The sequence below is a fragment of the Pseudorasbora parva genome, chromosome 8, assembly GCF_024679245.1.
Source record: "Pseudorasbora parva isolate DD20220531a chromosome 8, ASM2467924v1, whole genome shotgun sequence".
NCBI lineage: Eukaryota > Metazoa > Chordata > Actinopteri > Cypriniformes > Gobionidae > Pseudorasbora > Pseudorasbora parva.
The window spans coordinates 39,628,706-39,917,063 of NC_090179.1; the positions used below are offsets into that span (position 1 = coordinate 39,628,706).

Below are 288,358 nucleotides of genomic sequence, written 5' to 3' on the forward strand. Positions count from 1 at the left end.
ATGTTCTGAGATTAAATGCTATACTTTATACATCTTATTTGCAACGTAAAGAGTGGGCGTGACCATTTGAAACTTGAATGTGCAAAGTCTTTGTGTCCTTTTACTACCAGTAAGATATACTTCAACTTTCCATTTCACTTCCAGTTATTATTGTGCAAATACAGTTCATTACGCTACATTACATTGCCATATTATTTTAATTTATTTTAATATAGTGTAGTCAATTGAGGATTTTTCCCCCCTGTAATTAATTCTGATTAATCATGAATAAAAACATTGGAGATTTTATAATTTTTTATACTGTAATAATTTCACAATTAGAAACAACTTAAAGATACCTTTCAGGTACACTGAAAAATAAAAAGATTTTTACTGCTTGTTAAAATTGATTAATTAAAATGAGTTAAAGCAACACACCTGCTGTACATTTTGTCCTAACTTAATTTGATTGTGTTCAATCCACTTAAATATAAATCAAATGGAAGTTTACTTTATCCATTTGTGTTGAGTTTACATGAATGATTTGTGTTGCATTAACTGAAACTGGGCAGAGCTTGTTGTTAAAAGTTTGTCAACTAGCAAGTGCAGTATTATAATTCAGTTGTTGAATATATGAAATTGAAGTGGATGAATCATGTCAGGGAGCCATATAAGGGTGTACTCACACTAGCCAGTTTGAACCGTGCCCGAGTGCGTTTGACTACCAAAGCGCGGGTCGTTTGACTAGTGTGAGTACTCTGAACCGTGCCCGGCCGCGGCTCGATTAGCCGGCCCTGGCCCGCTTGGAAGAGGTGGGCCAGAGCACGGTTCAGTTGGACTCGGGCGCGGTTCACATGCAGTGTGAGCGCTAACCGTGCTGGAGTCCGTAATCAAAGCTGCAAAGTCCTTGCTGCATTTCAGCTGGTACCTTGCAAACCTCATAATACGAGCAGCACGATTACGTGAACATTTTCGCGCCACTAAGGTGACACGTCTGTTTAACAACAGGCTGTGAGAAGGCTGTGGACCACTGTGGACCAAACTACACAAAATTATCCACAAAGAAAACAGAGCGATGGACTCCATTGTGTTGAGAAGGCGCCGCTCTTCCTGTTTATCCCGAAACCGTCGCACTATAATGACGTAAGCGTGCTCCGGCACAAATGCTGAAACCCGAAACCGTCGCACTATAATGACGTAAGCGTGCTCCGGCACGAATGCTGAAACCCGAAACCGTCGCACTATAATGACGTAAGCGTGCTCCGGCACGAATGCTGAAACCCGAAACCGTCGCACTATAATGACATAAGGATGCTCCTGCACGAATGCTGAAACCCGAAACCGTCGCACTATAATGACGTAAGCGTGCTCCGGCACGAATGCTGAAACCCGAAACCGTCGCACTATAATGACGTAAGCGTGCTCCGGCACGAATGCTGAAACCCGAAACCGTCGCACTATAATGACATAAGGATGCTCCTGCACGAATGCTGAAACCCGAAACCGTCGCACTATAATGACGTAAGCGTGCTCCGGCACGAATGCTGAAACCCGAAACCGTCGCACTATAATGACGTAAGCGTGCTCCGGCACGAATGCTGAAACCCGAAACCGTCGCACTATAATGATATAAGGGTGCTCCGGCACGAATGCTGAAACCCTATGTGAGTGCAGGCCAACGGGGGAGTGGGGAGGGGGGACAATCGTACTCGGGCCCAGTTCATGGCAACCGTGCCTAGTGTGAGTACACCCTAAAATTCACTTTGAAACTACTTAATCGAGTCACTTAAAATGTATTTATTCCATGATGTTGAAGCGCAGCATCTTGGGACATGTGGTCTTCACCTCACAGACGGTGGAAAAGAATTGGGATAGGACTCAGGCACAAATCATGATGAGATTATTAACATTACTGTAGTGTGAAGCAGAGCAGGGCCGAGTGTTGTGGAGCTGAGCATGAGTATGAGGTAACGCAGCTCTGTTTATCATATTAGATACATTTAATAGGTGCACTATGGAGCTTTCCGTCCACTGGAGGGCGCCTATTCAAAACAAATCATAGTTTGATGACGCAAAGTGTGAGCGCAGCATCTTGGGAGATGTGGTCTTCTCATCACAGCCGGTGGAAAATAGGACTCGGGCAGAAATCACGTTCATGCATGCGGTTATTAACGTTACTGTAGTCTAAAGCAGAGCAGGACCGAGTGTTTTGGACCTGAGCACAGCTGCTGGAGCGATTGTTAAACAAATACCCGCCCCGCGAATACCGGGACTTTTATTATGACGGGACGGGAGACAGTCGCCGGTCGCCTGCACAGATCAGCTCTTCCGGTTATGATTTTGAGGTAATGGAGCTCTGTTTATCATATTAGATACATTTAAGTGTGTTCAAAACGATGTTATGACGTTACTCCGTGCGTTCCCTTGTTCACACTGCTAAGAGTAAAGCGCTCCTGCCAAATAAAAGCCGAAACCGAGGGTAGCGCAGATATGACGCAATTGACAGGCGACTCCCTCAAATGCAATGCTGAAACGTCCCTGTCCTTAGTTAAAATAGCAATTTTCTCACAATTTACAAATAGTTGGAAACTTCTGGGATATTGTAGGTACTCAACTGAACAAAATATATAACACTGGCCTAGTGGTTTTTGGATATTTTACTGCAAAAATACTACATAGTTCACCTTTAAGTGTTTAAAATGATGTAATGACGTTACTCTGTGTGTTCGCTCAGCGGCTGCTGTGACACTTGTTTAAACTGGTAAGAGTAAAGCGCTTCTGCCAAATAAAACCAGAAACCGAGGGTAACGCAGGTATGACGCAACTGACAGGTGACGCTCTCAGGCGTGTCGGCTCATTGGTTAAAATAGCAATTTACAAATAGTTGGAAACATTTGGTATATTGTAAGAACTCAACTGAACACTGCCTAGTGGTTTTTGGATATTTTACTACAAAAATACTACATAGAGCGCCTTTAAATGGTTTATTAACATATAACAGCTAATGCATCAGAAGTGTGGCACATTCAAAGAAATGAGATTACTTCTGCTTTACAAAATAAGGTTAAAATCTGTTGAGGCAGGCGATCTGTGAGAAAACCTTTGACATAGGCTATCTCAGACGAGTCCTGACTCAAGCCTTTTCCTGGCCTTGATCCCCTTTCTCCTGCATCTATCCTATCCATTAAAGGTGAAAAAGACCCCCCCCCCCAAAAAAAAAAGAGGTAAATGATGCACAATATCATTTTGCGCAGTAATCGCACAATTACCTTCCCTAATGACCTAGTGACAACAGACAGGTGACAAGACAACAGCAAATGCAAAACTGAAACTAAATAAGGCAGAAGTGTGTGGAGATGGTTAAAAAACCCACAAATGTACAAATTGTTCTCCTAGAAGCACAGTGGGGAAAAAAAGCCGAAATATATTTTTGACAGATGGTGGTGTGGAGAATGTGCCCTGAAAAACTGGAAAATGACCAGTTTTTAATTACCACATGCCTAAAAGAAGGACAAGCGCCTCATTAGTGCAGAACAGGTTGACGGGACTCTGCTGACACCATTCACCGCTGGCTCTAATTGCTGAAATGACTGAAGGGCTGTATGTGTGTGTCCAGTGACTCTCTGGGCTGATGCTTGGGTTGTCAAGAAAGGGACCAAAAGTGTGTTCAATCCTGAATCTGTGAATTTTGAGCTTTGTTGATAGTACTATACACATATAAATGACTGACCATCTTAGAATTTCACATTGTGATTTCATTTGCTTTGTGGCGACAATGAAAGGAGGTGTTGGGAATAAGTTAGCGTGCAAAGGCCTTTCCTCTGACTCGCGTAATCACGAAAATCATTGTGAGAAAACAAACAGGGAGCAAAACTGTTTCCAATGATTAAACATTTGGGGAAAATTGCTTATCTTATTTCCCTTCGTATGGGGGTGGGGAGATTTTGTGATTAAATGTTTAGACTATTGAACTATTCTATATAAAGCAACAATGGATTTAACATCAAAATGTAATGTCTAATGTTAAAGGAACACTCCACCATTTTAGAAATAGGGCTTATTTAACCGCTTTCCTACATTTGATATGTGGACAAATGCATTTTTGTCTCAGTGCATGCATTGTTTTAGTTTGGCAGGGTCGCCGCTAGCTTAGCTTAGCATAATGAATGGAATCCTATGTTGACATGGAATGGTAGATATTGACTTGGGATTATATTATGGGGAAGCACAGGGGAAGCACTGCTACTTGGGCGCAGAGATATCACGCAACACATTGCGATCGCCCAACAGCCGGAGGACGTGAGGATGAGAGCCGTGATATCTCTGTGCCCAAGTAGCAGTGCTTCGCTTTTTTTTGGATCACTTTTACTCTGGACATGCAAGCTGGCAACATACAATTCCATTCATTATGCTAAACTAAGCTAGCGGCGACCATGTCAAACTAAAACAATGCATGCACTGAGACAAAAATGCATTTTTCCACATATCAAATGTAGGAAAGAGGTTGGATAAGCCCTATTTCTAAAAAAGGAGTGTTCCTTTAAAATGTAACCTCCCTTTAAATACTTAAGTTAGGCCAAGAAGAATTTATGCAATTTTATATAACTTATTTTAAAGAAATATGCACATGCATGTATATCCTTTCAGTTCAGTTCAGTTAACATTTATTTGTATAGTGCTTTTCACAAGCAGCTCTACAAAAAATGCATGAGTCGACATTCCAGTTTAGAGAGATCTGTTATCAGAGGTGACAAGAAGTAATGTCTATGTCAGAAAATTACAGTTCTAAGATCATACAAATCATGCAATCGCTTAGCCAGAAACAATGAGCTCATTAAAGAAATTATAACAATTACAGGTTGTGATTGTAATGATTACATTATATGTAATATTTGGCAGTTGTGTATGTTGATTCAGAGTTCGCAGAGTTTATCGTAGGGCTGGCGTCATCTTATCTGAAATCTTCGTAAAAGGCTGGATCCAAACTGGAGCTGGCGTAATCTTGAGTTACCTCAGGATGAACATCTCCCATATTTAAACTGGGAGAGTGAGTGTGAGCCCCTAACATTATCAGGAAGGCTCTTCGTGAGTTTAGGAGGCAAATGTGAAAACACTCTCTCTCCTTTAGTGGACTTGAATATACCAAAAGTACAAAAGTAAGAAGAAAAGTAAGGCTGCATTCTGGACGAACTGTAGCTTGTTTATTGAGAATGGAGGACAACCACCACCTAATACTGCATTACAATAATCCAGTCTAGAGGTCCTGAATGTATGAACTAACGTTTCTGCATCAGAGGACAGATAGCATGTTCCATAGCTTAGCAATGTTTCTGAGGTGGAAGAAGGCTGCTTTCGTAACATATGAAATATGATTTTCAAATTACACATGGCTGTCTAATATAACACCCAAGTTTTTAACTGAGGATGAATTTAGTACTTCCCTCTAGATGCTAACTGATTCTGAGTGAAGATTTTTGGTCCAATAGTAGGGGCAGAGCGGGGCAGAGCGGGGCATAACCCAACGCCTTTGACTTTCTCAGTTGGTGTAAATCCATTTGGGCTTCAGAGTATTTATATTTTCCCAAATTATTTTCACACACATTCAGTACAATCATGTGGTATTGTTTGATTAATACAGTGTATACGTTTTTCTTGATATACTCCGAAAGAACGAAGTGAAATGTGACAACTTCCCCTAATAGTTGGGGTACATTGTAACATGTGAGCGTGTAAACACACTTTAATACCTGTCCCACAATACCAGTTTAATTCTGTAGTCAACCTATAGTATGTTATGATCTATATTGTCGAACACAGCACTAAGATCAAGCATTATATATATATATATATATATATATATATATATATATATATATATATATATATATATATATATATATATATATATATATATATATATATATATATATAAATTCTGCCTTGTTTGGAAGGAACACAACCGAGCAGACACAACTTGTAATATTTGAAATGGGTCTGCAATTTGCTAATTCATTTGTATCTAGTTAATGAGAGGCTTAATAACTGCCATCTTGAATCTTAAACGGTCTTGGGACATGACCTAGAGATAAAGACGAGTTAATAATATTGACAAGAGGCTCTTCTGCTACAGCTACTAACTCTTTCAGTAGTTTAGTGGGTAATAAACATGTTGTTGGTTTAGATGCAGACGAGGTGACAGGTGACAATAGGACAGAAAGAGCTAAATACATGTATCACACATGTATTTAGCTCTTTCTGTCCTATTGTCACCTGTCACTTTTTAAACTTCACTTCCCAGTATCCTCCGTGACTCTCACACACACCTGCACCTCGTCTGCACCTTCATCAGCACTCCCGTATAAACCCCCGGCTCGGTTCATGCTATAGGACCGCTTACCTGTATCTTCTCCAGAGTCTTATTCTCTTCTTCGTTTACCTCCAAGAGTTACCTTAATTCTCCATGATCATCTGGCTGAAGACAAGGCGTTTGCTTCTGCTTTTCCGTGTCTTACGGTTCCCTGCACCTGTAAGATAAAGACATTTCATTACACTCTCATCGGCTGGATTCAAAGTCTCCACTGAGTGCTTACTCACCTGTTGAACTGTATATTTCCTAGTGCTGTTAAAATAAACACTGTTGACCATTCCTCTGTGTCCTGAGTGTACGTTCTGTAACATCTATAGTTTTAAAGCACAAAAAGCAATTGTGAGAACATTGAGGCAGTCATAAAATGCTGTACATTCATAATTGTATTTCTTAAAGATTCCTAAAGATATTACTACTATGTAACATTTGAAATATTTAGCTCAGGCGACGTCTGTTTATTTGCATTTAGCAACTTTACTACATTACTTTAAGCCATAATGTGTTTAATTATTAAGGAGAGTATGATCTCTGTATACTATCAGTCTTCATATCATATATTTAAAGTATAATTAGTTCCACTTTAGCACAATCAAATATACAGTACTTATCTTTAGTTGGACCTTGGGACTATTTCCAGATTACAAAATGAGTTGTGCCAATTTAGCAGACTTTAAGTACACCAACAGTACAATTATAGGTTATTTATATTAAGTACATAAATATGTAAATGTATTTGTAGCATACTAAGCATAAAATAAACATATTTCAAATATTTATATACAATTTTTGGGGGGGATTAATTTGCCCTGACACAAATACTGCAAAATGGAAAGTATCTTGTTCTCATTTTGCATTTGATTCTCTGAATTAAAAGTGTCAAAATCATGAAAACTTTCAATGCAGTCAGAATATTTTAAATAGAATTGTTTGCCTGATGAAGTTCCTATTTTAAGGGCATTTGTATGCTTTAAGTCTCAACTGAAATTGCAGAACAGACCTCATTATCATATAATGAAACCAGTTGCATGTTGGCTTTCATTAAAACACCAGGGGCTCTTCTCTTTTGTGCAATCAGTCGTTCTGGGGAAAAGTTTGAAACGATTTAAAGCTCCCTCTCTTCTAGGCATCCCTATTGTTTTCTTTTTTGACATAAACAAAAACAAAAAAAAAGAAAATCCGCTGTAGGTTTGACGGGGATTTTCCAGTATCTTTAGATTGGTTTCTGTCATTCCTGCACAATTCCAGAGGAAAAAGGCAATCTTATTAGCCAAAAAGTGTTTACATAATGTTCTCTTGTGAAGCTATGCCAAAGCAAGCTACCGGCTTCAAAATGACTTAACTTCCTGTTTACTTTTCTGAGGAATTTTGCCCATTTAATCTCAAGATGGCAAGATTACAAATAATAATAGAAGATTAAAAAGAATTGAGGGGGATTCTCTGAACTTTTCACACAATTTGAGAGTCAATCATTTCATCATGAGTGATGAATTACCGCAGAAGGGTTTGGCAGGTGCTGCATGTTTGATACTCTGCGAGGAAAGGATGATCATCTGCGGATGTTGTCCTGAATCATCATTCTCTTTAATGGTTTTTACTTTTAAAATTAGCTGCTCATTGGGTTTAGTGCAACAGTCAGCCTAAATTTCCAGTAGAGTCACACCCAGACAGGAAGCGTTCAATCATTTAGTGTACATACATTACGGTTTTGCTTTCATCTTAACCATAAACACCTCATGCTATTGTTATTATAATCAAAACATGTAGCAGGAAAAGTTGTGCAGCACACGTGCTTTCGGTTTCATTTTGTCAGCAGGTAACGTCACTAAAATGTAGTCGCGCTCCGGTGTGACCTCAAAAGGTTTGACTCCTTTTCTATCAATACAGACTCAGATCTCCAAGAATTTTCCCAGGAAATTTGCCCATTCTTCTCTCAAAAGGGCAGACATGCCATCATTTGCAATCATTAAACTAACACCATGCTTCCAATATCAACACTGAGGGATGCTGGGACTGAATCCTAATGCTACCAGAAATGCAATCTCACTACGGAGATGTCTGTAAGTGATATGAGATAAAATATGAATAATGGAAATGTCTTCATCCCTCTAATGCATTGAAAACCATACATTTAAGATAGCAAAGCATTCTGAATGGTATGGTTTTATGATAAACATATAAAGTTGCTCAGTGTTTATTCTTTGTTCTTGTCATTGGTTTAACAGATGTTTTCATTCGTCACACTTCTGACTTGGCATCAGAAATTTGAATATGAATAAACAGCATCCAAGATCCCAAGCAAATGCCACACTGATCACCATTATGGTGACTTCAAAACAATTGGAGTACTAAACAATATACTTTTCTAAGGTGATATCTTTATAAAATGAAGTTATAGTGAAACAAGAGCCGTTTACTCCGATCATTCTTGCTGTTGACTAAAAGTATTTTGTAAGAAAATGGCCCAGCATGCATTACTGTACATCTCACTCTACATTTCTGACTACAGTAATTTATTGTTAAATAATACTCTTTAATCCAGTAAATTGCTGGCACTTTTTCAGTGTACCCTTCCCAATTCCTGTCTGTGTGGGTGTGCAAAGGAAGAATAAACATATTTCCTGGCACATCTCCTTTAGTCACCCATTAATCACATTTTAGATGCTGGTGTGTTCATTAACACGGAGACAATTTCGCTATCAGTTTGTCTCAGGCTTATTTATTCACATAAACCTGTCTGTGATGGCTGTATCATTTCCTTGTAATGAATTTGACATGGCAAATGGGTATTTGCTTTTCAAAATACACTGGGCATGTTTCTCTAACTAAAGCATATGTAGGCTATATACCTCTTTGCACAGTAACAATGTGAACCAAAAAGCCCATCAGAAACCCATCAGAAAATATTATTAGGTCAAAATCATTAATATGACACTAATATTTATATCAACATTAATGGAAAAGTCCTAAAAAAAGTCCTGGAAAAGCATGACTTCGTAATCAAGAGGTATTTTACTGAGTCATACTGGATTTTACTATTAACTGTTTATTTTCACGTTGTTTTGCTTAGAAGTATGAACGTTTGTTTCTGCCACAGAATTGTAACGGGCCTGTTCTAGGTGGGGATCGAACCCGGGTCTCCAGTGTTCAAAGGCTCCGACTTTACTGACTGAGCTAAGTACCAAGTTAATGAATCCAAGGGCAGAGGTGGCAAAAGCAAGGAGTCGTTGATCTTCAAACAAAGACAATCTTTACTGAAGAAAATTGCAACACAACAAAGGAAGCCTGGCTTCCAAAAACAGAGAAAAACAAAACAGACACAAGGGTCCAAAAGACATGAGTAAATACAAACTTAGCTTGCAGCTGACAACGGGTAGCATAGGCTCAAGACTGAACAAAACAGCATGTCACACATCCACTTAAATAGGGCAAAACACAGGTGTCACATATCAGGCATAATGAGTGTTAGTGTTTAGTAGGAGTCTGGTGAGAGGCGCCACCTGCCGACCAGGAGGAAAACAGCAGTCCAGTGATGAGTTCTCACAGGAGTCTCCCCTCTAAGAACGGCCCCTGACGTTCCCTTGAAGGAGTCTTTGGGTATGATGGAAGGCCGTAATGAGTGCTGGGTCCAGAATGTCTCGAGCAGGCACCCATGTGCGCTCCTCAGGGCCGTAACCCTCCCAGTCGACCAAATACTGCACCTTTCCACGGACCATCCGAGAATCCACCAGCCTACGTACAGTGTAAGCTGGTTGTCCATTGACGATACGGGCAGCTGGGGCAGGTTTGCAAGCTGGGGACAGAGAGGAACAAACAACAGGCTTTAGCCGAGAGACATGAAATGTTGGGTGGATCCTCATAGACCTGGGCAGAAGCAGACGATAAGATACTGGATTTATCTTCCTGATGATCTTAAAAGGCCCAATATAACGTGGAGCCAGTTTGCGAGATTCTACCCGCAGAGGAAGATCTCTGGTTGCAAGCCACACTCTCTGACCCGGACGAAGCATTGGTCCCAACCGTCGGCGCCGGTTAGCTTGCCTCCGCTGTTGTTGAGTGGCTTTCAGTAACGTTGCCCGGGCCTTCTTCCAAGCCCGTTGACACCGGCGAACCATTTGAGCAGCAGCAGGCACACATACCTCTGGCTCCTGTCCAGGGAACAAAAGAGGGGGAAAGCCGTACTGGCACTCAAAAGGAGACATGCCTAAGGAGGAATGGTAGAGAGTATTATGTGCAAATTCTGCCCATACTAATCGAGAGCTCCAAGTGGTCTGATTGTCTGCTACCAAACATCTCAAAGTCTTCTCTATCTCCTGATTCACCCTCTCTGTCTGTCCATTAGACTGTGGGTGAAAACCTGATGACAGACTAATATCAGACCCAATGAGACGGCTAAATGCCTTCCAGAACCGAGAGGTAAACTGAGACCCTCTATCGGAGACCATATCCTGGGGAAATCCATGAATCCTGAACACATGCTGCATTAGGAGCTCTGCAGTCTGGCTTGCTGTGGGAAGTTTGGGTAATGGCAGGAGGTGACAAGCTTTAGAAAATCTATCCACCACCACAAGAATGACTGTGTTACCTTGGGATTTCGGTAGCCCTGTGACATAGTCTAGAGATATGTGTGACCAAGGATGTTTAGGGATAGGTAGAGGATGCAGTAGCCCTTGAGGGTGGGTTCTAGGATCCTTGTTCTGGGCACATACAGTACAAGCGGCAACAAAATCCCGGACGTCTTTTTGCAACTTTGGCCACCAAAACCTTCTCCGGATGAGCTTGCAAGTTCTAGTGGCTCCAGGATGACCAGAGGGGAGGGAATTATGTGCCCACTGTAACACATCAGAGCGTAGTCGGTTAGGTACAAAGAGACGTCCTGGTGGACCATTACCTGGAACAAACTGTTTCTGTTGGGCCTTCTTAATTTCAGCCTCAATGCCCCACTGGATAGATGCCACTATTCTGGAGGTAGGTAGGATGGGTTCCGGTCTGGACTCCTCCTCTGGGGAATCAAACTGCCTTGACAGTGCATCTGGTTTTGAATTCTTGGAACCTGGGCGGTAAGAAAGAACAAAGTCAAACCGGTTAAAAAACAGAGCCCAACGTGCCTGGCGGGAATTCATTCTCTTGGCCTCCCGAATGTAGGTAAGGTTTCTATGGTCTGTCCAGATGAGGAATGGATGCTTGGCCCCCTCCAACCAATGCCTCCACTCCTCCAGCGCCACCTTTACTGCCAAAAGCTCCCGGTTTCCAATGTCATAATTCCTCTCTGCTGCAGTAAGTCGACGAGACAGGTAAGCACATGGGTGAAGCCTGTTGTCGATTCTGGCTCTTTGGGATAAGACTGCCCCTACACCCACATCTGAAGCATCCACCTCCACCACAAAGGGCAACTCTGGATCTGGAAGGGTTAAGATGGGAGCAGACGTAAAGAGTGTTCTCAGCTTGTTAAAAGCTTGGTTGGCCTTCTCAGTCCATGTGAATGGTTGGGCAGACTTCTTGGTCAGTGCGGAAAGAGGTTCTGCAACAGAGCTAAAGTTTCTTATAAACCTCCTATAAAAATTAGCAAACCCAAGAAAGCGTTGTACCTGCTTCACAGAACCAGGCTGAGGCCATTCCTGCACTGCATGAACCTTGCCAGGATCCATCTGGAGACTGCCCTTGGAAACGATGAAGCCCAGAAATGGGACTGAAGACACATGGAACTCACTCTTCTCAAGCTTGACGAAAAGGCTGTGTTTAAGTAACTGGGACAGGACCTGTCGAACATGTTGAACGTGCTCCTGATAGTTACTTGAGAAAATCAGAATATCGTCAAGGTAGACAAAAACAAACTTGTTCAGCATCTCACGTAGGGCATCATTTATGAACGCCTGGAAGACAGCTGGGGCATTGACCAGGCCAAAGGGCATTACCTGGTACTCATAGTGGCCTGTCGGGGTGTTGAAGGCCGTCTTCCATTCGTCACCTTCTCGAATCCTGACAAGATGGTAGGCATTTCGGAGATCTAACTTAGAGAAGATGTTGGCACCCTGCAGGATTTCAAAGGCGGTAGTCATCAGGGGCAGGGGGTAACGATTCTTAATGGTGATGCGGTTAAGACCTCTGTAGTCGATGCAGGGCCTGAGGTCACCATCCTTCTTCTCAACAAAAAAAACCCCTGCTCCAGCAGGTGAGGTCGAAGGACGAATGAAACCATTATCCAAGGCTTCCTTAAGGTACTTATCCATAGCACCCCTCTCAGGGGCAGAGAGAGAGTAAAGTCTACCCCGTGGTGGGCATGCGCCAGGAACCAAGTCTATAGCACAATCATATGGTCTGTGTGGAGGAAGGGAGGTGGCTCGGGACTTGCTGAAGACTTCACTGAGATCAGCATACTCTGGAGGAACTCTGGACAGTTTAGGGAGAGACATAGGAGGCACAGTATTAAGAGTTTTTGTAATAGGAAGCTTTAGCACCTCTGTGGGCTGGGGAGCTTGAGACGACTCAGGATGAAGGACTTGGAAACTTGTGATGGCAGACTTGATATTGGCAGGCCTCCTAGAGAGTGTTGACAAAGGCCCTGAGAATGCTTCCAGTATCTCAGGAGAATGGCAAAAAGAAAGAGCAGAAATACAACAGTTAGTTCCCCAACCTTTAACTATACCTCTGGACCAGTCAATATGTGGGTTGTGACAATTTAGCCATGGAAATCCAAGAACTAAGGGGAGTTCTGGTGACTGGATCAGAAAAAATTGCATTAGTTCCTTATGACCCCCAATCTCAAACTGAAGGAATGAAGTGCAGTGACTGACCTGTCCTGACCCCAGAGGTCGGCCGTCTAGCGCCGTAATGGTTAGAGGTTTCCGGAGGAGCACCGATGGGATTCCCAAGCGCTTGGCTACCTCTAGATCCAAAAAGTTCCCAGCAGCCCCAGAATCAATGAAAGCACCAAGCTGGTGATGCTGGTTGTTGTGGACGATGGTGGCTTGAACCGTGACTCCAGAGGTTGCAGGATGGGGGAAGATATCTACTCTCGCTCCAGTTCCCCCTTTCCTGGACGAGAACTGGTTTTTCCCGACAATTCAGGGCAGTTGGATCGGAAATGGCCAGACTTCCCACAGTACAGACAGCGTCGTTCCCTCATCCGGCGATCCCTTTCTGTCTGGGTTAGTTTAGTTCTACCAAGCTGCATCGGTTCCTCCAGATCATTGGGTTTCCAGGGAGGTTCAACAGTATTGGAGGATTCCTGAGGACGATACAAACCAGTCTCTCTGCGTCGTTCCTGTTGTCGTTCTCGGAGACGATGATCTACTCGGATGGCTACATCGATGAGGGATTCTAAATCAGGAGAAGGGTCTCTAAATGCCAACTCATCCTTGAGTTCAGAAGACAAGGCTTGGTGGAATGTGGCCTTCAAGGCTCGCTGGACCCATCCACTCTCTGAAGCCAGGGTACGAAACTCAATGGCAAACTCCGCCACACTCCGAGTGCCCTGAGAGAGTCGAAGCAAACGGTAGTCCACATCTCCTGTGCATGCTGGATGGTGGAAGACCCTCCTCATTTCAGAAATGAAGTTGCTGCTGTTTGCAGTTAATGGTGACCGTTGATCCCACAAAGTTGAGGCCCAGTCTAATGCCTTGCCAGTGAGAAGGGTGATGATGTAGGCCACCTTGCTGCTCTCTGTGGGGAAGCTTCCAGGTTGCAGTTGAAATACTAGGGTGCACTGGGTGACAAAGCCACGACACTTCTCAGGACTGCCATCAAATCGTTCTGGTGCTGGTAGTTTGGGTTCTGACAAGGAGGCTACCACTGCTTGAGAAGGATTACCAGGTGGCAGCTGGGACTCTTGAGATGAAGTGGTTGGAGGCTGAAGACTTAAGCGTTGAAGAATTTCAGCAAGGATTTGCTCATGTTGCTGGATGGCTGCAGCTTGCCGGCTATGGCAGACAGAATGCGATCCACATTAGAAGGTGGAGAAGCCTCCTCCGCTGGATTCATGTTTCTGGTTCAGTCTTGCTGTAACGGGCCTGTTCTAGGTGGGGATCGAACCCGGGTCTCCAGTGTTCAAAGGCTCCGACTTTACTGACTGAGCTAAGTACCAAGTTAATGAATCCAAGGGCAGAGGTGGCAAAAGCAAGGAGTCGTTGATCTTCAAACAAAGACAATCTTTACTGAAGAAAATTGCAACACAACAAAGGAAGCCTGGCTTCCAAAAACAGAGAAAAACAAAACAGACACAAGGGTCCAAAAGACATGAGTAAATACAAACTTAGCTTGCAGCTGACAACGGGTAGCATAGGCTCAAGACTGAACAAAACAGCATGTCACACATCCACTTAAATAGGGCAAAACACAGGTGTCACATATCAGGCATAATGAGTGTTAGTGTTTAGTAGGAGTCTGGTGAGAGGCGCCACCTGCCGACCAGGAGGAAAACAGCAGTCCAGTGATGAGTTCTCACAAGAATAAAACATTTTAAAGACAAAAGTGACTTTTTATCTCACAATCGTGAGTTTACATCGCGCAATTCTGACAGTAGAATTCCTAACTGCGAGTTTATATCTCGCAGCTCTGACTTTATATCAAATGAAAATGAATTTCAAAATCACTTAACTCGCAATTCTGAGAAAAGAATTCAGAAGTGTGAGTTAAGTGATTTTGAAATTCATTATCATTTGGGTATTATGAACAGAATGGATTACAGTAGATTACAGTAAAAAAAATCCATGCAAGTTTTTTACATAGATTAAAGACATAATACACCCTAAAGATGAACATCAAAGATAGGATTATTAGTCATAATGCATTGCATCAATGAACGCCTGAGTCATGTTGACGGCAGTGTTATCCATACTTCTGTATTTTCATTATTCTATGACACTTTCATTTAGAATGTAAGTGCAACAAACCTACATCTGTTGTTTTATTTACGGTTTGATGACATACAGTATAATATCAGTAGAATAAAGATGGGAGGTGTCTGTTTCCAAGAAATCAACCATGCTTTTGGAAAACCCTCTTCATTGAGCAGGACTGACGCATTTGTTAGATGCTAGAAAATATTTCAGGACAAATACCAGGAAGCTGCAAAGAAGCATAAACATTTACAGGGTTGCAAAAACTACAGGCTATAAAATCGCTTCCAATTAAACATGCAAGCAGAAAATAAACACTAAATAAAAATCTAAAAAGTCTTGACACTTCTTCGGTTTTTGCATGTCAATTTGAATGGATTTTAGCAATTTTCAGCAACTCCACTCAATAAGACATACAGGATTTAAACAATGCATTGCACAGAAATCGAGACCAGTACTCATCAATACTTTCTGTTTTCACTTGGTGTTTGGAGCAGTGACAACAGGATGTGTCCAATTTCATTATGTCTGTCCCTGTCTGCAAAGCTTTCGAGAATACACTAAAAGATTTCTGGGAAACGTACGTTGAGTAAGTGGCGATGCTACTTACGAGCCAGCGTGGCATTGAGCAATGAGATTGACGGCTGGTCCGCCCGATCAAATGAGACACGAATGCATTTGTTTGTGGGATCAAATTAGATAAAATCACACATACGTGGCAATAATAACAATTGGTAAAATACATTAATTTAGTGGATAGCACTCCCGAAATTTGCAGCGTGTATGTGGCCACTTGTCAAGTATGAAAAACAAAAGTTTTATCCAAAATCTTAATTGATTATTATGTCGCCTAGAAAGCGCGCAAAAAGTGGTCCCTTTACGATCACTAAAAGTCTGTCACTCATCGCGTTGATGCAATCTTGTGAAGTATCATTACAGTGAGGCAGTCTACACTAAACAACAAATCTCTTATTAACTAAATTTCTACACTTTGTTATAATGAGAGGATTTGTGAGCGTGCAGAACTCAACATTAGACTTAAAAACTGGTTATGAGTGGATTCTAATTTAAATCCTTCTGATTGGCTATTGCGTTCAAGGAATCAACAGATATATCTGTGATCGGCTACATTGCTTAATACTGCAAAAGAATTAACTTTAGTAAATAGAAACCTTTGATGCAAATACACACAGGATCTTTTGCCAAATTGCCAATGGAGAAAACTGATCCTAGACCAACAGTTATGAGCAGCTTTTCTCTCTAAAAGCAAAGTCCATGAGTCCATAGTCCAGTAGCTGAGCATTTAAACCTCCCTGATCTCAAGAGGCGCTTTAGGGACGGACACTATAGAGATTGGGGTCTGACATACTGGATTTACATGATGCATTGCACAGAAATCAAGACCAGCATGCATCAATACTTTCAGTTTTCACTTGGTTTTTTTGGAGCAGTGTCAACAGGATGTGTCTGTCCCTGTCTGCAAAGCTTTCAAGAACACCACCAAATAATTCTAAAGATTTCTGGGAAAGAGCCAGGGTGGCATTGAGCACTGTTGGCTTGTTCACGCAATCAAGACAATATTTTTTAGGGATAATATTAGATAAAATCACGCATGGCAATAATAACATTCGCTAAAATACATTAACTGACATAAAATGACACTAGAGGCTGCAGTCTTTAGTGTCCTTTTAGAGCGCTCTCCTGAGATACTGCGGTTAGAATCCCGCTTGGAGCAGATCGAGTTGGACCGGTTACATTTGTTGCCTTGACACAGATGGGATGGGAAAGAGGTTTAGGGGAGTGATTGTAGCTGTCATAGGTCAGTAAGAGCTGTGTGTGTAAACCTCACTCCCCTGATTATTAGAGGCGACTCTCTAGCGACTGATGCTAAAGCCTGCGGTCTTTGGAGTGGCTTGAGTAGAACCGATTATAAACAGTTATACATTTTTAACAGTTATAAAAAAAGTTAATAATTCATCTTCAATGTGCTTAGCGACCAAAATAAATCGGTAACACTTCAGAATAATGGTCCATAACTATGTAACTAATGCAGGACATAAGTAGTACCACATTAACACTTCAGCTATTAACCAGTGTTGCCACAGTTTGAAAAAGTAATCTGATTACTGATTACTCCTTTAAAAAGTAACTTAGTTACTTTACAGATTACTAGATTTTAAAAGTAACTGAGTAAGATTACAAGTTACTTTATTAGTTACATTCAGCAGTTTCTGACAACACCCCTGTTGCCTCAACATAGAAATGACAACCGTTTTTGCCAAACCTCACTTTTTTCACTAAATTATTTAAATTAAAAAAAAAAATATTTTAAAACATTTGATTTTATTTTACTAAGGAAAATTACTAAAATAGTAACTCACGGAGACTTGGATAAGTTACCTTAATCTGATTACTGGTTTGGAAATAGTAATCCGTTAAATTACTTGTTACTAGAAAAAATTAGTCAGATTAGAGTAACGCATTACTAAGTAACTAAGTTACTGGCATCACTGCTATTAACCAATAAGGAAACAAGTAATATTGAATTTAGGACTAAGATAGTTCATTATTAGGTAATCAATAATTACTGAAGGGGATTGGCATCAAGCACTAATAACTATGACAAATTATAACAAATTTCTAATTAATTACTAATCACAACATGTGTCAGATGTGAGCAATTGTCTTTTTTTACTCTCAGTGTGGTCATAAAATGCATTTTATGACTATATTCAGACTAAAAATGATGACTGATTATGTCTAATACTGTTCTTTATAATTTGTCAGTTAGTTAATAGTTATTAACGATTAATTATTGATCACTTAATAAGGAACTATCTCCTAAATTTGAAATGACTTACTGATTAGTTAATCTTGTTTCTATATTAGGTAATAGTAGTAGCTGAAATGTTAATGTAGTACTACTCATTAGTCCTGCATTACATAGCTACCTATTAATGACAGACCATTTTTCTAAAGTGTTACCAATAAATCTACTGGCATTGATAATGCACATTTTGTGGGTTGTACAAGATATGTGCTGCTTTTGTGTGGGTCATGCAAAAGTGAGTTTAAGCAAAACTTCACACATTTTTTTTGGTTGTTGCATGTTTAGTTTATCCTAAAAAGAACATTGTTTTATTAGTTATGCTTGTGATAACCTGCATGAGAAAAAACACTATAGGATTAAGCACTGCAGGAAAAAAAAGGAAGATTCCACTGCTACTGGTGCATGAACGTATGCATTACAGTTCAACACAGGGTCTTGTTTGGATTTGCCCTGAAGACTGTTGTGCTGCAGATTTATGCAATATTAGTCAACAGGGAAACATGAGCTCAAAACTCAAAACCTTATATAAACCAAACACACACTTTTCAGCATTTGAAACGAATTTAAAAGTCCTAACATAAATGCCTGAGGATGTGCATATATACTTCTATTATCAATATTACGTTTACAAAAGCCCTGCATCATAAAGAACATAAAAAAAGAAAAGAAAAAATCAGTTCCCCGGGAATTCGAGCAGCCCTGTAAAACACACACGGCACGTCCAGCTAAACCCTATTGATATGACATGCTTGCTGATGCTATGATGACTGGAAATTTTGAGATGTTGCATATGATTTAGTTGCAGAGTCATCATCCTTTACCAAAAACAGCTACCTTCAAATAATATTCAGACATCAAATATGATCACAGGAGTCAGGACACCGTTCAAAACATCCTCATCATTAACACATATGCTCTGTCTCATTATCTACTGCCTGTTGGTGTTTTTCAGCACGCATCCTGTTTTCTCCCTGTGTACAAGTTAAACAGGAGAGCAGGAAGCTGGCAGATTGAGTCTTATTGCTTCTCTTTAGTTGGGTCTAAATGAGAGGAGGGGGCGATGAAGGGCCTCGCCTGCTGGAACAAGGCCAGCCCAGCAGCAGCAGACGCCTGGACCATTTCTCCAAAAGCGCATTCCCTGAATTCTTCCTATTATTTGTGCAAAAATGGGTAACTGCACAAGAGGCCAATGAACGTGGACAAGGGCCAGAAGACGATAATTTGGAGTAACGATCAGTGCTGACAATAAACATTGTAAGTGGACATTGCACAAATTGTAAAGTGGACAAGAAGTTTATGAACTTAAGAATTAAAGTCGCATGATGAGAGCGCTTTTAGATAAACTTATTAAATAACTTATAAAAAGAGAAATGCAATAAAACACAATATTTATTTTAATGCAATACAACATGCAATAAAACACATGCAATAAAACAAAAAAAGTGTAATTTTGTATTTAACATCAGCAGGAGCGTTTTGCCCTCAGACCTGTTTTGTCCGGTCAGTCGTCACATACAATTTTATCATCTGACGGCTCAGCTGCATGGGAAAACAGCAAAACTGGGGTCTATCTTCTGAAAAGCAAGACATTAAAAGTATAAATTTATAATTATAATTAACTTATCAGTAGCCTTCCATTAATAATAATAATAAAAAACTCTATTAGACTTTTTGTCCATTTATCTGAATAAAATGGGAAAAAAAGGAAAGATTTTTCAAATAGTTATCATTTAATAGACCCAAACTGCAAGTTATCTGCCTGTTCTTATCATTTAATAAACATTAGGCCTACAGAAAATGCTAATACCTAGATTCATTTAAACCATTTAATTTCTAAGATTAATTTTCACAAAGAAGCATTACAATTGCTAGTTGAAAACATTATAGGTATAAATGAATTTATAATTTTTGTGTGGCGATCAAGACCACCCATAACCTATCGATTTAATGAACCTTTCGCTCTCGCAGTTCCCGATGATCAACCAGGCCAGACAGCTGAGCTAGGCCCCAACGCGACGGCGTCTTCCATGCGGGTCGCACAAGCCGACGATATTAGGTAGGTGTGGACTGTTTTGGCAGGACTCATGATTTGGCCACTTTTTTTGTGGAAAGGTGCCTATATGTTTGGCAGAAGCAACAGAGGGACAGCGGCGTGCAAATAGCGCGAGCATATAAGTAAAAGCGGCTACAACCATAGATATACGGTCATAATTATGGCTACAACATTAGCATGGTCACAGCAAGCGAAAAAATGATCTATATTTATTGCGTCACGTTAAACAGTCGCAGAACTGTAATCGACTCTTTTAATTTTCGACGACCTGTTTTAACGTCATCAGCATCGTAAATCCTGAATATATATATATATATATATATATATATATATATATATATATATATATATATATATATATATATATATATAAAATGTATGTATATTTATAATAGTTTACTTTGTATTAAATTTACTTCGGATCAAATTACAAAAAAAGTGAGGGTGTTTCTGTGGTGCATGTATGACGTCACTTTGTAGGCCAACCGTCAGTTAGCATGATAGCAGCACACTGGATTTTCCCATTGGCTTTTGGATTATTGAAAAAATAAAAATAAAACAAGCCCTGGGATCAACACAAGTTTATGATACTTACGTTTTGTCCATAAAGATAATTGACAGAAAGTTTATGAATTTTGAAGCCTAAATGCAGTCGCCAGAAGTGAAAAGCTAAAGGTAGTCTATAAATGAATTACATTATGGTCACATGACTTCGTTGCTAAGCTCCCTTTCAGTTTACATTTTCCCAAGACGTTTGAGTTAGAATAGTTACAATTATGAGCATAATGAGGCTGTTAAAGTGGACTGTTGCTTACCTTTTCGGCTTGTGTTCACCACTTAACTTATTTCAGCCATTTAATCAAAGTTCTATTTAAAAAAACAACTTCAGGACTGAAATGCTTACTCTTAAAGTGATGTCATACCTGCTCATGGAGTAACGATAAAGTTCAATTTTTTCTTTATTCATCTATCTCTATTTTTAAATGTTGTGAAAACACTTGTGGAGTTTCCCTGCTTTGTGAGCAAATGGTAACACCATTTTTTACAGTATGGGTAACACACACACACACACACACACACACACACACACACACACACACACACACACACACACACACACACACACACACACACACACACAATAGGGTTATTTAATGAATTCACTGCTTTAAAAGTTTAACCAAAGTTTTGCCGACTTCCGCTTCTGAGAAACCTTTTTATCTGCCCTAATAATAAATAATTGTTATGTAACGTTACATACAACTGTTTAATTTCCATGCATTTTGGTTGAATATTCTCATCATACATTATTGCATTTATTTAAATAAATTCATTTGTTTTTACGAAGGACTTATAAGTTGTAGGTTTATCCAGTTTCCACCACGTAAATGAGAAGGAAGTGTTTGTTAATCTATAATGGCTTTATGGGGCACCACCATGCTCCAGAATAACTTCAGCATATATTCCAGGATTTCAGTTTCCTCTTCCTGTTTGTAACCTCAGTGACCTTTTGCTTGACAAATTTTAAACCACTGTTTTTTATTAATTAAAATCACACACATATATATATATATATATATATATATATATATATATATATATATATATATATATATATATATATATATATATATATATAATTGCCCCTTTCCTTTCTTCTGCTGTGTGTGTATGGTCTTTGACCTGAAGGATAAATCGTGTTCTCTGACTCCTGATGACAGTTGGCAGCTTAGCGCCCCAGCAAGGGGTCAGAGGTCACAGAGCTCACAGTCAGCTCCCGGTTTAGCGAATCAGAGAACAGGTCCAGCAGCAGCTGTCCTGTTTTCTAGAGAATGTTTAAAGCATTGTCAAGGGGCCACACTGAATCTGGCCCACCAGCACTGGTGTTGACCTTTTTATGTTGTCAGTCTAACGAACACCCATTTATAAACTCCTTATCATGTGGCCCATTAAAGCAAATTCATAAAATAACCTTTTATGGATATGGCAAATTTTAAACCAGACCATCTGTTGTTCATTAAGGAAACATTTCAGAGGAAAGATGTTCCATTTCAGATGTTCAGAGGAAACATTTGAGATGCTATATATATATATATATATATATATATATATATATATATATATATATATATATATACTGTGGGGTTTTGACTTATCAGCACATTGTTCTTATCTCTCCTGTCTGAAAATACAAGCCTTTCCTGTTAGGTGAAGTGTCAGCTGCCAGGAGAGTGTGCACACTTTCACCTACCTGAAGGCCTCTTATGTAACTGAGTCTCGCAAAAGGTATTTATTTGATCGAAAATAGTCAAAACAAAAATAACACTGAAAGTAAACAAGATTTCAATGTAATTTATTCCTGTGATGGCAAAGCTGATTTTTCAGCTTCCTTACTCCAGTCTTCAGTATCACATCATGATCCTTCAGAAATCACTCTAATATGCTGATTTGCTGCTGAAATCAGTCATTATTTGTGCTCAATTATTAATAATAGTTCTTATTATAATCAATGTTGAAAATAGATTTAGCTATTTTATTTATTTATTGTGGAAACTTCTTTAATGAACAGAACACTAAAAATAACTGAAAACTCTTTTGTAACGTTATAAATGCCTTTACTGTCACTTGTGATCAATTTAATGCATTCTTGCTAAAAATAACTCATTAAAAACAGTCTTACCGCACACTTTTGAATGGTACGGTATTACAATTTTTCAACACTGATTATAATAAATGTTTCTTGAGCAGCAAGTCATTATATTAGAATAATTTCTGAAGGATCATGTGAAGACTGGAGTAATGATGCTGAAAATTCAGCTTTTTATATATTTAAATAGAAAACTTTTCTTTTATATTGCAATACAGGCCTTGGTGAACATAAGGGACTTCTTTCTAAAATCATAATTTTTTAAAATGTGACTTTTGTGTACAGTCTCATTCACTATAATTTTTTTAATTTATATCTTAACCCCCCCACCCCCACCCGCTGAATAATTAATTTGAACCACTCTTTCTTCTATAAAGGAGATGTGTTGACCTGGGAAATCGACAAATGAAGCCTTTTGGTCCTTCAGGAATGAGGTGGCCCGGTCCCATCTTCCTCACCTTTGCATCCCACCCCCTGACTGTACATGAGCTTATAAGCAACCAGGTATTGACAGTGGCACACTTCCTTGCACATGTGCGTCCGTGCTGAATCCTGCCGGATAGTAGCCTTTTACACAATAACTGCGAAGACTATTACTCAGATGTTTCTCGGTTATATAAAGCTACAGTTTCTTTGTTCATTTACAGTTGATGTGTTTCTGGGTTAGCCTGCAAGGGAGGTCACTGAACATTTAAGAAGTTCCAGAAAAATGCCTAGAAGGGATATGGGTAAATACTGTAGTCTCCGACCTGAGCACATCCAAATGATTCACTCGCTGAGATTGTAATCATGCTGAAGTGGCGAGACATCCTTAAACACAGAGAAATACAAGCACATTAGGATCAGATTTCCAAAGTAAGACAGATTTAACAGGAACATGCGATAACATCCTTAAGATTGCAACACGATCATGTTCTTAGGAAAATCCTGACATATATTTGGCACATATCTAGAGAAAAAAGTGGAGGTTTAGACCCCGTCCACACGAAACCAGCGCTTTCCCAATCCGATCTTTTTTTTTTCCTCGTTTCAAGAAATATCTGCATCCACACGAGATTAAAAACGGAGAAGAAGAGTTGTGGCTAGAAGGGGTAAAGCAGTGGTAGGAGGTGAGGCAAAATCTCACAATAAAATAACAATAATTACATTTGCTACTTAACAGATGTGTTTTATTAATGCCTACACCTACCCCAACCCAAAACATACCCTTACAACAATGCAGATACGTTAATTAAATGAGGCGATATTGATGTGCGCATGCCCAGTGCCCGTAGTTGTATCCCTTAACTCTTCACCGTGCTGGACGTAGTGTGATGACATCACCGTTTCAGAAAATATACGGATTCGCCGTACTCACGAAAACGGAAGATGATCGTTTTCAGATTTATCCGCTTTGGGACCCGGTTTCAGAAAATATCGGATTCATGCTTCTAAAACGCCGTATCCGTGTGAACGAAACGCTGATACGGTACAAAATTTATACGTATACAGCTAAACGCGTCTCCGTGTGGACGGGGCCTTAGACCCAGATTCTGGGACAGACTCTTTGATGTCTGAAGAACCTAGCCGGCACACTTTCCTTACACCTCTTCTGAGGTGTGACTAAAAGGAGGAACGAGAGAGCCACCACTACGGGAAATTACTCTAGACCCTCAGGCCCCCCTCATTCCCAGTTTGGGCTTTCATGTTCATGGGAAAAGTCTTTTCTAGACAGACAAAGTGTCTGTAAAGGTTAGCTGCCCTCTTACCCAAATATAGTAAAGACGAGACCTCTACCAACCCCCATGGGTGCCTGTATGCACTTCACTGTGATGAATGAGGGAACTGCGGGATTTGGCCTTAACTTTGATTTGAAGTGCAATAAAGACATCTGCTCGGATCCAATCAGCATCCCCAATTAAACACTTTGCTTTCATGTGATCTGACTCCAGGCAAGCATTTAGTAAAGAGCTGAGATTAGCTCAGTATATTCACAAGAGCAATTTATATGGTGAATCTTTTCCCAGATGGAGCGTTTGGGCATTGCGTGGGAGCAAAACTCACTACCGTTCAAAAGGTTGTGGCGCTATGTTTTTGAATGTTTTTGAAAGAAGTCTTAGGCTCACCAAGGCTGCATTTATTTGATTAAAAATAGAGTAAAAACTGTAATAATGTGAAATATTAGCACAATTGAAAATAACTTGTTTTCTATTGTAATATATTTAAAAATTAAATGTATTCCTGTGATGCGAAGCTGAATTTTCAGCATCAGTGTCACATCATGATCCTTCAGAAATCACTCTAATATGCTGATTTACTGCTCAAGAAATTATATTAATGTTAAAAACTGTTGTGCAGCTGGATACATTTTGTGCAGAATTACTGGATTAATAGAAAGTTCAAAAGACCCGTATATATTTGAAGTACTCATTAACAGTAGTTTAACAGTACATTGTACATTGAACAGTACATTGAACAGTAGTAATATGAAGGAATTCATAGGAATTACATAATAATGGGACAAAAAGGAACTGGTCATCTTTTATTAAGCAACAAGTCCTAGAAAAATTAGAGGAAGTAAAATTGAACAGCTACTTCCAAGACTTCCCATGGCTTTCTCTGTAACCCATAAAACCAATCCTGAAACTGTGTCTGCATGTGACAAGCATAACATCAGAAATCTATGTAAACAAGATGGCGTTGCAGGAGTATGGTGTTTGTTGTTTGAGAACGGGTTTTCGTCACCCCTCAAAGACTCAGCTGATGCTTGTTTGCAATGGAAGTGACCTCTGATCCTAATGTGTGTGTGTTGTTGGAGATGGCCTTCCCATACTGTGAATTAGCAAGAATAGAAAGCTTTTTTTCATGCTTTTGGAACTGTACTGGCTATCATTATATCATGTGACAAACTGGAGTGCTGTAGGCTTGGGTGAAACCACATTTGACTTTGATCTGATTTCACAAACAAACAGGACTAATTTCGCCAATACCAAAACCAGTTTCACGATAAACCACGGCAAAACGTACTGATGGTTATAATATTGTTTAAAATTGAATTATCATTAAAAACGTGTTTGTTTATCGTGATTTTGAAAACTTGTGGTAAATCCTGTCCCGCCGGCATCAGTCTGACGCAGGTGCAGTGTGCAATGTTGTTTTTTGAACGAGAAGAAATGGTGGAAAGTAGTGACAGCGCTCAGGGATTTTTCAGCCTTTTAAAAGTACCAAATTTGAGGTGTGGTCATATTTTGGCTTTTATAAAAGTCCTGAGGGAAACTTAATCGAGGATGGTCACCCTATCTGCAGAACATGCAAAAAGAAAGTCTCTGCAATAGGAGGAAACACTTCAAATCTGCCGAGTCGTCTTCAGTGACCATCACACACTGTTTGTAAAGTCATAGCGAACGCAAGGCACGTTAACTTAGACCTCAATACCAAATATATGTCTGGAGAAATAAATGGACACAAAAAGACTATTATGGGTGACATTTAAGGGACAATAATGTATATTCATTGTACACACATTGTATCATTACACAGATTTTTTTAAATTTACCACATAAATAATTACGAATTGACATATTGAATTGAGATGAATGGTTTAAATCTGATAAATACATTCTGTAGGCTACATTGTACAAAACAATCGTTTTGACAAGATGATCACAACAGTAATAGGAGTGTTAATAGTAAAGCCCTCTGATTTTATTTTCAATACATTTAAAAACAGAGACGCAAGTTGCAAATTGAATAAAACGATAATGCGTCTATTGTGTTGTATTGATGTGCGCTGTTGTAATGCGCTGCTATTGACGGTCATTATAAGGAAAGAAATGCCATAGAATCTTAATTTAAAAAGTGCATAGAGCTGCTTGTTTTATTTGTTTGTTGATTTTCAAATATAAAACTTATTGATTGAAATGTATGCATCAATTCTTTTTGAACACTTTCATCTAATTTTAACTAAACTGTGATCATTTTGATAATAGTGTAATGGTTGCTAATTATAATCGTGATATAATATTTCAATACCGTCTCACAATATCAATATCAGACGTATAAATATCAATATTTCAAAATTGATCCTCCTATACCCATAATCTGTGGATACAGTTCATATGTGGCATAATATTTCTCTTGGGGCTTGTCTTGAGAACAAGTCTAGTGGCTTGATTTACGTCTTGGAGGAAATGTAGCCTGAATTGATAAGCAACTTGTATCCTTTCCTGTGTTTTAGCAGAATTCAGGCTTTGGCTAAAGTTCAACATAGCGTTTACTGCTTTCAGGCCTTTAAACAAACATGTCCCACTTTTATTTGTGTTGAGTTTATTCAGCAAGTTCATTTGGTTAAGCTCACATACCCACTTTGGGACAGTTTTGTAATGAATTGTTACTTTTGTTACTGTTGTTTGTAATTGTATTGCTAGTGTAACTAAAACTTACACTAAATCTTTTTATTAATTGAAATTAAGCTGAAATAAAAAAGATTAAATCTAAATATTAGAAAATATTGGCTTGGCAATGAAGTATTACATTGACTAAAAATGTATTTAAAATAAAAAAATTATAAAAATGACAAAAAGCAAATGACTGAAACAAAATTAAATGAACACAATAAATAAATAAATAAATAAATAAACAAATAAATAAATAAATAAAAGCTTATTCAAAATGTTTAAAAATATTATAATAATACACACTGATTTTACTAATCATTACTGGCTTTGGAAACTTACACAGTAAAAAAAAAATGTTGCCTTAAATTAAGTAATTAACTAGGATGTTTAAGTCATTTCAACTTAAATTTCATTTAACAGACATAAAAAATGTATAACTTGCTTAACTTATTTTGATGAGTTAAAGCAATATAAAACATACATTATGTAACTTATTGATCAAATAAAAAAAGGTAAGTGTTAGTGTAAGGCCTTGCCTAAGGCAAACACTTTTGGCCTGCCGTCTGCTTTGGAAGACGTCAATCTTTACACTAAAAACCACTAAACAACATAGATTATGTAACTTAATTTATTTAAAGGGATAGTTTATCCAAAAACCTGTTGATGGGCCCCACTGACTTGCTCACATAGTATGAAAAAAATAATACGGAAGTCAATGGGATCCATCAACTGTTTGGTTACACATATTCTTCTAATTATCTTCTTTTGTGTTCAGCAGAAGAAAGAAACTCATACAGGTTTGAAAAAATATTGAGTGTGAGTAAAGGATGATAGCGTTTTCATTTTTGGGTGAACTGTAGTATTTCACTACACAGTGCATTGTTTTGTAAAGTTATTGTAATATAATAACATCTAGAATAGAATAGAATTGAATAACATCTTAAGACACATCTTTTCCAATTGCACTTAACTATCCAATAACATTTTCTGTTTGTTTGTCCAAAAAAAAAAAAAAAAACAGTTTGTGTACTGTGCTCGATTAACTGAGACTTCTTACAGCTCTTGCAGGTTGTTGGCCTTGTTTGTTTCGTCTCTTCTATTGCTCTCCCCTTTTTGTAAGTCGCTTTGGATAAAAGTGTCTGCTAAATGATTAAATGTAAATGTGAATAATAATTGTATATCGCTACAAAACAAGATGTAAAATGCTGCACATTCATCTGTGTAGAGACCTAAACGAATCAATCAATATGTGATTCAATAAAATAAGGCAGATTCGCAATGACTCATAAAGAGGAAGAGTGTGAATGAGTATTAACTCTGCCAGCTGATTAAAGTAGCTATGTTAATACATACAGAAAGTAGCTTGTTACTGAAAAAGTGACTTTTTTTAACTGAGCTGCCAAGCTACTTGTAGTTAGCAAATCGCTAACACTGCACTTCAGTGAGATGTGTTTTATTGAGAGCTAAGATGAACGCGTTCCTTCTGAACTTTCGTTGTAGAATGCCCTGCTGTACCGTCGGTCAGTGGGTTGGTCAGACTGGAAAACCCAGTTTCGGGATCCAGCACAGAGGTCAGTCCAAGCGGTCCTTCAACGTGTTTCCCCCACGGAAAAGCTTCCTGCTCTACTCGGTAGATTCTTATCGTTGCTCTCTCTCCCTCTCTCTGAGTGAGACTGAAACCCACTTCCTTCCTCTACCTCCTTTCCCACACTGGACTCCATTGTGCAGTTAATGGAGCTGTCGAAGTTATAAGAACGTACACTGTAACAATGAGTTCCTCTAAAGCTTGTTCAGCAGTTTTGGAGATAAAGGTACAAGATATTGCTGACCTCACAGTCAGAACGTATTCAGTCAGGCAGAATTGATATCCAACAAATGACGGTGACTTCTTCCTTGATGTATTTTCTTGTTTGTTTTCCAGTGATTGGTTAATCTAAATGATGCAACCGAAGCATGCGGTTTCCCCAAAGCTTTATCTTCAACATTCGCACTTGGCTGGAGTCCTGTCCTCATTCTTCATGATCACAGGGAGAGACGTGCATGATCGAGATTCGAGAACTATTTATTTCTATTGGTTTAGCTAACATAAGTCTTGTACGAACGTTTGAGATCTGCTTCTATGCATTTTTTATTTATTGAATACAAATGGTCAATTGAGAAAATATTTGAGTGGAAAGCTTTAAATAAGTTTAAAACATTTTAAGTAAAAATACTGTATATACACTCACCTAAAGGATTATTAGGAACACCATACTAATACTGCGTTTGACCCCCTTTCGCCTTCAGAACTGCCTTAATTCTACGTGGCATTGATTCAACAAGGTGCTGAAAGCATTCTTTAGAAATGTTGGTCCATATTGATAGGAAAGCATCTTGCAGTTGATGGAGATTTGTGGGATGCACATCCAGGACACGAAGCTCCCGTTCCACCACATCTCAAAGATGCTCTATTGGGTTGAGATCTGGTGACTGTGGGGGCCATTTTAGTACAGTGAACTCCTTGTCATGTTCAAGTTAACAATTTGAAATGATTTGAGCTTTGTGACATGGTGCATTATCCTGCTGGAAGTAGCCATCAGAGGATGGGTACATGGTGGTCATAAAGGGATGGACATGGTCAGAAACAATGCTCAAGTAGGCCATGGCATTTAAACGATGCCCAATTGGCACGAAGGGGCCTAAACAACCCCCACACCATTACACCACCACCACCAGCCTCCACAGTGGTAACAAGGCATGATGGATCCATGTTCTCATTCTGTTTACGCCAAGTTCTGACTCTACCATCTGAATGTCTCATCAGAAATCGAGACTCATCAGACCAGGCAACATTTTTCCAGTCTTCAACTGTCCAATTTTGGTGAGCTTGTGCAAATTGTAGCCTCTTAATCATATTTATAGTGGAGATGAGTGGTACCCGGTGGGGTCTTCTGCTGTTGTAGCCCATCCGCCTCAAGGTTGTGCGTGTTGTGGCCTCACAAATGCTTTGCTGCATCCCTCTGTTGTAACGATTGGCTATTTCAGTCAAAGTTGCTCTTCTATCAGCTTGAATCAGTCGGCCCATTCTCCTCTGATCTCTAGCATCAACAGGGGATTTTCAAACAAAACTTTTCACTGAAAAGCCACTCTTTGTAAACCCTAGAAATGGTTGTGTGTGTAAATCCCAGTAACTGAGCAGATTGTGAAATATTCAGACCGGCCCGTCTGGCACCAACAAACATGCCATGCTCAAAATTGCTTAAAGCTACACTGTGTGATATTTTCACCCATCTAGCGGTGAAAAGGTATGACAATCCAGTGAATATTAGTTTCTGTTCCTCTCAATTCTTATTTCGTTTGAACTCCTACGGTGGCCGATTTTGTCCAAGATTAACATGGCAATCCCCCTCTTCACATTCGACACAGTGCCATCGAATGTTAAAACGCGAAAGGTGAAGCTTAATTTTACGGTTATGTCCCTCTTTGGCTAATGTACTTTCAAGATGGAGGGGCAACATGGTGACCGGCATTCGAACCCCTCACCCATATGTATTTTCAATGGCATATTAAAAAGTTATGAGAATCCTTTATAACTTGAAAGAAGTAATATACAAGTTACACAGTGTCGCTTTTAATTACCTTTCTTTCCCATTCTGACATTCAGTTTGGGGTTCAGGAGATTATCTTGACCAGGACCACACCCCTATGGACTCCACTAGACTTCTACCTGAACCCTTGAAGGTGTGCTATGGTCTTCGGCACCAAGATGCTAGCAGCAGATCCTTTAAGTCCTGCATGTTGCGAGCTGGGTTCTCCTTGGATTGAACTTGTTTGTTCAGCACATCCCTCAGATGCTCGATTAGATTGAGATCTGGGGAATTTGGAGGCATAGTCAACACTCCTGAACCATTTTTGCTTTGTGGCAGGGTGTATTATCCTGTCGAAAGATGCCATAGCCACCAAGGAATACCGTTTCCATGAAAGGGTGTACATCAGGGGTCTCAAACTCGCGGCCCGCGGGATGACCCCCTACTTGACATCAAAGTTTAGTATTAGTGCAGCACGAGCATTGTTATGAATAGCACCTTTTTCCTGAATCGTTGCATGTGTGTATTCAACAACTCTCAAAGAGAGTGTTGTGGAATATTTGATGCGGCCCAGCCTGACCCAGAGTCTACCTCCACCAGCCCCCCAGGTAAATTGAGTTTGAGACCCCTGATGTCAAAGTAACATCCACATGGATGGCAGGACCCAAGGTTTCCCAGCAGAACATTACCCAAAGCATCACACTGCCTCTGCCGGCTTGTCTTCTTCCCATTGTGCATTCAGCCATGTGGTGTAAAATAAAATATGATTAATCAGACCAGGCCACCTTCTTCCATTGCATTGAATAGTCCAGTTCTGATGGTCACATGCCACTGTTGGTGCTTTCGGGTCAGCATGGTCACCCTGACTTGTCTGCAGCTATGCAGTCCCTTACGCAACAAACTGTGATGCACTGTGTATTCTGACACCTTTCTATCAGAACCAGCATTAAATTCTTGAGCAATTTGAACTCCAGTAGCTTGTCTGTTTAATTGGACAACATTGGGCCAGCCTTTGCATGTGTATCAATGAGCATTGACCCCCCATGACCCTGTTGCCGGTTCACCACTGTTCCTCTAGGAGCACTTTTGATAGATCCTGACCACTGCAGACCGGGAACACCCCACAAGAGCTGCAGTTTTGGAGATGCTCTGACCCAGTCGTCTAGCCATCACAATTTGGCCCTTGTCAAACTCACTCTAATCCTTACGCTTGCCCATTTTTCCTGCTTATAACACATCAACTTTGAGGACAAAATGGTAACTTGTGGCCTAATATAAATTGATATTTATAAAAATATATTATAATTTTCAATAGAATCTGATTATTGCAGTAATCTCATGATTTCTTTATACTTTTATACTTGTAGTGTGTGTGTCCACGGTTTGCAATGTGTGTGTGTTCACTACTCTCTACTCCTAATGTGTGTGCTGTGCACTAACTTGGATGGGTTAAATGCAGAGGAAAAATTCAGATTATGGGTTACCATACTTGACCTTCATGTTATGTCACTTTTACCACTTTTGGTAAAACATTTTTTGGTACCATCCATTTCTTGTTCAGTCTTTCCATTTATGTTACCTCTTCCTCCCCATCTCTTTGGGAGAAAAGGGGTTTGGCGAAGCTCCACTGACTGGTGTCTGAGGTAGAGAGGAGGTGGACAGGTGTTCAGCCAGGTCTGCTAGAGTCATCTGTGTTAATGTCCCTGGTCACGCCAGTTCCCTGTACTCTCTTTCCCACGCTGGCCGGGGTCAGAGGGGAGCAGCCTGCCGGATATAAGCCTCCCTCAAGACCCCATCCACCAAACACTAAGCTTTCAGATCACCCCTAAAACTCTCTACCCAAAGACATTGCAAATTTCAACATTGCCATTTCTCTCTGATATACCTAGTAATACCAGACCAGGACCCTTTAATCGTAGATCTTCTGCTTCTTTAGGGTATTTAAATAATGACCTGTTAAAGATCTCTCAGTCCTCATACACACACAGATATCGACTTAATTTCATTGTGAAACAGAGCAAGATCTGAGTCTTCAAAATCATGCATGGATGAGACCGTATCATAGTGTTGGGCAAACTGAAAGAGCTCATAATTCTTCAGGGAGAATGTAAGGAGACAGTCCCAATCTCAACACTGGCAATCGCTGATTTACGAACCCCACCATCCTTAGCTAAAGTTCCTCTCTTGGGACGGGTTTGGAGGGGAGGCGCGTGGGGGGGATAATGTTCTCGGTCTGTATCCCACTGTTCTTGTTTTTATTTATGTGTGGGAGTTTATGTTGCCGCTGCTTTTTCTCGGGCTTGCAAAGCAGACAAGAAGCCTCCAGCTGTTCTTTATTAGAAAGGGGAACAACATCCGAGACAAAGACAACATTAGCTCAAACATGCATGTTTAGACACTTAAAGGGATAGTTCACTTTAAAATGAAAATTCTGTCATCCTTTACTCACCCTCAAGTTGTTTCAAACCTGTATGAATTTCTTTCTTCAGCTGAACACAAGGGAAGATATTTTAAAGAATGTCAGTAACCAAACAGTTAACTGGAGCCATTGACTTCCATAGTAGGAAAAAAAAAATACTATGGAAGTCAATGGCTCCAGTTAACTGTTTGGTTACTGACATTCTTCAAAATATCTTCCCTTGTGCTCAGCTGAAGAAAGAAATTCATACAGGTTTGAAACAACTTGAGGGTGAGTAAAGGATGACAGAATGTTCATTTTAAAGTGAACTATCCCTTTAAAGGAATAGTTCACCCAAAAATGAAAATGTTGTTATCATTTATTAACCCCTTATGTACTTTCTTATAATGTCTCAAGGTTTTTTTCTTGTATATAATGAGGGTCCAATGTTGTTTTGGTTATTATCTGCTCACCTTTGGATTCCTCAAACACATCAGAAGCACCTTCGACTCGCTTGTTTTCCTCAGAGACAATAGCAGGAAATCCAGTGACCGGTCAGTTTTTTTTTCTGTTTTCTCCAGTTTGATGTGAGACAATGCACTTGTTTCGCTGTGTTTCTGCTCTGTAAGTGCAAATTGAGATTATGGCAGTAATTACAGTGAGAAGGAAGGGTCTTTTGTTTACTTTTGAAATTAGGTGTGTTGACTCTTGCTCCGGCATGTTTTTTTTTTCTTCTCTGTTTTGTTATTGCCCGCATAGCCCCCACCCCTACCACATTCTCTTTCCTCCCTCCACATCCCATCCGAAAAATCCACTCCGTCAGTAGGACCTATATTTGTGTTGGGCACTTCCTATTTGTTCTGACCTTTGACACTCAGAGCCCTGGCAGCTGAACCGTGGAGGGTGGTGTCAAAACCCTGACCTCACCGTTTTTTAGACAACACTGCAACCTCATTCCCAACATGACAAGTAATGTTTTACATTGCGGACTCTCGTGTTGATGGGTCAATGGCATGATGCTCAGTTTTGTTGTTGTTGTCCATATCAATTCATTTATTATAAAATACACTACTGTTCAAAAGTTTGAAGTCCGTAAGATTTTAAAATTGTTTTGAAATAAGTCTCTTATGCTCAATACGGCTGGATTTGCTTGATCAAAAATACAGTAAAAACAGTAAAAATTAAATGTTTTGTAAACAAATTTATTGTATTATCAATGTTAAAAGCAAAGTTTTATATTCATCATTTTAGTGGAAACTGTTATACATTTTTTATTTATTTATTTGCAATAGAAATATTTTGCAACACTACACATGTCTTTACTGTTACTTTTTTACCAAGTTAATGTGTCGTTGTTGAAAATACTGTACATAAAAAAACCAGACCCCAAACTTTTGAACAACAGTCTACATCAAAAATACAATTCATACAAATAGGGACCTGAATACACCTCTTTGGTTCCTGAATAAAAACTGCATTTCGATTTTTCAAAGAGTACAATTCTTGTAAAGATTACCTTAATTCCCTATTTAATGCTATTTTATCAGTAAGTCTCCAAAAATATCAGATAATTTGACCTTTTCACGATGAGGCACGGTTAGCTTAGGTTGTAAAATTTCACACGTTTCAACATTCGCCAACATTTTTGTGATATTTCTGAATTAATAATGCATTATATTTGGGGGAAATAATTGTGTAAAGAAAAACTTTACTTTTTTATGTTAAATGTTTATGCTTTTACTTGATGGTTAGACCACATGACATTTTTAGTGTAACTGAATTAGGTCTTTTCTTGCCTTTCTTTTGTCTGTTTGTATATGAGTGAACGTGTGCGATCGAGGGTGTGTGGTCAGGAAGATGCACGGTTTCCTCCTCACGCTAAAGGAAAGAATGGGACTTAGGAGTGATGAGTGTGCCAGAATAAGGTCCACTTCCCTTCCCATGTCAAGACCTATAAATACTCCAAAAACAGGAAGCTAGGAGGGAAGGAATTGTGGGCAAACTTTAATCCTAGATAGACAAACACCCTCCTACGTTCCCCTGACCACCAATAATCTTATACATATATAAACACGTACCAAAGCACTATGCATGAAGAGCTTCCTTGAAGTTCTCAGTCATGCATATCTTGTGACAAAAGTCGAAGGTTTATAGTAAAATGAAAGAAGGCGGTTAGATCAGGGTGTAGCTGATATTTATCAGACTTGTGAGTGGAGGAGCAGGTGGAGTGTCATTCTTACCATGACATGTTGATGCGTGGTAATGGGTCAAAGAGCTGTACTGCAAAGTTTTATTGTCATCTTTCGTCTTACCCGTAACAATTTATTTGGCAGCGGTGACACCACAACCAAGAAAGCAATTAATTCAGAATGAAGCTGAGTCATTGAAATCTGGTTTGCAAATTAAAAAAAAGTGAGAATTTTGAGCATAATATCGGGAAGCTCAATGCTCTGTTCTCACAATTCATAAATTCATACAAAGCTGTAAATAATAAATTCAAAAAGCCATAAAAATGACCTTTTAGAGAGCTCTCAACCCCCCACAGATGAACACACACACACACACACGTTAATATAGTCGCCAACTTCTTATAAAGTCTAAATTCATATAATAACATTTCAATACTCAATACTTCAACGTTGTATTACTCTTAGGTAAAGTGTTTAATTTTCTAGCAAAACCTAACAGAATTGCAAAAGTAATCATTGTTTTGAAAACTGCCCTGTTCTCCGTTATTAAAGCTCTGAGACTGGCAAGAGCAGCATCCAAATCCTCAGTTCTCATCTTGCTGGATCTGTATGTTGCTTTTGACACAGTTAACCACCAGATCCTCCTGTCGATACTCATGACGAAGAGCGTCTCAGGAAACGCACTGCCATGGTTCACTTCTTAACTCTCAGGGCTCAGTGCTTGGACCACTTCTCTTCTCCGTCTATGTTCCATCTACGCTATGCTGTAGACACACAATGTTACCTCTCATTCCAGCCTCATTCTCTCATTACCTCTCATTCTTATGATCTGACGGTAGTAGCTCGCATCTCAGCCTGTATTTAATTCTGCTCTGGAATTTTTACGGAGTTTGTATGAGAAAAACACAGATTTGACAGATTCCGACAGGATTAATGTCTGCGAAACATGAATTTCCCCCTGAAAAAACTAGTCCCGTCTGTATAGGGCTTTATATATCAGGTTCTTCCTTTCGGAGCATATTATACAAATTCTCCAAGCTCTTGTTCTATTCAGACTGGACTAGTGTAATCCTCTCTTGGCAGGCCTTCCAGCATGTACTGTCAAACCTCTGTAACTGATCCAGAATGCTGCAGCAAGATTGGTCTTTAATAAGCCGAAAAGAGCGCATGTCACACCTCTCTTCATAAACTTGCACTGGTTGCCAATTGCTGCTCTCATCAAATTCAAGGCACTGGTGTTTGTCTACAGAATGACCACTGGCTCTGTCTGCACCCCATGCAGACTTATCTGCCCTCCAGAACTTGCATTCTGCAAGGGAACGTTGCCATGTGGTGCCATCCCAGAGGCACAAAATCACTTTCATGGACCATTACCTTGACTATTCCATGCTGGTGGAATGACCTGCCTAACTCAACCCGAGCTGGTGAGTCTTTTGCTGTTTTCAAGAAATGGCTGGGCATTTTTCCTACCCTGATTTTAGCCTTCTGGTTTGAAATCTCTGTTTAAAGGGGCGTGTCTGCTGTGAGACTTCTGTGTAAATGCCCACTGCTGTGATTGGCTAACATCTTTGCATGTGAAAAGCTAGTATTACATGTTTAACTTTCTCGAAAACATGTTTTTACTATTACAGCTCTCAAGGTTAACTAATCCAGCGATTGCAAATGGAGCGTTCTTTTTTCTTCTATATATATATATATATATATATATATATATATATCATCCCAGTTTAAATAACCTACTAAGAGTGACAATGTGAAGTTGATCGTTTAGTCACTGGTTTGATTTACTGACACATAAACAAAGAGCCTCTGACTGTACATGAATCATTACATATAAGAAATCACTGGTCACAGATCAGGCATTAGAATTAACATGGTTGCTTACATGTTGTGGCATTACTGTCAAGTTCATATCATAAAAAAACAAAATTGTGACTGATTTACCAAAGAATCCACAGTAAAAAGGTACCGAACACAAATGAATAATGCTCAACTGAGACATGCACATTATTGAAAATAATTAAGTACATTCCTGGCATTAGGATAATTTGGAAGGTAATGTTATTAGTAATCCTCCTGATCCTCTTCTCTCTTCATCATATCACTAACACACCAGTGGGTGGGGCCAAAGTTGCAACAAGGAAGTTGGTGTTGATTTTTTTTTTTGCAGAGGCGGTCTTTCACCTCATACAGTGGGTACTGAAAGTATTCTGACCCCCTTAAATTTTTCACTCTTTGTTATATTGCAGCCATGTGCTAAAATAATTCAAGTTCTTTTTCTCCTAATTAATGTACACACAGCACCCCATATTGACAGAAAAAACACAGAAACCAGTTGTTTGCAACCAGTCAGTCTGTCCCTGCACCTGAAAAACACCCCCACAGCATTATGCTGCCACCACCCTGCTTCACTGTTGGGACTGTATTGGACAGATGATGAGCAATGCCTGGTTTTCTCCACACATACCGCTTAGAATTAAGGCTAAAAAGTTATATCTTGGTCTAATCAGGCCAGATAATTTTATTTATCACCTTCGAGTCCTTCAGGTGTTTTTTTAGCATGTGTCTTTCACTGAGGAGAGGCTTCCGTCGGGCCACTCTGCCATAAAGCCCTGACTGGTGGAGGGCTGCAGTGATGGTTGACTTTCTACAACTTTCTCCCATCTCCCGATTGCATCTCTGGAGATCAGCCAAAGTGATCTTTGGGTTCTTCTTTACCTCTCTCACCAAGGCTCTTCTCCCCCGATAGCTCAGTTTGGCCGGACGGCCAGCTCTAGGAAGGGTTCTGGTCATCCTAAATGTCTTCCATTTAAGGATTATGGAGGCCACTGTGCTCTTAGGAACCTTAAGTTTAGCAACATTTTTTTTGTAACCTTGGCCAGATCTGTGCCTTGCCACAATTCAGTCTCTGAGCTCTCCAGGCAGTTCCTTTGACCTCATGATTCTCATTTGGTCTGACATGCACTGTGAGCTGTAAGGTCTTATATAGACAGGTGTGTGGCTTTCCTAATCAAGTCCAATCAGTATAATAAAACACAGCTGGACTCAAATGAAGGTGTAGAACCATCTCAAGGATGATCAGAAGAAATGGACAGCACCTGAGTTAAATATATGAGTGTCACAGCAAAGGGTCGGAATACTTAGGACCATGTGATATTTCCGTTTTTCTTTTTTAATAAATCTGCAAAAATGTCAATAATTCTGTTTTTCTGTCAATATGGGGTGCTGTGTGTACATTAATGAGATTTTTTTTATTACTTAAATGATTTTAGCAAATGACTGCAATATAACAAACAGTGAAACATTTTACGGGGTCTGAATACTTTCTGTACCCACTGTATATAGGTACATTCCACAACTAATCGTTCTCGGGGCTTGGTTTCAATAAAAGCTGTTTTTGGACTAACAAGGAAGTTTTCATTTCTGAAACAGGATATTCTTCTAGTATGATGACTTCTTATATTTCAAAAGCTCAAGGAAAATTTGATTTCTTAGTTCAAGATCCCTTTAAACTCACACTACATGGTTAAGCCAATGTTGCTGGTCTGGACAATATGCTCAAACAATCAGAACAACCAACAAATGACTTGCAAACAAGATCCATCTCGTTAGATCAGACAATCAGACTTATTCTGGAAGGATGCATTAAATTTATCAAAGATGATATTAAAGACATTATAAAGTTACAAAAGATTTCTATTTCAAGTAGATGTTCTTTTGAACTTATCAAGGAACCTTAAAATAAAATGTATAACAGTTTCCACAAAAGCACGGCTGTTTTTAACAACGAACTGGAGAGAAGTCAGATTAACGCTTTAAACAAAGGTTTATGCGCAGTAATGTGAAAAAATATTCTTATTAATAATATTACTTATTTAATATGAATATTTATACAAAAATTACCCATAAGTTGTAGATGCTCTCCGAAACTAATTTTAAATAACGAACGAAGACCCTCAGATCACCATGTGTACATTTTTGTCACTGCCCAATGTGCCCATAAAGAAAGAAGAGACTGTCCTTTTAGACCATGTGCGTGAATCGTGCATTTCCTCTCTCTCTTCCACAGGACGGACTCCAGACGGGGTTCCCAGGGTCGTGAAAAGAAGGAAGAGGGGTGAAATCAGCACTGATGTAGTGATGACAGGTGTGTCTTTAATCTATGTGGGTTTCTCCCTTTTACTGCTTAGTCCTTTTCCTCGTTTCTTCTGTCTTCATTTGTTGCTTCTGTCATCTTTTCTTCTTTACATTTTACAGTAATTACAGTGGATAATTAAACTACTTCACTCATAGTAATGACTGGAAGCTGATGTTCTATTTGCATAACCAGTCTCTAAATAAGGAAGTGATTTTTGTAGTACATTCTGTTGGTTTTATGACATCATGTTCTAGTGAACTGTTTGGAAAATGTTTCAGTGTAATGTTTGTGTATTTAGTCGTTCACCCTGCGGGGATGACTGTCGTACATACCCAGAATACATGCTACAGTTATTTAGCACATATTTCCCTGTGTTTAACTATCTCTCGCTCAGTACATTAACAGAGACAACATCCCCCACTTTACAGTCAAGCAAACAAGAAAAAAAACAAAGAAACAACAGAATTAACCACAGCTTAGTTTTCTAGGAAGTGCAGACATCACACTTAGCTGAACTGTTCGACTATTAGTGGTAGGTAGCTGAACGTCTGGTTGCAAAGCTATAGGGACAAGAGCTCTTAAACAGAAAGTTCACCCAAAAAACCCTGTCATCAATTACTAATCCTCATGGAGTTTAAAACCCATAAGACTTTCAATCACCTTCAGAATACAATTGAAGACCCGTTACATTGCCAAATGTTTTGGGACACCTGCTTTACATGCACATTAAATTAAATCCCATTTTTAATCTGTACGGTTTAGTATAGGGTTGGTTCACCATTTGCAGCTATAACAACTTCTCTTCTAGGAAGGCTTTCCACAAGGTTTAGGAGTGTATTTATGGGGATTTTTGACCATTCTTCTAGAAGCGCATTTGTGAGGTCAGGCACTGATGATCCAATGTTTTGCATTGCACTTGGTGATGTAAGCCATTCTATGAAGCTCTCTACACACTGTTTTTGAGCTAATCTGAAGGCCACACGAAGTTTGGAGGTCTCTTAATGCAAATTATTTTTATTCTACAAAATGACTTTCTCTTATATGCATAATAACCTCCTGTTAGCCAGTTAGTGGCCGTTCCCAGCTCTGTATATACAAATATGTCTTGTTTTTGCCTATAGTCAGTCCAAATTTGCAAGTTTGTTTAAAAAAGCTGTAACAACACAACAGTTCTAAGTGATCAAAGTTGGACATTGGGAACATGGGGGGCTTCTGGTACATCATGACAGAGGAATGCCAAAGCAGTTTATCATTCAAGCTTATCACTATCGCAAATATCTTTTGCTGGGCGTGGGTTCACACATTGACAGACATCCTGACCATACAAAGCTTGAAAGAGAAAACAAAACCAAATAGTTTAAAAGTTAAACATTAACGGTACTGTTTAGTCTAAAGGCCTTTAATGCTGCATGAAACTGATTGGGCCTACTGTTTTCTATTTTTTTCATTTTGATATGAAACGTTAGGGAAAATAAGCATTACACATCTATGACCAACATATTCTGCTCATGGTGTGGCTAACGTCACTGTGACCAATTAGCTTAGCTGCAGGTGCCTTCTTATCTGAGAGGCACAGAAAACTGCAGGGAAAGGATTTTAAGACTCCTGCAAAGAGAAAACAAGACAGACGAGCAGGCAGATGGAATGAAGAGTATGAAAGGGGTGTAAACTTTCATATCGAGACTTTATTATCAGTTTAAAAATCAAGCAGACCGTAACACTGAGAGTGCTAACACAATTCATTTACAGGAATCGGTTACTTGAAGCTAATGGAAGACTAAATGAAAATACAAGAAGGTATATGTTTATCAATTACAATATAATTTCTTGTGGCATTTAAGGCTGCTTTATTTGATCAAAAATACTGTAAAAACTGTAATATTGTGAAATATTATTTCAATTTAAAACAACTGTTTTCTATCTATCTATCTATCTATCTATCTATCTATCTATCTATCTATCTATCTATCTATCTATCTATCTATCTATCTATCTATCTATCTATCTATATATATATATATATATATATATATATATATATATATATATATATATATATATAATATATATAAATTAAATGTATTCCTGTGATGGCAAAGCTGAATTTTCAGCATCTTCAGGGTCACATGATGAGTGTCACATTTCTTACAATTAAAATGTTAAAAACCGTTGTGCTGGTTTATATTTTTAGTGCTGTCAATCAATAAAAAATGTAACTAATTAATCAAAAAATGTTTTTCCTAACTGTGATTAATCGCACCTAACATTAATTTCACATTTAATCTCCAATTTAATGTAGAAAAAGTATATTTTAATATTTGATCTAACAGGAAATATATACAGAAATTGAATACAGTTATCAAAAACTTCACTGTCTGCACTGCATAAATTATAAATGAATCTAAATAAAGCTACAAAAGTTCAGCCAAGAGCAGTGAGTGATTTTCTCTTGGTCTTTGGTTCTTTGATTTAATGACAGACATCACAGCAGTGGGTTTATTAGGCTACTGTCACTTTAAGATATTTCTGGATCTGACACACATCTAATGTCCTCACAACTCTTTGCTTTTATTTAACACTTTTTTTTTTACTAATTTTAACTCTTTTTTTTAATTGAAAAAATAAAATAAAATCAGGTCTCCTGTAGGACCCCAAGAAACCCCAATTAATAGGTACTGCAACCCGATCACACATAAATGCGTATAAATAGTACAAGTGTGCAATGTCGTGGAATGTATACGCCAAAACTCATTTTGGCGTGCATATGATACGCTGTTTTTCGTGTGCATATGATACGCACTTTATGGCGTATATATGACACGCTCTCTTGGGTAGGTTTGGTAGTGGGGTGGGGGGTTCGTATGTATAATACGCCATAAAGTGCGTATCATATGCACGCCAAAATGTGCACAACATTGCACACTCGTACTATTTATACGCATTTTTCGTGAGATCCGGCTGCTTTAGCGCCTGATTAAAATTCATACAAAATCATGTTATGATAAATGCTGTTTCAATGTCATAATGGCCATTTATGTCTGTATTACTTAGTTTATATACTAGCACAGCATACAGATAGCTTAGTTTATACTCACATTTGTACATATATCTACATATATTCTCAATCATCTTTAATGTAATTGTGTTCAATTAAGTGTTAAATGTTCAAATATTTCAGTTGTAGATAAAACAAAGGAATGATATGGCAATTATTATTATTATTATTATTATTATTATTTATTAATTAACAGTTAATCAAGTTTAAGAAATTACGTTCAATTTTATCATGCGTATATACTCAGGATAATCATTATCTGACTGTTTGGGGAGACCTGATTTCGAGGGAGGACCCGATTTGTCATGACACCGTGCTTACAAAGATAAGACGAGTGGAGATTTTGGCATACTTTTGTGTGCTTTTGCCCAGCCAAGTGTAAAAGGGAACTCGACGTGCGCCAGTACAGATTTAAGCTCTTTTTTTGTGAGGCATATTTTACTTTAATGGTTTAATAACACTTGAATGAATGATTGTATAATCATATACTACAGCGCATCCAAAGGATGACAGAAAAAAATAATATTTTGAACGTGAAAAAATAATCACATGCGTTAAAGCGCTAATTTTGACTAAATGGTTTTGTTTGATGAATAGAAAGTTAAAAAGAACAGCTTTCATTTGAAATAAAAGTCATTATAAATGTCTTTGTAATGCATCCTTACTGAATAAAAGTATGAATTTCTTAGAAGAAAAATCCAACTTTTGAACAGTGGTGTACAATAGCAGTTACCACAGGATGCGTTTATAACTCTGTGTATTTTTGAGAGTTTTGGGGTGATAAATAGGTCTTAATGGTGGGTCTCTGTACAGAGACATATGAGTGTGAGGACAGGTGTCAGACCAGGCCGGGCCCACATGTCGGCACTCCCCAGGGAGAGCGACTCAATCCTCCCTCCCCCTCTTCAAGCCTCAGCTTCTCTCTTTGAATGGAGGAGGAGGAGGAGGAAGAAGAAGAAAGGGGGTGAAAGGCAGGTGATCCTGTCTGAGGACCATTAATAACCCTTCACAGTTTTCTCTGATGCTAACAGCAAATCGTTCTGCTAAACTAGTTATCCAACACAACAATCACTTTGTGAGTTAGTGACGTTAATGCTGGAAGGCTTTCTGATTAATTTGACCAGAATATAGTACACTACAGCTGTCTAGATAATTTCCTTTTCTAATAAAGATCAAACCTCGACTCATAGGGTATAATGTTGATTTATAAGTTTGGTCACACTTTAGATTAGGGTCCAATTCTCACTATTAACTATGGCTTTTGCCTCAAATAAACTCCTAATTACTGCTTATTAAGTTAGTTGTTAAGTTTAGGTATTGGGGATTAAGGGATGTAGAATAAGGTCATGCAGAATAAGGCATTCATAAGTGCTTTAATAAGTACTAATAAACAATCAATATCCTAGTAATATGCATGATAATAAGCAAGTAGTTAATAGTGAGAATTGGACACTAAAACAAAGTGTTACCATAAGTTTTCTGGGATTTTGAATTCATACCATGGTTAAAAAAAAAACGGATTCAAACTAAAAGCTGAATAGATCCATCCTGGTATTACCAGTTTCATACAAAGAAAATCAAGTCATGATACAAAGTAAATAATTTCAGGATTTATTGTATGAAAAAATATATTTTTTCTGGCCTTTCTGACAAAAGGCACAATACATAAACATATATACATTTATCTTTTATAAATACAAATTATTTACAATTAAATATTTTGTACAATATTGCATTGTTAAATTAAGAATGACAATATAAAAGTATCTATTTTGGTATTACTGGTTTTAAAAAAAAAAAAAGAAACGAAACAAAAAGGTGAGAAGAAATGAAAACAATTCTAATCTTGATGTTACAGTTTTTGTTTTTGAAAAACACCCTAATGCAGGGGTTCACAAAACCAGGAAATCTTGACAATGATGAGGCTATCAGTTTGAACCAACTGGTTCGTTTGAGCCTTGGGAATGTCGGAAATAGCTTAGCAGCAGTGAATGTTGACAGGATGAAAGCTGTACACAACAACATCCATCATGCACTGCTGTTTAAACAATTTGTACTCGAGTCAACCCAAGCATTTTCTGCCGAAAAAACATACTCCTGTAGTTAAAAAAAGTTTTTTTTAGTGTTTCTAAGGAGTACCTTTTTCATTGAGCTATAACGTGGTGAAAGATGAGGCACTTAATCAAGATTGGGTTTGCATGAACATCACTGATAGTCAAATCCATTGCAGGCACTAAGTAAAATCACAGCCAAAGTAAACTGTAGATTCCCAAGACATTAGTTCACATTGTTCGCAGCCGAAACAGCTTGTTTTTGATTGCTTATCATCACAGATCCATTTATAAATAGCATTTCGAACCATATCCAAAAATAAAAATAATAAAATACTCCATGGTCACAGTTCCAGATCCTTCAGTTGCACCTCCTTCGCCCATAAGGCTGATTGATTGGGCTTCATGTGATTTCTAGAGTGAGATGAACTTCAGGACGTCCGTTTTCTTCCTTTTCAAGGCTTCTGTGATTAATGAATCCTTGCTTCTTGTCAGCTCTTCCAGAGAGTTCTTTGTGTACATTTTAAATATATAAATTCTATCTGGGTCATTAAAAAAGGGGGAAAGAAAATAGTGCAAATAATGCAAGTCCTCAAGTCTTCAAGTCTCTTGCTTTGTCTTCGCAAAATCATTGTCCGTATCAAAAAGTAGTCCTTTTACTGAGCAGCATGAATAAATAAATAATATAATGCAGATATAATATATATTCTCTTCACGTCTTCCTTTTGTCCTTTAAGACTGTAAACATTTTTGGGGTCAGGTCCTCTGGTTATTAAGGGACTCCAGATTGAAAAATACTGTTAAACCTGAAGAAGAAGAACGGAAAGAGAAGGCAACTATTAGTGTATGTTCTTTGAAAGCATCACACCGATAAACGACAATTTGAAAACTGTGAGGAAAATGTCTGGAGATGTTACCTCAGTAGCAAATACACATTGTTCAGGAATGATGTACACAGGGTGATACACTCCCTCTTTTGGATAGTTCAAAGGTGGAACTAGTAATGTTGATTCAGAGTTTTTCCTGAAATGAGAAATACATCAACGTTAGATTTGTTGCCATCAAATAAAAGCACAGAAACAATGACATGAACATGAACTTACATGTCTAGCTTGTTGTTTGTAGGTTTTTCGTCAATGCTAAGATTGTAGTCCACCATCTTCTGCTTGTAATTTGACTGAGTGTCCACGATGGAAGATCTGAGCGCCACGTCCTTATTGGACACCTTAAATGGACCGCCAGGAATGAGCAAGGCCTCCTTCTCTCGACCTAATGTCGAGGTCGGGGTCAAGGAGACACGGTTGTTGATGGAGTCCAGGTCGTTGCGCACGGTGGTCGAGGTGGCATTGCGGCCTTTTCGCATCTGTCTCAGGACCACAAAGGCGGCGCAGATCACGAGAGTGAGCGTGATGAGGCCCAAAGTAAATGAGATCACCAGGGCCGCTGGAAGAGGAGGGTTCGTCATGGGTACGTCTTTATATTGACATTGTGTCCCCATGAAGCCTATTGGGCAGTCGCAGATGGGCCCAGAGGAGTGGGTGTAGCAAGTCCCTCCGTTCTCACAGGGTATGGGGCTGCAGGCGTCAGAGCGGACCTTACAGTCTTTGCCTGAGAAACCAAGCGTGCATGAGCAGGTGTAGCCGTTGATGCCGTCCACGCAGGTGCCTGCGTTTTGGCAGGGGTTACTTGCACAGTCGTCTATGTTTATTTCGCAACGTGAGCCTTTGAAGCCGGGGCGGCATCGGCATGTCAGTCTGTTACCCAAATCCAGACACCGGCCACCTTTAAAGAAATGTTAAAGCATTAGCCTGTAAATAAGGGAAAGGTGAAATGGATAATAAGGGCGAGTGAGTAAACCAGGGTGATTATAACCACTGGGAAGGCAGTGGTGATTTTTTTTTAGACCCATAAAGGTCTATTGCTTTATGACAGCTCTATCTTACCATTCATATCAGTGCAAGAGCCTCACTGGCGTCTTTTCTATCATGCATGACTTGTGTGTCATGCACAGTGGATGCATCTCAAAACAAAAAAAACCTAAGATGGAGGACGCTGGAATGCAGTGGTGGGCGAAGAACACAAATCAAGCACTTAAGCAAAGGTTTTAAGTACTTCCTTTCAAATTTACTTGAGTAAAAGTACTTGAATTTGAATGCAAATGGTAAACATGTAATACTTAAACAGCTCACATTTTACAGTAATTAGTTCACAAATACCATGACCTAAATATGATTTTTATTTACAATAATAAATCCTAAAATTCGGCATTAGTAACTTACTTTTCACATCATCAGTGAATCATTCAGTGCGATATGCAAAACAATTTAACAGGTTAATTGAAAAGAAACAGCTTGTTAACAAATCAGACAGATCTATTATGTATGATTTTATCATAATACATGTACGATATTAGACTTTGGAATGTAGAGAAGTAAAAGTAAAAGTTTTCCAGAATAAAAATACTCCAGTAAAGTACAGATACTTAACAAATGTACTTAAAGGGTTAGTTCACCCAAAAATGAAAATTCTGTCATTAATTCCTCACCCTCATGTCGTTCAACACCTGTAAGACCTCCGTTCATCTTCAAAACACAAATGAGAAAGGCCTTCATTGACATCATTTCCTCTCTCAAGACCCATTAAGGCACTAAAGACGGCGTTACAAAGCCCACCTCACTACAGCGGCTCTACAATCATTTTATGAAGCGACGAGAATAGTTTTTGTGCGCAAAGAAACAACAACAAATAATGACTTATAGTGAGACTTTGTGAAACTTCGATCCGTTGTGAATCAGTGTATCGAATGTATCTTTTATGGGTCTTGAGAGAGGAAATGACATCGGTGTCAATGAAGGTCTTTCTGAGCCATCGGATTTCAACAAAAATATCTTCATTTGAGTTCTGAAGATGAACCGAGATCTTACGGGTGTCGAATGAAATGAGGACGAGTAATTAATGACAGAATTTTCATTTTTGGGTGAACTAACCCTTTAAGAATACTTTGTTACTGTCCATCACTGCTGGAATGTTTCACAATTAGGACTAAAGATAAGCTGAAATTATGCTAACCATTGGCACATGGGTCACTGCTGCACCGGTCGATTTTCTTCTCACAGTTAGAGCCCTTGTAACCTGTAGGGCAGTAGCAGGAGTAGCCGCCGTTTCCAATTTCCCTGCAGGTTCCTCCATTGAAGCAGGGTCCATCGGCACAGGTCATAGCGCTGATCTCGCAGTTCTTCCCGTAGAAGCCCTGAGGGCATGTGCAGGTGTAATCGTTCACCAGGTCCTGAGAAGAAAAAGCAAAAGCCATTACCTCTGAGCTATTCCAGAGACAAGAAAGGGCAAAGCTCAAGCGTACTGTTGCAACACGCCGCTTACGTTGCAACTGCCACCGTTCTTGCACGGGTTGCTGTCGCATTCGTTGGTCTCAATATGGCAGCTTTTGCCACTGAAGCCTGGCTTGCAGATGCAGGTGTAGCTGCCCTGACCGGTGTTGGTACAGGTGGCGTCGTTCATGCAGGGCTTGTGATTCGTGCAGAAGTTCAGATCCTCGTTGCAGAACAGGCCGCCCCAGCCTTCCTTGCAAGTGCACTGAAAGGGCTGGTTGCAGGTGCCGTGCAGGCACCCCGGGTATCGCTTGCACTCGTCGCAGAGGGGGCCGTCCCACCCGAGGCGGCACTTGCACTCACCGGGGGCATCACAATAACCGTGCTCCTCGCTACAGCCAGACGAGCAGATGGCTGTTTAAAAGGGAGAGGGAGAAAAAAGGGGGACATTAGAATGACTGGCATCATAAAACAGCCCCCCTTCTAGAGGCTCAGGCACATCAAGTATTTGTTAAGTACTAAACTAAGCAGCTGGGGGACACACAAAAGAAACACATGCCGCCTTTTTCACGGAAGGCAGAGCAAATTAGGTTTCAGCGCGTGTCCTTATTAAATCATGCTCGTTGCTTCTATTGTTACAGTGAACAAAAGCAAACTTAGAAGTTTTGTGTGGCTGTAGAAGCCGTTGAACTTGCCCGCGTTATTCTCGCTGGGTGCGCGCATAATAATTTAAAAAACACTTACGCTCTGCGCAATAATCCCCTTTCCAGCCAGGCAGGCAAATTCTGCTTCCAGCGGCGTCACAGTTGAAGTGGCCGAACGCGTCGTTCCGTGGGCGGCAGAAATCCGAGCATTCCTCGCCGTGGTAGAACTCATCGCAGACGACGCGATAAGAAAAGCGCAGTTGGCTTTGCTCTCCGAGATGCACGTCCTGGGACCAGTCCTCGCCGATAGCGAGTCTTCTTTTAGTGGCCAAACGGCTGATCATGTTGTTGATATTCTCTGAAACGAACCACATAAGATATGTGTTAAATATGGGAATATGCGTAACAAATAAAGTTGTGTATACTACTAAAAACAGGTGAGCGCATAGGCTACCTGTTGACTGGTCAGATGACTCTGCGTTCCAGGCTTCGATTATCAGCGAGACAATTCCCTATAATAGCAGAGCTCAGTTAAACATTTATTACACACGCATACACACACACACACACACACACACACACACACACACACACACACACACACACACACACACACACACACACAACACACACACACACACACACACACACACACACACACACACACACACAAGAAGCGATAATAAATCGCATAAGACTTGGTTTGAGCTACTCACCGGCCACTTGAAATTAAAAGGCACGCGGATATGCGCGCTGCTGGAGATGGAGTCCGCGCTGAGGATGTCTGTCATTCCCGTGCCGTAGGTGCACGGCGGCTCAGGTAGGATGATATCCTGTGAGTGCTTCAGGCAAACGCGAAAAAACATCTGACAGTCGCTGGACTGTTTGCACACACTGCTTGTGCTCGAGAAAGAATGCACTTTCAACTCAAACACACCGGATGATTCCGCCTATGTGGAAGTAAAAACATGACTAACCTTAGCACTCTGCGGTCAAAATCAGCGGCTTACGTTGAGATAGGCAAATAGGTATACTACAATACTCACCAGACGAGCTGATATCAAAAATAAAACACATGTTAATAAAAAACAAGCCATTCTGAATCTTCTTGTCTGCTACTAAACGAGAGCAGACCGCAAGAGTAGTCCGATATGAATGTTTGTTGTGGTATCCACGATTTAAGGAATTAAAAAAGTTGGAAAAAAATATCGGAATGCAAAGCTAAATTACTTAACCATATGAAAAAATTCAATGCCGTCTGTTGTGGAGCTTACAGAGGAAAGAGAAACAGACTTCTTGCTCCAGGAGACTTTGGACCCTTCAGTTACCTTTCGTGGAGTGTGCCTGCGCGTGTGGTTTAAATAACAAGCCAAGAGAAGGCGTGGCTTAGGCGGCGCGAGGGAAAAAGTCAAAGTGCTTTGGATTTATTTGATAAACATCTTGAACATTATGTGGCTTTACGTTCATTTCATAGTAATCAACATAAACTGTGCATAACATGCGTCTAGAAAGTAGACAAATTACATATTAACACTGGTTTATAAATGATTTCAAAAGAATTGCTCCACACCGTGTTCCATAAAATGCATAGGAATAAATTCTAAACCTTATCTGTGTGTGTGTGTGTGTGTGTGTGTATATATATATATATATATATATATATATATATATATATATATATATATATATATATATATATATATATATATATATATATATATATACACACACACATATACACACAGGATATATATCCTGTAAACATTTGTCTGGTGTGATATTAAACCTGTTCATTTTGCCAAAGTTTTAAGGATGCGAGGGGAAAACATCTTATTGAAACTAACTACGGACATTTACATATTTTTCGATGTCGCGTGCCACACAATTCTCTAAAAGTTTGTTTTCGCCTTCGGAATTAATGCTCGTCACCGATCGTGGGAGGGGTGGGGTGTAGGTGGAGGGGATCTGCACATCCCATTTTATTCAGCCCTAAAATCTGTAATTGTTCTGACGCGTGTGAGTCGTTAAACCGGCAAGCGCTTTATTGTGCCCTGGAAAGATCCGGAGGGCTCTTTTGTTATCATGGGTTTGGATTGTCGGTCTTTGGTAAAGAGGGTGAAATGGTGGGGGCTGCGCGGAGCATTTAAGATTGCAGATAATTGCTTTTTGCAGTAAGAGTGTGTGTACGTGTGCTAGGAGGGGGCACTCTACAGCTGTATGATAATCCCTGCACCTGCGCACTGTGTTTGCGCTTCGCTTTCTGATGTAGAAACACACACGCGTCTTTTTTACTAATGCCTTTATTTTAATGCATTTTATTATTATTATTATTATTATTAATAACCAAATATAACTGGCATGCATTTCAAAGTTTACTCGTATGCGCAACAATGTGCGTGTTGCTGAAATGTTATTCCCGCGAGCAGAAACAAAATTAATATACACTCTAAAAAAAAAAGCTGGGTTAAAAACAACCCAAGTTGGGTTGAAAATGGACAAACCCAGAAAATGAATTGTTTGAATGGATCCATTCACTGGGTTCAAACAACCCAATTTCTGTGTTTGTCCATTTTCCACCCAACTTGGGTTGTTTTTAACCCAGCATTTTTTAGAGTGTATCTGCAGGTAAACATCCTATTTGTGACTTCATTAACTCCAGAATATTAAAGGAAGGCCCCGTCGCTACTGTTTTGGGGCTTGTTGCGGGTAAACAGAGGAGACACGCGAACAATGCGCAGCGTTCCAAACTGTTGCTCGTGCTTTAGTGCTCCTCTATTGTGATTCTAATGAGAGCAGCGCGTGCCTCCGCTGGCCCATCTTTACCCCAGGCACGCTTTGCCTACTGGACGGCACCATGATTAGGGGGTTAAGAAGGACCTCTATTGTTAATTTATTGTCGGACAATTATTAAGACAGTCTGGTTTCTTGGCTTCTGATGAGCACAATGATGAATACGTAAACAGGACTTATTATCGGTGTAAACAAGAAGAGCAAATAGAATTGTTTTTACATACATACAAACAAACAAGGTGCATAATATAATATCTGAATATAACAGCATGCGTTCAGCCGTCGGTTGAGCACAGTCAGGAAAAAAGAAAAAAAGCACTATAAAACAAATTATTAAATACATTTGGAGGGCTTTCTGGTTTTTAACTAATTTTAAAGTTTTGTACAAGAGCTTAACCGCATTCATCACTGCTTTTAGATTTAAAAGAAATAAATAAAGTCAAACCCTTTGAGAGGCAAATGCCATTGGTTGAACAGCATCATACAGCGGTTGTGTGGTTTAATGCAACCATATAATGGATCATTTTAAACAATATTACTAATATTTGATTTGTTATAGTTGAACTAATACAGCATTTCAAACAATAAGCATAAACAAACGAACATAAAATGTTGCATGAACATATGAAAACCGAATTAAAATGGTAACATCTTAATGTTCTTCCTTTACTTTATTTTTTTGTTTTGTTTGTTTGTTTAAAGTATTTTTACAGTGTAAAGTAGTAACTTGTGCGTAACAGAGAACACATAACTTTTGTTTTTTGACCTGGCCGTGTTACGATGCGCGCGCAAGCTCGTATTGATGCGCGCTCTGGGGTAGCATGTTCGGCAAAATAGGTGTCGTGTGCCCATTATGTTCATTCGACAAAGAGAGTGACGAGGGGAAAGCGGGGAAAAGTCACAAAATCAATAGCCATCTGGCTCAATCGAAGACGCGCATGCTGCCTCTCTGATGTTTCCTGATAGGTGAACGATAGATCAAACATAGGCCAGCCCCCTTTCCCCCGGGAACATTAATACGTGTAATAAAGTCACCACTGTAATGGTTTCATCGCCTGCTTTTGCGGCTTACAAAATTAAGCGCTAGAAGTTTTGCTTTGCGCGCCCGCGTTTAACACTTTCCCGTCCACGTGTCTAACATCCAAACGGTGCCGGAGTCGTCGCGTCGGCTGGGATAAAGCGTGTCTGTGGGTGCTAGTGAGTCCTGGGGGGAGGATGAGGGGGATTGGCACATGGGGGTGAAATGACACATGGCGACAGTTATGGTGAGGTGTTAGCCAGTGGCAGAAGGCGCGACCATAAATGTGAATTGGTGCCCCTCTTCAAGGTGTGAAGTGCGACACGCGGTTCCCGACGCAGTCCGGTTCCCATGGCTCCCAGCACGTGCATGATGCTCTGAGGTGTCACTTTATTCGCATGTCATTTGTTCACACTTTTGGAGAAAGTCTGTTCTGGAACTGGCGACTTCATTTCATAGGTCAGGTGTGCCACATTTGTACAAACTTTTCGAGAACCGAGATCTATCCGGAAAATGTTCCATTAAAAATACCAAAGGCCCGTTACCCGTTCACACCAAAAACATTAAAGATAACGATATTAGTGTAGGCTACACACCAGCGGATGATATCGTTCGGATTATTGTAAGCGTGTTGTTGCTTTAAATGCTCGTTACAGCATGATTCTGATTGGCTGTACATGTTTTTATCGTTCAGCAACTTTTTTATAGAAATATCGTCCTTGATGTGAACAGGCCTTAAGGGGATAGGCTTTTTCACATTTCTTTTGATGTGAAAGAGCCTTAACTATATAGTTCACCCAAAAATAAAAATTCGTTCATAATTTTCTCAGTCATTCCAAACTTTTAAAAATAAATGTTTTTGTTTTGCTGAACACAAAATATATAGGCTAATGAAGACTGTTTGTAACCAAACAGCTGATGGACCCCATTTACTATCATGCTATTTTTCCATAGTCTAACAAATGGGGTCCATCAACTGGTCACACATATTCTTCAAAATATCTTCCTTTGTGTTGCAGAAGAAATGAACTCATACAGGTTTGGAACAACTTGAGATAGATGACTTAGGCCTAATTTTCATTTTTGGGTGAAATCCCTTTAACTTGTCAGTCGTTTTTTTTAAGTAAAATAAAAATATACAGCTTGATGTATATAATAAGACTTTTGAAGTCTAATAGCTATTGCGAGTCGTTATTTTAAGTGAGTGAGCGTCTCCCGAGTGAATGACTTTAAGACTCGTTTCTTTTAAGTGAATCAGAAGAATGACTCGCAAGACTCGAGTCCGTTCTTCGTAGTGAATCAAAACACATTTGGAGCGGTTGCTCCAAAAAGTATTCCTTTCGTTATCTTCGACAAATTATTAATTTAAAACTCGCCAGACTTTGCAGTTGACTTTTATCCATATGACAACTTGTATTTAAATATTTTCCTTATGAGTTTGTTTGTAATCAGTGTTTTATAGGCCTAAATGTCACCACATGTTTTACTCGCTAGTTAGGATCAATCAGATTGCAGTAAATGGTTAGAATTAGCAGAGGCCAGACAAAAGTTTTTTTTCTCTTCAGTGTTTAGCATAAGGACGCACAATTGGCACGTGCCCGTCTGTGAAACGCAAAGGTGTGACATTGACAAAAGTTTAACACCTCGCATTCTGTGCCTCTCAATTGTGCGTTCTGAGCTTCTGAAGCGTGCTGCTGGGGCATCGGTCGGTCAGAGTGGTTATCCACAGGGTGTGGGCGTTCATTTAAGATCGCACTAAGATCGAGTTAGAGTGTTGAAGTTAATGGTGGAAGGAACAGATTTAATGCTAGATTCCTAATTCACACAAGAAAAAGGAACGACTTTTATTTACATAGTTGCTATTAGAGGCATTTCAAATATGTGCAACAAAGTCAATGACATACCAATTAGTTGCATTCAACCATTAAGTCTGATGATATTAGGGTAATATATATATGCAAAGACACTTGCAAAGGTCAGATTTTAAAAATAGCAAGCAATTACAAAATTAATTCTAACGTTTCCTGAAATAATTACTGTAGCTAACTGAATAAAATCACTAATTTAAACAATTCACGTTAATTTCTCTATAATTATTATTTTTTATTTATTAACAGGGACAGGAATAAAACAGGGCACTTTAAAAAAAAAAAAACAGTTTAAAAAAGTGTCAACTTTTTTTCATGCATACGTTTTATTTGTTTGCATTTAAAAAAGGTTAGTTGATCTTCTGCTGAAATACCAAATTAAAAACATTAAACATTTGTTTACAACATTATGGATTTCATAAATATATATATTTTTTATTAATTATTACTTTTTATTAAATTTAAAGTGCACTATTTTTGCCAGTTTTTTTTTTTTTTTAGGTAAAAAATATATAAATGTCTTTATTTTTGCTTGATCTCAGGATTTAAGTTCACATCTTGAGTGTTGAACTTAATATACAGTTTATAAGGTGATTTAAGCAATTTTGAGCGTGACATGGTTGTTGGTGCCAGACGGGCAGGTCTGAGTATTTCACAATCTGCTCAGTTACTGGGATTTACACACACAACCATTTCTAGGGTTTACAAAGAATGGTGTGAAAAGCGTAACACATCCAGTGTGTGGCAGTCCTGTGGGCAAAAATGTATTGTTGATGCTAGAGATCAGAGGAGAATGGGCCGACTGATTCAAGCTGATAGAAGAGCAACTTTGACTGAAATAACCAATCGTTGAAACCGAAGTATGCAGCAAAACATTTGTGAAGCCACAACACACACAACCTTTAGGCGGATGGGCGGATGGGACAGCAGAAGACCCCACCGGGTACCACTCATCTCCACTACAAATAGGAAAGAGAGGCTACAATTTGCACAAGCTCACCAAAATTGGACAGTTGAAGACTGGAAAAATGTTGCTGGTCTGAAGAGTCTCGATTTCTGTTGAGACATTCAGATGGTAGAGTCAGAATTTGGCGTAAACAGAATGAGAACATGGATCCATCATGCCTTGTTACCACTGTGGAGGCTGCTGGTGGTGGTGTAATGGTGTGGGCATCGTTTAAATGCCACGGCCTACTTGAGCATTGTTTCTGAATATGTCCATCCCTTTATGACCACCATGTACCCATCCTCTGATGGCTACTTCCAGCAGGATAATGCACCATGTCACAAAGCTCAAATCATTTCAAATCAAATGGGAGCTTTGTGCCCTGGATGTGCATCCCACAAATCTCCATCAACTGCAAGATGCTGTCCTATCAATATGGACCAACATTTCTAAAGAATGCTTTCAGCAGCTTGTTGACTCAATGCCACGTAGAATTAAGGCAGTTCTGAAGGCAAAGGGGGTCAAACACAGTATAAGTATGGTGTTCTTAATAATCCTTTAGGTGAAAAAATTATGATTATATGACAAACTTGTACTGTAGTTTATCAAAGTTAAATGTGAGGATCAATCCTTTCAGCATAGTAAATATAATACCATGACATCACACACATTGTATGTTTTTTTTTATTGGAGATATTCTGGGCATTTCACAACATAAGCAATACAAAGAACGTTCCACAAGTACAGATCCTCAGACATGATGGGCCATTTCTGACATAGCACCAGATTGAGTTGCTTTATTTGAGAGGTTCTCCTCAACACACTGCAACAGCATCACACATGACAAAGACAGTCTCGCCAGCAGCATGAACACAAATTCAAGGTTACGCTTTGTGTGCCGTGTGCGGAGCATACCTTATAAAAAATCTAATATCAGGCCATTGCCTGCCCTACAGCATCAGTTATGGGTTTGAAATGGGGCCTACGTGATGGAAACAAGATCAGTTCTTCAGTTCATGTGGTGCTATGCAGTTCTTTGCTCTTGCAGAGATAAGGGAGCCATAGAAGTGGACAGGAACAAGTCCAACAACCCTGAAACATTTTATAATCAGTCAGATCATACACGATGGCATCATATCTGTGTCTCTGCTGTCCGGGAAGTACCATCTTCCACAGGAATAAAACGTCTTTTGGAGTCTCGCTCCTTTCCCAACCCCTATAACAAGGTAGCATCCCTTCAGTGCAGCCGTTTTTTCCGCGCATGGCCTTCTGCTCCCATTCTCCCCTCCCACCCACATACATCGTCCACCCGTTTGACTACGACCTTCATCTCAATGGCTGGTCACAGTCGAGGTGGGACCGCTTGAGTTGGGTGTGAGCAGGACGAGTCCTCACTGCTGCTTCCGAGACCAGAAACGTCCTGCGATGGTACCTAATGAAATTCCCGTTTTCTTCTGTTGAGCAAGCTCTGAAAGTCTCTGTTCTTCTTCCTGCATGTGCAAAAAATATTCATGAGGTATTAGCAAACACCACTTATGACATCTGCCTGGGATGAGAGTGTGATGAGTACCTGTGCAAGCTGTGCTTGTCTTCTTTTGAAAGCTTCAATGGGGTCTTCCTCATGGGCGTAGTTCTCTAATACTGAACGCACATCCTCCACTCCGCTGATGGCAATAGCTGCACAGCACATGAAAGATCAATTGAGTTGTACAAATGAACGACTCAATCTGACAACATCCATTTGCCCCACACATGCATACTCACTTTTAAGGAAGGCGGCCAAGTCATAGAGTGTGCGATCCTCCGAGTTGCCATCCCACTTGCGTAGCGCCAATCCGTTGAAAGGCTGTAGACTGAAGGCCTCTCGCTTACAGTCCACCACAATGACTTTAGAGGTGTCTCTGTTCAAACAAGACACGTCCTGCAAGACAAAAAGTCATTAGTAAAAAAAAAATGGTTTAGTTTTTTATCACCTCTGAGTCTAGACCTTAAATTCATTGAAAGTATTTGGGATGTTTTGGAGGAGACTTTACAGAGTGCTGGACTCTTGCGTTGTCAATACAGGATCTTGAGCAAAAGTGTATGACATTTCCATCAAGAGGGGAGTTTGAGGTCTGGACTCAGAGGTGCAGATTCAAGTGTGAAAATGATTCTTCATACTCCCTCCCAACCATTCTTTCACAGTCTAAGCCTGATGAATCTTGACATTGTCATCCTGGAATATGGCCATGATGTGTCTTCCTACATGGCTGTTCAAGAAATGAAAAGCTACACACTCCAACAATTAAGGCCCTTTCACACTGAGTGTATTGCGAATCGCAGACGAATGTAAAACCATTGATTGCCTTCACGCCTGCATGATAGGTGGAGCTGAATGAGAATGCATTTTTTTTCTCATGTTGTATGCATCCCATAGGTTTCCCCATTTGCCTTTAACCTCGTCTGCTGTACAACATACAGTAAATTAAGATAAATAAGGTTTGGTACTAAACAGAAACCATCTTGGACTGTGATCTAAAGTGGATCTTGCATTATTGGTAGTGTTTTAATAATACAGTAAACATAATATTTATTTGGCTTCACGTTTCATCTGTAGAAACGCTTGTCTCAGTTGTTCATTTGTGGAACCATGCACAACGTCATTATTTGGAAGGGCAAGAGTTCAGATGATCACATGACGTGATTGACAGCTCTTGAGCAAATGACTTGTAACAATAAATGACTCAGACACGCATGGAAGAAAACGGCACTCTTATGATATTTCGAGCTCTTCAGATTGCATAATTCAGTGGAAAATGAATAGACGTGATAATCTGTATGAAGAACATGTAATAAATCTGTTCTCAGACCCCAATGATAACATTCAACATCCATTCTCTTCTCTCTTCCGGAATAGTTTTCTTTACTGTTTACACAGTTTTCAAAAGAGCACCACTACTCAACAGCAGTCGCTCGGGTAAGCTTAAATCTAATTGGATGGCTCGTTTCATTGTGGGTCAACGAGGGAAAAAATTGACACACTGGTCAGGAAAAAATGATCTTACTTTGGCACTCTGCGATTGATCGCCCCCTGTGTGAATAGCTCTGGGATCTATTGTAAGAGCATCGTCGTGTTGTACATTATGTACAACTATAATACGTAATCAGTGTTGAAGTCTGACATAGGCTAGAAGAAATTGTTGAATAAAAGTCGTTATTTTTGTGCACAGAAAGTATTCTGGTCGCTTCATAACATAAATATTGAACCACTGAAGTCATGGACTTTTTTTTAACAGTGTCTTTACTACCTTTCTGGACCTTGAAAGTGTTAATTAAATGGCTATGGAGGGGTCAGAGAGCTCACCGATTTCATTTAAAATATCTTCATTTGTGTTCTGAAGATGAACGAAGGTCTTACGGGTTTGGAGTGACATGAGGGTGAGGAATTAATGACAGAGTTTTTAGGTGAATTAACCCTTTAAGGTTTAAAAAACTAAAACACTTGAGCCGTGTGACAGTAATGTAGATTCCTAAAACACCCCTTACCCAATAACCCTTGACCTCATGCTCCTTATTGCTTAAAGAGGCCTGACATCTAGCCATCCAGTCTACTTATCGCAGCTATACATACAAATTGAGGTTAAATGTGACCTTTCACACCCCCGAACATTTGTGTGACACTGATGTGAACCATATTTACACCTATACATTTGTGGAGGGGTGCAAAGACTTAACACCAGCCCATTGCCCCCAGTGCTCGCTCTCTCTCTCTCTCCCTCGCACGCACACACGCACACACACACACACACACTATCCGGGCCAGCTGTCTCAGTGGTGGTCCTACAGAGCAGATGGACAGGGACGCTACTCTCTCTATCACTCAGGTCATCAGCATCCCCCTGAGAGACTGAAAAAAGTTGCGTGTGCGAGAGAGATGGAGAGGCCCCGAAAGGAAACCCCTCTTGACGGAGGCACACTCCGTAGCATTTACAATAAATTACCCGCATCTGCTTTCCCTACGAGACACGCCCAAACCCCACCGGGAGAGCGAGTGTGTGTTTCAGTGTATTTGTTATTGAGTGTATAAGCGTGCATGTATAAATAATGAGATTTTTATGGATTATAGCAACACCCTAGCTTAATGCCGCCCCAATCGCATTCAAAATGTGATAATTAGTATGTTTATGTAGCTAGTGTGCAAACTGTGCATTTGATCTTCAGTATGGGTGTGAGCTGTGTAACGCAGCTGGGCATAAGAGTGTCATGTTGCCGAGTCAAACAGTCTCTTCAATTCCCCAGGTAAAACATTGGAGCACGAGCCAGAGGAAGCGTGCCACTGACTATACGCACGTGCCACGCTATGCACCTGCCAATCAAAGCCCAGCCCACCCCTCTCTGTGCAGAAGACATCAGCTGGGGGAGGGGAGTAGCATCTACTGGTGTCATATCTGTATCAAACACTTCACAGAAAGGTAGGCCCCTATTTTCCCCTCAAATTCAGGTTTCTTCCATTTTAATTTATCTAGACTCTTTTTTAACGGTTAAATTAAAGGTACAGTATGTAACTTTTTTGTTCAAAATTAACTTGTTAAATAATGAGTCAATATATTAATCCTTTTTCCAAAAAATGTGTTTGTATTACCCTGATTCCCTATGGTAAGCCTATTATAACGGTTTATATTTTAGACTATTTTTTTGTATTTTTTTTTTGTAGAAGATGCATACACTGCTCCAGTTACTTTGATGTATATGGTGTGGGAGTGGCATAGGTTAGCGGCCACAATGAGCGAGAAAGGTTGACATGGAGAATGCTAAATCTCTGGGAAATTGCTGGTTAAGAAAAACCCCCGCAATAAAACGAGAATCAAGACTGGCTTTTCAGAGATAGTGAGAACTGGGGGTAAATCTACAGTAACATCTTCTGCTTGTCAGCTTGAGATCCTTTCCATCTAAACTGGTTGTCTCACTTAAGCGCAGTAGTGAAAGGATAACCATATATTAATCTGCACAGTCACATAGAGCCAAAGCACAACCAAAACAATGTTCTTCCGCAAAATGCATGCAGTTTTGTTTTTAACCAATAGAGGACCTTTAAAGGCACAATATGTAAAAAAAAGAGGTCACTTATTCAAAACAAAAGGCGTAATTTGATGACGCCTGGATTTGCCGGAATCATGGGAGTTGGAAATCGTCTTCACCTCTACAGCCGATGGAAAAGAATCCGAAGGGACTCGGGCAGAAATCTTATTCATGGATGAGCGAATGTATTAAAGATTTATTAGCGTTACTGTCGTATGAAGCAGGGTGGGGCTGAAAGCTGTTGGAGCGGAACGAGGCCGCTGGAGCGATTGATAATGAGAGACGAGCAACACACGGCTCGAGAGCAGCGGAGCTTTTATTATGCCACAGACGAGCGCTTCCGCTTCTTCTGCTCATGTGTATGTGAGGTAACAGCGCTGTTTTATCATATTACATACATTTGACTGTGTTGAAAGTTATGTTGTAATGCTACTCTGTCCGTTTGCTCAGTGGCTGCTATGAGACACTTGTTCACACTGCAGTGAGCTAGATCGATATTAGACATGGTAAAACATGGTACTAGTCGCGGTAAATCAGGAAAAACAGATATAAACAATAAGACTAAATGTGTTGAGCTGTATAACAAGGTGTATATCAATGATTCGTTTTCTGTCTATGAATGTATCCAAACAGTTGCTCGCCTGTCTATAAAAACGGATAATATATCAAAGCGACTTTGGTGTTTCCATGGTTTTTACAAAATAAAACTGGAAACCAAGATACAACATTGTTCAAGTGGTTTTCGGATATTTTAATCCAAAAATCTTACATATTGATTTGTTTTGATTGATTGATGTATTTGTGTACGTAAAACGTGTCTTTGACGAAACCGAACACTCATTCACACAACATGCAGACTTCATATTTAAATAGCAGTCATTTTTGCTTCAACTTGTGACACACACTAGTCAACGTCGCAATTTAAGTTTAATGTCCTAAGGCATCTTTACACAGCCGAGTTAAGGCGGGTCTAACGCGGGTCTGTTCTGCTCAAAATTCTGTGTAAAGACGCGATGCCACATTAAAGCAGACTTAAAATATGCCGGGTCTGACCCACCTCGGCCCCTAGTATCAAAGGCGACATAGAAGCGGTTTTGATTCAGTGTAAATGAACGCGAACTTGTGCCGCCTTAAACTACATCATTGTCATGACAACCGCCTGTCAGCCAGCTCACTAGTCGCGAGAATCAAGAAGCAGCAAGGAGACAAACTATCTAGGAATTAAAGTAAATGTTTTCTGTACTCACATCGTCAAGCTAATCACTGTAGTGTTCGCCGTTTGTAATCTTCCTTTGAAGAGACTGGCAGATCAACGCACTGCAACATTTCCCCCCAGAAACGGTAAATGCTTAACCCAGTCAGCGTCACTGTGCAACCCAGTAGGCTATTATAATCTCTTGGAGAGATATTTTATATTAGATTTGATATTTTCTGATATATTCTATCTGCTGTCCTACATGTCGTTAAAATAGACTGAAGTTTGGATTTTTCCCTTAGGCATAGTGCTGCAGCCTAACAACTTGAAATAGGCTATAGCTACTCAATCATTATGGCTAATTTGTCTATAAGCAACATTGTAGAATATTTGAGTTTATTTAATTTTTAATTATCATTATTATTAGGCTATGTGCATATTTATTTAGAACATTTAGCTTATTACCGTTTGTTACCCATCGGGTTGTAGCCTAACTGCCAGAGAAGGGCTAAATTTAATTTGCATGGTGGTAGTTTTTACCATTTTGTTATTTTGGCTCGAAAATTCGTTGTTTTGGAAATATTAACTGAATTTAGAAATGCTTTTAAACAATTTTTATTAGCCTAATTATAAAAAAATGAATTAAGACAGCGTTTGGAAATTTTGAAGTGCATGCATAAACAATATTCCTAGAATCTTTGTTGTTATTGTGACATAAAAGTAGAAAATTTATAGTTTTTAATTATGTATATCACCTAGGCTATCTGTATCATATGGCAAAAAATGACAGAGTGAGTTGTTACCGCTGTCATGAAGGAACAAAATGCGGCGGCGCTTAATTTCGTTGGACAAAGGGTTAAAGAAAACTATAATGTCATAGTTAGGCTATGTTTAAATATTAGCCTATAACATAATGTTTTAATTAAATAGCCTAACTGTTTGTAGGCTAGAGGCCTATTTAATAAAGACGTGAACAAAAATCGTGGGTAATGGGTTGACGTGTGTAACGTTTTTCTTTTCACAATTAGACAGAATTGTCAAATATTCAGGTTCATGTTATACGAGCTGAGAACTAAACTTCGTTTTGGGGAAATATTACAATCCTGACCACTTTTACAGTCTATGGGCTCAGAGAGATGGGGTATGCAGCCTGGTGCTATAATGGAGATTCCAGATCGCTCTTCTTTGGTCAGAACCATGGAGAACGACCGCGGACAGGTCCGTCCTATGCACCGAAACAGCAGCGAGCGCAGACACAGAGCGGCCAGAGAAATGGAGGAGCGACTGCAGTAGGCTATGGTGTTTGTGCAAAACTGCGGAAAAACTGCAGAAAAAGAGCGGGTGTTGAAACCTGTCACCGAGAAAAGAGAGGGTGTATCCCCCACGGATGAGACGCCCCTGTAGCCTAGCCTACATGTTGTCAATGCTCTAAAGTGACTTTCTGTTTCTTTGAAAAAAACTTTGGACCACTTTTAATCCTGCGGTATTCTACCCGTTATAATGTAGGCTATACTTTCGTTATAGCATTGTCAATCAGGTACAATTTTATTAAGAAATATAAAATAACTATACCGTAGCCTACAGTAGAAGAATTGCAGAATTACAGTGTAGACCTACAGAATTATGCCAAAAATCGAAAGCGCTATATAGAAGGCAGAAAAAAATGATTTTTTTTGTTATTTTTTAAAAAATATATAATTTTTTCATTATTTGTTTTAAATTAATTTATAACACTTTGTTAAAACTGTAGTTTTAAATAATGTTCAACGCATTGTTACCTGCAATTTTAATTCCTGTGTAAATGCATTTATGCCGCTTCAGAGAAGGATTAAACGGTCTGTGTAAATGCACATTTTTAGGATTTTATGCCGCTTCAGAATCGGTTTCTGTGCCGCGTTTGCTGTGTAAAGATGCCTCTACTTTGATTTATTCATCCAAAATTCTGTGATATTTTTCTGCATTGCAGAAATTCCAAGGCCCTACAGAAGGCCATCCTGAGAAAAAGGGCGCATCCGTGAGTTTCATATAAATACCAGAGAACTCTTCCTTCATGCATCATTTAAAGCGATCAAGTTCATGCTGGCCTAAAAATGCATCATGGCATTGTAGAATTTGCTTTCACTGTCATTCTTGTCACCACCAGTTTAATTCTTATCACCTTTCACGTTTTTGTTACTTAACTGTATTAGACATGCGTTCTTGTTTTATATGCAGCTTTAAACGTTTTTTTAGTTTAACTCTTTTTATTAATATTTTTCAATCAGAGATTTGTTATAAAAGGGAAAATACAGAATTTGTTTCAGCTTAATGATCAAGAAATCCAGGTAGAATTAAGCAAAAGCATTCCTTACTCTCTGGATTAGTTACATACAGACAAAATGAGAAAAAATAAATAAATTAAAATAATTAAAAAAAACAACAACAAAAAAAACATGCACCTTCATATAGAGTCTCTGGAAAATCATGTGGATTTGTTCTGATTTACCGACCATTGTGAATCTGATTTTTTCTATTTGAATAAACTGCAACAAGTCATCCATCCAATGGATATTACTGGGTGGGGAAGGATTTTTCCAGTTCATTAATAAGCCTCTTAGCAATTATTAAGCAGAATGCTAGAGCATTTGATTGGAGAGGTGATAAGGACACTTTAGCAGGATTAAGACCAAATATCGCTACCAAGGGTCACGGCTCAATATCTAAAATAAAAATATTAAGAGATTGATCTTTGAAAGTTTTTCCTTCTTAATTCTTCAAAATGAAACTCATTGAACTCCATTTGTTTTCTCCTTCCCCCCTCCCCTCCCGCTTCTGAGAGCCAGATGGGAGGTGAGGGAGGGAGAGAAAGAGAGAGAGGGGAGAGAGAGAGAGAGAGAGAGAGAGAGAGAGAGAGAGAGAGAGAGCGAGAGAGAGAGAGAGAGAGAGAGAAGGGTGAAGCAGAGTGAAATAAATGGGGGTTGGCAGAAGGTGGATGGAGAGAGAGTGCTGATGGGGGTCTGGTGGACAAGGCCAGACAGGCAGTGGTGAAATGTGACCGGAGCGAAGACCTATTGCACAAATACGCATGCAAACACTTATGTCTACTTCTGTACAAACAGCTATCGAGTAAACGTGACCGTACGAATAGAAAATCGCTTCGATTCGGCACATCAACAATAATTAAGCCTGGATAACATTGCCGTCTGAATGTAATTTTGTGTTTTCTATTTGAATATCTTAAAATGTAACTTATTCCTGTGATCAAAGCTGAATATTCAGCATCGTTACTCCAGTCTTAAGTGTCACATGATCCTTCAGAAATCTTTCTAATATGCTGATTTGCTGCTCAAGAAACATTTCTGATTATTATCAATGTTGGAAACAGTTGTGTTGCTTAACAGTATTAAATTCTTACAAAAAAGACCTTACATTTATAATAACATATTTATATAATACCTTCCAGCAACATGTGACACTAATATAACCATAGATGCTAAAAACTGATTTGATTTGCACGCTATAATGCAATTGTAAACTTGATCGCAAGCGTTAGATGTGCATTCATAAGCCTAATGAGGAGAGGGCTTAGGTAACGACGGACGGCCTAACGAAGGGGAAAGGAGGGGGCAGAAGGTTAATGAGGCCTGCGAAGAGCGAAGGGAGGAGGAGGAGGAGAGAAGGAGGGGAAGAAACTGCCATTGTCTTGGGCTGTTGAGAAAAGAAAAAAGGAATAAGGACATAGCAGTGGGGAAATCAATGGGCGAACAGAAGGACGGCATGCAGCAGAGACACGGGGGGCATCGCGCCATAATGTTGCCCGGGTCACTCAGGAGAGGGGGCCCGTGGGGCGGGGATCTTGAGCAATAAGATCAGATCATACTGTATTACATACACATGGAGGAGCTTTACTCAGAGCCATTCGTAATAAATGAGGAAATTAGCAAATGTATGGTCACCACATCCGGATTGCACATTTCGAAACTATGAATGGATTTCCCCAAGATGTGTGGGCTTTATGTAGACCAAACTATTAGCATCTGTACAAGAAAACAAAGCATATGGTCCTCCTTTTGGACTGGCGATACAAATATTTCAGATGTTTGCAACATATGGCTTATCTCAAGTGATTCTGTGGCCATGTAGGGGTGAAATACCAGACGGGTGAATCTAACCGTAAGCTCCGGACACTGTTTACAAGAACAGAGAAGTGTCCTAAATACCGAGAGAGTGTTTGCGCACAACACCAACACTGCGTGGTACTGGGAAGCAGATCTAAGGGCAAGCAGATTGTGAAGTTTACCTTAACGTGGTGGCCCTCCATGTAGCGCGTGGCATCCCGAAAGAGCCGGTATATCACGAATCCCTGAGGATCTATACTGTCAATCAAGGGATACGCCGTCTGCCCACAAACAAACACACAATGTTGCATTCAGGAATAATTTTTTTCATGAAGTGTTTTACAATGACAGCTAGCCCTTTAGTGAAGATATATATTATGCCGGGGAAATCACGACATCTAAAATTACTCCTAACATCATCCCCGGTTTCACAGACAAGGCTTAAGATATGCATGTTTGAACTATAAACATTTTTTTTTAATAAAAGGAATTTGCACGGATATTTCTTAAAATACATCAATGCCATTGTTTTGTCTCAAGATCCACATCAGTAATGTTTTTTTCTAAAATATACTTAAATGCCCTAATTGAACAAAGGCCTAATCCTGGCTAAGTCTAAGCCCTATCTGTAAAACCGGGCCTATATTATATATATATATATATATATATATATATATATATATATATATATATATATATATATATATATATATATATATATATACCCATAAAAAATGCATATAAAATATGCTAGTCTCTCTAAAATTTGGGATGTTTTAAAAAGTGCTGAAAAGCTGAATTGACTTTCGCATGCATTAGAATAAAACAAAGCAGCAGCACTAAAAGGCCGTTCAATCAAAACGAGGCTCATTTGCATGACTTTACAAGTGTGCCACACCAACACAACAGCAACAGCAACAGACACACACAAACACAAGCAGACTGAAGCTTAGCAGAAAGGTCTCACTAATAGCATCATTTAGGAAACGTTATATTTCAGCACAAGACGACGTGTTTGTAGAATCAACAAACATGTAGGTGTGCCACTGTATCCAAAATAGCATCTATTGTAAGTGGGTTTAATGCGAAGCATGGCTCAAGAAACTTTTCCTTTCAGTTGGAATTGAAACAATGCATGCAAAAACAAAAAACAGGCCAATCGCAATGGCATTATTGTGGTAAATAGCGATTCCTCCTCACCACCCCTGAGACTCACCATGCCTGTCTCTGATGTGAAGATGACTATCTCGTAGAGCGGGGCCAGTTGCTGGAACAGATAGTCTATGCCAGGCCTCTTCTTAAAACGCCAGCCTGTGGCCAACTAGAGGCGGCAGAGGAGATCCATAAAACATTAAAACATATTCTACATATTTATAACTTATATTGAAAGTTTCTACATATTTATTAGGCCTAACTATAGAGCTTAGATTTATTTCACATAATTTTTTTATAGACTAGACTATAGGCTGATTCAGCAAATAGTAAAATCTTAGCACTGACGAACCCAACACTAAGTTCAGTCAGATTCTTCTCCAGTATGTGGAACCACTGTGTTTTAGCTTAGCTTAGTGTTTTAGTAAATGTGTGATATTGTTTGTATTTTTTGTTGTTGTTGTGGTGTTTTTATTGGTATTACTGTATTGGTTTTACGTGTTTTTGGACCGTGTGTGTCCTGAATAAAAGTTTTGATTGATTGATATAGACAATTAATTTTTTTTTTTTTTTTTTTTTTTTACTAGACCATTTGCAAAAGTTTGGGATCAGTTAAAATTGTATTGAGCAAGGCCAAGGATGCATTAAACGGATCAAAAGTGACCTTGTTACAAAATTGTTCTATTTTAAATAAATATTTTCATCAAAAAAATGTCATCAAAAAAAATTTAATCAAAAAAAAGCCTGGAAAAAAAAAATCAGTTTCCGCAAAAATATTAAGCAGTCATTTAAGCATTGATAATAATCCTAAATGTTTCTTGAGCAGTGAATCATGATATTAGAATGATTTCTGAAGGATCATGTGACACTGAAGACTGGATTAATCAGGCTGAAAATTAAGCTTTGATCACAATAATAAATAACAGTTTTTTTATTTCAATATATTATAAAATATTTTAATTTGTAAAAATAATGTTTTTATTGTATTTTTAATCAAATAAATGCAGCATAAGAGACTTCTCTAAAAAGATAACCCCAACCTTTTGAATGCCAGTGAATTAGGGGTGTAACGACGCACTCGTGTTCGATATACAGTCTTGTTCAAAATAATAGCAGTACAATGTGACTAACCAGAATAATCAAGGTTTTTAGTATATTTTTTATTGCTACGTGGCAAACAAGTTACCAGTAGGTTCAGTAGATTGTCAGAAAACAAACAAGACCCAGCATTCATGATATGCACGCTCTTAAGGCTGTGCAATTGGGCAATTAGTTGAAAGGGGTGTGTTCAAAAAAATAGCAGTGTCTACCTTTGACTGTACAAACTCAAAACTATTTTGTACAAACATTTTTTTTTTTCTGGGATTTAGCAATCCTGTGAATCACTAAACTAATATTTAGTTGTATGACCACAGTTTTTTAAAACTGCTTGACATCTGTGTGGCATGGAGTCAACCAACTTGTGGCACCTCTCAGCTGTTATTCCACTCCATGATTCTTTAACAACATTCCACAATTCATTCACATTTCTTGGTTTTGCTTCAGAAACAGCATTTTTGATATCACCCCACAAGTTCTCAATTGGATTAAGGTCTGGAGATTGGGCTGGCCACTCCATAACATTAATTTTGTTGGTTTGGAACCAAGACTTTGCCCGTTTACTAGTGTGTTTTGGGTCATTGTCTTGTTGAAACAACCGTTTCAAGGGCATGTCCTCTTCAGCATAGGGCAACATGACCTCTTCAAGTATTTTAACATATGCAAACTGATCCATGATCCCTGGTATGCGATAAATAGGCCCAACACCATAGTAGGAGAAACATGCCCATATCATGATGCTTGCACCTCCATGCTTCACTGTCTTCACTGTGTACTGTGGCTTGAATTCAGAGTTTGGGGGTCATCTCACAAACTGCCTGTGGCCCTTGGACCCAAAAAGAACAATTTTACTCTCATCAGTCCACAAAATGTTCCTCCATTTCTCTTTAGGCCAGTTGATGTGTTCTTTGGCAAATTGTAACCTCTTCTGCACATGCCTTTTTTTTAACAGAGGGACTTTGCGGGGGATTCTTGAAAATAGATTAGCTTCACACAGACGTCTTCTAACTGTCACAGTACTTACAGGTAACTCCAGACTGTCTTTGATCATCCTGGAGGTGATCATTGGCTGAGCCTTTGCCATTCTGGTTATTCTTCTATCCATTTTGATGGTTGTCTTCCGTTTTCTTCCACGTCTCTCTGGTTTTGCTCTCCATTTTAAGGCATTGGAGATCATTTTAGCTGAACAGCCTATCATTTTTTGCACCTCTTTATAGGTTTTCCCCTCTCTAATCAACTTTTTAATCAAAGTACGCTGTTCTTCTGAACAATGTCTTGAACGACCCATTTTCCTCAGCTTTCAAATGCATGTTCAACAAGTGTTGGCTTCATCCTTAAATAGGGGCCACCTGATTCACACCTGTTTCTTCACAAAATTGATGACCTCAGTGATTGAATGCCACACTGCTATTTTTTTGAACACACCCCTTTCAACTAATTCAACTAATTGCCCAATTGCACAGCCTTAAGGGCGTGCATATCATGAATGCTGGGTCTCATTTGTTTTCTGAGAATCTACTGAACCTACTGGTAACTTGTTTGCCATGTAGCAATAAAAAAATATATGAAAAACCTTGATTATTCTGGTTAGTCACATTGTACTGCTATTATTTTGAACAAGACTGTATATATCACGATACTGAGCTCATGATACAAGATGTAACCCAGATATTTTAAGCCAACATAAAGATTTTTTTTTTTTTGATTTTGTATTATTATTAAAATATTATTATTAGGACCACATATTCCCCCATTGTATCATTATAGATTTATATTCAACATTATATATAGTCGTTTAAATGTAATGTCACCGAAAAGCTGTAAACGTACATTTTTTCCCCTCACGCATTACTTGTGCTTCCAATACATACATTATCACTCCCAGTGCTCGCAGCGTCCTGCCTCTCCCGCTATTAATGCACTATATACATATAAGAATAAACCGTCTAAAATGCTCTGAACAATCATACTACTAAATCTAAATGTGATCTGGTGATTTAAATGTTGTTTGCGTTTTGACTTTGAGGAGTGTGTGCGCGTCAGATGATCAACACAATCCGCAATCACAGCTCTAATCGCAAGAAAGCTCATGACCACTTAAACTGTAAATGTTTAGCTCATCTAAGAATTTTAATTCTGCATTTATTCACTCTCATGTTGTTTTCGCGTGTCAAGCAATCATTTGAACGTCCGCGTTTACTACAGTATGTGCGTCGTTGTAAATCTGTTCATCATAAACCATCGTTCGTGTTTCTGCAGAAGACATGGATTTGGATAAGACACTCGATTAGTTATTTTTACGGATTTTTTGGGATCTTGAGAGGTATAATGGACTTTAAATGGAGGGACAGATATCCCCCAGGTTTCATAAAGAATATCTTCATTTGTGTTTTGAAGTTAAACAAAAAACAACATGATGGTGAGTAGCTACATGATGACAGTTTACATTTGTAAATTTGTGTTTGGGTGAATTATACCTTATAAATAGGCCCACTACAGCAAGTTGAGCCTCGGATAAAACATATAGTTTCCATCACCGATACATATCGTCACATTTTTATATCGTGGTATATCGTTTAACACCCCTACAGTGAATATATTTTCCAGTGCATTTTTCTCAATGTTAGCAGTTCCTTGCTAAAGTGAAGAAAAAATAAAAAAGGAAATAATACGTAACAGATTTTTGCTGGTAGTCTGCTAAAGCAGCCCACCGCTGGCCGCCTTGTGCCATTAATGACGTGTTTCGCTCATAGAAGTTTCAGATTTCCTGAATTTGTTCTTTAGACAGCTCATCTGGAATACATTTATAAATAAACATGATGCTAGAAAGTGTTTCTCAATCCTTTCCTGGAAGCCTGGCTATTCTGATCATTGGTCTGTAGAAAGGCAGCATAGCTGAAAGCAGCATTTCACATCAATTGTTTAACTAATTCTTCTTTCCTGTGAGACATTCCAACTTCTCTTACGGATACTTTCATGATGTTTTTATCTGGCACAGAACACCTACATCTGAGTATACATGTCAAACAAAGCCAAAAAGGGTACAGTCACAGACAAAGCTTCACTTGAGGTTCAACAAAAATCACTGTGCTGTGTGCCACGGTAACAGTCTGCTGAGGTGTGTCAGATTACAGGTGGGCTATGCTCCACCTGTCACCTGTGTGTGGCCCTTCCCTCACAGCTGGCCAGGTAGAGAGAAGGAGGGGGGGCAGGTAAGGGAGGCGACAGGTGGTTCGCCCAAAACAGTGCTCCAGATGGCTTCATGTGATAAACAGGAATTGATAAGGATAGTCTGTAATAAACTAAGGGTCGTTTAATAGTAAATCAAATAGCGACACTTTATTGCAGATGGCATCTGAGTGTGCAAATATACACACTATACAGAACATCACGTGCACAAATATGCACAGGCGCAGCTGTGTTCAGATTGGAACACCCCTAGGCCTGCAGTGAGGAGCTAAACATCCCCCCAAAAGTGTAGATTTTACCAGGGATTCAGTCTAATGATATGAACTTGCATTAAGCTAATGGTTCTCAAACTGGGGCTAGGCTATAGTGTGCAATCAGAATACTGTTATGCAAAAAAAACCTCTTCAGGGTGATACAAAACCCAATTGCATAATTATCCAGGTTATTAAAAATATTTTTCTGTACAAAAGGGGGGCCTGTCAGAAGAGGTTTGGGGGGGCACTGCATTAAGCAGACTGAAACAATCTAGATTTAAGAATCATTTCATGTTAAATAGAGATCTGCAAAGTCTTATGTCCCACAGCTTAAAGTGCCTCATTTAGATGAGCAGCAGACATGCTAAACTCCATGTAAAACTATTTTAAGCAGCATTTCAATTATTTTATAATTATTATATATGCAGTATGGAAGCCCATTTTTAAATCAGAGAACAAAATAATGCTATCTATGTAATCAATCTATCTATAGCCCCTTTCACACTGCACGTCGGACCCACAATATTCCCGGAACATTGCCGGGTCGCCTTCTGTGTGAAAGCAACCACGTCCCGGCATTGATTACCGAATTGAACCCGGATCGGGGACTTAGTAATATTGCGGGATTCGACCCGGGTCGAGGGCTGTGTGAACAAAAGCCAAAACTAATGGCGCAACGTGTACGTAGTTATCGTGCGACTCCTAGAGCTTGTATTTTCAATAATACAACCCTGCAGTGCCAGAAGAGCTAGTCTGTGTTTTAAACGCAGAGAGTGTTCGTATACAAAAGAAACTAAAATGAAACAAGCAGAAATGTGCGAAAACTGGACACAAGTCGAGACCACGGAGCTCCTTACTATCCGCGCTGAAGCTGAGATCGCTCGCCGTTTTACGTCACATCCGGATGTCACGTGTCAACTCGTTTCGGGACCGTTATAGGTTGTGTGTGAAAGTGCACATATTACGGTATTTCGCCTACAGTGTGAATGGGCCAAATCTAGCGGCCCGGGACGCATTATCTGTGTATTTGCCGGAATCGCAGTGTGAAAGGGGCTTATGTATCTAATAATGATCAAGTAAAAAAAAAAAAGTTGAACAAAGACTGAAAGTGTTATTTATTCCTGTGATTTTAAAGCTTTGTGTTTTTTTAGCATCTTTACTCCAGTCTTCAGCGTCGCATGACCCTTCAGAAATCATTCTAATATGATGATTTGCTGCTTAAGCAACATTTCTCACTATCAATGTTGAAAATAGTTTCTCTAAGGAATAGAAAGTTGAGATACATTTTTTTGTAACATTACAAATTCTTTTATGGTCACTTTTGAACAGCAGTGTTTTTTTTGGTCATTGCTTGACCCTTTAAATGCAGATGCTAGTTACTTTAATTGAGCTGTGACACCTACCGACCACTCTGGATGGAGGAGGACATCGGTGATCTCCAGCACTAGAGTGTATGGAGGCTGGTAATAGGGTTCTCGCAGTGGGTCTGGGAGAAGCTTTGGGCTTGTGGGCTCCATGATCATCTACAGAGAAGCAGAAAGATAACTTTTTTTGTACCTCAGATGCTTTCTTGTGAGGATATAAAATTAGAATATTTTCTGTAGCCTCTAACCTGTCGGTAATCTTTGAAATATTTGAAGGTTCTTCTTAGTTGCTGGATGACGGGAACATCTAGAGGACAAAAATAAATAAATAAAAAATAGATTGTTTAAAAGTAAAAAGCATAATTTTTCTTTAAGCTCCTTGTAAGTCTTCAACTTACTGTATAAAATACAAGCATTAAATGTGAAGTAATTTTAAATAGGTTAGGGCTTAAGGGTAAAAGCCACGTCAGCACATCAAACAATAATGATCACTTCAAGACACTATACAACATCCCCACATCATTCAAACTAAAGTGATTAGGCCCATTTTCTACTTTAGCTCCCTCCAATCGCCACATGCCATATGCCGCCTCAAGCAGCAGAAAGGACAGATAAAGTGGCGGCACAGGTTCCACGCGCCTCCTGCCTGGCTCGCCATGCATCTGTTAAGGCAGCTACCCCGCCAAGGGGCCCCATCATCAACATCAGGGCACGGGGAAGGAGGCTGATTGGGGGAGGGACGATACAAACTGCTTAAACACCCTCTCCTCCAGCCGCTCGAGCCCTATCCCTCCTTTTCTCCCTTTGGATTAGTTTGGAGGGGGAGTGTTTGCACTCTTTGAGGGAGCATGTGCCTATTGGCAGCCTCCAGTGGAATAAGCTTTCCCTTGAGGCTAATGAGCGACACGAGATTGACGTCTCCTCATCATACTTATGTTGAAGAGAGACAGCTGTGGTGTTAGTAGGTTCCGTAAACATGATATCAGCATCACAGCTTTGTTTCTGAAACGTAAAGGATTAATGAAGAAAACGCAGCCCTTTTAGACAAAACACCTGTTGAACAAGGAATAGTTGCTCCGTGAAAGTGGTCCATGAAAACGCATTTAATGAAACGCCACAAGTCAATATGCGGCTCTCAAATCAAACATGGCATCTGAGGTGTATGAATCACTTTATTTAGAGAGAACTTACATTTTGTTGTGCAAATAATACAAAGCAACCATACATCTTTAGGAGACTATAATGGCTCATTTCCACCGAGCGGTACGGTACAGTACAGAATTATTCCCACTTTTTTGGGACCCTTCTGTTGGGGAACCTAAAGGGTGGAGCTAGACTCACTGCAGAACGTTGATTGGTTGACAGAGATTCGTCTTTTTCGCGTGCTAAAAGGGAAATGATAACACAAGAGGTGCCATTCTCTCAAAATACAGTTGAAACACGTTTTTGTGTCTTGTGACAAGCAGACACATGCCGAAAAGAAAGAACTAGATCTGCTGCATGTCCTCCATTATTGTTTACCGTCGCTTTCTTCTTCTTGCAAGAATGATATTGAATGCTACTTTCCAGCATACACCACGCCTATCAAGTAAGGGAACTGTTGGCGGTGGAAACGCAAGCCAGATCAGGACTTTCCTGAATCATACTGTACCGCTCGGTGGAAACAAGCCATTATTTATAGAACCAATATTATGGTGCTCTTCTGACTTTGTGTCACATTGCACACCAAGTTAAAACAAAATTGATAATTATTCTTGTCTCCTTTTGTGTTCAAAAGAAAAAAAAATAACAGCATGTTTTTGGAATAGCATTACGGTTAGTAAATAATGACAGATGGTGCTGAATAAAAGTACCCCCCCCCCAAAAAAAAGGGACCCCAAACCTTTGAATGGTTGTGCATTTCCTAAAGGAGTGTTCAGAGAAAGTTTATCCTCCTCACATCGACCTCAGTCGTCGGTTTAACAGGCACACATCTGTCTCGGCATAAGTCCTTCCTTCGCCACAAGTCCGAGATCAATACAAAGGGTGAACAGTTGCAAGAACCGTTACCAAGACTGATCCAAGATGACACCGGAGAAGCAGGGAACAACTGGGTGCACTTTGAAGAGTCTCTTGTGCTAACCTTGTTTGTCAGTGTAAATGGCGAGGAGTCCCATTGTTGCTTCACAGAGGGCCTGTGTCTCTCTGGAGGGATGTCCATTGAGTCTCAGGCGAGGAGGGAGGGAGAGGAAGATCGATGGCTAGGCCTCTGGACACAACAAAGGCCTCCTTTAATCCTGCACTGGGTTAGCATATGCTTCGCTAGTTTGCCAAAGGCCATTACTCAATTGCCTTTCTTCCATCCCTTTCTTTGATAGCCTCTTGCTTTTTTCCCTCCCTGTCAATCGCTTCTTTCTGCAGCTGTGAAAAGTGGTCTTTAGGTGCCTCTCTCATTGGTGTGATATGGGGACCTAACTGTTCTGTGGATAGAGTACCAGGCCCGTGCTAATGTCTTCCTGGATGAGCTACAGCTGGTACATCACGCCCTCTAAACACAATGTTATGGTAAACGAGAAAAATCACAAATCTACATAATCGCTCCCTAAAACTATAACTCTACAATATTACTAGGGGTGGGACAAAATATTGATAGGGCAATATATATCGTTGGCCTTCTCCATGCGATATGAAAATCTAAACGTTGGCTCCAAATATTGATATTTTAATGAATAAAATTAGGAGCTCTAAACAGATTTCCCTGCCCCCAGTGTTTATTAAATCATGGCTCCTCGAGGTGGCGCTCAACGTGTGAATGAGGTAAACATACTTATGTTAAATAGCCTTAGGAAAATATTTTTTAACAGGATGGCGGACAGCAGTGAGAGTAAAATAATAGATGCCCTTGCCACGCTTAAGTCCAAAGTCTGGAACACCTGCACTTAACCTATTCACAGGTATTTTGTTTTCATAGTCAGACAGATATCATAATAGGATTGTCTAGCAATATATTGATTATCGCAGGATTGCTGTGTTGTGATGGTATTGTGAGCCATGTATCGTGTATGGTCCTGGAGGGCCGCTGTCCTGCAGAGTTTAGCTCCAACCCCAATCAAACACACCTGAAACAGCTAATCAATGCCTTTATAGGACCTTCCCTGCGTCCCAAGGTTATTATAGTTTTGCTTTTTGAAATTAGTTTTTATTTTAGTATCGTTTTCAATTTTGCTACAAATTTCAGTTTAGTTTTAGTTAGTTTTACAAATGGTTTTTCTAGTTTTAGTTTAGTTTTTATTTTGCAAATACATTTCTATTTAGTTTTTATTTATTTAGTTTCAGTTTTAGTTTTAGTAATTATAGTTTAGCAGAGTTACCATAATGAAGTGTAGAGACCAAATCAAGGTTTTTAATTTCAGCAAATTTTAATGTTTGCAGAGATTAGAGTTTAATCTCACTAAACATCCTTAAGTGAAATAACTTGATAAACGAGCATTATTGTTTATACTCAGGACGGTCTTACAAAACATGCATAAAGTTGGGTCTTCACCTTTGAGCAAAAAAGCTTGAGTCAAACTATGACCTATACGAACAACGATCTGGAGATTAAAAATGAAAAATTATATTTTGATATTAAAAAATTATATTTGATATTTTTGACATAGGCTAATATTCAGAGGATCTATCTTAAAGAATAAAATCAATGCAACGTAAAAAATATAAAAGTAAAAATTATAAATTCCAGACAAACTCATTCATAACAAAGATGAAATATTGTTAAACAATTAAAAGCTTATTTTCATTTCTTCAGTAGTACAATGTAGACTAGCAGTGTAAGACCACAGCTAAAGTCATCTGAATACAGCCAACACACACTGTTGTGCTCTGTGTGTGTGTGTTGTGCTATAATTGTAAAGGGGACCAATGTCCTTACTTATCTAGTAAAATATTATGATAACTGACTAGTAAGGACATTTGACTGGTCCACTAGTTAAAAAGGCTTATAAATCGGCCAAAACATGTTTTTATTTAAATCTATTGTTTTGCACGTTCTTGTGATGGGTAGGCTTAGGGATAGGGGTTGGGTTAGGGGATATAAAATATCATTAACCTGATATAAAATCAATGGAAGTCCATGCAATGTCCTCACTTATATAGTGAAACAAACACGTGTGTGTGTGTGTGTGTGTGTCCTGGTATTCCCTACTTTGTGGGGAAATGTCTCCACACAGATAATAATATTAGTAGTAGTAAATGATTATGAAAACACCTTTGAGCCTGTCAATATTATGCAAACATGAAATCTCAAATGCACAGTAGGCTAGTACTTGCTATTAGTTGCTGACTTTTGTGCCTGCATCTCTCGTCGCGTAAGAAACGGCATTCTAAAACAGTGAGCTTAAGTTAAAAGAAGTTCAACATGCGTCGCATTACCTTGTGTTATTTCCCATTTCACTGCCACGGACGCATTGATTCTTTGTGAACTCCCGTTTAGGACTAGCGATGTGTATTGTCTGCACGCGTCCGTCACAGGACAGCGGTTAATCTCCTCCTCAGATCACTTCACGCGCAGTAGCGCAATATACAGACACTCCCTCAACCGCCACAGTCAGATTTTCCACCACATTAAAGAGAGCTTATTAATAACAAAAACAATATTTATTTTTGCTAATTATTATTTTATTTCAGTTAGTTTTTTAGTCAGAGTAGTTAGTTTCGTTAAGTTTTAGTTTTTTATTTATTCAGATTTTTACATTTTATTTCAGTTTAAGAAAATGTTTTTTGACCAATAGTTTTAGTCTTAGTTTCAGTTTTCGTTTACGAAAATAACCTTGAATGGTTATATAGAAATATTTCACCTATTTTTCATCCGCGCTACTACCCGCCTGCAAGTAGTTAATTATCCGCAAACATGCCCACCCATGAATTTTAGGAATGTCACAACCCCCCCGTTTTAGCCACTTTTATGCAACCCAACCTGCTGCAGGACTGTCTCAAACATGTCTGGTGTGTTTCAGTGTTTGTGCTTCCCGCTGCCTAGCTGAGAAAAATTAGACGTATACAGTGACATAAGAACTGGCTCTGTGGTGGCTCTCTAGCCCATGGAAAGGCAAACCGGTTGTTAGAAGGCTCGTCAGTCGAACCAACTCTGAACCGGCACTAGCCCTGGCTCTGAACTAGCACCCGTTTCATTCTAGTAGAGAAGGGGTAACATGCTAGCCTGACAAGCCAGACCCACATCAAGATGTTTGGTCTGGAAACTCACCATAGACAGGGCTCAATCCGAGGGGCGGGATAAACGGTTGTCTTTCAAACTCCCTCTGCTCGATAGCGCTACAACCAACCAGAGCAACGAAGGTGAAACAGAGCTCCTTGATAGATTAAACATTCACCGTATCCGGTCGGCTAAACTACGAACACATCTTTCATTTCTTTTTAAGAATGACTTCAGTGCCCTTCTTTGTTCTTTTCTCAGAGAAAAGCTTAACTCCAAGTCTTCCAGAGTCGCAGTCAAAGCTGATTCGAAAGACCGCTGTCGTTCGCCAGTTTCTGTGTTTACTAGAAGCACGAAAGCGCAACTCGGCCGTCGTCATTATGGCCCCGCCTGCCGACTCTATACACAATGTGATTGGCCCGTCCAGAGTGAGGCGAATACAGCTCAGAAGGGTATTGAGAGTTCCTAGACAACACTTGCGGGCAGATTAAATTTGCTGCCGCTAGGGTGCGTCTAGATTAGTGTGAACGGACCTTAAGATCACAGACTTTTTAAAACGTTTTTCTTCAAGGTAGTTTCTGAGATGCAGACTTAAAAAGGAGAAGTGAATAAATCAGTGCAATGCCTTGAACAAGAATTGAGCTTTCACAAGCGTTTCACACAAACCTGCTTTTTTATTTCCAGCTTGTTGTTGTTGCTGTCAGTTGGAGATTAAATCTTTGTGTGCATAAGCTCAAGCAAAACAATCTCTCTTTCCTGACACATCTGAATTCACACTGTACCACCTCAAACAAGACTACACTTGTCATTTCAGACATCAGACCCAGGTGACGGTAGAATCTGTCGTTAAATTCCACTCCAAACATTATTCCAGTAACACAAGTATGAAACCATGCGGTTTCCAAGGTTTTAAACAAACAGAGAAGACATTTTTTAGTATCTTTGATCTCATAACAAACGAATGACATAAATTATGGCACTGGCCAATTTCCATGCAGTACAAATTGAGTGATGCAGCTTTTTCTGTGGAGGCGGGGAGCTGGCACAAGATGTGCATGTATGCGTCTTCCATTGAATGCCGTCACTTGGCACAGCAGAAAAGGTTTTGGAGTCACGCCTCTTTGCCTTGTCCCTTCTCCCTGTGGACGCCCCTTATCGAGGGTCCACTCTTCGTCCCCACGCTGGCCTTCTGCTATTTTAGGGAGGTGATCATGGGCCCAAGAGGCAGAAAACCTGCTTCTCTTCTCCCTTGAGGCAGTAGGCGTTTCACCCCGGTCCCTAAAGTAATCATGGCCCTTCGTTATGGCATTAAAAGCTATAAGAGCATTAGTGTTGGACAGCAGCGCTCCGGGCTCGGAGGTAATAAATCGAGGTGGGGGGAGAGAAGAAGGACACTTCAGGGAACGTGTGGAATTAATTACGTAATTATGATGAGACCGAACGATTGCATAGATCAAGCGAAGGCAGCCTGTTATCTCAATTGACATCAGCAGTGAATGAAAAGCGCAGGTGGTCTGCTTCTACCGCTGCTTATGCGGCGTCTCTACCTTTACTCTATTAATGATAATGCCTCCTCTGAAGACAGCGTATTTGTAGTTGATGGTGCTATAACTATTTCAGTCAAATAAATCACCATAAAAACCAAGCCATTTGACTGACAGGAAGCCAAACTTAAAGAATTCATTTACTCCCCCGCTTAGTTCTTCTTTGGAAGACAAATAATGAAGAATTCGGATGCATGCGCACTACCGTTCAAAGGTTTGAGGTCAGTAAGATTTATATTTTTTAAAGAAATTAAGAAATTATTTTAAGCAGCAGCAATGTATTCAATTTATTAAAAGTGACAGTAAAAACTGTAAATGGTTTCACAAAAGTATATTTTTTTAGCATTGATGTTTCTTCATGGATCATGTGACACTAAAGACTGAAAAAATGTCTGCTTTCAAGGGATAGTTCACCCAAAAATGAAAATGTGATGTTTATCTGCTCACCCCCAGGGCATCCATGATGTAGGTGTGTTTGTTTCTTCGGTAGAACACAAATGAAGATTTTTAACTCCAACCGTTGCTTGTATAATGATATCTTAAGATATGAAACGGTCAGTTGAGATCTGTGAGAAACCCAACAATGTTTTTTTTTTTGTTTTTTTACCTCATACCAGACGAATCTGATCTAGTATTCCCAATGCCATTACTTCCGTTGAGAAAGGTCAAAACCCGGCACGGATTAGTTGAATGAGGCATCTATGTAAATATATATCTATGATCGTTCAGAAGTAATGGCATTGGGAATACTAGATGAGATTCGTCTGCTATGAGCAGGGTAAAGTCTTGAAAAGTATTTAAAGGTGATAAATCAATTTTGGGAAAATTAAGACCCTCATAAAGTATAAAAAAGTCTTATCACGGCTTTATAAAGTCTTAAATTTTGAAAGTATTTTGTTAAAGCTTTGTCAAAAGAGTTTGACTCCAAAAAGTATTTATGAATATATTTATTTTCATCCCCATAAGTATTAAAAACCAACGGGCGCTCAGTCTGAGATCGGCTCTGAGCGCGCGCGCCAGGGACGGAAATTAGCACCGCCACCAGCCAAATGTGGCTGATTTTGAGTTGTGGCGGGTAAACTCGCTTCACCTACCTAGCTGTTTCCTCTTTGTAAACTTTGTTCAATGCATGCAAGTGCTGCCGTAAGTGCGCATATGACCAGTCCTTTTCTCCGTCATCACTCGCGTGAAGACGCGCTGTGAGACTCGCTCGCTCCGTGAGAAGATCTGACGCTGTGCATCATCCGAGAGCGCGCAAATATTAAGTTCTCTCGTCTTGCGCTTAAATGGACAAACTCACACAAGAAGTATGTCAACATGTCCATCTTGATGAGTATCCTAGCAGACAGTCTGTATATGCCTTAAGTGAACTGTATAGTATGCACAACCGAGAAAGATGAGCATGTCCCTGCATCAGGTCTTAAAGGCGTGAGTGATGTCCTTATATTTAGTTTGACATTAAACAATGCTCTCGATTGAATAGCTTTTGTAAGTTTAATAAGGATTAATCTTTCATTTAAACAGTTAAATATGCAGTTATTTTACATCCAAATGCCACATGCAGGTTAAAAAAGACTGCACAGAGCCCTACTGATTTAATGAAATGTATATCAGTTCATGTTTTGTGTGTGTATAAGCGAGAAGAAAATGTCAGTATTTCATTGAGACTTGAGATTAAATAAACGGCTTAAGTATTGTAGAGCTTGTTGTATTAATTTTCACATGCAGTTACACATTGTCAGTCAAAAACAAAAAAGTGGCTGGTAAAAACATTGAGCAGTAGACTTTGAAAAAAGTTCATTTCCATCCCTGGCGAGCCGCTGTCTACGGGTGACGTCATGTATTTTGCGAAATGCGCAGCTGGGTAATGTGTCGCCCTCCATACGTTGCGAAACAGATATGCAATATAAACGATACAAAATTGGCCTACGATAGAGATTTTAAGTCTACATTCGACTAAAACTGTTTATTAAAGGTTTGTTGCCGATTAGAACTTGAAGTGCGATGAGGTCTTAAAATATTTTGAGAAGGTCTTTAAAAAGTCTTAAAAAGGTATTGAAATTAACTTCAAGATTCCTGCATATACCCTGTATGAGGTAAAAAAATAACAAATACGGTTGGGTTTCTTGCAGAAACTGATCATTTCATGTCTTAAGACATCAATGTGTCACCACGAGCCGCAGGGTTTAATATGGATGTCTATGTGTTTTTTACTCTTTTAGAAATACACCCCATTGCCATCCATTATACGAGCAACGGTTGGAGTTAAAAATCTTAATTTGTGTTCTACTGGATGCCCTGGGGGCAAGCAGATAAACATCACATTTTCATTTTTTGGGTGAAACCATTTTAAAATATAAATCAAATAAAGATTTTTAAATGGTTGTCATTTTATTTTATTTTTTTAAACAATTTTTTTGTTCTTTTGATCAAACATATGCAGCCTTAGTGACCTTTTCAAAAACATTAAATCGATCTTACCAAACCCAAACATTTGAACAGTAGTGTATTTTCCATATAAAAGGGAAAGAGGACACAGGGTTTAAAGCTCCAAAATAAAACAAATAATGTCAAATGTTAGTTTTGTGTAAAAACAAAAGCAGGGATGAAAAAAGGGCATACAGGTTTGGAATGACAAAAGGTTACAAAAATATATTTTATGTAAAGTAGCCCTTTAAAACTCACAAAAAGAGGCAGAAGCCTTCAATAATTCATCATGCTGCAATTAAGAGACAATGCAGCATGAATGAAAGCAATGAAACAATTGCCACTGTAAACTGGCACATGTGCCACTGGTTGAGGGCCAATCAGGGTGTGTGAGAGATAGAGGCGTGCAGGGGTCATGTGCAGAGGTTCATTTGGCTGTGAAGGAGGCTGAAACAGGCTGGCACTGGGTAAAGAGTGCTGCATGGCACCAGAAATCAATCATGCGCCTTGCTAACCTGACAGAAGAACAAACACACAACAAGCAGGCCAGAAGGGTCCTCATCTGCTTAAACCAACCGCACAAGGGAGCGAACAATACGATAAAAGGACAGGGAATAAAAGCATTTCACACTTGTAGACAGAAGGTCTACAAATAATCGAGTTCTCTACTTTTTATGTTATGTTCACTTCCTCTTCGGCTTTTAGCTGTGCCTTTCACTCCCTTTAAACACAAAGTGAAACTAAATAGTCTTATCAGTTAGATGAACATCTGTAAGACATTAGATTGCTATATTTAGGTAAATGCTCACCACAGGCTATTATATAGGTGTATTACACAGTGTAAAAAGAAAGCCCTCTGTAGAAACGTGTCATTTAAAAAAATTATTGCCTTACATGTGTACAGATAAGGGGAGGACTTACCATTATCAAACTCATCTGGAATCTGAAAAAAAAGAGAGAGAGAGTTAAGATATGTATACATTTGTACTGGTATATCAAGTTACATGATATACTGTGGGTATGAGGAGAGTTCAATCAGCTGCCTTTATAGAAACTAGAAAGAGATAATGGCATGACACCCACAACACACACACACACACACAGACACACAATAAAATATTACAACATTTTCTAGTAATAAAAATAAAAATAGTTGTTCTAAATATAAAAGAAAAGCAAAATACACACCACAACCATAACAATATTTTATAACGTCAACCCTTTTAAGTTACATAAACAATCCTAAAAGTGCTAAGCATTTAAGTATATGTTGTCTGAGCTGTAGTAAAACCCCCTTTTATGCTTTTTGATTTTATAAATTATTTTGTGAAAAGTGTTTAACTCAGCACCCTGCAGACAGTTTTAGCCATTTCCACTAGATGGCAGTAAATAATGAAAAATATTATTTGTATTTATCATGTTGTATGCAAGATTTATTTAAATGGATCTGAAGGGAGGAATATTAGCTTTTTATTAATGTAATTTCCAACTAACCAAATCCCTCCAATATACAGGTCTCCTCATATACAGTGGTATAATGAAATATCCCAGTGTCACAACATTATTTTTCCAGTGTTTGCTGACATATGCTGGAGCTCACAGGGCCTGAGATATATACTTTCAAAGTGTTTTGTGTCTTAAGACATCAATGTGTCACCACAAGCCGCAGGGTTTAATATGGATGTCTATGTGTTTTTTACTCTTTTAGAAATACACCCCATTGTCATCCATTATACACGCAACAGTTGGAGTTAAAAATCTTCATTTGTGTTCTACTGAAGAAACAAACACACCTACATCTTGGATGCCCTGGTGGCAAGCAGATAAACATCACATTTTCATTTTTGGGTGAACTATCCCTTTAAGGTAATTTTATAACAGCGTTGTCTACATCAGGGGTGACCGCTTTGTCGAGGATGTTTGCTGCTTGATCAATATTATATATATATGAACATTTTGTCACAACTTTATTACACAGTTTTATTGTGTACAACCTACTTACTGGGGGTAAGGAGATTTCTTGTTCCCAGAATGCTTTGGGTGAGATTTAATTTGAAAAGAAAATGCTGAAAGTATTTATCTTCATGTGTGTTTAAAATAAATGAAGTAGAAGGCTTGTTATTATTGTTTAATAGTTGGGATGTAGAAATATTTGTCATGTTGGAGTTTTGGGGGTTACCGTGGTGGTGACAAATGGAGCCTGACGTTAGGCTGATGACAGGTAGGCGCAGTGCATCATATGAATCGCAACCGTTTATAGCAGTATGCTTTATGGTTCATCTCTACCTCATACTGCTTATTACGTAAAATGAAATAGAACTCATGTTTTATGTAATGTTGCATGTTGTATCAGTGTATTCACTTGAGATCTAAAAATTGTATTGCCGCTGACTCAGTTAAATTATGTTTCTGCTACTCAAAGTATTGTGGTTTTTGAGGAAAATAGAGTTGAAAATACTTAAGGGTGCATGTTGAAGTATTGTAAAGGCAATAGGGTCAAACACAAATTAGATGAGTTCAAAATACTTAGAAGTCTGATGCATAGTTGCCTCATTTTTTTGGGTAATTCAAGGCACTATTTTTTTTCAGTGTAGTACAATGTTTAGGCCCCCCTTTATATTAGGTGGCCTTAAGTACTATGTACTTACATTAAAACATAAGTACATTGTACTTACTGTGTTCAAATTGTATTGCAAAACACGTTTGCTGATATTAAGGTGAGATACGGGTAGAGTTTACATGCAGGTATTTCTTTAAAAGTACAATGTAAAAACATGTACGTACACAATAAGTGCATTGTATCAAATGATTAATTAAAATGTTAGTACATAGCAGTTAAGGCCATCTAATATAAAGTGGGTCCCCAATGTTTTTATTATATATATATATATATATATATATATATATATATATATATATATATATATATATATATATATATATATATATATATATATATATATATATATATATATATATATATATATATATATAAAGGAGGCACCAAACCAATGAATATTCAGCTGCATCTGTCAGCATGTTCTGGCCCACTTGGGATCCAGGATCACCACATGCTGCTGGTGGGACCCCTCACAGCACAACACGGGCATAGGGCCTGTTTATAACCAGTCATTTCTTTACTGCAAACATTCATTGCTGGAAGCGCTCTGGCGCCCTCCACTGTACAAAACAGCACACAGACATTGTAGAGACAGGATTTGGACTGAAGAAAAATATATTTTTCTTTATATATAATTTATTTTGAGCAAAACTGAAGACAAGCTTCAGGTGATCTCAAGCTTTCAGGTTTATCGCAGACAAGTCACACCATTATAAATGTTATGTGAAAATAGACATTACATAGTACATTCAAGTTCATTCAAATACATACTCATAACGTCATATACATCCTCACACTATATGTGAATCGGCACAAAATAAACCCATAATATTAAAAACATATCAACACTATAGTGTCTGTGGCCACCAGTGGGAGATGTGACGGTCCGTCGGAGATGCAGCTCGGAGAAAACGTCAACTGTGCACCGCAAGTCTTGTTTTTTAAACATTTGCCAAATCAGCCGTGATGAGGAACCGCTAATGCAGGGGTTTTCAAACTGGGGTCCTCCAGAAGGTTCTAAGGGGTCCCCAGAGAATTTCAGAGAATTAAAAGACAAAGCAAAAATGGAGTCTATCGAACAATCTAATAGTTTCATTTCTAACTGTTTCTCCTTGTTTGCCTTATACATACTTTCAAGATTTGTATATGTTTTTTTTTTTATCTTTCTAGTGAGTTTCTCTCACTATAGTCCCTTTATCTTGCTCACTGGGGTTCTTAACATGGTATGCAAGCTGCTTACAAAGAACTACATTATGAAAGTTGCTTAAACAAGTACATTTTCATTGAAAATGTTTTTCATCAGGTTAATACATACAATAAATATAACCAATTTAAGTTTGGAAACAATATGTTGTATTTATAATGTCACACTATTTATCTAACAGTTTAAAAGTTTTTTTTATTATAAATATATAGATGTATTTTAGGAAGGGGATCCCCCATAAAGGTTTCTCATATTTGGGGGTCCTTGGCATCGTGAAGTTTGAAAACCCCTGCGCTAATGTTATATCACATAAGGTTTAGTGTGGACGGATATTAACAAATGTGACTTGTCATCGCGATCGATTGTTTTCCATCCAAGGATTATGTGACTGGATGCTGAAAATTCAGCTTTGCATCACAAAAATAAATTAAATTGTGTGTTATTTTAAATTGTGATAACATTTCAAAACAAGAGTGCCAAGTCCTAAAAACTGCAGTGTAGGTCATAAAGCCCGCCCTCTCCATGAAATGTAATGGGATGCGAGACAAACTAAACAATTGCACTTCAAATATATTTTTCCCAAAGATGGTTTGTGTCATTTTAGGCTGTTTTATCACTCTGATGTTAGTTCAAGTGTTCGTTCTTTAAATAAGTTTAGTTTTAGTTAGTTATTTGATGCTATAAAATGGGGTTGTAACATTATGATTGACAGCTTCTCTGAACAAAGTAGTCACTGAGCCACTAACGGACATTTTTCAGGAATTCGGGAGGAGATTGGAGCTTTAACTCGTCTACATTTCCATAACGGTTTATTTCACAAAAAGTTGATTAGGCGGGAGTGTGAGCAGGACCTTGATATCGTAGCTCATCTTCTCGTTCACTACTGCACAGACGAGGGCTCCACGATGTCAGTGCCATATATGAACACTGTTGGCTTCACTTACATCAACGGAAGAGAGTGAAGGTAGCTTTGTTTCACAATAACAAGTTGGTCAGCATAAGTTTTTTTTCTACCCAAACCCAAATTTCTGTGAAATTGTTCATATTTCTTATATCAGCACCAAAGAATATTGAGTCTCTTGCAGGAAATTTGCTAATGCTGAAGCACGGAAACAAACTACAACAGCCATTGTAGCCAATATGAACTAATAAAGATTCAATCTTGTTCTATGAGAAAAGGATTCAGCTTAGGTCTCACGCTGTCACTTCCCTTAAGTGCCCTTCAATTAAGACCTTGGGTTGTGAAAAATGGCACCCAACAGCCTGGCACACTCCACAGATATCTCCAAAAAGGCCTCACCTACATGTGAAGTGTGCCCTGATAGGAGATCACCAGTCTAAAAGGCAAGGGTCATTATACCAAACAAAAGTATAGGCATAGGCAACAAACATTACCATACCACATTGTGCACGCATTTCTGTAGGGCATTATTCAAAGGTTTATTTCACAGGACAAATGCTGGATAAACAGTCTGTCTGAAGGTTAGGGCTTTGATCAAGGTTCCTCCTTGCAAAATAGTCCTTGAGCGTTAAATTTGTTCCTGTTTGCAGGAAATCATAACAGCCGAGGACTTACTTTGTAAACATATAAATCAAGTAAAATGTGTGCTAATGTCAAACGTGAAACAGTGGGTCATAACAAAACAATGCAATTACAGCGGGCTTTCCCAAACACTTTATTTTTTTGCAGGTTAAACCGGTCGAATGTTCTTTTGAGAGCTTTCAGCAACTAAATGACAGAGGTGCGAAAACACTCTGGCAGGGTGACAAGACCTTCTGTCGAGAAGGCTAATGAGTGAAGTCTCGCCGGTGTCTTGCGCATGAGACGCCTGACTCATCTTTGAAATGCCTGGCACACTCCATTCACAACTCTCATGACATCTCAACTGCCTGCGAAGTGTGCCCATTCAAACTGATGATCCACAGCCTACAGGAACTCAAGCTTTGAGGTAGCAATCTTCCCGAGAAAACACCTCGAGGCCCTTTTAAAACATAGGGTAGAGAAACGAGTACAGTATCAGACCCAATTCCAAAAACCAGTATTAGTTCATCCCTACTTTACACATAGCTATTTGATGTGAAGGTTAAGCCCTTAAAGGATTAGTTTGCCCAAAAATGAAAATTCCCTAATGTCGTTCGACACCCGTCAGACCTCCGTTCATCTTCAGAACACAAATGAAGATATTTGTGTTGAAATCCGATGGCTCAGAAAGGCCTTCATGACACCAATGTCATTTCCTCTCTCAAGACCCATAAAGGCACTAAAGACGGCGTTACAAAGCCCATCTCACTACAGCGGCTCTACAATCGTTTTATGAAGCGGCGAGAAAAAAATTGTGTGCACAAAAAAAACTAAATAACTTATATAGTGATGGCCGATTTCGAAACACTGCTTTGTGAAGCTTCAGAGTGTTATGAATCAGCGTATAGATTCATGATTCGGATAGCGTGTCAAATCGAAAAGTGCTAAAATCACGTGACTTTGGCGATCCAACCCGCTGATTCGATACACTGATTAATAACGGATGGAAGTTTCGCAGAGTCTCACTACACTGTAAAAAAATGTGTTGGTTTTTGTTGGTTTAACTTTAAAAAGTAAGTACCCTGGTTGCCTTAAAATTTTCAGTTGATTGAAATTAAAAACTTGATTTGATCTCAATTCAGTTGATACAATGAAGGAAATTTCTTTAATAAATAGAAACTCGAAATATTATTGAACCACATAAAAAATGTGATAAATCATGAAAATAGCACTATTTGGCATGTTTCACTGCGTCATCAGAAATAAAACACACACACACTTACCCAATATGCTTACAAAATCTTTTAATAATATTTTAATAAAGGTTGTCGAATCTCAAAAAATGTTCATTGTATTAACTCAAAATTTTAATTTCAATGAACTCAAAATTAAGGCAACCAGATAACTTTTTTCTAAATAATTTTTTACAGTGTATAAGTCATTATTTGTTGTTGTTTTTTTCCACACAAAAACTATTCTCGCCGCTTCATAAAATGATTGTAGAGCCGCTGTAGTGAGATGGGCTTTGTAACAACATCTTTAGTGCCTAAAAATATTAAAAATATTTTTGTTCTGAAGATGAACGGAGGTCTTACGGGTGTCGAACGACATTTGAGTGAGGAATTAATGACAGAATTTTCATTTTTGGGTGAACTAACCCTTTAAAGGGGTCAATCATCTAAATGTAGATGATTGTCTTACGTACTATATTAAAATGACTGCGGATGTCAGAGGCATATGAACAGGACCGGTAGAATGTCAAACAGCAACTTTTTGTTTTGGTCAAAAGGCATTTGTGACATTTATTTAGCACAGCTCCGGTGGCGAATTATAGTCAGTGTCAATTTTGTGCAAATTTTGGAACAAAATTGATAAAATGACAGCTGTGTGGACGCTAAGACTGGGTCGACAATATCTATTTCTCATTTTTAATTTAGTCTATGCTGTTTTCTGTCCATAAAACAGTTGGGCCAGCACAGCACGGTAGACAAATATGAGGTATTTAAAATCAAAATCAAAGCAATTAAAAAAATAAAATAATGGTACAGAACAAATTATTTTCTTTCCTAAATTTAAAAAAGCAAATGGTTCGTAAACCTCCACCTGGCAAAAAAGACATGGGAAAAAGAAGAAGAAAAAAAAACTCCATGGGAAGAGAACCAGGTTCCCAGTCCCACACTGTCACCTAATGGACATCCAATTGGAGTGGGCAGAGGTGCCAATTTTTACAAGCAAAGATCTGGCACACTTCACATTTGTCTCCTATGTGGTTGCAAACATATGTTAAAGTGTGCCCTTTGAAAAAAGTGAAGGAAGCAGACCAGGAGAGGTGACTCCAGCGAACAAGATTTTCCCATGCACACACCTTAGCCCAGCACATGCCAGTTTAAAGAGTGCTTAAAGTGTGTGGTTTATAGAGCACAGCAGCAATGAGTTGACACCTGTGATCTCACCCAGAGTGCTGCGAGAAGTGTGTCTGTACACTAAACCAAAGAGCTCTGGAAATGAACACCTAAACATGTGGTGTCTAAATCTCACAGTTAGGAGAGCTGTCAATCCCTCTGAAATCACATTTTTTCAAGATGACCAATAAGGTGTCTACAAACTTACTTACTACTAGGATTGCAAAGGGCAGGGGCGTGGGAAGATGTTTTAGGTTGGGGATGTTGTGGTGGTGGATTTGAATAAGAAACAATATTGAGTTTATAAAACTCCCAGAAACACAACAAGCATATCTGTGAGAACACTCGTTTAAACAGCATATACATAGGGCTGGGCGATATGGCCAAAAAAAAAATCATAATCATATCTCTGTATTTTTTGGTTGGCGATACACGGTATATATCCCGGTATTTTCTAAGTTTTTCTATTTGGATTTAAAAAATCTGTTAAAAATAATCTTTAATAATAATTGTATTTCACATCCTGCCCAGTGATGTCCTACAAACAATGTTGATATTGAAGACTATAAACAAATACAGTGAATGTAATGTAGGCTATGCAATATATTATATACGGGTTTACAATCTAAAAACAAAATGAATCATTTTGGTTTTAAATTCACTGAACTAAAAGTGAAAATAAAAACAAGCATTTTAGCCTATATTTATATACATTACCCCGTTATAATGGTCATTTTAATAAAAATATACTTACTTGTAGGTCTAAAATTCCACATATGGCACAAATATTTTAGAAACATGTACATTTTAGTCACAATTATTGTGTTCCTATTCTATTGCACTCTGTCTGTTTGCCGCGCATGCACGCGGTGGCGCTCGTTCACGGAAGCCTAAAGTTTAGCGGATATTTACTTTTTGAAGGCTTGTCTTGTAAGCAAAATAGACATTTATGCAGGACTTTCTAACATTTTCAGGTGGAGAATATACCTGTCTTGTAAGCTGTAAGTTATGCACTGAGGAAAAGCACCACATTTCAAACGTATTTAACACCGCAAATATGAATCTGTCAGTCAGCACAAGTAGCCTAGCTCTCCCATAGCGTCTGACAGGGTAAGCTGCTTTAAACACTACGGGTAAACTATATCTAACTATATCCAGTTATTTTGAAGCCCTTAATATAAAACGTGTGTCATGTTGATGACAAATTGTATCATGCACTTTCCCTGCATCAGCTCACTCTGTGTGTATTTTTTAGATGCATTCGTATCAATCTGCTGTATATCGATTAGGGCTGTGTATTGCCAAGACTCTGGCGATACAATACGTATCACGATACAGGGGTTACGATACGATATATTGCAATATATTGCGATATTTTTTTTTTGTGTGTTTTTGTTTTTTATAATTTAAAAGAATAAAGAACACAACCATAAGCCTAAAACACGAGACAAAGTATTTTATTTAATTAATACAGTATAATTTATATCACTAATCATATGCAATGTGCAATCTAAGTTGAGGGAAATGTAAAGTTACTGCAGGATTCTTTGTGTGTAAATGTTTTAAAGGTTCACAGTATGGACTGTGGATGGATTTCGTTAGGCAGAGAGCGTTATGCGTGCTGCTTATGCGCCCTGGGCGCCTCGCGTTTAAACCGCTTGCTGCGCCTCGCGTTTTTGAAGGAGCGCATGAAGTTGAAAAAAGTCCACTCTGAGCGGAAAAGCGCGCAACATCATCGTGCTTATTTTCTGTTGTCCAATCGAATGAATGAACCGGCGGGCCTTCTGTTGTGTTGACCGTTACATTGATTTGACGGACAGTACAGCTGATTCGGGGGTTGCCTAGAAACATTTAAGCGCAGTGCGCCTCGCGTTTTTGAACCTGAAAAACGCGTTCTGTGTGATCGGACCCTAAAGCTGTTTTCTATAAAGCAGTCTATTGTATAAAGTGCTATTTCAAGTAACGTTAAGTTACTGAGCTGCAGAGCTGGTGCATCCATATCCACATCGCTATTATCTTTCGTTCTCCTGCCACCGCTGTCAGTTTTGGCGTGTGTTTATTTTGTTACTGAGAGGAAAATGTGCAGTACATTCTATCGAAACACTTCTCAGCAGCGCGGGTGACGTCAGGATGTTAAGCGAGCTCTCTGTTTCAATGTGTTTCCCGAGTATTAGATTATAACTTGGCCTATTTTGCAAACAAAATGATTCTTGTCGATTTCCTTAGTGGCTTCTTTTTAGCTGAAGATAACATGAGTCCACACTTCAGCTCTGTATACTGCAAGAGCGGAATAATTCTATCGTCTTGAGAGCTGGGTTTGCTAATGTAAACACTAGTCATGCACGCACTTTTACTCTGTGCTTCTCCGGCTCCGCGTCAGTTATACGTTCTGAGAGAACCCTGCCATCTAGCGGCTGGGTGTTATACAGTCTGTGGTTTAAACCGAACACAAAGCCACGAATCTTGGATGTAAATAAATAAATATATAAATATCGATACAGCGTTTTTGAGAATCGATACAGTATTGCCAAACATAATATTGCGATATTCACGTGTATCGATATTTTCTTACACCCCTAATATCGATATACACTGTATTGCCTCATTCCGTATCGTCTCTTGAAAATATATCGATATATTGTATAAACTCAATATTCTGCCCAGCCCTACATACATACCACAACATTTGATTGCATCACACGCACAAAACCTGCCAACCCTTACAAGAGCATGTGGAGATGGGTCAAGGACGGAAAACTATACTGGATGCCCGTGATCTTCAGGCCCTTAGATGGCACTGCATCACATACAGGAATGCTACTGTAATGGACATCACAACATGGGCTCAGGAATACTTCCAGAAAACATTGTCTTAACATGAAACCATATCTTAACATGATCCAGAAGTGCAAGCATTTTCTCTGGGCCAAGGCTTATTTAAAATGGACCGTGGCAAAGTGGAAAACTGTGCCGTGGAAAAAGTTATTTTTGGAAAACTGGGACGCCATGTCATCCGGCCTAAAGAGGACAAAGACAACCCAAGTTCTTATCAGCGCTCAGCTCAAAAGACTGCATCTCTGATGGTATGGAGTTGCCTGAGTGTGTGTGGCATGGGCAGCTTACACATCTGGAAAGGCACCATCAATGCTAAAAGATATATCCAAGTTCTAGAACAACATATGCTCTCATCCAGACATCGTCTCTTTCAGGGAAGACCTTGCATTTTCCAACATGACAATGCCAGAGCACATACTGCATCAATTGCAACATCATGGCTGCGTAGAAGAAGGATCCGGGTACTGAAATGGCCAGCCTGCAGTCCAGATCTTTCAGCCATAGAAAACATTTGGTTCATCATAAAGAGGAAGATGCGACAAAGAAGACCTAAGACAGTTGAGCAACTAGAAGCTTGTATTAGACAAGAATGGGACATTTTTATTCCTAAACTTGAGCAACTTGTTTCCTCAGTCCCCAGACGTTGGCAGTCTGTTACAAAAAGAGGGGATGCCACACAGTGGTAAACATGGCCTTGTCCCAACTTTTTGAGATGTATTGATGCCATGAAACTTAAAATCAACCTATTTTCCCTTAAAATTATACATTTTCTCAGTTTAAACATTTGATATGTCATCTATGTTGTGTTCTGAATAAAAGATTGAAATTTGAAACTACCACATCATTGCATTCTGTTTTTATTCACAATTTGTACAGTGTCTTGGAATTGGGCTTGTATATTTACTAAATAATATTATAATACTATTTAGTAAAAATACAGCTCTTCCTATTTTTAAAAGTGTTCTAATTACTAGTTTATCAAATGTCAAGGAAGAAAAAAAAGATTTTGTGGCATAAGGTGAAGTGAGAGCCGGGGCAGCAGGGCGCGTTCAGTTTGACATGAGAGTACTGCAGTTCGTACTGTGGCTGATGTATCGTGATTTTTCGGTTTGAATATCGTTACACCCCTATATATTTGTCCTGTGGTTTGTAATTTGCTTCTTTGTTCTTATTTTTTTAAATCACAAAAAATAAATAAAAATAACTATATTGTGGTATATATCATTATTATGAAATTTCTCGTATCATGAAATAACATTTTGGCCACTCTGTCCACTCCTAATATTTTGATCAAATAAACGCAGCCTTGGTGAGCATAGGAGACTTACCGACACCAAAATGTTAAAACTATAAATGTAGATTTGTTTCTGCTACACAAGTTTATTATTATTGTTCTTCTACTTATTTACAATAAGGGCAAGAAGACAGAAGAAGTGTGTGAGACCAATCATAAAGCCAATCCCTGAGATGAAGAAAAATTTACAGTACGGGAACAGGACGAAGGTCTTGTGCTCACAATAAAATCACAAGAGCGGAGAACAGTAAAACCCATTCAATCTAACAAATGAGGTGTGTGATCAGGCACCAAGCGCCCTCTGAACTGCTGTGAGGTCACACTGACCTGTGAAGTGTGCCCTTACAAGTGGGTTCTCATTAAGCAGGTAACAAAACAGGATGTCTAACAAAGGTGGAGGTGACCACCTCCCTTAATCCACACCCCACACCTCTGGCACATGCCTCCAGACTAGATTTGGCATCTACTTGTGAAGTGTGCCCCTTTGAAGGTGAAAAACAATGGGTGTTTTCCAGAAACATTAAAGTAACCTTGCTAATTTGATCTTATAGAAACCAAACAGACACTAATGCTCATTTACAAGCTCAAATGCCTTTAACGCCCTTAAAACGATAGTCCACCCAAAATCTCTTTTTGTTCCACAGATGAAATTAAATCCTACAAGTTTGAATCAACATGATGGTAAATGAATGATGACGTGAACGATCCCTATAAGACAACTGCGATCAGTCACATTTATATAATGATAGTTCACTATGACTGGAAATACGACACTGAATTTATTGAAATAATCTCTTCTGAGCATTACATACTAAATGAGAAAGGTGCATCAAAAATACAAATTACTGGTCCTCGTCATAACATCAAAGCCAAGCCCCAATTACAGTAGCACAGGTCTTCCGCACAGGAGAGAGAGAGGTACAAAATGCAACACCGACAAGCAAAACACATTTCACAGAGTCTCACAGAGGCTTTTTAAATCGAGTCATTTGAAGTAGGCCACCACGAGAGGTGCTAGAAGTCTGCTCGCTGAATAAAGGAAATTCACAGCACTGTGAGAAGTGTGCCCTACAGAGCGAAAATCTTCACACCGATACCTGATTGAACTGCCTGAGAGCCAAAAGCGAGTGAAGTTTCAATAGAAAAAGGGAGTGCAGGTGAGAAAGTGTGCCACGGGAAAAATAGTGCGGCGTTAGAGTGTGTTAAAATTACCATATTAGAAAAAATAGAGGAAAAAGGAGGACAGCTAGGAAATGTCATTAACTATGACCATTAAGATACTTTTAGACCACCAACTAAATCTATTAAACTAATCTGATATTAACTTTTTTTCTCTTTTCTGCGGAGGTGTTGAAATGCATAGCTCACTAAGGCCAATTTAAGAGGGATTTAGCCCCCCTAAATGTCAACCCAGCACCCCTAAAATTTTGCGATTAACTCCCTAATATGTTTACTAATTGGTGATTGCCTCACTGCCCTTTAAAACTAATATTAAACTGGCGGCAGGCTTCAGCTCATCCTTGTATTTGAGTCCGTGTTATTCAGTGTGTTCTTTGAAAGCATTTTACTGATAGATTGTTGTTATGATATCTGCATCCGTGTAATTTTTTTGTAATAAATGCAGTTTACATAAAATGATGCAAAAGCAAATCAAGACGGGTTTCCATCCACTGTAAAAATCTGGGCTTGCTTATTTTTTTAATGAAATTCCTTTCATCTGTGACTTTTTCACTCTTGCTATATTTCATACTTCCGTGCAATAAAACTACTTAAAATATATACTACTCATTTCATAATAAATCAAAGCAAAATGAAATGTGGTCCTTTGCAGCCATCAACTGGTAATTGTGGTAATTTCATGTCATTTTCATGTTAAAGGTGTTCGTTTCCATTAAGGCATAGCATATTTTCCATATAATCTCAATGAATGAAAATTGTATATAAAATGTAGATTTTCTTTAAAGTTAATTTTACTGCAAAAATCTAGTTAAAATGAATACTGTTTAAAACATTACGTGTTAAAAAAAAAAGTTTACCCACATATTGCCAATTAAGACAATTACATTAATATAAAGTAAAGTTTGTCTATATTCTTAAATCAAAATGAATGGATATTAGCTGGTTATTTAAAATAACTTATTTAAAAATGTTAGAAATTAATTAAATATACAGATATTGATTTGATAGGTAGTCTACAACCTGTATTGTTCAGGCCTAGTATACAAACAATATAATCAATTATTAATATTATTTATTTTTAAATCATACCCTGAACTCCTCTAGAATTGCCCCTGGCATAGCTCATTACAACACATATAGACGATGTATGGGTGTAATTTACACCTCTTACTGATTCTTTGTCAAACCCCTTAATACTAACAAGAACCAAAAATAACAATTAACTCTTAAACCTGGTTTTGTGATAGCTCATGCTTACCTTATTGCCTTGTTCATCCACAGAATTGCTACCTGGAGACCAGAAACAATCATAATTTTAGTTACACAATTTCAAACTTTTGAAACTTTTTTAACTTTAAAAAAAAAAAAAGTTAATTAAAACTAAATTAATAAATGAGATGAAACATTTATTTTTTAGCTTTTTATAATACATTTATATCATAAAATGTCAAAATTAATATAACTGGTAATAAGTATAAATAAAAACATGTTAAATACATTTTTGTCACTACCAGAAATTAATCTTCCAATACAAACAGTATAAAAAAAATAATCACCATAGTAGCCCATATATGTTGATCACATGTGTGATGATTTTCATACAAAATACAGGAACAATCTCATCCCAATGTCTTTGTGATGATCCATAGTAATCCAACCAATAATCCAATCGTGCCATTTTTTTTTTGTATAATCCAAAACATGGCAGTAAATGTTTTGAATAATCCAACAATGCTCAAGGAAAAAATCCAATCCTCTAGTGCCCACCCTTAGCATAAGAAAGCAACTGGCAGACTCACCGAATATGTATATGATGCCAACCGTACTTCCAATTCCCATAATTCCTGCTAACCGAAGGACCATCTTCTTAGCGTATGCCGTGTTCTCCTTCTGCTTCTTGTCCTCACCCTGTTCATCTTTCTTATGAGCAGGGTCATCGCCCTCTGTAGGAGGCTGGTCCTGTAAATGACGTGTCAAAAGCATCCTAGTTTACAACTGTATATTACAAACCATGAGATTCAAATAAATTTCATAACAAGAATGCCAACTCAAAAACCTGGAACGTCACACAGCAGCCGGTTTTACAGCATTCCTGTATTATGCACCAATTACATTTTTTTGAACGGTCACTTAATGAAACCCATTGTCCTTTGACAGACGTTCAGCCCTCGGCCCTTATCTGTATTCAACAGTCAATAGAGGAATACTGACTTTGCATGATACAGCTCCGATGTGAAATGTCATTTTAAACCACACTCAATGGTAATTTGAGGATATACCATTTTGCATTATGAACAAGCTAAGTTTAACCCTATGTTTAAGGCCTCTAAATTATCAACATGGTCAAAATTTTGCTAAAGAAAACAATATTCTACACGTCTTCAGACACATGGTCTGAAGTCATTTTTATAAAGTAAACAATACATTTTAGATGTTGCTAGAAATATTTCAAGATGAACATGCACTTTTGGAAGAAAAAAAAATCATGGTAAAATGCAAGTATATGAAAAATGATATAACAGGCTTTTAACAGACGTTTATTATGTTTTTTTCCCCATCCACAACTATAGCTAAGAATTTACATATAATTTTACTGAGACATATTATTGGCTGATACTACTTATATTTAAGTACATTTTATGTCAAAAGTCTGCTATAGTGTTGCAAATCTCATTGATTTACATTACAAACAATCAAAACTTCATCATAATTTTTAAAGCCTCAAAATAAAATTGAGCTCCATATTCTCAATGTATCATTATGAGCCATCCATTATGATGCATCAAGTATGATATAATTTAATGTAAAACATGTCAATACTTTTTAAGATTTTATTTTACAACTGTTCCATTTAAATCACTCAGATTTTATATTATTATTATTTTTTAATCTGTCAGGCTTTACAGAAACTCAGTATCTTCATAGAATCTAGCTCTTTTTTTTATAGTCCTTTACAGCCATTTATAATGCTACATTAAGATTATAACATGCATTAATATCTACTGATGATCTGAACATGTAACCAATGTCATTGCTCTGTCATACTTGCCATTGACTGCTGTGACTGACTTCATTCAAACCCCACCTGTCAACCTTTACTAACCAGACCAAAGCATTTGACAATGTTTAGTCGTTTGTGCATCGACATACTCAACACCTCAGTATTAAAATGTAAAAATGTAGATATGTGTCCAAAAGGCAATTATTGGCTGTCTAATACCCTGTCATGTAACGTTAGGAATGAATGTCAGGCGGTCATAGGCTCACCTGGCTTTTCTGCTGCTGAAGTCTTTCTTGCAGTATTGCCTGGGCAAGTCCACCTGTGGCACTACTACTAGATGTGTCAGCGGAGAGTGTCCGGACAACATCCACCACCGCGGGGGCCATGGAGCCGTTGGCCCCATGCCTCAGTCGGAGGAGGCCCCGGCTCGCCCGGACACACATGGGATACATAGACACCGCCGACATCTTGAATATGATGCAGCTAGTACCCTGAGCGCGAGTGGAAAGGACAAACGATCTTGATTGGTTACATCTGTTGTGATTGGCAGGCAGAGAGGGCCAATCGAACCCATGAACTGCGCCCCGAAGGCGGTTCCTAGAATGTCGTCACTTTCACTCTAGAAAGCGGCTAAAAGTTCCAAAAAGATGTTTTGGAAAGATTAAGCTTAATATTTCATATACCTGTGAAAAATAAACAATTTTCATCTGTTTTCTTAGCGGTATTTACTGAAGATTATTTTGGAAAGATTTAGAAAAAAGAATAAAGATAGAATAAACATCATTACATTTCAAAATAAAAGTACTTTCTTGTGAAATTTTTTAGCGATACTATTTTAAAATAAAATAAATACTCAGCTTGTGAATATATTAACTAAACAACACGACGATGATGTTTTTAAATGATAAGGGAAAACAACAAGGTAAATTTGTAACGGTTAAACCCTCTATTATAGACAGTTAAACATGATTTTAGCTTATGGAAGTGTATATTACTACTAGCTGACTGAAGAAAAAAAACGGTTTAATATTATGATATTGCTTGTAAATGTTATTTATTATGAAAGATAAAATTGTATCAAGAGCGGTTGACAATCCCTGCACTAGTCAATGGGTGGCAGTAGATCCATATCACGGTTTAACCTGTTGCTCTCAAAGAAGAAGAAAGGAAAACAAACACCGTTGTATTACTACTAAAGTTTAAAGTAAAAGGTGTTTTCCTCTTCTAAATCTTCAGATATACCTTTTTTTTTCTTTCTTCTCTTAAAATATGATCGCAGTAAACCTGTCGAGCTAATCAAGTCGGGTTTAGTTCAACGCCCACGAGTTACTGCAAGAAGAGTGGGTGAGTTTTCTAACCTAGAAAAGTTTCATGATGGCCAACTTGCCTTAACGTTTCAGTGTTTTGAATTAAACTTGCTAAACTACTTTTAGCTTAGTATTGAACTTAACTAAAGTCTAGAAAAGGTGTACGTCGTTAGATTAAGCGGACCAGACACTTTTGTTAGGAAGCTCCTGTTTTGCTTTGCTAGTGTATGTATTTTATATACTATGAATGACTAGAATTGAAATGACTAGAAAATGCACTGTCCTAACTTAAATGGCTGTAATTCAAGATTGTTTTGGAATATATAAGTGGTCTATCAGCATTTTATTGCTGAAGTAAAAGCACTTCCAAAAACTAAAGTATGAAAAAGTGATGGGAGTTTAAATTGACTATGTGCTGTAACCAGGGGCCGATTCTAGGTTCAGAGCTTTAGGGGTGCTGAGCACCCAATGAGCCCCACTGCCACCAACCTAGAGACACCAAGCCTGCAGTCTCCCTCTCATTTACTGAAGCTTTCGGGCCTCGATCGCCCCCCGGTGACCGGTCCCAGTATAGCCGCCCCTCTGTGTTTTCTAATGGACGCGAGGCAAAGTAAATAATAAAATTACACTTCAAAAAATGTTCCCCAAAGTGAGTTTATGTCACTGAAGGCAGTTATCATCACGATGATTTCATTTCAGGTGTTCGTTTTAAAAATAAGTTTACTTTGAGTTAGTTATTTGATGCTATAAAAACGGGGGGTGTAACGTCATGATTGACAGCTGAGACTGACGGCTTCTCTGAGTGAAGTTGTCACTGAGGCACTAACGGACTTTTTTCGAAATTTTTGGGAGCAGATTAGAGCTTTAGCTTTAATTTCTACATTTCCATTACTGTTTATTTCACACCAACATAATTAATTGTTCTGCATCTGCGAGAGTGTGGGCGGGCTTTAGATATCGCAGCTGTACTTCCTGCTCTACTTCCTGCGCTCTACTGCGCAACTCCGGTCCCGAAACTGCTACTGCGCAGACTCGGTCCCAAGATGTCAGCGCCGTGCACCCCAAGGGGGTAATCTAGCGCTCGGAAAGCGTTCCACCCCTAGGGGCTGCCATTGCTAACCAAGCCATCACCTGCTGTTAGCATCCCATTGACTCCCATTCATTTTTGAGTCACTTTGACAGTGAATAACTTTACATCAGAGGCGTTTAAAGACTCCATTTGTCCATTGTTTATTTCTAAAGAAACACGACAATGTATAAAAGGCTCCATTACCTTGTATCTTACACTATCGCCCCGCAGAAGCTGTTTTTGTAAAAATAGGCTAACGATTGCGTCATAACCAACGCGACCCTGTCGCACAGTTGAGAAATTACCTTATAGACCTGAGGAGACGCTCGCAGGCAATCTTTTACTGTCTATGAGACAGTCGGGGGGACGTGGAGACATGTCCTGGAGACTAGTCTGATAAAGTCAAGGGGGAAGAATGGGTAGAAGCCCATAGTGAGCCAAAAGCAACGGGAGAAAATATTTAAACAACGTGATTCAGCTTTCGCTTTCCACATCTACTAGAAGACTCACAGCTGTCAGACAGGAGGCTCACGTCACATCTACGTCGTCAAGCTCAGTCTGAGCCTGCGCAGTTCGCTCAGCCATCAGGAAGTGAGTGCCCCTAGGTTGACTTCATTATTTCGCCGTAGACGTCAATGGGGTCGCTGTGTCCATTTCTTTTACTGTCTATGGTGCACCCCCGCCTGAAAGCTTCAAATATGGCAAGCGGAAACGGATGATGTCGAGTCGTCCATATTTTTTTACGGTCTATGAGAGACACACGTACCCTAGAGAAGATAAGAGGATGACACCATTTGCTATGCGGGGATGTTTTCATTTTTCTCCTTAACACATACATTTTAAACCACAAACTACGGAGTATGTTTTGGACATTATTTAACCATGTAAAAGACTAACATTTTTAAACAACACAATTTTTTACTCCAAGTTTTTACTGAAGCATCCCTAAAAGGGGGCTAGCCTCGCCCATGCCATGGCTACAAGGAAAGCAGAAAGCAGCATTTTGTCTAGCTGTGTATTCCAGCCATCTGAAACTTTTGAACCACTGTTCTTGAAAGGCTCTTTTTTTTGTTTGCCAAACTGAGTATGAGGGTACTGAGACAGCTTTAACTGTTTAGAACCAGTGTCCTTATCCCCTAAGTCTGAACAGCTCTCTTATGTCTCTGCTGCTTTTGCTTGGTGCTCTCTGTGTTGCACTCCCTCCGTCTCTTCATTTCCTTCACTAGTCAATTCCCTCTCATCCCTTATGGACTCTCTCTGTTGTTTTCCTTCTCCTTTATTATGAAAAAATGTGGTGTAAAATAATGTTACAAAAAAAAAAAAGTAATATAAGCTACTTAATGCCAATAAGTTTGTATAGGAAAAAAAAAGTAATATAGGCTACGTAATGCCAATAAGTTTGTATAGGAGTACACACACATAAACAGGAGTAGTTACTGTTTTGCTCGCCACTATTCACTATATGTCAATTTATTGTTGTTGTTTCCTCACCTGATTCTTCCTGCATGCTCTCCCTTTCCCTTTCTCCTTCGCCATCTCCCTGTCTTTCCCTTGTCACTGACAATCATACACAAATATATTGTAGGCAGGAGAGTTGAGGTCAGTTTGTCATGTCACAAAAATTGTAACCGCCGTTACTTCTCTCCGTTTATGACTATGGACTCAGGTCCTGTGCTACTCCACAGCGCCGGCGACCCGCCGGACTAAAATAGTCAGAGAATAAACACTTATTATAGGTGTACCACCATGGCGATTCAGGATACTGACTCCAGTACTCATCGATATGGTTTCGAAATCGGAACAACTCTAGGTAAAAGGAAAGAAGTGCCAGACACAGCTTTCAACCGATCACAACACTCCAGCATGGGTTCTCACTCTGCGTGTGTTTCGCGCTGGATGACGGTCGTGCTGAGTGGTGCAGGTATTTACAGAGGAGAAGTAGAAGAAGAGAAGAGGATGACACCATTTGCTATGCGAGAATGTTTTCATTTTCCTCCTTAACACATACATTTTAAACCACAAACTACGGAGTATGTTTTGGACATTATTTAACCATGTAAAAGACTAAACATTTTTTTAAATAACACAATTTCTAACTCCAAGTTTTAGGGGTGCTGAGCTCCTTTTTAGGGGTGCTGAAGCACCCCTAAAAAAGGGCTAGCCTCGCCCATGGCTGTAACTAATATTTTTGATTTTAAATAATATACATATTTTACTAAATAATTTTTTACTATAAAATCAAAGCCAAGTTGTGTCCCAAATTTGAAGTTGATATCTCAAAAATCGAAGCTCCCATGACATTTGGTTTAGGCGCTGCACTAAAAATATCCACAGTGTCACACACATTCCATTTAATTATTTATCTGATGCATTCTCCTGTAACAAATTGATACATTTCTGTCCAGATATCACTTCTACCTCGAAACATTAAGCATGCATGGAACATTAAGCATACATTGAACTCAGACCTTTCTAACAATATGTGTTTTGTCAAGATTAGAAAAGGTTGTGATTATGAATTAGTTAATAAACGTAATATAAAACCAGCCACTAGGGCCCATTAAAATAATTTAGAATACTACCATTGATAACCAATTTTTTTTTCACATAATGAATTTTAAGTTAAGCTTTCGAATGATACCTAAATTTATGAGGATTAATAAAATATGTGATATGAAAAAAGGGTGATTAAAAAACAGAGTGCCAAGCATCTCGCTAACACGACGGGGACAGTTAAAGGTGCACTATTTAAAAAAAATTCAGTAAAATATCCAAAAACCACAAGGCCAGTGTTATATATTTTCTTCCATTTAGTACTTACTTACAATATCCCAAATATTTCCAAATATTTGTAAATTGTGAGAAAATTGCTATTTTTAACCATTGACCCAGGACGCCTGAGGGAGTTGCCTGTCAAAATTGTGTCATATCTGCGTTACACTTGGTGTCTGGTTTTATGTGGCAGAAACGCTTTACTTTTAGCAGTGTGAACAAGTGTCACAGCAGCCGCTGAGCGAATGCACAGAGTAAAGTCATAGCATAATTTTCAACACACTCAAATGTATGATAAACAGAGCTGTGTTACTTCATGACAGGAAAAGCGGAAATGGCGCCGGCGACTGTGGCATAATGAGTTCTGCTGCTCGAGAGGCACGTCTTTATAACAATCGCACCAGTGGCCTTGCTCAGCGTTAATGTTAATAATCACATCCATTAACAGGATTTCTGCCCGAGTCCTATCCCGATTCTTTTCCACCGGCTGTGAGGTGAAGTCCCAAGATTCTGCGCTCAAATTTGGCATCATCAAACTATACCTTTGTTTTGAATAGGCGCCCTCTAGTGGACAGAAAAATTACATAGTGCACATTTAAGGTGTTAATGTACCTTTTTTGATTTTAAATAAAGTAGTTGTGTCATACATAAATATTAGGGCCAACCTAGTCATTTTACCATAATATCAAACTCTATATACGACAATTCACCATGATGTCACAACCGTAATACACGTTCTTCCGGGGGGCAAGAGCTGAAGCGTTTCTATGGCAACGCTGGTAAATTACTTGGAAATCAGACATAGTTAAAATGATTGTTGAGGGACTGATTAACTAATTCAGGAGATAGCGATACATTAAATGCCATTTAGTAGATGTAGCACTAGTCTACTACCATAATTATTAAATGAGCCTCAGCCTACCATCGAGTAGTTATTATTTTAGTGACTGCTGCTGTTTGACTTATTATATGTTAGGCTCTGGTAGTTGGTCTATTTCGCTGTTATCTAACTAAAAAGGCTATGATCGTTTTCTGTTGCTCGGAGTCGGATCAGATGGCACAGACATGAGCTTCCGACGGTGATCGCCCACGTCATCAAAGGGGCTTGGATTATATTTGTTCAAATCTTAAACGGAGAGCCTGTTTGTATATGCATTCACCTTCACAATTTCTCTCAGAAATGATGATCATGTTGGGTAAGTACTTTGTGTATCATTAAATTCTGGCACGGTTGCCTGCTCAAATTAGCATTCAAGGGTCTATATCACATAATAGTCGCTATAACCCACGGACATAGAAAACAACCTGCGGAAAAAAACGCAGACTTGGCAACACAGTGCAGTTGAGCTCTGTTGACGTCGCTTCGTTGCTCTGATTGGTTGTAGGTCTATCCAGTTGAGGTCTTTTCCTGGTTTCGGTTGAAACACGCCTCATAATCCCAGCCCAATGGAGCAGTTTCAGACTCATATTCTGACTAGAATTGAGTATGACCACGTCAGGCTAACTGTTTACAGTAGCTGACTGGATCTCTTCAGTTGGCCAGGATAAGCCGCTCACGTTCTGCCACCCGGAAGTATCTTGGTGCCGATTGTTTGCAAACATTCTAAAATGCTGTATAAATTATAACAGAGCCATGTAATATATGTAAGTTGTATACTTGTTGTTTTTAGGTGTAGCATGTAGGTTTGGCATCACAAGTATACTGCCCAGCAGCATTCACCACGGCGGGGGAAATCAGAGCCATCGTGTGCAGGGTGGTTATCTACCTACAGCGGGACATGTCAGGAGAGCGCTGCCTGCACCAGCTTCAACCTCAAACCAGGCCCATTGTGTCGGTCTCTTCAGTGTCTTGCCCCAAGACTGACACTTGCACCTACCGCGGCATCACAGGCAACAAGTACGTGCAGCTCAATGTTGGTGGAAATCTTTACTATTCCACACTGCAGGTGCTCACCCTACAGGACACCCTGCTAAGATCCATGTTTAGCGGCAAAAAGGAGGTGCTCACGGATAAGGAAGGTGAGTTATTTTCACATTGCCGAGATAAGACCTCTTTAGCCTTGACTCACAGTGCTGATGTTGTTAAAGTTGTTTTTTTCTTTAGGTTGGATCTTAATAGATCGCTGTGGGAAACACTTTGGTTTGATTCTCAGCTATCTCCGAGATGGATCTGTGAATTTACCCAAGAGCAGACAGTGTATCATGGAGCTCCTAGCAGAAGCCAAGTATTACCTGATCCAGGGCTTGATAGATCTGTGCCAGAAGGCCCTACAGGTTGGTTTAGATGTATGAAACAAATAGACTCAGTGCCCTTAAAATAATTTGTGCACTGACTTGATTATGTGTGTTCTTGCTTTTGTGTTATTCTCATGAAACCTGTCAAAAATAAAGAAATGACGACATAAGTTAAGCACATTTACACCACACATTCTTATTGACGTGATGCAAATAAGATTATCTCATTACCATTACTATCATTTACACAGATGAGCCAAAACATTATGACATTATGTGTAATTTGTTCTCCGCGTGATGCCAAAACAGTGCCCACCCGCTAAGGGCATTGACTCTACAAGACCTCTGAAAGTGTCCTGTGGTTTCTGGCACCAACACATTAGCAGCAGATTATTCAAGTCATGTAACCTCCGATGTGGAGCCACCATGGATCAAGCTTGTTTGTTCAGCACATCCCACACATCCCACAGATGAATTGACATCTGGAGAATTTGGAGGCCAGATCAACACCATGATCTCAAACTATTGCCACTTCCACCAGGGGACACCATTGTCATGAAGGTGTGTACCTGGTCTGCAACAATGTTTAGGTAGATGTCAAATTTATGTCCACAAGGATGGCCAGACTCAGGGTTTCCGAGCAGAACATTGCCCAGAGCATCACACTCCCTCCACAGGCTTGTTGTCATCCCAAAGTGCATCCTGGTGTCATCCCTTCCCAAGGTGAACGTCACAAACGTACATAGCCGTCCACGTGATATAAAATAAAACGTGACTCATCGGACGAGACAACCTTTTCCACTGCTCCAAGGTCGAGTTCTGACACTCGTGTGCCCATTGTAGGCACATTCGTTGTGACGCATTCCTCCCATAACCTTCTGTTGGCTCAGACCAGACTGGAAAACCCTTGTGCATCAATGAGCCTTGTGCACCCTGTCTCCAGGTTTGTGGTTTGTTCCTCCTCTGACTCCTTCCTCCCCTGTTGGTAAATCCTCACTACTGCTGAGCGGGATCAACACACAATCCCTGACGTTTCGGAGATACTCTGACCCAGTCACCTTACTATATCAATTTGTCCCTTTTCGAACTCATTTAGATTTTTATTCCTGTCCATTTCTCCTGCATCCAACACATTAATTACAAGAACTGGTGAGAAATCAGCACCTTATCTACCCAGATCTATATGGTATAGTTATGAGATGATCAACAGTATTCCTTTCACCTGTGACTTGTCATAATGTTTTGGCTGATCAGTGGATGTATGTGCTGTATACATTTCATGGTAGTATGAATTGGGGCAAAGTCCCATAATGTTGCTTGTAAAAAATGTATTCTATGTAAAAAAAATTACAATTAATAATGGGAAAAAAAAGCGGAAGAGGATTAGGTCCAAGCAATAATAAAAAAATAAAACCATTTTGAGATTTAAGTCATTATAATGCGAGATTAAACTCGTTAAATTACGAGAAAAAAAGTTGTTTTGAGAAAATCAAAATAAAATGTTTAGAATAAAGTCATTATGTTTTGAGAAAAAAAACTGGATTTTAATCTTTAAAAATGACTAGATGGTTTTATTTTTGTATTATTGCTTGGCATTCAAAAGTAGTAATGTTTTGCATTAAGCAGAAAGTGATTATTTTATTTATTGAATTGAGAGTCTATTAGTTTGTTGATTTATTATTTTATTAATATATTCTTTTTTTATTTCTTGTTTGTAGGATAATACAGAAAGGGCTTTGTGTGTAATCCCATTCATAACATCTCCTAAAGAGGAGGAAAGACTGATACAAGGCTGCGTAAGGGTGAGTCCATGAACATGCATGTTCATTTTTCACATAAAATCAAGATAATCTAAATGTCTCCTGACATGATTATTTCCCCCCTTACAGCCTGTTGTGAAACTGCTTTACAACCGAGGTAACAACAAATATTCCTATACAAGGTAAATACAAGTATTTGATAATTCGCTAACATTCAGCCTGAGTTACCTTTTGGAGAGATCCAGATAGCTTCTACTGTCAATACTTATCTTTTCGATTGGTTTTATCTTTTTCAAAAGCAACTCGGATGACAACCTACTCAAGAATATCGAGTTGTTTGAGAAGCTGTCCCTAAGCTACAGTGGTCGTGTACTCTTCATTAAAGATGTCATTGGAGACGAGATCTGCTGCTGGTCCTTTTACGGACAACGCCGCAAACTAGCAGAAGTCTGCTGCACATCCATTGTTTATGCCACTGAGAAGAAGCAGACAAAGGTAAGTCATGTTTGTAAAAGTTATTTGTGACCCGTGCTGGCAAAATGAGTTGGAATGTGCACGGGCTACATTCAAGTACATACAAGTGAAAAATGGTCAAATGGGAGGTTTTCACAAAAATAAGTTAATTAAGCCCTTGCGTAGTGATCCCAATGCTTCAAATAGCAATGAAACATTTAAAAGTGTCTTTATTTGTACTTTTTCTGAAAAAAGAGGACATTTCCTTTGTCCATGAAAAATGCAAGTTTTTCTCAGCTTGCTTCTCGACCCCTCAGCATGCGTTTGGTATCATTTTATGTGCAGGAACTTTGTTAAAAGATTAGTTCACCCAAAAATGAACATTCTGTCATTAATTCCTCACCCTCGTGTCGTTCCAAACCCGCAAGACCTTCGTTCATCTTAGGAACACAACATTTTTTTGATGAAATCCAAGAGCTTTCTCTACCCCCAATTGACCGCAACACAACAACCACTTTTAAGGTCCAGAAAGGGAGTAAAAACACTGTTAAAATAGTCTATGTGACTCCAGTGGTTCAACCTTAATGTTATAAAGTGACGAGAATACTTTTTGTGCGCAGAAAACAAACAAAAATAACGACTTTATTCAATAATCTCTTCTTTCGTGTCACTCTCCTGCACGATTCACGTAATGACGTATGGCCAAAGCAGAGCTGCACTGTGAATAGCCCAACATGAATCACCTCAGAGAGTGACAGGGAGAAGACATTGTTGAATAAAGTCGTTATTTTTTGTCCATTTTTTTTGCACAAGTGATAAGTATTCTCGTCGCTTTATGACATTAAGGTTGAACCACTGTAGTATTGTCAAAAGCACCGACTTCATATTTTAAAAATGTGACGCTTTGAGCACTGTAGAGCGGACTCTTAATCACCTGATTGCCCAGTGTGCTCACATGCTCATCGGATAAATCTGTGATTGGCTACATTGATCAGTGCTTCAAAAACATGTTATAAATCTACATCAATGACGCACACTGGCCAATCAGGTGATTAAGAGTCCGCTCAACAGGGCAGATAGGTTTGTGTCTATGTCTATGCAGGAGTCAGAGAGCTCTCGGATTTCATCAAAATATCTTTGTGTTCTGCGGATGAACTGAGGGTGAGGAATTAATGACAATTTTCATTGCTGGTCTAGAAGTAAGATCGGCTTGCGTCAGGGGCAGTGAGCGGGGTTACCGTGACGAACAACACAAACTTGTGACCGCTTTTTTTGAAATAGCAGCTAATCGAGCTAATAGCTGCTCGATTGTAAAATCGGTCTATACAAATTACGGCGCGCTGCACAAATGCGTTGGTGTAGGACCACAAAGCCATGAGCATTAATAGTAACGCAACTGATGCATCTCGAACAAGCCTGGTATGTTTCAGTGTTTGTGTTTCCCACTGCCTCGCTAACGTTGCTAAGAAAGATGAGACGTATACAGTGGCATAAGACCCGGCTCTGTGGTGGCTCTCTAGCCAATGGGAAGGCAAACCAGTTATTTGAAGGCTCCAGGCAGTCGAACCTGAACTCTGAAGTGGAACTAGCCCTGGCTCTGAACTAGCACCCAGTTAATGCTGGTGGAAAAGGGGTATAGGTTATTTTGTTTTGAAACCTTCAGAAAACTTTAACTTGATTTTTCTCAAAATTGACTTTGCTCACCGACGTCAAACGCTTAGCATTTTTTTTGTCCGATTCCAACGAATCATACATCATAGAGAATGTGAAAATAACTACCTCAGTTTTGAAAATTTGCTCTTTACAACTTATTTTGCCAGCACGGGTCACATTTGTAGAGATCCTTTTAATCGCCTATTCAAATGTATCACAGAAGAACTCTTGTAATGCTCTCAGGTTGAGTTTCCAGAAGCCCGGATCTACGAGGAGACACTAAATGCCCTGCTTTACGAGACTCTCCCGATCCCAGATAACTTTCTGCTGGAGGCCACCCGCAGACGGACCAATTGTTGCTCACACAGTGAAGAGGAGGAGGCCGTGGAGCTGAGGGAGCGCGTGCGTCGCATCCACGTTAAAAGATACAGCACGTATGACGACAGACCGCTTGGACATTAGCCTAACTGTGAATTAAGGCTTCCAAGAATTGCGTGAGTTTTCACATCATCTCTGGAGAACACTAAACTACCAGCACCGTTGAACCACTTTGTAATTTGATTGCTGCTTTCTTGACAATCATTGTTCTGAAAATGAAATCCGGCTTGAACATTAATGTGAACAGAACACAAAAAGGTCGATCTTGAATTAGAATTTAATTTATTATATATTTTTTAGGAAAACACTACATTTTTAATCATAGAATGTTTTGATGCCAAGATAAATCTGCCAAGTACATTACTCTGCTAATGTACAGGATTGTGTACTCATGTTACAATCTTGCTTTATGCCTACATTAATCATCCATACTGTGATTTAAGAATGGGATTAATATAGGAAATAGATTTGAAAATAATTAAGTATATAGACTTGGGGTGTTGCATTTGGGAAAATTAGGTTTTGTAGTGTTTGATTGTTTTGTCTAGTGTGATAATAAGAAAAGTGCTTTTAATGCCTGAAATGATGAATGAATGTGTCTTATTTTCCTGCTCTAATTATTTAACATTTGCAAAAACTTTCTATATTAACTTAAAGGGTTAGTTCACCCAAAAACGAGAATTATCCCATGATTTCCTCCCCCTCAAGTCATCCTAGGTGTATATGACATTCTTCTTTCAGACGAATACAATCCGTTATATTAAAAATGTCCTGGCTCTTCCAAGCTTTATAATGGCAGTGAATGGCTGTTTTTGTTTTGAAGTCTATAAAAATGTATGTAACACCAGTCTAGAGATTACAGTTTGTAAAGTTTTAAATGTGGATATTTTTCCTCACACAAACATCACTTCAGAAGGCCTTTGTTAATCCCCGGAGCCATGTGGAGCAGTTATATGATGGATAGATACACTTTTATGCACAAAACAGAAAAAGACATTCACTGCCAGGACTTACGGAGAAATATAACTCCCAAAAAATGGTATATAAATAACACTAGATCTCTTTGACTGTCAATGTATGGACACACAATATATTTTAAACATTTTATATATATATATATATATGTGTGTGTGTGTGTGTGTGTGTGTGTTAGCTTTGTTACAGGTTAGATATGTTATTTTATCCTAGTAACTTTAACTGTAAATGTTAAAGGCAAATAATAAATTGTACCTCAAAGCCCTTAAACATCTTCTAAATTTTCCGCATCGTTTGGACGCACCTGTGCCATTTATAGGTAATCGCTATCCTATCTGTGCCTTCCATAAAAGGATGCGAGACTGTAAGCATCATGCATCTTCTCATCCAATAGGTCATATGAACATTGTGTTTCGCTGAAAGCCTAATGACAATGCCTGGTTAGTTGAACCACCTTAAGCGCCTCCATCAGAGCTGTCAAATGTGGAGGGGAGCTAAAAATAAATCGCCGTCACTCCCTGAACGGCGCGTGAAGAGATTTATCCCATTGATCAACAATGAGGAGGGGGCGGGGCCAGCGGCGATTGCGTCATAAAGGAACCGAAGATGGCTTCACGACGCGCTACGGCAATGCTCAGATGCGTCAACGCTCAGCTGTCAGTACACACGCTTATGTGAAAACGAAGGAAGGGTAAAAAAAAATATAGGGGGAAAGGCGAGCCGTTGAGATTTATGTCTCCAGCCAGTTTATGCTGCACTTAGGTTGTTTAACAGTCAGGGACAATGGGTTCGACTACAGAAGAAGAATTTAAAGAGAAATTACTATGGAACGTCAAAAGAGAAGTAAGTACAATTCTTTTAGTTTGGATTGCATGCTGAAAACATTATAATGTTGCATGCTCTGTTTTTGCAATGTGCATCCGAATTAAGTGCATGCATATGGAAGTTGCAGATGCGCTGATGGTTACAGTGAATCAATAACGAGTCAGATTTATGAGTCTCCAGCCAGGTATATCTCTTCTAGCTTCACATTAAAACCCGTTCACCTGTAGAGTCTTCCTCCGCGTATAACTTAATATGGCTATGGGAGACAGTGATTTGTATCAATGGTTTATGCGGTCATCGTGCAAATGGCTCAATACAGCCTAAACCGCATGGACGAATACGTTTTTAGTGTCGAATGTGCTCCTAGTCGTTGGCAATGTAAACAATAACGAGCCGAGACCGAATTTCCATTGACAGATACTTGAGGGACTGAGCGCTCAGAGCACGCGAGGTTTATTTATAAGAGAAAAGACACTTTATTATTTGACTGATTACAAGAGATGGGTTGCATTGGTAACTCTGGATTGTGTGATTTATATTCATTTTTTCTTTCGCATGCAGAGACTAAAAAAAAAAAAAAACTTTCTTGTGTGTAACCTAATTTGTCGAGCTGTTTACACATTCATTTCAATGACCTAACTTTTTATTTTATTTTATGTGAGGTGATGTTCAATTTATATCTGCATAATATTGGACTAGTATGGCCGTTGTTGGTTTACACTTCAGGTTGAACTGGTCAGGGCATCCTTTTGTATTGTAGCTTCAAACTCATTAAAAACTGTCCAATTCGACTACTATTAAATTATGAAAGGGATAGTCCCGGTTTCACAGACAGGTTTTCGATTAATCCAGGATTAATCAGGGCATTTCAGTAGCTTTTATAAACAAGCCATAGAAAAAAAACATTACCGTGCGTTGTGAGACAAAACAATGCCACTGACATATTTTAAGAAATGTCAGTGCAAGTTGCTTTCTGTTAATATAAAACATAAACATGCATTTTAATCTGGGACTAGTCTATGAAACCGGAGGAATATATATATATATATAAAATGATTATTAATTTTTCTTTTTTTTTCTTCTTTTTTTTTTTTGCCAGTGTATTTATACAAAACATGACATTTACTTGAAGTCATACACTTAAATGCTGGGTTAAAAATAACCCAAGTCAGGTTAATTATGGACATACCCAGCAGTTGAGTTAAATGTTTGACCCATCCTACTAAGTAGTTTTATTACCTCAACTATTGTTTAAAAATGATGATATTGCTCGTGTAAAATTAACCCAAAATAGGTTGGAAATTAACATTTATTAATATCAGTTTAATTAAATAATAAGCATTTGTTACATTTCTTATTAATAAATGTTTGACTTTTGATTACTATTGCCTCTAGTAATTATGTGAAACATATTCTGTTGGACTGTAATTATAATCATTATAATTATAATATTGCTTGTAAACAGACCACTGCAGTACAGAAAACAATTCAAAAACATCTCAGTGGTGTAATATCTAGATAAAAAATGTATACAAAATATATTTGAGCACTCAGTGCTCTGATCAACCAATCAGAGTACACCCTAATAATGCTGGGTTGTTTCAACCAAAATTTGGGTAAAATATTGACAAACACATTCATTGGGTTACATTTTTAAATACAATTTTTAACCCAACGGTTTGGTTTGTCCATATTTGCCACAAATTTTGGTTGAAACAACGCAGCATTTTTTAGAGTATAATTTTAACCTAAAAAGTATTCATTTATTTATTTTTTTGAAACGTTTGCTTACCATTTTATACCACTTCAAAATAAGTACACTGAGATAATATGAATGAACTATTCTGGAACATATTTTTGTATTCATTATTTGATAAGACATCACATTTACATAGTTTCGAATGTTTTCACTCCAGGAACTGTAAAGTGGAAGAAGCTGTTACATTCTTTTATATCAGTATAATTAATTCTTATCTTTTCCCTTACAGTGCAGGGAACGCTAGTTTTAAATCCGGCCCTCATGAATAATAGAAATCTTGAATGAATTGCTGCAAAGAATAGATGTCCTAAATTGGTACCAGGGTGTCTCATGTGTCAGAAAAGACCGTGTCCAAGGCTGATTCAGCCACAATCTTGGCAGACATAATTTTTTCATGATAGTTAAGGGCATGTCTAATAAAGGCCAAAAATTATGGATGTGAAGAGCAGCAGTAATTCTTAAGGTGTCTGGCCTCAGGTGACTCAGTGGCCTGGGTTAATAAGGAAATCAATTTTTTAACATCTTGTTCATTAAGTTTTACATTAACTTTTGCGCATCATAATCACTTAAATCTCATATTTTTACATATAAAATTAGTTACTTTCTCTACAGAGATGTCCTGTAGTCTTTTCACCAAAATATCTAATTTCCCATTGATTTAAAGGTGCAGTGTGTAGTATTTATGAGGATCTATTGACAGAAATGCAATATAATATACATAACTGTGTATTCAGTGGTGTGTAAAGACCTTACATAATGAACCGTTATGTCTTTATTACCTCAGAATTAGCCATTTCTATCTACATACACCACGGGTCCCATTACAGTGAAAGTCGCCATTTTGTGCCGCCATGTTTCTACAGTAGCCCTAAACGGACAAACTTATCTTCAGAGCGCTAGCTACTCTCTGCTGTCTCAGACGACATCTTTGTCCTGTGTCGGCCACCGTAGCTTCGAAAGGGAGGGGTGAGGGGCTGCAATTCACAACCTCACCGCTAGATGACGCTAAAACGTTCACACTGCACCTTTAATGGCACAATATGTCATTTTCGCCGCTAGAGTTCGCTTATTCAAAACAAAGGTGTAGCTTGATGACGCTTGGATTTGGCAGAATCGTGGGAGTTGTCTTCACCTCAAAATAATCCGACTGGACTCTGATGCATTAAAGATTTATTAGCGGTACTGTTGTATGAAGCAGGGTGGGGCTGAAAGCTGTTGGAGCGGAACGAGGCCGCTGGAGCGATTGATAATGAGAGACGAGCGGCACACGGCTCGAGAGCAGCGGAGCTTTTATTATGCCACAGACGAGTGTGTTTGTGGGGTAACACAGCGCTGTTTTATCATATTACATACATTTGAGTGTGTTGAAAGTTATGTTGTAATGCTACTCTGTGCGTTTGCTCAGTGGCTGCTATGAGACACTTGTTCACACTGCAGTGAGCTAGATCGATATTAGGCATGGTAAAAAAATTGCACTCATGGTAAATCAAGAAAACCTCATTTAAAGACTAACTGAGTTGAGCTGTCTAACAATGGTTAGTTTTCCGTCTATGAATGTATCCAGTTGCTCACCTGACTAATAAAACACATAATATATTAAAGTTGGAGATTCTATGGTTTCTAAATAAAATCGAGAGTAACCAAAGCACAGACATATTCCTTGTCCTGGTTAAAATTGCTTTATTTCTCTGGATTTAAACATTCATGGACACATTTGGGATAATGCAAATACACACGTCAATAAAATATATAACACTGTTCTTGTGGTTTTTGGATATTTTTATCTAAACATCTTACATATTGTGCCTTTAACACAGCATTTACCCTGAAGTTACTTCCACGATTATGTTTCTTTTGGGGCATATAAATATGCTATTTAAAATCACACACACACACACACACACGCACACACGCACACACACACACACACACACACACACACACACAATATGTATATATTATGATTATATAACATTATGACCACCAACAGGTGAAGTGAATAACACTGATTATCTCTTCATCATGGCACCTGTTAGTGGGTGGGATATATTAGGCAGCAAGTGAACATTTTGTCCTCAAAGTTGATGTGTTAGAAGCAGAAAAAATGAGCAAGTGTAAGGATTTGAGCGAGTTTGACAAGGGCCAGATTGTGACGGCTAGACGACTGGGTCAGAGCATCTCCAAAACTGCAGCTCTTGTGGGGTGTTCCCGGTCTGCAGTGGTCAGTGTCTATCAAAAGTGCTCGGAAGAAACTGTGGTGAACCGACGACAGGGTCATGGGCGGCCAAGGATCATTGATGCACATGAGGAGTGAAAGTTGGCCCGTGTAGTCCGATCAAACAGACAAGCTTTTACTACAGTAGTAGTAAAATGGCAGATTTATTTCCTCATATATATAATTTTACACAGGAAATAACAGCCCGGCTGCAATACACAGAGAATTAGATTTTTATTCCTCCATTGACTTTCTTTGTGTAACATCCCGTGTCTCTGTTGCTTTAAGCTGCAGTCAGCCGTCTTCTGGTTGCCTAGGAACTGAAAGCATCAGCAGCTACCTAAGAAGTTAAATTGCATCAGTGGACGATTAATACAGCTGCATGAAGCAGGGATCGTCACAAATGGCTCCCACAAGAGCAAAACAACTTAGTTTTATTTTCCTGTTCTCTGCTTTCCTCCCCATCAATATTTATTACTTGCACCGTGAAACATTGCTTCATATTGCAATTATCTATTTAATAGTTACTAAATATTTTTTGCATTTGCAGGTTTTGTTTATTTTTATTGAGATGTTCTGTCAATTAGATTTTCTGAAGATTTTGAACTGCGTGCTGCTTCATAGACTTTTCAATAGCACTTTATTTTACAGTCCTGTTTCTCATATTGTAGTAATGACACTAACTGGGTAATAACTAGGTGAGCCTACCCCTAAACCTAACCGTAGCCTGTGTTTTTAACTATTTTTGTGGGTAAGTACACTGTAATTACATTGAAAGTGTACATACTATAAAATAAAGCGCATGTGACTGTTCTTTTTATAGCTGTGCGTGTGACCGAGTGCAACCTTTCATAGTTGTTCACTATCCTCTTAAAGGGATAGGTCAACCAAAAATGGAAATTCTGTCATCATTTACTCACCCTTGAGTTGCTCCAAACCTGTATGAGTTTCTTTCTTCCGTTGAACACAAAAGAAGATATTTTGAAGAATGTTGGCAACCACACAATTAACAGTAGCCATTGATTTCCATAGTAGAAAAAAAATACTAAGTCAATAGCTACTGTCAACTTTCTGGTTACCAACTTTTAAAGTGCCCCTATTATGCTTTTTTAAATGTTCCTACTTTTGTTTTGGAGCCTACTCTGCTCTGATTGGCCAGATGCCCAGTCTTTTGTGATTGGTCTACTGTGTGCAGCGTGTCTTTCGGATGCTAAATGTCCGTTACCATAACTGAACTTAGGGTGCTTTCACACTAGCACTTTTGGTGCGCACCTGGGTTCGATTGACATCAGAGTTCGGTTGGTTTGGATGATGTGAACGCGGTCTTCCGAATTTGGGTGCGCACCCACAAACCGCACCCGAGTCCGCTTAAAAAGGTGGTCTGGGGTTCTGTTCATGTCAACTCCGGTACGGTTCGCTGGTGATATGAACGCAATCATACTACATCGCGGAAGTGAACCGCTATTAATAACATATGAATTCATAAAAATGTATGTTTGGTTTGTGTTTCACTCATTTACCTGACAAGTGTTACTGACATACTGCTATCAGAGATTTCTGCTCGTCTTCGGCGTTCTTTAGAGCATTTGCAGTACATTCGCGGCAGATAGACGCAAGTGCCATTACGTACTGAAGCTTTGGTAACAAAACCAACAGTTCAAAAACAAAAATATAAAAGGAGCATCTCCAGATATTGTTTGACTGGAGCAGCGACGCCTTCAAGCACACTGTCGTTACTAAGCAACGGGGTAAACAGCTGCTGCTTTGATGACGCAAATGAACCCCGGTTCGGAACCAAATAATATAAAATGAACACAGTCCAGTGGGGCAAGGGGAGCAATCGAACTCGGGTTCTGTCCAGGCAATCGATACCAAGTGCGAAAGCACCCTTGAACTCATATCAATCCGAGCGTGAGTCCGATGATGAAACATTGGAAGAACCAGATATTTAACCCAAACCTCCACCGTAAGGACGACTTGAGCAGGACGTTTCTCAGTGATGCGATAATCATTTAGAGGTTCATTATAAGATGTTGCAGCTGTAATTCCTCACCATCAGCATTAACAAGTCCTATTTTCGTCAGGATCACTATCGTCAAAGATGATTGACTATTAGCATATAGTTTGGATTGCCGGTATGGTTCAGTTCTCTGCAAGAACTCCCTGAGCATCCATTAAGCCTAGCATAGATAAGAGCAGCGAGAGCTGTGATAAACCCCCTTAGGGTAAACAGAACAGAACCAACATGATGTATCGCAGATAGCATTAATGTCAATATTTAATGTACAAAATTATTCAGGAATTTAGGATTTAGGGGAATTAGAATACCAAATCCTGACTGACGAGAGGAGGAGCTGGGGATGGAGGAGGGTAATGACCTGCCAGAACTAACGTTATGCCTGATATCCATCAACAAACCCATGTGTTTATTTCTAATTTATTGCGGTGCACATGTGGGAACTCTATCAGTAACAGCGCATATGTTAGCCGAGCAGTAACAGTGGGTAAGAGTAAGAGCGAGCGTTTGCGAATCCTGCGTTGAGATTTGAGAAGCAGTTGTCAGTAAAATGACGTTTGACGGCTGGTCAAGTTGTTCACCCTCACCGTACAGCATAGGCGGACATTATGCAAATGTATGTCTAGTGGCATAGAACCTTAACGCAGTGATATCTGAATTAAAAATGACTCTTTTAGGCGGTTCGGAGTCGATTCTTTCTTTTGGGAGACAATTTGTGGCACTTTAAATTGGTCAGGAGCTCTTTCTATTTACTAATGTTAGATGCTGAGGTGTGTGTGTGTGTGTGTGTGTGTGAGCCTGTTTATGTGGTTTATGAGGACACAAATTTGTATCACTACATGGGTATTACACTGGTATTACACTATAAATGGGATTTATGAGGACATTTCAAATGAAAACATACTAAATTATGTTTTTTTTGAGAAAGTAAAAATGCAGAATGTTTCCTGTGATGGGAAGGTTTAGGGGCAGGGGCAGTGTAGAGGGATAGAAAATACGGTTTGTACGGTATAAAAACCATTACATCTATGGAGAGTCCCCATAAAACATGGAAACACTACGCGTGTGTTTGTGTGTGTGTGTGTGTGTGTGTGTGTGTGTGTATGATGGGTAGGTATAGGTAGGTATAAAAACCATTACGCCTATGGAGAGTCCCAGTAAACCACATAGACCAACGTGTGTGTGTGTGTGTGTGTGTGTTTGTGTGTGGAGACTCTTATTTCAGCTGTAAAGATCCTTGAATGACGACTTCATTGTTACCGCTGTCAGTTTGGCGGGAAATGGGTTGTAATGGGTTGCTATTGTTTTTTTCCGCTGAATCACTATGTGGAGCATTTGAACTGGGTTACAATAAAGTTTTACAATATTGTGTGTGCCATTCGAGCGTTCAACCAATCTTCCGCCTTTCCAGGCGTGTTATGTAATGCAACAGGGCAGGCTACTGTAGTTAACTGGCTCCACTAGTTAGAATTTTTTCTTTTTAATCCCAAAGACAACTGGCCAAAGATTTGGTATCAGCCTGTAAAGCAACCTTCTTTTGTGGTCTGTTGGCCTTTTGGCAAATCTCATACCATAGGGTGCACACAAGTCATGCCCGTAATCAGCAGATGCCCATAATCGACCCCCTCCCATTGCTACAATTACCCTTCTACTGTTCCTCAAATTACACAAACAGTAGAAAGCCGCCTGCAAGGATTGTGATTAATTAGACTGGGATTTGCTGTAATACTGACAGTTGGAGGAGAAAAATGTGAGACGGGCTCATTCTACACAGTTCCTTGCACTCCCAGGCAAACTTATCTTATGAATGATGCTAATTAAAGCATTTGTGGTTCCGCTGTCATGTTTCATTAGTAGCTTTTGTGCTCCCGATTTCAATGTGCAGAAAGAGTTTTGACTCGCCGTTATTTTTGCAGATCTCCTAATTGCGTGTCTTTCCACGTCTAGGTGAAGCAGATTATGGAGGAGGCGGTGACCAAGAAGTTTGTCCACGAAGACAGCAGCCACATTATCGCACTTTGCAGTGAGTACAAATCAAGAGGTGTTTTGTTGGACGAGTGCTTTGTATCACGCAGCCTGATTCAGTTCAGTTTATTTGTGTAGCTCTTTTCACAATACATATCGTTGCAAAGCAGCTTTACAGGAAATGCAATTTCAAATAATCTGTTATCAGAGGTGACTGTGTCAGAGTAATGTCCTTGTGTCAGAGGATAATACAAATCATGCAGTTAGTTATCATTGTGTATTCATTTAAGCAGAAACAACGAGCTCATTGAAGCATGTTGTGATCATAAGGATGCCTTGCAAACATAAGCATTTTCTGTGACCGAATGTTGAGCTCATGTCATCGTTATTAACATATATAAGGTTTGAAATTGTGAGAATAATTTGTGATTGTCTATCAATCATTTTTTAGTGTTGGTTGAAAACAGCTAACAAATCATCATAGTAAAAGTGGGTTTATGAATATATAATGAACGTCAAAATGTCATGGCTATAGCTGCACAATTTCCTAACTATATATTTTTTGTTTACTATATTGCAAATTAATGAATCAATAGTTAATATACATTTCAGTATAATGTTTTTTTTGTAAATAAAACCTAATAACTACTTATAGATATTAATAGAAATACAAATATTTTCATTTTTGGCATAAAAATAGCAGCTCAATTTCCCATTGTAAATACATTTATTAACCAACTATAACTTTTTGATAAGAAAACCGAATAATTATTGAGAAATATATTAGAGATATAAATAGAAATATAAAAATTTTATCTCTTAATGACCCATAAAATAGATGCAAAATTATTGCAAATTCATATCACAGATGAAGTTATTAAATAACTTATAATTCATGTATATTAATATATATTGTTTGTAAAAGACAACATAACATTTTAATGAAAAATATCTGTATTGCAAATTAAAGTATTGATGAATTAATTATTAATATACATTCAATATAACTTTTTTGTAAAGAAAACCTAATAATTACTGAGAAATATATTATATAAAATTATATAAATATACTGTAAATAGAAATAATATACTTTATCCCACATGAAAATAGCCGCACGATGTACCAGCTGTTGTTGCAAATTAATTTATTAACTAATATTTAATATGCATTGACCCATGCAATAATCACTGATAAATATATTATATAAAAATGTATAGATGTAAATAGAAATATAAAATACATTTCTTTTTGATCCATTAAAAATAGATGCACAGTTTCTCAGCTGTTATTGCAAATTCATATTGCAGATTATATATATATATATATATACATACATGCATACATGCATGCATACACACACACACACACACACACACACACACACACACACACACACACACACACACACACACACACACACACACACACACACACACACACACACACACATATATACACGCACACCTTGACATTTAATACAAATATCTTTCAGACACGTGTAAAATTATGCTTCCTAAGAATATGATAAAGAATAATAAGTGCTTTTGCAATGTGCCAATGAAAATATTGGCATTGCTGGCATTAATCTGAACCAGGACCAGGAGGAAAAAAATGTTTTTGTTGAGCAGGAAAGACTGGTTAGGGCTCCATGGCACGATAGTTCTGGAGCTTTGGATCGCTGCCAACAATAAGGATAATTTGTCTGGTATGGATTACTGGGAATGTGTGTGTGTGTGTGTGTTTGTGTGTGACTGTGACTCACACTCTTTACTCCAGTGACACAGAGACAGGCCGGAACATTACCCCAGCCTCATTACGTCAGTGACACACCAGTGCTGCGTGGCACCACAGATACTGCTTAGTCAAGTTTCCTCAACGCAGAAGTAAATGTTGTTTTATATATATGGAAATGAATAGTACAGTATTACACTGCTTTGTCGTGTATGCTCCTTTTGCCTTTGGTTATTTACTATCAGAAAGCACTTGATCTGCGTGTTTATGCAAATATGAGTTGAGTTTATAATTTGTGGTCAATCTGTATTTCACACATCGCAGATATTCTTGCACTGCGGCTGTTGATATTTACAGTTTGTGTCTCTTTTCGTCCAGTATGGCGTGCCAGCTTTTGCTCTGAGGCTCAGTTGTCGTGTTGTGCTCGTTTCTGTGAGATCTAAACACAGTGTGCCAGAGTCTGGACATGTCACTACACATCAAAAATCACTGTGCCCGCGTTCGCCTCAAATCTTTTTATAAGTATGCCGTGCTGCCACGGTTATACAAAATGCTAAATTTATCCAAACTCATGTTATTTTCCATGACTGCTCTCATTTAAAAGACTAAAATGGAACGGCTTCTGTGTATCGAGGTTAAAGGTCACACGATAACAAGCAGTGATGTCAGCCCTCGGCTATTCCGTGAGTCATCTCTGTCCTTCCGTTTGCCGGTTAGCCATTTTAATTGTGGAACATCTGGTAATAAATTTGAAATGATTACTTCTGTTAGTCGGGCACTTTTTTTGGACACCACGAGGAGTACATCTTCGTTCGGCACTCCTTTTCATTAGCTCGAAATTACAAGGAGTTGGAAAATGAGATTTGCTGTGTAAATGCTATAGCAATAGCTCTTTAACTCAATGACTAGAACAGATCTAAGCTTCTCAATGCCTAATATTAGTCCTGTGAGATGGTGTGTTTGCACTCGGCTAATGTGAGTCCCTGTGATTAACTGGAACCTTTCAAGATGTTAATCAGGTGTGTGTGGCACAAAGAGGACACAAGTTTGGAAACTATTCACTTTTAATTGTAATTCACTTTTTGAAAGAGGTCTCTTATGCTCATCAAGACAAAGACGAAAAAACTGTAATATTGTGAAATATTATTGCAATTTAAAATAATGGTTTTCTATTTGAATATCCTTTGAAATATAATTTATTCCTGTGATGCAAAGCTAAATTTTCAGCATCATTACTCACATGAGATATTATTCTAAAATTATGTTTTTAGATGTACTTGTAACTGTAACTTCGTTACAATCAATATTGGGAAGCAGTTGTGCTGCTTAATCTTTTTTTTTTTGGATCAATTGATGAATAAAAAAGTTAAAAAGAACAGCATTATTTACTATTACTTTTTGTGAATTTAAAGGTCCTGTTCTTCGCAGTTTCATCTTTCAAACTTTAGTTAGTGTGTAATGTTGCTGTTAGAGCATAAATAATACCTGTAAAATTATAAAGCTCAAAGTTCAATGCCAAGCCAGATATTTTATTTAACAGAAGTTCCCTTTCAAAGCCTACAGTGAATGGTCGGTTTGTACTACAGCACTTCCTTCAGGAATGACGTCACTAGAACCGTTTGTTGACTAACCCTCCGCACACAAGAACACGCAAAATAGGGGGCATGGTCTTGTTGCTCTCCCATGTGGAGAAGAGCGCGCATTCAGCGCTTGCATCTCCCTGTTATGGTAAGAGGCGGGACCTTTCCGGGCAAAGTGCGCTAAGCTGTTGTCCAATCAGAACACGGGAAGCGCTGGCCCAATCAGAACTCATTACGTGTTTCTGAAGGAGGGACTTCATAGAACAAGGAAATCATCAGGCCGTTTTTAGGACAGAGGAAACAGCGCTGTACAGATAAGTCAATTGTGTGAAAAATACTGTTTTTTTACACGCGAAACATGAACTCATGTTATATTGCACACTGTAAACATAATCAAAGCTTCGAAAACACGTGAAGAACGGGACCTTTAACACATCCTTGCTTTAACGCATCCTTGCAAAAAAAAAAAAAAGAAAAAAAAAAAAATTACTAACCCCAAACCTTTGAACTATAATGTATATTATTATAACATATTTCTTTTTTTTTAAATATAAAATCAGTTATTTGAAAAAGTACCACAGGTTATAAAATCTAAAGCAGCACAAAATGTAATTCCAAAATGAACAATAAATCAGCAATGATTTCTGAAGGATCATGTGCCTGAAGACTGCTGAAAATTCAGCTTTGACATCACAGGAATACATTCTGTTTTAAAGTATATTCAAATAGAAAACAGTTATTAATTTAAATTGTAATAATATTTCACAATATTACAGTTTTGTGTATTTTTGATCAAACACTTACAGTCTAAATGATGAGACTTTTTCAAAAACATTAAAATATTAATGTAGTAATGATTGAAACTTTTGACCTGACGCACGCACACACGCACCCACGCACGCACGCACGCATGCACGCACACACACACTAGTTATGATGTAACTATTGTAATAATTATGATGTAATTATTACAATTTTTAATTAACGTTTTAATGTAATTCCTGTAATAATACATACACTCTCACTCTCTCTCTCTCTCTCTCTCTCTCTCTCTCTCTCTCTCTCTCTCTCTCTCTCTCTCTCTCTCTCTCTCTCTCTCTCTCTCTCTCTCTCTCTCTCTCTCTCGCTCTCTGTTTTATGCTTGTATGTATATGTATGACATGTATATGGTTTTGAAATTATTTGGAAAAGCCCAACCAGGGACAGGAGTTGAGAATTAGCACTAGCTATAAACTCTATATGCTGCGCATCATTTGCAGTACTTGTATTGTAGCTATGTCTGTATGCATTGTCCCTCTTAAATAAACAAATAAATAAAATAAATGATAGATAATTAAATATCTACATTTTATTGAGAAAGAGACTGATGCATGTCACATTCTTGTGTAGTCTGTATTTATTTTCATTTCTTTTATTTAGAGTGGCAAAGAAAGATATTTTAGTTTGTGCTTTCTTCTAAGCCGTTTCTGCCCTCATGCTGGTTTTCACACCCTCACACGTCGCAGGCGTTTTACATGATGATTTGGAGTGTTTTTGGGTGTCTGAGGGTGAGAGCATCTGAGTCGTGACCGTGAGCGGGGTGATGAGGTTTAGCATAAATGCTGTTCAGCGCGGGTGTGTGTGTGTGTGGGTGTGTGGAGGGGTGGTCTGGGAGCGCTGCCAGTCTGTCATCAATACCAAAAAAGCAGAGCAGTTCCCCTGTTCCAGTCAGCCATCGGGCACGGATTCCCCACGCAGGCAGGCAGCCGGCCGGACACCCCCTCACTTTCATCCTGGAGCACGCACTCACTCACCCACGTCACACCAGCTTGTGACAGTGCACTTCCCAGCTAAATTATGTTTCAGGGGAATAAATCAAAGGAATTGTGCCTGTGCGATGTAGGTTTGTAACGGTGCGTGTGTTATGGAGGCGGCATGTTGCATTTGAGCAATAACATAAAGGCTTTGTTGACCTAGGAGAAAGCTCTCCGCTAGCATGGATGGACTGTGCCACGTCAATCAAACAATCTTCAGCGCTCTCTTCCGACAATCCCAAAAAAATGTTTTTGTTTTTTTTTGGCATATTTGACACATCCATTTAGTAGTTGTAGTCTGCCGAAAAAAGAAAAATGGAATTTGATTGATATTTACAAGTGAAGGGTCCATTTGGGGCCTCTTTTTTTTTTTTTTTTAAAGAAATAAAAGATACGTGTCTTATGTTTTCGTGAGAAGACTCACCAAAGCTGCATTTATTTGATCTAAAATACAGGAAAAACTGTAATATTGTGAAATATTATTACATTTTTAATTAACGTTTTATGTAATTTCCTGTAATAATACAGTCTCTCTCTCTCTCTCTCTCTCTCTCTCTCTCTCTCTCTCTCTCTCTCTCTCTCTCTCTCTCTCTGTCTCTCTCTCTCTCTCTCTCTCTCTCTCTCTCTCTCTCTCTCTCTCTCTCTCTCTCTCTCTCTCTCTCTCTCTATATATATATATATATATATATATATATATATATATGAATTTTCAGCATCATTATTCCAGTCTTCAGTGTCCCTTCATAAATCACTCTGATATGATAATTTTTGCTCAAGAAACATTTATTATTAATGTTAAAAACACTGCTTAAAGGTGGAGTATGCAATGTGGTCTGCTAGTGATTGAAATGGGTACTGCAGTCCAAATTCCAAATATTACAGAGTTGTTCCTCCTCCTCAAGCTGAAAGTATACTTCCTTTTTTTTGGGTTAGTTTTTTGCGTATGTGAGCATATGTCATAGATTGTAAAAAAATATGGACGTAGAGTCCGTGACGTCACCCATTGGATTCCGGTAAGCCGTTCTGAAGCGTAAAGTAGGGTTGAGCTGGCCGTTGCCATCTTGCAGCGCGTCACTCCCAGATAACTGAAAATGGGCAAACAGATTGACAAGGGCGGAGGTGACGTGACGTGTGACTAACAGACAGCAGACAAACAGCAATCCACCTGTCACTCAAAGTGGCCACACCCTTAATTATGCAGAACTTTAAGGCTTTATATAATGTAAATGAATGAGTTATACAAAAAATTCACCCCCCGCACAGCTGTCATGACGGCCAAAATTAGCCGTATAGACCAAAACTATAATTTGTACCAGGCTGTAAACATGTTTTTTTCAGCTGTAAAGTTGGGCAATTTAACATGGAGCTCAATGAGATTTTGCCCCCTTCTGGAGCCTGTTCCTAGTGGCCAATCGGTAAAATTGCAGTTTAAGTCACTTCTGTATTGGCTTCTAAAGAAACTGGGGGAGGTTGCCGCTTGGCATATGCGCACAGTCAAATGCTCAGCCTTGCAAAATGTGCTTCTTTTGCCTCGTATGCAGTTGTTCGACGCATGCACAGTTTTGAGCAATTGCGCAATACGCAAAATGCACAGGTTACAAAAATCTGGCGATGTGCAAACACTTCTGATGATGACACTGGCGTCAGGCGCACTGCATGCCTAAAAAGTGAAGTATACTTTGGCCTTTAGACTCAACACTCTCACGGGTTGCCAGATTGCAACAGGAGACGTTGGGAAATAATGAGATTTACACTAAGTTGATGAGCTAATATCTACATTTGCAATGTTTTTATTGCAGAGGCTTTTAGATCAAGTACATTCTGTGAATATTTTGTTGTTGTTGACGCAGTTCGTTTGAGTCAAGGCTGCAATGTGCTGTGTTTCCCAACAATTGGCAACATGGGGTGTCGAAATAGTATTGGGTAAATTGGCAGTGGGCGGGATCACACAGTCCAAAACAAAAACAGACATTCTGACAGTGGAATCAATTGAAAAAGTGGCTGTTGCATTGCTTTTTCGGAGAAACAAATATTTGAGCATATTTCCTAAATCTCTGCAAACATATTATGCTTTAGTACACTCAAAGAAATTACATACATACAGCAACTTTAATATATTTGAGAAAATGGGATGCATTTTTTTCAGGATTGAATGTAGAAAGAATAATTTGTCCTTGCTGAGTAAAAGTATTAATTTCTTTAAAAAAAGAAATTACTGACCCCAAAGTATAGCAACCGCAGTGTCTGAATAAATGCATGCGGTTTTATTATTTTCAGAATAACTGATGTAGTCGTGATGACAGCGTTGAAAAAACTAGAACATGTTTATGTGCATAGTCACAAAGATATATCTCTCAGTCTGGCGATGTTATGGCAACAACATGATATTTATTTCCTAAATTGGCCTCTTTTTTGGCTTCTCTTCAGAAATGAGATGAGATGAGTCAAAAGCCTAAAACTGGGTTTCCCAGAAAGCATCTGTCAGATGCTTTGATCCCAATATGTTTGATATTGGTGTTGCTGTCGGATCATGTGTCTGTACCCTGCTGCCTTCCCATAATGCAGAGCACACACTGTACGGACAAGCCCTCTCTGATGCCGAACCATTAGGCCCAGTAGAGCTGCATAATGGCCCCTGTCCTGATGCTGCCCCTGCTAATGCCTGTTTGAGGATTACATGGGTGTGTGCACTCACAGATCTCTCTGTGTATTTAGTGTAAAATAATATTTAAAAAAACACCCTTCAAGCATCTCATTCTAAATCATGATAAAGTGTGCAAATCATACAGTAACTTTTAAGGCTTTTATTATAATTTACAATAAAGCTTTATAACATTTTTTAAAATGCTTTGGTAGTGTTAATATTAATATATTACACTATTATTTTTATTGTGTTTGAAAAAAGTCTCTTATGCTTTATATTATAAATGCTTTATGCTATATTTTACATTTTAATATATTTGACCTGTTTATCAATGTTGAAAAACAGTTGTGTGGCTTAATATTTTGGTGTTAAAGTTCAAGAGAGCAGGATTTATTTGAAATGGAAATCTTTTCTTACATTATAAATGCCTTTATTGTGTTCAGTGCTGGGTAGATTACTTGTAATTGGTTTCTGATTGCAAATTACATCACAAAAATTGTAGTTAGTAACGTAATCCATTATATATTTAAAATATAATAAGACTATTTTTTTTAGTCTGAATATGAGTATTTTAAAATGTAATATAATCTAATTACAAGTACCTCATTTTTGGAATCTGATTACATGTGATCAATTAGTGCCCAGCTCTGGTAGTGTGCACATTTTCCACATTTCTAGTTGTATAAATTATTAAAACTTTATTTCATGTATTATGAACAAGCATGAATTGCCGTTAATCAATAGAAGATATGAAATTTAGCATTATCAAAGATTAATAAAAGATGTAAAAATGTAATTTCATAATTTATTCATGATGTTGTTAAATATCATGAATTATTTATGATCTTTTTTATTGTTAACAAATTAGACCATATTGTAAAGTGTTACTAGAATTTCCATAGTAAATGTTTAGAATGGAATTTGATGCAGTTAGTCAAACATACTTAATAAAGTGACAGAAAGGACAAATAATCATCAATAATATATTTGTTTTGACAGTAATGGATATTGGATAAGTGCCACTTCCTAAAATGAAAACAATTTCCCACACGTGTGTCCTGACTAACTTGTAACTTTTGAGATGACTGAAACAGGGTTCAGGACAGACATTAGTTATGGAATCTTGGCATATTTAGATAAATTTTATAGCTTTTTTTTAATCTACTGGTTTGCTTGTACATCTTATCAACAGTATCAACATTTCCTGCGATTCATTAATGTATTCATTTCCAGCATGAAAAGAATGCCTCACTAGTTTCCCATGGGTAGTTTTGGCTTTGTGCTGCCGTTCATCTAGCAAACAATTTTGAGAGTTTGACCAGCATGTTCTGAAAGTTTTCATCCTCCATGCATATTAACAAGCAGTGGGTAGTGTCGGGGGTCAGCTGGCTCCAGGCTGTGTAGCCCACTGGCTGATCAATGGAAGGAAAAACACAGACCGTGTAAATCCTTCAGGCTGTGTTTCAAACCAGAGCTGCGTGGGGGCGGGGTCAGGGGTCACTAGAAGAGGGTGAGAGCACAAATTAATTATATTTACATATTTAATATGAATTAAAAGTATTTGAATTGTGTTGGGACTACATGCTTCTGTTATTTGGTGCCATTCATGAATAATACAGAGATATTTGTAACATTTCTAAATCAAAATCCATGCTGTTCTGCTGTTGTATGCATTCGCAAAACTGCATCAGTTTGCTAATATCAGCGCAACCCAAGTTGTTGTCGTATTTACGCATTAAATTGACATCCCTAAAAGGGACATTCATTGAGCAATTGATTCAAATCTGATTATTAACTCTCATAGTCTACCCTAATATGAAATGTCTGCCATTTCAAACCTGTGTGACTTTATTTGTTCTGTGCAACGCAAAAGTACGTTTTTGTGATCTCCCTTTAAAAGTGAGCCAAAATGTGTAGTTTTTGTGTGTGTCCCTTTAAATGCAAATGAGCTGGTGCTCCCCGCCCCCTTTTAAGAAGAGGGTGGAGCTTCAAGAGCTCATGCATCAACAAAACAAGATATCACGCACTGAAAGACAGTGTTCAACCAGCCGTATTTTATTATTTTCAATGGGGAAAAATAGCTAATACATTTTTTATAAATATTGCATATTATCAAAAAATACCCACAAAATTCTAAATAATATTCAAAAAATATTACTGAACTAAAATAAATTTCATTGGTATTCCTCTGGGGTGTGGGGGTATACATTTTAAGGCTTCGGTCACTTTTGACAGGAAGAGGACAAGTGTGACCCTTAAACGAAGAGGACCAGAGGGTTAAAATAGCTGGTTAGAGTTTATCATTGCAGTTTGCAGTACGCTTCAGAGTTCCTCTGAAACCCTCTGCCTTCCCCAGCTCCACCTGTATCTGCTACAGGTAATGCTGTTTGCAGCAGCAGGATGTCTCACATGCCACAGCAGTGTATCATTGTTTGTAATGGAAGTAGCAAGTCCCTGTATACATGCAAAAAAAAAAACAGCAATAATCTACAAAAACAGCAATAATCATCAACTGCAGCAGCATAGCTGATCTATTTCGCTAATACCAAACACGTAAAAGTTGTCATATTCATTACCATGTTAAAAATGTTCAGAGATTGAACTAGCTGTAGCACTGTTTTTCAAGTATTTGAACTTATCATGTTTCCTAAATCTCTGCAAACATATTATGGTATTTTTATGCTTACAGCCCCTTTAAGTCAGAGACTTTATTGAATGACCGGTCAGGGCATAAAGTCACATCCTATCCAATACTTCCTGATTCATGAAATGCTAACAATACCAGAAGGCTACTCAGGAGAGTAAAGCACTATGCTGTTGTTTCCTATTTTCCTGTAAAAAATACCAATCTTTTCACTTCACCCAGTGTTTCTTCCTGTGTGCTGCATGTTTACGTCCCTTAACGTCATAAGGAGCTGAAACAGAACTTTGCAGATTTTCTCTCAAACACCTGCGCCACTGTGAGCTAATTATACATTAATGAGTGAATGAATAGAGTCGTGAGTCATGTCTGTTTACCCAGCGTCCCTCAGCTGATGCTCACAATGAAGCATCTTGTGAATGAGTCTTACTTAAGATCCAAATTCAAATTAGACTGTGAGCAGACTTTATTTGTGAAGCACACAGCTGTTCGCTCAGATATGGCCAAGTCGAATGTAGAACAGATAGTGAATTTTCCAGATCGGATGCTCCTTTACCCATTGACTCATTCATTTTAGAAGGAAGCAGACAGGGTTATTTTCTGAAATTGAGATTGACATTACATCTCTATCTGATACAGCTTTTCTGTCTTTGTTTGAATCACTAGAACAATCTAAATGTGGATAGAGGAAACTGGTGATTTAGTGTTGAACTGATATGATGTTATCAGTGTCGAATTTACATGCCACGTCCACATTAGAAAGTATTTCTATTTTAAAGCAGCCTGATGTCCTCAGACCATGGGCCCTCTTGGTGAATAGAAAGACCATCTGATTGTATATGAGTGAGTGTTGCATTTTAAATGTGGCCTATAACAACACTTATATGGCATCATATGTGTGTGCTTACATTAAGGAGGCACTCCTTTGTGTATATTGATTAATATATTGGAACCATATATAGTCAATATTAGAAACATTTTAATTATTTGATATTTTTTGATATATTTAAAAATGTTTATAAATGTTTTCAATTTAAAAAATTTCGTCCAAAATTTCCGTACGTTAGAAAATAAATACGACCTCACTTTGTGTCAATCACGTTTATACACTGCCTCCGAAACTTTCGTCCATCATAAAATTTTTTGTATCAAGTTCAATTTTTCTGTGTTTTTCGCATCCGTAGCAAGCATTTTGAGAAGTGTTTTGACAATCGTTTTGGCCACCGTACAACTGAACGGCAAACTCCAGAATGTTTCTCAACAGTGTGTTGTGCGTGACAATTTTAGGTTGACTAATTGAAAAAATATAAAGGGTTAAAGGGTTTTTTCACTCAAAAATGAAATTGATGTCATTAATGACTCACCCTAATGTTGTTATTGAAAATACATTTTGGTCCAAAAATAACAAAAACTACGACTTTAAGAAGAAGACAATGCTGAATAAAGTCGTAGTTTTTGCTATTTTTGGACCAAAATGTATTTTCGATGCTTCAAGAGATTCTAATTAACCAACTGATGTCACATATGGACAACTGTGATGATGTTTTTATTCCCTTTCTGGACATACGTCTTGCATACGCTCTCGGACTAAATATAAAATATCTTAAACTGTGTTCTGAAGATGAACGGAGGTCTTACGGGTGAGGAACGACATTAGGGTGAGTCATTAATGACATCAGGTCCATTTTTGGGTGAACTAACCCTTTAAGATCTAAACAACAAGCAGGTGGAACAAATCAGTCAAACAATGAGTTGCCATGACAACACATAAGAACATTCTGGAAACAAAAAGGAAAAGCAGGAAACAACGATCTACAAACAAAAAGTCCATGAAAACGAAACAGAAACCAAACTAAATGTTACAGAACACATTTGTGCAGCAATTTCTTTTTTTTTTATAAGGTTCTATGATTTTTTTCAATTTGACAATTGTAAAATCTCCTGTAATACTGCAGTGGACTGTTTTAAAAAGGTTTATTGTACTTGTGAAAAGTAGTTATAAGTGTAAAAAGGTTGACTGATTATAAAAAGTCTATGAAAAAAAGGTTAAAATAACTGGCATTTCTGGATTTTTTTTTGCTTTTAAGGTTTCATATATTATCTCATTTGAGTGTTTCCATGACTACTAGGAATTCAAAATGATGCCATACTCATTGAAGAGAGGCTGATCAGATTTTTAATAATCCACTCTACATTTGAATATTTTTCATATGCCCCTAAGTTGCTGATAATGTCAAAATGGTTAAACATCGGCTGACGCATCACTAGTCTAGCTTTCCCTTTTGGCAGTCAGTTCTGTATCTCCACATATGTGCTTGTGCATCATTTAGAGGAACCACAGATGTTGCAGAAGACTCTAGTATTTCACTAATTATGGTCTATCTCCATGACTACACAGTTTCCATACAGGGATTTGGCCGTGTCAGAGGCTATTACGCACACATTTGCTGAAACAAACACAGCGGTTATGTAACCCCCTCAGTCAGTGGTCTTCTTTAGGGTTATTTCTGAAGACAATGTGCTGTGCCCTGAAGTGACAGTAAAGGTGGCCACAACAGACAACTCGGGCACTGATCCAGATTTGTAGTAACAGTTCATATCTGAGTGATTCATGTGTCAGGCTGATAAATAACATCGGTGTGTGCCCACAATCGATAGGATGATCCCTGACACGGTGCTGAGAAGCTCACAAGCCCCCTATATGCTGTCGCTGTGATGCTGTCTGCAGGGGACGGCGCTCTGGGGACCAGGCGGCATCTGACCTTCTCAGCTTGAACTCCACTGAGGTTTTACAGTTCGCTCTACTCATGAGGACAGGACCGGCGTCATATTCCCGTTGATTTCATCAGCCGGGACACTGCTCTGAGAGATGCTTCATGTTGGGTGGCATAGACTTTCCCAGAGCTGTCCACAGGGGCTGATGGGAAGACCTGTCTCGGGTGTCTCTGACGGAGGTGTTTTTGTTGTTGATGATTGGCAGTCTAGATGGGATGCTATTTATGTGTTGCCATTTGGGGTTTGTGACTGATTTTCACCAGGGGATGTTCAGTCGTGATCAGCGCACCTGTTGGAATGATGTGTGTGACTGGATGACTGTACGGAGAGCTGCTTAGCTTGATGAGATTCTCCGATGGCCAATCAATCTATGAACAAACATTACTGTAATTATTGAGAATGTCTTTGACTTTCCATTTACTCTAATTTTGCTTTATTTCAATTGCAATTCTATTTTCTGTTCATCAATAAATTGATTTTGAGTTTAAAAGCCATACTAAATTCAATTCTGATGGAGCACTGGCAATGATGTCATTCTATTTACATTCTCCATTTTTAAAACAAGTATATTACTTTCTGCTAAAATAATTTTCTTTTATACCATCATTTTGTTCATTAAAGGGATACTTCACTGCTTTTTTATATTAAACTATGTTATTCCCTTAACTAAAACGAGTTGATACACACCTCTCTCGCCTCAGTGCGTGCACTTAATCTCTCTGACGCGCGGTGACGATCTGATAGCATTTAGCTTAGCCCACTAAGCCCAGTTCATTCACTATGGAACCAAACAGAGATCAAGTTAGAAGCGACCAAACACCTTCACGTTTCCCCTATTTAAATACAGTTACACGAATAGTTGAACGATTAAGTATGGTGACAAAATAAAACGTGGTGCGTTTCTAATCGGATTAAAAAGGAGAACTATAATGTATGGCGGATTAGCACTTCTGAGAGTACTTCGGCTCCACGCAGTAAAAAGTCCCGGCCGAAACATCTTCCCTCACATCTCCCTATTGACAGAAATGAGAGAGTGAGGGGGAAGTGTGAGGAAAGATGTTTCGGCCGGGACTTTTTACTGCGCCGATACGAGACCGGTGTGGTGCGCAGCAAGAGGTCATTATCAATCACGCAACCTGCCTCATGCTGTTCTCTCATGGTCCCTCTGCCTCTACTGTTTGCCACACAAACAAACAAACATAGAAACACATTGCAATCCTCATTACATACCTATTTGTCTTCTCTAAACCCTCCTCAAATCTCACAGTCCCTAGCGGTCAGACGGACATGACTCCTGATGCTCCTCAGCATTTCCTAACATGTTGACCTATGGCAGTATCTGCTGTCGTTCTTGTTCTCTGTGTCTCCGTGCCGGGGCTGGACTAGTTGATGTTTTTCCTCCCTAATTAGAACCAAGTGTTAGAGAGGTAATGCGTAGGAGTGACTTCCCAGCGGGAGACATGCTTATTTGGGATTGAGAAGATTTAGCGCATGTCCATTTCCTGTGGAGCGTGGAAACTGAAGTGCACTCCTCTCTAAAATTCTCCTTTTCTTGTGATATAGGAATGTAAAGGATAGAAATGAAAAGGGAAGGGGTGTTAAAGGACAACTCTGGTGAGAAATGAACCTAGAGGTAATTAACAGATGGTTACCGAGTAGATCGTTCTCTGGGATGCGTTTTCATGAAAATCGAATGTAAAGAGTTTTATCTTTAAAAACAGATGAGCTTATAGCGCTCGTCTATGGGGCACTGGGTAGTGAAATTAAATCGCTAGTTAATACCACTAACAAGGCTCAAAATAGCCTCACACTAACACAGTAGCATAATGAGGGTCCCTACATGCAAACCGAAGCATTGAGAACTTTGTAAGTGTACAAACAGTTTAATAAGAAGATACTTTATAAAGACAGTGCATTACGCGTTCACGAACAGGTGCCATCTTGGAAAACAGTCTCGACGAATCAATCCACGAGCGCTGTTCTAAGTGAGCTGGTCAATAGGAATTACGTTTGTGAAATGTAATAACATAGACATTTTTATTTTTTAAAAATTTTTTTCTCTGTTGCGTTCAGTGTTTTCTTCCGGAAACAACGGACCGTATGATATTCCAAGTCACAGTTCATCACTTAGAACAGCACTCGTGGATTGATTCGTCGAGACTGTTTTCCAAGATGGCGCCTGTCCGTGAACGCGTAATGCACTGTGTTTATAAAGTATCTTCTTATTAAACTGTTTGTACACTTACAAAGTTCTCAATGCTTCGGTTTGCATGTAGGGACCCTCATTATGCTACTGTGTTAGTGTGAGGCTATTTTGAGCCTTGTTAGTCGTATTAACTAGCAATTTAATTTCACTACCCGGTGCCCCATAGACTAGTGTTAGAAGCTAATCTGTTTGTAGAGATAAAACTCTTTACATTCGATTTCCTTGAAAACGCATCGCAGAGAACAATCTAGTGTGTAACCATCTGTTAATTACACCTAGGTTCATTTCTCACCGGAGTTGTCCTTTAAGATCAAACTTGTTAAGCACTATTAACAAACCCTGTTCCTTTTTTCCTCATTCCATCATTATATTTGATAGGGATGCTCTAAAATCTTGGCCGAAAATGCTTTAGATTTCATTTTATGAGCATGTAGATATATTTCCACTTTAGAGAATGATGGCTCTGTGAATGGTTATCACATGTTAGACACATTCAGAATAGATGTTTTTGAAAATTTGAAAGTCAATATGGGCCTCTAATCATGACCGGCATCATGCTTTCCATGGTAATGCTGCTCTGAATAAAAGATTGAGGAAAAAGGGCCTCTGGAGGATAGACGTGAGCTTGTCATGACTGAAGCAACCAAAGCAATGTCTCTGAATAATGTAGTTTAAGGAAGTAGGAAGTGTGCTTATAATCTAACTCTATAATGGAGATTCCACTCAGGAGTACAATGTTGGTCATATTATGATGCTTGCACTAGTTAATTTCATTTAATATGATATATGAACTAGTTAAAACACATAATTACATAACACACACACTAAATATTTGTGTATATATATGTATGACACCTGTTAGTGGGTGAGATATATTAAGCAGCAAGTGAACATTTTGTCCTGAAAGTTGATGTGTTAGAAGCAGGAAAAATGGCCAAGCGTAAGAATTTGAGCGTGTTTGACAAGGGCCAAATTGTGTTTGACAGGGGCCAAACCGGAGACAGGGTCATGGGCGGCCAAGGCTCAATGATGCACATGAGGAGCGAAGGATGGCCCGTGTGGTCCGATCAAACAGACGAGCTACTGTAGCTCGAATTGAAATGGTTCAGCCATGGTTTGAGGAGCGCAGAATTGAGTTTGAGGTGTCGACTTGGCCTCCAAATTCCCCAGATCTCAATCTAATCGAGTGAACTAAATAAAAATATAAAACATTAATTTCCAATAAACTATTTTTATCTATAAAAAATAAAAATGAATTTCCAAATAAAATACAGTACGCGCAAAAGAAGAAATCATTACCCTTAATTCATTTAATTAAAGAAAGTTTTTGCACATCATTTTAGGTCAAATTAATTTACTGTAGCGTGTTTAACTTTATAATTTTTTTTTTTTAACTATTTGTTTTGTGTTGCCACTCATACGTTCCACTCTTTGGCACAATGCTTTTTAACCTTTTCCCCTTTACTGAAATAAACTAACAATGAATACCTAAATTTGCTCTCCAAATGCAGTCCTTTGTAAAACAAGCTGGGAACCACCACTGCCCAGTCAATCAAAATCATTAATGTATTCCCTGCACAAAAGAATTAAGTAAAAGTCAGTTTTAAATATATTAGGTCGACTGAACACAATGAAATTAAGTTGACAATGTCTAATTTTAATTAATTAAATTGAACAAGGCAAACATCACTGACTTCACAAACAAACCATGGGTGCACTGTAAACAATTATTTAGAAAAAAAGTTACCTGGTTGCCTTAAAATTCATTGAGTTCATTGAAATTAAAATTTTGAGTTAATACAATGAACATTTTTTGAGATTTGACAACCTTTATTAAAATATTATTAAAAGATTTTGTAAGCATATTAGGTAATTTTGTGTGTTTTATTTGTGATGATGCAGAGAAACATGCCAAATAGATTTGTCATGATTTATCACATTTTTTTATGTGGTTCAGATACAATAATATTTAGAGTTTTTATTTATTAAACTAATTTCCTTTATTGTATCAACTCAAATATTTTATTTCAATAAACTCAACATTTTAAGGCAACCAGGTTACTTACATTTTTAAGTTAAACCAACAAAAAACAACATTTTTTTTTACAGTGTGCAAAACACTTTAAAAAAAAATGTTTTCGAGAGTAAAAATGCACAAAACTACTCTCACTAGCTAACATTACATTGATGATATATTTAACCAGGCCAAAACGTTCTCATTACCGGTGTTATTAAAAGGAGTCATTTCAGATACCAAAAACAAAGTCTATTGCATTTGTTTTTTACTAATAGTCACTAAGAACACACTTCTCCATCTCTGACAGCGGTATGTTCTCCCTGAGTCTCAGTGGGTGTTTCTGTCAAGTGAATGCAGCATTGTCATGTTGTCCTGTCTTTGAACAGATGTTTGGCGCCCGCTCGGCTCTTCTCCATATAGTGTCAGCAGCTGTGGTTGGGCACTGTGCATCCCTCAGCTGATTGAGGCTTTGGTTTCGTAGGTGCTTTAAAAAATAAAGCGTTACTGAAGTAAACTCCCTCTTTCTCACAGTGGATGGAGGGCGGGGCATGCAGATTGATTTCTATTCAACCGTCCAGAGAGATTAGATAAAACTCCGGACCATTAGAATGAATCAATATTTAATCAAAGGTGTGAGAGAATGACCTGCAAGGCCATGAGAAATGCTGGAGGCAAATTTGAAGGCCTAATTTATACATCTAAAATTATTTTACATCAATAAAAATGTATATTTATCTATGCAAATATCCATGCAATATCTGTGACCACTAGTGAAATTAAAAAGTAAAAAAAGTAGAGTTAAAAAGTAAAAAAAAAAAATGGTTTAGTATTTGGTTTATCCATCTTTTTATATATATATATATATATAAGTACACAAGATGCATGAAAATAATGCAGAAGATCCAAAGATGATCTTGAGCTGGAACAAAAACATCTGTATGAACAAAGTCAGATGATTAATGTCACAAATGTATTTCTTCAAGGACTAAGTGCCAAATTAAAAAAAATATATATTATTACATATTTTACGTTATACCATTTATTTATATTATTTTATTATGTTATTTTATTTTATTTTCCACTGTTTTTTATTTATATTTCAAATTTTAGATTTTTACCAAGCCCCCAAGGGGACAAATGGATGGAAATAAAAAAATGAGATGGGAGGAAATGCTTTTGCGTTCCCCCGAGAAACTCTGTTTGCTCGGAAAACCTTGATTTTTATTTGTACCATCCCCCCCCCCCCCACACACACACACACACACACACACCACCACCATTTCCCTTTTAGGGGTTCAGTAGATTATTTTATTTTATTTTATTTTATTTTATTTTATTTTATTTTATTTTATTTTATTTTATTTTATTTATTAATTTTTGGAGCCCTCCCTTTAGGGGTTCAGTAGATTGTTTTGATTTGATTTTATGAATGGAGCCATGTGAGGTTTATTTGGCTGGGGGTCACTGGATGAGACACAGAGCAGTTATTAGGATCATGAAAGCAGGAGTCACAGGTGTGCTGAAAGCAGGAATGGGGAGAATACATCGTGTGTGTGTGTGTGTGTGTGTGTGTGTGTGTGTGTGTGTGTGTGTGTGTGTGTGTGTGTGTGTGTGTGTGTGTGTGTGTGTGTGTGTGTGTGTGTGTGTGTGTGTGTGTGTGTGTGTGTGTGTGTGTGTGTGTGTGTGTGTGTGTGTGTGTGTGTGTGTGTGTGTGTGATGTTTAAATAGACTTCCATTTTGCAAGTGTTCTTGGTGACAGACTCCATGTGTTCACACTCCTTTCACAAAAAATACGGATGCCTCTATTAATAGAGGTATCAAACTGTTTAAATTCAGCTCATTCTCACCTCATATAAATAGCAGGGCAACAAAAAAAACTTTCCTTTTTTTCTTTTTAAAGCAACATCTGTAGAGCACAATAGTTTATCATCACAAAGAAAGACTTCATTACCTTCTGCTTGTAATGGCCTCTCCCATGGATTCTTCCTACTTGATGAAGTTTTTCCTTGCAGAACAGTTCAACCAGCCTGACAGGCGAATTATGAAAACTAGGTATACTCACCTCCATGTCGTTCCAAACCTGTGTGACCTTTTCTTCTGTGAAGAATGAAAGAAGATATTTTGAGGCAGTGTCTTTTTTTGGTACGTAAAATGGAAGTCAATGGAAACCAAAAGTGTTTAAATATCATAATTCTTAAAAAGATAATCTTTTCTGTTCTCCTTTTTCATGCAGGTTTAGGGTAACATTATCAGAGCCATACATGAGATTTACAAGAGAAACAGACTAAAATTTACTTTAACAGATAATCTTTTCCTCTGGAGAATATGCAGGTCATTCAGTTGAAAGTGTCATGACAGTTTCAACTTCAGAAGTGATGTGCTTTCAAAGGGATAGACAACAAGATCTGCAGCCGAGGGAAGATGGGGATATACCAACCTCTCTACCATTAAACCAACAACTCTAACTTGGATCACGTCACTGATTTTCGCACAACTCTGACAGAAATTCAATCACCATTTGTGGATAACATACAAAAGAAATGAATCCTGGTCTGTGAAAACAGCATATAGTTCTAGTTAACAATAACAACACTAGAAAATAATGACAATTTTCTTTGGGTGAAAGTTTTTAGTAGTGCAATTTAATTGATTCAGAACTGATTCACATTTAATTGAATACCCACATTTTCTTAACCAACGCTTCCCGATGGGAATGATCAGTGGAATATCTCTTCTTAAAGTCAGCATTAAATCAAAATGGAAGTGTTTTGGCTTTTAGCATGCGTATGTTAGCCGTAAAAAATTCTCATTTAAAAGAAATAAAAACATACAGTGTCTCTCAATTCCGCCAATATGGATCAGTGATTTTGATGACATCACTCTGCACTTCAGCTTCTCATCAGTTTTTCTGTCCAATTAAATGCTCTTTAGAATCTGAAGCCCCGCCCCCTACATTATAGATAGACACTGACGCTGTGACTGAAATCGGTCACTCTTCACGCATTAACTATTTTCTACATGGTGAATGGCATACTGCACTATATAGGGCATAGGGAACGATTTAGGCAGTGCAAATATGCTTTCCATTGGGGCAATTTAAGTCTGGTTTTACATTAGTCATGCAAACCGCCTCAGTGCGCACATAGTCTGCTCCGGTCCAGAGAGCACAGAGCGGATCATATGCGCGCGAATCGCCGCAGACCAGAAAACATATTGGACCCATTTGAATTCTGCACAGAATGCTATTTTAAATCGATATGGAGGAGATTAGGAGGAGAAACGGTTAGATATTAGGAGGAAATTGCGACTTTACCAAGCTCAACGGCTCTGGCTGAGCTGTGATATAAATGAAACGCTATATGCAGTTCAAAATGTCCCACCTTGTCTTGCTGTTTCAGTGAAAATTACATTAACACATTGAATAAAGGTGCGTTCACACCATATTGTAATTATAAAGTAACAGCTATGATTTCAGCTTATAAAACGTTCATGTCCTGTTTGAGAGCTGCTACTTGTACCACCTGACTGCTGCAGATTCATTTAGGCGTTGATAATGGTGCCATAGAAACTTACAATTCCCAGTCCGAGTACGTGAATATAATGTTTTGAATATAACATCACATGTTGTCATCTCGAGACGTCGTGGCAGCACAATGACGTACATTACATGGCACTTCAGTGGTCATTGGTATTCAGACGTCTGAACAATCGGAGAATGCTCTTTTCCGTGAGGCCAGCGCTTGAGGACCGAGCCTGAGTCCAGACTGAGGGACAAAGATTAGGCTGATTAATAAGTACAGCGCTGCCAGAGAGCAATGAGTCACTGAGCCTCTGCCGTTTTCTTTCTACCTCTTTATTCTACTCTATTAATCTTATCTTTTGGGTCTGTAGTTTCTCTCACACTCTCGCCCCTCTCATTTCCTCATTCTTCATCACTTTAACTCCGGCTTTCTTCTGTCCTGCCTTTCTATGCCCCTCATTTTCAGTCCTTGTCTAATCTCTCTCTCTCTCTCTCTCTCTCTCTCTCTCTCTCTCCCTTGCCTCCTCCGCTCTCTGTGCAGCTGCTGAGTACCTCTGTAATGCAGTTCATTACTGTGACTCACAGCATGACTGCAGAGTCACAGGTGTGTTCCCCTACGGACGGCAGCGATCACATCCAGCCCCCCCGCCTCTTTCAGAGATGATAGTCGCTCTGATTACAGCCATCGATCAACGTGGATCAGTTGTGAGCGCGTTCACGTGTGATGTCATAGCGTCTCAATACTTGTGATGTGCATCAATACTATGGCTAATAGATGATCTGCTGTTTTCTGTCAACATGGTCAGTGTGAGCTTGATAAAAGTTCATTGTGCAACTAATTAGATAGCCTACCATTGGTTGTATTCCTAAGTCACTAATAAATGTAAAATTAGTAAAATAAACGCTTACAGTATATTTGTTTTCATTCTAGTCTGAAAGAAAACATGTCATGGAGGCTAAATAGACCAAGCTCTTAAAATTGACCAGTGCATGAAAAAAACAATAGTTTTGCATGTGTCTTGCCTTAAGCAGAGCAATGTTACATAGCACCACAAAGGACAATTCAAAATGTGTCACTAAAGGAATTTATGGATGGCTTACATATAGTTGTATTGGCAAGTATTTGAAGATGATAGCTTCCATGATTGAAAGAACACAGGAGGCTTTTAAGAATGGCAACAATATAAAATGCAGCAAATGATTTATAGAGGTAATATGTCTAATCTGTTGCTTATTAAATCCCCATGTGGTCTGTCAGATGCTCTTGCCAATGCTTAGTTCATCCTTATTGACTGGAGGTTGTTAGTTGAATCAGATAGACCCTTTTAATGTCTCTGTGATGGGATACCGATCTCCCCATGTGCATTGTTTCAAAGCTTTCTTCAGTTAGATGCATAAAGCATCTTACCTATGCGAGATAGTATCGTCATTTCCACAATGAGCAACTGAATAGAGAATGAATAGACAAAATAAGTATGAGTTGTAAGTATTGTTTTCGCCCAAAATGGTTGTGTGCATTCAAGCGTGTGCTTCGAGCATGAGACCAGAGTATCTTGTGGGTGTATGGATGCATACAGAAAGTCGTGCAAACGAGCAGGCACGGAGAGATTATGTAAATTCATCTTCATGAGCGTTCAGCTCGTTTCTCAAATGCACAGCGCTTTGTCTGCACATTTGTTGCTCACTGGAAGATGGATCCGAGAAACACAGGAAGCGCCATTTCTTATAGTGCCTCTCAGGGCATTACTGTTCAAATCAGAGCTGCTTTTGGGAGAGGACAGTTATCAGGATGGGTTCTCAAGGGGGAAGCACTTAACAGCCACTTAGATGATTCATCTTATTGTATGCTCTGAAATTAGAGGTGTAGATTAGCAACATATCTGCAGCTTGTGATCAAGTCTCTTTCTGTATTGCTGCACATACCATTGAAAATCTCATTGAAAGCTGGTGCCATAGTAGTTGACTCAAACTGTGTGTGGTGAGGGTCCCTGCTGGTTAGCTTCTTTGGTTAGGCCCCTAGAAGTAGTCCAGTGCAATTCCTGTCCTTGTTTGCATGCATTTTCCCTTCACGAATGTACATTTTAGCTCTCTAAATGTATCAAACGGGCTCATAAAGGGAAAACTTGAAGCTGAGAATGCTTAAGCCGCTGCCTCCGGTGGCACAAGCCGAGCAATAAAAGTGCCATTACCGTCATAAACATCTGATTGCTTCCACAAATGCAGTCGATTATGTAGCAGCGAAAGGACCTCAGTTCTTGCTGAGATATTGATAGCATCAATCACACAGCGAGTCGATAGGTAGACTTTACTCATCTGTCACGGCAGATGCAAATCTCATAACTGGCCTTTCATTGCGATCATGTAAAAAATTATTTTGTTTTCATTTGCCAAAAAGTCTCCTCATGTGTCTTGATTTATGTCGTTCTTGCCCCTTGAGCACTTGGCTACTTGTCAAGAAAGATGGACGAACGCATTAGTCGTGCTTTTGCGGCGTTATGAACCTCCCCTCCATCCTTCATGGGTGAGATTAGGGGGCTGGGGAACTGTTGCCGTGGTTTATTTGTTTTTGAAGTGAGCCTACGGTGCTTGAGGCGCTTGAATCCCAGGCGCGTAACAGGTAGTTTGCCCTGACTTTGCCACACTGAAATATTTAGCTGTGCTCCAGGATCCAGCGGTAAATCTCGTTCCCAGTTGCAATTGCACTCCCGTCATGGCTGTTTACCTCACAAAAGGAGAATGAGTATGAGGCTGAACACAATTACATCTGCAATAAGATTTTCCCTTGCATCATGCGAGTTCATCGATAGCAAAGCCCACTGGGAAAGAAATGGAATTTAAAACATGACTTGTGAGAACAAATGACTGTTATTAAAGGAATTCATGAAGCAGTTGGAAATAATAATATGCTAATTGCTTAAGTTCATTCAGAGTTCTGTTTGATCTCTCATACACTCCCTCTATGTTCCTGCAGGCTCCATTGAGGCTTGCTTAAGTCACCTGCTGAAGCGAAGAGCGGCCGGATTCCTCCGCAGCGATAAGATCGCCGCCCTCTTCACCAAGATCGGCAAGGTGAACACCACGGCGAGTGAGATCTGTCGCAAGGTTCAAGAACAGCTACAGCAGCAGGCCGAAATCACCAGGTCTGGCTTCTTATTGTGTGCAAACTATGCACATTTATTTGACTTTAATAAACTCTGCCTTCTCATCTGATATCACCTAGGCCATGTGGGTTATTGGGCTAATCATAGTGTGCACTATCCCTTAAGCCTTTGTTTTTAGGCGTACGCTAGCATATTTGTGCAGTCAAACCAAAGACTGTAAAAAAAGATGGACGAGCACCTTCACTTTCTTCCCTTGACGTAATGAAGCTCCAATCTCCTCCCGAAGTTCCTGAAAAATGTCCGTTAGTGCCTCAGTGACAACATCGCTCAGAGAAGCTGTCAATCTCAGCTATCAATCATAATGTTACAACCCAATTTTTATAGAATCAAATAACTAACTAAAACCAAACCAACCATACTAAAGAACGAACACTTAAACTAACATCAGAGTGATAAAACAGCCTAAGGACAATTTGGCTTCAGTTTTCAGGACTCGTGTGGCACACTAGAGTCAAACCTTTTAAAGTATACTTTTGTGACTCTCTCTCAAAAGTTGTGACAAAAGTTGTGACTCTCTCTAACACAAGCACTTGTCAATGAGGACATCGGTTGTTGTCACTGGTAGTTTGTTGTTGTTATTCTCTTTAGTTTCCTATTCTACTGTGAACAACGGCCTGGGCAGTGTTGCCACCTTGTGGAACAGCTAATTAATGCAAAGCAAATTCAATGCACGGTTACAAAAATCGAGTGTTCATGGACTCTCGCTTACAGGTGAGATGTAGTCAAACTTGGGCTTTAGGCTTGTCGCATCCCCATTTTTATAACTCCAGAGCCTGACCCCTGTGGGTCCTGCCTCTAAGTTTGGGAACCACTGTAGCCAATTGTCACATCAAGTGTAGAGTTAGTTCTGGCAAGTCAAGCTAGCATAAGCTGACTCTCAGCTAATCTACATCTAACTATAGGAATATGACTGCTATCACAGAGTCCCTATATAATGTCCATTCAGTATTATCAGCAGCTTTGTCACGTTGTTCATGAACAGTAAATTCTGCGGGCAAACCGCATAGAAATTGTGCAATCAAGAATTTAGCGAGAGATTCGTTCCCCACATGGATTTCATCTTTGTGAACTTGAACGCGAATTCGGCGCATTGATTATAAGCTGCTTGATTGTAAGTGATCTGATTTCCACCGCACTCCAAGCGCGATTTTCACAGAGGGGGACTGTGTAGAAAAAAGCGTTACTATTTCCAAGCCAAATAAGATTAAATTAATTTATCCAAGTCACTGTGAGTTACTATTTTAGACATTTTCCTTAGTAAAAAAAAAAATATATATATTTTTGCTTTCTTGCGTCTCGGGGAACGCCCGAGTATATAGTTACTTTACAGATTACTTGATTTTAAAAGTAACTAAGTTACTTTTTAAAGGAGTAATCAGTGATCATATTACTTTTTCAAAGTAACTGTGGCAACACTGCTTAACAGTAGGGAACAGAACTGCAAAATTTGGATTAGCTTAAAATCAACAAATTAGGCCGCCCCAACCAACAGCAATGTACTGTATATGCATTTTAAACTACAATACATAAATCGGAAAATGACAATAAGTATGCAAATAGTCAAAGAAAGCCATAAACTAGAACTGATCATATTAGTGATATAAGAAATGCTTTATGACTGATAAGCTTTTGAGCCAATGATGAAAGCTGGAAGCAGATCACATTTGGTGTGTGGAGAGGGATGATTTGCTGCTTTGACTTGCTCTGCAGCACTCTAAATGAGGGATGGTTTGGGCGGATGCTCCAGGGCTTCGGTCAGCTTCTTATTTTCCAATTAACTCTCCATTAGCAGAGCCACATGGCCAATGTGTCACTCAAGAGTGGACCGCTCTGGTCTAATAGCCACAATCTCCAGGTGATGTGGTCAGAGATGAGATGAAGCCACTACAGTAGATCCTCACAGACACATTTAAAGCATTTTCGTGGAGTGCTGCTAGTCACGTGTTCTGCGGTGTTCCCTGCCTGTCCGTTTTAACCACCCCTCCCCCCCAGTGCACACTCGGTTACTCATGTTGCCACAGCAACACCATGGTGTCACCATCACTAGAGCAACAAGATGCTCGCTGGTTATTGAATACCCTTACCGCAGCGATTCAGGGCTCAAACTCAGGTCTAATAAAGCAACTGTGTGTCTTTAATTTCTTATATTGCACTCTAAACACATTTTTTACTTCAGTGGTTCCCATCCTGGGTGGCACGACCCCGGGGCTTATCGTGACGAGGGATAGTTTACCATCAGCAGATTGTTACATAAAAGAAATATCTTCAGGGTGATACAAGACTCCACTGAGAAATGATCTTGCTTATTATGTGGCTACTTGCCATGTAAGTAAATAATTGAACACAAAATATTAATTTGCCATATTTTATTAGCTCAAGAGATGACTCGTAATGCCCGCCTAGGAGGTCTGTTATCAGTTGTAGAATAACATACATGGTGCAAAAGATGGATTACACGTGGATTATTGCAGGGAGCCGTGTTAAAATGTAAAAGAATGATGCATGGACAAGTTTGTGAAAGGACTGCCAGTGCTAGGTAAACAAAAGCAGAAGAGGAATACTTTAAATGTCACAACTACCAAAACAACTCGTCTAGATATCTCGAACGCCATGACACGACAAGAGCAAACAGAACCCATTATTATCAATGATGCTGTCTACATCGGATGTGGCACGACATGACAAATTCCAGACTGTAAACTGTTTTACCATATTGTTTTCGAATATAAATTTTTTCTCTCCTTGAAATACATCTGAAAAAACGGGTTTGTCTTATATTCAGAGCTCTAGACTTTTACATGCCAATTATACACCCACAACAATAGTTCTTCTGTTAGTGAAATATATGAAAAACATTCAGTATGAAAATCATTTTCAAATGAAAGCACATATATATATAGTGCTATATGCTATTAGCACTATATATATATAGTGGTATATGCTATTAGCACTATATATATATATATATATATATATATATATATATATATATATATATATATATATATATATATATATATATATATATATATATATATATATATATATATTCATCATTACTCCAGTCTTCAGTGTCACATGATCCTTCTCTAATCATTCTAATTAACTGATTTTGAGCTCAATTATTCTTAAATATTATAGGTGCTCAAATATTTATAATGAGGATCACACTTCTTTTAAAAAAATATTAATAGGAAAATAACTTTTGAGGTTTTTTTTTGTTGTTGTTGTAAAGCAAGGCCAGGCCAAGCGAAAAAGTAATGCAAAAGTAGCGTAATCTGTTACTTTCCATAAAAAAGTAACACAATTAGTTACTTTTTTAAGGGAGTAATCCAATATTGTAACGCAATACTTTAAAAAAAAGTAACTTTCCCCAACAATGCAGATCTGTGTCTCTTAAAAGTTTGTTGTTTTTGGTTCTTGCTTTAAGACTCCTGAACTTGTTGTTTGGTATGAAAAAAAGAGACCGTTGAGTGATACGAAATACCCTGAACAAAGGTTAAATATGCATTTTAGCTGACGTTATATAAAAATGTGTGCAGTTTGTGGATTGATTATGCATTGACTTTATTAATGGCCTCTGAAGCTGTTCTGCATGATTGCTTTTGGAGCAGGTTTCATCTCCAGAGCATCTGCATAGCTCATCTCAGGTGCATGGATTTATTTGCTTGTTTATACTGGATGTCCACCGCTGTGGCCAACACTTACACATACAGTGTAAGCGGTAGGCCATTATGGGATCAATGCTTATGTAAATCAGAGAAAATGAGGGCGCTGTGGCATAGACAGCAGACTCATCCATCTCTGGTGAGCCTGCAGCTGTGGTGTAGTGTGATGTCCGGGCTGGAGGGAGATTGATGGCTGCGGGGTGTTATTGGCTTACACCTCATGATGGACTCCCTCATTGGTGACTTCAAAATTACGGCTGTCCTCCCAGCTCTCCACAGCCTCCTAATGGATCTCAGAAGGGATTAGTCTAAAGGAATATTCCAGATACTTTAATATTTCAACAGCTTTTCTCCATAAAAGTCAATGGGGTCCAAAACAGCAATGTACATTTAAAAAAAAAAAAAAGTACAGTAGAAGACAAAATATTTTCTTTTGTGTTCCAAAATAGCTCAGAAATATTCAGATCTCCACTAGGGTTGAGAAATATTATTACAGTCCCTGCAGTCCAAGTCTTAAGTCTTTAGGATCCAAGTCAAGTCTTTGTATATTTTTAGCAATATTTTTTTTCAGCTAGTTGTTATAATCAACAGTGTATTAAACTATCAAAACAGATTCTAATATGATGATTTGCTGATAAAAATATATACAAAAATAAATCATGGTTTCCTAAAAAATAATAAGCAGCAAAAATGTTTCCAACATTGGTAATAATGTTGAATGTTGGAAACATTTGTGCTGCAATGTTTTTTTTTTTTTTTTGATAATGAATAGAAAGTTCAGAACAAGAGCATTTATTTGAAATAGAAATCTTTTGTAAAAGTGCAAAGTTATCATGAAACTCGACGACGGATCTCACGTGCTTATCCGTCCTCTGCTCAATCTGCTTGCAATCACATCATTCTCTATTGGGCACAGCTGATTGGTTCCCACTGTATATTTTTGTTGTTGTATTTTAATTGCAATAGTCACTGAGTATTTCATTGTTAAGTTTTGGGGTGGGCAATTCGATACCCGTACTACGGTGGCCCAGTAGTGCAGCCGTACTAAATTAAACCACAAAACAACGAAATTGCCACAACACAACGGAATGAAACCACAACACAACGGAATGAAACCACAACACAACGGAATGAAACCACAACACAACGGAAATGCTCCCGACCTCGAGGGTGCTCTCAGAGGGCAATACAGTTAGTTTCCCTGCCATTGCTCTATAGATTGGCCAGTCTTACAAAGATATAAACACTACAATCAGTGTTAAGTGTGGAATCATTGTATCAGGGTTGCCAACTTTTATGTTTAGGTTGGAGTGAGACATTTTGGGGGGGGGGTTGTGGCTATTTTGTGGTTTTGTGGCTCGTTTCCGTTGTGTTGTGGCTATTTCGTTGTGTTCTGGCGATTTAATTGTGTTGTGGTTTAATTCCGTTGTGTTGCGCTTGTGGCGATTGCGTTGTGTTGTGGGTTAATTTAGTAACGTTATGGCTGCACTGCAGTGTGTTATGATTTATGAGCAGTGTTGTGCAAGTTACTTCCAAACTGTAATATATTATAGATTACTTATTACTACTATTTAAAAGTAATTCTTTACATTACAATATTACTGTCTCAGAATTGTAATGCGTTACATTACTCATTACTTTTGAGTTACTTTCACCAAAATAACTAACGTTACAGAAATAGCTCTTAACATTCTAAGATGTAGGCTACCAGAGAGCATTTTACATCCAGTAGAAGGCGATATGATGAAGCATAATGACATGGGCTATCCAGGCTAACAATAGAGAATTGGCAAAGTGAATGCTCAAGACAATGCAAGAAATAATGACGATCCAGTTCTTTTATAAGTATTGTAGAGGCAAAGTGATTATCTGGGAATAGCTTAGGCCTGTTCATAGTAGGGATGCGCGATATACCGGTACTGGAAAAATACCGGTATATATTTTATTTAAAACGGTACGATATCATGATTTGGCACATTTCGGTATATGCTGCTTTTCCGAAGTTCACCGCTAGATGGCAGCGCTCTACCCAAACTGACCCGAAACAACCGGCAAATGTGACAACAACATAGACCAGGGGTCTTCAACTAAAATAGCTTGGGGTCCAGAAAAAAAACCTTCTCACCGGCCGAGGTCCGGACAGTTATATACCTAAAAACATGAATCGATGTCTTTTTGCCAGACTAAAGAAATTAGTGTAGATTAAAATGTCTTTATTGAACAAAATATAATATGTTCTCATATAGATAAAGTATGTCTTTTCATTTTTTTAAAGCAAACATAGGTAATCCTTCAAAAAATGTATTTAATTTTAAGGGTAATTCTGTTTGCATTGGTACAAAATATCTAATTCAACCAGTAGCCATGTCTGACAAAAATATGATGAATGAAAAAATGCCTTCATCTCTAAATCTGCACTGAAAATACATTAATTTCAACATTACTAGCAACTAAAGTGCTTTTTCTGCTGAACTGAGATAAACAGTAACAATCAATGAACACAAACCCTCCTGGTTAAAAAACAAAACAGAAATCTCATAACATAATTTTATGTTCATTCACATGTATAGCCTACATTTAGTTAGGTAGAGACTATCTTCAGCACTGCTCTCTCTGTGCTTCAAATTGCACTGGTAAAAAATCATTTGCAATATCATCCAGAAACACAAACAGGCAAAAATAAGGTGCCACCAGTGTTGGAAAAATGAAAAAGTCCACAAAATATTTTATCTCTTTATTTCAACTGTTCCTTTAAATCCAGAAAAACGTAAATAACCTCTCAAAAGGCTGAGCTGAGTTGAACTTAAAGATGGAATGGAAGCATAAACATTCCTTGTTCCAAAAAAAATAAATAATAATAATAATAAAAAAGTGAATATAGCTACATTGTCTGAACTTCAGTGCATGTGAGAAATTGGCTCATTTATTTTCTGCGCCCTTACCTCAGACTGCTGAGGATAAAGGGGTCTTTAAAATGTGTATGGCTGAATCAGAAATCGCCCCTATACCCTAGGGGGCATTATTTTAGGGGACAGCCATTTGTAGTGGCGTCCGAAACCACAGTGGACATGTTTGAGTGTACTCACATGTTGCACCGCAATAACGAGTGTACAGCCGATGTACACACAACAGCTGTCCGACTTCACGCACTCGTTTTCATTCACTCCTTCAAGTGAACAGTAATAGTGGACTAACGTAGGGAATAGTGGATGAGGGTTAAGGGGCCAATTTCTGATTCAGCCTCTGTTTTGCGCGCCGCTTTCTTCAGTCTCTTCACTGCGCGCCTAAACATATAGTGAGCATAGTAACGTAGCCGCACACCGGACTGAAGCTCATGGGCGCGTCTCAGGATCTCACACTGGACGCTCACATACGCGCAAGCTCAGTTTTGAATCGACTTCTGACAGAAGAGCTGCACGATGTATTACATTTATATTATATTTCCCTCAAATCCTCCATGTACATACTGATTTCACCCTGTGCTACAAGAGATACACTCATCGTGAAGTTCTTCTGTCAGGAGTCGATTCAAAACTGAGCTCGCGCGTAATGTGTGCGTCCGCTGTGAGATCCTGAGACGCGCCCATGAGCTTCAGTCCGGTGTGCGACCCCTTTAACTGTCAACGCAACCGTGGCAACATAGGAAAAACGGTTCTACTGAGCTGCCTGATATAAATGTGATTATTTTATTTATTTTAAATCGCATTAGGCATTTAGTTATTTCAGTGTGTCAAAAGGCTTCGCGGTCCGGATGGATGCATCTCGCGGTCCGGATCCGGACCGGAGTCCGCCAGTTGGCGACCCCTGACATAGACGGACAAAATGGATAAAGCAGTTGAATCTCACTCAAGATGCCCAAAACGAATTAATAAAGAGAGGAGTAGAAGTGACATTTGACTTTGCTTATAAAACTGATGAAGAACCATCAAACCATTTTTTTTATGTTTTTGAAAGATATCCCTTCTGCTCACCAAGGCTGCATTTTTTTGATGAAACATTAATATTGTGAAATATTATTGCAATTTTAAAATAGGCTACCTGTTTTATATTTTAATGTAACATTTTGTATGTTCAGATGACCAGGAGAAATAGTTCCACCCTATGCAATTATTTGCTAAAATAGTTTTATTTTTTGCACTGAATTTCGTGCTAAGTAAATAAAATTACTGGTTATAAAAAACACCTTAGGATCAATATTTTTAAGGTGAGGATCCGCCCACCCCTAGTGCGCTTTTAGAAAGCCTCCACCTTCCCCAGCTCCACCTGTATAGATCTGCTATGGGCTGATTCATTTATGATATATTGTACAGCAGTAGCAGCATATCAGATCTCTTTTGCCAAGACCAAACACATTAACATTAACACCCCGAGAGCTGTCATGACAGAAATGCCTTTGCTGTCACTTTAGATCAATTTAATGCAGCCTTGCTGAATAAATGTATTAATTTCTTTCAAAAAATTAAATGTATAAATCTTACTGACGTCAACCTTTTAAACAGTTGTGTGATTACAGGGTCTTTGGTCAAAAATGCTTTTCAGGAATAAGAGGAATAGCTGTTGTTGATGGGTTAAGTGGTCTGCATGACGGATGATACAATAACTCTAATCTTAGATGTTCCGGCACTCGTGTTATTCAGTCTTATCCGTGAGATTGATCTTTTTTAATACTCTGAGAGGTGAGTCTTTTATGGGATGACACATGCTCTGTCCTTGTCATTGTGGAAATGTGTGTGTGCATGTGTGTGTGGCGGGTTTGAGGGGGCTATGTAATTGCCGCTGGCCCTCCTGCACTGGGTCATCCTTTTGAGATGCTGTATAGAGAAGTATATGGACACACAAACACTTAGGAACACCCACTGACAGGCACAGTCATGATCCCTTTTGCAACTCTTGCTGAGCAGACAATGTAAGTGATTTTTAGAAGGTTATATGAGGATAAACAGAAGCACAAAATGAGTGAAGGTGTAGTCACGACAAGACTTGAAAAACTAAGATGCACTTTATACATTTCTTTTCTGAGGCTTATGTTTTAAATTCATGTAATTTTTTGGAAGAATGTCTAAGGAAAATGGCAAATTAGTGTAAATATTATAGGATGTAGGAGACACACAAATGACGGTGTGGTATATTGAAGTCACAGATTGGTACAGCAGGAGGGAGAAAAAAAAACTATTTTATGTTTAGTTTTCTTTTTTATCAAACGGTGCTTTACTGAACAAATTGTGTATCTTTCTTTAAATAAATTCAATTATAATTTAACTTTAGTGAAATATAAACAAACTATCTCTGCTAATGCTGTAAACTGTAAAGCCCTTACTGGCACATTACTATAATAAATGTTACAATTAACATTATTCAGTTGCTTTTTATTTTTAGGTCTGATACTCAACACTCACATGAAAATGGAATATAAAAATAAACTATTGCATTTGTATGCAAGCATGCAGTTTTTCCATTAACTTCTAAATCTAATTATAAAATTAGTTTCTACTTCAATTTGTTTTTAACCCTTAAACACATACCTCGGATCTTAAGTGACCCGGGATGATTGATTAAGCATCAACCTTCTTAGCATTTCTCAATCAATTTATATATATATTTTGTAATATTATATACATATATTTTGTAAAGAATTGTCTAGGATCACTAATGACCGAGGTGTTAACAGCACCTTTCTTCCACATGGTGGCAATGTCTGATCTACAATGAGGAAGTGACGATTCACCAGGCAGAAAAAATCTATGCAGAAAACAAAAGAATAGGAAGTATCATCAGCAAAACGTGAAATGACTTAAAGGCTGCAGAGCAAGTACATATTTAGATCTAACAAAGCTGTTGACACTGAATGACTCGCCTAATGTAAATATAATGTGACATTGTTTACAACTGTTTATTGACGCGTTCAAATGTTCATTCATGTTTATTTTGTAACTAGCATTAGCACTAACGCTGTCTTGCACCACATGAAAGAGCATCAAAATGCCATTTATTGTTTGAATTTTGTGATAAAATGGCAGAATTTGAGAAATGAGACTTTTATCTTATCAAACATTACAAAACACTTAGCTTATTTTAATTATTGATGGTTTAAAGTGGTTATGGGCTACATCTCGTGTACCAAACCAAAAGACTCATAACGATCATTCTCGGTACAAAAAATGTTACCATTACGTACACCCCTAGTAAATACTGTTGTTAAGTTGTAAGAAAATGCGTGTTATGTAACGCTATTGTGTCATTTGGACACATCAGACTTTGTCTACATGCTTGTTTAGTGAGCATTTTTGTCATATTCACTTTTGATCTTGTGTGTGAACTTGTTATTGCTGGTATCTTTCACAGAAGGACCCAGAGCACAGGACAGGAGGCTCTCAGGAGGCAGGGCTCCTCCGCCGGCCGAGCGCCTCAGCCACTCTCCGCACAGGCCATCAAGCACATATGGGTCCGCACGGCCCTCTTTGAGAAAGTCCTGGACAAAGTTGTGCAGTATATTGTGGATAACGCAAGGTAATAATTACTAATAGTCAGTACTCCCTGTATATAAATTTAGTTAATTATTCTTTATTTTTTTGGATTAAAATAGAAAAACAAATAATTTTATAACTCTGTAATCGTTAGTCTCAAAATGAATATGTCCTGCCTAACATTTCCTGCCATAGAAAGAAATGGTTCAAAATAGTAAGAATAATATGTGGTTATGATTTCAACGAGAATATCTGAGGTCTGTGTCCAGTATTTTATGGAGCCCGTACATGAAATGCAGTCAATAAATATGTATACTTTGGCCACGAATTAAGAATTTGTTCCCCCAAATTACTAATACATCAGCACTTTTACTAATCCGTCCCCTCGTTTGAAGTAAATCATGCTCATGACATAGTTATTTGTTCCCTTGTTTTACTAAAACATGGCCACATTAGTAATTTGGTCCCTTGTTTTAGTAAAATCATGTTGAGAGAATGAAATAGGACTGTGTGGCCATGATTTACCAAAACGAGGGAACAAATTACGAATCTATAATACGTGGTCATGATTTAACGGCCATAACATGAAAATAATTATCAGCTTATTAATATAGTTTTAATGTCTGTGCATGCATTCTTTCTTATTCATATTATTATTTGTTAAGGTTAAGTTAAGTTTTGTACATAGTGACTGTTTGGACCATCAAATGGAGTTATTTGTTCAGCCTTTGAAAGAGGTCACTGGTTATTGACATACACAATGTGTGTGTTTGCTGTTTGTTTGTGTCTGTAGTAAGTATTATGAAAGGGAGGCCCTCATACACGACTCTGTGTTTGGCCCTATACTGGCGGCACTGCTGGGTGAGTCCATCTGATGCATACAACACACTATATTCTCATAATGCAGCTAACAGAGACTGAGTGCCCCTATTATGTTTTTTCAAATATTTTCTTTTATGCAGTGTGTAATATTGCTGTTTGTGAATGTAAACATTCTGAAAAGTTGTAAAGTTGGACATCCACAGTAAATAAAGTAATTGTCTTCCAAAAGAAAAAATCGACTGTGAACCGCTTAAACGAGGGGTTTGTAATTCAGATCTCACTGCGTTACGGTTCTATGTCACTATAAAATATATTTGCATAATGTCTGCCTATGCTGTACGGGGAGGGCAAATAACTTGACCAGCCCTCAAACATCATTTCACTGCTGACTGCTTCTCAGATCTCAGTTCAATGTGGGTTTTGAATACATAGATACATGCATACATATATATATTGAATACAATACATACATATTTAAAATACATAGTTTTGTGTTTTATATTGTGTAAGTTTCCGCCTAAAGCCTAGTTCACACTGCCCGATTTTTGCCCCGATTTTGAGTCGCCGACAGGTTTTGCGAAATCGCCGACAAATGCCCGAGATCATAGGCAAATCGGTGCTCGTGCACGCGAGTGACAATCACGCAGTGTGAATAATCAAAGACGCGATCAGAGAGAATCGCCGACGAGTCGCCGACACCGGTGAGATATTTGGCATGCTAAATATCTGGAGCTGTCGGCGATTGAAACTCCTGCTGTGTGAACAGCGTTCTGACCAAGGGGGTAATCTAGCGCTCGGAAAGCGTTCCACCCCTAGGGGCGGCCATTGCTAACCAAGCCATCACCTGCTGTTAGCATCCCATTGACTCCCATTCATTTTTGAGTCACTTTGACAGTGAATAACTTTACATCTGAGACGTTTAAAGACTCCATTTGTCCATTGTTTATTTCTAAAGAAACATGACAATGTATAAAAGGCTCCATTACCTTGTATCTTACACTATCGCCCCGCAGCAGCTGTTTTTGTAAAAATAGGCTAACGATTGCGTCATAACCAACGCGACCCTGTCGCACAGTTGAGAAATTACCGTATAGACCTGAAGAGACGCTCGCAGGCAATCTTTTACTGTCTATGAGACAGTCGGGGGGACGTGGAGACAAAGTCCTGGAGACTAGTCTGATAAAGTCAAGGGGGAAGAATGGGGAGAAGCCCATAGTGAGCCAAAAGCAACGGGAGAAAATATTTAAACAACGTGATTCAGATTTCGCTTTCCACATCTACTAGAAGACCTCCAGCTGTCCGACAGGCTGCTCACGTCACATCTACGTCGTCAAGCTCAGTCTGAGCCTGCGCAGTTCGCTCAGCCATCAGGAAGTGAGTGCCCCTAGGTTGACTTCATTCTTTCGCCGTAGACGTCAATGGGAACGCTCCGTCCATTTCTTTTACTGTCTATGGTTCTGACTGAAAATTACATCGGCGATGACCGACAGCCAATGAAAGAGTGAGATACAGGGCAGCAGGACGTTCAGGGAGGAGTTATAGAGCAGAATTTCAGTATTTTAATAGATATATTTACAATTCTATCAAACAGAAACAAAGCCCAAACATTTGCACATCCAGCCGCAGCAGCAGCACATTACAAAATTATTTATTTACCTCAAACTGTTTTTGCAGAACAAAATCCTGTCTCCCTCTGTCTCTCCAACAATTTCTTCAGCCATAATCTTTTTTTTCTTTTTCTCCACAAATCAGCACACATACAATTTGAAGCAAACTTAGTGCAGTTTATCATTTTTAATAACAATTCCAAGTCTCGCGCGAGAACTCCGGTCTGACGCACGTGTGATCTCGCGTTGTTTACTTGTCACATCGCACGTGTTTGGGAAACGTAGTTTGCGCACGGGAGAGAGAGAGAGTTGTCGGCGATTCTTCCTTGTTCAGTCATGCAGTGTGAACTCCTCTGTCGTCAAACCATCGTGCAGTGTGAACACAGCAGTGACTGAATGATACCCCAGATAGTCATGCAGTGTGAATAGAGCAGTGACCCGACGAGTTTGAAAATCGTGCAGTCTGAACTAGGCTTTACTCACGTCATTAATGTCTTACTGAAATACTTCTGCTCATCAGTTGTGGGCCACTATTATCTAAAACTGTGTGTATTAATGCAGATTGTCTGTCGTTCTTACTACTTTGAGTAAAGATAAAGGATGGTGCAAGATTTGTTTTACAAACTTTAATGTTACATCACTGCAAAAAATGCTTTTCTTACTTAGTATTTGAAACTGAAAATGAAAGATAATTTTGCTTATTTTAAGCAAAAACGTAAAAAAAAAAAAATTCCCCAAAATAAGACGATAATTTTTACTTGTCTAGTAAATGTTTCTTAATGTAAGAATTTTTTAGAAATTTTAAATAGAAACAAGACAAAAATACTAAGTAAGAAAAACATTTTTTTGCAGTCATTCATGTTACTGCTTGGCTAATGTATGCTCTGTTATTGATACAATTCCCGCATTTGTACTGTAATAAATTAGAAATACACTCATGGGTTTGTTGATGGACACACACATGTTAATGCTGATGGTGAGGAATTACAGTTAAAACATCTTATAATGAACCTCAAAATGAGTAACGTATCACTGAGAAACGTCCTGCTTAAGTCGTCCTTACGGTGGAGGTTTGGGTTAAATATCTAGTTCTTCCAATGTTTCATCATCGGACTCTCGCGTTTGGATTGATATGTTAAACTAGATGTCATCGTTACTGTTTTTACAGTGTGTACAATCGCAGAGCTTTAGGAAGCCTCCGGAGCTGAAGTTCAGCTATGGTCATTTAGCTTCAGAAACGCGCTGTGAGTGGTAGACCAATCACAACAGACTGGGCCATCTGACCAATCAGAGCAGAGTAGCTCAGGGCAAGGAGGGATTTAGAGAGACCGATTTATCCGACGAATCTGTATAATGTATATTATGAAAAAAAGTGTTTTTTGACCTTTGATGCATGTCAACCTGTGTAGGAGACAAATTAGGAACCTTTTAAAGTAGCATAAAAGGGGCACTTTAAATGAAAAGAGATATGACAAATTAAAGCATTCAAATGTTAGTATCTCATTATTTTATTATGATTCACTGTGTCCTTTTTTGTCATCTGTAGTTGGGCCTTGCGCTCTAGAGTACACTAAGCTCAAGACGTCAGATCATTTCTGGACGGACCCGTCGGCCAATGAGCTGGTCCAGAGGCATCGCATCCACGGGGCCCACAGGGGCCAGGAGCTGTCGCCGGGGCGCAGGCCTACACTTGGGGTGAGAATATCACACATTTTGTTTTAGTAGTTCAATAATAGAGTAAACTCATATTCATGGTACATTCCTCAGATCCGAAAGCGTCAGTCTTCAGGAAGCATGTCCGAGGATAAGTTTGCAGCCTCGGCGAGAGAGTATGTCGAATCCCTGCACCAAAACTCACGTGTTCACTTGCTCTACGGAAAGAACAATGTACTCGTTCAACCGGTATGACGGTACACACACACACACACACACACACACACACACACACACACACACACACGCAAATGCACTTACAGGAAAACTAGTTTGCATCTAAATTTCTTTTGATGGTTGTAACAAAACGGATTGTTTGTAGATCAATGTATTTCATCTAATCAGTACAGTGAAGCTCAAAGACTGCTGGTTATAGAAAGTGAGCCACAGTGGTGTTCTGTAGGTAGAAAAGATCATTGATCTACTGGTCAAAATTGGTTCTTCCCTTGTGTAATGAATGGTCAGATGGATCCGGCTCCCTTTATCCATAATATTTTTAGCTCTGCTGACTTTCTAGCTGATAGTTGTGAACTGGAAAAGGCAGACTGGATTAGCCATTACACCACATTAGATTTGTCATCAAATGAGTCAGGCACGGACTTGATGTGTGCATGAGTGTGTCTGTGAGATTTGCAACAGTGACTGATGTAACTGGGCGCAGAGAGTGCTGGGTCTGGCGAGGACTTGTAGAAATCAATAGTGTCGACGACCCTTGCCAAAAGGATTGCAGTGATTCAGGTCTAATTGGATTTCTGTGTGAAACCTGATGCGTTTCGCAGTTCTCATCATCACAGTAAATCGCCAAAGACATTTTATTTATGCCACTCTGTTGCTCATATCACGCTCTTTTCTTTCATTCTGTGAGCTCACACCTTTTTTTTTTCATTTTCTTGTGTTCATTTATAAACAGAGAAAAGTGAAAGGCTGCTGATTTTACTAGTTATTTTTAGACTTTTTTTTAAGAGGACTCGGGGAAGCCGCTGTGTTTTATTCAATAGACTTTGTTCTTTGCAGAAGAAAGACATGGAGGTGCTGCGTGGTTACCTGTCCCTTCATCAGACGGCAGAAACACTCACACTGAAGTGGACGCCCAATCAGCTAATCAATGGCACTCTGGGAGACTGCGACCTGGAGAAGAGGTAAAACATACTGTATGTACACACACAAGGGGAAATCAGGGAAATTATGTCATCAGGTAAAATGGGCCAGAAATGATCTGAGATGGCCAATCACTGCAAAAAAATGTGCCACTACTCTGATTTGATTTGGTCTGATTGTTAGGTTGGGCAGAGCAATTACGTTTATGGAGGATTTACAGGAAAAGCATTAGATGAGTGTCCTGATATGCTGATTGCTGTTTGTAATGATAAGGGTGATAGTCGTCTATATGTGTAGGATTGGGAATGAGATTAGCAAAGCAACCTTGTTGATTTTATGGAAAAAGATTCAGATCAATTTTAATAGAACAGACGCAAATTTTCACACTCTGCTTTCTCCCGCTTTCTCTTTTTTTATTACTCTTTAGTATTTATTGGGACTACGCTTTGACTGTGCCTTTAAGACAGATCGTCTGCATTCATTGTCACCAGCGTCGTGAGTCCCCTTCATACACCTTTGGAATATTGTTATAATATAATATAATATAATATAATATAATATAATATAATATAATATAATATAATATAATATAATATAATATAATATAATATAATATAATATTTAATATAAATAAAATATAATAGTATATACTACTAATATAAATATAATATTATATAATTATAAATACTTAACATTGACAGATTCAATGTAGCAATTTTTTTTAGTAACAATTATTGATTTAATTTACATTTATGTCTGATTATTTTATTATATTATTTTGATTGTATTATATTTTATTATTTGAAATTATATTATAAATACTTAAAGGTTCACCCAAAAATGAAAAATCTGTCATTAATTCCTCGTCCTCATGTCGTTGGACACCCGTAAGACCTCCGTTCATCTTCAAAACACAAATGAAGATATTTTTGTTGAAATCCGATGGCTCAGAAAGGCCTTCATTGACACCAATGTCATTTCCTCTCTCAAGACCCATAAAGGCACTAAAGACGGCGTTACAAAGCCCATCTCACTACAGTGATTCTTTAATAAATTTATGAAGCGACGAGAATAGTTTTTGTGCGCAAAAAAAGACTAAACGACTTGTATAGTGATGGGCTGATTTCAAAACAATGTTTTGAACGGTAATGAATCAGGGTATTGATTTATGATTCGGATCGCCAATGTCACGTGATTTCAGCAGTTTGGTGGTTTGACAAGCAAATTAATACACTGATTCATAACGGATCGAAGCTTTGTTTTGAGATTGGCCCATAAGTCGTTATTCCGTTTTTTTATTTGCACACAAAAACTATTCTCGCCGCTTCATAAAATGATTGTAGAGTCGCTGTAGTGAGATGGGCTTTGTGACGCCGTCTTTAGTGCCTTTATGGGTCTTGAGAGAGGAAATGACATTGGTGTCAATGAAGGCCTTTCTGAGCCATTGGATTTCAACACAAATATCTTCATTTGAGTTCTGAAGATGAACGGAGGTCTTACGGGGGTTGAACGACATGTTCAGAGACATGAGTAAATAATGACAGAATTTTCATTTTTGGGTGAACTAAAGCCTTTAACGTTTGACAGATTCAATGTAGCATTTTTTTCACTAAAAATTATTGATTTAATTCACATTATATCTATAAATCTATATTATATTACATTATATTTATGTTTGAACTGCGTGTGCTTTGTAGAGTTCCAGTTGTATTATATTATCTTGTTTTTTTTTGTTTTTGTTTTTTTAATCATGTGAATTTCTCTTAGCGGACTGTGGCGGTACTCTGGTGTTAGTAAGTCAGGATGGGATCCAGCGGCCTCCTCTGCACTTCCCTCCTGGGGGCCACCTGCTGGCGTTCCTGTCCTGTTTGGAGACGGGACTAATGCCCCGGGGTCAGCTGGAGCCCCCCCTCTGGTCCCAGAGGGGTAAGGTAAGCGTTTTACTGCAGCAGATCTTAACATCCTCATGTTAGCAGAATGTTTAGTGTCAGCAGCATTTGAAACTTCCGCACTTATTAGTGATGTACTGGCAGTGCATTTACTGTGGATGCATAGCAAATTAATTGCATGCTCTTTATTTGGACTAAGAACCTGAGTTTAGTGTGAATATGTCTCTATGTGTTTGCTTAACAGGGCAAAGTCTTCCCTAAGCTTCGTAAGAAGAACAGCACGGTCCGTTTAGTAGATCAGGATGGGGATGGAGAGGAGCAAATCGCTGCAGACTATGTGTTTCGCATCGTTTATCCAGGGCATCGTCACGACTCAAGTGAGTTTCAGCCAAAATATGCCTGACCCGTTCACATCTCTATGTCCATCCATCTGTCCATCTAACTACAGTGACCCCAAAAGCAGTTAACACTTAAAAGCCATGCTTTTTGCATTATAATAAATAAAAATAATTTTTAAGTGTGACTTTAGTGTCCAAAAGTATGTTTTTGAGGCCATTGTACATCTTAAAACCTTGAAGTCCTCAGGCATCCTGACGGATGTGTGAACACTGAACAGGGCTGCATCAGACACCATCCCCGCATATCATTGTTGTCTGTGTGTTTTGTTCTCACTTTTCTCTGGCACATAACAGCCGTTGTGGAGGCTGCTGGGAGGGACGTGGGTATTCAACGCATCCTTTAGATTTTCAACTGTTCTTATTGGGATCACACTGCTCCTTTTTATAACTGTGTATGTATGCACTGCAAAAAAATCATGTCAGGGTTTTTGTCTGGTTTTCCAGTTAAAATATCAAAACATCCTTAAAACAAGAGCCCAAGAAGCAAAATTGCATGTTATTAAGATTTGTTTGCAGAGAACATGTCTTAAATTCCTTCAAATAAACCATGTAAATATTTTTAACAAAACAAAAAAATATATATTTTTAGAATATGACATGATTTGTGAATTGATTGAATGAATGATTGCCCTGCCCTTGTGCCAGTAAACACATCAGAAGAGCCAAGAAGAGAAATTGTAAAAGTTATGTAGTGCTTGGGCATGATTAAAGGACTCTATAGCGTCACCAAATGCAGGCTGTGGTCGGGATGAAGTTTCTCCGATGTGCACAAAACCTGGAATGGTCATTATGTTGTCATGTAGGACAAAGTTCACTTAGAAAGTCTGCCATGTTGGATGGAATTAGCTATTTTTACCTTTTCACCTGTTTTGAGGGGACTTGCCATGGCTAAAAACACATGAAAGTTAACCAAAAAAAATGTCTTAGGACATCTTTTGATTTGATACTGCAATTCTGGAGAGGCACGCCTCACCGGCTCCACAGCGCCACCTATCCTAGGAAAAGGATATTTAATATATTTAGAATATGTGAAAAATTGGCACATTAGAAGCAGCTTAGCAAGGCTGTATAATTCAATGGTCATTTGATTTGGGTGTGGACAGTGGACTTCGCAGCACTCTACAATTTCAAAATGTATTTATCGCTGTGGTTTCCATATATTTTGTCTGATATTCATGAATTTTCATGGGGATATTGTCCTCAACATGACAAACATATTTCTTATTAACATTAGCTCCACCCAACAGGAAGTTGGCCATTTTGGAATTTTTTTGAAAATGGCATGCTGTTGATTTTGAAACACTCCTCTTAGGGGGTTTAATCTAAGTGGCACAAAACTTCAGTTAAATCATGCCAAGAGGCTAAATTGCGAAAATATTTTTGATATCTCAAATGGTGTTGCTATGGCGACACGATCAAAAAATAGGAAACACGGAAGTGGCCTTTATTTTCTGTCTGAATCATGTGATTTACTTCTCATTGGAACTATATGTTTGGCTTTGTGGCCTTATCACGTTAATGTGGGTTCACGGTTGTAGCGCCACTAACTGACGGAAGGAAGGAAGGAAGGAAGACATTTCAATAAACAATGTTTATTTGTGTCCTTTAGAGGTACTTGTCTTGCTTTCATTTTTATTTTTTATTTTTTGCACACTCGTCAGTCATATCCCATTATGGCTTGGCCAATGTTCACACATGGGCGTGAAGAGGTGACTCTTTAGCGCCACCTAGAAAATGGGCATTTACAGGAAACTCTGTAGCTCATTCTTTTCAGCTACGTTCACCAAGTTTTGCACATATATAGATCTCATTAAGCCAGACAACTTTCACACCACCACAGATACTAGCTCAGCCCAGCCATTTTGGGATGATAACCAAGAAGTGCCTCATATCTTTTGCATACATTTTTATTTAAATTTAACTTCACTTAATTATTTGGCCTTTTCACCTGACGCGAACCAGTCGTGAGTGACTAAAGAAACAAATGGTGCTATGTGTTGTTTACCTGAGTATAAACATAGCATACAATTACAAATTCACTGTGCCTCAAAAGCACGGATGCCAAGCCCCCTTTATAGTGCGAGGGCCCTTCTTCCCCCTGTGATGGGGTCATATTTTTTTTTCATCAAGGTTTTGGGGACTTTTGGGCCCCTTAAGATGCTTAAAATCTCCTAAAAATGTGTCCACACATTAGAATCCATGGCTAGGCCAAATCTGGTTCACATGCATGGCAGGGGTGCGCTACAGTGCCCCTCTGAACGGAATCTGAAAGCTTGTTTGTATTCTAGCACGTACGGAAAGTATTCAGACCCCCTTAAATGTTTCACTCTTTGTTATATTACAGCCATTTGCTTAAATTATTTAAGTTCATTTTTTTCTCATTAATGTACACGCAGTACCCCATATTGACAGAAAAACACAGAATTGTTGACATTTTTGCTGATTGATTAAAAAAGAAACACTGAAATATCACATGGTCCTAGTATTCAGTCCCTTTGCTCAGTATTTAATAGAAGCACCCTTTTGATCTAATACAGCTTGAGTCTTTTTGGGAAAGATTCAACAAGTTTTTCACACCTGGATTTGGGGTCCTCTGCTATTCCTCCTTGCAGATCCTCTTCAGTTCTGTCAGCCATTTTTAGGTCTCTCCAGAGATGCACAATTGGGTTTAAGTCAGGGCTCAGAGTTGTTGTGAAGCCACTCCTTCGTTATTTTGGCTGTGTGCTTAAGGTCATTGTCTTGTTGGAAGGTGAACCTTCGGCCCAGGTTTAGGTATTGAGCACTTTGGAGAAGGTTTTCGTCCAGGATATCCCTGTACTTGGCCGCATTTATTTTTCCCTTGATTGCAATTAGTCGTCCTGTCCCTGCAGCTGAAAAACACCCCCACAGCATGATGCTGCCACCACCATGCTTCACTGTTGGGACTGTATTGGACAGGTGATGAGCAATGCCTACCTGGTTTTCTCCACACATACTGCTTAGAATTAAGGCCAAAAAGTTCTATCTTGGTCTCATGAGACAAGAGAATCTTATTTCTCACCATATTGGAGTCCTTCAGGTGTTTTTTGAGCAAACTTTCATGTGTCTTGCACTGAGGAGAGGCTTCCGTCGGGCCACTCTGCCATAAAGCCCAGACTGGTGGAGGGCTGCAGTGATGGTTGACTTTCTACAACTTTCTCCCATCTCCCGACTGCATCTCTGGAGCTCATCCACAGTGATCTTTGGGTTTTTATTTACCTCTCTCACCAAGGCTTTTCATCCCTGATAGCCCAGTTTGGCTGGACGGCCAGCTCTAGGAAGGATTCTGGTGGTCCAAACATCTTCCATATAAGGATTATGGAGGCCACTGTGCTCTTAGGAACCTTAAGTGCAGCAGAAAATCTTTTGTAACCTTTGCCAGATTTTTCTTGCCACAATTCAGTCTCTGAGCTCTCCAGGCAGTTCCTTTGACCTCATGATTCTCATTTGCTCTGACATGCACTGTGAGCTGTAAGGTCTTATATAGACAGGTGTGTGGCTTTCCTAATCAAGTCCAATCAGTATAATCAAACACAGCTGGACTCAAATGAAGGTGTAAAACCATCTCAAGGATGATCAGAAGAAATGAACAGCACCTGAGTTAAATATGAGTGTCACAGCTGAATACTTAGGACCATGTGATATTTCAGTTTTTTATTTATTTTTATAAATCTGCAACAATGTCAACAGTTCTGTGTTTTTCTGTCAATATGGGGTGCTGTGTGTACATTAATGAGAAAAATGAATTTAAATGATTTTAGCAAATGGCTGCAATATAACAAAGAGTGAAAAATTTAGGGGGGTCTAAATAATTTCCGTAACCACTGTATATGTATGAAACTCGGTACACATAGATCTCATCGAGTTGCTGCATGTCATTAGTTCTGCCCAAAATATTTGACATACTCCTCCAAAGGAATTCATCCGATCTTCACCAAACTCAGTGAAGTCAAGACATTGAGAGAGATTTTTGATATCTCAACCAGTTTTCCCGTGACGTTGAAATGGCTTTATGTTGAGAAAAGGCAAACAGGAAGTATTTTAAAACTTTTGCATGCATTGACTGATTTGGATGAAACTTAAGCTCCATGTTCATTGTAGGAAGCTGAAGGATGAAACAATTGTGCGTCAAATTCATAGTTCCACCAACTGACAGCAGGAAGTGTCACTTTCAAAAATGGTTTGAAATCCCTCTCTTATTTTTACCTGATTTGCTTCAAACCTCAGTATAATGTCAAAACATGGCAGATGTAGACCTGTGAAATCATTCTTGATATCTTAAATACTGTTGCCATGGAAACACATCAAACTTTAATAATATTCTTGGCTGCTCCTTAGATCTCAATCCCCCCCTCTGTGTGTCAGTTACACTATTGATGGTTTAAAGTTGAACCCTTTCATTGATGTGTCCTTTTGACTGCATTAAAGGATAAGACATTTCTTTTTCTAAAAGTTTGCATGAAAAAATCAAGGCATAGAAACAGTTCATTTGTAGGGCACTAAGCTAAATACTGGACTTCTGGACATTTTTGAGCTGTGAAAGATAACTGCACTCATTTGAAATTGACATATGGCATGAAATTCTCATGGATGTGGATGTTGCGGTTTGCAATCATAGTGACACCAGCTGACATAGTCCTTCATAGTCCTATTGCCATCATGCAGTTTCCCTAAAGCCGCTGGGGCTTGGGCCTGTCATAGCTGCCTGCAGCAATATTTTTAATTAAAGATGAAAAGAAACGTGAATAATAAAAAAAAGATGTGCAGAGATAAATAATTTATAATCAATACTGCAACATTCCATAACAAAAAAAGAATGTTGATTTAAAATGTAAGCCTTAAAATGTGAAAAAAAATATTAAAGTACATTTCAATTCAAGATGTGTTCTCTGAAAAGTCTTATCAATTTTGCTTGTTTAAAGGATGTTTAGATATTTTAAAACAAAAAACAAGAGAAAGGTACCAATAAAAAAAAAAAAAAGATTTATTATTATTTTTTAATTTTTTTTGCAGTGTGTGCGAGTAGAATGTGACTTTGCTTCAGAGGCGGGTGCTAAACTTTGTTCTTTTATTGCCCAAGCAGTCACTATAAACTACCACCACACCACGGGCAGTCGTGCGCCCTCTCTGGACGACGATGAGGAGGAGGAAGATAGACTTCACGCTATGATCTCTATGATCTGCTCACGGAACCTCACAGATCCTAATGTCATGAAAGGTTTTTATCACCAGTGGCCCACTTCATTCTCTCTTCCTCCTTTCATACTTTCTCAATCCTCTCCTCCCACTTTTCTTTCCATCCCAACTGTTACCTGGTCCCCACAAGCAGCAACCCAGCAGTGCGTCCGGTTGTCGGTCAGTGAGGGCAGATTGAGACACAGTAAGCGCCTCAGGCGTCATGGCTTCCTTGTCTCTCTTTAAGTTGTCGGACTGATCTCTATGCTTGTAACCATGGTAATATTTGTGGCCAGGACAAAAACTAGGTCAAGTCACACAAGACCCTGAGTGTGTGGCACACATGCATTCCATTGATATAAAATGTGAACAAAATTTAATACTTAAATAGATGCTTTCTAAATGAAAAGCAGCTAAACACTACGAGATCATACTGTGCTAGTGATAGGAAAGTGTATAGTAAAGATAGTGTGCCAGTGTTAGGGCAGACTGCTACTTCTTGAATTGCTTTTAAATGCCATGACTCCTATGTTGCGTATTACAAGCATTTAAATTTGGCATTTAGCTTAAAGGGTTAGTTCAGCCAAAAATGAAAATTCTGTCAATAATTACTTACCCTAATGTCATTCGACACCCGTAAGACCTCCGTTCATCTTCAGAACACAAATGAAGACATTGGTGTTGAAATCCGATGGCTCAGAAAGGCCTTCATTGACACCAATGTCATTTCCTCTCTCAAGACCCACGAAAGGCACTAAAGACGTCGTTACAAAGCCCATCTCACTACAGCGGCTCTACAATCATTTTATGAAGCGGTGAGAATAGTTTTTGTGCGCAAAAAAATGAAATAACGACTTATATAGTGATGGCCGATTTCAAAAAAAGTTTTGAACGGTTATGAATCAGCGTATTGATTCATGATTCAGATCGCCAATGTCACGTGATTTCAGCAGTTTGACACTCAATCCGAATCATGAATTGATACGCTGATTCATAACGGTTCGACATTTTGTTTTGAAATCGGCCATCACTATATAAGTCGTTTTGTTCATTTTCTTATTTGCGCACAAAAACTATTCTCGCCGCTTTATAAATGATTGTAGAGCCGCTGTAGTGAGATGGGCTTTGTAACGCCGTCTTTAGTGCCTTAATGGGTCTTGAGAGAGGAAATGACATTGGTGTCAATGAAGGCCTTTCTGAGCCATCGGATTTCAACAAAAATATCTTCATTTGAGTTCTGAAGATGAACGGAGGTCTTACGGGTGCCGAACGACATTAGGGTGACGAATTAATGACAGAATTTTCCTTTTTCGGCGAACTAACCCTTTCATTTTTTTATGATTTAAAGGTGCTGTAAGTGGCATTTAACTTTTTCCTATTTTATTTTATTTTATACAAGTATTTGTTAAAATGTATATAACTCTAACCTAAAATTCCTAATAATTCTAATGAATGATTTTGCTTTAATTGAAATAACGTAAATATTGAAATAATTGTTTAATTGTATCTTAAATCTAAGAAATGGGTGTAAGTACAATCTATGTATTACACATTTTGCTAAAATGTATGACAATCTATGCATCACTTAGCTAAAATGCATATTGTTCTAATCTAAAATAACTAGGTCCAAAAAGTTTAAATGTTTATTTATTTCACAAAATGTTATTATATTATATTTCCAAACCTTGTGCTATGTAGGGGTGCATGTGTATTATATTATTTTTATTATTACATAAGCTGAATATAAGCAGTTTACATCCATGAGTGTGAGGTCAGTACAGTGCACATCTCTCCCCTTTACTCACTCTCCTCCACCGTCGTCACTCTTTTCCCTCCACGCCAACTTTTTTCACAGTCAGGAGAGTGTCCACTACCCTGCCACGTTGTTACACTACAACCCTGCCTTTGTCCTTTTTCCTTCTCGCACACACACACTGAGGTGTAATGGCGGTAGTGGAGTACAGACTCCTCACCGGAGCGCTCTCCTCCTCTGCACTGTTGGGCCTGACTGCGGTGGCCAGGCAGCAATGCTTCCAATGATTTGCTCTGTTTTCCTTTTGCACTGTTTGGTTAACATGACCAAGTCCTTATGAGAAGTCTTGGTTATTTTTGGGTTTTGTATCTTTCGTTTCGCTGCCAAATGCTCAAGGGCTTTGCATGTCGAATTTGCACACGTTGTGTATTATGTTTTCTGTTTTTCTTTGCGGCGAATGTGCTCCACTGCTTACTCGTCAGAACTGTGTCTCCTTCCCTTTATTAATTCTCTTTTCCTCTTTGGTTTGAGTTGTCGTTGTTTTGTTGTTCCTCCTGTGTTGAGCCGGTTTTCTGCAATGCTGTTCACTGTAATTCTTCACTAACTGCAGTCACCTTTCATTATATCAGTTAGGTCCTGTGGGGTTCTGGTGTAGTAGACACACGAATCGTTCTGTGAACGCGTCGCCCATTCGATCATAGCCATATCAAAGTCCTATAGCTCACGTGAGGCTTTTAGGGACAGATATTGAATACATGCCCTCCGTTCACTTTTGTTATTTTGGTTACAAGCAGGGAAGTTACTGTGTATAGCAGGTCACCAGCTCCAACCTGAAGAATTAAGGTGAAGAGCATTTTACGTTTACTATCGACTCTTTTGGTTCAGTTGGTTCACTATCACATTTTATACAATTACGCACAGTATACATTTCTCTTCTTTATTTGTCTTTATTTTTGTCATGGTTCAATCTGATGCATCCAGCATGGTAGGAATGGTTCCTGTCTGTCCTTCTATACTCCTCTCCAAGCTCTACCAGTGCCTGGCTTGATTTGTGACACTGTGATTGATTGATCGATTGATTGGCAGGTCTCCTGGCATGGCATCCCCGCATCGTTTTACACCTTTTCCTTCTGTTCATTCATAGATGCATGTTTCTGATATCCTTATACTTCAGGTTTGCTTTGATTTCATTATGTGTGTTTAAGAACATCTGGTTAATGCCATTTGTGACAGGAAGAAATATCTGTAAAGAAAAGTACATCTTAATTGGGGCTGTCAGTTAAATCAATAGGGATATTATTTCATGTAAACGTGTGCAGACAACGTGTTCCTGAAGTGAAACCAGCATCAGAGTCTAACAGAATAAAGGGACATCGAGACGCAGTATTACTTTATACTAGAGATGCGGTATAAAAAACATTTTAAAAAACGAGACTTGGTTCTGCTGACATGAGTTTGCACATGAGGCACAGTTTATATACATAATGCAAGAACAAGTCTTATGTAGACAGCTTCAGCAAACGGATAGACTTATGCTCAATTATATGAACAGAATCATATCAACATTATATTAAAAACAGATTTACTCATCTGACACACAGAAGTTATTTGAAATGTTTTGTTGGGGATGTTTTCTCAATCAGAATGAATATGTGAATACTTGCATTTAATGAATCAATATATAATTTCATAAATTAAGTCACACTCTCTTGTTTGGGGAACACGTATATCACCATCAACTAAACCCTTTGCCTCAATAAACTCCTAATTTACTACTTTTTAACAGTTAGTAAGGTAGTTTTTGTAGCCTTTAAGTTTAGGCATTGAGTAGGATTTCAAAAATGAAAATTAGTCCATGATTTCCTCCCCCTCAAGTCATCCTAGGTTTATATGACATTCTTCTTTCAGACGAATACAATCAGTTATATATAAAAAAAAATCCTGGCTAATGCAAGCTTTATAATGGCAGTGAATGACTGTTTCTGTTTTAAATCCATAAAAGTGCATCTATCCATCATATAACTGCCCCAAATGGCTCCGGGGGTTAATAAAGCCCTTCTGAAGAAATATCCATATTTAAAACATTACAAACTGTAATCGCTAGCTTCCACTAACTGTCGTACACGCGTTTACGAAAGTGAAGTGTATTCTCACAAGAGTGTCCAACGTCATACACTGGAGCGCCAGTTTCTCATGAATGTGCGCATGCCAGTTGGTGAAAGCTAACTTTATTAACTCCGGGAGCCATTTGGAGCAGTTTTATGATGGATGGATGGATTTTTATGGACTTAAAAACAAGACTCAAGACATATAGGAGTTGTTATAACACCTAGGATGACTTGAGGGTGAGTAAATCATGGGCTAATTTTCATTTTTGGGTGAAAATTATTCACCCAAATTATAAGGCATTCATATGTTCTGTATAAGTACTAACAGCTAATACACTAGTAATATGCATGCTAATAAGCAACTAGTTACTAGTGAGAATTGGTTAGTTTTACCATAAATTCATGTAATGAAAATTTGATTGACAGCCCTAATCTAAATACCACCCAAAATGAACAAATTGCTAATTATATAAAACATCCAAGTCAGATATATTCAAATGCATTTTAGGATGCATTTAACTCTTCCTTAATTATCTCATGGTTGAGCTGAGGCCTGTGATTCAGTGAATCTGAGGCTTTCGAGCTGAATATGATGATTTATGGCCATTCTATTCCAGCTGTGAGCATAATTTCCATTAGTGAATTCTCGTATGACAACAGCTTCATATTATAGAGTACCTCTGAGAGAAAAAAAAGGAATATTAATACTAATATTTGCCAAATGCAGGTTATTAGAGCAGGTTTCACCATTGCTTATTCATCTCTTATTTCCTGTCTCTCTTTCTATTGCTCTGCCTCTTTTTTTTTTTTGTCTGTTCCACTCCCACGCCCTAGTAGACCACAGGGACATGATGGAGATGCAGGGTTTTGGCGGTAGCCCGTTGTCATGGCAGCAGGGCGAGTGCTCCAGTCATATGTCATCGTGTCTGTCCTGCTCCACTGGGGGCAGCAACGCTTCCGTCGAGCTTCCGGCGAACTGCTCCTGCATGCATGACCGGTGAGTGAGACGCCTGCACTGCTACACTTCTGGCCCTGGGGGCTTAAAGAAACAACCTTTATTTGAATAAACAATAAACAGAAATATTATGAAATATTAGTACAATTTAAAATAACTGTCTTTCTGTTTTAATACATTTTAAAATGTCATTCTTGCCTGTGATAGCAAAGCTGAATTATTGTTACTTTGTCATTGTCACGTGATCCTTCAGAAATCATTCTAATATGTGGATTTTCTGCTCGGTAAACATTACTATTATCGGTAACACTTTAGAATAATGGTCATTAGTTAATGTATTAACTAACATGAACTAACCATAAGCGGTTTCTGTATTTGTTCATCTTTGTTAATTTTAGTTAATAAAAATCCAGCTGTTCATGTTTTGTTCATGGTAGTTCACAGTGCATTAATGTTAACGATTTTAATAATGTATTAGTAAATGATAAAATTAACATGAACAAAGGTAAATAAATGCTTTATAAGTGCAGTTCATTATTTGTTCATGTTAACTAATGTAGTTAAACTAATGTTAACTGATGACCATTATTCTAAAGTATTACCCTATTATCAATGCTAAAAACTTTTTATGGAAACTGCAAAACATTTTTGGAATTAAATGACAGACAACTTTGGCATAAAACATTTTCTTAGACTGGCTTGAAGTGACTTTTATATAACCAAAAGGGGAAAAAAATGACAATCCCTGAGACATAAAAGTGTGCAGTTTGGCTGTAGTCTGCATATATTTTTACACAAGCATCCTGTATTGAAAGATGTAACAGATATTTCCCTTCTGTGTCTAGTATTCCACTGAAGATGCTGTGCCAAAATATGAAGAGACAGATTGTCTCTCGAGCGTTTTATGGCTGTAAGTCCCAAAGAATCTGCGTTATGATTCATATGAATTGGTATAATAAACCCTCAGCTGTGCTTTAATGCCCGTTTACCACTTTCCTGTTTGTAGGGCTGGCCTACTGTCGGCACCTGTCCACTGTGAGGACGCACCTTTCGGCGCTGGTCAACCACAACATTGTCCCTCCGGACAAGCCCTGTGAAGCCGCTGGAGGCCTCAGCAAAGATGTGTGGAGTAAATATCAGAAAGACTGTAAGGTTAGCCTAGTACTCTTCAGCTCCAGTCACTAGAGTACTAGCCACAGTACTAGCGGTCAGTGTCATGTACCGTAGGTTGCCGCAGTCCCGCTGTCTCCATCTGTCCCTTATTCTCTCTTGCCAGAATTATAAGGAGCTGGAGCTGCTGAGGTTGGTTTACTATGGAGGGGTGGAGCACGAGATCAGAAAGGAGGTGTGGCCGTTTCTTCTGGGACACTACAAGTTTGGGATGGACAAGAAAGCCATGGCTCAGGTTAAGAAGTTCCCAAAACTTTCTTCTGTGTGTGCATGGCTTTTGACTACCCTCGTAAAAAAGAAGTACAATTCGGCATACTTAAAAAAAAAAAAAACGAGTTGAGCGATTATTACAGAAATAATATACTTCAAAAGAATATACATTCAGTGTGTTATCAGTCATATAGCTGCATGTTTATTGTTATATTATTATTAGGGGTTCAAACACAGTGCTTGACAACCTATTGTATTTGTTCCGGTTTTTATTCTGCCGTAAAATGCATTGTGCAGACCAAACCATAAGGGCTTGAGACATGAAACTTGGCCGATAGGTAATACAAAAATCAAGGAGAGGTTACCAAATGATGAGCCAGATTGGCCTATAGGTGGCGCTATAGCAATCAATTGCTCATAACTCCTAGACCAGTGGTTCTCAAACCTGTCCTGGAGTACCACCAGCCCTGCACATTTTGTATGTCTCCCTCATCTAACACACCTGATTCAACTCATGAGCTCATTAGTAGAGACTGCAAGACCTGAAATGGGTGAGTCAGAAATGGGGAGTCATACAAAATGTGCAGGGCTGGTGGTACTCCAGGACAGGTTTGAGAACCACTGTCCTAGACCTTTGGCCGTAGCCTCAAGTGTCTTATATCGTTGGAATCCTTGGCTCAAGATGGAATGGCTCACCCTTCAGGCGCCAATTTTGACATATTTGTTTTTTTTGGAAAAACCTTCATTTGCAAACTAGTCCCTGGTTTTTTGGCAGATCGGAACCAAACCAGTGCAGAAATGTTCCCTGGAGTCAGATTATCAATAATCATTGAGAAATAGTTGAAATTTCGATTCAATTTTGCTACGGGACGTCAAACGGACGTTCAAGGCGGAGCCTAATTTATTAATAATGCTATAACTCAAGAAAGAAATGAGATATCGTCATCAAACTTGGTACACGTATGTTTGGTCTGTGGTCACGATTAAAAAAAGTTGCAACGATTGGGCTCTAGGTGGTGCTATAATGTTAAAAAAAAACATAAAAATGGCTGTAATCACCTGACTGTTAGTCCGATTGACCTGAAAATTGGTTTGCAGTGTCTTGGTCCAGGGCCCCATGTATATGAGGATATATGAGGACTATAGGTGGCGCTATAACTGATAAAAAGCTTTACTTGCAGCTTTAATTATTATTATTATTATTATAATTTATATAAAATTTGGTTTTTATTTTTATGAGTAAGACTTGAGTATATCTTCATAATCAATTTAATAATTAATTAATTTTTGAAGTATGGTAAAGTGTACTGCTGAATGTACTGACAAGCATTTTTTGTTATTTTGTCATTTTTATTTACACTTGTCATCGCATATTTGTAACTATTAAGATTTATTTATATGTTGTAAAGTTCATTTAATGTTGTGAAACACTACAGTTAAAAAGTACTTTGAAGTAAAATTAGTAACATACGTAAGTACATGCAGTAAACACAAACTAAGTGTACTTCAAAGCATGACAAAAGATTATTAAAACAATGATTTGAACTTTTAATGGTAGAGCTTTTAAATTTTCCATTATTATAGTACACTTAAGTCAGTTAAGACAGGTAGTCATTCAATTATACTCTCTAAGTACACTTAAGTGGCCTTTTATTGTATCACTTGAAAGTACAGGTATATACTTTTAAGATTTGAGGTACACTACAGGTAGTGTACAGTGTGAAGCACATTCTTAAGCACAAGAGTAAACCATTTGTACTGGTGAGATAAAGGTCGTCTAATGTGCCCTTGTGTGTTTTGTAGATCGATGAGAAGATCACAGAAAGGTATCAGCAGGTGATGCGGGAGTGGAAGGCATGTGAGGTCATTGTGAAGCAGCGGGAGAAAGAGATGCAGTCGGCCATCTTTGCCAAGTTGTCGTCAGGGAGCAGTATAGACAGCCACGTCCTCAGACTCATCCATAGGGACTCCACTATTAGCAACGAGGTCAGTCACAGGCTCTGTTTAAGCAAGTAAAGCATATTTATTTACAAACACTGTTTCGAAGTCTATAGGCAGCGTCCCAATGCTCATATAACTTCATACGTGAATGCTTTGGGACAGTATTAGTTATGCAGAAGCTGTATACAGTAAACAAAATGGCATTACGCCACAACTTGCTATTGATTTCAATTTAGTTTGTCTTGTCTAGTACACTTCAGTACTAATAAGTGCTTTATTATGCAGCTTATTATGATAAGATGAGCATAAACGTGGCACACACAAATATCGGGTAGAATAGTTTGTTTTTGATTATGGCTACACCGCCTTCACGATAAATTGAAATTAAACCGCTCACAGTTTGGCAAAGGCTATTAATGCACGTCATTTCTGATTAAACTGAAGATTGAAACACTCTGATTGATTAAACATGACTAATAAACACCTGACTACGACAATATATGGTTAATCCAAGCCTTCATGAGTATTTTCATGATGATAAAATATATTCATACTTCAATGCTAATCGCCATTATCACTGTATAGAAGACTATGAAATCATTTGTTGTGTGCCTTCTGTGTAAGAAGCCACATCATCTGATGCTCACCTGGCGTTATGAAGTGAGTTTGGAGTAAAAACATGTTATTAAATGTCTTGTTGAACAAGAGGTTCATAAATGCTTCTTAAATGCATAAATTGCTTTTTCAATTGCACGTTATAACCGACTCTAACTCAGTGCTTTCAGACAGAGCAGCATTTGCTACTGATCACAGAACAGTGCTTCACTGACAAGCAATTAATTGTGCATCCTTATTTTTGATACATTTCAGTATTTTAATGAAATGTATATTAATTATTTGGTGTTAGAATGTTGCTAACCGTTAGTTCAGTACTTTAATAAGCATAACCATACGTGGCACACACAAATTTTGGTCAATTTTTGTTTTTTTTTCAACATGTTTGAGTATTGAATGAAATGTATGTTTATTTCTCATCTCTGATTCTTGGAAGCCTGAGGTATATCCAGCATTATGTAGCCGCCATATCCCAAGCATCTCATCTCTGCTCTCTCTAGGTATTCATGTCTGTGGATGAGCCTGACGCGGGCGGTCACGACACCTCGTGTGAGGGAGGAAGTACTCCCACTTTAACCACTGTAGTCACTCCAGCCATGTTAGCCCCAGATGAGAGGCCGCTAGTGGAGTTTGACTCTCCAGACTCAGGCCTGCCCTCCTCCAGGAACTACTCCGTAGCCTCTGGACATTCCCAAATCATGTCCAGCATCGAAGACGGACAGAGCATGGAGGAGGACACAACACCCACTGGGGTTTTGGAGGAGCAGGGTGGACGGGACTCTTTGAGTGAGGATAAACTCTGCAGTCAGCTGGACAAGCTCGCAACCACCACTGAGGGCACGGCCCCATCTTTCTCCTCCTACACGGTACATGCACTGTTTGAGCTAATACGTCACAATACTACATTTATCACTAACAGTGTTGGGGGTAACTCATTACAAGTAACTTGAGTTACGTAATCAGATTACTTTTTCAAGTAACTAGTAAAGTAATGCATTACTTTTCAAATTTACAACAAAATATAATAGTTACTTTTTCAAATAAGTAACACAAGTTACTTTGTTTTCCCATTTATTGGCTGACAGCTCTCTTGTCCCCATGTTGAGATGAATCATTAGTGTGGAGTCGTTGTGTGTAAACATGATGGTTATTGTAGTTCTAGTGTGCATTTACTAATCTCATTTGCACAAAAAAAACACAATTCAGTATTCCTCAAAATTATTAAAATCTCTGATCAGAATACTATGCAAACCTCCAATAATTAAATATGTTAAATAAATCTAGTATTTTTATGCATTCAATCACACTTTATTGACCAACGTATTGCTACTGACCTTTAATTTTTCTGTTTAACCATAAGCAAAAAATACTTTTTTGTTTTTATTGGGTAAGTGTTACCTGATGCTTATCTACTTTTGAAAGGGTCTTTACATTTGCTCAAAAAATAACTTTTATTATATATATATATATATATATATATATATATATATATATATATATATATATATATATATAAATAAAACAAACCAAGCCCAGCCCAGGTAAGTAACGCAATTAGTTACTTTTTATGGGAGTAACGCAATATTGTAATGCATTACTTTTCAAAGTAACTTTCCCCAACACTGATCACTAATAACACATTAATAATGTCAATGATATATTGACCGCTGATTTCGATATTTCATAAATCTTGTCAACTGGTCAGATCTCGCTATCTAAGACAGCGGTTTTGTATCAAATGCTGTGCTTGTGAGCAGATTGAGCTGTTGGACAAGGTGGCTCTGAACTTGCACAGAATAGACAAAGATGTCCAGCGCTGCGATCGCAACTACTATTACTTCACTACCAGCAACCTGGAGAAACTGCGCAACATCATGTGCAGGTCAGTGCGAATCTCTGTGATTCTCGGTCAGTTTGTGTCTCTTTTAGAATAGCAGCTCATTGAATTTCAAATCAGTCAGTCTGTTAGATGAATTGAAATATAAATCATAGACCGTAACTCATGTCTTAAATCGGCTGAACTGAGGCTCAGTCTACCTCGGCCTCATGTCTTTTGTCCCTGTGTTATGATCCAGTTATGTGTGGGAACATCTGGAGATTGGCTATGTGCAAGGCATGTGTGACCTTCTAGCCCCACTGATGGTCATTCTGGATGATGGTGAGTGAGACATAAAACATTGTTAACACTTTCTGTCTGTCACAGACTTGTATATTTATTATACAAGCAATTTTATGAAATCCACTTGAGAGCAACTTTCAAGAAGCAGTTGAAGACACCTCTTCACACACCACTTAACCTTAAACCTATGCACAATGCACTTTATATCACATAAAAAGTGATATTTTGTATATTTGAATTTTTTTTTATTTTATTCTCATAATCAGATCTTAAAAGTAAAATTATATAAATTACTATTGTTTTGTATGTAATAACATTGTATAATCTTTTTATATTATAATAAGTATTATATTCCCTCTTTAATCCCTAATTTGGTGTAATATGTAACATTATTAATACATACATATTTAAAATCTATACTATAATATTAAAAAAGTTAAAATATTATATAGAACTTTCTACTCGAGTACATTTTTAAGAGTATACTTTATCAGTGTTTTAGAAAACTTTTACTTCACTGCATTCCAAAGTATATGTCATACTTTTTTACTGCACTACAGTTCATAAATAAAAGTTGTTGTTTTTCTAACTTTTAATACTTAATTTAACACTAAAAATGTACTTTCTTACTTGTACTCAAGTAAAACTTTGAATACTTTTACTTGAGTTAAAGTATACAGCACTACATTTTTAATGTAATTAAATATTAAATGATATTCAATATGAAATGTATTGCTGTAAAAAAGTATATATTGCTGTATAAAAAAAGAAGAATGGTCCTCCTCTGATAATTGACATATGTATTAATATAAATATTTATTTATATTAATACTTGCATGTGTGTGTATTTATATACACATAAGTTATATAAAAGACGCACACATTATGCAAACACAAACTTATTTGTGATGCGATTAGTCGATTTGACAGCACTAACCCATCTAAATAGGGCGTTACATTTTTCAACAATATTTTAGGTTAAATTTATATATAAAATATATATCAATGTAATAATCATATTCTCTTCTGTTTAACCGCCTCCAAAGAGTGCTTGGCTTACAGCTGTTTCACTCATCTGATGAAAAGGATGAGTCAGAATTTCCCTACCGGAGGAGCCATGGACACTCACTTCGCCAATATGAGGTCACTAATACAGGTAAGATTACACATGACCTTTCTCCCGCTTCCTGTCTGAGTCAGCATTGTGATTAGTCTGTTCCTCTGATGCAGTCTGTGACATTATGAGCTCTTAACTTGATGTTTTGTCTTCAGATCCTTGACTCTGAGTTGTTTGAGCTCATGCATCAGAATGGAGATTACACTCATTTCTACTTCTGCTACCGCTGGTTCCTTCTGGACTTCAAAAGAGGTAACGACGCACAGACACTGGAGATGGACTGAAATGGAATGGACACGTGTGTTATCAAACACGGTGAAGCTATTGCATCCTCGTTGTTTAACATACTGTTTATTTTGTGTGTCTGTGTCAGAGCTACTCTATGAGGACGTGTTTGCTGTATGGGAGGTTATCTGGGTCGCCCCTCGCATCTCCTCTAAGCACTTCGTCCTGTTCATTGCATTGGCCTTGGTGGAGGTGTACAGAGACATTATCTTAGACAACAACATGGACTTCACTGATATCATCAAGTTCTTTAATGGTGAGTGAACTGAACAGAGGACGGCATTAAAGCCGTTTGTGTGCTACTAGCATTGCTAAATAAAATTGCAAAAATTCAAATGATTTTCCAAAACCAAAATGGATAGCGTCATCCCATTCTAACACAATTGGTGGTGCTATTGGTGGTAATATTGGTGGACTTTTTCTCCATTGCCTTAAAAAATGAATAAGTGTTCTGACAAAATAAATGTTTTGTAAGCAACATGCACTGATCAGGCATAACATTATGACAGGTGAAGTAAATAACACTGATTATCTCTTGGCACGGCAGCAAGTGAACATTTTGTCCTCAAAGTTGATGTGTTAGAAGCAGGAAAAATGGGCAAGCGGAAGGATTTGAGCGAGTTTGACAAGGGCCAAATTGTGATTGCTAGAAGATTGGGTCAGAGCATCTCCAAAACTGCAGCTCTTGTGGGGTGTTCCCGGTTTGCAGTGGTCAGTGTCTATCAAAAGTGCTCCAAGAGGAACAGTGGTGAACCGGAGACAGGGTCATGGCCAATGCCAAGGCTCATTGATGCACGTGGGGAGCGAAGGCTGGCCCGTGTGGTCTGATCAAACGGACGAGTTACTGTAGCTCAAACTGCTCAAGAAGTTAATGCTGGTTCTGATAGAAAGGTGTCAGAATACACAGAGCATCGCAGTTATTTGCTTATAGGGCTGCCACCAAAAGCACCAACAGTGAACTGGAACATCAGAAATGGACCACGGAGCAATGGAAGAAGGTGCCCTGGTCTGATGAATCATGTTTTCTTTTACATCACGTGGATGGCTGTGTGTGCACGTTGCATACCTGGAGAACACATGGCATTAGAATGGACTATGGGAAGAAGGCAAGCCTGGGGAGGAAGTGTGATGCTTTGGGCAATGTTCTGCTGGGAAACCTTGGGTCCTGCCACACATGTGGATGTGACTTTGACATGTATCAGCTACCGAAGCGTTGTTGCAGATCATGTTCACTCTTTCATGGAAACCGTATTGCCTGGTGACTGTGGCCTCTTTCAGCAGGATAATGTGCCATGCCACAAAGCAAAAATGGTTAAGCAATGGTTTGAGGAGCGCAACAATGAGTTAACTCGACAGGTTAGTGTGGTTTGGCAGCAAAAGGGGAACCAACTCAATTTTAGGAAGGTGGACATAATGTTATGTCTGATGTGTGTACACTACCAATCAAAAGTTTAGGGTTTTTAATAGGAAGTCTCTAATGCTCACCAAGACTGCATTTATTTTTTCAAAAATAAAACACAAAAAGTAACATTGTGAAAGAATTTAAAGTAGCTTTTCTATCTGAATATATTTTAAAATGGAATGTATTCCTGTTATGAAAGTTATATAAAGTTAAAGATAAAGTTGAATTTAATAAGCAATAAAAAAGCTAAAAGTAATAAGTAATTAAATATATTTTGAGAGAGTAATATAGGGCTGGGCGATATGACGATATTATCGTATTTCGACGATGTCTCACAAATATCCCGATAACAGTCATCATCAGACGATAATCGACAGCATCGTAAAAATGACGATTGATAAACTCACAGGACATTGCGTTGCCAAATACATTATAATTAGTAGTTACCATACACTCACCTTTTTAGTGTTTTTGATGCATAACTACACTAGCCTATGTGTTAAAGCAAAACAGTGAATTATGGACAAGATGTTGGTTGTGTTTTCATTATACATGCGCAAAGAGAAGCACGTTGGCTTGTCTAAATGTTTTAAACAGCTCAAACATATTATATTGGCTATTAGGCTAAATTATAAATATAATAGCCTATTAATAATACAAACATTAATCAAACATGGAAACCTGAAAAACATTTAAAATAGCCTACTAACGCTAAAAGTAAAACGAGAGAGAAACCTTTGGGGAGAAAAAATAGCTCAACCTTAAACGGTTGAAAATGTATATAAAAGCTAACTACAGGCCTGTATTTTAAATACTATAAAATAAAGGTGTTCAAATAAAATTATTATAATATAAAAAAATTAAAGAAAAATATATTAGGGATGCAAAAATGTGCGTTAATCCCACAGCTCGTGCAGTGACGGAGTGCAGTATTTTGAACAGAAACGCATGAGCTGCTTGCGTCAACAATGCACTTTGCTTAATTAAATATTTTCGTTTCGTTTAAAAGTGGACATTTCAAGCTTTCTATGCGCATATTTCTCATGTCTGTGAGGCAAGTAGCCTTCTGCGTTTCGCTTTATTTATGAGACGCGCGCTCCAGTTCATGAGCAATGAAAGCAATCACTCCGGCGACTTCGTCACGATTATAGTCTGCTATTTGCTTCTTATTTATTAAACCCAGGCAATTGGCCTAAGAAACCTTTATTAAAATTATGATACAATTTAAACAAAACGAAAGAATGCTTTCTAAAAAACAAAACGTAATATTATATAGTCTTATTTAAACATAATATGCAAAAAGAAAGAAAATAAAAAACATTGTTTAATGGCTACAACAAAGTGAGCTACAGATAAATGTCTGAGCTGGATTTGATCATTTTACCGGTGAGCGGTTCACAAGCGCGCGCCTGCGGATTATTGAGCTGAGTCAAATCAAGCCAGCTTTATTTATACAGCGCTTTTACAATGACGATTGTTTCAAAGCAGCTTCACAGTGTTAAACAGGACAATATTGCAGCAAAATTTGATGTGGCTGTGCAGTCGCTCTTAGAAAACAGCGATGTTATCAGCTTATTTCATTAATGTTAGCTTTAACATGAGTCACACCGGTCCGCTTCACTCATTACAGGCTCGATCTCGTCAGAACACCCACGTATTAAAAATGGTCGGGTTTTAATCGGGCTCAAGCTCATAATTACAGTTAATGTGTCGAGCCGGGCCGGCCAGGGCTCGGACACAATGTGCACATATTATCGGATATCGCATTATTTTTGAAGGCAATTATCTTTTAGTTTAGTATGTAATACTCAGACAGGTGTGTATATATAGGCTCTAGCATTGTGGGAGGCACTGCTGTAACGCTGTATAAACGCTTCCAGTGTAAATACTCTCGCGCGTGTAGTTACGCTGAAGCGCTGCTCACGCTTGCGGTCTGAAACAGCCGTAACGATCAAAAACGTCAGATTTTAGCCTAGGATCAGAGGAATCTTTTAGTATTTGCAAAATTTGTCTCAGACGGCCAAATCGCACAGTGTGTACCCGGCTTAAGACAAAAACGCATTTCGGAAGATGGATTCATGATGTACTTAGTCAGTGTATAAATTGTCAATTTTGAACCAACCGGAAATGCAGCATGTGGCGATGTGAAAATGTCAGTGTTCTGAATCACTGTATTGTGTGTGTGTTCCTCTCTAACAGAGATGGCCGAGCGCCACGACGTGCAGCACATCCTCCAAATAGCGCGGGAGCTGGTACACAAGGTGCAGACCCTTATCGAGAATAAGTGAGAACAAGAGTAGGCTGCTGCCCACCTGCCTCGCCGAATCTCGTCCTCTCCTTCCCAACAGCCCAAGGCTTGAGACTGCCCGGGATCTGCCTCGACGTCTTGACTCTTTATATCGTTTGCCTGCCACAGAATGCCGTTGTGTCAGACCCTGGCGTTGTCTGCATGCTCGTGGTGTTTGAGCACACTGTGACTGAGGTTATTTTTTTTTCCATTTCTTGCTGTACATGCCTCCAGCACACGCCGCACCAATCAGGTCCTTTTAGATCTGTTTTTGTAAGACATGAGAAGCCTCCCCTGACGGCCGACACGTTAGTATTCCGCTCTTAATGGGGACTACGGTGTTGTGTGCCTCGAATAAAACATGCCATCGGACAGTTTAGTCGAGCACAGTTTTGAACCCTCAAACAAGGCTGCGTTAGCTCCTTTAAATAATAACTACGCCACGAAGAAGTTGTCCAAACAGTGTGTGACCAAAAGGACTGTGCCAATAACCTTGTACTAGTATTTATTGTTTAGCGTCTTTAATGCCCCTTTTCTTCTGTACGATTCGTTGAAGGTGATGACGACGATGATCGCGGAATAAAAGTAGTTGACGTTGCCTTTGTAACACGTTTCGCATCCATACTTTTGCACTTTGAATCTGTCGCTCTCTGACGCCCGTGATGCTCCTCTATGACAGGAAGTGAAGGGGTTGAGGTGCTCACTACACGCCCCCTCAGTGTCCTAAAGTCTGGAAAGGGTCCAGATTCTTCCACGGGTCAGCAAACTGCTTCCTCATGGTGGAGAGTATGTGGATATATCATGGTGGATATATACATACAGAGTTCGATTTTTAGATGCTGGTTGACTTCATCTACTACCCACATGCTTTGTTCACTCTGCACACACTGTACACTACTGTTTAAAAGTTTGGGGTCAGTAAGATTTTCTTATTTTAAACAAATGTTTACTTTTATTCAGCAAGGACACATTAAAGTGACTACCTGTATTTACAATGTTATACAATTAATAAATAATAAATTGTTATTCATCAAAAGCACAACTGTTTTTAACTTTGATGATAAGAAATGTTTCTCAAGCAGCAAATCAGCATATTAGAATTAGTGCGGTCAAACGATTTATCATGATTAATCACATCCAAAATAAAGCTTGATTTACATATGTCTTTGCATGCATGCATATAAGATTTTTTTATATAATACATTATACATGTATGTGTGTATATATGTGTGTGTATATTATTTATATAATTTTACATACACATATATATATATACAAACACATACATGCACACATGCAAATATTTCTTAAATATATACATTAATTATACACTAATATACAATTTACAAATATACTAGGGTGGCACGATTAAACAAAAAAAAAGCTTCACATTAGGGATTTCCTGGAAAATTAAGAAATTGATATCACAGATTTGTATAGTATATTTTATAATAAATCCTTTTTAGGCATTTCCTAGTGATTTAGTCCTAGGCTGCCTGCATGTTAACAGATAACCCTACAGTTTTTTTTTGTAAAATATTTTTTCTGTAAAATATAAATATTATTATATTGTTATATTTATTCTTAAAAATATTTTAATAATAATATTTCTTATTTTGTTAAATATTATTTATTAGTAATCAATTATATAGTTATTAGTCAATAAGCACAAAATGTTATTTATGTATGTATGTATGTATGTATGTATGTGTATATATATATATATATATATATATATATATATATATATATATATATATATATATATATATATATATATATATATATATATATATAAACTCTTTTCATTTGTAAAAATAAATAAAGCACATTTTAAATCGCAAATTTAACCAGAATAATCACAATTAGATATTTTCCCCAAATCGTGCTGCCCTAAAATATACATAATAATTATACACACGCATATCTAAACACACACTTATATTGTAGATGTGATTTGAATCGTTTGACAGCCTTAATGAGACTAATTTCTGAGGGATCATGTGAAGACTGGAGTAATGATGCTGAAAATTCAGCTTTAATAACAACAATAAATTACATTTGAAAATATAATCAAATGGAAAAAAAGTTATTTTAAACTGTAATTTCATAATATTTTTTTTTAAATTAAATAAATGCAGTCTTTGTGAGCAGTAAAATTGTGAAAGTATTTTTTTTAATAATAAATAAATAAACCTCACTGACCCCAAACTATTGGATGTAAGTTTACATAAATCCTGTCATTATTTTCACATCCAATCTTTATGACTGATTACCGGTATTCACACTTGCGAGTGATGAGCCATCCCGAATCATGAAAAATAACTACTTGAATAAATCGGATCTGACTGTTCAGACTGAAAAAATGATTTGAAATGACAAATGTCACTAAATTTGACCTGCTTTCGTCACGTTATGGCTGTATTTCATCAAATGTCTCATTGCTCTTGTCAGACATTGCATACTGGTTGCACATTTTAGGTGTAATTGACTTCCATACTGTCTTCCCCCTTTTCCAATTTGATGCCTAAGGCTGATCAGAATGGTTTACTAGCTGACTGAAACTTCACACAGTATACTTTCTACTAAGAGTATAGAGTGCAGCGTATTTTGGAAATAGCTATTTATAGTTAAAACGTCCACGTTTGGCATGCAGATCAAATGATTTAGTGGAAATGGTTAAATATACTGCACATTTGGTCATCAGGGTATTATCGCATGCATATGGACAGTTAACACACTGTGCATACTTTATACTACAGAAGTAGTAGTGTGGTAATATGCAATTCTGAACAGCCTAAATCAGTCCCAAAAAACCCAACTGTACTTTTAATAACAGCTGCCATTATGGGAGATAATAATGTGACTATTGCTCACTGCCTAGATCTTGCCAATTTCTTTTGTTCTTGGTTCCGGTTGAATGTGTGCGAGTGCGAGGGATGTTTTTAGCCCTTATGAAAGGTTTACTTCCGACAGGAGCTCATGTACCAAAGCCTCTAAAACATCCCCATCGTCATACACGTGTGCAATGTTAAACCATAACTGAAGACTGTTGATTAAGTGCATAAAAGGCAAATCATTTATTTTTATTTCTACTGTGAAACATTTATGATCCTCCTTTCCATGTGTATTATTGCACTGTAAATAAAGAGAAAAGCCCTGGATTTCTATGAGGAAACTACTGTCCGCTGTATTTCAGACTCTATTTTTTACTTTAGTTTTAGAGACTGTGCTAACCTGGAGAGCTGTACAAATCGAATGTGGGAAACCTTTGTTACTTGTTGACTGTTATGTCCCTAATCAACATTGTGCACTGGTTTCTAATCGTTTAAAATATATATGTACATTTCTGTTCGGACACCAACATCAGAATGAAGTATGTATTGTAACAGATGTATCATTAATCTTGAATGTACATGTATTATGGCAAAAAGTTGTTCCTTACAATTAAAACATTTTCATATGCAGAAAAAGTGTCCCTCATATTGGAAGGTAAACGGTCGGTAACTGATCACATGTAATCTGCGTTACGTAATCAGAATGCAAAAAAATAAAGTAATTTAGAGATTACTTTAAAAGTATCTGTAATCAGACTAGTTACTTTTTACATGTTATTCTCACAATGGCAATTCATTTATTTTTCCTTACGTAGCTATTTTTAATCACTTTCTAAAAAAAAATCTTACTGCCACTTATATACGTTCAGAAGATTTGTGGAATTGCGCGCACAGACCATTTGATCAGTGGATTTACAGAAATCATTTTACTTTTATCAAGTGTTTTCTCAACACTGCAGCATTACAGTAGCCTGACAAGCCAGACCCACATCAAGATGTTTGGTCTGGAAACTCACCTTAGACAGCTCAATCTGAGGGACGGATAAACGGTTGTCTTTCAAACTCCCTCTGCACGCGATAGGATAGCACTACACCAACCAGAGCAACGAAGGTGAAGCAGAGCTTGTTGATAGATTAAACATTCACCGTATCCGGTCGGCTAAACTCCGAACACATCTTCCCTTCTTAAGAATGACTTCAGTGCCATTCTTTGTTCTTTTCTCAGAGAAAAGCTTAACTCCAAGTCTTCCAGAGTCGCGGTCAAAGCTGATTCGAAAGACCGCCACTAGAAGCACGCAAACGCAACTTGACCGTCGTCATTATGGCCCCGCCCACTGACTCTACACACGATGTGATTGGCCCGGCAAGAGTTTGGCGTTTACAGCTCAGAAGGGTATTGAGAGTTGCTAGACGACACTCGCGGGCAGATTAGATTTGCTGCCGCTAGGGTGCGTCTAGATTTCTAGGCTAGCATTACATATCTAATCATCAACACATTATTATTTGAATTATCACTCAGCGAGTCATTTAATCATGTGTTAATGTCTTTGGAAGTCTTTTGTCTTTCAAACACATTAAAATGTACAAATTCATGTACAATGCAGGGATTCCCCAACTTTTTTTGTCAGCTGAACCTCTGACCTGATTTTTTAAAGGGTTAGTTCACCAAAAAATGAAAACTAGCCCATGATTTCCTCCCCCTCAAGCCATCCCAGGTGTATATGACATTCTTCTTTCAGACGAACACAATCAGAGTTATATTAAAAATCATAGCTATACGTAGATGCCTCATTAGCAACTGCTTCTACGGGCCGCTATACATTAGCCGTCCGCCATTTTAGAATGGTCAAAGCCAGACTCTTGAACTTATCAGCTTTTAGACACTTCTGTGTTTTTTGTTATGTGACAGGGTATACAGCAATCAAGCTAAAAAAAACAAAACAAAAAAACATTTTTATAAGTTGTCAATCCAAAAAACAAACGTTTAAGGAGACCAAAGTGGATACAGGCAATAAGACGTGAAGTTTCATCAGGAAGAATGGGCACATTTTGGGACCTGATGCTCAGTACGCCTACGTGTGCAGTAATCATTTTGTCACTGTTAAGTCAAATATTCAAATGTCAGTTTTATATACCGGTATTACATTATTTCCTGTCATTGTTCCCCTCTAGTGAGTGTAGTTCTGTGAAATATAATGTTGCGCTCTCTCAATTGCCTACATCCACTGTTGTGTCCTTAAAGGGTTAGTTCACCCAAAAATTAATTCTGTCATTAATTCTTCACCAAAACATCACATTCGACACCCGTAAGTGGACTGCATTTATATAGCGCTTTTATCCAAAGCGCTTTACATTTTTGCCTCACATTCACCCATTCACACACCGACGGCGGTGTCTGCCATGTAAGGCGCCATCCAGCTCGTCGGGAGCAGCTGGGGTTAGGTGTCTTGCTCATGGACACTTCGACACTTGGTCAGGTGGAACCGGGGATTGAACCACCAACCTCCTGGTTTGTAGACAACCTACATGAACCACTGAGCCACTGCCGCCCCAAGACCTCCATTCATCTTCAGAACTCAAATGAAGATATTTTTGTTGAAATCCGATGGCTCAGAAAGGCCTTCATTGACACCAATGTCATTTCCTCTCTCAAGACCCATAAAGGCACTAAAGACGGCGTTACAAAGCCCATCTCACTACAGTGGCTCTACAATCATTTATGAAGCAGCGAGAATAGTTTTTGGTGCGCAAAAAACAACTGAATAACGACATAATATGATGTGCCGATTTCAAAACAGCTTCAAACCGTTATGAATCAGCGTATTGATTCATGATTCAGATCGTGTGTCGAACTGCCAAACTGCTGAAATCACATGACTTTGGCAATCGGAATCATGAATCGATAAACTGATTCATAACGGTTCGAAGCTGAGTTTTGAAATCGGCCCATCATCATCCACAACTTTCCTGCAAGACTTAGTGGGCGTCGCCATGACACTCGATACTTCCGGTTGACGGTATCTCAGTTCCTGTTTAGCACGTAACAGTTATGCTGCGTTCACACCAGACGCGAGTGACGCAAATAAATAGTGCTATTCGCACGAAGTGGGACGCGTAAACATTTTGAATCCATTCGCTTCATTCACTACACAACAGACGTGAATTTGCATCATGGGAGGGGCTTCTGCCAGGCAGCGGCAGTCATCAGAAGAACGAGCCGGGGTTAATGAGCGCTGAGCGCCTGGGTCTCACACCTCTGAAACCTTGTTTCCATAAACCATGCATCATAAACAGACCCGTTTGACATGTTGCCTAGCACCCTACACACGTTCAATGCCCAACGAATTTCAGATAAACTCAAGAAATGTGATGTAGAAGTAATTTAATATTTGTAATTGTTGAAATATTGTTCAAGTCAGACATTGTCAGTAGACTTTTTTTTAATCAACATGAAAATAGATCAACTTCAATGAATTTAACATTTCATTACTGTAAATGTAATTATTGAGTTTATATATTAGTTTAAACTATTTAAAATACTGCAGTAAAACTGCAAAATCATTTTTTGCAAGGGTATGTTTATTGTTTTCAATAATTTACAGATGCAATGTGTAGCAAGACCGCTCTAACAGCCTAACGTTACCTTCCAAATGGAGACCTGCACTCCCGCGGGACCCAGCACAACCGAGTGCGGCGCTGGATAATATTTGATGGTGAATGCGGATGCGGGCGGCAAGATATTATTGTGTGCGAGTTGCGGGAAAATACAATTATTTTGCGGGACTCCCGCAAAGTGGAAATATAAACAAAATAAAATAATTCGTTAGAAACAACAAAACCTTTATTTATAATAAAATAAAATCGATTTACAGGCGCATTGACGGAAGGTAACTCTCGCGTGGTTCATAGGAATAGCCAAGCCTACCACACAGTGGCAAAATGTCTGCGCCGCATAACTCAGGTGAACCGCTTAGTGCTACAGATATTAGTAAGTTCTTGTAAGATAGTCAGATCCATGCCACCATCTGGGACATGTGATCATTTTGCCTGAAGCGTTGTTGTAAAAGTCTACTCCTGAATCCTGATAATACAACCAATCGTTTAGCTGATAACAGTACAGACTAATGTAAACCGGAAGCTCGTTACCGGCGTGTTCTACGTTGCCACAGCGATCATGGGAAAGGTCAGAGTTCGGGAAAGATGTGGATACAAGTCATTATTTCGTTGTTTTTTGTGGGTGAACTAACCCTTTAAATGCTCATTTTTTGGGTCAAAAACTTATAAAACTTCTGGGGTTTTGGTTCTGTTTTTTTTTTTAGCTAGTTTGCTGTACGCCTTGTCACATATCAGCTTTTAGACATTGTTCTGTTTTTTGTTATGAGTCAGAAATGACAAGGACTCCGCTTCCCACAATACAAAGTCAAAGGAGACGGTTGGTTTGTGAAGTGGTGCATTTGTGTTAGTGGTAGCAAGTCGACTTGCGCTAAAGCTTTGACGTCTCTCGATGGGCAACCAACTCAAGCCTCTCTTCTCTTACATCAAAATCCTCTGACATTTCTCTTTAAAAATAATTCACAATTTTAATTCATGACCAGTGTTTTGTCTTGGTCTCTTTTAACGTTTTAAATATAGATATTTTTCTTACACAAACAAACGCCGCTTCGCTTTAGAAGGCCTTTATTAACCCCCAGAGCCGTGTGGAGCAGTTATATGATGGATAGGTGGACTTGTATGGACTTAAAAACAGAACCAGCCATTCATATGGGGATATTATTGTAGCTTTATTCCAAACAAATGTATTGTTATCCACAAATAAATGTAAAGCGATTCACAAAAAATAAAGATTTTCACAAATCAATAGAATGCGATCCACAAATATATGCAGGAGTTTCACAAAAATGAATTAGATTCAAGAATAAATACAAGGACATTTGTGAACAAAAAAAAAATCCACACATATATATTAATGTCAAAAACACACAACTCCGCCTTGCACTTTTTGTGATAATTGAATAAATTCACTCTTATGTCATAGTATACACTGTCGTTTTTTGAGGTTTTTGTCCATTTTTACTTTTTGTGATAATTGAATAAATTCACTTTTACGTCATAGTATACACTGTTGTTTTTTGAGGTTTTTGTCCATTTTTACTTTTTGTGATAATTGAATAAATTCACTTTTACGTCATAGTATACACTGTCGTTTTTTGAGGTTTTTGTCCATTTTTACTTTTTGTGATAATTGAATAAATTCACTCTTAGGTCATAGTATACACTGCCGTTTTTTGAGGTTTTTGTCCATTTTGAATTTTTTTGATTCTTGAATAAATTCACTTTTACGTCATAGTATACACTGTCGTTTTGTGAGGTTTTTGTCCATTTTTACTTTTTGTGATAATTGAATAAATTCACTTTTACGTCATAGTATACACTGTCGTTTTTGAGGTTTTTTGTCAATTTTTTTTGTGTGATAATTGAATAAATTCACTCTTACTCCATAGTATACACTGTCGTTTTTTGAGGTTTTTGTCCATTTTGAATTTTTTTGATTTTTAAATAAATTCACTTTTACGTCATAGTATACACTGTCGTTTTTTGAGGTTTTTCTCCATTTGTACTTTTTGTGATAATTGAATAAATTCACTTTTACGTCATAGTATACACTGTCGTTTTTTGAGGTTTTTCTCCATTTGTACTTTTTGTGATAATTGAATAAATTCACTTTTACGTCATAGTATACACTGTCGTTTTTTGAGGTTTTTTGTCCATTTTGAATTTTTTTGATTTTTGAATAAATTCACTTTTACGTCATAGTATACACTGTCGTTTTTTGAGGTTTTTGTCCATTTTTACTTTTTGTGATAATTGAATAAATTCACTTTTACGTCATAGTATACACTGTCGTTTTTTGAGGTTTTTGTCCATTTTTACTTTTTGTGATAATTGAATAAATTCTCTTTTACGTCATAGTATACACTGTCGTATTTTGATGTTTTTGTCCATTTTTACTTTTTGTGATAATTGAATAAATTCACTTTTACGTCATAGTATACACTGTCGTTTTTTGAGGTTTTTGTCCATTTTGAATTTTTATGATTTTTAAATAAATTCACTTTTACGTCAAAGTATACACTGTCGTTTTTTGAGGTTTTTGTCCATTTGTACTTTTTGTGATAATTGAATAAATTCACTTTTACGTCATAGTATACACTGTCGTTTTTTGAGGTTTTTGTCCATTTTTACTTTTTGTGATAATTGAATAAATTCACTTTTACGTCATAGTATACACTGTCGTTTTTTGAGGTTTTTGTCCATTTTTACTTTTTGTGATAATTGAATAAATTCACTTTTACGTCATAGTATACACTGTCGTTTTTTGAGGTTTTTGTCCATTTTTACTTTTTGTGATAATTGAATAAATTCTCTTTTACGTCATAGTATACACTGTCGTATTTTGATGTTTTTGTCCATTTTTACTTTTTGTGATAATTGAATAAATTCACTTTTACGTCATAGTATACACTGTCGTTTTTTGAGGTTTTTGTCCATTTTGAATTTTTATGATTTTTAAATAAATTCACTTTTACGTCAAAGTATACACTGTCGTTTTTTGAGGTTTTTGTCCATTTGTACTTTTTGTGATAATTGAATAAATTCACTTTTACGTCATAGTATACACTGTCGTTTTTTGAGGTTTTTGTCCATTTTTACTTTTTGTGATAATTGAATAAATTCCCTTTTACGTCATAGTATACACTGTCGTTTTGTGAGGTTTTTGTCCATTTTTACTTTTTGTGATAATTGAATAAATTCACTTTTACGTCATAGTATACACTGTCGTTTTTTGAGGTTTTTGTCCATTTTTACTTTTTGTGATAATTGAATAAATTCACTTTTACGTCATAGTATACACTGCCGTTTTTTGAGGTTTTTGTCCATTTTGAATTTTTTTGATTTTTGAATAAATTCACTTTTACGTCATAGTATACACTGTCGTTTTTTGAGGTTTTTGTCCATTTTTACTTTTTGTGATAATTGAATAAATTCACTTTTACGTCATAGTATACACTGTCGTTTTTTGAGGTTTTTGTCCATTTTTACTTTTTGTGATAATTGAATAAATTCACTTTTACGTCATAGTATACACTGTCGTTTTTTGAGGTTTTTGTCCATTTTGAATTTTTTTGATTTTTGAATAAATTCACTATTACGTCATAGTATACACTGTCGTTTTTTGAGGTTTTTCTCCATTTGTACTTTTTGTGATGATTGAATAAATTCACTTTTACGTCATAGTATACACTGTCGTTTTTTTGAGGTTTTTCTCCATTTGTACTTTTTGTGATAATTGAATAAATTCACTTTTACGTCATAGTATACACTGTCGTTTTTTGAGGTTTTTCTCCATTTGTACTTTTTGTGATAATTGAATAAATTCACTTTTACGCCATAGTATACACTGTCGTTTTTTGAGGTTTTTCTCCTTTTGTACTTTTTGTGATAATTGAATAAATTCACTTTTACGTCATAGTATACACTGTCGTTTTTTGAGGTTTTTGTCCATTTTTACTTTTGTGATAATTGAATAAATTCACTTTTACGTCATAGTATACACTGTCGTTTTTTGAGGTTTTTTGACCATTTTGAATTTTTATGATTTTTAAATAAATTCACTTTTACGTCATAGTATACACTGTTGTTTTTTGAGGTTTTTGTCCATTTTTACTTTTTGTGATAATTGAATAAATTCTCTTTTACGTCATAGTATACACTGTCGTATTTTGAGGTTTTTGTCCATTTTGAATTTTGTCCATTTTGAATACTTTACTTTTGATGATAATTGAATAAATTCACTTTTACGTCATAGTATACACTGTCGTTTTTAAGGTTTTTCTCCATTTGTACTTTTTGTGATAATTGAATAAATTCTCTTTTACGTCATAGTATACACTGTCGTATTTTGATGTTTTTGTCCATTTTTACTTTTTGTGATAATTGAATAAATTCACTTTTACGTCATAGTATACACTGTCGTTTTTGAGGTTTTTGTCCATTTTTACTTTTGATGATAATTTAATAAATTCACTTTTACGTCATCGTATACACTGTCGTTTTTTGAGGTTTTTGTCCATTTTGAATTTTTATGATTTTTAAATAAATTCACTTTTACGTCAAAGTATACACTGTCGTTTTTTGAGGTTTTTGTCCATTTTTACTTTTTGTGATAATTGAATAAATTCACTCTTATGTCATAGTATACACTGTCGTTTTTTGAGGTTTTTGTCCATTTTGAATTTTTTTGATTTTTGAATAAATTCAATTTTACGTCATAGTATGCACTGTCGTTTTTTGAGGTTTTTGTCCATTTTTACTTTTTGTGATAATTGAATAAATTCACTTTTACGTCATAGTATACACTGTCGTTTTTTGAGGTTTTTGTCCATTTTTACTTTTTGTGATAATTGAATAAATTCTCTTTTACGTCATAGTATACACTGTCATATTTTGATGTTTTTGTCCATTTTTACTTTTTGTGATAATTGAATAAATTCACTTTTACGTCATAGTATACACTGTCGTTTTTGAGGTTTTTGTCCATTTTTACTTTTGGTGATAATTTAATAAATTCATTTTACGTCATCGTATACACTGTCGTTTTTTGAGGTTTTTGTCCATTTTGAATTTTTATGATTTTTAAATAAATTCACTTTTACGTCAAAGTATACACTGTCGTTTTTTGAGGTTTTTGTCCATTTTTACTTTTTGTGATAATTGAATAAATTCACTCTTATGTCATAGTATACACTGTCGTTTTTTGAGGTTTTTGTCCATTTGTACTTTTTGTGATAATTGAATAAATTCACTTTTACGTCATAGTATACACTGTCGTTTTTTGAGGTTTTTGTCCATTTTTACTTTTTGTGATAATTGAATAAATTCCCTTTTACGTCATAGTATACACTGTCGTTTTGTGAGGTTTTTGTCCATTTTTACTTTTTGTGATAATTGAATAAATTCACTTTTACGTCATAGTATACACTGTCGTTTATTGAGGTTTTTGTCCATTTTTACTTTTTGTGATAATTGAATAAATTCACTTTTACGTCATAGTATACATTGCCGTTTTTTGAGGTTTTTGTTCATTTTGAATTTTTTTGATTTTTGAATAAATTCACTTTTACGTCATAGTATACACTGTCGTATTTTGAGGTTTTTGTCCATTTTTACTTTTTGTGATAATTGAATAAATTCACTTTTACGTCATAGTATACACTGTCGTATTTTGAGGTTTTGTCCATTTTTACTTTTTGTGATGATTGAATAAATTCACTTTTACGTCATAGTATACACTGTCGTTTTTTGAGGTTTTTGTCCATTTTCACTTCTTGTGATAATTGAATAAATTCACTTTTACGTCATAGTATACACTGTCGTTTTTTGAGGTTTTTGTCCATTTTTACTTTTTGTGATAATTGAATAAATTCACTTTTACGTCATAGTATACACTGTCGTTTTTTGAGGTTTTTGTCCATTTTGAATTTTTTTGATTTTTGAATAAATTCACTTTTACGTCATAGTATACACTGTCGTTTTTTGAGGTTTTTCTCCATTTGTACTTTTTGTGATAATTGAATAAATTCACTTTTACGTCATAGTATACACTGTCGTTTTTTGAGGTTTTTGTCCATTTTTACTTTTTGTGATAATTGAATAAATTCACTTTTACGTCATAGTATACACTGTCGTTTTTTGAGGTTTTTGTCCATTTTGAATTTTTTTGATTTTTGAATAAATTCACTTTTACGTCATAGTATACACTGTCGTTTTTTGAGGTTTTTGTCCATTTGTACTTTTTGTGATAATTGAATAAATTCACTTTTACGTCATAGTATACACAGTCGTTTTTTGAGGTTTTTGTCCATTTTTACTTTTTGTGATAATTGAATAAATTCACTTTTACGTCATAGTATACACTGTCGTTTTTGAGGTTTTTGTCCATTTTTACTTTTGATGATAATTTAATAAATTCACTTTTACGTCATCGTATACACTGTTGTTTTTTGAGGTTTTTGTCCATTCTGAATTTTTATGATTTTTACATAAATTCACTTTTACGTCAAAGTATACACTGTCGTTTTTTGAGGTTTTTGTCCATTTTTACTTTTTGTGATAATTGAATAAATTCACTCTTATGTCATAGTATACACTGTCGTTTTTTGAGGTTTTTGTCCATTTTGAATTTTTTTGATTTTTGAATAAATTCAATTTTACGTCATAGTATACACTGTCGTTTTTTGAGGTTTTTGTCCATTTTTACTTTTTGTGATAATTTAATAAATTCACTTTTACGTCATAGTATACACTGTCGTTTTTTGAGGTTTTTGTCCATTTTAACTTTTTGTGATAATTGAATAAATTCTCTTTTACGTCATAGTATACACTGTCGTATTTTGATGTTTTTGTCCATTTTTACTTTTTGTGATAATTGAATAAATTCACTTTTACGTCATAGTATACACTGTCGTTTTTGAGGTTTTTGTCCATTTTTACTTTTGGTGATAATTTAATAAATTCACTTTTACGTCATCGTATACACTGTCGTTTTTTGAGGTTTTTGTCCATTTTGAAATTTTATGATTTTTAAATAAATTCACTTTTACGTCAAAGTATACACTGTCGTTTTTTGAGGTTTTTGTCCATTTTTACTTTTTGTGATAATTGAATAAATTCACTTTTACGTCATAGTATACACTGTCGTTTTGTGAGGTTTTTGTCCATTTTTACTTTTTGTGATAATTGAATAAATTCACTTTTACGTCATAGTATACACTGTCGTTTTTTGAGGTTTTTCTCCATTTTTACTTTTTGTGATAATTGAATAAATTCCCTTTTACGTCATAGTATACACTGTCGTTTTGTGAGGTTTTTGTCCATTTTTACTTTTTGTGATAATTGAATAAATTCACTTTTACGTCATAGTATACACTGTCGTTTTTTGAGGTTTTTGTCCATTTTTACTTTTTGTGATAATTGAATAAATTCACTTTTACGTCATAGTATACACTGCCGTTTTTTGAGGTTTTTGTCCATTTTGAATTTTTTTGATTTTTGAATAAATTCACTTTTACGTCATAGTATACACTGTCGTATTTTGAGGTTTTTGTCCATTTTTACTTTTTGTGATAATTGAATAAATTCACTTTTACTTCATAGTATACACTGTCGTATTTTGAGGTTTTGTCCATTTTTACTTTTTGTGATGATTGAATAAATTCACTTTTACGTCATAGTATACACTGTCGTTTTTTGAGGTTTTTGTCCATTTTCAATTCTTGTGATAATTGAATAAATTCACTTTTACGTCATAGTATACACTGTCGTTTTTTGAGGTTTTTGTCCATTTTGAATTTTTTTGATTTTTGAATAAATTCACTTTTACGTCATAGTATACACTGTCGTTTTTTGAGGTTTTTCTCCATTTGTACTTTTTGTGATAATTGAATAAATTCACTTTTACGTCATAGTATACACTGTCGTTTTTTGAGGTTTTTCTCCATTTGTACTTTTTGTGATAATTGAATAAATTCACTTTTACGTCATAGTATACACTGTCGTTTTTTGAGGTTTTTGTCCATTTTTACTTTTTGTGATAATTGAATAAATTCACTTTTACGTCATAGTATACACTGTCGTTTTTTGAGGTTTTTGTCCATTTTGAATTTTTTTGATTTTTGAATAAATTCACTTTTACGTCATAGTATACACTGTCGTTTTTTGAGGTTTTTCTCCATTTGTACTTTTTGTGATAATTGAATAAATTCACTTTTACGTCATAGTATACACTGTCGTTTTTTTGAGGTTTTTCTCCATTTGTACTTTTTGTGATAATTGAATAAATTCACTTTTACGTCATAGTATACACTGTCGTTTTTTGAGGTTTTTCTCCATTTGTACTTTTTGTGATAATTGAATAAATTCACTTTTACGCCATAGTATACACTGTCGTTTTTTGAGGTTTTTCTCCTTTTGTACTTTTTGTGATAATTGAATAAATTCACTTTTACGTCATAGTATACACTGTCGTTTTTTGAGGTTTTTGTCCATTTTTACTTTTGTGATAATTGAATAAATTCACTTTTACGCCATAGTATACACTGTCGTTTTTTGAGGTTTTTTGACCATTTTGAATTTTTATGATTTTTAAATAAATTCACTTTTACGTCATAGTATACACTGTTGTTTTTTGAGGTTTTTGTCCATTTTTACTTTTTGTGATAATTGAATAAATTCTCTTTTACGTCATAGTATACACTGTCGTATTTTGAGGTTTTTGTCCATTTTGAATTTTGTCCATTTTGAATACTTTACTTTTGATGATAATTGAATAAATTCACTTTTACGTCATAGTATACACTGTCGTTTTTAAGGTTTTTCTCCATTTGTACTTTTTGTGATAATTGAATAAATTCTCTTTTACGTCATAGTATACACTGTCGTATTTTGATGTTTTTGTCCATTTTTACTTTTTGTGATAATTGAATAAATTAACTTTTACGTCATAGTATACACTGTCGTTTTTGAGGTTTTTGTCCATTTTTACTTTTGATGATAATTTAATAAATTCCCTTTTACGTCATCGTATACACTGTCGTTTTTTGAGGTTTTTGTCCATTTTGAATTTTTATGATTTTTAAATAAATTCACTTTTACGTCAAAGTATACACTGTCGTTTTTTGAGGTTTTTGTCCATTTTTACTTTTTGTGATAATTGAATAAATTCACTCTTATGTCATAGTATACACTGTCGTTTTTTGAGGTTTTTGTCCATTTTTACTTTTTGTGATAATTGAATAAATTCACTTTTACGTCATAGTATACACTGTCGTTTTTTTGAGGTTTTTCTCCATTTGTACTTTTTGTGATAATTGAATAAATTCACTTTTACGTCATAGTATACACTGTCGTTTTTTGAGGTTTTTCTCCATTTGTACTTTTTGTGTTAATTGAATAAATTCACTTTTACGCCATAGTATACACTGTCGTTTTTTGAGGTTTTTCTCCTTTTGTACTTTTTGTGATAATTGAATAAATTCACTTTTACGTCATAGTATACACTGTCGTTTTTTGAGGTTTTTGTCCATTTTTACTTTTGTGATAATTGAATAAATTCACTTTTACGTCATAGTATACACTGTCGTTTTTTGAGGTTTTTTGACCATTTTGAATTTTTATGATTTTTAAATAAATTCACTTTTACGTCATAGTATACACTGTTGTTTTTTGAGGTTTTTGTCCATTTTTACTTTTTGTGATAATTGAATAAATTCTCTTTTACGTCATAGTATACACTGTCGTATTTTGAGGTTTTTGTCCATTTTGAATTTTGTCCATTTTGAATACTTTACTTTTGATGATAATTGAATAAATTCACTTTTACGTCATAGTATACACTGTCGTTTTTAAGGTTTTTCTCCATTTGTACTTTTTGTGATAATTGAATAAATTCTCTTTTACGTCATAGTATACACTGTCGTATTTTGATGTTTTTGTCCATTTTTACTTTTTGTGATAATTGAATAAATTCACTTTTACGTCATAGTATACACTGTCGTTTTTGAGGTTTTTGTCCATTTTTACTTTTGATGATAATTTAATAAATTCACTTTTACGTCATCGTATACACTGTCGTTTTTTGAGGTTTTTGTCCATTTTGAATTTTTATGATTTTTAAATAAATTCACTTTTACGTCAAAGTATACACTGTCGTTTTTTGAGGTTTTTGTCCATTTTTACTTTTTGTGATAATTGAATAAATTCACTCTTATGTCATAGTATACACTGTCGTTTTTTGAGGTTTTTGTCCATTTTGAATTTTTTTGATTTTTGAATAAATTCAATTTTACGTCATAGTATGCACTGTCGTTTTTTGAGGTTTTTGTCCATTTTTACTTTTTGTGATAATTGAATAAATTCACTTTTACGTCATAGTATACACTGTCGTTTTTTGAGGTTTTTGTCCATTTTTACTTTTTGTGATAATTGAATAAATTCTCTTTTACGTCATAGTATACACTGTCATATTTTGATGTTTTTGTCCATTTTTACTTTTTGTGATAATTGAATAAATTCACTTTTACGTCATAGTATACACTGTCGTTTTTGAGGTTTTTGTCCATTTTTACTTTTGGTGATAATTTAATAAATTCACTTTTACGTCATTGTATACACTGTCGTTTTTTGAGGTTTTTGTCCATTTTGAATTTTTATGATTTTTAAATAAATTCACTTTTACGTCAAAGTATACACTGTCGTTTTTTGAGGTTTTTGTCCATTTTTACTTTTTGTGATAATTGAATAAATTCACTCTTATGTCATAGTATACACTGTCGTTTTTTGAGGTTTTTGTCCATTTGTACTTTTTGTGATAATTGAATAAATTCACTTTTACGTCATAGTATACACTGTCGTTTTTTGAGGTTTTTGTCCATTTTTACTTTTTGTGATAATTGAATAAATTCCCTTTTACGTCATAGTATACACTGTCGTTTTGTGAGGTTTTTGTCCATTTTTACTTTTTGTGATAATTGAATAAATTCACTTTTACGTCATAGTATACACTGTCGTTTATTGAGGTTTTTGTCCATTTTTACTTTTTGTGATAATTGAATAAATTCACTTTTACGTCATAGTATACACTGCCGTTTTTTGAGGTTTTTGTTCATTTTGAATTTTTTTGATTTTTGAATAAATTCACTTTTACGTCATAGTATACACTGTCGTATTTTGAGGTTTTTGTCCATTTTTACTTTTTGTGATAATTGAATAAATTCACTTTTACGTCATAGTATACACTGTCGTATTTTGAGGTTTTGTCCATTTTTACTTTTTGTGATGATTGAATAAATTCACTTTTACGTCATAGTATACACTGTCGTTTTTTGAGGTTTTTGTCCATTTTCACTTCTTGTGATAATTGAATAAATTCACTTTTACGTCATAGTATACACTGTCGTTTTTTGAGGTTTTTGTCCATTTTTACTTTTTGTGATAATTGAATAAATTCACTTTTACGTCATAGTATACACTGTCGTTTTTTGAGGTTTTTGTCCATTTTGAATTTTTTTGATTTTTGAATAAATTCACTTTTACGTCATAGTATACACTGTCGTTTTTTGAGGTTTTTCTCCATTTGTACTTTTTGTGATAATTGAATAAATTCACTTTTACGTCATAGTATACACTGTCGTTTTTTGAGGTTTTTGTCCATTTTTACTTTTTGTGATAATTGAATAAATTCACTTTTACGTCATAGTATACACTGTCGTTTTTTGAGGTTTTTGTCCATTTTGAATTTTTTTGATTTTTGAATAAATTCACTTTTACGTCATAGTATACACTGTCGTTTTTTGAGGTTTTTGTCCATTTGTACTTTTTGTAATAATTGAATAAATTCACTTTTACGTCATAGTATACACTGTCGTTTTTTGAGGTTTTTGTCCATTTTTACTTTTTGTGATAATTGAATAAATTCACTTTTACGTCATAGTATACACTGTCGTTTTTGAGGTTTTTGTCCATTTTTACTTTTGATGATAATTTAATAAATTCACTTTTACGTCATCGTATACACTGTTGTTTTTTGAGGTTTTTGTCCATTTTGAATTTTTATGATTTTTACATAAATTCACTTTTACGTCAAAGTATACACTGTCGTTTTTTGAGGTTTTTGTCCATTTTTACTTTTTGTGATAATTGAATAAATTCACTCTTATGTCATAGTATACACTGTCGTTTTTTGAGGTTTTTGTCCATTTTTAATTTTTTTGATTTTTGAATAAATTCAATTTTACGTCATAGTATACACTGTCGTTTTTTGAGGTTTTTGTCCATTTTTACTTTTTGTGATAATTTAATAAATTCACTTTTACGTCATAGTATACACTGTCGTTTTTTGAGGTTTTTGTCCATTTTAACTTTTTGTGATAATTGAATAAATTCTCTTTTACGTCATAGTATACACTGTCGTATTTTGATGTTTTTGTCCATTTTTACTTTTTGTGATAATTGAATAAATTCACTTTTACGTCATAGTATACACTGTCGTTTTTGAGGTTTTTGTCCATTTTTACTTTTGGTGATAATTTAATAAATTCACTTTTACGTCATCGTATACACTGTCGTTTTTTGAGGTTTTTGTCCATTTTGAAATTTTATGATTTTTAAATAAATTCACTTTTACGTCAAAGTATACACTGTCGTTTTTTGAGGTTTTTGTCCATTTTTACTTTTTGTGATAATTGAATAAATTCACTTTTACGTCATAGTATACACTGTCGTTTTGTGAGGTTTTTGTCCATTTTTACTTTTTGTGATAATTGAATAAATTCACTTTTACGTCATAGTATACACTGTCGTTTTTTGAGGTTTTTCTCCATTTTTACTTTTTGTGATAATTGAATAAATTCCCTTTTACGTCATAGTATACACTGTCGTTTTGTGAGGTTTTTGTCCATTTTTACTTTTTGTGATAATTGAATAAATTCACTTTTACGTCATAGTACACACTGTCGTTTTTTGAGGTTTTTGTCCATTTTTACTTTTTGTGATAATTGAATAAATTCACTTTTACGTCATAGTATACACTGCCGTTTTTTGAGGTTTTTGTCCATTTTGAATTTTTTTGATTTTTGAATAAATTCACTTTTACGTCATAGTATACACTGTCGTATTTTGAGGTTTTTGTCCATTTTTACTTTTTGTGATAATTGAATAAATTCACTTTTACTTCATAGTATACACTGTCGTATTTTGAGGTTTTGTCCATTTTTACTTTTTGTGATGATTGAATAAATTCACTTTTACGTCATAGTATACACTGTCGTTTTTTGAGGTTTTTGTCCATTTTCAATTCTTGTGATAATTGAATAAATTCACTTTTACGTCATAGTATACACTGTCGTTTTTTTAGGTTTTTGTCCATTTTGAATTTTTTTGATTTTTGAATAAATTCACTTTTACGTCATAGTATACACTGTCGTTTTTTGAGGTTTTTCTCCATTTGTACTTTTTGTGATAATTGAATAAATTCACTTTTACGTCATAGTATACACTGTCGTTTTTTGAGGTTTTTCTCCATTTGTACTTTTTGTGATAATTGAATAAATTCACTTTTACGTCATAGTATACACTGTCGTTTTTTGAGGTTTTTGTCCATTTTTACTTTTTGTGATAATTGAATAAATTCACTTTTACGTCATAGTATACACTGTCGTTTTTTGAGGTTTTTGTCCATTTTGAATTTTTTTGATTTTTGAATAAATTCACTTTTACGTCATAGTATACACTGTCGTTTTTTGAGGTTTTTCTCCATTTGTACTTTTTGTGATAATTGAATAAATTCACTTTTACGTCATAGTATACACTGTCGTTTTTTTGAGGTTTTTCTCCATTTGTACTTTTTGTGATAATTGAATAAATTCACTTTTACGTCATAGTATACACTGTCGTTTTTTGAGGTTTTTCTCCATTTGTACTTTTTGTGATAATTGAATAAATTCACTTTTACGCCATAGTATACACTGTCGTTTTTTGAGGTTTTTCTCCTTTTGTACTTTTTGTGATAATTGAATAAATTCACTTTTACGTCATAGTATACACTGTCGTTTTTTGAGGTTTTTGTCCATTTTTACTTTTGTGATAATTGAATAAATTCACTTTTACGCCATAGTATACACTGTCGTTTTTTGAGGTTTTTTGACCATTTTGAATTTTTATGATTTTTAAATAAATTCACTTTTACGTCATAGTATACACTGTTGTTTTTTGAGGTTTTTGTCCATTTTTACTTTTTGTGATAATTGAATAAATTCTCTTTTACGTCATAGTATACACTGTCGTATTTTGAGGTTTTTGTCCATTTTGAATTTTGTCCATTTTGAATACTTTACTTTTGATGATAATTGAATAAATTCACTTTTACGTCATAGTATACACTGTCGTTTTTAAGGTTTTTCTCCATTTGTACTTTTTGTGATAATTGAATAAATTCTCTTTTACGTCATAGTATACACTGTCGTATTTTGATGTTTTTGTCCATTTTTACTTTTTGTGATAATTGAATAAATTCACTTTTACGTCATAGTACACACTGTCGTTTTTGAGGTTTTTGTCCATTTTTACTTTTGATGATAATTTAATAAATTCCCTTTTACGTCATCGTATACACTGTCGTTTTTTGAGGTTTTTGTCCATTTTGAATTTTTATGATTTTTAAATAAATTCACTTTTACGTCAAAGTATACACTGTCGTTTTTTGAGGTTTTTGTCCATTTTTACTTTTTGTGATAATTGAATAAATTCACTCTTATGTCATAGTATACACTGTCGTTTTTTGAGGTTTTTGTCCATTTTGAATTTTTTTGATTTTTGAATAAATTCAATTTTATGTCATAGTATACACTGTCGTTTTTTGAGGTTTTTGTCCATTTTTACTTTTTGTGATAATTGAATAAATTCACTTTTACGTCATAGTATACACTGTCATTTTTTGAGGTTTTTGTCCATTTTTACTTTTTGTGATAATTGAATAAATTCTCTTTTACGTCATAGTATACACTGTCATATTTTGATGTTTTTGTCCATTTTTACTTTTTGTGATAATTGAATAAATTCACTTTTACGTCATAGTATACACTGTCGTTTTTGAGGTTTTTGTCCATTTTTACTTTTGGTGATAATTTAATAAATTCACTTTTACGTCATCGTATACACTGTCGTTTTTTGAGGTTTTTGTCCATTTTGAATTTTTATGATTTTTAAATAAATTCACTTTTACGTCAAAGTATACACTGTCGTTTTTTGAGGTTTTTGTCCATTTTTACTTTTTGTGATAATTGAATAAATTCACTCTTATGTCATAGTATACACTGTCGTTTTTTGAGGTTTTTGTCCACTTGTACTTTTTGTGATAATTGAATAAATTCACTTTTACGTCATAGTATACACTGTCGTTTTTTGAGGTTTTTGTCCATTTTTACTTTTTGTGATAATTGAATAAATTCCCTTTTATGTCATAGTATACACTGTCGTTTTGTGAGGTTTTTGTCCATTTTTACTTTTTGTGATAATTGAATAAATTCACTTTTACGTCATAGTATACACTGTCATTTTTTGAGGTTTTTGTCCATTTTTACTTTTTGTGATAATTGAATAAATTCACTTTTACGTCATAGTATACACTGTCGTTTTTTGAGGTTTTTGTCCATTTTTACTTTTTGTGATAATTGAATAAATTCACTTTTACGTCATAGTATACACTGTCGTTTTTTGAGGTTTTTGTCCATTTTTACTTTTTGTGATAATTGAATAAATTCACTTTTACGTCATAGTATACACTGTCGTTTTTTGAGGTTTTTGTCCATTTTTACTTTTTGTGATAATTGAATAAATTCTCTTTTACGTCATAGTATACACTGTCATATTTTGATGTTTTTGTCCATTTTTACTTTTTGTGATAATTGAATAAATTCACTTTTACGTCATAGTATACACTGTCGTTTTTGAGGTTTTTGTCCATTTTTACTTTTGGTGATAATTTAATAAATTCACTTTTACGTCATCGTATACACTGTCGTTTTTTGAGGTTTTTGTCCATTTTGAATTTTTATGATTTTTAAATAAATTCACTTTTACGTCAAAGTATACACTGTCGTTTTTTGAGGTTTTTGTCCATTTTTACTTTTTGTGATAATTGAATAAATTCACTCTTATGTCATAGTATACACTGTCGTTTTTTGAGGTTTTTGTCCATTTGTACTTTTTGTGATAATTGAATAAATTCACTTTTACGTCATAGTATACACTGTCGTTTTTTGAGGTTTTTGTCCATTTTTACTTTTTGTGATAATTGAATAAATTCCCTTTTACGTCATAGTATACACTGTCGTTTTTTGAGGTTTTTGTCCATTTTGAATTTTTTTGATTTTTGAATAAATTCACTTTTACGTCATAGTATACACTGTCGTTTTTTGAGGTTTTTCTCCATTTGTACTTTTTGTGATAATTGAATAAATTCACTTTTACGTCATAGTATACACTGCCGTTTTTTGAGGTTTTTGTTCATTTTGAATTTTTTTGATTTTTGAATAAATTCACTTTTACGTCATAGTATACACTGTCGTATTTTGAGGTTTTTGTCCATTTTTACTTTTTGTGATAATTGAATAAATTCACTTTTACGTCATAGTATACACTGTCGTATTTTGAGGTTTTGTCCATTTTTACTTTTTGTGATGATTGAATAAATTCACTTTTACGTCATAGTATACACTGTCGTTTTTTGAGGTTTTTGTCCATTTTCACTTCTTGTGATAATTGAATAAATTCACTTTTACGTCATAGTATACACTGTCGTTTTTTGAGGTTTTTGTCCATTTTTACTTTTTGTGATAATTGAATAAATTCACTTTTACGTCATAGTATACACTGTCGTTTTTTGAGGTTTTTGTCCATTTTGAATTTTTTTGATTTTTGAATAAATTCACTTTTACGTCATAGTATACACTGTCGTTTTTTGAGGTTTTTCTCCATTTGTACTTTTTGTGATAATTGAATAAATTCACTTTTACGTCATAGTATACACTGTCGTTTTTTGAGGTTTTTCTCCATTTGTACTTTTTGTGATAATTGAATAAATTCACTTTTACGTCATAGTATACACTGTCGTTTTTTGAGGTTTTTGTCCATTTTTACTTTTTGTGATAATTGAATAAATTCACTTTTACGTCATAGTATACACTGTCGTTTTTTGAGGTTTTTGTCCATTTTGAATTTTTTTGATTTTTGAATAAATTCACTTTTACGTCATAGTATACACTGTCGTTTTTTGAGGTTTTTCTCCATTTGTACTTTTTGTGATAATTGAATAAATTCACTTTTACGTCATAGTATACACTGTCGTTTTTTTGAGGTTTTTCTCCATTTGTACTTTTTGTGATAATTGAATAAATTCACTTTTACGTCATAGTATACACTGTCGTTTTTTGAGGTTTTTCTCCATTTGTACTTTTTGTGATAATTGAATAAATTAACTTTTACGCCATAGTATACACTGTCGTTTTTTGAGGTTTTTCTCCTTTTGTACTTTTTGTGATAATTGAATAAATTCACTTTTACGTCATAGTATACACTGTCGTTTTTTGAGGTTTTTGTCCATTTTTACTTTTGTGATAATTGAATAAATTCACTTTTACGCCATAGTATACACTGTCGTTTTTTGAGGTTTTTTGACCATTTTGAATTTTTATGATTTTTAAATAAATTCACTTTTACGTCATAGTATACACTGTTGTTTTTTGAGGTTTTTGTCCATTTTTACTTTTTGTGATAATTGAATAAATTCTCTTTTACGTCATAGTATACACTGTCGTATTTTGAGGTTTTTGTCCATTTTGAATTTTGTCCATTTTGAATACTTTACTTTTGATGATAATTGAATAAATTCACTTTTACGTCATAGTATACACTGTCGTTTTTAAGGTTTTTCTCCATTTGTACTTTTTGTGATAATTGAATAAATTCTCTTTTACGTCATAGTATACACTGTCGTATTTTGATGTTTTTGTCCATTTTTACTTTTTGTGATAATTGAATAAATTCACTTTTACGTCATAGTACACACTGTCGTTTTTGAGGTTTTTGTCCATTTTTACTTTTGATGATAATTTAATAAATTCCCTTTTACGTCATCGTATACACTGTCGTTTTTTGAGGTTTTTGTCCATTTTGAATTTTTATGATTTTTAAATAAATTCACTTTTACGTCAAAGTATACACTGTCGTTTTTTGAGGTTTTTGTCCATTTTTACTTTTTGTGATAATTGAATAAATTCACTTTTACGTCATAGTATACACTGTCATTTTTTGAGGTTTTTGTCCATTTTTACTTTTTGTGATAATTGAATAAATTCTCTTTTACGTCATAGTATACACTGTCATATTTTGATGTTTTTGTCCATTTTTACTTTTTGTGATAATTGAATAAATTCACTTTTACGTCATAGTATACACTGTCGTTTTTTGAGGTTTTTGTCCATTTTTACTTTTTGTGATAATTGAATAAATTCACTTTTACGTCATAGTATACACTGTCATTTTTTGAGGTTTTTGTCCATTTTTACTTTTTGTGATAATTGAATAAATTCTCTTTTACGTCATAGTATACACTGTCATATTTTGATGTTTTTGTCCATTTTTACTTTTTGTGATAATTGAATAAATTCACTTTTACGTCATAGTATACACTGTCGTTTTTGAGGTTTTTGTCCATTTTTACTTTTGGTGATAATTTAATAAATTCACTTTTACGTCATCGTATACACTGTCGTTTTTTGAGGTTTTTGTCCATTTTGAATTTTTATGATTTTTAAATAAATTCACTTTTACGTCAAAGTATACACTGTCGTTTTTTGAGGTTTTTGTCCATTTTTACTTTTTGTGATAATTGAATAAATTCACTCTTATGTCATAGTATACACTGTCGTTTTTTGAGGTTTTTGTCCACTTGTACTTTTTGTGATAATTGAATAAATTCACTTTTACGTCATAGTATACACTGTCGTTTTTTGAGGTTTTTGTCCATTTTTACTTTTTGTGATAATTGAATAAATTCCCTTTTATGTCATAGTATACACTGTCGTTTTGTGAGGTTTTTGTCCATTTTTACTTTTTGTGATAATTGAATAAATTCACTTTTACGTCATAGTATACACTGTCATTTTTTGAGGTTTTTGTCCATTTTTACTTTTTGTGATAATTGAATAAATTCACTTTTACGTCATAGTATACACTGTCGTTTTTTGAGGTTTTTGTCCATTTTTACTTTTTGTGATAATTGAATAAATTCACTTTTACGTCATAGTATACACTGTCGTATTTTGAGGTTTTGTCCATTTTTACTTTTTGTGATGATTGAATAAATTCACTTTTACGTCATAGTATACACTGTCGTTTTTTGAGGTTTTTGTCCATTTTCACTTCTTGTGATAATTGAATAAATTCACTTTTACGTCATAGTATACACTGTCGTTTTTTGAGGTTTTTGTCCATTTTTACTTTTTGTGATAATTGAATAAATTCACTTTTACGTCATAGTATACACTGTCGTTTTTTGAGGTTTTTGTCCATTTTGAATTTTTTTGATTTTTGAATAAATTCACTTTTACGTCATAGTATACACTGTCGTTTTTTGAGGTTTTTGTCCATTTTTACTTTTTGTGATAATTGAATAAATTCACTTTTACGTCATAGTATACACTGTCGTTTTTGAGGTTTTTGTCCATTTTTACTTTTTGTGATAATTGAATAAATTCACTTTTACGTCATAGTATACACTGTCGTTTTTTGAGGTTTTTGTCCATTTTGAATTTTTTTGATTTTTGAATAAATTCACTTTTACGTCATAGTATACACTGTCGTTTTTTGAGGTTTTTCTCCATTTGTACTTTTTGTGATAATTGAATAAATTCACTTTTACGTCATAGTATACACTGTCGTTTTTTGAGGTTTTTGTCCATTTTTACTTTTTGTGATAATTGAATAAATTCACTTTTACGTCATAGTATACACTGTCGTTTTTTGAGGTTTTTGTCCATTTTTACTTTTTGTGATAATTGAATAAATTCACTTTTACGTCATAGTATACACTGTCGTTTTTTGAGGTTTTTGTCCATTTTGAATTTTTTGATTTTTGAATAAATTCACTTTTACGTCATAGTATACACTGTCGTTTTTTGAGGTTTTTCTCCATTTGTACTTTTTGTGATAATTGAATAAATTCACTTTTACGTCATAGTATACACTGTCGTTTTTTGAGGTTTTTGTCCATTTTTACTTTTTGTGATAATTGAATAAATTCACTTTTACGTCATAGTATACACTGTCGTTTTTGAGGTTTTTGTCCATTTTAACTTTTGATGATAATTTAATAAATTCACTTTAACGTAATAGTATACACTGTCGTTTTTTGAGGTTTTTGTCCATTTTTACTTTTTGTGATAATTGAATAAATTCACTCTTACGTCATAGTATACACTGTCGTTTTTTGAGGTTTTTCTCCATTTTTTCTTTTTGTGATAATTGAATAACCTCACTCTTACGTCATAGTATACACTGTCGTTTTTTGAGGTTTTTCTCCATTTTTACTTTTTGTGATAATTGAATAAATTCACTTTTACGTCATAGTATACATTGTCGTATTTTGAGGTTTTTCTCCATTTTTACTTTTTGTGATAATTGAATAAATTCACTTTATACACTGTCGTTTTTTGAGGTTTTGTCCATTTTTACTTTTTGTGATAATTGAATAAATTCACTTTTACGTCATAGTATACACTGTCGTTTTTTGAGGTTTTTCTCCATTTGTACTTTTTGTGATAATTGAATAAATTCACTTTTACGTCATAGTATACACTGTTGTTTTTGAGGTTTTTCTCCATTTGTACTTTTGTGATAATTGAATAAATTCACTTTTACGTCATAGTATACACTGTCGTTTTTTGAGGTTTTTGTGATAATTGAAAAAATTCACTTTTACGTCATAGTATACACTGTCGTTTTTTGAGGTTTTTGTCCATTTTGAATTTTTTTGATTTTTGAATAAATTCAATTTTACGTCATAGTATAAACTGTCGTTTTTTGAGGTTTTTGTCCATTTTTACTTTTTGTGATAATTTAATAAATTCACTTTTACGTCATAGTATACACTGTCGTTTTTTGAGGTTTTTGTCCATTTTAACTTTTTGTGATAATTGAATAAATTCTCTTTTACGTCATAGTATACACTGTCGTATTTTGATGTTTTTGTCCATTTTTACTTTTTGTGATAATTGAATAAATTCACTTTTACGTCATAGTATACACTGTCGTTTTTGAGGTTTTTGTCCATTTTTACTTTTGGTGATAATTTAATAAATTCACTTTTACGTCATCGTATACACTGTCGTTTTTTGAGGTTTTTGTCCATTTTGAAATTTTATGATTTTTAAATAAATTCACTTTTACGTCAAAGTATACACTGTCGTTTTTTGAGGTTTTTGTCCATTTTTACTTTTTGTGATAATTGAATAAATTCACTTTTACGTCATAGTATACACTGTCGTTTTGTGAGGTTTTTGTCCATTTTTACTTTTTGTGATAATTGAATAAATTCACTTTTACGTCATAGTATACACTGTCGTTTTTTGAGGTTTTTCTCCATTTTTACTTTTTGTGATAATTGAATAAATTCCCTTTTACGTCATAGTATACACTGTCGTTTTGTGAGGTTTTTGTCCATTTTTACTTTTTGTGATAATTGAATAAATTCACTTTTACGTCATAGTACACACTGTCGTTTTTTGAGGTTTTTGTCCATTTTTACTTTTTGTGATAATTGAATAAATTCACTTTTACGTCATAGTATACACTGCCGTTTTTTGAGGTTTTTGTCCATTTTGAATTTTTTTGATTTTTGAATAAATTCACTTTTACGTCATAGTATACACTGTCGTATTTTGAGGTTTTTGTCCATTTTTACTTTTTGTGATAATTGAATAAATTCACTTTTACTTCATAGTATACACTGTCGTATTTTGAGGTTTTGTCCATTTTTACTTTTTGTGATGATTGAATAAATTCACTTTTACGTCATAGTATACACTGTCGTTTTTTGAGGTTTTTGTCCATTTTCAATTCTTGTGATAATTGAATAAATTCACTTTTACGTCATAGTATACACTGTCGTTTTTTGAGGTTTTTGTCCATTTTGAATTTTTTTGATTTTTGAATAAATTCACTTTTACGTCATAGTATACACTGTCGTTTTTTGAGGTTTTTCTCCATTTGTACTTTTTGTGATAATTGAATAAATTCACTTTTACGTCATAGTATACACTGTCGTTTTTTGAGGTTTTTCTCCATTTGTACTTTTTGTGATAATTGAATAAATTCACTTTTACGTCATAGTATACACTGTCGTTTTTTGAGGTTTTTGTCCATTTTACTTTTTGTGATAATTGAATAAATTCACTTTTACGTCATAGTATACACTGTCGTTTTTTGAGGTTTTTGTCCATTTTGAATTTTTTTGATTTTTGAATAAATTCACTTTTACGTCATAGTATACACTGTCGTTTTTTGAGGTTTTTCTCCATTTGTACTTTTTGTGATAATTGAATAAATTCACTTTTACGTCATAGTATACACTGTCGTTTTTTTGAGGTTTTTCTCCATTTGTACTTTTTGTGATAATTGAATAAATTCACTTTTACGTCATAGTATACACTGTCGTTTTTTGAGGTTTTTCTCCATTTGTACTTTTTGTGATAATTGAATAAATTCACTTTTACGCCATAGTATACACTGTCGTTTTTTGAGGTTTTTCTCCTTTTGTACTTTTGTGATAATTGAATAAATTCACTTTTACGTCATAGTATACACTGTCGTTTTTTGAGGTTTTTGTCCATTTTTACTTTTGTGATAATTGAATAAATTCACTTTTACGCCATAGTATACACTGTCGTTTTTTGAGGTTTTTTGACCATTTTGAATTTTTATGATTTTTAAATAAATTCACTTTTACGTCATAGTATACACTGTTGTTTTTTGAGGTTTTTGTCCATTTTTACTTTTTGTGATAATTGAATAAATTCTCTTTTACGTCATAGTATACACTGTCGTATTTTGAGGTTTTTGTCCATTTTGAATTTTGTCCATTTTGAATACTTTACTTTTGATGATAATTGAATAAATTCACTTTTACGTCATAGTATACACTGTCGTTTTTAAGGTTTTTCTCCATTTGTACTTTTTGTGATAATTGAATAAATTCTCTTTTACGTCATAGTATACACTGTCGTATTTTGATGTTTTTGTCCATTTTTACTTTTTGTGATAATTGAATAAATTCACTTTTACGTCATAGTATACACTGTCGTTTTTGAGGTTTTTGTCCATTTTTACTTTTGATGATAATTTAATAAATTCCCTTTTACGTCATCGTATACACTGTCGTTTTTTGAGGTTTTTGTCCATTTTGAATTTTTATGATTTTTAAATAAATTCACTTTTACGTCAAAGTATACACTGTCGTTTTTTGAGGTTTTTGTCCATTTTTACTTTTTGTGATAATTGAATAAATTCACTCTTATGTCATAGTATACACTGTCGTTTTTTGAGGTTTTTGTCCATTTTGAATTTTTTTGATTTTTGAATAAATTCAATTTTATGTCATAGTATACACTGTCGTTTTTGAGGTTTTTGTCCATTTTTACTTTTTGTGATAATTGAATAAATTCACTTTTACGTCATAGTATACACTGTCATTTTTTGAGGTTTTTGTCCATTTTTACTTTTTGTGATAATTGAATAAATTCTCTTTTACGTCATAGTATACACTGTCATATTTTGATGTTTTTGTCCATTTTTACTTTTTGTGATAATTGAATAAATTCACTTTTACGTCATAGTATACACTGTCGTTTTTGAGGTTTTTGTCCATTTTTACTTTTGGTGATAATTTAATAAATTCACTTTTACGTCATCGTATACACTGTCGTTTTTTGAGGTTTTTGTCCATTTTGAATTTTTATGATTTTTAAATAAATTCACTTTTACGTCAAAGTATACACTGTCGTTTTTTGAGGTTTTTGTCCATTTTTACTTTTTGTGATAATTGAATAAATTCACTCTTATGTCATAGTATACACTGTCGTTTTTTGAGGTTTTTGTCCACTTGTACTTTTTGTGATAATTGAATAAATTCACTTTTACGTCATAGTATACACTGTCGTTTTTTGAGGTTTTTGTCCATTTTTACTTTTTGTGATAATTGAATAAATTCCCTTTTATGTCATAGTATACACTGTCGTTTTGTGAGGTTTTTGTCCATTTTTACTTTTTGTGATAATTGAATAAATTCACTTTTACGTCATAGTATACACTGTCATTTTTTGAGGTTTTTGTCCATTTTTACTTTTTGTGATAATTGAATAAATTCACTTTTACGTCATAGTATACACTGTCGTTTTTTGAGGTTTTTGTCCATTTTTACTTTTTGTGATAATTGAATAAATTCACTTTTACGTCATAGTATACACTGTCGTATTTTGAGGTTTTGTCCATTTTTACTTTTTGTGATGATTGAATAAATTCACTTTTACGTCATAGTATACACTGTCGTTTTTTGAGGTTTTTGTCCATTTTCACTTCTTGTGATAATTGAATAAATTCACTTTTACGTCATAGTATACACTGTCGTTTTTTGAGGTTTTTGTCCATTTTTACTTTTTGTGATAATTGAATAAATTCACTTTTACGTCATAGTATACACTGTCGTTTTTTGAGGTTTTTGTCCATTTTGAATTTTTTTGATTTTTGAATAAATTCACTTTTACGTCATAGTATACACTGTCGTTTTTTGAGGTTTTTGTCCATTTTTACTTTTTGTGATAATTGAATAAATTCACTTTTACGTCATAGTATACACTGTCGTTTTTGAGGTTTTTGTCCATTTTTACTTTTTGTGATAATTGAATAAATTCACTTTTACGTCATAGTATACACTGTCGTTTTTTGAGGTTTTTGTCCATTTTGAATTTTTTTGATTTTTGAATAAATTCACTTTTACGTCATAGTATACACTGTCGTTTTTTGAGGTTTTTCTCCATTTGTACTTTTTGTGATAATTGAATAAATTCACTTTTACGTCATAGTATACACTGTCGTTTTTTGAGGTTTTTGTCCATTTTTACTTTTTGTGATAATTGAATAAATTCACTTTTACGTCATAGTATACACTGTCGTTTTTTGAGGTTTTTGTCCATTTTTACTTTTTGTGATAATTGAATAAATTCACTTTTACGTCATAGTATACACTGTCGTTTTTTGAGGTTTTTGTCCATTTTGAATTTTTTGATTTTTGAATAAATTCACTTTTACGTCATAGTATACACTGTCGTTTTTTGAGGTTTTTCTCCATTTGTACTTTTTGTGATAATTGAATAAATTCACTTTTACGTCATAGTATACACTGTCGTTTTTTGAGGTTTTTGTCCATTTTTACTTTTTGTGATAATTGAATAAATTCACTTTTACGTCATAGTATACACTGTCGTTTTTGAGGTTTTTGTCCATTTTAACTTTTGATGATAATTTAATAAATTCACTTTAACGTAATAGTATACACTGTCGTTTTTTGAGGTTTTTGTCCATTTTTACTTTTTGTGATAATTGAATAAATTCACTCTTACGTCATAGTATACACTGTCGTTTTTTGAGGTTTTTCTCCATTTTTTCTTTTTGTGATAATTGAATAACCTCACTCTTACGTCATAGTATACACTGTCGTTTTTTGAGGTTTTTCTCCATTTTTACTTTTTGTGATAATTGAATAAATTCACTTTTACGTCATAGTATACATTGTCGTATTTTGAGGTTTTTCTCCATTTTTACTTTTTGTGATAATTGAATAAATTCACTTTATACACTGTCGTTTTTTGAGGTTTTGTCCATTTTTACTTTTTGTGATAATTGAATAAATTCACTTTTACGTCATAGTATACACTGTCGTTTTTTGAGGTTTTTCTCCATTTGTACTTTTTGTGATAATTGAATAAATTCACTTTTACGTCATAGTATACACTGTTGTTTTTTGAGGTTTTTCTCCATTTGTACTTTTTGTGATAATTGAATAAATTCACTTTTACGTCATAGTATACACTGTCGTTTTTTGAGGTTTTTGTGATAATTGAAAAAATTCACTTTTACGTCATAGTATACACTGTCGTTTTTTGAGGTTTTTGTCCATTTTTACTTTTTGTGATAATTGAATAAATTCACTTTTACGTCATAGTATACACTGTCGTATTTTGATGTTTTGGTCCATTTTTACTTTTTGTGATAATTGAATAAATTCACTTTTACGTCATAGTATACACTGTCGTTTTTTGAGGTTTTTTGTCCATTTTGAATTTTTATGATTTTTTAATAAATACACTTTTACGTCATAGTATACACTGTCGTTTTTTTGAGGTTTTTGTCCATTTTTACTTTTTGTGATAATTGAATAAATTCACTTTTACGTCATAGTATACACTGTTGTTTTTTGAGGTTTTTCTCCATTTGTACTTTTTGTGAAAATTGAATAAATTCACTTTTACGTCATAGTATACACTGTCGTTTTTTGAGGTTTTTGTGATAATTGAAAAAATTCACTTTTACGTCATAGTATACACTGTCGTTTTTTGAGGTTTTTGTCCATTTTTACTTTTTGTGATAATTGAATAAATTCACTTTTACGTCATAGTATACACTGTCGTTTTTTGAGGTTTTTCTCCATTTTTACTTTTTGTGATAATTGAATAAATTCACTTTTACGTCATAGTATACACTGTCGTTTTTTGAGGTTTTGTCCATTTTTACTTTTTGTGATAATTGAATAAATTCACTTTTACTTCATAGTATACACTGTCGTTTTTTGAGGTTTTGTCCATTTTTACTTTTTGTGATAATTGAATAAATTCACTTTTACGTCATAGTATACACTGTCGTATTTTGAGGTTTTTGTCCATTTTTACTTTTTGTGATAATTGAATAAATTCACTTTATACACTGTCGTTTTTTGAGGTTTTGTCCATTTTTACTTTTTGTGATAATTGAATAAATTCACTTTTACGTCATAGTATACACTGTCGTTTTTTGAGGTTTTTGTCCATTTTTACTTTTGTGATAATTGAATAAAGTCACTTTTACGTAATAGTATACACTGTCGTTTTTTGAGGTTTTTGTCCATTTTTACTTTTTGTGATAATTGAATAAATTCACTCTTACGTCATAGTATACACTGTCGTTTTTTGAGGTTTTTCTCCATTTTTACTTTTTGTGATAATTGAATAAATTCACTTTTACGTCATAGTATACACTGTCGTATTTTGAGGTTTTTCTCCATTTTTACTTTTTGTGATAATTGAATAAATTCACTTTATACACTGTCGTTTTTTGAGGTTTTGTCCATTTTTACTTTTTGTGATAATTGAATAAATTCACTTTTACGTCATAGTATACACTGTCGTTTTTTGAGGTTTTTCTCCATTTGTACTTTTTGTGATAATTGAATAAATTCACTTTTACGTCATAGTATACATTGTCGTTTTTTGAGGTTTTTCTCCATTTGTACTTTTTGTGATAATTGAATAAATTCACTTTTACGTCATAGTATACACTGTCGTTTTTTGAGGTTTTTGTCCATTTTGAATTTTTTTGATTTTTGAATAAATTCACTTTTACGTCATAGTATACACTGTCGTTTTTTGAGGTTTTTCTCCATTTGTACTTTTTGTGATAATTGAATAAATTCACTTTTACGTCATAGTATACACTGTCGTTTTTTGAGGTTTTTGTCCATTTTTACTTTTTGTGATAATTGAATAAATTCACTTTTACGTCATAGTATACACTGTCGTTTTTTGAGGTTTTTGTCCATTTTTACTTTTTGTGATAATTGAATAAATTCACTTTTACGTCATAGTATACACTGTCGTTTTTTGAGGTTTTTGTCCATTTTGAATTTTTTTGATTTTTGAATAAATTCACTTTTACGTCATAGTATACACTGTCGTTTTTTGAGGTTTTTCTCCATTTGTACTTTTTGTGATAATTGAATAAATTCACTTTTACGTCATAGTATACACTGTCGTTTTTTGAGGTTTTTGTCCATTTTTACTTTTTGTGATAATTGAATAAATTCACTTTTACGTCATAGTATACACTGTCGTTTTTGAGGTTTTTGTCCATTTTAACTTTTGATGATAATTTAATAAATTCACTTTTACGTAATAGTATACACTGTCGTTTTTTGAGGTTTTTGTCCATTTTTACTTTTTGTGATAATTGAATAAATTCACTCTTACGTCATAGTATACACTGTCGTTTTTTGAGGTTTTTCTCCATTTTTTCTTTTTGTGATAATTGAATAACCTCACTCTTACGTCATAGTATACACTGTCGTTTTTTGAGGTTTTTCTCCATTTTTACTTTTTGTGATAATTGAATAAATTCACTTTTACGTCATAGTATACACTGTCGTATTTTGAGGTTTTTCTCCATTTTTACTTTTTGTGATAATTGAATAAATTCACTTTATACACTGTCGTTTTTTGAGGTTTTGTCCATTTTTACTTTTTGTGATAATTGAATAAATTCACTTTTACGTCATAGTATACACTGTCGTTTTTTGAGGTTTTTCTCCATTTGTACTTTTTGTGATAATTGAATAAATTCACTTTTACGTCATAGTATACACTGTTGTTTTTTGAGGTTTTTCTCCATTTGTACTTTTTGTGATAATTGAATAAATTCACTTTTACGTCATAGTATACACTGTCGTTTTTTGAGGTTTTTGTGATAATTGAAAAAATTCACTTTTACGTCATAGTATACACTGTCGTTTTTTGAGGTTTTTGTCCATTTTTACTTTTTGTGATAATTGAATAAATTCACTTTTACGTCATAGTATACACTGTCGTATTTTGATGTTTTGGTCCATTTTTACTTTTTGTGATAATTGAATAAATTCACTTTTACGTCATAGTATACACTGTCGTTTTTTGAGGTTTTTTGTCCATTTTGAATTTTTATGATTTTTTAATAAATACACTTTTACGTCATAGTATACACTGTCGTTTTTTTGAGGTTTTTGTCCATTTTTACTTTTTGTGATAATTGAATGAATTCACTTTTACGTCATAGTATACACTGTTGTTTTTTGAGGTTTTTCTCCATTTGTACTTTTTGTGAAAATTGAATAAATTCACTTTTACGTCATAGTATACACTGTCGTTTTTTGAGGTTTTTGTGATAATTGAAAAAATTCACTTTTACGTCATAGTATACACTGTCGTTTTTTGAGGTTTTTGTCCATTTTTACTTTTTGTGATAATTGAATAAATTCACTTTTACGTCATAGTATACACTGTCGTTTTTTGAGGTTTTTCTCCATTTTTACTTTTTGTGATAATTGAATAAATTCACTTTTACGTCATAGTATACACTGTCGTTTTTTGAGGTTTTGTCCATTTTTACTTTTTGTGATAATTGAATAAATTCACTTTTACTTCATAGTATACACTGTCGTTTTTTGAGGTTTTGTCCATTTTTACTTTTTGTGATAATTGAATAAATTCACTTTTACGTCATAGTATACACTGTCGTATTTTGAGGTTTTTGTCCATTTTTACTTTTTGTGATAATTGAATAAATTCACTTTATACACTGTCGTTTTTTGAGGTTTTGTCCATTTTTACTTTTTGTGATAATTGAACAAATTCACTTTTACGTCATAGTATACACTGTCGTTTTTTGAGGTTTTTGTCCATTTTTACTTTTTGTGATAATTGAATAAATTCACTTTTACGTCATAGTATACACTGTCGTTTTTTGAGGTTTTTGTCCATTTTTACTTTTTGTGATAATTGAATAAATTCACTTTTACGTCATAGTATACACTGTCGTATTTTGATGTTTTTGTCCATTTTTGCTTTTTGTGATAATTGAATAAATTCACTTTTACGTCATAGTATACACTGTCGTTTTTTGAGGTTTTTGTCCATTTTTACTTTTGATGATAATTGAATAAATTCACTTTTAAGTAATAGTATACACTGTCATTTTTTGAGGTTTTTGTCCATTTTTACTTTTTGTGATAATTGAATAAATTCACTCTTACGTCATAGTATACACTGTCGTTTTTTGAGGTTTTTCTCCATTTTTACTTTTTGTGATAATTGAATAAATTCACTCTTACGTCATAGTATACACTGTCATTTTTTGAGTTTTTTCTCCATTTTTCCTTTTTGTGATAATTGAATTAATTCACTTTATACACTGTCGTTTTTTGAGGTTTTGTCCATTTTTACTTTTTGTGATAATTGAACAAATTCACTTTTACGTCATAGTATACACTGTCGTTTTTTGAGGTTTTTGTCCATTTTTACTTTTTGTGAAAATTGAATAAATTCACTTTTACGTCATAGTATACACTGTCGTTTTTTGAGGTTTTTCTCCATTTGTACTTTTTGTGATAATTGAATAAATTCACTTTTACGTCATAGTATACACTGTCGTTTTTTGAGGTTTTTCTCCATTTGTACTTTTTGTGATAATTGAATAAATTCACTTTTACGTCATAGTATACACTGTCGTTTTTTGAGGTTTTTGTCCATTTTTACTTTTTGTGATAATTGAAAAAATTCACTTTTACGTCATAGTATACACTGTCGTTTTTTGAGGTTTTTGTCCATTTTTTCTTTTTGTGATAATTGAATAAATTCACTTTTACGTCATAGTATACACTGTCGTTTTTCGAGGTTTTTGTCCATTTTTACTTTTGATGATAATTGAATAAATTCACTTTTACGTAATAGTATACACTGTCGTTTTTTGAGGTTTTTGTCCATTTTTACTTTTTGTGATAATTGAATAAATTCACTTTTACGTCATAGTATACACTGTCGTATTTTGATGTTTTGGTCCATTTTTACTTTTTGTGATAATTGAATAAATTCACTTTTACGTCATAGTATACACTGTCGTTTTTTGAGGTTTTTGTCCATTTTGAATTTTTTTGATTTTTGAATAAATTCACTTTTACATCATAGTATACACTGTCGTTTTTTGAGGTTTTTCTCCATTTGTACTTTTTGTGATAATTGAATAAATTCACTTTTACGTCATAGTATACACTGTCGTTTTTTGAGGTTTTTGTCCATTTTTACTTTTTGTGATAATTGAATAAATTCACTTTTACGTCATAGTATACACTGTCGTTTTTTGAGGTTTTTGTCCATTTTTACTTTTTGTGATAATTGAATAAATTCACTTTTACGTCATAGTATACACTGTCGTTTTTTGAGGTTTTTGTCCATTTTGAATTTTTTTGATTTTTGAATAAATTCACTTTTACGTCATAGTATACACTGTCGTTTTTTGAGGTTTTTCTCCATTTGTACTTTTTGTGATAATTGAATAAATTCACTTTTACGTCATAGTATACACTGTCGTTTTTTGAGGTTTTTGTCCATTTTTACTTTTTGTGATAATTGAATAAATTCACTTTTACGTCATAGTATACACTGTCGTTTTTGAGGTTTTTGTCCATTTTAACTTTTGATGATAATTTAATAAATTCACTTTAACGTAATAGTATACACTGTCGTTTTTTGAGGTTTTTGTCCATTTTTACTTTTTGTGATAATTGAATAAATTCACTTTTACATCATAGTATACACTGTCGTTTTTGAGGTTTTTGTCCATTTTAACTTTTGATGATAATTTAATAAATTCACTTTTACGTAATAGTATACACTGTCGTTTTTTGAGGTTTTTGTCCATTTTTACTTTTTGTGATAATTGAATAAATTCACTCTTACGTCATAGTATACACTGTCGTTTTTTGAGGTTTTTCTCCATTTTTTCTTTTTGTGATAATTGAATAACCTCACTCTTACGTCATAGTATACACTGTCGTTTTTTGAGGTTTTTCTCCATTTTTACTTTTTGTGATAATTGAATAAATTCACTTTTACATCATAGTATACACTGTCGTATTTTGAGGTTTTTCTCCATTTTTACTTTTTGTGATAATTGAATAAATTCACTTTATACACTGTCGTTTTTTGAGGTTTTGTCCATTTTTACTTTTTGTGATAATTGAATAAATTCACTTTTACGTCATAGTATACACTGTCGTTTTTTGAGGTTTTTCTCCATTTGTACTTTTTGTGATAATTGAATAAATTCACTTTTACGTCATAGTATACACTGTTGTTTTTTGAGGTTTTTCTCCATTTGTACTTTTTGTGATAATTGAATAAATTCACTTTATACACTGTCGTTTTTTGAGGTTTTGTCCATTTTTACTTTTTGTGATAATTGAATAAATTCACTTTTACGTCATAGTATACACTGTCGTTTTTTGAGGTTTTTCTCCATTTGTACTTTTTGTGATAATTGAATAAATTCACTTTTACGTCATAGTATACACTGTTGTTTTTTGAGGTTTTTCTCCATTTGTACTTTTTGTGATAATTGAATAAATTCACTTTTACGTCATAGTATACACTGTCGTTTTTTGAGGTTTTTGTGATAATTGAAAAAATTCACTTTTACGTCATAGTATACACTGTCGTTTTTTGAGGTTTTTGTCCATTTTTACTTTTTGTGATAATTGAATAAATTCACTTTTACGTCATAGTATACACTGTCGTATTTTGATGTTTTGGTCCATTTTTACTTTTTGTGATAATTGAATAAATTCACTTTTACGTCATAGTATACACTGTCGTTTTTTGAGGTTTTTTGTCCATTTTGAATTTTTATGATTTTTTAATAAATACACTTTTACGTCATAGTATACACTGTCGTTTTTTTGAGGTTTTTGTCCATTTTTACTTTTTGTGATAATTGAATGAATTCACTTTTACGTCATAGTATACACTGTTGTTTTTTGAGGTTTTTCTCCATTTGTACTTTTTGTGAAAATTGAATAAATTCACTTTTACGTCATAGTATACACTGTCGTTTTTTGAGGTTTTTGTGATAATTGAAAAAATTCACTTTTACGTCATAGTATACACTGTCGTTTTTTGAGGTTTTTGTCCATTTTTACTTTTTGTGATAATTGAATAAATTCACTTTTACGTCATAGTATACACTGTCGTTTTTTTGAGGTTTTTCTCCATTTTTACTTTTTGTGATAATTGAATAAATTCACTTTTACGTCATAGTATACACTGTCGTTTTTTGAGGTTTTGTCCATTTTTACTTTTTGTGATAATTGAATAAATTCACTTTTACTTCATAGTATACACTGTCGTTTTTTGAGGTTTTGTCCATTTTTACTTTTTGTGATAATTGAATAAATTCACTTTTACGTCATAGTATACACTGTCGTATTTTGAGGTTTTTGTCCATTTTTACTTTTTGTGATAATTGAATAAATTCACTTTATACACTGTCGTTTTTTGAGGTTTTGTCCATTTTTACTTTTTGTGATAATTGAACAAATTCACTTTTACGTCATAGTATACACTGTCGTTTTTTGAGGTTTTTGTCCATTTTTACTTTTTGTGATAATTGAATAAATTCACTTTTACGTCATAGTATACACTGTCGTTTTTTGAGGTTTTTGTCCATTTTTACTTTTTGTGATAATTGAATAAATTCACTTTTACGTCATAGTATACACTGTCGTATTTTGATGTTTTTGTCCATTTTTGCTTTTTGTGATAATTGAATAAATTCACTTTTACGTCATAGTATACACTGTCGTTTTTTGAGGTTTTTGTCCATTTTTACTTTTGATGATAATTGAATAAATTCACTTTTAAGTAATAGTATACACTGTCATTTTTTGAGGTTTTTGTCCATTTTTACTTTTTGTGATAATTGAATAAATTCACTCTTACGTCATAGTATACACTGTCGTTTTTTGAGGTTTTTCTCCATTTTTACTTTTTGTGATAATTGAATAAATTCACTCTTACGTCATAGTATACACTGTCATTTTTTGAGTTTTTTCTCCATTTTTCCTTTTTGTGATAATTGAATTAATTCACTTTATACACTGTCGTTTTTTGAGGTTTTGTCCATTTTTACTTTTTGTGATAATTGAACAAATTCACTTTTACGTCATAGTATACACTGTCGTTTTTTGAGGTTTTTGTCCATTTTTACTTTTTGTGAAAATTGAATAAATTCACTTTTACGTCATAGTATACACTGTCGTTTTTTGAGGTTTTTCTCCATTTGTACTTTTTGTGATAATTGAATAAATTCACTTTTACGTCATAGTATACACTGTCGTTTTTTGAGGTTTTTCTCCATTTGTACTTTTTGTGATAATTGAATAAATTCACTTTTACGTCATAGTATACACTGTCGTTTTTTGAGGTTTTTGTCCATTTTTACTTTTTGTGATAATTGAAAAAATTCACTTTTACGTCATAGTATACACTGTCGTTTTTTGAGGTTTTTGTCCATTTTTTCTTTTTGTGATAATTGAATAAATTCACTTTTACGTCATAGTATACACTGTCGTTTTTCGAGGTTTTTGTCCATTTTTACTTTTGATGATAATTGAATAAATTCACTTTTACGTAATAGTATACACTGTCGTTTTTTGAGGTTTTTGTCCATTTTTACTTTTTGTGATAATTGAATAAATTCACTTTTACGTCATAGTATACACTGTCGTATTTTGATGTTTTGGTCCATTTTTACTTTTTGTGATAATTGAATAAATTCACTTTTACGTCATAGTATACACTGTCGTTTTTTGAGGTTTTTGTCCATTTTGAATTTTTTTGATTTTTGAATAAATTCACTTTTACATCATAGTATACACTGTCGTTTTTTGAGGTTTTTCTCCATTTGTACTTTTTGTGATAATTGAATAAATTCACTTTTACGTCATAGTATACACTGTCGTTTTTTGAGGTTTTTGTCCATTTTTACTTTTTGTGATAATTGAATAAATTCACTTTTACGTCATAGTATACACTGTCGTTTTTTGAGGTTTTTGTCCATTTTTACTTTTTGTGATAATTGAATAAATTCACTTTTACGTCATAGTATACACTGTCGTTTTTTGAGGTTTTTGTCCATTTTGAATTTTTTTGATTTTTGAATAAATTCACTTTTACGTCATAGTATACACTGTCGTTTTTTGAGGTTTTTCTCCATTTGTACTTTTTGTGATAATTGAATAAATTCACTTTTACGTCATAGTATACACTGTCGTTTTTTGAGGTTTTTGTCCATTTTTACTTTTTGTGATAATTGAATAAATTCACTTTTACGTCATAGTATACACTGTCGTTTTTGAGGTTTTTGTCCATTTTAACTTTTGATGATAATTTAATAAATTCACTTTAACGTAATAGTATACACTGTCGTTTTTTGAGGTTTTTGTCCATTTTTACTTTTTGTGATAATTGAATAAATTCACTTTTACGTCATAGTATACACTGTCGTTTTTGAGGTTTTTGTCCATTTTAACTTTTGATGATAATTTAATAAATTCACTTTTACGTAATAGTATACACTGTCGTTTTTTGAGGTTTTTGTCCATTTTTACTTTTTGTGATAATTGAATAAATTCACTCTTACGTCATAGTATACACTGTCGTTTTTTGAGGTTTTTCTCCATTTTTTCTTTTTGTGATAATTGAATAACCTCACTCTTACGTCATAGTATACACTGTCGTTTTTTGAGGTTTTTCTCCATTTTTACTTTTTGTGATAATTGAATAAATTCACTTTTACGTCATAGTATACACTGTCGTATTTTGAGGTTTTTCTCCATTTTTACTTTTTGTGATAATTGAATAAATTCACTTTATACACTGTCGTTTTTTGAGGTTTTGTCCATTTTTACTTTTTGTGATAATTGAATAAAATCACTTTTACGTCATAGTATACACTGTCGTTTTTTGAGGTTTTTCTCCATTTGTACTTTTTGTGATAATTGAATAAATTCACTTTTACGTCATAGTATACACTGTTGTTTTTTGAGGTTTTTCTCCATTTGTACTTTTTGTGATAATTGAATAAATTCACTTTTACGTCATAGTATACACTGTCGTTTTTTGAGGTTTTTGTGATAATTGAAAAAATTCACTTTTACGTCATAGTATACACTGTCGTTTTTTGAGGTTTTTGTCCATTTTTACTTTTTGTGATAATTGAATAAATTCACTTTTACGTCATAGTATACACTGTCGTATTTTGATGTTTTGGTCCATTTTTACTTTTTGTGATAATTGAATAAATTCACTTTTACGTCATAGTATACACTGTCGTTTTTTGAGGTTTTTTGTCCATTTTGAATTTTTATGATTTTTTAATAAATACACTTTTACGTCATAGTATACACTGTCGTTTTTTTGAGGTTTTTGTCCATTTTTACTTTTTGTGATAATTGAATGAATTCACTTTTACGTCATAGTATACACTGTTGTTTTTTGAGGTTTTTCTCCATTTGTACTTTTTGTGAAAATTGAATAAATTCACTTTTACGTCATAGTATACACTGTCGTTTTTTGAGGTTTTTGTGATAATTGAAAAAATTCACTTTTACGTCATAGTATACACTGTCGTTTTTTGAGGTTTTTGTCCATTTTTACTTTTTGTGATAATTGAATAAATTCACTTTTACGTCATAGTATACACTGTCGTTTTTTGAGGTTTTTCTCCATTTTTACTTTTTGTGATAATTGAATAAATTCACTTTTACGTCAAAGTATACACTGTCGTTTTTTGAGGTTTTGTCCATTTTTACTTTTTGTGATAATTGAATAAATTCACTTTTACTTCATAGTATACACTGTCGTTTTTTGAGGTTTTGTCCATTTTTACTTTTTGTGATAATTGAATAAATTCACTTTTACGTCATAGTATACACTGTCGTATTTTGAGGTTTTTGTCCATTTTTACTTTTTGTGATAATTGAATAAATTCACTTTATACACTGTCGTTTTTTGAGGTTTTGTCCATTTTTACTTTTTGTGATAATTGAACAAATTCACTTTTACGTCATAGTATACACTGTCGTTTTTTGAGGTTTTTGTCCATTTTTACTTTTTGTGATAATTGAATAAATTCACTTTTACGTCATAGTATACACTGTCGTTTTTTGAGGTTTTTGTCCATTTTTACTTTTTGTGATAATTGAATAAATTCACTTTTACGTCATAGTATACACTGTCGTATTTTGATGTTTTTGTCCATTTTTGCTTTTTGTGATAATTGAATAAATTCACTTTTACGTCATAGTATACACTGTCGTTTTTTGAGGTTTTTGTCCATTTTTACTTTTGATGATAATTGAATAAATTCACTTTTAAGTAATAGTATACACTGTCATTTTTTGAGGTTTTTGTCCATTTTTACTTTTTGTGATAATTGAATAAATTCACTCTTACGTCATAGTATACACTGTCGTTTTTTGAGGTTTTTCTCCATTTTTACTTTTTGTGATAATTGAATAAATTCACTCTTACGTCATAGTATACACTGTCATTTTTTGAGTTTTTTCTCCATTTTTCCTTTTTGTGATAATTGAATTAATTCACTTTATACACTGTCGTTTTTTGAGGTTTTGTCCATTTTTACTTTTTGTGATAATTGAACAAATTCACTTTTACGTCATAGTATACACTGTCGTTTTTTGAGGTTTTTGTCCATTTTTACTTTTTGTGAAAATTGAATAAATTCACTTTTACGTCATAGTATACACTGTCGTTTTTTGAGGTTTTTCTCCATTTGTACTTTTTGTGATAATTGAATAAATTCACTTTTACGTCATAGTATACACTGTCGTTTTTTGAGGTTTTTCTCCATTTGTACTTTTTGTGATAATTGAATAAATTCACTTTTACGTCATAGTATACACTGTCGTTTTTTGAGGTTTTTGTCCATTTTTACTTTTTGTGATAATTGAAAAAATTCACTTTTACGTCATAGTATACACTGTCGTTTTTTGAGGTTTTTGTCCATTTTTTCTTTTTGTGATAATTGAATAAATTCACTTTTACGTCATAGTATACACTGTCGTTTTTCGAGGTTTTTGTCCATTTTTACTTTTGATGATAATTGAATAAATTCACTTTTACGTAATAGTATACACTGTCGTTTTTTGAGGTTTTTGTCCATTTTTACTTTTTGTGATAATTGAATAAATTCACTTTTACGTCATAGTATACACTGTCGTATTTTGATGTTTTGGTCCATTTTTACTTTTTGTGATAATTGAATAAATTCACTTTTACGTCATAGTATACACTGTCGTTTTTTGAGGTTTTTGTCCATTTTGAATTTTTTTGATTTTTGAATAAATTCACTTTTACATCATAGTATACACTGTCGTTTTTTGAGGTTTTTCTCCATTTGTACTTTTTGTGATAATTGAATAAATTCACTTTTACGTCATAGTATACACTGTCGTTTTTTGAGGTTTTTGTCCATTTTTACTTTTTGTGATAATTGAATAAATTCACTTTTACGTCATAGTATACACTGTCGTTTTTTGAGGTTTTTGTCCATTTTTACTTTTTGTGATAATTGAATAAATTCACTTTTACGTCATAGTATACACTGTCGTTTTTTGAGGTTTTTGTCCATTTTGAATTTTTTTGATTTTTGAATAAATTCACTTTTACGTCATAGTATACACTGTCGTTTTTTGAGGTTTTTCTCCATTTGTACTTTTTGTGATAATTGAATAAATTCACTTTTACGTCATAGTATACACTGTCGTTTTTTGAGGTTTTTGTCCATTTTTACTTTTTGTGATAATTGAATAAATTCACTTTTACGTCATAGTATACACTGTCGTTTTTGAGGTTTTTGTCCATTTTAACTTTTGATGATAATTTAATAAATTCACTTTAACGTAATAGTATACACTGTCGTTTTTTGAGGTTTTTGTCCATTTTTACTTTTTGTGATAATTGAATAAATTCACTCTTACGTCATAGTATACACTGTCGTTTTTTGAGGTTTTTCTCCATTTTTTCTTTTTGTGATAATTGAATAACCTCACTCTTACGTCATAGTATACACTGTCGTTTTTTGAGGTTTTTCTCCATTTTTACTTTTTGTGATAATTGAATAAATTCACTTTTACGTCATAGTATACACTGTCGTATTTTGAGTTTTTTCTCCATTTTTACTTTTTGTGATAATTGAATAAATTCACTTTATACACTGTCGTTTTTTGAGGTTTTGTCCATTTTTACTTTTTGTGATAATTGAATAAATTCACTTTTACGTCATAGTATACACTGTCGTTTTTTGAGGTTTTTCTCCATTTGTACTTTTTGTGATAATTGAATAAATTCACTTTTACGTCATAGTATACACTGTTGTTTTTTGAGGTTTTTCTCCATTTGTACTTTTTGTGATAATTGAATAAATTCACTTTTACGTCATAGTATACACTGTCGTTTTTTGAGGTTTTTGTGATAATTGAAAAAATTCACTTTTACGTCATAGTATACACTGTCGTTTTTTGAGGTTTTTGTCCATTTTTACTTTTTGTGATAATTGAATAAATTCACTTTTACGTCATAGTATACACTGTCGTATTTTGATGTTTTGGTCCATTTTTACTTTTTGTGATAATTGAATAAATTCACTTTTACGTCATAGTATACACTGTCGTTTTTTGAGGTTTTTTGTCCATTTTTAATTTTTATGATTTTTTAATAAATACACTTTTACGTCATAGTATACACTGTCGTTTTATTGAGGTTTTTGTCCATTTTTACTTTTTGTGATAATTGAATGAATTCACTTTTACGTCATAGTATACACTGTTGTTTTTTGAGGTTTTTCTCCATTTGTACTTTTTGTGAAAATTGAATAAATTCACTTTTACGTCATAGTATACACTGTCGTTTTTTGAGGTTTTTGTGATAATTGAAAAAATTCACTTTATACACTGTCGTTTTTTGAGGTTTTGTCCATTTTTACTTTTTGTGATAATTGAATAAATTCACTTTTACGTCATAGTATACACTGTCGTTTTTTGAGGTTTTTGTCCATTTTTACTTTTGTGATAATTGAATAAAGTCACTTTTACGTAATAGTATACACTGTCGTTTTTTGAGGTTTTTGTCCATTTTTACTTTTTGTGATAATTGAATAAATTCACTCTTACGTCATAGTATACACTGTCGTTTTTTGAGGTTTTTCTCCATTTTTTCTTTTTGTGATAATTGAATAACCTCACTCTTACGTCATAGTATACACTGTCGTTTTTTGAGGTTTTTCTCCATTTTTACTTTTTGTGATAATTGAATAAATTCACTTTTACGTCATAGTATACACTGTCGTATTTTGAGGTTTTTCTCCATTTTTACTTTTTGTGATAATTGAATAAATTCACTTTATACACTGTCGTTTTTTGAGGTTTTGTCCATTTTTACTTTTTGTGATAATTGAATAAATTCACTTTTACGTCATAGTATACACTGTCGTTTTTTGAGGTTTTTCTCCATTTGTACTTTTTGTGATAATTGAATAAATTCACTTTTACGTCATAGTATACATTGTCGTTTTTTGAGGTTTTTCTCCATTTGTACTTTTTGTGATAATTGAATAAATTCACTTTTACGTCATAGTATACACTGTCGTTTTTTGAGGTTTTTGTCCATTTTTACTTTTGATGATAATTGAATAAATTCACTTTTACGTCATAGTATACACTGTCGTTTTTGAGGTTTTTGTCCATTTTTACTTTTTGTGATAATTGAATAAATTCACTTTTACGTCATAGTATACACTGTCGTTTTTTGAGGTTTTTGTCCATTTTGAATTTTTTTGATTTTTGAATAAATTCACTTTTACGTCATAGTATACACTGTCGTTTTTTGAGGTTTTTCTCCATTTGTACTTTTTGTGATAATTGAATAAATTCACTTTTACGTCATAGTATACACTGTCGTTTTTTGAGGTTTTTGTCCATTTTTACTTTTTGTGATAATTGAATAAATTCACTTTTACGTCATAGTATACACTGTCGTTTTTTGAGGTTTTTGTCCATTTTTACTTTTTGTGATAATTGAATAAATTCACTTTTACGTCATAGTATACACTGTCGTATTTTGAGGTTTTTCTCCATTTTTACTTTTTGTGATAATTGAATAAATTCACTTTATACACTGTCGTTTTTTGAGGTTTTGTCCATTTTTACTTTTTGTGATAATTGAATAAATTCACTTTTACGTCATAGTATACACTGTCGTTTTTTGAGGTTTTTCTCCATTTGTACTTTTTGTGATAATTGAATAAATTCACTTTTACGTCATAGTATACATTGTCGTTTTTTGAGGTTTTTCTCCATTTGTACTTTTTGTGATAATTGAATAAATTCACTTTTACGTCATAGTATACACTGTCGTTTTTTGAGGTTTTTGTCCATTTTTACTTTTGATGATAATTGAATAAATTCACTTTTACGTCATAGTATACACTGTCGTTTTTGAGGTTTTTGTCCATTTTTACTTTTTGTGATAATTGAATAAATTCACTTTTACGTCATAGTATACACTGTCGTTTTTTGAGGTTTTTGTCCATTTTGAATTTTTTTGATTTTTGAATAAATTCACTTTTACGTCATAGTATACACTGTCGTTTTTTGAGGTTTTTCTCCATTTGTACTTTTTGTGATAATTGAATAAATTCACTTTTACGTCATAGTATACACTGTCGTTTTTTGAGGTTTTTGTCCATTTTTACTTTTTGTGATAATTGAATAAATTCACTTTTACGTCATAGTATACACTGTCGTTTTTTGAGGTTTTTGTCCATTTTTACTTTTTGTGATAATTGAATAAATTCACTTTTACGTCATAGTATACACTGTCGTTTTTTGAGGTTTTTGTCCATTTTGAATTTTTTTGATTTTTGAATAAATTCACTTTTACGTCATAGTATACACTGTCGTTTTTTGAGGTTTTTCTCCATTTGTACTTTTTGTGATAATTGAATAAATTCACTTTTACGTCATAGTATACACTGTCGTTTTTTGAGGTTTTTGTCCATTTTTACTTTTTGTGATAATTGAATAAATTCACTTTTACGTCATAGTATACACTGTCGTTTTTGAGGTTTTTGTCCATTTTAACTTTTGATGATAATTTAATAAATTCACTTTTACGTAATAGTATACACTGTCGTTTTTTGAGGTTTTTGTCCATTTTTACTTTTTGTGATAATTGAATAAATTCACTCTTACGTCATAGTATACACTGTCGTTTTTTGAGGTTTTTCTCCATTTTTTCTTTTTGTGATAATTGAATAACCTCACTCTTACGTCATAGTATACACTGTCGTTTTTTGAGGTTTTTCTCCATTTTTACTTTTTGTGATAATTGAATAAATTCACTTTTACGTCATAGTATACACTGTCGTATTTTGAGGTTTTTCTCCATTTTTACTTTTTGTGATAATTGAATAAATTCACTTTATACACTGTCGTTTTTTGAGGTTTTGTCCATTTTTACTTTTTGTGATAATTGAATAAATTCACTTTTACGTCATAGTATACACTGTCGTTTTTTGAGGTTTTTCTCCATTTGTACTTTTTGTGATAATTGAATAAATTCACTTTTACGTCATAGTATACACTGTTGTTTTTTGAGGTTTTTCTCCATTTGTACTTTTTGTGATAATTGAATAAATTCACTTTTACGTCATAGTATACACTGTCGTTTTTTGAGGTTTTTGTGATAATTGAAAAAATTCACTTTTACGTCATAGTATACACTGTCGTTTTTTGAGGTTTTTGTCCATTTTTACTTTTTGTGATAATTGAATAAATTCACTTTTACTTCATAGTATACACTGTCGTATTTTGATGTTTTGGTCCATTTTTACTTTTTGTGATAATTGAATAAATTCACTTTTACGTCATAGTATACACTGTCGTTTTTTGAGGTTTTTTGTCCATTTTGAATTTTTATGATTTTTTAATAAATACACTTTTACGTCATAGTATACACTGTCGTTTTTTTGAGGTTTTTGTCCATTTTTACTTTTTGTGATAATTGAATGAATTCACTTTTACGTCATAGTATACACTGTTGTTTTTTGAGGTTTTTCTCCATTTGTACTTTTTGTGAAAATTGAATAAATTCACTTTTACGTCATAGTATACACTGTCGTTTTTTGAGGTTTTTGTGATAATTGAAAAAATTCACTTTTACGTCATAGTATACACTGTCGTTTTTTGAGGTTTTTGTCCATTTTTACTTTTTGTGATAATTGAATAAATTCACTTTTACGTCATAGTATACACTGTCGTTTTTTGAGGTTTTTCTCCATTTTTACTTTTTGTGATAATTGAATAAATTCACTTTTACGTCATAGTATACACTGTCGTTTTTTGAGGTTTTGTCCATTTTTACTTTTTGTGATAATTGAATAAATTCACTTTTACTTCATAGTATACACTGTCGTTTTTTGAGGTTTTGTCCATTTTTACTTTTTGTGATAATTGAATAAATTCACTTTTACGTCATAGTATACACTGTCGTATTTTGAGGTTTTTGTCCATTTTTACTTTTTGTGATAATTGAATAAATTCACTTTATACACTGTCGTTTTTTGAGGTTTTGTCCATTTTTACTTTTTGTGATAATTGAATAAATTCACTTTTACGTCATAGTATACACTGTCGTTTTTTGAGGTTTTTGTCCATTTTTACTTTTGTGATAATTGAATAAAGTCACTTTTACGTAATAGTATACACTGTCGTTTTTTGAGGTTTTTGTCCATTTTTACTTTTTGTGATAATTGAATAAATTCACTCTTACGTCATAGTATACACTGTCGTTTTTTGAGGTTTTTCTCCATTTTTTCTTTTTGTGATAATTGAATAACCTCACTCTTACGTCATAGTATACACTGTCGTTTTTTGAGGTTTTTCTCCATTTTTACTTTTTGTGATAATTGAATAAATTCACTTTTACGTCATAGTATACACTGTCGTATTTTGAGGTTTTTCTCCATTTTTACTTTTTGTGATAATTGAATAAATTCACTTTATACACTGTCGTTTTTTGAGGTTTTGTCCATTTTTACTTTTTGTGATAATTGAATAAATTCACTTTTACGTCATAGTATACACTGTCGTTTTTTGAGGTTTTTCTCCATTTGTACTTTTTGTGATAATTGAATAAATTCACTTTTACGTCATAGTATACATTGTCGTTTTTTGAGGTTTTTCTCCATTTGTACTTTTTGTGATAATTGAATAAATTCACTTTTACGTCATAGTATACACTGTCGTTTTTTGAGGTTTTTGTCCATTTTTACTTTTGATGATAATTGAATAAATTCACTTTTACGTCATAGTATACACTGTCGTTTTTTGAGGTTTTTGTCCATTTTTACTTTTGATGATAATTGAATAAATTCACTTTTACGTCATAGTATACACTGTCGTTTTTTGAGGTTTTTGTCCATTTTTACTTTTTGTGATAATTGAATAAATTCACTTTTACGTCATAGTATACACTGTCGTATTTTGATGTTTTTGTCCATTTTTACTTTTTGTGATAATTGAATAAATTCACTTTTACGTCATAGTATACACTGTCGTTTTTTGAGGTTTTTGTCCATTTTTACTTTTGATGATAATTGAATAAATTCACTCTTACGTCATAGTATACACTGTCGTTTTTTGAGATTTTTCTCCATTTTTACTTTTGTGATAATTGAATAAATTCACTTTTACGTCATAGTATACACTGTCGTATTTTGAGGTTTTTGTCCATTTTTACTTTTTGTGATAATTGAATAAATTCACTTTTACGTCATAGTATACACTGTCGTATTTTGATGTTTTTGTCCATTTTTACTTTTTGTGATAATTGAATAAATTCACTTTTACGTCATAGTATACACTGTCGTTTTTTGAGGTTTTTTGTCCATTTTGAATTTTTATGATTTTTTAATAAATTCACTTTTACGTCATAGTATACACTGTCGTTTTTTTGAGGTTTTTGTCCATTTTTACTTTTTGTGATAATTGAATAAATTCACTTTTACGTCATAGTATACACTGTTGTTTTTTTAGGTTTTTCTCCATTTGTACTTTTTGTGATAATTGAATAAATTCACTTTTACGTCATAGTATACAATGTCGTTTTTTGAGGTTTTTGTGATAATTGAAAATATTCACTTTTACGTCATAGTATACACTGTCGTTTTTTGAGGTTTTTGTCCATTTTTACTTTTTGTGATAATTGAATAAATTCACTTTTACGTCATAGTATACACTGTTGTATTTTGATGTTTTTGTCCATTTTTACTTTTTGTGATAATTGAATAAATTCACTTTTAGGTCATAGTATACACTGTCGTTTTTTGAGGTTTTTTGTCCATTTTGAATTTTTATGATTTTTTAATGAATTCACTTTTACGTCATAGTATACACTGTCGTTTTTTTGAGGTTTTTGTCCATTTTTACTTTTTGTGATAATTGAATAAATTCACTTTTACGTCATAGTATACACTGTCGTTTTTTGAGGTTTTTGTCCATTTTTACTTTTGATGATAATTGAATAAATTCACTTTTACGTAATAGTATACACTGTCGTTTTTTGAGGTGTTTGTCCATTTTTACTTTTTGTGATAATTGAATAAATTCACTCTTACGTCATAGTATACATTGTCGTTTTTTGAGGTTTTTCTCCATTTTTACTTTTTGTGATAATTGAATAAATTCACTTTTACGTCATAGTATACACTGTCGTATTTTGATGTTTTTGTCCATTTGTACTTTTTGTGATAATTGAATAAATTCACTTTTACGTCATAGTATACACTGTCGTTTTTTGAGGTTTTTGTCCATTTTTACTTTTGATGATAATTGAATAAATTAGCTTTTATGTAATAGTATACACTGTCGTTTTTTGAGGTTTTTGTCCATTTTTACTTTTTGTGATAATTGAATAAATTCACTCTTACGTCATAGTATACACTGTCGTTTTTTGAGGTTTTTCTCCATTTTTACTTTCTGTGATAATTGAATAAATTCACTCTTACGTCACAGTATACACTGTCGTTTTTTGAGGTTTTTCTCCATTTTTACTTTTTGTGATACTTGAATAAATTCACTTTTACGTCATAGTATACACTGTCGTTTTTTGCGGTTTTGTCCATTTTTACTTTTTGTGATAATTGAATGAATTCACTTTTACGTCATAGTATACACTGTCGTTTTTTGAGGTTTTTCTCCATTTTTACTTTTTGTGATAATTGAATAAATTCACTTTTACGTCATAGTATACACTGTCGTTTTTTGAGCTTTTTGTCCATTTTTACTTTTTGTGATAATTGAATAAATTCACTCTTACGTCATAGTATACACTGTCTTTTTTTGAGGTTTTTGTCCATTTTGAATTTTTTTGATTTTTGAATAAATTCACTTTTACGTCATAGTATACACTGTCGTTTTTTTAGGTTTTTGTCCATTTTTACTTTTGATGATAATTGAATAAATTCACTTTTACGTAATAGTATACACTGTCGTTTTTTGAGGTATTTGTCCATTTTTACTTTTGATGATAATTGAATAAATTCACTTTTACGTCATAGTATACACTGTCGTTTTTTGAGGTTTTTGTCCATTTTTACTTTTTGTGATAATTGAATAAATTCACTCTTACGTCACAGTATACACTGTCGTTTTTTGAGGTTTTTCTCCATTTTTACTTTCTGTGATAATTGAATAAATTCACTCTTACGTCACAGTATACACTGTCGTTTTTTGAGGTTTTTCTCCATTTTTACTTTTTGTGATACTTGAATAAATTCACTTTTACGTCATAGTATACACTGTCGTATTTTGAGGTTTTTGTCCATTTTTACTTTTTGTGATAATTGAATAAAATCACTTTATACACTGTCGTTTTTTGAGGTTTTGTCCATTTTTACTTTTTGTGATAATTGAACAAATTCACTTTTACGTCATAGTATACACTGTCGTTTTTTGAGATTTTTGTCCATTTTTACTTTTTGTGATAATTGAATAAATTCACTTTTACGTCATAGTATACACTGTCGTTTTTTGAGGTTTTTGTCCATTTTTACTTTTTGTGATAATTGAATAAATTCACTTTTACGTCATAGTATACACTGTCGTATTTTGATGTTTTTGTCCATTTTTGCTTTTTGTGATAATTGAATAAATTCACTTTTACGTCATAGTATACACTGTCGTTTTTCGAGGTTTTTGTCCATTTTTACTTTTGATGATAATTGAATAAATTCACTCTTACGTCACAGTATACACTGTCGTTTTTTGAGGTTTTTCTCCATTTTTACTTTTTGTGATACTTGAATAAATTCACTTTTACGTCATAGTATACACTGTCGTATTTTGAGGTTTTTGTCCATTTTTACTTTTTGTGATAATTGAATAAAATCACTTTATACACTGTCGTTTTTTGAGGTTTTGTCCATTTTTACTTTTTGTGATAATTGAACAAATTCACTTTTACGTCATAGTATACACTGTCGTTTTTTGAGGTTTTTGTCCATTTTTACATTTTGTGATAATTGAATAAATTCACTTTTACGTCATAGTATACACTGTCGTTTTTTGAGGTTTTTGTCCATTTTTACTTTTTGTGATAATTGAATAAATTCACTTTTACGTCATAGTATACACTGTCGTATTTTGATGTTTTTGTCCATTTTTGCTTTTTGTGATAATTGAATAAATTCACTTTTACGTCATAGTATACACTGTCGTTTTTCGAGGTTTTTGTCCATTTTTACTTTTGATGATAATTGAATAAATTCACTTTTACGTAATAGTATACACTGTCATTTTTTGAGGTTTTTGTCCATTTTTACTTTTTGTGATAATTGAATGAATTCACTCTTACGTCATAGTATACACTGTCGTTTTTTGAGGTTTTTCTCCATTTTTACTTTTTGTGATAATTGAATAAATTCACTCTTACGTCATAGTATACACTGTCATTTTTTGAGGTTTTTCTCCATTTTTACTTTTTGTGATAATTGAATAAATTCACTTTATACACTGTCGTTTTTTGAGGTTTTGTCCATTTTTACTTTTTGTGATAATTGAACAAATTCACTTTTACGTCATAGTATACACTGTCGTTTTTTGAGGTTTTTGTCCATTTTTACTTTTTGTGATAATTGAATAAATTCACTTTTACGTCATAGTATACACTGTCGTTTTTTGAGGTTTTTCTCCATTTGTACTCTTTGTGATAATTGAATAAATTCACTTTTACGTCATAGTATACACTGTCGTTTTTTGAGGTTTTTCTCCATTTGTACTTTTTGTGATAATTGAATAAATTCACTTTTACGTCATAGTATACACTGTCGTTTTTTGAGGTTTTTGTCCATTTTTACTTTTTGTGATAATTGAAAAAATTCACTTTTACGTCATAGTATACACTGTCGTATTTTGATGTTTTTGTCCATTTTTACTTTTTGTGATAATTGAATAAATTCACTTTTACGTCATAGTATACAGTCGTTTTTTGAGGTTTTTGTCCATTTTTACTTTTGATGATAATTGAATAAATTCACTTTTACGTCATAGTATACACTGTCGTTTTTTGAGGTTTTTGTCCATTTTTACTTTTTGTGATAATTGAATAAATTCACTTTTACGTCATAGTATACACTGTCGTATTTTGAGGTTTTTGTCCATTTTTACTTTTTGTGATAGTTGAATAAATTCACTTTTACGTCATAGTATACACTGTTGTATTTTGATGATTTTGTCCATTTTTACTTTTTGTGATAATTGAATAAATTCACTTTTACGTCATAGTATACACTGTCGTATTTTGATGTTTTTGTCCATTTTTACTTTTTGTGATAATTGAATAAATTCACTTTTACGTCATAGTATACACTGTCGTTTTTTGAGGTTTTTGTCCATTTTTACTTTTGATGATAATTGAATAAATTCACTTTTACGTAATAGTATACACTGTCGTTTTTTGAGGTTTTTGTCTATTTTTACTTTTTGTGATAATTGAATAAATTCACTCTTACGTCATAGTATACACTGTCGTTTTTTGAGGTTTTTCTCCATTTTTACTTTCTTTGATAATTGAATAAATTCACTCTTACGTCACAGTATACACTGTCGTTTTTTGAGGTTTTTCTCCATTTTTACTTTTTGTGATACTTGAATAAATTCACTTTTACGTCATAGTATACACTGTCGTATTTTGAGGTTTTTGTCCATTTTTACTTTTTGTGATAATTGAATAAATTCACTTTATACACTGTCGTTTTTTGAGGTTTTGTCCATTTTTACTTTTTGTGATAATTGAACAAATTCACTTTTACGTCATAGTATACACTGTCGTTTTTTGAGGTTTTTGTCCATTTTTACTTTTTGTGATAATTGAATAAATTCACTTTTACGTCATAGTATACACTGTCGTTTTTTGAGGTTTTTGTCCATTTTTACTTTTTGTGATAATTGAATAAATTCACTTTTACGTCATAGTATACACTGTCGTATTTTGATGTTTTTGTCCATTTTTGCTTTTTGTGATAATTGAATAAATTCACTTTTACGTCATAGTATACACTGTCGTTTTTTGAGGTTTTTGTCCATTTTTACTTTTGATGATAATTGAATAAATTCACTTTTAAGTAATAGTATACACTGTCATTTTTTGAGGTTTTTGTCCATTTTTACTTTTTGTGATAATTGAATAAATTCACTCTTACGTCATAGTATACACTGTCGTTTTTTGAGGTTTTTCTCCATTTTTACTTTTTGTGATAATTGAATAAATTCACTCTTACGTCATAGTATACACTGTCATTTTTTGAGTTTTTTCTCCATTTTTCCTTTTTGTGATAATTGAATTAATTCACTTTATACACTGTCGTTTTTTGAGGTTTTGTCCATTTTTACTTTTTGTGATAATTGAACAAATTCACTTTTACGTCATAGTATACACTGTCGTTTTTTGAGGTTTTTGTCCATTTTTACTTTTTGTGAAAATTGAATAAATTCACTTTTACGTCATCGTATACACTGTCGTTTTTTGAGGTTTTTCTCCATTTGTACTTTTTGTGATAATTGAATAAATTCACTTTTACGTCATAGTATACACTGTCGTTTTTTGAGGTTTTTCTCCATTTGTACTTTTTGTGATAATTGAATAAATTCACTTTTACGTCATAGTATACACTGTCGTTTTTTGAGGTTTTTGTCCATTTTTACTTTTTGTGATAATTGAAAAAATTCACTTTTACGTCATAGTATACACTGTCGTTTTTTGAGGTTTTTGTCCATTTTTACTTTTTGTGATAATTGAATAAATTCACTTTTACGTCATAGTATACACTGTCGTTTTTCGAGGTTTTTGTCCATTTTTACTTTTGATGATAATTGAATAAATTCACTTTTACGTAATAGTATACACTGTCGTTTTTTGAGGTTTTTGTCCATTTTTACTTTTTGTGATAATTGAATAAATTCACTCTTACGTCATAGTATACACTGTCGTTTTTTGAGGTTTTTCTCCATTTTTACTTTTTGTGATAATTGAATAAATTCACTCTTACGTCATAGTATACACTGTCATTTTTTGAGGTTTTTCTCCATTTTTACTTTTTGTGATAATTGAATAAATTCACTTTATACACTGTCGTTTTTTGAGGTTTTGTCCATTTTTACTTTTTGTGATAATTGAACAAATTCACTTTTACGTCATAGTATACACTGTCGTTTTTTGAGGTTTTTGTCCATTTTTACTTTTTGTGATAATTGAATAAATTCACTTTTACGTCATAGTATACACTGTCGTTTTTTGAGGTTTTTCTCCATTTGTACTCTTTGTGATAATTGAATAAATTCACTTTTACGTCATAGTATACACTGTCGTTTTTTGAGGTTTTTCTCCATTTGTACTTTTTGTGATAATTGAATAAATTCACTTTTACGTCATAGTATACACTGTCGTTTTTTGAGGTTTTTGTCCATTTTTACTTTTTGTGATAATTGAAAAATTTATTTTTTACTTCATAGTATACACTGTCGTATTTTGATGTTTTTGTCCATTTTTACTTTTTGTGATAATTGAATAAATTCACTTTTACGTCATAGTATACAGTCGTTTTTTGAGGTTTTTGTCCATTTTTACTTTTGATGATAATTGAATAAATTCACTTTTACGTAATAGTATACACTGTCGTTTTTTGAGGTTTTTGTCCATTTTTACTTTTTGTGATAATTGAATAAATTCACTCTTACGTCATAGTATACACTGTCGTTTTTTGAGGTTTTTCTCCATTTTTACTTTTTGTGATAATTGAATAAATTCACTCTTACGTCATAGTATACACTGTCGTTTTTTGAGGTTTTTCTCCATTTTTACTTTTTGTGATAATTGAATAAATTCACTTTTACGTCATAGTATACACTGTCGTATTTTGAGGTTTTTGTCCATTTTTACTTTTTGTGATAGTTGAATAAATTCACTTTTACGTCATAGTATACACTGTTGTATTTTGATGTTTTTGTCCATTTTTATTTTTTGTGATAATTGAATAAATTCACTTTTACGTCATAGTATACACTGTCGTATTTTGATGTTTTTGTCCATTTTTACTTTTTGTGATAATTGAATAAATTCACTTTTACGTCATAGTATACACTGTCGTTTTTTGAGGTTTTTGTCCATTTTTACTTTTTGTGATAATTGAATAAATTCACTCTTACGTCATAGTATACACTGTCGTTTTTTGAGGTTTTTCTCCATTTTTACTTTCTTTGATAATTGAATAAATTCACTCTTACGTCACAGTATACACTGTCGTTTTTTGAGGTTTTTCTCCATTTTTACTTTTTGTGATACTTGAATAAATTCACTTTTACGTCATAGTATACACTGTCGTATTTTGAGGTTTTTGTCCATTTTTACTTTTTGTGATAATTGAATAAATTCACTTTATACACTGTCGTTTTTTGAGGTTTTGTCCATTTTTACTTTTTGTGATAATTGAACAAATTCACTTTTACGTCATAGTATACACTGTCGTTTTTTGAGGTTTTTGTCCATTTTTACTTTTTGTGATAATTGAATAAATTCACTTTTACGTCATAGTATACACTGTCGTTTTTTGAGGTTTTTGTCCATTTTTACTTTTTGTGATAATTGAATAAATTCACTTTTACGTCATAGTATACACTGTCGTATTTTGATGTTTTTGTCCATTTTTGCTTTTTGTGATAATTGAATAAATTCACTTTTACGTCATAGTATACACTGTCGTTTTTTGAGGTTTTTGTCCATTTTTACTTTTGATAATAATTGAATAAATTCACTTTTAAGTAATAGTATACACTGTCATTTTTTGAGGTTTTTGTCCATTTTTACTTTTTGTGATAATTGAATAAATTCACTCTTACGTCATAGTATACACTGTCGTTTTTTGAGGTTTTTCTCCATTTTTACTTTTTGTGATAATTGAATAAATTCACTCTTACGTCATAGTATACACTGTCATTTTTTGAGTTTTTTCTCCATTTTTCCTTTTTGTGATAATTGAATAAATTCACTTTATACACTGTCGTTTTTTGAGGTTTTGTCCATTTTTACTTTTTGTGATAATTGAACAAATTCACTTTTACGTCATAGTATACACTGTCGTTTTTTGAGGTTTTTGTCCATTTTTACTTTTTGTGAAAATTGAATAAATTCACTTTTACGTCATAGTATACACTGTCGTTTTTTGAGGTTTTTCTCCATTTGTACTTTTTGTGATAATTGAATAAATTCACTTTTACGTCATAGTATACACTGTCGTTTTTTGAGGTTTTTCTCCATTTGTACTTTTTGTGATAATTGAATAAATTCACTTTTACGTCATAGTATACACTGTCGTTTTTTGAGGTTTTTGTCCATTTTTACTTTTTGTGATAATTGAAAAAATTCACTTTTACGTCATAGTATACACTGTCGTATTTTGATGTATTTGTCCATTTTTACTTTTTGTGATAATTGAATAAATTCACTTTTACGTCATAGTATACAGTCGTTTATTGAGGTTTTTGTCCATTTTTACTTTTGATGATAATTGAATAAATTAACTTTTACGTAATAGTATACACTGTCGTTTTTTGAGGTTTTTGTCCATTTTTACTTTTTGTGATAATTGAATAAATTCACTCTTACGTCATAGTATACACTGTCGTTTTTTGAGGTTTTTCTCCATTTTTACTTTTTGTGATAATTGAATAAATTCACTCTTACGTCATAGTATACACTGTCATTTTTTGAGGTTTTTCTCCATTTTTACTTTTTGTGATAATTGAATAAATTCACTTTTACGTCATAGTATACACTGTCGTATTTTGAGGTTTTTGTCCATTTTTACTTTTTGTGATAGTTGAATAAATTCACTTTTACGTCATAGTATACACTGTCGTATTTTGATGTTTTTGTCCATTTTTACTTTTTGTGATAATTGAATAAATTCACTTTTACGTCATAGTATACACTGTCGTTTTTCGAGGTTTTTGTCCATTTTTACTTTTGATGATAATTGAATAAATTCACTTTTACGTAATAGTATACACTGTCATTTTTTGAGGTTTTTGTCCATTTTTACTTTTTGTGATAATTGAATGAATTCACTCTTACGTCATAGTATACACTGTCGTTTTTTGAGGTTTTTCTCCATTTTTACTTTTTGTGATAATTGAATAAATTCACTCTTACGTCATAGTATACACTGTCATTTTTTGAGGTTTTTCTCCATTTTTACTTTTTGTGATAATTGAATAAATTCACTTTATACACTGTCGTTTTTTGAGGTTTTGTCCATTTTTACTTTTTGTGATAATTGAACAAATTCACTTTTACGTCATAGTATACACTGTCGTTTTTTGAGGTTTTTGTCCATTTTTACTTTTTGTGATAATTGAATAAATTCACTTTTACGTCATAGTATACACTGTCGTTTTTTGAGGTTTTTCTCCATTTGTACTCTTTGTGATAATTGAATAAATTCACTTTTACGTCATAGTATACACTGTCGTTTTTTGAGGTTTTTCTCCATTTGTACTTTTTGTGATAATTGAATAAATTCACTTTTACGTCATAGTATACACTGTCGTTTTTTGAGGTTTTTGTCCATTTTTACTTTTTGTGATAATTGAAAAAATTCACTTTTACGTCATAGTATACACTGTCGTATTTTGATGTTTTTGTCCATTTTTACTTTTTGTGATAATTGAATAAATTCACTTTTACGTCATAGTATACAGTCGTTTTTTGAGGTTTTTGTCCATTTTTACTTTTGATGATAATTGAATAAATTCACTTTTACGTCATAGTATACACTGTCGTTTTTTGAGGTTTTTGTCCATTTTTACTTTTTGTGATAATTGAATAAATTCACTTTTACGTCATAGTATACACTGTCGTATTTTGAGGTTTTTGTCCATTTTTACTTTTTGTGATAGTTGAATAAATTCACTTTTACGTCATAGTATACACTGTTGTATTTTGATGTTTTTGTCCATTTTTACTTTTTGTGATAATTGAATAAATTCACTTTTACGTCATAGTATACACTGTCGTATTTTGATGTTTTTGTCCATTTTTACTTTTTGTGATAATTGAATAAATTCACTTTTACGTCATAGTATACACTGTCGTTTTTTGAGGTTTTTGTCCATTTTTACTTTTGATGATAATTGAATAAATTCACTTTTACGTAATAGTATACACTGTCGTTTTTTGAGGTTTTTGTCTATTTTTACTTTTTGTGATAATTGAATAAATTCACTCTTACGTCATAGTATACACTGTCGTTTTTTGAGGTTTTTCTCCATTTTTACTTTCTTTGATAATTGAATAAATTCACTCTTACGTCACAGTATACACTGTCGTTTTTTGAGGTTTTTCTCCATTTTTACTTTTTGTGATACTTGAATAAATTCACTTTTACGTCATAGTATACACTGTCGTATTTTGAGGTTTTTGTCCATTTTTACTTTTTGTGATAATTGAATAAATTCACTTTATACACTGTCGTTTTTTGAGGTTTTGTCCATTTTTACTTTTGATGATAATTGAATAAATTCACTCTTACGTCATAGTATACACTGTCGTTTTTTGAGGTTTTTCTCCATTTTTACTTTTTGTGATAATTGAATAAATTCACTCTTACGTCATAGTATACACTGTCATTTTTTGAGGTTTTTCTACATTTTTACTTTTTGTGATAATTGAATAAATTCACTTTATACACTGTCGTTTTTTGAGGTTTTGTCCATTTTTACTTTTTGTGATAATTGAACAAATTCACTTTTACGTCATAGTATACACTGTCGTTTTTTGAGGTTTTTCTCCATTTTTACTTTCTGTGATAATTGAATAAATTCACTCTTACGTCACAGTATACACTGTCGTTTTTTGAGGTTTTTCTCCATTTTTACTTTTTGTGATACTTGAATAAATTCACTTTTACGTCATAGTATACACTGTCGTATTTTGAGGTTTTTGTCCATTTTTACTTTTTGTGATAATTGAATAAAATCACTTTATACACTGTCGTTTTTTGAGGTTTTGTCCATTTTTACTTTTTGTGATAATTGAACAAATTCACTTTTACGTCATAGTATACACTGTCGTTTTTTGAGATTTTTGTCCATTTTTACTTTTTGTGATAATTGAATAAATTCACTTTTACGTCATAGTATACACTGTCGTTTTTTGAGGTTTTTGTCCATTTTTACTTTTTGTGATAATTGAATAAATTCACTTTTACGTCATAGTATACACTGTCGTATTTTGATGTTTTTGTCCATTTTTGCTTTTTGTGATAATTGAATAAATTCACTTTTACGTCATAGTATACACTGTCGTTTTTCGAGGTTTTTGTCCATTTTTACTTTTGATGATAATTGAATAAATTCACTCTTACGTCACAGTATACACTGTCGTTTTTTGAGGTTTTTCTCCATTTTTACTTTTTGTGATACTTGAATAAATTCACTTTTACGTCATAGTATACACTGTCGTATTTTGAGGTTTTTGTCCATTTTTACTTTTTGTGATAATTGAATAAAATCACTTTATACACTGTCGTTTTTTGAGGTTTTGTCCATTTTTACTTTTTGTGATAATTGAACAAATTCACTTTTACGTCATAGTATACACTGTCGTTTTTTGAGGTTTTTGTCCATTTTTACATTTTGTGATAATTGAATAAATTCACTTTTACGTCATAGTATACACTGTCGTTTTTTGAGGTTTTTGTCCATTTTTACTTTTTGTGATAATTGAATAAATTCACTTTTACGTCATAGTATACACTGTCGTATTTTGATGTTTTTGTCCATTTTTGCTTTTTGTGATAATTGAATAAATTCACTTTTACGTCATAGTATACACTGTCGTTTTTCGAGGTTTTTGTCCATTTTTACTTTTGATGATAATTGAATAAATTCACTTTTACGTAATAGTATACACTGTCATTTTTTGAGGTTTTTGTCCATTTTTACTTTTTGTGATAATTGAATGAATTCACTCTTACGTCATAGTATACACTGTCGTTTTTTGAGGTTTTTCTCCATTTTTACTTTTTGTGATAATTGAATAAATTCACTCTTACGTCATAGTATACACTGTCATTTTTTGAGGTTTTTCTCCATTTTTACTTTTTGTGATAATTGAATAAATTCACTTTATACACTGTCGTTTTTTGAGGTTTTGTCCATTTTTACTTTTTGTGATAATTGAACAAATTCACTTTTACGTCATAGTATACACTGTCGTTTTTTGAGGTTTTTGTCCATTTTTACTTTTTGTGATAATTGAATAAATTCACTTTTACGTCATAGTATACACTGTCGTTTTTTGAGGTTTTTCTCCATTTGTACTCTTTGTGATAATTGAATAAATTCACTTTTACGTCATAGTATACACTGTCGTTTTTTGAGGTTTTTCTCCATTTGTACTTTTTGTGATAATTGAATAAATTCACTTTTACGTCATAGTATACACTGTCGTTTTTTGAGGTTTTTGTCCATTTTTACTTTTTGTGATAATTGAAAAAATTCACTTTTACGTCATAGTATACACTGTCGTATTTTGATGTTTTTGTCCATTTTTACTTTTTGTGATAATTGAATAAATTCACTTTTACGTCATAGTATACAGTCGTTTTTTGAGGTTTTTGTCCATTTTTACTTTTGATGATAATTGAATAAATTCACTTTTACGTCATAGTATACACTGTCGTTTTTTGAGGTTTTTGTCCATTTTTACTTTTTGTGATAATTGAATAAATTCACTTTTACGTCATAGTATACACTGTCGTATTTTGAGGTTTTTGTCCATTTTTACTTTTTGTGATAGTTGAATAAATTCACTTTTACGTCATAGTATACACTGTTGTATTTTGATGATTTTGTCCATTTTTACTTTTTGTGATAATTGAATAAATTCACTTTTACGTCATAGTATACACTGTCGTATTTTGATGTTTTTGTCCATTTTTACTTTTTGTGATAATTGAATAAATTCACTTTTACGTCATAGTATACACTGTCGTTTTTTGAGGTTTTTGTCCATTTTTACTTTTGATGATAATTGAATAAATTCACTTTTACGTAATAGTATACACTGTCGTTTTTTGAGGTTTTTGTCTATTTTTACTTTTTGTGATAATTGAATAAATTCACTCTTACGTCATAGTATACACTGTCGTTTTTTGAGGTTTTTCTCCATTTTTACTTTCTTTGATAATTGAATAAATTCACTCTTACGTCACAGTATACACTGTCGTTTTTTGAGGTTTTTCTCCATTTTTACTTTTTGTGATACTTGAATAAATTCACTTTTACGTCATAGTATACACTGTCGTATTTTGAGGTTTTTGTCCATTTTTACTTTTTGTGATAATTGAATAAATTCACTTTATACACTGTCGTTTTTTGAGGTTTTGTCCATTTTTACTTTTTGTGATAATTGAACAAATTCACTTTTACGTCATAGTATACACTGTCGTTTTTTGAGGTTTTTGTCCATTTTTACTTTTTGTGATAATTGAATAAATTCACTTTTACGTCATAGTATACACTGTCGTTTTTTGAGGTTTTTGTCCATTTTTACTTTTTGTGATAATTGAATAAATTCACTTTTACGTCATAGTATACACTGTCGTATTTTGATGTTTTTGTCCATTTTTGCTTTTTGTGATAATTGAATAAATTCACTTTTACGTCATAGTATACACTGTCGTTTTTTGAGGTTTTTGTCCATTTTTACTTTTGATGATAATTGAATAAATTCACTTTTAAGTAATAGTATACACTGTCATTTTTTGAGGTTTTTGTCCATTTTTACTTTTTGTGATAATTGAATAAATTCACTCTTACGTCATAGTATACACTGTCGTTTTTTGAGGTTTTTCTCCATTTTTACTTTTTGTGATAATTGAATAAATTCACTCTTACGTCATAGTATACACTGTCATTTTTTGAGTTTTTTCTCCATTTTTCCTTTTTGTGATAATTGAATTAATTCACTTTATACACTGTCGTTTTTTGAGGTTTTTGTCCATTTTTACATTTTGTGATAATTGAATAAATTCACTTTTACGTCATAGTATACACTGTCGTTTTTTGAGGTTTTTGTCCATTTTTACTTTTTGTGATAATTGAATAAATTCACTTTTACGTCATAGTATACACTGTCGTATTTTGATGTTTTTGTCCATTTTTGCTTTTTGTGATAATTGAATAAATTCACTTTTACGTCATAGTATACACTGTCGTTTTTCGAGGTTTTTGTCCATTTTTACTTTTGATGATAATTGAATAAATTCACTTTTACGTAATAGTATACACTGTCATTTTTTGAGGTTTTTGTCCATTTTTACTTTTTGTGATAATTGAATGAATTCACTCTTACGTCATAGTATACACTGTCGTTTTTTGAGGTTTTTCTCCATTTTTACTTTTTGTGATAATTGAATAAATTCACTCTTACGTCATAGTATACACTGTCATTTTTTGAGGTTTTTCTCCATTTTTACTTTTTGTGATAATTGAATAAATTCACTTTATACACTGTCGTTTTTTGAGGTTTTGTCCATTTTTACTTTTTGTGATAATTGAACAAATTCACTTTTACGTCATAGTATACACTGTCGTTTTTTGAGGTTTTTGTCCATTTTTACTTTTTGTGATAATTGAATAAATTCACTTTTACGTCATAGTATACACTGTCGTTTTTTGAGGTTTTTCTCCATTTGTACTCTTTGTGATAATTGAATAAATTCACTTTTACGTCATAGTATACACTGTCGTTTTTTGAGGTTTTTCTCCATTTGTACTTTTTGTGATAATTGAATAAATTCACTTTTACGTCATAGTATACACTGTCGTTTTTTGAGGTTTTTGTCCATTTTTACTTTTTGTGATAATTGAAAAAATTCACTTTTACGTCATAGTATACACTGTCGTATTTTGATGTTTTTGTCCATTTTTACTTTTTGTGATAATTGAATAAATTCACTTTTACGTCATAGTATACAGTCGTTTTTTGAGGTTTTTGTCCATTTTTACTTTTGATGATAATTGAATAAATTCACTTTTACGTCATAGTATACACTGTCGTTTTTTGAGGTTTTTGTCCATTTTTACTTTTTGTGATAATTGAATAAATTCACTTTTACGTCATAGTATACACTGTCGTATTTTGAGGTTTTTGTCCATTTTTACTTTTTGTGATAGTTGAATAAATTCACTTTTACGTCATAGTATACACTGTTGTATTTTGATGATTTTGTCCATTTTTACTTTTTGTGATAATTGAATAAATTCACTTTTACGTCATAGTATACACTGTCGTATTTTGATGTTTTTGTCCATTTTTACTTTTTGTGATAATTGAATAAATTCACTTTTACGTCATAGTATACACTGTCGTTTTTTGAGGTTTTTGTCCATTTTTACTTTTGATGATAATTGAATAAATTCACTTTTACGTAATAGTATACACTGTCGTTTTTTGAGGTTTTTGTCTATTTTTACTTTTTGTGATAATTGAATAAATTCACTCTTACGTCATAGTATACACTGTCGTTTTTTGAGGTTTTTCTCCATTTTTACTTTCTTTGATAATTGAATAAATTCACTCTTACGTCACAGTATACACTGTCGTTTTTTGAGGTTTTTCTCCATTTTTACTTTTTGTGATACTTGAATAAATTCACTTTTACGTCATAGTATACACTGTCGTATTTTGAGGTTTTTGTCCATTTTTACTTTTTGTGATAATTGAATAAATTCACTTTATACACTGTCGTTTTTTGAGGTTTTGTCCATTTTTACTTTTTGTGATAATTGAACAAATTCACTTTTACGTCATAGTATACACTGTCGTTTTTTGAGGTTTTTGTCCATTTTTACTTTTTGTGATAATTGAATAAATTCACTTTTACGTCATAGTATACACTGTCGTTTTTTGAGGTTTTTGTCCATTTTTACTTTTTGTGATAATTGAATAAATTCACTTTTACGTCATAGTATACACTGTCGTATTTTGATGTTTTTGTCCATTTTTGCTTTTTGTGATAATTGAATAAATTCACTTTTACGTCATAGTATACACTGTCGTTTTTTGAGGTTTTTGTCCATTTTTACTTTTGATGATAATTGAATAAATTCACTTTTAAGTAATAGTATACACTGTCATTTTTTGAGGTTTTTGTCCATTTTTACTTTTTGTGATAATTGAATAAATTCACTCTTACGTCATAGTATACACTGTCGTTTTTTGAGGTTTTTCTCCATTTTTACTTTTTGTGATAATTGAATAAATTCACTCTTACGTCATAGTATACACTGTCATTTTTTGAGTTTTTTCTCCATTTTTCCTTTTTGTGATAATTGAATTAATTCACTTTATACACTGTCGTTTTTTGAGGTTTTGTCCATTTTTACTTTTTGTGATAATTGAACAAATTCACTTTTACGTCATAGTATACACTGTCGTTTTTTGAGGTTTTTGTCCATTTTTACTTTTTGTGAAAATTGAATAAATTCACTTTTACGTCATAGTATACACTGTCGTTTTTTGAGGTTTTTCTCCATTTGTACTTTTTGTGATAATTGAATAAATTCACTTTTACGTCATAGTATACACTGTCGTTTTTTGAGGTTTTTCTCCATTTGTACTTTTTGTGATAATTGAATAAATTCACTTTTACGTCATAGTATACACTGTCGTTTTTTGAGGTTTTTGTCCATTTTTACTTTTTGTGATAATTGAAAAAATTCACTTTTACGTCATAGTATACACTGTCGTTTTTTGAGGTTTTTGTCCATTTTTACTTTTTGTGATAATTGAATAAATTCACTTTTACGTCATAGTATACACTGTCGTTTTTCGAGGTTTTTGTCCATTTTTACTTTTGATGATAATTGAATAAATTCACTTTTACGTAATAGTATACACTGTCGTTTTTTGAGGTTTTTGTCCATTTTTACTTTTTGTGATAATTGAATAAATTCACTCTTACGTCATAGTATACACTGTCGTTTTTTGAGGTTTTTCTCCATTTTTACTTTTTGTGATAATTGAATAAATTCACTCTTACGTCATAGTATACACTGTCATTTTTTGAGGTTTTTCTCCATTTTTACTTTTTGTGATAATTGAATAAATTCACTTTATACACTGTCGTTTTTTGAGGTTTTGTCCATTTTTACTTTTTGTGATAATTGAACAAATTCACTTTTACGTCATAGTATACACTGTCGTTTTTTGAGGTTTTTGTCCATTTTTACTTTTTGTGATAATTGAATAAATTCACTTTTACGTCATAGTATACACTGTCGTTTTTTGAGGTTTTTCTCCATTTGTACTCTTTGTGATAATTGAATAAATTCACTTTTACGTCATAGTATACACTGTCGTTTTTTGAGGTTTTTCTCCATTTGTACTTTTTGTGATAATTGAATAAATTCACTTTTACGTCATAGTATACACTGTCGTTTTTTGAGGTTTTTGTCCATTTTTACTTTTTGTGATAATTGAAAAATTTATTTTTTACTTCATAGTATACACTGTCGTATTTTGATGTTTTTGTCCATTTTTACTTTTTGTGATAATTGAATAAATTCACTTTTACGTCATAGTATACAGTCGTTTTTTGAGGTTTTTGTCCATTTTTACTTTTGATGATAATTGAATAAATTCACTTTTACGTAATAGTATACACTGTCGTTTTTTGAGGTTTTTGTCCATTTTTACTTTTTGTGATAATTGAATAAATTCACTCTTACGTCATAGTATACACTGTCGTTTTTTGAGGTTTTTCTCCATTTTTACTTTTTGTGATAATTGAATAAATTCACTCTTACGTCATAGTATACACTGTCGTTTTTTGAGGTTTTTCTCCATTTTTACTTTTTGTGATAATTGAATAAATTCACTTTTACGTCATAGTATACACTGTCGTATTTTGAGGTTTTTGTCCATTTTTACTTTTTGTGATAGTTGAATAAATTCACTTTTACGTCATAGTATACACTGTTGTATTTTGATGTTTTTGTCCATTTTTACTTTTTGTGATAATTGAATAAATTCACTTTTACGTCATAGTATACACTGTCGTATTTTGATGTTTTTGTCCATTTTTACTTTTTGTGATAATTGAATAAATTCACTTTTACGTCATAGTATACACTGTCGTTTTTTGAGGTTTTTGTCCATTTTTACTTTTTGTGATAATTGAATAAATTCACTCTTACGTCATAGTATACACTGTCGTTTTTTGAGGTTTTTCTCCATTTTTACTTTCTTTGATAATTGAATAAATTCACTCTTACGTCACAGTATACACTGTCGTTTTTTGAGGTTTTTCTCCATTTTTACTTTTTGTGATACTTGAATAAATTCACTTTTACGTCATAGTATACACTGTCGTATTTTGAGGTTTTTGTCCATTTTTACTTTTTGTGATAATTGAATAAATTCACTTTATACACTGTCGTTTTTTGAGGTTTTGTCCATTTTTACTTTTTGTGATAATTGAACAAATTCACTTTTACGTCATAGTATACACTGTCGTTTTTTGAGGTTTTTGTCCATTTTTACTTTTTGTGATAATTGAATAAATTCACTTTTACGTCATAGTATACACTGTCGTTTTTTGAGGTTTTTGTCCATTTTTACTTTTTGTGATAATTGAATAAATTCACTTTTACGTCATAGTATACACTGTCGTATTTTGATGTTTTTGTCCATTTTTGCTTTTTGTGATAATTGAATAAATTCACTTTTACGTCATAGTATACACTGTCGTTTTTTGAGGTTTTTGTCCATTTTTACTTTTGATAATAATTGAATAAATTCACTTTTAAGTAATAGTATACACTGTCATTTTTTGAGGTTTTTGTCCATTTTTACTTTTTGTGATAATTGAATAAATTCACTCTTACGTCATAGTATACACTGTCGTTTTTTGAGGTTTTTCTCCATTTTTACTTTTTGTGATAATTGAATAAATTCACTCTTACGTCATAGTATACACTGTCATTTTTTGAGTTTTTTCTCCATTTTTCCTTTTTGTGATAATTGAATAAATTCACTTTATACACTGTCGTTTTTTGAGGTTTTGTCCATTTTTACTTTTTGTGATAATTGAACAAATTCACTTTTACGTCATAGTATACACTGTCGTTTTTTGAGGTTTTTGTCCATTTTTACTTTTTGTGAAAATTGAATAAATTCACTTTTACGTCATAGTATACACTGTCGTTTTTTGAGGTTTTTCTCCATTTGTACTTTTTGTGATAATTGAATAAATTCACTTTTACGTCATAGTATACACTGTCGTTTTTTGAGGTTTTTCTCCATTTGTACTTTTTGTGATAATTGAATAAATTCACTTTTACGTCATAGTATACACTGTCGTTTTTTGAGGTTTTTGTCCATTTTTACTTTTTGTGATAATTGAAAAAATTCACTTTTACGTCATAGTATACACTGTCGTATTTTGATGTATTTGTCCATTTTTACTTTTTGTGATAATTGAATAAATTCACTTTTACGTCATAGTATACAGTCGTTTATTGAGGTTTTTGTCCATTTTTACTTTTGATGATAATTGAATAAATTAACTTTTACGTAATAGTATACACTGTCGTTTTTTGAGGTTTTTGTCCATTTTTACTTTTTGTGATAATTGAATAAATTCACTCTTACGTCATAGTATACACTGTCGTTTTTTGAGGTTTTTCTCCATTTTTACTTTTTGTGATAATTGAATAAATTCACTCTTACGTCATAGTATACACTGTCATTTTTTGAGGTTTTTCTCCATTTTTACTTTTTGTGATAATTGAATAAATTCACTTTTACGTCATAGTATACACTGTCGTATTTTGAGGTTTTTGTCCATTTTTACTTTTTGTGATAGTTGAATAAATTCACTTTTACGTCATAGTATACACTGTCGTATTTTGATGTTTTTGTCCATTTTTACTTTTTGTGATAATTGAATAAATTCACTTTTACGTCATAGTATACACTGTCGTTTTTCGAGGTTTTTGTCCATTTTTACTTTTGATGATAATTGAATAAATTCACTTTTACGTAATAGTATACACTGTCATTTTTTGAGGTTTTTGTCCATTTTTACTTTTTGTGATAATTGAATGAATTCACTCTTACGTCATAGTATACACTGTCGTTTTTTGAGGTTTTTCTCCATTTTTACTTTTTGTGATAATTGAATAAATTCACTCTTACGTCATAGTATACACTGTCATTTTTTGAGGTTTTTCTCCATTTTTACTTTTTGTGATAATTGAATAAATTCACTTTATACACTGTCGTTTTTTGAGGTTTTGTCCATTTTTACTTTTTGTGATAACTGAACAAATTCACTTTTACGTCATAGTATACACTGTCGTTTTTTGAGGTTTTTGTCCATTTTTACTTTTTGTGATAATTGAATAAATTCACTTTTACGTCATAGTATACACTGTCGTTTTTTGAGGTTTTTCTCCATTTGTACTCTTTGTGATAATTGAATAAATTCACTTTTACGTCATAGTATACACTGTCGTTTTTTGAGGTTTTTCTCCATTTGTACTTTTTGTGATAATTGAATAAATTCACTTTTACGTCATAGTATACACTGTCGTTTTTTGATGTTTTTGTCCATTTTTACTTTTTGTGATAATTGAAAAAATTCACTTTTACGTCATAGTATACACTGTCGTATTTTGATGTTTTTGTCCATTTTTACTTTTTGTGATAATTGAATAAATTCACTTTTACGTCATAGTATACAGTCGTTTTTTGAGGTTTTTGTCCATTTTTACTTTTTGTGATAATTGAATAAATTCACTTTTACGTCATAGTATACACTGTCGTATTTTGAGGTTTTTGTCCATTTTTACTTTTTGTGATAGTTGAATAAATTCACTTTTACGTCATAGTATACACTGTTGTATTTTGATGTTTTTGTCCATTTTTACTTTTTGTGATAATTGAATAAATTCACTTTTACGTCATAGTATACACTGTCGTATTTTGATGTTTTTGTCCATTTTTACTTTTTGTGATAATTGAATAAATTCACTTTTACGTCATAGTATACACTGTCGTTTTTTGAGGTTTTTGTCCATTTTTACTTTTGATGATAATTGAATAAATTCACTTTTACGTAATAGTATACACTGTCGTTTTTTTGAGGTTTTTGTCTATTTTTACTTTTTGTGATAATTGAATAAATTCACTCTTACGTCATAGTATACACTGTCGTTTTTTGAGGTTTTTCTCCATTTTTACTTTCTTTGATAATTGAATAAATTCACTCTTACGTCACAGTATACACTGTCGTTTTTTGAGGTTTTTCTCCATTTTTACTTTTTGTGATACTTGAATAAATTCACTTTTACGTCATAGTATACACTGTCGTATTTTGAGGTTTTTGTCCATTTTTACTTTTTGTGATAATTGAATAAATTCACTTTATACACTGTCGTTTTTTGAGGTTTTGTCCATTTTTACTTTTTGTGATAATTGAACAAATTCACTTTTACGTCATAGTATACACTGTCGTTTTTTGAGGTTTTTGTCCATTTTTACTTTTTGTGATAATTGAATAAATTCACTTTTACGTCATAGTATACACTGTCGTTTTTTGAGGTTTTTGTCCATTTTTACTTTTTGTGATAATTGAATAAATTCACTTTTACGTCATAGTATACACTGTCGTATTTTGATGTTTTTGTCCATTTTTGCTTTTTGTGATAATTGAATAAATTCACTTTTACGTCATAGTATACACTGTCGTTTTTTGAGGTTTTTGTCCATTTTTACTTTTGATGATAATTGAATAAATTCACTTTTAAGTAATAGTATACACTGTCATTTTTTGAGGTTTTTGTCCATTTTTACTTTTTGTGATAATTGAATAAATTCACTCTTACGTCATAGTATACACTGTCGTTTTTTGAGGTTTTTCTCCATTTTTACTTTTTGTGATAATTGAATAAATTCACTCTTACGTCATAGTATACACTGTCATTTTTTGAGTTTTTTCTCCATTTTTCCTTTTTGTGATAATTGAATTAATTCACTTTATACACTGTCGTTTTTTGAGGTTTTGTCCATTTTTACTTTTTGTGATAATTGAACAAATTCACTTTTACGTCATAGTATACACTGTCGTTTTTTGAGGTTTTTGTCCATTTTTACTTTTTGTGAAAATTGAATAAATTCACTTTTACGTCATAGTATACACTGTCGTTTTTTGAGGTTTTTCTCCATTTGTACTTTTTGTGATAATTGAATAAATTCACTTTTACGTCATAGTATACACTGTCGTTTTTTGAGGTTTTTCTCCATTTGTACTTTTTGTGATAATTGAATAAATTCACTTTTACGTCATAGTATACACTGTCGTTTTTTGAGGTTTTTGTCCATTTTTACTTTTTGTGATAATTGAAAAAATTCACTTTTACGTCATAGTATACACTGTCGTTTTTTGAGGTTTTTGTCCATTTTTACTTTTTGTGATAATTGAATAAATTCACTTTTACGTCATAGTATACACTGTCGTTTTTCGAGGTTTTTGTCCATTTTTACTTTTGATGATAATTGAATAAATTCACTTTTACGTAATAGTATACACTGTCGTTTTTTGAGGTTTTTGTCCATTTTTACTTTTTGTGATAATTGAATAAATTCACTCTTACGTCATAGTATACACTGTCGTTTTTTGAGGTTTTTCTCCATTTTTACTTTTTGTGATAATTGAATAAATTCACTCTTACGTCATAGTATACACTGTCATTTTTTGAGGTTTTTCTCCATTTTTACTTTTTGTGATAATTGAATAAATTCACTTTATACACTGTCGTTTTTTGAGGTTTTGTCCATTTTTACTTTTTGTGATAATTGAACAAATTCACTTTTACGTCATAGTATACACTGTCGTTTTTTGAGGTTTTTGTCCATTTTTACTTTTTGTGATAATTGAATAAATTCACTTTTACGTCATAGTATACACTGTCGTTTTTTGAGGTTTTTCTCCATTTGTACTCTTTGTGATAATTGAATAAATTCACTTTTACGTAATAGTATACACTGTCGTTTTTTGAGGTTTTTCTCCATTTGTACTTTTTGTGATAATTGAATAAATTCACTCTTACGTCATAGTATACACTGTCGTTTTTTGAGGTTTTTCTCCATTTTTACTTTTTGTGATAATTGAATAAATTCACTCTTACGTCATAGTATACACTGTCGTTTTTTGAGGTTTTTCTCCATTTTTACTTTTTGTGATAATTGAATAAATTCACTTTTACGTCATAGTATACACTGTCGTATTTTGAGGTTTTTGTCCATTTTTACTTTTTGTGATAGTTGAATAAATTCACTTTTACGTCATAGTATACACTGTTGTATTTTGATGTTTTTGTCCATTTTTACTTTTTGTGATAATTGAATAAATTCACTTTTACGTCATAGTATACACTGTCGTATTTTGATGTTTTTGTCCATTTTTACTTTTTGTGATAATTGAATAAATTCACTTTTACGTCATAGTATACACTGTCGTTTTTTGAGGTTTTTGTCCATTTTTACTTTTTGTGATAATTGAATAAATTCACTCTTACGTCATAGTATACACTGTCGTTTTTTGAGGTTTTTCTCCATTTTTACTTTCTTTGATAATTGAATAAATTCACTTTTACGTCATAGTATACACTGTCGTATTTTGAGGTTTTTGTCCATTTTTACTTTTTGTGATAATTGAATAAATTCACTTTATACACTGTCGTTTTTTGAGGTTTTGTCCATTTTTACTTTTTGTGATAATTGAACAAATTCACTTTTACGTCATAGTATACACTGTCGTTTTTTGAGGTTTTTGTCCATTTTTACTTTTTGTGATAATTGAATAAATTCACTTTTACGTCATAGTATACACTGTCGTTTTTTGAGGTTTTTGTCCATTTTTACTTTTTGTGATAATTGAATAAATTCACTTTTACGTCATAGTATACACTGTCGTATTTTGATGTTTTTGTCCATTTTTGCTTTTTGTGATAATTGAATAAATTCACTTTTACGTCATAGTATACACTGTCGTTTTTTGAGGTTTTTGTCCATTTTTACTTTTGATAATAATTGAATAAATTCACTTTTAAGTAATAGTATACACTGTCATTTTTTGAGGTTTTTGTCCATTTTTACTTTTTGTGATAATTGAATAAATTCACTCTTACGTCATAGTATACACTGTCGTTTTTTGAGGTTTTTCTCCATTTTTACTTTTTGTGATAATTGAATAAATTCACTCTTACGTCATAGTATACACTGTCATTTTTTGAGTTTTTTCTCCATTTTTCCTTTTTGTGATAATTGAATAAATTCACTTTATACACTGTCGTTTTTTGAGGTTTTGTCCATTTTTACTTTTTGTGATAATTGAACAAATTCACTTTTACGTCATAGTATACACTGTCGTTTTTTGAGGTTTTTGTCCATTTTTACTTTTTGTGAAAATTGAATAAATTCACTTTTACGTCATAGTATACACTGTCGTTTTTTGAGGTTTTTCTCCATTTGTACTTTTTGTGATAATTGAATAAATTCACTTTTACGTAATAGTATACACTGTCGTTTTTTGAGGTTTTTCTCCATTTGTACTTTTTGTGATAATTGAATAAATTCACTTTTACGTCATAGTATACACTGTCGTTTTTTGAGGTTTTTGTCCATTTTTACTTTTTGTGATAATTGAAAAAATTCACTTTTACGTCATAGTATACACTGTCGTATTTTGATGTATTTGTCCATTTTTACTTTTTGTGATAATTGAATAAATTCACTTTTACGTCATAGTATACAGTCGTTTATTGAGGTTTTTGTCCATTTTTACTTTTGATGATAATTGAATAAATTAACTTTTACGTAATAGTATACACTGTCGTTTTTTGAGGTTTTTGTCCATTTTTACTTTTTGTGATAATTGAATAAATTCACTCTTACGTCATAGTATACACTGTCGTTTTTTGAGGTTTTTCTCCATTTTTACTTTTTGTGATAATTGAATAAATTCACTCTTACGTCATAGTATACACTGTCATTTTTTGAGGTTTTTCTCCATTTTTACTTTTTGTGATAATTGAATAAATTCACTTTTACGTCATAGTATACACTGTCGTATTTTGAGGTTTTTGTCCATTTTTACTTTTTGTGATAGTTGAATAAATTCACTTTTACGTCATAGTATACACTGTCGTATTTTGATGTTTTTGTCCATTTTTACTTTTTGTGATAATTGAATAAATTCACTTTTACGTCATAGTATACACTGTCGTTTTTTGAGGTTTTTCTCCATTTTTACTTTTTGTGATAATTGAATAAATTCACTTTTACATCATAGTATACACTGTCGTATTTTGAGGTTTTTGTCCATTTTTACTTTTTGTGATAATTGAATAAATTCACTTTATACACTGTCGTTTTTTGAGGTTTTGTCCATTTTTACTTTTTGTGATAATTGAATAAATTCACTTTTACGTCATAGTATACACTGTCGTTTTTTGAGGTTTTTCTCCATTTGTACTTTTTGTGATAATATAATAAATTCACTTTTACGTCATAGTATACATTGTCGTTTTTTGAGGTTTTTCTCCATTTATACTTTTTGTGATAATTGAATAAATTCACTTTTACGTCATAGTATACACTGTCGTTTTTTGAGGTTTTTGTCCATTTTTACTTTTTGTTATAATTTAATAAAATCACTTTATACACTGTCGTTTTTTGAGGTTTTGTCCATTTTTACTTTTTGTGATAATTGAACAAATTCACTTTTACGTCATAGTATACACTGTCGTTTTTTGAGGTTTTTGTCCATTTTTACTTTTTGTGATAATTGAATAAATTCACTTTTACGTCATAGTATACACTGTCGTTTTTTGAGGTTTTTGTCCATTTTTACTTTTTGTGATAATTGAATAAATTCACTTTTACATCATAGTATACACTGTCATTTTTTGAGGTTTTTGTCCATTTTTGCTTTTTGTGATAATTGAATAAATTCACTTTTACGTCATAGTATACACTGTCGTTTTTCGAGGTTTTTGTCCATTTTTACTTTTGATGATAATTGAATAAATTCACTCTTACGTCACAGTATACACTGTCGTTTTTTGAGGTTTTTCTCCATTTTTACTTTTTGTGATACTTGAATAAATTCACTTTTACGTCATAGTATACACTGTCGTATTTTGAGGTTTTTGTCCATTTTTACTTTTTGTGATAATTGAATAAAATCACTTTATACACTGTCGTTTTTTGAGGTTTTGTCCATTTTTACTTTTTGTGATAATTGAACAAATTCACTTTTACGTCATAGTATACACTGTCGTTTTTTGAGGTTTTTGTCCATTTTTACTTTTTGTGATAATTGAATAAATTCACTTTTACGTCATTGTATACACTGTCGTTTTTTGAGGTTTTTGTCCATTTTTACTTTTTGTGATAATTGAATAAATTCACTTTTACGTCATAGTATACACTGTCGTATTTTGATGTTTTTGTCCATTTTTGCTTTTTGTGATAATTGAATAAATTCACTTTTACGTCATAGTATACACTGTCGTTTTTCGAGGTTTTTGTCCATTTTTACTTTTAATGATAATTGAATAAATTCACTTTTACGTAATAGTATACACTGTCGTTTTTTGAGGTTTTTGTCCATTTTTACTTTTTGTGATAATTGAATAAATTCACTCTTACGTCATAGTATACACTGTCGTTTTTTGAGGTTTTTCTCCATTTTTACTTTTTGTGATAATTGAATAAATTCACTCTTACGTCATAGTATACACTGTCATTTTTTGAGGTTTTTCTCCATTTTTACTTTTTGTGATAATTGAATAAATTCACTTTATACACTGTCGTTTTTTGAGGTTTTGTCCATTTTTACTTTTTGTGATAATTGAACAAATTCACTTTTACGTCATAGTATACACTGTCGTTTTTTGAGGTTTTTGTCCATTTTTACTTTTTGTGATAATTGAATAAATTCACTTTTACGTCATAGTATACACTGTCGTTTTTTGAGGTTTTTCTCCATTTGTACTTTTTGTGATAATTGAATAAATTCACTTTTACGTCATAGTATACACTGTCGTTTTTTGAGGTTTTTCTCCATTTGTACTTTTTGTGATAATTGAATAAATTCACTTTTACGTCATAGTATACACTGTCGTTTTTTGAGGTTTTTGTCCATTTTTACTTTTTGTGATAATTGAAAAAATTCACTTTTACGTCATAGTATACAATGTCGTATTTTGATGTTTTTGTCCATTTTTACTTTTTGTGATAATTGAATAAATTCACTTTTACGTCATAGTATACAGTCGTTTTTTGAGGTTTTTGTCCATTTTTACTTTTGATGATAATTGAATAAATTCACTTTTACGTAATAGTATACACTGTCGTTTTTTGAGGTTTTTGTCCATTTTTACTTTTTGTGATAATTGAATAAATTCACTCTTACGTCATAGTATACACTGTCGTTTTTTGAGGTTTTTCTCCATTTTTACTTTTTGTGATAATTGAACAAATTCACTTTTACGTCATAGTATACACTGTCGTTTTTTGAGGTTTTTGTCCATTTTTACTTTTTGTGAAAATTGAATAAATTCACTTTTACGTCATAGTATACACTGTCGTTTTTTGAGGTTTTTCTCCATTTGTACTTTTTGTGATAATTGAATAAATTCACTTTTACATCATAGTATACACTGTCGTTTTTTGAGGTTTTTCTCCATTTGTACTTTTTGTGATAATTGAATAAATTCACTTTTACGTCATAGTATACACTGTCGTTTTTTGAGGTTTTTCTCCATTTGTACTTTTTGTGATAATTGAATAAATTCACTTTTACGTCATAGTATACACTGTCGTTTTTCGAGGTTTTTGTCCATTTTTACTTTTGATGATAATTGAATAAATTCACTTTTACGTAATAGTATACACTGTCGTTTTTTGAGGTTTTTGTCCATTTTTACTTTTTGTGATAATTGAATAAATTCACTCTTACGTCATAGTATACACTGTCGTTTTTTGAGGTTTTTCTCCATTTTTACTTTTTGTGATAATTGAATAAATTCACTCTTACGTCATAGTATACACTGTCATTTTTTGAGGTTTTTCTCCATTTTTACTTTTTGTGATAATTGAATAAATTCACTTTATACACTGTCGTTTTTTGAGGTTTTGTCCATTTTTACTTTTTGTGATAATTGAACAAATTCACTTTTACGTCATAGTATACACTGTCGTTTTTTGAGGTTTTTGTCCATTTTTACTTTTTGTGATAATTGAATAAATTCACTTTTACGTCATAGTATACACTGTCGTTTTTTGAGGTTTTTCTCCATTTGTACTCTTTGTGATAATTGAATAAATTCACTTTTACGTCATAGTATACACTGTCGTTTTTTGAGGTTTTTCTCCATTTGTACTTTTTGTGATAATTGAATAAATTCACTTTTACGTCATAGTATACACTGTCGTTTTTTGAGGTTTTTGTCCATTTTTACTTTTTGTGATAATTGAAAAAATTCACTTTTACGTCATAGTATACACTGTCGTATTTTGATGTTTTTGTCCATTTTTACTTTTTGTGATAATTGAATAAATTCACTTTTACGTCATAGTATACAGTCGTTTTTTGAGGTTTTTGTCCATTTTTACTTTTGATGATAATTGAATAAATTAACTTTTACGTAATAGTATACACTGTCGTTTTTTGAGGTTTTTGTCCATTTTTACTTTTTGTGATAATTGAATAAATTCACTCTTACGTCATAGTATACACTGTCGTTTTTTGAGGTTTTTCTCCATTTTTACTTTTTGTGATAATTGAATAAATTCACTCTTACGTCATAGTATACACTGTCGTTTTTTGAGGTTTTTCTCCATTTTTACTTTTTGTGATAATTGAATAAATTCACTTTTACGTCATAGTATACACTGTCGTATTTTGAGGTTTTTGTCCATTTTTACTTTTTGTGATAGTTGAATAAATTCACTTTTACGTCATAGTATACACTGTTGTATTTTGATGTTTTTGTCCATTTTTACTTTTTGTGATAATTGAATAAATTCACTTTTACGTCATAGTATACACTGTCGTATTTTGATGTTTTTGTCCATTTTTACTTTTTGTGATAATTGAATAAATTCACTTTTACGTCATAGTATACACTGTCGTTTTTTGAGGTTTTTGTCCATTTTTACTTTTGATGATAATTGAATAAATTCACTTTTACGTAATAGTATACACTGTCGTTTTTTGAGGTTTTTGTCCATTTTTACTTTTTGTGATAATTGAATAAATTCACTCTTACGTCATAGTATACACTGTCGTTTTTTGAGGTTTTTCTCCATTTTTACTTTCTTTGATAATTGAATAAATTCACTCTTACGTCACAGTATACACTGTCGTTTTTTGAGGTTTTTCTCCATTTTTACTTTTTGTGATACTTGAATAAATTCACTTTTACATCATAGTATACACTGTCGTATTTTGAGGTTTTTGTCCATTTTTACTTTTTGTGATAATTGAATAAATTCACTTTATACACTGTCGTTTTTTGAGGTTTTGTCCATTTTTACTTTTTGTGATAATTGAATAAATTCACTTTTACGTCATAGTATACACTGTCGTTTTTTGAGGTTTTTGTCCATTTTTACTTTTTGTGATAATTGAATAAATTCACTTTTACGTCATAGTATACACTGTCGTTTTTTGAGGTTTTTGTCCATTTTTACTTTTTGTGATAATTGAATAAATTCACTTTTACGTCATAGTATACACTGTCGTATTTTTATGTTTTTGTCCATTTTTGCTTTTTGTGATAATTGAATAAATTCACTTTTAAGTCATAGTATACACTGTCGTTTTTTGAGGTTTTTGTCCATTTTTACTTTTGATGATAATTGAATAAATTCACTTTTAAGTAATAGTATACACTGTCATTTTTTGAGGTTTTTGTCCATTTTTACTTTTTGTGATAATTGAATAAATTCACTCTTACGTCATAGTATACACTGTCGTTTTTTGAGGTTTTTCTCCATTTTTACTTTTTGTGATAATTGAATAAATTCACTCTTACGTCATAGTATACACTGTCATTTTTTGAGTTTTTTCTCCATTTTTCCTTTTTGTGATAATTGAATAAATTCACTTTATACACTGTCGTTTTTTGAGGTTTTGTCCATTTTTACTTTTTGTGATAATTGAACAAATTCACTTTTACGTCATAGTATACACTGTCGTTTTTTGAGGTTTTTGTCCATTTTTACTTTTTGTGAAAATTGAATAAATTCACTTTTACGTCATAGTATACACTGTCGTTTTTTGAGGTTTTTCTCCATTTGTACTTTTTGTGATAATTGAATAAATTCACTTTTACGTCATAGTATACACTGTCGTTTTTTGAGGTTTTTGTCCATTTTTACTTTTTGTGATAATTGAAAAAATTCACTTTTACATCATAGTATACACTGTCGTATTTTGATGTTTTTGTCCATTTTTACTTTTTGTGATAATTGAATAAATTCACTTTTACGTCATAGTATACAGTCGTTTATTGAGGTTTTTGTCCATTTTTACTTTTGATGATAATTGAATAAATTCACTTTTACGTAATAGTATACACTGTCGTTTTTTGAGGTTTTTGTCCATTTTTACTTTTTGTGATAATTGAATAAATTCACTCTTACGTCATAGTATACACTGTCGTTTTTTGAGGTTTTTCTCCATTTTTACTTTTTGTGATAATTGAATAAATTCACTCTTACGTCATAGTATACACTGTCATTTTTTGAGTTTTTTCTCCATTTTTACTTTTTGTGATAATTGAATAAATTCACTTTTACGTCATAGTATACACTGTCGTATTTTGAGATTTTTGTCCATTTTTACTTTTTGTGATAGTTGAATAAATTCACTTTTACGTCATAGTATACACTGTCGTATTTTGATGTTTTTGTCCATTTTTACTTTTTGTGATAATTGAATAAATTCACTTTTACGTCATAGTATACACTGTCGTTTTTTGAGGTTTTTCTCCATTTTTACTTTTTGTGATAATTGAATAAATTCACTTTTACATCATAGTATACACTGTCGTATTTTGAGGTTTTTGTCCATTTTTACTTTTTGTGATAATTGAATAAATTCACTTTATACACTGTCGTTTTTTGAGGTTTTGTCCATTTTTACTTTTTGTGATAATTGAATAAATTCACTTTTACGTCATAGTATACACTGTCGTTTTTTGAGGTTTTTCTCCATTTGTACTTTTTGTGATAATATAATAAATTCACTTTTACGTCATAGTATACATTGTCGTTTTTTGAGGTTTTTCTCCATTTATACTTTTTGTGATAATTGAATAAATTCACTTTTACGTCATAGTATACACTGTCGTTTTTTGAGGTTTTTGTCCATTTTTACTTTTTGTTATAATTTAATAAAATCACTTTATACACTGTCGTTTTTTGAGGTTTTGTCCATTTTTACTTTTTGTGATAATTGAACAAATTCACTTTTACGTCATAGTATACACTGTCGTTTTTTGAGGTTTTTGTCCATTTTTACTTTTTGTGATAATTGAATAAATTCACTTTTACGTCATAGTATACACTGTCGTTTTTTGAGGTTTTTGTCCATTTTTACTTTTTGTGATAATTGAATAAATTCACTTTTACGTCATAGTATACACTGTCGTTTTTTGAGGTTTTTGTCCATTTTTGCTTTTTGTGATAATTGAATAAATTTACTTTTACGTCATAGTATACACTGTCGTTTTTCGAGGTTTTTGTCCATTTTTACTTTTGATGATAATTGAATAAATTCACTCACGTCACAGTATACACTGTCGTTTTTTGAGGTTTTTCTCCATTTTTACTTTTTGTGATACTTGAATAAATTCACTTTTACGTCATAGTATACACTGTCGTATTTTGAGGTTTTTGTCCATTTTTACTTTTTGTGATAATTGAATAAAATCACTTTATACACTGTCGTTTTTTGAGGTTTTGTCCATTTTTACTTTTTGTGATAATTGAACAAATTCACTTTTACGTCATAGTATACACTGTCGTTTTTTGAGGTTTTTGTCCATTTTTACTTTTTGTGATAATTGAATAAATTCACTTTTACGTCATAGTATACACTGTCGTATTTTGAGGTTTTTGTCCATTTTTACTTTTTGTGATAATTGAATAAATTCACTTTTACGTCATAGTATACACTGTCGTTTTTTGAGCTATTTGTCCATTTTTGCTTTTTGTGATAATTGAATAAATTCACTCTTACGTCATAGTATACACTGTCGTTTTTCGAGGTTTTTGTCCATTTTGAATTTTTTTGATTTTTGAATAAATTCACTTTTACGTCATAGTATACACTGTCGTTTTTTGAGGTTTTTGTCCATTTTTACTTTTGATGATAATTGAATAAATTCACTTTTACGTAATAGTATACACTGTCGTTTTTTGAGGTTTTTGTCCATTTTTACTTTTTGTGATAATTGAATAAATTCACTCTTACGTCATAGTATACACTGTCGTTTTTTTGAGGTTTTTCTCCATTTTTACTTTCTGTGATAATTGAATAAATTCACTCTTACGTCACAGTATACACTGTCGTTTTTTTGAGGTTTTTCTCCATTTTTACTTTCTGTGATAATTGAATAAATTCACTCTTACGTCACAGTATACACTGTCGTATTTTGAGGTTTTTGTCCATTTTTACTTTTTGTGATAATTGAATAAATTCACTTTATACACTGTCGTTTTTTGAGGTTTTGTCCATTTTTACTTTTTGTGATAATTGAACAAATTCACTTTTACGTCATAGTATACACTGTCGTTTTTTGAGGTTTTTGTCCATTTTTACTTTTTGTGATAATTGAATAAATTCACTTTTACGTCATAGTATACACTGTCGTTTTTTGAGGTTTTTGTCCATTTTTACTTTTTGTGATAATTGAATAAATTCACTTTTACGTAATAGTATACACTGTCGTTTTTTGAGGTTTTTCTCCATTTTTACTTTTTGTGATAATTGAATAAATTCACTCTTACGTCATAGTATAGACTGTCGTTTTTTGAGGTTTTTCTCCATTTTACTTTTTGTGATAATTGAATAAATTCACTTTTACGTAATAGTATACACTGTCGTTTTTTGAGGTTTTTGTCCATTTTTACTTTTTGTGATAATTGAATAAATTCACTCTTACGTCATAGTATACACTGTCGTTTTTTGAGGTTTTTCTCCATTTTTACTTTTTGTGATAATTGAATAAATTCACTTTTACGTCATAGTATACACTGTCGTTTTTTGAGGTTTTTGTCCATTTTTACTTTTGATGATAATTGAATAAATTCACTTTTACGTAATAGTATACACTGTCGTTTTTTGAGGTTTTTGTCCATTTTTACTTTTGATGATAATTGAATAAATTCACTTTTACGTAATAGTATACACTGTCGTTTTTTGAGGTTTTTGTCCATTTTTACTTTTTGTGATAATTGAATAAATTCACTCTTACGTCATAGTATACACTGTCGTTTTTTGAAGTTTTTCTCCATTTTTACTTTCTGTGATAATTGAATAAATTCACTCTTACGTCACAGTATACACTGTCGTTTTTTGAGGTTTTTCTCCATTTTTACTTTTTGTGATACTTGAATAAATTCACTTTTACGTCATAGTATACACTGTCGTATTTTGAGGTTTTTGTCCATTTTTACTTTTTGTGATAATTGAATAAATTCACTTTATACACTGTCGTTTTTTGAGGTTTTGTCCATTTTTACTTTTTGTGATAATTGAACAAATTCACTTTTACGTCATAGTATACACTGTCGTTTTTTGAGGTTTTTGTCCATTTTTACTTTTTGTGATAATTGAATAAATTCACTTTTACGTCATAGTATACACTGTCGTATTTTGATGTTTTTGTCCATTTTTGCTTTTTGTGATAATTGAATAAATTCACTTTTACGTCATAGTATACACTGTCGTATTTTGATGTTTTTGTCCATTTTTGCTTTTTGTGATAATTGAATAAATTCACTTTTACGTAATAGTATACACTGTCGTTTTTTGAGGTTTTTGTCCATTTTTACTTTTTGTGATAATTGAATAAATTCACTCTTACGTCATAGTATACACTGTCGTTTTTTGAGGTTTTTCTCCATGTTTACTTTTTGTGATAATTGAATAAATTCACTTTTACGTAATAGTATACACTGTCGTTTTTTGAGGTTTTTGTCCATTTTTACTTTTTGTGATAATTGAATAAATTCACTCTTACGTCATAGTATACACTGTCGTTTTTTGAGGTTTTTCTCCATTTTTACTTTTTGTGATAATTGAATAAATTCACTTTATACACTGTCGTTTTTTGAGGTTTTGTCCATTTTTACTTTTTGTGATAATTGAACAAATTCACTTTTACGTCATAGTATACACTGTCGTTTTTTGAGGTTTTTGTCCATTTTTACTTTTTGTGATAATTGAATAAATTCACTTTTACGTCATAGTATACACTGTCGTTTTTTGAGGTTTTTCTCCATTTGTACTTTTTGTGATAATTGAATAAATTCACTTTTACGTCATAGTATACACTGTCGTATTTTGAGGTTTTTGTCCATTTTTACTTTTTGTGATAATTGAATAAATTCACTTTTACGTCATAGTATACACTGTCGTATTTTGATGTTTTTGTCCATTTTTACTTTTTGTGATAATTGAATAAATTCACTTTTACGTCATAGTATACACTGTCGTTTTTTGAGGTTTTTTGTCCATTTTGAATTTTTATGATTTTTTAATAAATTCACTTTTACGTCATAGTATACACTGTCGTTTTTTGAGGTTTTTGTCCATTTTTACTTTTTGTGATAATTGAATAAATTCACTTTTACGTCATAGTATACACTGTTGTTTTTTGAGGTTTTTCTCCATTTGTACTTTTTGTGAAAATTGAATAAATTCACTTTTACGTCATAGTATACACTGTCGTTTTTTGAGGTTTTTGTGATAATTGAAAAAATTCACTTTTACGTCATAGTATACACTGTCGTTTTTTGAGGTCTTTGTCCATTTTTACTTTTTGTGATAATTGAATAAATTCACTTTTACGTCATAGTATACACTGTCGTTTTTTGAGGTTTTTCTCCATTTTTACTTTTTGTGATAATTGAATAAATTCACTTTTACGTCATAGTATACACTGTCGTATTTTGAGGTTTTTGTCCATTTTTACTTTTTGTGATAATTGAATAAATTCACTTTTACGTCATAGTATACACTGTCGTTTTTTGAGGTTTTTCTCCATTTTTACTTTTTGTGATAATTGAATAAATTCACTTTTACGTCATAGTATACACTGTCGTATTTTGAGGTTTTTGTCCATTTTTACTTTTTGTGATAATTGAATAAATTCACTTTATACACTGTCGTTTTTTGAGGTTTTGTCCATTTTTACTTTTTGTGATAATTGAATAAATTCACTTTTACGTCATAGTATACACTGTCGTTTTTTGAGGTTTTTGTCCATTTTTACTTTTTGTGATAATTGAATAAATTCACTTTTACGTAATAGTATACACTGTCGTTTTTTGAGGTTTTTGTCCATTTTTACTTTTTGTGATAATTGAATAAATTCACTCTTACGTCATAGTATACACTGTCGTTTTTTGAGGTTTTTCTCCATTTTTTCTTTTTGTGATAATTGAATAAACTCACTCTTACGTCATAGTATACACTGTCGTTTTTTGAGGTTTTTCTCCATTTTTACTTTTTGTGATAATTGAATAAATTCACTTTTACGTCATAGTATACACTGTCGTATTTTGAGGTTTTTGTCCATTTTTACTTTTTGTGATAATTGAATAAATTCACTTTATATACTGTCGTTTTTTGAGGTTTTTGTCCATTTTGAATTTTTTTGATTTTTGAATAAATTCACTTTTACGTCATAGTATACACTGTCGTTTTTTGAGGTTTTTGTCCATTTTTACTTTTTGTTATAATTGAATAAATTCACTTTTACGTCATAGTATACACTGTCGTATTTTGATGTTTTTGTCCATTTTTACTTTTTGTGATAATTGAATAAATTCACTTTTACGTCATAGTATACACTGTCGTTTTTTGAGGTTTTTGTCCATTTTTACTTTTGATGATAATTGAATAAATTCACTTTTACGTAATAGTATACACTGTTGTTTTTTGAGGTTTTTGTCCATTTTTACTTTTTGTGATAATTGAATAAATTCACTCTTACGTCATAGTATACACTGTCGTTTTTTGAGGTTTTTCTCCATTTTTACTTTTTGTGATAATTGAATAAATTCACTCTTACGTCATAGTATACACTGTCGTTTTTTGAGGTTTTTCTCCATTTTTTTTGTGATAATTGAATAAATTCACTTTTACTTCAAAGTATACACTGTCATTTTTTGAGGTTTTGTCCATTTTTACTTTTTGTGATAATTGAATAAATTCACTTTTACGTCATAGTATACACTGTCGTTTTTTGAGGTTTTTGTCCATTTTGAATTTTTTTGATTTTTGAATAAATTCACTTTTACGTCATAGTATACACTGTCGTATTTTGAGGTTTTTGTCCATTTTTACTTTTTGTGATAATTGAATAAATTCACTTTTACTTCATAGTATACACTGTCGTTTTTTGAGGTTTTGTCCATTTTTACTTTTTGTGATAATTGAATAAATTCACTTTTACGTCATAGTATACACTGTCGTTTTTTGAGGTTTTTGTCCATTTTTACTTTTGATGATAATTGAATAAATTCACTTTTACGTAATAGTATACACTGTTGTTTTTTGAGGTTTTCCATTTTTACTTTTTGTGATAATTGAATAAATTCACTCTTACGTCATAGTATACACTGTCGTTTTTTGAGGTTTTTCTCCATTTTTACTTTTTGTGATAATTGAATAAATTCACTCTTACGTCATAGTATAGACTGTCGTTTTTTGAGGTTTTTCTCCATTTTTACTTTTTGTGATAATTGAATAAATTCACTCTTACGTCATAGTATAGACTGTCGTTTTTTGAGGTTTTTCTCCATTTTTACTTTTTGTGATAATTGAATAAATTCACTTTTACGTAATAGTATACACTGTCGTTTTTTGAGGTTTTTGTCCATTTTTACTTTTTGTGATAATTGAATAAATTCACTCTTACGTCATAGTATACACTGTCGTTTTTTGAGGTTTTTCTCCATTTTTACTTTTTGTGATAATTGAATAAATTCACTTTTACGTCATAGTATACACTGTCGTTTTTTGAGGTTTTTGTCCATTTTTACTTTTGATGATAATTGAATAAATTCACTTTTACGTAATAGTATACACTGTCGTTTTTTGAGGTTTTTGTCCATTTTTACTTTTGATGATAATTGAATAAATTCACTTTTACGTAATAGTATACACTGTCGTTTTTTGAGGTTTTTGTCCATTTTTACTTTTTGTGATAATTGAATAAATTCACTCTTACGTCATAGTATACACTGTCGTTTTTTGAGGTTTTTCTCCATTTTTACTTTCTGTGATAATTGAATAAATTCACTCTTACGTCACAGTATACACTGTCGTTTTTTGAGGTTTTTCTCCATTTTTACTTTTTGTGATACTTGAATAAATTCACTTTTACGTCATAGTATACACTGTCGTATTTTGAGGTTTTTGTCCATTTTTACTTTTTGTGATAATTGAATAAATTCACTTTATACACTGTCGTTTTTTGAGGTTTTGTCCATTTTTACTTTTTGTGATAATTGAACAAATTCACTTTTACGTCATAGTATACACTGTCGTTTTTTGAGGTTTTTGTCCATTTTTACTTTTTGTGATAATTGAATAAATTCACTTTTACGTCATAGTATACACTGTCGTATTTTGATGTTTTTGTCCATTTTTGCTTTTTGTGATAATTGAATAAATTCACTTTTACGTCATAGTATACACTGTCGTATTTTGATGTTTTTGTCCATTTTTGCTTTTTGTGATAATTGAATAAATTCACTTTTACGTAATAGTATACACTGTCGTTTTTTGAGGTTTTTGTCCATTTTTACTTTTTGTGATAATTGAATAAATTCACTCTTACGTCATAGTATACACTGTCGTTTTTTGAGGTTTTTCTCCATTTTTACTTTTTGTGATAATTGAATAAATTCACTTTTACGTAATAGTATACACTGTCGTTTTTTGAGGTTTTTGTCCATTTTGACTTTTTGTGATAATTGAATAAATTCACTCTTACGTCATAGTATACACTGTCGTTTTTTGAGGTTTTTCTCCATTTTTACTTTTTGTGATAATTGAATAAATTCACTTTATACACTGTCGTTTTTTGAGGTTTTGTCCATTTTTACTTTTTGTGATAATTGAACAAATTCACTTTTACGTCATAGTATACACTGTCGTTTTTTGAGGTTTTTGTCCATTTTTACTTTTTGTGATAATTGAATAAATTCACTTTTACGTCATAGTATACACTGTCGTTTTTTGAGGTTTTTCTCCATTTGTACTTTTTGTGATAATTGAATAAATTCACTTTTACGTCATAGTATACACTGTCGTATTTTGAGGTTTTTGTCCATTTTTACTTTTTGTGATAATTGAATAAATTCACTTTTACGTCATAGTATACTCCGTCGTATTTTGATGTTTTTGTCCATTTTTACTTTTTGTGATAATTGAATAAATTCACTTTTACGTCATAGTATACACTGTCGTTTTTTGAGGTTTTTTGTCCATTTTGAATTTTTATGATTTTTTAATAAATTCACTTTTACGTCATAGTATACACTGTCGTTTTTTGAGGTTTTTGTCCATTTTTACTTTTTGTGATAATTGAATAAATTCACTTTTACGTCATAGTATACACTGTTGTTTTTTGAGGTTTTTCTCCATTTGTACTTTTTGTGAAAATTGAATAAATTCACTTTTACGTCATAGTATACACTGTCGTTTTTTGAGGTTTTTGTGATAATTGAAAAAATTCACTTTTACGTCATAGTATACACTGTCGTTTTTTGAGGTCTTTGTCCATTTTTACTTTTTGTGATAATTGAATAAATTCACTTTTACGTCATAGTATACACTGTCGTATTTTGAGGTTTTTGTCCATTTTTACTTTTTGTGATAATTGAATAAATTCACTTTATACACTGTCGTTTTTTGAGGTTTTGTCCATTTTTACTTTTTGTGATAATTGAATAAATTCACTTTTACGTCATAGTATACACTGTCGTTTTTTGAGGTTTTTGTCCATTTTTACTTTTTGTGATAATTGAATAAATTCACTTTTACGTAATAGTATACACTGTCGTTTTTTGAGGTTTTTGTCCATTTTTACTTTTTGTGATAATTGAATAAATTCACTCTTACGTCATAGTATACACTGTCGTTTTTTGAGGTTTTTCTCCATTTTTTCTTTTTGTGATAATTGAATAAACTCACTCTTACGTCATAGTATACACTGTCGTTTTTTGAGGTTTTTCTCCATTTTTACTTTTTGTGATAATTGAATAAATTCACTTTTACGTCATAGTATACACTGTCGTATTTTGAGGTTTTTGTCCATTTTTACTTTTTGTGATAATTGAATAAATTCACTTTATATACTGTCGTTTTTTGAGGTTTTTGTCCATTTTGAATTTTTTTGATTTTTGAATAAATTCACTTTTACGTCATAGTATATACACTGTCGTTTTTTGAGGTTTTTGTCCATTTTTACTTTTTGTTATAATTGAATAAATTCACTTTTACGTCATAGTATACACTGTCGTATTTTGATGTTTTTGTCCATTTTTACTTTTTGTGATAATTGAATAAATTCACTTTTACGTCATAGTATACACTGTCGTTTTTTGAAGTTTTTGTCCATTTTTACTTTTGATGATAATTGAATAAATTCACTTTTACGTAATAGTATACACTGTTGTTTTTTGAGGTTTTTGTCCATTTTTACTTTTTGTGATAATTGAATAAATTCACTCTTACGTCATAGTATACACTGTCGTTTTTTGAGGTTTTTCTCCATTTTTACTTTTTGTGATAATTGAATAAATTCACTCTTACGTCATAGTATACACTGTCGTTTTTTGAGGTTTTTCTCCATTTTTTTTTGTGATAATTGAATAAATTCACTTTTACTTCATAGTATACACTGTCATTTTTTGAGGTTTTGTCCATTTTCACTTTTTGTGATAATTGAATAAATTCACTTTTACGTCATAGTATACACTGTCGTTTTTTGAGGTTTTTGTCCATTTTTACTTTTTGTGATAATTGAATAAATTCACTTTTACGTAATAGTATACACTGTCGTTTTTTGAGGTTTTTGTCCATTTTTACTTTTTGTGATAATTGAATAAATTCACTTTATACACTGTCGTTTTTTGAGGTTTTGTCCATTTTTACTTTTTGTGATAATTGAATAAATTCACTTTTACGTCATAGTATACACTGTCGTTTTTTGAGGTTTTTGTCCATTTTTACTTTTTGTGATAATTGAATAAATTCACTTTTACGTAATAGTATACACTGTCGTTTTTTGAGGTTTTTGTCCATTTTTACTTTTTGTGATAATTGAATAAATTCACTCTTACGTCATAGTATACACTGTCGTTTTTTGAGGTTTTTCTCCATTTTTTCTTTTTGTGATAATTGAATAAACTCACTCTTACGTCATAGTATACACTGTCGTTTTTTGAGGTTTTTCTCCATTTTTACTTTTTGTGATAATTGAATAAATTCACTTTTACGTCATAGTATACACTGTCGTTTTTTGAGGTTTTTGTCCATTTTTACTTTTTGTGATAATTGAATAAATTCACTTTATATACTGTCGTTTTTTGAGGTTTTTGTCCATTTTTACTTTTTGTGATAATTGAATAAATTCACTTTTACGTCATAGTATACACTGTCGTTTTTTGAGGTTTTTCTCCATTTGTACTTTTTGTGATAATTGAATAAATTCACTTTTACGTCATAGTATACATTGTCGTTTTTTGAGGTTTTTCTCCATTTGTACTTTTTGTGATAATTGAATAAATTCACTTTTACGTCATAGTATACACTGTCGTTTTTTGAGGTTTTTGTCCATTTTTACTTTTTGTTATAATTGAATAAATTCACTTTTACGTCATAGTATACACTGTCGTTTTTTGAGGTTTTTGTCCATTTTTACTTTTTGTGATAATTGAATAAATTCACTTTTACGTCATAGTATACACTGTTGTTTTTTGAGGTTTTTGTCCATTTTTACTTTTGATGATAATTGAATAAATTCACTTTTACGTAATAGTATACACTGTTGTTTTTTGAGGTTTTTGTCCATTTTTACTTTTTGTGATAATTGAATAAATTCACTCTTACGTCATAGTATACACTGTCGTTTTTTGAGGTTTTTCTCCATTTTTACTTTTTGTGATAATTGAATAAATTCACTCTTACGTCATAGTATACACTGTCGTTTTTTGAGGTTTTTCTCCATTTTTTTTTGTGATAATTGAATAAATTCACTTTTACTTCATAGTATACACTGTCGTTTTTTGAGGTTTTGTCCATTTTTACTTTTTGTGATAATTGAATAAATTCACTTTTACGTCATAGTATACACTGTCGTTTTTTGAGGTTTTTGTCCATTTTTACTTTTTGTGATAATTGAATAAATTCACTCTTACGTCATAGTATACACTGTCGTTTTTTGAGGTTTTTCTCCATTTTTTCTTTTTGTGATAATTGAATAAACTCACTCTTACGTAATAGTATACACTGTTGTTTTTTGAGGTTTTTGTCCATTTTTACTTTTTGTGATAATTGAATAAATTCACTCTTACGTCATAGTATACACTGTCGTTTTTTGAGGTTTTTCTCCATTTTTACTTTTTGTGATAATTGAATAAATTCACTCTTACGTCATAGTATACACTGTCGTTTTTTGAGGTTTTTCTCCATTTTTTTTTGTGATAATTGAATAAATTCACTTTTACTTCATAGTATACACTGTCATTTTTTGAGGTTTTGTCCATTTTTACTTTTTGTGATAATTGAATAAATTCACTTTTACGTCATAGTATACACTGTCGTTTTTTGAGGTTTTTGTCCATTTTTACTTTTTGTGATAATTGAATAAATTCACTTTTACGTCATAGTATACACTGTCGTTTTTTGAGGTTTTTGTCCATTTTTACTTTTTGTGATAATTGAATAAATTCACTTTATACACTGTCGTTTTTTGAGGTTTTGTCCATTTTTACTTTTTGTGATAATTGAATAAATTCACTTTTACGTCATAGTATACACTGTCGTTTTTTGAGGTTTTTGTCCATTTTTACTTTTTGTGATAATTGAATAAATTCACTTTTACGTAATAGTATACACTGTCGTTTTTTGAGGTTTTTGTCCATTTTTACTTTTTGTGATAATTGAATAAACTCACTCTTACGTCATAGTATACACTGTCGTTTTTTGAGGTTTTTCTCCATTTTTTCTTTTTGTGATAATTGAATAAACTCACTCTTACGTCATAGTATACACTGTCGTTTTTTGAGGTTTTTCTCCATTTTTACTTTTTGTGATAATTGAATAAATTCACTTTTACGTCATAGTATACACTGTCGTTTTTTGAGGTTTTTGTCCATTTTTACTTTTTGTGATAATTGAATAAATTCACTTTATATACTGTCGTTTTTTGAGGTTTTTGTCCATTTTTACTTTTTGTGATAATTGAATAAATTCACTTTTACGTCATAGTATACACTGTCGTTTTTTGAGGTTTTTCTCCATTTGTACTTTTTGTGATAATTGAATAAATTCACTTTTACGTCATAGTATACATTGTCGTTTTTTGAGGTTTTTCTCCATTTGTACTTTTTGTGATAATTGAATAAATTCACTTTTACGTCATAGTATACACTGTCGTTTTTTGAGGTTTTTGTCCATTTTTACTTTTTGTTATAATTGAATAAATTCACTTTTACGTCATAGTATACACTGTCGTATTTTGATGTTTTTGTCCATTTTTACTTTTTGTGATAATTGAATAAATTCACTTTTACGTCATAGTATACACTGTCGTTTTTTGAGGTTTTTGTCCATTTTTACTTTTGATGATAATTGAATAAATTCACTTTTACGTAATAGTATACACTGTTGTTTTTTGAGGTTTTTGTCCATTTTTACTTTTTGTGATAATTGAATAAATTCACTCTTACGTCATAGTATACACTGTCGTTTTTTGAGGTTTTTCTCCATTTTTACTTTTTGTGATAATTGAATAAATTCACTCTTACGTCATAGTATACACTGTCGTTTTTTGAGATTTTTCTCCATTTTTTTTTGTGATAATTGAATAAATTCACTTTTACTTCATAGTATACACTGTCGTTTTTTGAGGTTTTGTCCATTTTTACTTTTTGTGATAATTGAATAAATTCACTTTTACGTCATAGTATACACTGTCGTTTTTTGAGGTTTTTGTCCATTTTTACTTTTTGTGATAATTGAATAAATTCACTCTTACGTCATAGTATACACTGTCGTTTTTTGAGGTTTTTCTCCATTTTTTCTTTTTGTGATAATTGAATAAACTCACTCTTACGTCATAGTATACACTGTCGTTTTTTGAGGTTTTTCTCCATTTTTACTTTTTGTGATAATTGAATAAATTCACTTTTACGTCATAGTATACACTGTCGTTTTTTGAGGTTTTTGTCCATTTTTACTTTTTGTGATAATTGAATAAATTCACTTTATATACTGTCGTTTTTTGAGGTTTTTGTCCATTTTTACTTTTTGTGATAATTGAATAAATTCACTTTTACGTCATAGTATACACTGTCGTTTTTTGAGGTTTTTCTCCATTTGTACTTTTTGTGATAATTGAATAAATTCACTTTTACGTCATAGTATACATTGTCGTTTTTTGAGGTTTTTCTCCATTTGTACTTTTTGTGATAATTGAATAAATTTACTTTTACGTCATAGTATACACTGTCGTTTTTTGAGGTTTTTGTCCATTTTTACTTTTTGTTATAATTGAATAAATTCACTTTTACGTCATAGTATACACTGTCGTATTTTGATGTTTTTGTCCATTTTTACTTTTTGTGATAATTGAATAAATTCACTTTTACGTCATAGTATACACTGTCGTTTTTTGAGGTTTTTGTCCATTTTTACTTTTGATGATAATTGAATAAATTCACTTTTACGTAATAGTATACACTGTTGTTTTTTGAGGTTTTTGTCCATTTTTACTTTTTGTGATAATTGAATAAATTCACTCTTACGTCATAGTATACACTGTCGTTTTTTGAGGTTTTTCTCCATTTTTACTTTTTGTGATAATTGAATAAATTCACTCTTACGTCATAGTATACACTGTCGTTTTTTGAGATTTTTCTCCATTTTTTTTTGTGATAATTGAATAAATTCACTTTTACTTCATAGTATACACTGTCGTTTTTTGAGGTTTTGTCCATTTTTACTTTTTGTGATAATTGAATAAATTCACTTTTACGTCATAGTATACACTGTCGTTTTTTGAGGTTTTTGTCCATTTTTACTTTTTGTGATAATTGAATAAATTCACTCTTACGTCATAGTATACACTGTCGTTTTTTGAGGTTTTTCTCCATTTTTTCTTTTTGTGATAATTGAATAAACTCACTCTTACGTCATAGTATACACTGTCGTTTTTTGAGGTTTTTCTCCATTTTTACTTTTTGTGATAATTGAATAAATTCACTTTTACGTCATAGTATACACTGTCGTTTTTTGAGGTTTTTGTCCATTTTTACTTTTTGTGATAATTGAATAAATTCACTTTATATACTGTCGTTTTTTGAGGTTTTTGTCCATTTTTACTTTTTGTGATAATTGAATAAATTCACTTTTACGTCATAGTATACACTGTCGTTTTTTGAGGTTTTTCTCCATTTGTACTTTTTGTGATAATTGAATAAATTCACTTTTACGTCATAGTATACATTGTCGTTTTTTGAGGTTTTTCTCCATTTGTACTTTTTGTGATAATTGAATAAATTCACTTTTACGTCATAGTATACACTGTCGTTTTTTGAGGTTTTTGTCCATTTTTACTTTTTGTTATAATTGAATAAATTCACTTTTACGTCATAGTATACACTGTCGTATTTTGATGTTTTTGTCCATTTTTACTTTTTGTGATAATTGAATAAATTCACTTTTACGTCATAGTATACACTGTCGTTTTTTGAGGTTTTTGTCCATTTTTACTTTTGATGATAATTGAATAAATTCACTTTTACGTAATAGTATACACTGTTGTTTTTTGAGGTTTTCCATTTTTACTTTTTGTGATAATTGAATAAATTCACTCTTACGTCATAGTATACACTGTCGTTTTTTGAGGTTTTTCTCCATTTTTACTTTTTGTGATAATTGAATAAATTCACTCTTACGTCATAGTATACACTGTCGTTTTTTGAGGTTTTTCTCCATTTTTTTTGTGATAATTGAATAAATTCACTTTTACTTCATAGTATACACTGTCGTTTTTTGAGGTTTTGTCCATTTTTACTTTTTGTGATATTTGAATAAATTCACTTTTACGTCATAGTATACACTGTCGTTTTTTGAGGTTTTTGTCCATTTTTACTTTTTGTGATAATTGAATAAATTCACTTTATACACTGTCGTTTTTTGAGGTTTTGTCCATTTTTACTTTTTGTGATAATTGAACAAATTCACTTTTACGTCATAGTATACACTGTCGTTTTTTGAGGTTTTTGTCCATTTTTACTTTTTGTGATAATTGAATAAATTCACTTTTACGTCATAGTATACACTGTCGTATTTTGATGTTTTTGTCCATTTTTGCTTTTTGTGATAATTGAATAAATTCACTTTTACGTCATAGTATACACTGTCGTATTTTGATGTTTTTGTCCATTTTTGCTTTTTGTGATAATTGAATAAATTCACTTTTACGTAATAGTATACACTGTCGTTTTTTGAGGTTTTTGTCCATTTTTACTTTTTGTGATAATTGAATAAATTCACTCTTACGTCATAGTATACACTGTCGTTTTTTGAGGTTTTTCTCCATGTTTACTTTTTGTGATAATTGAATAAATTCACTTTTACGTAATAGTATACACTGTCGTTTTTTGAGGTTTTTGTCCATTTTTACTTTTTGTGATAATTGAATAAATTCACTCTTACGTCATAGTATACACTGTCGTTTTTTGAGGTTTTTCTCCATTTTTACTTTTTGTGATAATTGAATAAATTCACTTTATACACTGTCGTTTTTTGAGGTTTTGTCCATTTTTACTTTTTGTGATAATTGAACAAATTCACTTTTACGTCATAGTATACACTGTCGTTTTTTGAGGTTTTTGTCCATTTTTACTTTTTGTGATAATTGAATAAATTCACTTTTACGTCATAGTATACACTGTCGTTTTTTGAGGTTTTTCTCCATTTGTACTTTTTGTGATAATTGAATAAATTCACTTTTACGTCATAGTATACACTGTCGTATTTTGAGGTTTTTGTCCATTTTTACTTTTTGTGATAAATGAATAAATTCACTTTTACGTCATAGTATACACTGTCGTATTTTGATGTTTTTGTCCATTTTTACTTTTTGTGATAATTGAATAAATTCACTTTTACGTCATAGTATACACTGTCGTTTTTTTAGGTTTTTTGTCCATTTTGAATTTTTATGATTTTTTAATAAATTCACTTTTACGTCATAGTATACACTGTCGTTTTTTGAGGTTTTTGTCCATTTTTACTTTTTGTGATAATTGAATAAATTCACTTTTACGTCATAGTATACACTGTTGTTTTTTGAGGTTTTTCTCCATTTGTACTTTTTGTGAAAATTGAATAAATTCACTTTTACGTCATAGTATACACTGTCGTTTTTTGAGGTTTTTGTGATAATTGAAAAAATTCACTTTTACGTCATAGTATACACTGTCGTTTTTTGAGGTCTTTGTCCATTTTTACTTTTTGTGATAATTGAATAAATTCACTTTTACGTCATAGTATACACTGTCGTTTTTTGAGGTTTTTCTCCATTTTTACTTTTTGTGATAATTGAATAAATTCACTTTTACGTCATAGTATACACTGTCGTATTTTGAGGTTTTTGTCCATTTTTACTTTTTGTGATAATTGAATAAATTCACTTTATACACTGTCATTTTTTGAGGTTTTGTCCATTTTTACTTTTTGTGATAATTGAATAAATTCACTTTTACGTCATAGTATACACTGTCGTTTTTTGAGGTTTTTGTCCATTTTTACTTTTTGTGATAATTGAATAAATTCACTTTTACGTAATAGTATACACTGTCGTTTTTTGAGGTTTTTGTCCATTTTTACTTTTTGTGATAATTGAATAAATTCACTCTTACGTCATAGTATACACTGTCGTTTTTTGAGGTTTTTCTCCATTTTTTCTTTTTGTGATAATTGAATAAACTCACTCTTACGTCATAGTATACACTGTCGTTTTTTGAGGTTTTTCTCCATTTTTACTTTTTGTGATAATTGAATAAATTCACTTTTACGTCATAGTATACACTGTCGTATTTTGAGGTTTTTGTCCATTTTTACTTTTTGTGATAATTGAATAAATTCACTTTATATACTGTCGTTTTTTGAGGTTTTTGTCCATTTTGAATTTTTTTGATTTTTGAATAAATTCACTTTTACGTCATAGTATACACTGTCGTTTTTTGAGGTTTTTGTCCATTTTTACTTTTTGTTATAATTGAATAAATTCACTTTTACGTCATAGTATACACTGTCGTATTTTGATGTTTTTGTCCATTTTTACTTTTTGTGATAATTGAATAAATTCACTTTTACGTCATAGTATACACTGTCGTTTTTTGAGGTTTTTGTCCATTTTTACTTTTGATGATAATTGAATAAATTCACTTTTACGTAATAGTATACACTGTTGTTTTTTGAGGTTTTTGTCCATTTTTACTTTTTGTGATAATTGAATAAATTCACTCTTACGTCATAGTATACACTGTCGTTTTTTGAGGTTTTTCTCCATTTTTACTTTTTGTGATAATTGAATAAATTCACTCTTACGTCATAGTATACACTGTCGTTTTTTGAGGTTTTTCTCCATTTTTTTTTGTGATAATTGAATAAATTCACTTTTACTTCAAAGTATACACTGTCATTTTTTGAGGTTTTGTCCATTTTTACTTTTTGTGATAATTGAATAAATTCACTTTTACGTCATAGTATACACTGTCGTTTTTTGAGGTTTTTGTCCATTTTGAATTTTTTTGATTTTTGAATAAATTCACTTTTACGTCATAGTATACACTGTCGTATTTTGAGGTTTTTGTCCATTTTTACTTTTTGTGATAATTGAATAAATTCACTTTTACTTCATAGTATACACTGTCGTTTTTTGAGGTTTTGTCCATTTTTACTTTTTGTTATAATTGAATAAATTCACTTTTACGTCATAGTATACACTGTCGTTTTTTGAGGTTTTTGTCCATTTTTACTTTTGATGATAATTGAATAAATTCACTTTTACGTAATAGTATACACTGTTGTTTTTTGAGGTTTTCCATTTTTACTTTTTGTGATAATTGAATAAATTCACTCTTACGTCATAGTATACACTGTCGTTTTTTGAGGTTTTTCTCCATTTTTACTTTTTGTGATAATTGAATAAATTCACTCTTACGTCATAGTATAGACTGTCGTTTTTTGAGGTTTTTCTCCATTTTTACTTTTTGTGATAATTGAATAAATTCACTCTTACGTCATAGTATAGACTGTCGTTTTTTGAGGTTTTTCTCCATTTTTACTTTTTGTGATAATTGAATAAATTCACTTTTACGTAATAGTATACACTGTCGTTTTTTGAGGTTTTTGTCCATTTTTACTTTTTGTGATAATTGAATAAATTCACTCTTACGTCATAGTATACACTGTCGTTTTTTGAGGTTTTTCTCCATTTTTACTTTTTGTGATAATTGAATAAATTCACTTTTACGTCATAGTATACACTGTCGTTTTTTGAGGTTTTTGTCCATTTTTACTTTTGATGATAATTGAATAAATTCACTTTTACGTAATAGTATACACTGTCGTTTTTTGAGGTTTTTGTCCATTTTTACTTTTGATGATAATTGAATAAATTCACTTTTACGTAATAGTATACACTGTCGTTTTTTGAGGTTTTTGTCCATTTTTACTTTTTGTGATAATTGAATAAATTCACTCTTACGTCATAGTATACACTGTCGTTTTTTGAGGTTTTTCTCCATTTTTACTTTCTGTGATAATTGAATAAATTCACTCTTACGTCACAGTATACACTGTCGTTTTTTGAGGTTTTTCTCCATTTTTACTTTTTGTGATACTTGAATAAATTCACTTTTACGTCATAGTATACACTGTCGTATTTTGAGGTTTTTGTCCATTTTTACTTTTTGTGATAATTGAATAAATTCACTTTATACACTGTCGTTTTTTGAGGTTTTGTCCATTTTTACTTTTTGTGATAATTGAACAAATTCACTTTTACGTCATAGTATACACTGTCGTTTTTTGAGGTTTTTGTCCATTTTTACTTTTTGTGATAATTGAATAAATTCACTTTTACGTCATAGTATACACTGTCGTATTTTGATGTTTTTGTCCATTTTTGCTTTTTGTGATAATTGAATAAATTCACTTTTACGTCATAGTATACACTGTCGTATTTTGATGTTTTTGTCCATTTTTGCTTTTTGTGATAATTGAATAAATTCACTTTTACGTAATAGTATACACTGTCGTTTTTTGAGGTTTTTGTCCATTTTTACTTTTTGTGATAATTGAATAAATTCACTCTTACGTCATAGTATACACTGTCGTTTTTTGAGGTTTTTCTCCATTTTTACTTTTTGTGATAATTGAATAAATTCACTTTTACGTAATAGTATACACTGTCGTTTTTTGAGGTTTTTGTCCATTTTTACTTTTTGTGATAATTGAATAAATTCACTCTTACGTCATAGTATACACTGTCGTTTTTTGAGGTTTTTCTCCATTTTTACTTTTTGTGATAATTGAATAAATTCACTTTATACACTGTCGTTTTTTGAGGTTTTGTCCATTTTTACTTTTTGTGATAATTGAACAAATTCACTTTTACGTCATAGTATACACTGTCGTTTTTTGAGGTTTTTGTCCATTTTTACTTTTTGTGATAATTGAATAAATTCACTTTTACGTCATAGTATACACTGTCGTTTTTTGAGGTTTTTCTCCATTTGTACTTTTTGTGATAATTGAATAAATTCACTTTTACGTCATAGTATACACTGTCGTATTTTGAGGTTTTTGTCCATTTTTACTTTTTGTGATAATTGAATAAATTCACTTTTACGTCATAGTATACTCCGTCGTATTTTGATGTTTTTGTCCATTTTTACTTTTTGTGATAATTGAATAAATTCACTTTTACGTCATAGTATACACTGTCGTTTTTTGAGGTTTTTTGTCCATTTTGAATTTTTATGATTTTTTAATAAATTCACTTTTACGTCATAGTATACACTGTCGTTTTTTGAGGTTTTTGTCCATTTTTACTTTTTGTGATAATTGAATAAATTCACTTTTACGTCATAGTATACACTGTTGTTTTTTGAGGTTTTTCTCCATTTGTACTTTTTGTGAAAATTGAATAAATTCACTTTTACGTCATAGTATACACTGTCGTTTTTTGAGGTTTTTGTGATAATTGAAAAAATTCACTTTTACGTCATAGTATACACTGTCGTTTTTTGAGGTCTTTGTCCATTTTTACTTTTTGTGATAATTGAATAAATTCACTTTTACGTCATAGTATACACTGTCGTATTTTGAGGTTTTTGTCCATTTTTACTTTTTGTGATAATTGAATAAATTCACTTTATACACTGTCGTTTTTTGAGGTTTTGTCCATTTTTACTTTTTGTGATAATTGAATAAATTCACTTTTACGTCATAGTATACACTGTCGTTTTTTGAGGTTTTTGTCCATTTTTACTTTTTGTGATAATTGAATAAATTCACTTTTACGTAATAGTATACACTGTCGTTTTTTGAGGTTTTTGTCCATTTTTACTTTTTGTGATAATTGAATAAATTCACTCTTACGTCATAGTATACACTGTCGTTTTTTGAGGTTTTTCTCCATTTTTTCTTTTTGTGATAATTGAATAAACTCACTCTTACGTCATAGTATACACTGTCGTTTTTTGAGGTTTTTCTCCATTTTTACTTTTTGTGATAATTGAATAAATTCACTTTTACGTCATAGTATACACTGTCGTATTTTGAGGTTTTTGTCCATTTTTACTTTTTGTGATAATTGAATAAATTCACTTTATATACTGTCGTTTTTTGAGGTTTTTGTCCATTTTGAATTTTTTTGATTTTTGAATAAATTCACTTTTACGTCATAGTATACACTGTCGTTTTTTGAGGTTTTTGTCCTTTTTTACTTTTTGTTATAATTGAATAAATTCACTTTTACGTCATAGTATACACTGTCGTATTTTGATGTTTTTGTCCATTTTTACTTTTTGTGATAATTGAATAAATTCACTTTTACGTCATAGTATACACTGTCGTTTTTTGAAGTTTTTGTCCATTTTTACTTTTGATGATAATTGAATAAATTCACTTTTACGTAATAGTATACACTGTTGTTTTTTGAGGTTTTTGTCCATTTTTACTTTTTGTGATAATTGAATAAATTCACTCTTACGTCATAGTATACACTGTCGTTTTTTGAGGTTTTTCTCCATTTTTACTTTTTGTGATAATTGAATAAATTCACTCTTACGTCATAGTATACACTGTCGTTTTTTGAGGTTTTTCTCCATTTTTTTTTGTGATAATTGAATAAATTCACTTTTACTTCATAGTATACACTGTCATTTTTTGAGGTTTTGTCCATTTTTACTTTTTGTGATAATTGAATAAATTCACTTTTACGTCATAGTATACACTGTCGTTTTTTGAGGTTTTTGTCCATTTTTACTTTTTGTGATAATTGAATAAATTCACTTTTACGTAATAGTATACACTGTCGTTTTTTGAGGTTTTTGTCCATTTTTACTTTTTGTGATAATTGAATAAATTCACTTTATACACTGTCGTTTTTTGAGGTTTTGTCCATTTTTACTTTTTGTGATAATTGAATAAATTCACTTTTACGTCATAGTATACACTGTCGTTTTTTGAGGTTTTTGTCCATTTTTACTTTTTGTGATAATTGAATAAATTCACTTTTACGTAATAGTATACACTGTCGTTTTTTGAGGTTTTTGTCCATTTTTACTTTTTGTGATAATTGAATAAATTCACTCTTACGTCATAGTATACACTGTCGTTTTTTGAGGTTTTTCTCCATTTTTTCTTTTTGTGATAATTGAATAAACTCACTCTTACGTCATAGTATACACTGTCGTTTTTTGAGGTTTTTCTCCATTTTTACTTTTTGTGATAATTGAATAAATTCACTTTTACGTCATAGTATACACTGTCGTTTTTTGAGGTTTTTGTCCATTTTTACTTTTTGTGATAATTGAATAAATTCACTTTATATACTGTCGTTTTTTGAGGTTTTTGTCCATTTTTACTTTTTGTGATAATTGAATAAATTCACTTTTACGTCATAGTATACACTGTCGTTTTTTGAGGTTTTTCTCCATTTGTACTTTTTGTGATAATTGAATAAATTCACTTTTACGTCATAGTATACATTGTCGTTTTTTGAGGTTTTTCTCCATTTGTACTTTTTGTGATAATTGAATAAATTCACTTTTACGTCATAGTATACACTGTCGTTTTTTGAGGTTTTTGTCCATTTTTACTTTTTGTTATAATTGAATAAATTCACTTTTACGTCATAGTATACACTGTCGTATTTTGATGTTTTTGTCCATTTTTACTTTTTGTGATAATTGAATAAATTCACTTTTACGTCATAGTATACACTGTCGTTTTTTGAGGTTTTTGTCCATTTTTACTTTTGATGATAATTGAATAAATTCACTTTTACGTAATAGTATACACTGTTGTTTTTTGAGGTTTTTGTCCATTTTTACTTTTTGTGATAATTGAATAAATTCACTCTTACGTCATAGTATACACTGTCGTTTTTTGAGGTTTTTCTCCATTTTTACTTTTTGTGATAATTGAATAAATTCACTCTTACGTCATAGTATACACTGTCGTTTTTTGAGGTTTTTCTCCATTTTTTTTTGTGATAATTGAATAAATTCACTTTTACTTCATAGTATACACTGTCGTTTTTTGAGGTTTTGTCCATTTTTACTTTTTGTGATAATTGAATAAATTCACTTTTACGTCATAGTATACACTGTCGTTTTTTGAGGTTTTTGTCCATTTTTACTTTTTGTGATAATTGAATAAATTCACTCTTACGTAATAGTATACACTGTCGTTTTTTGAGGTTTTTGTCCATTTTTACTTTTTGTGATAATTGAATAAACTCACTCTTACGTCATAGTATACACTGTCGTTTTTTGAGGTTTTTCTCCATTTTTTCTTTTTGTGATAATTGAATAAACTCACTCTTACGTCATAGTATACACTGTCGTTTTTTGAGGTTTTTCTCCATTTTTACTTTTTGTGATAATTGAATAAATTCACTTTTACGTCATAGTATACACTGTCGTTTTTTGAGGTTTTTGTCCATTTTTACTTTTTGTGATAATTGAATAAATTCACTTTATATACTGTCGTTTTTTGAGGTTTTTGTCCATTTTTACTTTTTGTGATAATTGAATAAATTCACTTTTACGTCATAGTATACACTGTCGTTTTTTGAGGTTTTTCTCCATTTGTACTTTTTGTGATAATTGAATAAATTCACTTTTACGTCATAGTATACATTGTCGTTTTTTGAGGTTTTTCTCCATTTGTACTTTTTGTGATAATTGAATAAATTCACTTTTACGTCATAGTATACACTGTCGTTTTTTGAGGTTTTTGTCCATTTTTACTTTTTGTTATAATTGAATAAATTCACTTTTACGTCATAGTATACACTGTCGTATTTTGATGTTTTTGTCCATTTTTACTTTTTGTGATAATTGAATAAATTCACTTTTACGTCATAGTATACACTGTCGTTTTTTGAGGTTTTTGTCCATTTTTACTTTTGATGATAATTGAATAAATTCACTTTTACGTAATAGTATACACTGTTGTTTTTTGAGGTTTTTGTCCATTTTTACTTTTTGTGATAATTGAATAAATTCACTCTTACGTCATAGTATACACTGTCGTTTTTTGAGGTTTTTCTCCATTTTTACTTTTTGTGATAATTGAATAAATTCACTCTTACGTCATAGTATACACTGTCGTTTTTTGAGATTTTTCTCCATTTTTTTTTGTGATAATTGAATAAATTCACTTTTACTTCATAGTATACACTGTCGTTTTTTGAGGTTTTGTCCATTTTTACTTTTTGTGATAATTGAATAAATTCACTTTTACGTCATAGTATACACTGTCGTTTTTTGAGGTTTTTGTCCATTTTTACTTTTTGTGATAATTGAATAAATTCACTCTTACGTCATAGTATACACTGTCGTTTTTTGAGGTTTTTCTCCATTTTTTCTTTTTGTGATAATTGAATAAACTCACTCTTACGTCATAGTATACACTGTCGTTTTTTGAGGTTTTTCTCCATTTTTACTTTTTGTGATAATTGAATAAATTCACTTTTACGTCATAGTATACACTGTCGTTTTTTGAGGTTTTTGTCCATTTTTACTTTTTGTGATAATTGAATAAATTCACTTTATATACTGTCGTTTTTTGAGGTTTTTGTCCATTTTTACTTTTTGTGATAATTGAATAAATTCACTTTTACGTCATAGTATACACTGTCGTTTTTTGAGGTTTTTCTCCATTTGTACTTTTTGTGATAATTGAATAAATTCACTTTTACGTCATAGTATACATTGTCGTTTTTTGAGGTTTTTCTCCATTTGTACTTTTTGTGATAATTGAATAAATTCACTTTTACGTCATAGTATACACTGTCGTTTTTTGAGGTTTTTGTCCATTTTTACTTTTTGTTATAATTGAATAAATTCACTTTTACGTCATAGTATACACTGTCGTATTTTGATGTTTTTGTCCATTTTTACTTTTTGTGATAATTGAATAAATTCACTTTTACGTCATAGTATACACTGTCGTTTTTTGAGGTTTTTGTCCATTTTTACTTTTGATGATAATTGAATAAATTCA

General features: G+C 34.6%; 4 protein-coding genes across 11 annotated transcripts; 2 read left to right on the forward strand and 2 right to left on the reverse strand.

Annotated features, from left to right (window-relative positions):
• The first annotated feature begins 39,327 nt into the window (after positions 1-39,327).
• Positions 39,328-109,942, forward strand: tnfaip1 (tumor necrosis factor, alpha-induced protein 1 (endothelial)). Of its 3 annotated transcripts, XM_067451244.1 has the most exons (8): positions 39,328-39,386; positions 59,354-59,526; positions 104,517-104,865; positions 104,951-105,120; positions 106,800-106,883; positions 106,971-107,023; positions 107,141-107,336; positions 109,191-109,942. In XM_067451244.1, exons 3-8 carry the CDS (start codon positions 104,625-104,627, stop codon positions 109,407-109,409), a joined length of 963 nt encoding a protein of 320 aa, XP_067307345.1. In that variant the 5' UTR covers positions 39,328-39,386; positions 59,354-59,526; positions 104,517-104,624; the 3' UTR covers positions 109,410-109,942. The 3 variants fall into 3 exon arrangements, with proteins under 3 accessions (XP_067307345.1, XP_067307344.1, XP_067307343.1); XM_067451243.1 differs by lacking the exon at positions 39,328-39,386 and having other exon boundaries at positions 57,003-59,526; XM_067451242.1 differs by lacking the exons at positions 39,328-39,386; positions 59,354-59,526 and adding an exon at positions 98,817-99,042.
• Positions 44,023-49,776, reverse strand: dlc (deltaC). The gene is made up of 9 exons (XM_067451233.1): positions 49,500-49,776; positions 49,170-49,403; positions 48,908-48,965; positions 48,554-48,811; positions 47,862-48,223; positions 47,553-47,769; positions 45,587-46,265; positions 45,401-45,506; positions 44,023-45,289 (listed from the first exon to the last, which is right to left on the reverse strand). Exons 1-9 carry the CDS (start codon positions 49,548-49,550, stop codon positions 45,284-45,286), a joined length of 1,971 nt encoding a protein of 656 aa, XP_067307334.1. The 5' UTR covers positions 49,551-49,776; the 3' UTR covers positions 44,023-45,283.
• timm50 (translocase of inner mitochondrial membrane 50 homolog (S. cerevisiae)) lies at positions 55,744-98,211 on the reverse strand. The gene is made up of 11 exons (XM_067451241.1): positions 97,965-98,211; positions 96,497-96,656; positions 95,956-95,987; positions 82,563-82,584; positions 72,731-72,789; positions 72,522-72,641; positions 66,642-66,746; positions 65,608-65,706; positions 56,840-56,996; positions 56,646-56,752; positions 55,744-56,565 (listed from the first exon to the last, which is right to left on the reverse strand). The coding sequence occupies exons 1-11, from the start codon at positions 98,163-98,165 to the stop codon at positions 56,467-56,469; spliced, it is 1,161 nt and encodes a 386-aa protein (XP_067307342.1). The 5' UTR covers positions 98,166-98,211; the 3' UTR covers positions 55,744-56,466.
• A 634-nt stretch (positions 109,943-110,576) lies between the features above and the next one.
• Positions 110,577-183,130, forward strand: sgsm2 (small G protein signaling modulator 2). Of its 6 annotated transcripts, none has more exons than XM_067451234.1 (24): positions 110,577-111,143; positions 119,064-119,139; positions 142,961-143,129; positions 153,161-153,325; positions 154,076-154,143; positions 157,258-157,406; positions 157,479-157,613; positions 158,439-158,563; positions 158,950-159,017; positions 160,290-160,453; positions 160,656-160,788; positions 165,908-166,045; positions 170,698-170,860; positions 171,664-171,728; positions 171,825-171,970; positions 172,095-172,223; positions 174,002-174,184; positions 175,255-175,620; positions 176,512-176,636; positions 176,830-176,912; positions 177,920-178,029; positions 178,146-178,242; positions 178,364-178,531; positions 181,877-183,130. In XM_067451234.1, exons 1-24 carry the CDS (start codon positions 111,084-111,086, stop codon positions 181,963-181,965), a joined length of 3,174 nt encoding a protein of 1,057 aa, XP_067307335.1. In that variant the 5' UTR covers positions 110,577-111,083; the 3' UTR covers positions 181,966-183,130. The 6 variants fall into 6 exon arrangements, with proteins under 6 accessions (XP_067307335.1, XP_067307337.1, XP_067307336.1 ...); XM_067451236.1 differs by having other exon boundaries at positions 110,578-111,143; positions 170,701-170,860; XM_067451235.1 differs by having other exon boundaries at positions 110,578-111,143; positions 165,911-166,045.
• Positions 183,131-288,358: the final 105,228 nt, after the last annotated feature.

Excerpts from the sequence above, each read along its gene's own strand:
- timm50 (XM_067451241.1), bottom strand. The coding sequence starts at position 98,165 with ATGTCGGCGGTGTCTATGTATCCCATGTGTGTCCGGGCGAGCCGGGGC. Across the intron at positions 82,585-95,955 it reads TGGATGAACAAGGCAATAAG|ATTCCAGATGAGTTTGATAA; the intron begins GTAAGCATGAGC and ends CTTTTTTTTCAG. Across the intron at positions 56,753-56,839 it reads CTTGGCCGCCTTCCTTAAAA|CTATTGCCATCAGCGGAGTG; the intron begins GTGAGTATGCAT and ends TGTGCTGTGCAG.
- tnfaip1 (XM_067451244.1), top strand. The coding sequence starts at position 104,625 with ATGTCAGGAGAGCGCTGCCTGCACCAGCTTCAACCTCAAACCAGGCCC. Across the intron at positions 107,024-107,140 it reads AACAAATATTCCTATACAAG|CAACTCGGATGACAACCTAC; the intron begins GTAAATACAAGT and ends CTTTTTCAAAAG. Across the intron at positions 107,337-109,190 it reads CTGAGAAGAAGCAGACAAAG|GTTGAGTTTCCAGAAGCCCG; the intron begins GTAAGTCATGTT and ends TAATGCTCTCAG.
- dlc (XM_067451233.1), bottom strand. The coding sequence starts at position 49,550 with ATGGCTTGTTTTTTATTAACATGTGTTTTATTTTTGATATCAGCTCGT. Across the intron at positions 49,404-49,499 it reads TTTTGATATCAGCTCGTCTG|GCGGAATCATCCGGTGTGTT; the intron begins GTGAGTATTGTA and ends ACTTCCACATAG. Across the intron at positions 45,507-45,586 it reads ACAAACAACAAGCTAGACAT|GAAAAACTCTGAATCAACAT; the intron begins GTAAGTTCATGT and ends TTCTCATTTCAG.
- sgsm2 (XM_067451234.1), top strand. The coding sequence starts at position 111,084 with ATGGGTTCGACTACAGAAGAAGAATTTAAAGAGAAATTACTATGGAAC. Across the intron at positions 157,407-157,478 it reads GGCGCAGGCCTACACTTGGG|ATCCGAAAGCGTCAGTCTTC; the intron begins GTGAGAATATCA and ends TACATTCCTCAG. Across the intron at positions 178,532-181,876 it reads TATCATCAAGTTCTTTAATG|AGATGGCCGAGCGCCACGAC; the intron begins GTGAGTGAACTG and ends CCTCTCTAACAG.